This window comes from Lathamus discolor, chromosome 4, assembly GCF_037157495.1.
Source record: "Lathamus discolor isolate bLatDis1 chromosome 4, bLatDis1.hap1, whole genome shotgun sequence".
In the NCBI taxonomy this organism is placed as follows: domain Eukaryota; kingdom Metazoa; phylum Chordata; class Aves; order Psittaciformes; family Psittacidae; genus Lathamus; species Lathamus discolor.
Genome location: NC_088887.1, coordinates 127,756,076 through 128,027,611, shown reverse-complemented (window position 1 = coordinate 128,027,611; position 271,536 = coordinate 127,756,076). Strand labels below are relative to the sequence as shown.

At 56.8% G+C, this 271,536-nt stretch overlaps 17 protein-coding genes, 5 long non-coding RNA genes and 2 other non-coding genes across 42 annotated transcripts; 12 read left to right on the top strand and 12 right to left on the bottom strand.

Moving 5' to 3' along the window:
- The first annotated feature begins 45,191 nt into the window (after positions 1-45,191).
- LOC136014181 (uncharacterized) lies at positions 45,192-60,052 on the top strand. Of its 9 annotated transcripts, XR_010612528.1 has the most exons (11): positions 45,192-45,339; positions 45,439-45,608; positions 45,694-45,747; positions 45,859-45,982; positions 46,701-46,800; positions 54,408-54,508; positions 54,617-54,748; positions 55,518-55,827; positions 56,500-56,560; positions 58,706-58,831; positions 59,853-60,052. It is a non-coding gene; the product is annotated as an uncharacterized LOC136014181 (long non-coding RNA). The 9 variants fall into 9 exon arrangements; XR_010612526.1 differs by having other exon boundaries at positions 45,439-45,747; XR_010612525.1 differs by lacking the exons at positions 45,192-45,339; positions 45,439-45,608; positions 45,694-45,747; positions 45,859-45,982; positions 46,701-46,800 and adding an exon at positions 48,318-48,545.
- Positions 60,053-66,304: 6,252 nt separating this feature from the next.
- Positions 66,305-68,927, top strand: LOC136012872 (uncharacterized). The gene is made up of 2 exons (XR_010611997.1): positions 66,305-66,662; positions 66,746-68,927. It is a non-coding gene; the product is annotated as an uncharacterized LOC136012872 (long non-coding RNA).
- Positions 68,928-69,870: 943 nt separating this feature from the next.
- On the top strand, positions 69,871-79,882 carry LOC136014179 (uncharacterized). 3 transcript variants are annotated; one of them, XR_010612522.1, is made up of 3 exons: positions 69,871-70,005; positions 74,460-75,588; positions 75,974-79,882. It is a non-coding gene; the product is annotated as an uncharacterized LOC136014179 (long non-coding RNA). The 3 variants fall into 3 exon arrangements; XR_010612520.1 differs by having other exon boundaries at positions 74,460-74,561; positions 76,116-77,149; XR_010612521.1 differs by having other exon boundaries at positions 74,460-74,561; positions 75,974-77,149.
- On the bottom strand, positions 73,373-103,829 carry LCMT2 (leucine carboxyl methyltransferase 2). Of its 3 annotated transcripts, none has more exons than XM_065679035.1 (14): positions 103,772-103,829; positions 103,376-103,503; positions 102,332-102,413; positions 101,834-102,014; positions 98,593-98,749; positions 95,607-95,796; positions 95,087-95,194; positions 94,883-94,973; positions 93,039-93,287; positions 91,882-92,112; positions 84,412-84,509; positions 78,715-78,902; positions 78,500-78,635; positions 73,373-75,124 (listed from the first exon to the last, which is right to left on the bottom strand). In XM_065679035.1, exons 1-14 carry the CDS (start codon positions 103,808-103,810, stop codon positions 74,915-74,917), a joined length of 2,088 nt encoding a protein of 695 aa, XP_065535107.1. In that variant the 5' UTR covers positions 103,811-103,829; the 3' UTR covers positions 73,373-74,914. The 3 variants fall into 3 exon arrangements, with proteins under 3 accessions (XP_065535107.1, XP_065535109.1, XP_065535108.1); XM_065679036.1 differs by lacking the exon at positions 73,373-75,124 and adding an exon at positions 75,153-75,521; XM_065679037.1 differs by lacking the exon at positions 78,715-78,902 and having other exon boundaries at positions 91,955-92,112.
- A 157-nt stretch (positions 103,830-103,986) lies between these two features.
- Positions 103,987-125,717, top strand: LOC136012871 (uncharacterized). Its single transcript, XR_010611996.1, has 4 exons — positions 103,987-104,209; positions 116,791-116,843; positions 124,174-124,242; positions 124,837-125,717. It is a non-coding gene; the product is annotated as an uncharacterized LOC136012871 (long non-coding RNA).
- A 6,079-nt stretch (positions 125,718-131,796) lies between these two features.
- On the top strand, positions 131,797-183,410 carry DCHS1 (dachsous cadherin-related 1). The gene is made up of 21 exons (XM_065679034.1): positions 131,797-132,051; positions 136,407-138,203; positions 155,640-155,828; positions 155,942-156,173; positions 157,210-157,446; positions 157,892-158,911; positions 159,118-159,305; positions 163,383-163,479; positions 163,662-163,819; positions 167,113-167,947; positions 169,234-169,473; positions 169,940-170,065; positions 170,331-170,540; positions 171,185-172,048; positions 172,519-172,632; positions 173,413-173,624; positions 173,798-173,952; positions 175,213-175,343; positions 176,004-176,290; positions 177,417-177,555; positions 177,783-183,410. Exons 2-21 carry the CDS (start codon positions 136,452-136,454, stop codon positions 180,392-180,394), a joined length of 9,798 nt encoding a protein of 3,265 aa, XP_065535106.1. The 5' UTR covers positions 131,797-132,051; positions 136,407-136,451; the 3' UTR covers positions 180,395-183,410.
- On the bottom strand, positions 140,549-143,676 carry LOC136014180 (uncharacterized). Its single transcript, XR_010612523.1, has 2 exons — positions 142,824-143,676; positions 140,549-141,117 (listed from the first exon to the last, which is right to left on the bottom strand). It is a non-coding gene; the product is annotated as an uncharacterized LOC136014180 (long non-coding RNA).
- Positions 183,411-187,568: 4,158 nt separating the features above from the next.
- On the top strand, positions 187,569-193,985 carry TPP1 (tripeptidyl peptidase 1). Of its 2 annotated transcripts, XM_065679031.1 has the most exons (13): positions 187,569-187,664; positions 187,889-187,978; positions 188,046-188,185; positions 188,268-188,418; positions 189,219-189,340; positions 189,741-189,934; positions 190,170-190,368; positions 192,049-192,237; positions 192,395-192,467; positions 192,716-192,836; positions 192,932-193,090; positions 193,181-193,318; positions 193,809-193,985. In XM_065679031.1, the coding sequence occupies exons 1-13, from the start codon at positions 187,654-187,656 to the stop codon at positions 193,968-193,970; spliced, it is 1,749 nt and encodes a 582-aa protein (XP_065535103.1). In that variant the 5' UTR covers positions 187,569-187,653; the 3' UTR covers positions 193,971-193,985. The 2 variants fall into 2 exon arrangements, with proteins under 2 accessions (XP_065535103.1, XP_065535102.1); XM_065679030.1 differs by lacking the exon at positions 187,569-187,664 and having other exon boundaries at positions 187,736-187,978.
- A 123-nt stretch (positions 193,986-194,108) lies between these two features.
- Positions 194,109-195,975, top strand: TAF10 (TATA-box binding protein associated factor 10). Its single transcript, XM_065679033.1, has 5 exons — positions 194,109-194,248; positions 194,421-194,578; positions 194,646-194,710; positions 194,806-194,920; positions 195,775-195,975. The coding sequence occupies exons 1-5, from the start codon at positions 194,131-194,133 to the stop codon at positions 195,862-195,864; spliced, it is 546 nt and encodes a 181-aa protein (XP_065535105.1). The 5' UTR covers positions 194,109-194,130; the 3' UTR covers positions 195,865-195,975.
- Positions 195,976-196,381: 406 nt separating this feature from the next.
- On the bottom strand, positions 196,382-203,006 carry ILK (integrin linked kinase). Its single transcript, XM_065679032.1, has 13 exons — positions 202,899-203,006; positions 201,650-201,749; positions 200,544-200,709; positions 199,501-199,596; positions 199,310-199,406; positions 199,150-199,233; positions 198,963-199,048; positions 198,583-198,692; positions 198,128-198,255; positions 197,849-197,970; positions 197,672-197,771; positions 197,069-197,199; positions 196,382-196,931 (listed from the first exon to the last, which is right to left on the bottom strand). The coding sequence occupies exons 2-13, from the start codon at positions 201,736-201,738 to the stop codon at positions 196,782-196,784; spliced, it is 1,359 nt and encodes a 452-aa protein (XP_065535104.1). The 5' UTR covers positions 201,739-201,749; positions 202,899-203,006; the 3' UTR covers positions 196,382-196,781.
- Positions 203,007-203,249: 243 nt separating this feature from the next.
- On the top strand, positions 203,250-205,215 carry RRP8 (ribosomal RNA processing 8). Its single transcript, XM_065677179.1, has 6 exons — positions 203,250-203,265; positions 203,348-203,930; positions 204,003-204,132; positions 204,346-204,452; positions 204,536-204,632; positions 205,061-205,215. Exons 1-6 carry the CDS (start codon positions 203,250-203,252, stop codon positions 205,169-205,171), a joined length of 1,044 nt encoding a protein of 347 aa, XP_065533251.1. The 3' UTR covers positions 205,172-205,215.
- A 91-nt stretch (positions 205,216-205,306) lies between these two features.
- Positions 205,307-215,130, top strand: LOC136014172 (F-box/WD repeat-containing protein 7-like). Its single transcript, XM_065679029.1, has 13 exons — positions 205,307-205,528; positions 207,091-207,261; positions 207,997-208,296; positions 208,497-208,579; positions 208,770-208,908; positions 209,348-209,482; positions 209,580-209,703; positions 209,834-209,970; positions 210,522-210,635; positions 211,612-211,793; positions 212,049-212,274; positions 213,231-213,441; positions 214,684-215,130. Exons 1-13 carry the CDS (start codon positions 205,406-205,408, stop codon positions 214,950-214,952), a joined length of 2,214 nt encoding a protein of 737 aa, XP_065535101.1. The 5' UTR covers positions 205,307-205,405; the 3' UTR covers positions 214,953-215,130.
- Positions 215,131-215,811: 681 nt separating this feature from the next.
- Positions 215,812-219,626, bottom strand: LOC136013417 (FH2 domain-containing protein 1-like). The gene is made up of 9 exons (XM_065677178.1): positions 218,571-219,626; positions 218,441-218,502; positions 218,264-218,366; positions 218,099-218,184; positions 217,650-217,750; positions 217,499-217,569; positions 217,324-217,431; positions 216,500-216,570; positions 215,812-216,397 (listed from the first exon to the last, which is right to left on the bottom strand). The coding sequence occupies exons 1-9, from the start codon at positions 219,144-219,146 to the stop codon at positions 215,812-215,814; spliced, it is 1,764 nt and encodes a 587-aa protein (XP_065533250.1). The 5' UTR covers positions 219,147-219,626.
- Positions 219,627-221,656: 2,030 nt separating this feature from the next.
- On the bottom strand, positions 221,657-228,073 carry ARFIP2 (ADP ribosylation factor interacting protein 2). 2 transcript variants are annotated; one of them, XM_065679023.1, is made up of 9 exons: positions 227,980-228,073; positions 226,732-226,839; positions 226,534-226,642; positions 225,297-225,392; positions 224,809-224,924; positions 223,702-223,923; positions 223,036-223,193; positions 222,781-222,955; positions 221,657-222,265 (listed from the first exon to the last, which is right to left on the bottom strand). In XM_065679023.1, exons 2-9 carry the CDS (start codon positions 226,828-226,830, stop codon positions 222,110-222,112), a joined length of 1,131 nt encoding a protein of 376 aa, XP_065535095.1. In that variant the 5' UTR covers positions 226,831-226,839; positions 227,980-228,073; the 3' UTR covers positions 221,657-222,109. The 2 variants fall into 2 exon arrangements, with proteins under 2 accessions (XP_065535095.1, XP_065535096.1); XM_065679024.1 differs by lacking the exon at positions 225,297-225,392.
- Positions 228,040-229,213, top strand: TIMM10B (translocase of inner mitochondrial membrane 10B). Of its 3 annotated transcripts, none has more exons than XM_065679025.1 (4): positions 228,040-228,146; positions 228,269-228,509; positions 228,655-228,837; positions 228,991-229,213. In XM_065679025.1, the coding sequence occupies exons 1-4, from the start codon at positions 228,105-228,107 to the stop codon at positions 229,191-229,193; spliced, it is 669 nt and encodes a 222-aa protein (XP_065535097.1). In that variant the 5' UTR covers positions 228,040-228,104; the 3' UTR covers positions 229,194-229,213. The 3 variants fall into 3 exon arrangements, with proteins under 3 accessions (XP_065535097.1, XP_065535100.1, XP_065535099.1); XM_065679028.1 differs by having other exon boundaries at positions 228,041-228,146; positions 228,269-228,364; positions 228,991-229,078; XM_065679027.1 differs by having other exon boundaries at positions 228,041-228,146; positions 228,269-228,364; positions 228,655-229,081.
- A 3,035-nt stretch (positions 229,214-232,248) lies between these two features.
- Positions 232,249-242,867, top strand: TRIM3 (tripartite motif containing 3). Of its 3 annotated transcripts, none has more exons than XM_065679020.1 (12): positions 232,249-232,331; positions 233,095-233,265; positions 236,092-236,329; positions 236,717-236,868; positions 237,255-237,435; positions 237,963-238,689; positions 239,659-239,762; positions 239,838-240,005; positions 240,086-240,254; positions 240,948-241,018; positions 241,346-241,486; positions 242,228-242,867. In XM_065679020.1, exons 2-12 carry the CDS (start codon positions 233,135-233,137, stop codon positions 242,378-242,380), a joined length of 2,235 nt encoding a protein of 744 aa, XP_065535092.1. In that variant the 5' UTR covers positions 232,249-232,331; positions 233,095-233,134; the 3' UTR covers positions 242,381-242,867. The 3 variants fall into 3 exon arrangements, with proteins under 3 accessions (XP_065535092.1, XP_065535093.1, XP_065535094.1); XM_065679021.1 differs by lacking the exon at positions 232,249-232,331 and adding an exon at positions 232,455-232,527; XM_065679022.1 differs by lacking the exon at positions 232,249-232,331 and adding an exon at positions 232,478-232,511.
- Positions 242,868-245,222: 2,355 nt separating this feature from the next.
- On the bottom strand, positions 245,223-250,038 carry SMPD1 (sphingomyelin phosphodiesterase 1). The gene is made up of 7 exons (XM_065677177.1): positions 250,009-250,038; positions 249,461-249,706; positions 247,215-247,978; positions 246,585-246,756; positions 246,427-246,503; positions 246,186-246,331; positions 245,223-245,876 (listed from the first exon to the last, which is right to left on the bottom strand). The coding sequence occupies exons 1-7, from the start codon at positions 250,036-250,038 to the stop codon at positions 245,467-245,469; spliced, it is 1,845 nt and encodes a 614-aa protein (XP_065533249.1). The 3' UTR covers positions 245,223-245,466.
- A 233-nt stretch (positions 250,039-250,271) lies between these two features.
- CCKBR (cholecystokinin B receptor) lies at positions 250,272-254,383 on the bottom strand. The gene is made up of 5 exons (XM_065679018.1): positions 254,154-254,383; positions 252,642-252,893; positions 251,401-251,662; positions 251,009-251,136; positions 250,272-250,932 (listed from the first exon to the last, which is right to left on the bottom strand). Exons 1-5 carry the CDS (start codon positions 254,293-254,295, stop codon positions 250,418-250,420), a joined length of 1,299 nt encoding a protein of 432 aa, XP_065535090.1. The 5' UTR covers positions 254,296-254,383; the 3' UTR covers positions 250,272-250,417.
- Positions 254,384-255,254: 871 nt separating this feature from the next.
- Positions 255,255-259,292, bottom strand: CNGA4 (cyclic nucleotide gated channel subunit alpha 4). Its single transcript, XM_065677175.1, has 5 exons — positions 258,715-259,292; positions 258,510-258,623; positions 258,333-258,439; positions 257,185-258,117; positions 255,255-255,838 (listed from the first exon to the last, which is right to left on the bottom strand). The coding sequence occupies exons 1-5, from the start codon at positions 259,290-259,292 to the stop codon at positions 255,255-255,257; spliced, it is 2,316 nt and encodes a 771-aa protein (XP_065533247.1).
- Positions 259,293-259,515: 223 nt separating this feature from the next.
- Positions 259,516-266,473, top strand: FHIP1B (FHF complex subunit HOOK interacting protein 1B). The gene is made up of 13 exons (XM_065679016.1): positions 259,516-259,616; positions 259,869-259,911; positions 260,770-260,987; positions 261,610-262,215; positions 262,597-262,755; positions 262,864-262,950; positions 263,082-263,249; positions 263,456-263,535; positions 263,651-263,820; positions 264,083-265,003; positions 265,251-265,429; positions 265,513-265,669; positions 266,105-266,473. Exons 3-13 carry the CDS (start codon positions 260,850-260,852, stop codon positions 266,383-266,385), a joined length of 2,946 nt encoding a protein of 981 aa, XP_065535088.1. The 5' UTR covers positions 259,516-259,616; positions 259,869-259,911; positions 260,770-260,849; the 3' UTR covers positions 266,386-266,473.
- LOC136013414 (skin secretory protein xP2-like) lies at positions 259,522-260,466 on the bottom strand. The gene has a single exon (XM_065677174.1). The coding sequence runs from the start codon at positions 260,464-260,466 to the stop codon at positions 259,522-259,524; it is 945 nt and encodes a 314-aa protein (XP_065533246.1).
- Positions 266,474-267,500: 1,027 nt separating the features above from the next.
- Positions 267,501-270,599, bottom strand: RPS11 (ribosomal protein S11). The gene is made up of 5 exons (XM_065679019.1): positions 270,426-270,599; positions 270,092-270,223; positions 269,721-269,796; positions 268,697-268,826; positions 267,501-267,660 (listed from the first exon to the last, which is right to left on the bottom strand). The coding sequence occupies exons 1-5, from the start codon at positions 270,438-270,440 to the stop codon at positions 267,537-267,539; spliced, it is 477 nt and encodes a 158-aa protein (XP_065535091.1). The 5' UTR covers positions 270,441-270,599; the 3' UTR covers positions 267,501-267,536.
- On the bottom strand, positions 268,450-268,537 carry LOC136014196 (small nucleolar RNA SNORD35). The gene has a single exon (XR_010612541.1). It is a non-coding gene; the product is annotated as a small nucleolar RNA SNORD35 (small nucleolar RNA).
- Positions 269,541-269,633, bottom strand: LOC136014197 (small nucleolar RNA SNORD35). Its single transcript, XR_010612542.1, has one exon. It is a non-coding gene; the product is annotated as a small nucleolar RNA SNORD35 (small nucleolar RNA).
- Positions 270,600-271,536: the final 937 nt, after the last annotated feature.

The window sequence follows — 271,536 nt, the reverse complement described above, 5'->3', positions numbered from 1 at the left end:
ATGATCAGCCACTTCAAGCCACTTTACCTCAGTTCAGCCCAGTTCAGCCCAGCCCAGCAAAATTTACTCCAATTCGGCCCAGTCCAGTCACTTTCAGACAAGCTCAGATCTGTCTAACCCAGTGAAGCCCCCTTCAGCTCACTTCAGCCACTCCAGCACCGTTCAGCCCAGTTTGGCCCACTTCAGGAGAGTTTAGACCACTTTGGCCCACCTCAGACCAGTCCAGCCCAGTTTAGCCCACGTCAGCACGGTTTAGCCTTGTCCAGCCCAGCAGAGCCCAGCCCACCCTCGCTTGCTACAGGCAAAACGGCTCGTTTGCTACACAGCATGGCTTGGCACTACTTTGGCCCAATTCAGACCAGTCCAGCCCACTTTAGCTCAGTCCGGTGCAATTAAGCCCACCCAAGAACAGTTTAGCCCAGTCCAGCACATTTTGGCCCACTTCAGACCTCTCCAGACCACTTTAGCCCAGCACAGCCCAGTTTAGCCCAGTGCACACCAGTCCAGCCCAGCTTATCTCACTTCAGACACTTTACCCCACTTCAGTCCAGGCTCCATTAGCCCCGTCCAGCCCATTCCAGCTCACCCCAGCCCCTTCAGCCCACTTCAGCCCAGCGCAGCCAGCTTTAGCAAGGTCCGTTCCACTTTAGCCCAGCCCAGCCCACTTTAGCCCACTTCAGACCAGTTTTGCCCTGGCCAGACCAACTTAGCTCAGCCCAGCCCAGTTCAGACCTGTCCCAACCAATTTAGCACAGTTCTGCAGCGTTTAGCCCAATTCAGACCATCCAGCACACCATAGCCCTTTTGAGCACACTTCAGCCCACTTCAGACCAGCCCAGCACACTTTAGACCACTTCAGCCTAGTTTATCCCAATTCACATCTATCCAGAACACTCTGTCACAGTTAAGCCCAATTCAGACCAGTCCAGCCCACTTTAGCCCAACACAGCCCAGCCCACTACAGTTTAGCCCACTTTAGCCCTTCCCAGACCAACGTAGCGTACTTTAGGCCAGCTCAGTCCAGCCCAGTTTAGCCCAGTCCATCTTATCCCTGCCCAATTTAACCCAGTTCAGCCCACTTTACAGCCCAGCCCACTGCAGCTCAGCGCAGACAAGCTGAGCCCAATTAGGCCCACTTTAGCACAGTTCAGCCTGGTTTAGCACAGCCCAGCCAAGACATGATCAGCCACTTCAAGCCACTTTACCTCAGTTCAGCCCAGTTCAGCCCAGCCCAGCAAAATTTACTCTAATTCGGCCCAGTCCAGTCACTTTCAGACAAGCTCAGATCTGTCTAACCCAGTGAAGCCCCCTTTAGCCACTCCAGCACCGTTAAGCCCAGTTTGGCCCACTTCAGGAGAGTTTAGACCACTTTGGCCCACTTCAGACCAGTCCACCCCACTTTAGCCCACTTCAGCACAGTTTAGCCTTGTCCAGCCCAGCAGAGCTCAGCCCACCCTCGCTTGCTACAGGCAAAACGGCTCGTTTGCTACACAGCATGGCTTGGCACTACTTTGGCCCAATTCAGACCAGTCCAGCCCACTTTAGCTCAGTCCAGTGCAATTAAGCCCACCCAAGAACAGTTTAGCCCAGTCCAGCACATTTTGGCCCACTTCAGACCTCTCCAGACCACTTTAGCCCAGCACAGCCCAGTTTAGCCCAGTGCACACCAGTCCAGCCCAGCTTATCTCACTTCAGACACTTTACCCCACTTCAGTCCAGGCTCCATTAGCCCCGTCCAGCCCATTCCAGCTCACCCCAGCCCCTTCAGCCCACTTCAGCCCAGCGCAGCCAGCTTTAGCAAGGTCCGTTCCACTTTAGCCCAGCCCAGCCCACTTTAGCCCACTTCAGACCAGTTTTGCCCTGGCCAGACCAACTTAGCTCAGCCCAGCCCAGTTCAGACCTGTCCCAACCAATTTAGCACAGTTCTGCAGCGTTTAGCCCAATTCAGACCATCCAGCACACCATAGCCCTTTTGAGCACACTTCAGCCCACTTCAGACCAGCCCAGCACACTTTAGACCACTTCAGCCTAGTTTATCCCAATTCACATCTATCCAGAACACTCTGTCACAGTTAAGCCCAATTCAGACCAGTCCAGCCCACTTTAGCCCAACACAGCCCAGCCCACTACAGTTTAGCCCACTTTAGCCCTTCCCAGACCAACGTAGCGTACTTTAGGCCAGCTCAGTCCAGCCCAGTTTAGCCCAGTCCATCTTATCCCTGCCCAATTTAACCCAGTTCAGCCCACTTTACAGCCCAGCCCACTGCAGCTCAGCGCAGACAAGCTGAGCCCAATTAGGCCCACTTTAGCACAGTTCAGCCTGGTTTAGCACAGCCCAGCCCAGCCAAGACATGATCAGCCACTTCAAGCCACTTTACCTCAGTTCAGCCCAGCCCAGCAAAATTTACTCCAATTCGGCCCAGTCCAGTCACTTTCAGACAAGCTCAGATCTGTCTAACCCAGTGAAGCCCCCTTCAGCCCACTTCAGCCACTCCAGCACCGTTCAGCCCAGTTTGGCCCACTTCAGGAGAGTTTAGACCACTTTGGCCCACCTCAGACCAGTCCAGCCCAATTTAGCCCACTTAAACACAGTTTAGCCTTGTCCAGCCCAGCAGAGCCCAGCCCACCCTCGCTTGCTACAGGCAAAACGGCTCGTTTGCTACACAGCATGGCTTGGCACTACTTTGACCCAATTCAGACCAGTCCAGCCCACTTTAGCTCAGTCCGGTGCAATTAAGCCCACCCAAGAACAGTTTAGCCCAGTCCAGCACATTTTGGCCCACTTCAGACCTCTCCAGACCACTTTAGCCCAGCACAGCCCAGTTTAGCCCAGTGCACACCAGTCCAGCCCAGCTTATCTCACTTCAGACACTTTACCCCACTTCAGTCCAGGCCCCATTAGCCCTGTCCAGCCCATTCCAGCTCACCCCAGCCCCTTAGGCCCACTTCAGCCCAGCGCAGCCAGCTTTAGCAAGGTCCGTTCCACTTTAGCCCAGCCCAGCCCACTTTAGCCCACTTCAGACCAGTTTTGCCCTGGCCAGACCAACTTAGCTCAGCCCAGCCCAGTTCAGACCTGTCCCAACCAATTTAGCACAGTTCTGCAGCGTTTAGCCCAATTCAGACCATCCAGCACACCATAGCCCTTTTGAGCACACTTCAGCCCACTTCAGACCAGCCCAGCACACTTTAGACCACTTCAGCCTAGTTTATCCCAATTCGCATCTATCCAGAACACTCTGTCACAGTTAAGCCCAATTCAGACCAGTCCAGCCCACTTTAGCCCAACACAGCCCAGCCCACTACAGTTTAGCCCACTTTAGCCCTTCCCAGACCAATGTAGCGTACTTTAGGCCAGCTCAGTCCAGCCCAGTTTAGCCCAGTCCATCTTATCCCTGCCCAATTTAACCCAGTTCAGCCCACTTTACAGCCCAGCCCACTGCAGCTCAGCGCAGACAAGCTGAGCCCAATTAGGCCCACTTTAGCACAGTTCAGCCTGGTTTAGCACAGCCCAGCCCAGCCAAGACATGATCAGCCACTTCAAGCCACTTTACCTCAGTTCAGCCCAGCCCAGCAAAATTTACTCCAATTCGGCCCAGTCCAGTCACTTTCAGACAAGCTCAGATCTGTCTAACCCAGTGAAGCCCCCTTCAGCCCACTTCAGCCACTCCAGCACCGTTCAGCCCAGTTTGGCCCACTTCAGGAGAGTTTAGACCACTTTGGCCCACCTCAGACCAGTCCAGCCCAATTTAGCCCACTTAAACACAGTTTAGCCTTGTCCAGCCCAGCAGAGCCCAGCCCACCCTCGCTTGCTACAGGCAAAACGGCTCGTTTGCTACACAGCATGGCTTGGCACTACTTTGGCCCAATTCAGACCAGTCCAGCCCACTTTAGCTCAGTCCGGTGCAATTAAGCCCACCCAAGAACAGTTTAGCCCAGTCCAGCACATTTTGGCCCACTTCAGACCTCTCCAGACCACTTTAGCCCAGCACAGCCCAGTTTAGCCCAGTGCACACCAGTCCAGCCCAGCTTATCTCACTTCAGACACTTTACCCCACTTCAGTCCAGGCCCCATTAGACCTGTCCAGCCCATTCCAGCTCACCCCAGCCCCTTAGGCCCACTTCAGCCCAGCGCAGCCAGCTTTAGCAAGGTCCGTTCCACTTTAGCCCAGCCCAGCCCACTTTAGCCCACTTCAGACCAGTTTTGCCCTGGCCAGACCAACTTAGCTCAGCCCAGCCCAGTTCAGACCTGTCCCAACCAATTTAGCACAGTTCTGCAGTGTTTAGCCCAATTCAGACCATCCAGCACACCATAGCCCTTTTGAGCACACTTCAGCCCACTTCAGACCAGCCCAGCACACTTTAGACCACTTCAGCCTAGTTTATCCCAATTCACATCTATCCAGAACACTTTGTCACAGTTAAGCCCAATTCAGACCAGTCCAGCCCACTTTAGCCCAACGCAGCCCAGCCCACTACAGTTTAGCCCACTTTAGCCCTTCCCAGACCAACGTAGCGTACTTTAGGCCAGCTCAGTCCAGCCCAGTTTAGCCCAATCCATCTTATCCCTGCCCAAGTTAACCCAGTTCAGCCCACTTTACAGCCCAGCCCACTGCAGCTCAGCGCAGACAAGCTGAGCCCAATTAGGCCCACTTTAGCACAGTTCAGCCTGGTTTAGCACAGCCCAGCCAAGACATGATCAGCCACTTCAAGCCACTTTACCTCAGTTCAGCCCAGTTCAGCCCAGCCCAGCAAAATTTACTCCAATTCGGCCCAGTCCAGTCACTTTCAGACAAGCTCAGATCTGTCTAACCCAGTGAAGCCCCCTTCAGCCCACTTCAGCCACTCCTCAGCACCGTTCAGCCCAGTTTGGCCCACTTCAGGAGAGTTTAGACCACTTTGGCCCACCTCAGACCAGTCCAGCCCAGTTTAGCCCACGTCAGCACGGTTTAGCCTTGTCCAGCCCAGCAGAGCCCAGCCCACCCTCGCTTGCTACAGGCAAAACGGCTCGTTTGCTACACAGCATGGCTTGGCACTACTTTGGCCCAATTCAGACCAGTCCAGCCCACTTTAGCTCAGTCCGGTGCAATTAAGCCCACCCAAGAACAGTTTAGCCCAGTCCAGCACATTTTGGCCCACTTCAGACCTCTCCAGACCACTTTAGCCCAGCACAGCCCAGTTTAGCCCAGTGCACACCAGTCCAGCCAGCTTATCTCACTTCAGACACTTTACCCCACTTCAGTCCAGGCCACATTAGCCCCGTCCAGCCCATTCCAGCTCACCCCAGCCCCTTCAGCCCACTTCAGCCCAGCGCAGCCAGCTTTAGCAAGGTCCGTTCCACTTTAGCCCAGCCCAGCCCACTTTAGCCCACTTCAGACCAGTTTTGCCCTGGCCAGACCAACTTAGCTCAGCCCAGCCCAGTTCAGACCTGTCCCAACCAATTTAGCACAGTTCTGCAGCGTTTAGCCAATTCAGACCATCCAGCACACCATAGCCCTTTTGAGCACACTTCAGCCCACTTCAGACCAGCCCAGCACACTTTAGACCACTTCAGCCTAGTTTATCCCAATTCACATCTATCCAGAACACTTTGTCACAGTTAAGCCCAATTCAGACCAGTCCAGCCCACTTTAGCCCAACGCAGCCCAGCCCACTACAGTTTAGCCCACTTTAGCCCTTCCCAGACCAACGTTGCGTACTTTAGGCCAGCTCAGTCCAGCCCAGTTTAGCCCAATCCATCTTATCCCTGCCCAATTTAACCCAGTTCAGCCCACTTTACAGCCCAGCCCACTGCAGCTCAGCGCAGACAAGCTGAGCCCAATTAGGCCCACTTTAGCACAGTTCAGCCTGGTTTAGCACAGCCCAGCCAAGACATGATCAGCCACTTCAAGCCACTTTACCTCAGTTCAGCCCAGTTCAGCCCAGCCCAGCAAAATTTACTCCAATTCGGCCCAGTCCAGTCACTTTCAGACAAGCTCAGATCTGTCTAACCCAGTGAAGCCCCCTTCAGCCCACTTCAGCCACTCCAGCACCGTTCAGCCCAGTTTGGCCCACTTCAGGAGAGTTTAGACCACTTTGGCCCACTTCAGACCAGTCCAGCCCAGTTTAGCCCACTTCAGCACAGTTTAGCCTTGTCCAGCCCAGCAGAGCTCAGCCTACCCTCGCTTGCTACAGGCAAAACGGCTCGTTTGCTGCACAGCATGGCTTGGCACTACTTTGACCCAATTCAGACCAGTCCAGCCCACTTTAGCTCAGTCCGGTGCAATTAAGCCCACCCAAGAACAGTTTAGCCCAGTCCAGCACATTTTGGCCCACTTCAGACCTCTCCAGACCACTTTAGCCCAGCACAGCCCAGTTTAGCCCAGTGCACACCAGTCCAGCCCAGCTTATCTCACTTCAGACACTTTACCCCACTTCAGTCCAGGCCCCATTAGCCCTGTCCAGCCCATTCCAGCTCACCCCAGCCCCTTCAGCCCACTTCAGCCCAGCGCAGCCAGCTTTAGCAAGGTCCGTTCCACTTTAGCCCAGCCCAGCCCACTTTAGCCCACTTCAGACCAGTTTTGCCCTGGCCAGACCAACTTAGCTCAGCCCAGCCCAGTTCAGACCTGTCCCAACCAATTTAGCACAGTTCTGCAGCGTTTAGCCCAATTCAGACCATCCAGCACACCATAGCCCTTTTGAGCACACTTCAGCCCACTTCAGACCAGCCCAGCACACTTTAGACCACTTCAGCCTAGTTTATCCCAATTCACATCTATCCAGAACACTTTGTCACAGTTAAGCCCAATTCAGACCAGTCCAGCCCACTTTAGCCCAACGCAGCCCAGCCCACTACAGTTTAGCCCACTTTAGCCCTTCCCAGACCAACGTTGCGTACTTTAGGCCAGCTCAGTCCAGCCCAGTTTAGCCCAATCCATCTTATCCCTGCCCAATTTAACCCAGTTCAGCCCACTTTACAGCCCAGCCCACTGCAGCTCAGCGCAGACAAGCTGAGCCCAATTAGGCCCACTTTAGCACAGTTCAGCCTGGTTTAGCACAGCCCAGCCAAGACATGATCAGCCACTTCAAGCCACTTTACCTCAGTTCAGCCCAGTTCAGCCCAGCCCAGCAAAATTTACTCCAATTCGGCCCAGTCCAGTCACTTTCAGACAAGCTCAGATCTGTCTAACCCAGTGAAGCCCCCTTCAGCCCACTTCAGCCACTCCAGCACCGTTCAGCCCAGTTTGGCCCACTTCAGGAGAGTTTAGACCACTTTGGCCCACCTCAGACCAGTCCAGCCCAGTTTAGCCCACTTAAACACAGTTTAGCCTTGTCCAGCCCAGCAGAGCCCAGCCCACCCTCGCTTCCTACAGGCAAAACGGCTCGTTTGCTACACAGCATGGCTTGGCACTACTTTGGCCCAATTCAGACCAGTCCAGCCCACTTTAGCTCAGTCCGGTGCAATTAAGCCCACCCAAGAACAGTTTAGCCCAGTCCAGCACATTTTGGCCCACTTCAGACCTCTCCAGACCACTTTAGCCCAGCACAGCCCAGTTTAGCCAGTGCACACCAGTCCAGCCCAGCTTATCTCACTTCAGACACTTTACCCCACTTCAGTCCAGGCCACATTAGCCCTGTCCAGCCCATTCCAGCTCACCCCAGCCCCTTCAGCCCACTTCAGCCCAGCGCAGCCAGCTTTAGCAAGGTCCGTTCCACTTTAGCCCAGCCCAGCCCACTTTAGCCCACTTCAGACCAGTTTTGCCCTGGCCAGACCAACTTAGCTCAGCCCAGCCCAGTTCAGACCTGTCCCAACCAATTTAGCACAGTTCTGCAGCATTTAGCCCAATTCAGACCATCCAGCACACCATAGCCCTTTTGAGCACACTTCAGCCCACTTCAGACCAGCCCAGCACACTTTAGACCACTTCAGCCTAGTTTATCCCAATTCACATCTATCCAGAACACTTTGTCACAGTTAAGCCCAATTCAGACCAGTCCAGCCCACTTTAGCCCAACGCAGCCCAGCCCACTACAGTTTAGCCCACTTTAGCCCTTCCCAGACCAACGTAGCGTACTTTAGGCCAGCTCAGTCCAGCCCAGTTTAGCCCAATCCATCTTATCCCTGCCCAAGTTAACCCAGTTCAGCCCACTTTACAGCCCAGCCCACTGCAGCTCAGCGCAGACAAGCTGAGCCCAATTAGGCCCACTTTAGCACAGTTCAGCCTGGTTTAGCACAGCCCAGCCAAGACATGATCAGCCACTTCAAGCCACTTTACCTCAGTTCAGCCCAGTTCAGCCCAGCCCAGCAAAATTTACTCCAATTCGGCCCAGTCCAGTCACTTTCAGACAAGCTCAGATCTGTCTAACCCAGTGAAGCCCCCTTCAGCCCACTTCAGCCACTCCAGCACCGTTCAGCCCAGTTTGGCCCACTTCAGGAGAGTTTAGACCACTTTGGCCCACCTCAGACCAGTCCAGCCCAGTTTAGCCCACGTCAGCACGGTTCAGCCTTGTCCAGCCCAGCAGAGCCCAGCCCACCCTCGCTTGCTACAGGCAAAACGGCTCGTTTGCTACACAGCATGGCTTGGCACTACTTTGGCCCAATTCAGACCAGTCCAGCCCACTTTAGCTCAGTCCGGTGCAATTAAGCCCACCCAAGAACAGTTTAGCCCAGTCCAGCACATTTTGGCCCACTTCAGACCTCTCCAGACCACTTTAGCCCAGCACAGCCCAGTTTAGCCCAGTGCACACCAGTCCAGCCCAGCTTATCTCACTTCAGACACTTTACCCCACTTCAGTCCAGGCCACATTAGCCCCGTCCAGCCCATTCCAGCTCACCCCAGCCCCTTCAGCCCACTTCAGCCCAGCGCAGCCAGCTTTAGCAAGGTCCGTTCCACTTTAGCCCAGCCCAGCCCACTTTAGCCCACTTCAGACCAGTTTTGCCCTGGCCAGACCAACTTAGCTCAGCCCAGCCCAGTTCAGACCTGTCCCAACCAATTTAGCACAGTTCTGCAGCGTTTAGCCCAATTCAGACCATCCAGCACACCATAGCCCTTTTGAGCACACTTCAGCCCACTTCAGACCAGCCCAGCACACTTTAGACCAGTTCAGCCTAGTTTATCCCAATTCACATCTATCCAGAACACTTTGTCACAGTTAAGCCCAATTCAGACCAGTCCAGCCCCACTTTAGCCCAACGCAGCCCAGCCCACTACAGTTTAGCCCACTTTAGCCCTTCCCAGACCAACGTTGCGTACTTTAGGCCAGCTCAGTCCAGCCCAGTTTAGCCCAATCCATCTTATCCCTGCCCAATTTAACCCAGTTCAGCCCACTTTACAGCCCAGCCCACTGCAGCTCAGCGCAGACAAGCTGAGCCCAATTAGGCCCACTTTAGCACAGTTCAGCCTGGTTTAGCACAGCCCAGCCAAGACATGATCAGCCACTTCAAGCCACTTTACCTCAGTTCAGCCCAGCCCAGCAAAATTTACTCCAATTCGGCCCAGTCCAGTCACTTTCAGACAAGCTCAGATCTGTCTAACCCAGTGAAGCCCCCTTCAGCCCACTTCAGCCACTCCAGCACCGTTCAGCCCAGTTTGGCCCACTTCAGGAGAGTTTAGACCACTTTGGCCCACTTCAGACCAGTCCAGCCCAGTTTAGCCCACTTCAGCACAGTTTAGCCTTGTCCAGCCCAGCAGAGCTCAGCCTACCCTCGCTTGCTACAGGCAAAACGGCTCGTTTGCTGCACAGCATGGCTTGGCACTACTTTGGCCCAATTCAGACCAGTCCAGCCCACTTTAGCTCAGTCCGGTGCAATTAAGCCCACCCAAGAACAGTTTAGCCCAGTCCAGCACATTTTGGCCCACTTCAGACCTCTCCAGACCACTTTAGCCCAGCACAGCCCAGTTTAGCCCAGTGCACACCAGTCCAGCCCAGCTTATCTCACTTCAGACACTTTACCCCACTTCAGTCCAGGCCCCATTAGCCCTGTCCAGCCCATTCCAGCTCACCCCAGCCCCTTCAGCCCACTTCAGCCCAGCGCAGCCAGCTTTAGCAAGGTCCGTTCCACTTTAGCCCAGCCCAGCCCACTTTAGCCCACTTCAGACCAGTTTTGCCCTGGCCAGACCAACTTAGCTCAGCCCAGCCCAGTTCAGACCTGTCCCCAACCAATTAGCACAGTTCTGCAGCGTTTAGCCCAATTCAGACCATCCAGCACACCATAGCCCTTTTGAGCACACTTCAGCCCACTTCAGACCAGCCCAGCACACTTTAGACCACTTCAGCCTAGTTTATCCCAATTCACATCTATCCAGAACACTTTGTCACAGTTAAGCCCAATTCAGACCAGTCCAGCCCACTTTAGCCCAACGCAGCCCAGCCCACTACAGTTTAGCCCACTTTAGCCCTTCCCAGACCAACGTTGCGTACTTTAGGCCAGCTCAGTCCAGCCCAGTTTAGCCCAATCCATCTTATCCCTGCCCAATTTAACCCAGTTCAGCCCACTTTACAGCCCAGCCCACTGCAGCTCAGCGCAGACAAGCTGAGCCCAATTAGGCCCACTTTAGCACAGTTCAGCCTGGTTTAGCACAGCCCAGCCAAGACATGATCAGCCACTTCAAGCCACTTTACCTCAGTTCAGCCCAGTTCAGCCCAGCCCAGCAAAATTTACTCCAATTCGGCCCAGTCCAGTCACTTTCAGACAAGCTCAGATCTGTCTAACCCAGTGAAGCCCCCTTCAGCCCACTTCAGCCACTCCAGCACCGTTCAGCCCAGTTTGGCCCACTTCAGGAGAGTTTAGACCACTTTGGCCCACCTCAGACCAGTCCAGCCCAGTTTAGCCCACTTAAACACAGTTTAGCCTTGTCCAGCCCAGCAGAGCCCAGCCCACCCTCGCTTGCTACAGGCAAAACGGCTCGTTTGCTACACAGCATGGCTTGGCACTACTTTGACCCAATTCAGACCAGTCCAGCCCACTTTAGCTCAGTCCGGTGCAATTAAGCCCACCCAAGAACAGTTTAGCCCAGTCCAGCACATTTTGGCCCACTTCAGACCTCTCCAGACCACTTTAGCCCAGCACAGCCCAGTTTAGCCCAGTGCACACCAGTCCAGCCCAGCTTATCTCACTTCAGACACTTTACCCCACTTCAGTCCAGGCCACATTAGCCCCGTCCAGCCCATTCCAGCTCACCCCAGCCCCTTCAGCCCACTTCAGCCCAGCGCAGCCAGCTTTAGCAAGGTCCGTTCCACTTTAGCCCAGCCCAGCCCACTTTAGCCCACTTCAGACCAGTTTTGCCCTGGCCAGACCAACTTAGCTCAGCCCAGCCCAGTTCAGACCTGTCCCAACCAATTTAGCACAGTTCTGCAGCGTTTAGCCCAATTCAGACCATCCAGCACACCATAGCCCTTTTGAGCACACTTCAGCCCACTTCAGACCAGCCCAGCACACTTTAGACCACTTCAGCCTAGTTTATCCCAATTCACATCTATCCAGAACACTTTGTCACAGTTAAGCCCAATTCAGACCAGCCCAGCCCACTTTAGCCCAACGCAGCCCAGCCCACTACAGTTTAGCCCACTTTAGCCCTTCCCAGACCAACGTTGCGTACTTTAGGCCAGCTCAGTCCAGCCCAGTTTAGCCCAATCCATCTTATCCCTGCCCAATTTAACCCAGTTCAGCCCACTTTACAGCCCAGCCCACTGCAGCTCAGCGCAGACAAGCTGAGCCCAATTAGGCCCACTTTAGCACAGTTCAGCCTGGTTTAGCACAGCCCAGCCAAGACATGATCAGCCACTTCAAGCCACTTTACCTCAGTTCAGCCCAGTTCAGCCCAGCCCAGCAAAATTTACTCCAATTCGGCCCAGTCCAGTCACTTTCAGACAAGCTCAGATCTGTCTAACCCAGTGAAGCCCCCTTCAGCCCACTTCAGCCACTCCAGCACCGTTCAGCCCAGTTTGGCCCACTTCAGGAGAGTTTAGACCACTTTGGCCCACCTCAGACCAGTCCAGCCCAGTTTAGCCCACTTAAACACAGTTTAGCCTTGTCCAGCCCAGCAGAGCCCAGCCCACCCTCGCTTCCTACAGGCAAAACGGCTCGTTTGCTACACAGCATGGCTTGGCACTACTTTGGCCCAATTCAGACCAGTCCAGCCCACTTTAGCTCAGTCCGGTGCAATTAAGCCCACCCAAGAACAGTTTAGCCCAGTCCAGCACATTTTGGCCCACTTCAGACCTCTCCAGACCACTTTAGCCCAGCACAGCCCAGTTTAGCCCAGTGCACACCAGTCCAGCCCAGCTTATCTCACTTCAGACACTTTACCCCACTTCAGTCCAGGCCACATTAGCCCTGTCCAGCCCATTCCAGCTCACCCCAGCCCCTTCAGCCCACTTCAGCCCAGCGCAGCCAGCTTTAGCAAGGTCCGTTCCACTTTAGCCCAGCCCAGCCCACTTTAGCCCACTTCAGACCAGTTTTGCCTTGGTAGACCAACTTAGCTCAGCCCAGCCCAGTTCAGACCTGTCCCAACCAATTTAGCACAGTTCTGCAGCATTTAGCCCAATTCAGACCATCCAGCACACCATAGCCCTTTTGAGCACACTTCAGCCCACTTCAGACCAGCCCAGCACACTTTAGACCACTTCAGCCTAGTTTATCCCAATTCACATCTATCCAGAACACTTTGTCACAGTTAAGCCCAATTCAGGACCAGTCCAGCCCACTTTAGCCCAACGCAGCCCAGCCCACTACAGTTAGCCCCACTTTAGCCCTTCCCAGACCAACGTAGCGTACTTTAGGCCAGCTCAGTCCAGCCCAGTTTAGCCCAATCCATCTTATCCCTGCCCAAGTTAACCCAGTTCAGCCCACTTTACAGCCCAGCCCACTGCAGCTCAGCGCAGACAAGCTGAGCCCAATTAGGCCCACTTTAGCACAGTTCAGCCTGGTTTAGCACAGCCCAGCCAAGACATGATCAGCCACTTCAAGCCACTTTACCTCAGTTCAGCCCAGTTCAGCCCAGCCCAGCAAAATTTACTCCAATTCGGCCCAGTCCAGTCACTTTCAGACAAGCTCAGATCTGTCTAACCCAGTGAAGCCCCCTTCAGCCCACTTCAGCCACTCCAGCACCGTTCAGCCCAGTTTGGCCCACTTCAGGAGAGTTTAGACCACTTTGGCCCACCTCAGACCAGTCCAGCCCAGTTTAGCCCACGTCAGCACAGTTTAGCCTTGTCCAGCCAGCAGAGCCCAGCCCACCCTCGCTTGCTACAGGCAAAACGGCTCGTTTGCTACACAGCATGGCTTGGCACTACTTTGGCCCAATTCAGACCAGTCCAGCCCACTTTAGCTCAGTCCGGTGCAATTAAGCCCACCCAAGAACAGTTTAGCCCAGTCCAGCACATTTTGGCCCACTTCAGACCTCTCCAGACCACTTTAGCCCAGCACAGCCCAGTTTAGCCCAGTGCACACCAGTCCAGCCCAGCTTATCTCACTTCAGACACTTTACCCCACTTCAGTCCAGGCCACATTAGCCCCGTCCAGCCCATTCCAGCTCACCCCAGCCCCTTCAGCCCACTTCAGCCCAGCGCAGCCAGCTTTAGCAAGGTCCGTTCCACTTTAGCCCAGCCCAGCCCACTTTAGCCCACTTCAGACCAGTTTTGCCCTGGCCAGACCAACTTAGCTCAGCCCAGCCCAGTTCAGACCTGTCCCAACCAATTTAGCACAGTTCTGCAGCGTTTAGCCCAATTCAGACCATCCAGCACACCATAGCCCTTTTGAGCACACTTCAGCCCACTTCAGACCAGCCCAGCACACTTTAGACCAGTTCAGCCTAGTTTATCCCAATTCACATCTATCCAGAACACTTTGTCACAGTTAAGCCCAATTCAGACCAGTCCAGCCCACTTTAGCCCAACGCAGCCCAGCCCACTACAGTTTAGCCCACTTTAGCCCTTCCCAGACCAACGTTGCGTACTTTAGGCCAGCTCAGTCCAGCCCAGTTTAGCCCAATCCATCTTATCCCTGCCCAATTTAACCCAGTTCAGCCCACTTTACAGCCCAGCCCACTGCAGCTCAGCGCAGACAAGCTGAGCCCAATTAGGCCCACTTTAGCACAGTTCAGCCTGGTTTAGCACAGCCCAGCCAAGACATGATCAGCCACTTCAAGCCACTTTACCTCAGTTCAGCCCAGTTCAGCCCAGCCCAGCAAAATTTACTCCTATTCGGCCCAGTCCAGTCACTTTCAGACAAGCTCAGATCTGTCTAACCCAGTGAAGCCCCCTTCAGCCCACTTCAGCCACTCCAGCACCGTTCAGCCCAGTTTGGCCCACTTCAGGAGAGTTTAGACCACTTTGGCCCACCTCAGACCAGTCCAGCCCAGTTTAGCCCACTTAAACACAGTTTAGCCTTGTCCAGCCCAGCAGAGCCCAGCCCACCCTCGCTTCCTACAGGCAAAACGGCTCGTTTGCTACACAGCATGGCTTGGCACTACTTTGGCCCAATTCAGACCAGTCCAGCCCACTTTAGCTCAGTCCGGTGCAATTAAGCCCACCCAAGAACAGTTTAGCCCAGTCCAGCACATTTTGGCCCACTTCAGACCTCTCCAGACCACTTTAGCCCAGCACAGCCCAGTTTAGCCCAGTGCACACCAGTCCAGCCCAGCTTATCTCACTTCAGACACTTTACCCCACTTCAGTCCAGGCCACATTAGCCCTGTCCAGCCCATTCCAGCTCACCCCAGCCCCTTCAGCCCACTTCAGCCCAGCGCAGCCAGCTTTAGCAAGGTCCGTTCCACTTTAGCCCAGCCCACTTTAGCCCACTTCAGACCAGTTTTGCCCTGGCCAGACCAACTTAGCTCAGCCCAGCCCAGTTCAGACCTGTCCCAACCAATTTAGCACAGTTCTGCAGCATTTAGCCCAATTCAGACCATCCAGCACACCATAGCCCTTTTGAGCACACTTCAGCCCACTTCAGACCAGCCCAGCACACTTTAGACCACTTCAGCCTAGTTTATCCCAATTCACATCTATCCAGAACACTTTGTCACAGTTAAGCCCAATTCAGACCAGTCCAGCCCACTTTAGCCCAACGCAGCCCAGCCCACTACAGTTTAGCCCACTTTAGCCCTTCCCAGACCAACGTAGCGTACTTTAGGCCAGCTCAGTCCAGCCCAGTTTAGCCCAATCCATCTTATCCCTGCCCAAGTTAACCCAGTTCAGCCCACTTTACAGCCCAGCCCACTGCAGCTCAGCGCAGACAAGCTGAGCCCAATTAGGCCCACTTTAGCACAGTTCAGCCTGGTTTAGCACAGCCCAGCCAAGACATGATCAGCCACTTCAAGCCACTTTACCTCAGTTCAGCCCAGTTCAGCCCAGCCCAGCAAAATTTACTCCTATTCGGCCCAGTCCAGTCACTTTCAGACAAGCTCAGATCTGTCTAACCCAGTGAAGCCCCCTTCAGCCCACTTCAGCCACTCCAGCACCGTTCAGCCCAGTTTGGCCCACTTCAGGAGAGTTTAGACCACTTTGGCCCACCTCAGACCAGTCCAGCCCAGTTTAGCCCACTTAAACACAGTTTAGCCTTGTCCAGCCCAGCAGAGCCCAGCCCACCCTCGCTTCCTACAGGCAAAACGGCTCGTTTGCTACACAGCATGGCTTGGCACTACTTTGGCCCAATTCAGACCAGTCCAGCCCACTTTAGCTCAGTCCGGTGCAATTAAGCCCACCCAAGAACAGTTTAGCCCAGTCCAGCACATTTTGGCCCACTTCAGACCTCTCCAGACCACTTTAGCCCAGCACAGCCCAGTTTAGCCCAGTGCACACCAGTCCAGCCCAGCTTATCTCACTTCAGACACTTTACCCCACTTCAGTCCAGGCCACATTAGCCCTGTCCAGCCCATTCCAGCTCACCCCAGCCCCTTCAGCCCACTTCAGCCCAGCGCAGCCAGCTTTAGCAAGGTCCGTTCCACTTTAGCCCAGCCCAGCCCACTTTAGCCCACTTCAGACCAGTTTTGCCCTGGCCAGACCAACTTAGCTCAGCCCAGCCCAGTTCAGACCTGTCCCAACCAATTTAGCACAGTTCTGCAGCATTTAGCCCAATTCAGACCATCCAGCACACCATAGCCCTTTTGAGCACACTTCAGCCCACTTCAGACCAGCCCAGCACACTTTAGACCACTTCAGCCTAGTTTATCCCAATTCACATCTATCCAGAACACTTTGTCACAGTTAAGCCCAATTCAGACCAGTCCAGCCCACTTTAGCCCAACGCAGCCCAGCCCACTACAGTTTAGCCCACTTTAGCCCTTCCCAGACCAACGTAGCGTACTTTAGGCCAGCTCAGTCCAGCCCAGTTTAGCCCAATCCATCTTATCCCTGCCCAAGTTAACCCAGTTCAGCCCACTTTACAGCCCAGCCCACTGCAGCTCAGCGCAGACAAGCTGAGCCCAATTAGGCCCACTTTAGCACAGTTCAGCCTGGTTTAGCACAGCCCAGCCAAGACATGATCAGCCACTTCAAGCCACTTCACCTCAGTTCAGCCCAGTTCAGCCCAGCCCAGCAAAATTTACTCCTATTCGGCCCAGTCCAGTCACTTTCAGACAAGCTCAGATCTGTCTAACCCAGTGAAGCCCCCTTCAGCCCACTTCAGCCACTCCAGCACCGTTCAGCCCAGTTTGGCCCACTTCAGGAGAGTTTAGACCACTTTGGCCCACCTCAGACCAGTCCAGCCCAGTTTAGCCCACGTCAGCACGGTTTAGCCTTGTCCAGCCCAGCAGAGCCCAGCCCACCCTCGCTTGCTACAGGCAAAACGGCTCGTTTGCTACACAGCATGGCTTGGCACTACTTTGGCCCAATTCAGACCAGTCCAGCCCACTTTAGCTCAGTCCGGTGCAATTAAGCCCACCCAAGAACAGTTTAGCCCAGTCCAGCACATTTTGGCCCACTTCAGACCTCTCCAGACCACTTTAGCCCAGCACAGCCCAGTTTAGCCCAGTGCACACCAGTCCAGCCCAGCTTATCTCACTTCAGACACTTTACCCCACTTCAGTCCAGGCTCCATTAGCCCCGTCCAGCCCATTCCAGCTCACCCCAGCCCCTTCAGCCCACTTCAGCCCAGCGCAGCCAGCTTTAGCAAGGTCCGTTCCACTTTAGCCCAGCCCAGCCCACTTTAGCCCACTTCAGACCAGTTTTGCCCTGGCCAGACCAACTTAGCTCAGCCCAGCCCAGTTCAGACCTGTCCCAACCAATTTAGCACAGTTCTGCAGCGTTTAGCCCAATTCAGACCATCCAGCACACCATAGCCCTTTTGAGCACACTTCAGCCCACTTCAGACCAGCCCAGCACACTTTAGACCACTTCAGCCTAGTTTATCCCAATTCACATCTATCCAGAACACTTTATCACAGTTAAGCCCAATTCAGACCAGTCCAGCCCACTTTAGCCCAACGCAGCCCAGCCCACTACAGTTTAGCCCACTTTAGCCCTTCCCAGACCAACGTTGCGTACTTTAGGCCAGCTCAGTCCAGCCCAGTTTAGCCCAATCCATCTTATCCCTGCCCAATTTAACCCAGTTCAGCCCACTTTACAGCCCAGCCCACTGCAGCTCAGCGCAGACAAGCTGAGCCCAATTAGGCCCACTTTAGCACAGTTCAGCCTGGTTTAGCACAGCCCAGCCAAGACATGATCAGCCACTTCAAGCCACTTTACCTCAGTTCAGCCCAGTTCAGCCCAGCCCAGCAAAATTTACTCCAATTCGGCCCAGTCCAGTCACTTTCAGACAAGCTCAGATCTGTCTAACCCAGTGAAGCCCCCTTCAGCCCACTTCAGCCACTCCAGCACCGTTCAGCCCAGTTTGGCCCACTTCAGGAGAGTTTAGACCACTTTGGCCCACCTCAGACCAGTCCAGCCCAGTTTAGCCCACTTAAACACAGTTTAGCCTTGTCCAGCCCAGCAGAGCCCAGCCCACCCTCGCTTGCTACAGGCAAAACGGCTCGTTTGCTACACAGCATGGCTTGGCACTACTTTGGCCCAATTCAGACCAGTCCAGCCCACTTTAGCTCAGTCCGGTGCAATTAAGCCCACCCAAGAACAGTTTAGCCCAGTCCATCACATTTTGGCCCACTTCAGACCTCTCCAGACCACTTTAGCCCAGCACAGCCCAGTTTAGCCCAGTGCACACCAGTCCAGCCCAGCTTATCTCACTTCAGACACTTTACCCCACTTCAGTCCAGGCCACATTAGCCCTGTCCAGCCCATTCCAGCTCACCCCAGCCCCTTCAGCCCACTTCAGCCCAGCGCAGCCAGCTTTAGCAAGGTCCGTTCCACTTTAGCCCAGCCCAGCCCACTTTAGCCCACTTCAGACCAGTTTTGCCCTGGCCAGACCAACTTAGCTCAGCCCAGCCCAGTTCAGACCTGTCCCAACCAATTTAGCACAGTTCTGCAGCATTTAGCCCAATTCAGACCATCCAGCACACCATAGCCCTTTTGAGCACACTTCAGCCCACTTCAGACCAGCCCAGCACACTTTAGACCACTTCAGCCTAGTTTATCCCAATTCACATCTATCCAGAACACTTTGTCACAGTTAAGCCCAATTCAGACCAGTCCAGCCCACTTTAGCCCAACGCAGCCCAGCCCACTACAGTTTAGCCCACTTTAGCCCTTCCCAGACCAACGTAGCGTACTTTAGGCCAGCTCAGTCCAGCCCAGTTTAGCCCAATCCATCTTATCCCTGCCCAAGTTAACCCAGTTCAGCCCACTTTACAGCCCAGCCCACTGCAGCTCAGCGCAGACAAGCTGAGCCCAATTAGGCCCACTTTAGCACAGTTCAGCCTGGTTTAGCACAGCCCAGCCAAGACATGATCAGCCACTTCAAGCCACTTCACCTCAGTTCAGCCCAGTTCAGCCCAGCCCAGCAAAATTTACTCCTATTCGGCCCAGTCCAGTCACTTTCAGACAAGCTCAGATCTGTCTAACCCAGTGAAGCCCCCTTCAGCCCACTTCAGCCACTCCAGCACCGTTCAGCCCAGTTTGGCCCACTTCAGGAGAGTTTAGACCACTTTGGCCCACCTCAGACCAGTCCAGCCCAGTTTAGCCCACTTAAACACAGTTTAGCCTTGTCCAGCCCAGCAGAGCCCAGCCCACCCTCGCTTGCTACAGGCAAAACGGCTCGTTTGCTACACAGCATGGCTTGGCACTACTTTGGCCCAATTCAGACCAGTCCAGCCCACTTTAGCTCAGTCCGGTGCAATTAAGCCCACCCAAGAACAGTTTAGCCCAGTCCATCACATTTTGGCCCACTTCAGACCTCTCCAGACCACTTTAGCCCAGCACAGCCCAGTTTAGCCCAGTGCACACCAGTCCAGCCCAGCTTATCTCACTTCAGACACTTTACCCCACTTCAGTCCAGGCCACATTAGCCCTGTCCAGCCCATTCCAGCTCACCCCAGCCCCTTCAGCCCACTTCAGCCCAGCGCAGCCAGCTTTAGCAAGGTCCGTTCCACTTTAGCCCAGCCCAGCCCACTTTAGCCCACTTCAGACCAGTTTTGCCCTGGCCAGACCAACTTAGCTCAGCCCAGCCCAGTTCAGACCTGTCCCAACCAATTTAGCACAGTTCTGCAGCATTTAGCCCAATTCAGACCATCCAGCACACCATAGCCCTTTTGAGCACACTTCAGCCCACTTCAGACCAGCCCAGCACACTTTAGACCACTTCAGCCTAGTTTATCCCAATTCACATCTATCCAGAACACTTTGTCACAGTTAAGCCCAATTCAGACCAGTCCAGCCCACTTTAGCCCAACGCAGCCCAGCCCACTACAGTTTAGCCCACTTTAGCCCTTCCCAGACCAACGTAGCGTACTTTAGGCCAGCTCAGTCCAGCCCAGTTTAGCCCAATCCATCTTATCCCTGCCCAAGTTAACCCAGTTCAGCCCACTTTACAGCCCAGCCCACTGCAGCTCAGCGCAGACAAGCTGAGCCCAATTAGGCCCACTTTAGCACAGTTCAGCCTGGTTTAGCACAGCCCAGCCAAGACATGATCAGCCACTTCAAGCCACTTCACCTCAGTTCAGCCCAGTTCAGCCCAGCCCAGCAAAATTTACTCCTATTCGGCCCAGTCCAGTCACTTTCAGACAAGCTCAGATCTGTCTAACCCAGTGAAGCCCCCTTCAGCCCACTTCAGCCACTCCAGCACCGTTCAGCCCAGTTTGGCCCACTTCAGGAGAGTTTAGACCACTTTGGCCCACCTCAGACCAGTCCAGCCCAGTTTAGCCCACGTCAGCACGGTTTAGCCTTGTCCAGCCCAGCAGAGCCCAGCCCACCCTCGCTTGCTACAGGCAAAACGGCTCGTTTGCTACACAGCATGGCTTGGCACTACTTTGGCCCAATTCAGACCAGTCCAGCCCACTTTAGCTCAGTCCGGTGCAATTAAGCCCACCCAAGAACAGTTTAGCCCAGTCCAGCACATTTTGGCCCACTTCAGACCTCTCCAGACCACTTTAGCCCAGCACAGCCCAGTTTAGCCCAGTGCACACCAGTCCAGCCCAGCTTATCTCACTTCAGACACTTTACCCCACTTCAGTCCAGGCCCCATTAGCCCCGTCCAGCCCATTCCAGCTCACCCCAGCCCCTTCAGCCCACTTCAGCCCAGCGCAGCCAGCTTTAGCAAGGTCCGTTCCACTTTAGCCCAGCCCAGCCCACTTTAGCCCACTTCAGACCAGTTTTGCCCTGGCCAGACCAACTTAGCTCAGCCCAGCCCAGTTCAGACCTGTCCCAACCAATTTAGCACAGTTCTGCAGCGTTTAGCCCAATTCAGACCATCCAGCACACCATAGCCCTTTTGAGCACACTTCAGCCCACTTCAGACCAGCCCAGCACACTTTAGACCACTTCAGCCTAGTTTATCCCAATTCACATCTATCCAGAACACTTTATCACAGTTAAGCCCAATTCAGACCAGTCCAGCCCACTTTAGCCCAACGCAGCCCAGCCCACTACAGTTTAGCCCACTTTAGCCCTTCCCAGACCAACGTTGCGTACTTTAGGCCAGCTCAGTCCAGCCCAGTTTAGCCCAATCCATCTTATCCCTGCCCAATTTAACCCAGTTCAGCCCACTTTACAGCCCAGCCCACTGCAGCTCAGCGCAGACAAGCTGAGCCCAATTAGGCCCACTTTAGCACAGTTCAGCCTGGTTTAGCACAGCCCAGCCAAGACATGATCAGCCACTTCAAGCCACTTTACCTCAGTTCAGCCCAGTTCAGCCCAGCCCAGCAAAATTTACTCCAATTCGGCCCAGTCCAGTCACTTTCAGACAAGCTCAGATCTGTCTAACCCAGTGAAGCCCCCTTCAGCCCACTTCAGCCACTCCAGCACCGTTCAGCCCAGTTTGGCCCACTTCAGGAGAGTTTAGACCACTTTGGCCCACCTCAGACCAGTCCAGCCCAGTTTAGCCCACTTAAACACAGTTTAGCCTTGTCCAGCCCAGCAGAGCCCAGCCCACCCTCGCTTGCTACAGGCAAAACGGCTCGTTTGCTACACAGCATGGCTTGGCACTACTTTGGCCCAATTCAGACCAGTCCAGCCCACTTTAGCTCAGTCCGGTGCAATTAAGCCCACCCAAGAACAGTTTAGCCCAGTCCAGCACATTTTGGCCCACTTCAGACCTCTCCAGACCACTTTAGCCCAGCACAGCCCAGTTTAGCCCAGTGCACACCAGTCCAGCCCAGCTTATCTCACTTCAGACACTTTACCCCACTTCAGTCCAGGCCCCATTAGCCCTGTCCAGCCCATTCCAGCTCACCCCAGCCCCTTAGGCCCACTTCAGCCCAGCGCAGCCAGCTTTAGCAAGGTCCGTTCCACTTTAGCCCAGCCCAGCCCACTTTAGCCCACTTCAGACCAGTTTTGCCCTGGCCAGACCAACTTAGCTCAGCCCAGCCCAGTTCAGACCTGTCCCAACCAATTTAGCACAGTTCTGCAGTGTTTAGCCCAATTCAGACCATCCAGCACACCATAGCCCTTTTGAGCACACTTCAGCCCACTTCAGACCAGCCCAGCACACTTTAGACCAGTTCAGCCTAGTTTATCCCAATTCACATCTATCCAGAACACTTTGTCACAGTTAAGCCCAATTCAGACCAGTCCAGCCCACTTTAGCCCAACGCAGCCCAGCCCACTACAGTTTAGCCCACTTTAGCCCTTCCCAGACCAACGTTGCGTACTTTAGGCCAGCTCAGTCCAGCCCAGTTTAGCCCAATCCATCTTATCCCTGCCCAATTTAACCCAGTTCAGCCCACTTTACAGCCCAGCCCACTGCAGCTCAGCGCAGACAAGCTGAGCCCAATTAGGCCCACTTTAGCACAGTTCAGCCTGGTTTAGCACAGCCCAGCCAAGACATGATCAGCCACTTCAAGCCACTTTACCTCAGTTCAGCCCAGTTCAGCCCAGCCCAGCAAAATTTACTCCAATTCGGCCCAGTCCAGTCACTTTCAGACAAGCTCAGATCTGTCTAACCCAGTGAAGCCCCCTTCAGCCCACTTCAGCCACTCCAGCACCGTTCAGCCCAGTTTGGCCCACTTCAGGAGAGTTTAGACCACTTTGGCCCACTTCAGACCAGTCCAGCCCAGTTTAGCCCACTTCAGCACAGTTTAGCCTTGTCCAGCCCAGCAGAGCTCAGCCTACCCTCGCTTGCTACAGGCAAAACGGCTCGTTTGCTGCACAGCATGGCTTGGCACTACTTTGACCCAATTCAGACCAGTCCAGCCCACTTTAGCTCAGTCCGGTGCAATTAAGCCCACCCAAGAACAGTTTAGCCCAGTCCAGCACATTTTGGCCCACTTCAGACCTCTCCAGACCACTTTAGCCCAGCACAGCCCAGTTTAGCCCAGTGCACACCAGTCCAGCCCAGCTTATCTCACTTCAGACACTTTACCCCACTTCAGTCCAGGCCCCATTAGCCCTGTCCAGCCCATTCCAGCTCACCCCAGCCCCTTCAGCCCACTTCAGCCCAGCGCAGCCAGCTTTAGCAAGGTCCGTTCCACTTTAGCCCAGCCCAGCCCACTTTAGCCCACTTCAGACCAGTTTTGCCCTGGCCAGACCAACTTAGCTCAGCCCAGCCCAGTTCAGACCTGTCCCAACCAATTTAGCACAGTTCTGCAGCGTTTAGCCCAATTCAGACCATCCAGCACACCATAGCCCTTTTGAGCACACTTCAGCCCACTTCAGACCAGCCCAGCACACTTTAGACCACTTCAGCCTAGTTTATCCCAATTCACATCTATCCAGAACACTTTGTCACAGTTAAGCCCAATTCAGACCAGTCCAGCCCACTTTAGCCCAACGCAGCCCAGCCCACTACAGTTTAGCCCACTTTAGCCCTTCCCAGACCAACGTTGCGTACTTTAGGCCAGCTCAGTCCAGCCCAGTTTAGCCCAATCCATCTTATCCCTGCCCAATTTAACCCAGTTCAGCCCACTTTACAGCCCAGCCCACTGCAGCTCAGCGCAGACAAGCTGAGCCCAATTAGGCCCACTTTAGCACAGTTCAGCCTGGTTTAGCACAGCCCAGCCAAGACATGATCAGCCACTTCAAGCCACTTTACCTCAGTTCAGCCCAGTTCAGCCCAGCCCAGCAAAATTTACTCCAATTCGGCCCAGTCCAGTCACTTTCAGACAAGCTCAGATCTGTCTAACCCAGTGAAGCCCCCTTCAGCCCACTTCAGCCACTCCAGCACCGTTCAGCCCAGTTTGGCCCACTTCAGGAGAGTTTAGACCACTTTGGCCCACCTCAGACCAGTCCAGCCCAGTTTAGCCCACTTAAACACAGTTTAGCCTTGTCCAGCCCAGCAGAGCCCAGCCCACCCTCGCTTCCTACAGGCAAAACGGCTCGTTTGCTACACAGCATGGCTTGGCACTACTTTGGCCCAATTCAGACCAGTCCAGCCCACTTTAGCTCAGTCCGGTGCAATTAAGCCCACCCAAGAACAGTTTAGCCCAGTCCAGCACATTTTGGCCCACTTCAGACCTCTCCAGACCACTTTAGCCCAGCACAGCCCAGTTTAGCCCAGTGCACACCAGTCCAGCCCAGCTTATCTCACTTCAGACACTTTACCCCACTTCAGTCCAGGCCACATTAGCCCTGTCCAGCCCATTCCAGCTCACCCCAGCCCCTTCAGCCCACTTCAGCCCAGCGCAGCCAGCTTTAGCAAGGTCCGTTCCACTTTAGCCCAGCCCAGCCCACTTTAGCCCACTTCAGACCAGTTTTGCCCTGGCCAGACCAACTTAGCTCAGCCCAGCCCAGTTCAGACCTGTCCCAACCAATTTAGCACAGTTCTGCAGCATTTAGCCCAATTCAGACCATCCAGCACACCATAGCCCTTTTGAGCACACTTCAGCCCACTTCAGACCAGCCCAGCACACTTTAGACCACTTCAGCCTAGTTTATCCCAATTCACATCTATCCAGAACACTTTGTCACAGTTAAGCCCAATTCAGACCAGTCCAGCCCACTTTAGCCCAACGCAGCCCAGCCCACTACAGTTTAGCCCACTTTAGCCCTTCCCAGACCAACGTAGCGTACTTTAGGCCAGCTCAGTCCAGCCCAGTTTAGCCCAATCCATCTTATCCCTGCCCAAGTTAACCCAGTTCAGCCCACTTTACAGCCCAGCCCACTGCAGCTCAGCGCAGACAAGCTGAGCCCAATTAGGCCCACTTTAGCACAGTTCAGCCTGGTTTAGCACAGCCCAGCCAAGACATGATCAGCCACTTCAAGCCACTTTACCTCAGTTCAGCCCAGTTCAGCCCAGCCCAGCAAAATTTACTCCAATTCGGCCCAGTCCAGTCACTTTCAGACAAGCTCAGATCTGTCTAACCCAGTGAAGCCCCCTTCAGCCCACTTCAGCCACTCCAGCACCGTTCAGCCCAGTTTGGCCCACTTCAGGAGAGTTTAGACCACTTTGGCCCACCTCAGACCAGTCCAGCCCAGTTTAGCCCACGTCAGCACGGTTTAGCCTTGTCCAGCCCAGCAGAGCCCAGCCCACCCTCGCTTGCTACAGGCAAAACGGCTCGTTTGCTACACAGCATGGCTTGGCACTACTTTGGCCCAATTCAGACCAGTCCAGCCCACTTTAGCTCAGTCCGGTGCAATTAAGCCCACCCAAGAACAGTTTAGCCCAGTCCAGCACATTTTGGCCCACTTCAGACCTCTCCAGACCACTTTAGCCCAGCACAGCCCAGTTTAGCCCAGTGCACACCAGTCCAGCCCAGCTTATCTCACTTCAGACACTTTACCCCACTTCAGTCCAGGCCACATTAGCCCCGTCCAGCCCATTCCAGCTCACCCCAGCCCCTTCAGCCCACTTCAGCCCAGCGCAGCCAGCTTTAGCTAGGTCCGTTCCACTTTAGCCCAGCCCAGCCCACTTTAGCCCACTTCAGACCAGTTTTGCCCTGGCCAGACCAACTTAGCTCAGCCCAGCCCAGTTCAGACCTGTCCCAACCAATTTAGCACAGTTCTGCAGCGTTTAGCCCAATTCAGACCATCCAGCACACCATAGCCCTTTTGAGCACACTTCAGCCCACTTCAGACCAGCCCAGCACACTTTAGACCACTTCAGCCTAGTTTATCCCAATTCACATCTATCCAGAACACTTTGTCACAGTTAAGCCCAATTCAGACCAGTCCAGCCCACTTTAGCCCAACGCAGCCCAGCCCACTACAGTTTAGCCCACTTTAGCCCTTCCCAGACCAACGTTGCGTACTTTAGGCCAGCTCAGTCCAGCCCAGTTTAGCCCAATCCATCTTATCCCTGCCCAATTTAACCCAGTTCAGCCCACTTTACAGCCCAGCCCACTGCAGCTCAGCGCAGACAAGCTGAGCCCAATTAGGCCCACTTTAGCACAGTTCAGCCTGGTTTAGCACAGCCCAGCCAAGACATGATCAGCCACTTCAAGCCACTTTACCTCAGTTCAGCCCAGTTCAGGCCAGCCCAGCAAAATTTACTCCAATTCGGCCCAGTCCAGTCACTTTCAGACAAGCTCAGATCTGTCTAACCCAGTGAAGCCCCCTTCAGCCCACTTCAGCCACTCCAGCACCGTTCAGCCCAGTTTGGCCCACTTCAGGAGAGTTTAGACCACTTTGGCCCACTTCAGACCAGTCCAGCCCAGTTTAGCCCACTTCAGCACAGTTTAGCCTTGTCCAGCCCAGCAGAGCTCAGCCCACCCTCGCTTGCTACAGGCAAAACGGCTCGTTTGCTGCACAGCATGGCTTGGCACTACTTTGACCCAATTCAGACCAGTCCAGCCCACTTTAGCTCAGTCCGGTGCAATTAAGCCCACCCAAGAACAGTTTAGCCCAGTCCAGCACATTTTGGCCCACTTCAGACCTCTCCAGACCACTTTAGCCCAGCACAGCCCAGTTTAGCCCAGTGCACACCAGTCCAGCCCAGCTTATCTCACTTCAGACACTTTACCCCACTTCAGTCCAGGCCCCATTAGCCCTGTCCAGCCCATTCCAGCTCACCCCAGCCCCTTCAGCCCACTTCAGCCCAGCGCAGCCAGCTTTAGCAAGGTCCGTTCCACTTTAGCCCAGCCCAGCCCACTTTAGCCCACTTCAGACCAGTTTTGCCCTGGCCAGACCAACTTAGCTCAGCCCAGCCCAGTTCAGACCTGTCCCAACCAATTTAGCACAGTTCTGCAGCGTTTAGCCCAATTCAGACCATCCAGCACACCATAGCCCTTTTGAGCACACTTCAGCCCACTTCAGACCAGCCCAGCACACTTTAGACCACTTCAGCCTAGTTTATCCCAATTCACATCTATCCAGAACACTTTGTCACAGTTAAGCCCAATTCAGACCAGTCCAGCCCACTTTAGCCCAACGCAGCCCAGCCCACTACAGTTTAGCCCACTTTAGCCCTTCCCAGACCAACGTTGCGTACTTTAGGCCAGCTCAGTCCAGCCCAGTTTAGCCCAATCCATCTTATCCCTGCCCAATTTAACCCAGTTCAGCCCACTTTACAGCCCAGCCCACTGCAGCTCAGCGCAGACAAGCTGAGCCCAATTAGGCCCACTTTAGCACAGTTCAGCCTGGTTTAGCACAGCCCAGCCAAGACATGATCAGCCACTTCAAGCCACTTTACCTCAGTTCAGCCCAGTTCAGCCCAGCCCAGCAAAATTTACTCCAATTCGGCCCAGTCCAGTCACTTTCAGACAAGCTCAGATCTGTCTAACCCAGTGAAGCCCCCTTCAGCCCACTTCAGCCACTCCAGCACCGTTCAGCCCAGTTTGGCCCACTTCAGGAGAGTTTAGACCACTTTGGCCCACCTCAGACCAGTCCAGCCCAGTTTAGCCCACTTAAACACAGTTTAGCCTTGTCCAGCCCAGCAGAGCCCAGCCCACCCTCGCTTCCTACAGGCAAAACGGCTCGTTTGCTACACAGCATGGCTTGGCACTACTTTGGCCCAATTCAGACCAGTCCAGCCCACTTTAGCTCAGTCCGGTGCAATTAAGCCCACCCAAGAACAGTTTAGCCCAGTCCAGCACATTTTGGCCCACTTCAGACCTCTCCAGACCACTTTAGCCCAGCACAGCCCAGTTTAGCCCAGTGCACACCAGTCCAGCCCAGCTTATCTCACTTCAGACACTTTACCCCACTTCAGTCCAGGCCACATTAGCCCTGTCCAGCCCATTCCAGCTCACCCCAGCCCCTTCAGCCCACTTCAGCCCAGCGCAGCCAGCTTTAGCAAGGTCCGTTCCACTTTAGCCCAGCCCAGCCCACTTTAGCCCACTTCAGACCAGTTTTGCCCTGGCCAGACCAACTTAGCTCAGCCCAGCCCAGTTCAGACCTGTCCCAACCAATTTAGCACAGTTCTGCAGCATTTAGCCCAATTCAGACCATCCAGCACACCATAGCCCTTTTGAGCACACTTCAGCCCACTTCAGACCAGCCCAGCACACTTTAGACCACTTCAGCCTAGTTTATCCCAATTCACATCTATCCAGAACACTTTGTCACAGTTAAGCCCAATTCAGACCAGTCCAGCCCACTTTAGCCCAACGCAGCCCAGCCCACTACAGTTTAGCCCACTTTAGCCCTTCCCAGACCAACGTAGCGTACTTTAGGCCAGCTCAGTCCAGCCCAGTTTAGCCCAATCCATCTTATCCCTGCCCAAGTTAACCCAGTTCAGCCCACTTTACAGCCCAGCCCACTGCAGCTCAGCGCAGACAAGCTGAGCCCAATTAGGCCCACTTTAGCACAGTTCAGCCTGGTTTAGCACAGCCCAGCCAAGACATGATCAGCCACTTCAAGCCACTTTACCTCAGTTCAGCCCAGTTCAGCCCAGCCCAGCAAAATTTACTCCAATTCGGCCCAGTCCAGTCACTTTCAGACAAGCTCAGATCTGTCTAACCCAGTGAAGCCCCCTTCAGCCCACTTCAGCCACTCCAGCACCGTTCAGCCCAGTTTGGCCCACTTCAGGAGAGTTTAGACCACTTTGGCCCACCTCAGACCAGTCCAGCCCAGTTTAGCCCACGTCAGCACGGTTTAGCCTTGTCCAGCCCAGCAGAGCCCAGCCCACCCTCGCTTGCTACAGGCAAAACGGCTCGTTTGCTACACAGCATGGCTTGGCACTACTTTGGCCCAATTCAGACCAGTCCAGCCCACTTTAGCTCAGTCCGGTGCAATTAAGCCCACCCAAGAACAGTTTAGCCCAGTCCAGCACATTTTGGCCCACTTCAGACCTCTCCAGACCACTTTAGCCCAGCACAGCCCAGTTTAGCCCAGTGCACACCAGTCCAGCCCAGCTTATCTCACTTCAGACACTTTACCCCACTTCAGTCCAGGCCACATTAGCCCCGTCCAGCCCATTCCAGCTCACCCCAGCCCCTTCAGCCCACTTCAGCCCAGCGCAGCCAGCTTTAGCTAGGTCCGTTCCACTTTAGCCCAGCCCAGCCCACTTTAGCCCACTTCAGACCAGTTTTGCCCTGGCCAGACCAACTTAGCTCAGCCCAGCCCAGTTCAGACCTGTCCCAACCAATTTAGCACAGTTCTGCAGCGTTTAGCCCAATTCAGACCATCCAGCACACCATAGCCCTTTTGAGCACACTTCAGCCCACTTCAGACCAGCCCAGCACACTTTAGACCACTTCAGCCTAGTTTATCCCAATTCACATCTATCCAGAACACTTTGTCACAGTTAAGCCCAATTCAGACCAGTCCAGCCCACTTTAGCCCAACGCAGCCCAGCCCACTACAGTTTAGCCCACTTTAGCCCTTCCCAGACCAACGTTGCGTACTTTAGGCCAGCTCAGTCCAGCCCAGTTTAGCCCAATCCATCTTATCCCTGCCCAATTTAACCCAGTTCAGCCCACTTTACAGCCCAGCCCACTGCAGCTCAGCGCAGACAAGCTGAGCCCAATTAGGCCCACTTTAGCACAGTTCAGCCTGGTTTAGCACAGCCCAGCCAAGACATGATCAGCCACTTCAAGCCACTTTACCTCAGTTCAGCCCAGTTCAGGCCAGCCCAGCAAAATTTACTCCAATTCGGCCCAGTCCAGTCACTTTCAGACAAGCTCAGATCTGTCTAACCCAGTGAAGCCCCCTTCAGCCCACTTCAGCCACTCCAGCACCGTTCAGCCCAGTTTGGCCCACTTCAGGAGAGTTTAGACCACTTTGGCCCACTTCAGACCAGTCCAGCCCAGTTTAGCCCACTTCAGCACAGTTTAGCCTTGTCCAGCCCAGCAGAGCTCAGCCTACCCTCGCTTGCTACAGGCAAAACGGCTCGTTTGCTGCACAGCATGGCTTGGCACTACTTTGACCCAATTCAGACCAGTCCAGCCCACTTTAGCTCAGTCCGGTGCAATTAAGCCCACCCAAGAACAGTTTAGCCCAGTCCAGCACATTTTGGCCCACTTCAGACCTCTCCAGACCACTTTAGCCCAGCACAGCCCAGTTTAGCCCAGTGCACACCAGTCCAGCCCAGCTTATCTCACTTCAGACACTTTACCCCACTTCAGTCCAGGCCCCATTAGCCCTGTCCAGCCCATTCCATCTCACCCCAGCCCCTTCAGCCCACTTCAGCCCAGCGCAGCCAGCTTTAGCAAGGTCCGTTCCACTTTAGCCCAGCCCAGCCCACTTTAGCCCACTTCAGACCAGTTTTGCCCTGGCCAGACCAACTTAGCTCAGCCCAGCCCAGTTCAGACCTGTCCCAACCAATTTAGCACAGTTCTGCAGCGTTTAGCCCAATTCAGACCATCCAGCACACCATAGCCCTTTTGAGCACACTTCAGCCCACTTCAGACCAGCCCAGCACACTTTAGACCACTTCAGCCTAGTTTATCCCAATTCACATCTATCCAGAACACTTTGTCACAGTTAAGCCCAATTCAGACCAGTCCAGCCCACTTTAGCCCAACGCAGCCCAGCCCACTACAGTTTAGCCCACTTTAGCCCTTCCCAGACCAACGTAGCGTACTTTAGGCCAGCTCAGTCCAGCCCAGTTTAGCCCAATCCATCTTATCCCTGCCCAATTTAACCCAGTTCAGCCCACTTTACAGCCCAGCCCACTGCAGCTCAGCGCAGACAAGCTGAGCCCAATTAGGCCCACTTTAGCACAGTTCAGCCTGGTTTAGCACAGCCCAGCCAAGACATGATCAGCCACTTCAAGCCACTTTACCTCAGTTCAGCCCAGTTCAGCCCAGCCCAGCAAAATTTACTCCAATTCGGCCCAGTCCAGTCACTTTCAGACAAGCTCAGATCTGTCTAACCCAGTGAAGCCCCCTTCAGCCCACTTCAGCCACTCCAGCACCGTTCAGCCCAGTTTGGCCCACTTCAGGAGAGTTTAGACCACTTTGGCCCACCTCAGACCAGTCCAGCCCAGTTTAGCCCACGTCAGCACGGTTTAGCCTTGTCCAGCCCAGCAGAGCCCAGCCCACCCTCGCTTGCTACAGGCAAAACGGCTCGTTTGCTACACAGCATGGCTTGGCACTACTTTGACCCAATTCAGACCAGTCCAGCCCACTTTAGCTCAGTCCAGTGCAATTAAGCCCACCCAAGAACAGTTTAGCCCAGTCCAGCACATTTTGGCCCACTTCAGACCTCTCCAGACCACTTTAGCCCAGCACAGCCCAGTTTAGCCCAGTGCACACCAGTCCAGCCCAGCTTATCTCACTTCAGACACTTTACCCCACTTCAGTCCAGGCCCCATTAGCCCCGTCCAGCCCATTCCAGCTCACCCCAGCCCCTTCAGCCCACTTCAGCCCAGCGCAGCCAGCTTTAGCAAGGTCCGTTCCACTTTAGCCCAGCCCAGCCCACTTTAGCCCACTTCAGACCAGTTTTGCCCTGGCCAGACCAACTTAGCTCAGCCCAGCCCAGTTCAGACCTGTCCCAACCAATTTAGCACAGTTCTGCAGCGTTTAGCCCAATTCAGACCATCCAGCACACCATAGCCCTTTTGAGCACACTTCAGCCCACTTCAGACCAGCCCAGCACACTTTAGACCACTTCAGCCTAGTTTATCCCAATTCACATCTATCCAGAACACTTTATCACAGTTAAGCCCAATTCAGACCAGTCCAGCCCACTTTAGCCCAACGCAGCCCAGCCCACTACAGTTTAGCCCACTTTAGCCCTACCCAGACCAACGTAGCGTACTTTAGGCCAGCTCAGTCCAGCCCAGTTTAGCCCAATCCATCTTATCCCTGCCCAATTTAACCCAGTTCAGCCCACTTTACAGCCCAGCCCACTGCAGCTCAGCGCAGACAAGCTGAGCCCAATTAGGCCCACTTTAGCACAGTTCAGCCTGGTTTAGCACAGCCCAGCCAAGACATGATCAGCCACTTCAAGCCACTTTACCTCAGTTCAGCCCAGTTCAGCCCAGCCCAGCAAAATTTACTCCAATTCGGCCCAGTCCAGTCACTTTCAGACAAGCTCAGATCTGTCTAACCCAGTGAAGCCCCCTTCAGCCCACTTCAGCCACTCCAGCACCGTTCAGCCCAGTTTGGCCCACTTCAGGAGAGTTTAGACCACTTTGGCCCACCTCAGACCAGTCCAGCCCAGTTTAGCCCACTTAAACACAGTTTAGCCTTGTCCAGCCCAGCAGAGCCCAGCCCACCCTCGCTTGCTACAGGCAAAACGGCTCGTTTGCTACACAGCATGGCTTGGCACTACTTTGGCCCAATTCAGACCAGTCCAGCCCCACTTTAGCTCAGTCCGGTGCAATTAAGCCCACCCAAGAACAGTTTAGCCCAGTCCAGCACATTTTGGCCCACTTCAGACCTCTCCAGACCACTTTAGCCCAGCACAGCCCAGTTTAGCCCTAGTGCACACCAGTCCAGCCAGCTTATCTCACTTCAGACACTTTACCCCACTTCAGTCCAGGCCCCATTAGCCCTGTCCCAGCCCATTCCAGCTCACCCCAGCCCCTTCAGCCCACTTCAGCCCAGCGCAGCCAGCTTTAGCAAGGTCCGTTCCACTTTAGCCCAGCCCAGCCCACTTTAGCCCACTTCAGACCAGTTTTGCCCTGGCCAGACCAACTTAGCTCAGCCCAGCCCAGTTCAGACCTGTCCAACCAATTTAGCACAGTTCTGCAGCGTTTAGCCCAATTCAGACCATCCAGCACACCATAGCCCTTTTGAGCACACTTCAGCCACTTCAGACCAGCCCAGCACACTTTAGACCACTTCAGCCTAGTTTATCCCAATTCACATCTATCCAGAACACTTTGTCACAGTTAAGCCAATTCAGACCAGTCCAGCCACTTTAGCCCAACGCAGCCCAGCCCACTACAGTTTAGCCCACTTTAGCCCTTCCCAGACCAACGTAGCGTACTTTAGGCCAGCTCAGTCAGGCCCACTTTAGCCCATCCATCTTATCCCTGCCCAATTTAACCCAGTTCAGCCCACTTTACAGCCCAGCCCACTGCAGCTCAGCGCAGACAAGCTGAGCCCAATTAGGCCCACTTTAGCACAGTTCAGCCTGGTTTAGCACAGCCCAGCCCAGCCAAGACATGATCAGCCACTTCAAGCCAGTTTACCTCAGTTCAGCCCAGTTCAGCCCAGCCCAGCAAAATTTACTCCAATTCGGCCCAGTCCAGTCACTTTCAGACAAGCTCAGATCTGTCTAACCCAGTGAAGCCCCCTTCAGCCCACTTCAGCCACTCCAGCACCGTTCAGCCCAGTTTGGCCCACTTCAGGAGAGTTTAGACCACTTTGGCCCACTTCAGACCAGTCCAGCCCAGTTTAGCCCACTTCAGTACAGTTTAGCCTTGTCCAGCCCAGCAGAGCTCAGCCTACCCTCGCTTGCTACAGGCAAAACGGCTCGTTTGCTGCACAGCATGGCTTGGCACTACTTTGACCCAATTCAGACCAGTCCAGCACACTTTAGCTCAGTCCGGTGCAATTAAGCCCACCCAAGAACAGTTTAGCCCAGTCCAGCACATTTGGCCCACTTCAGACCTCTCCAGACCACTTTAGCCCAGCACAGCCCAGTTTAGCCCAGTGCACACCTGTCCAGCCCAGCTTATCTCACTTCAGACACTTTACCCCACTTCAGTCCAGGCCCCATTAGCCCTGTCCAGCCCATTCCAGCTCACCCCAGCCCCTTCAGCCCACTTCAGCCCAGCGCAGCCAGCTTTAGCAAGGTCCGTTCCACTTTAGCCCAGCCCAGCCCACTTTAGCCCACTTCAGACCAGTTTTGCCCTGGCCAGACCAACTTAGCTCAGCCCAGCCCAGTTCAGACCTGTCCCAACCAATTTAGCACAGTTCTGCAGCATTTAGCCCAATTCAGACCATCCAGCACACCATAGCCCTTTGAGCACACTTCAGCCCACTTCAGACCAGCCCAGCACACTTTAGACCACTTCAGCCTAGTTTATCCCAATTCACATCTATCCAGAACACTTTGTCACAGTTAAGCCCAATTCAGACCAGTCCAGCCCACTTTAGCCCAACGCAGCCCAGCCCACTACAGTTTAGCCCACTTTAGCCCTTCCCAGACCAACGTAGCGTACTTTAGGCCAGCTCAGTCCAGCCCAGTTTAGCCCAATCCATCTTATCCCTGCCCAAGTTAACCCAGTTCAGCCCACTTTACAGCCCAGCCCACTGCAGCTCAGCGCAGACAAGCTGAGCCCAATTAGGCCCACTTTAGCACAGTTCAGCCTGGTTTAGCACAGCCCAGCCAAGACATGATCAGCCACTTCAAGCCACTTTACCTCAGTTCAGCCCAGTTCAGCCCAGCCCAGCAAAATTTACTCCAATTCGGCCCAGTCCAGTCACTTTCAGACAAGCTCAGATCTGTCTAACCCAGTGAAGCCCCCTTCAGCCCACTTCAGCCACTCCAGCACCGTTCAGCCCAGTTTGGCCCACTTCAGGAGAGTTTAGACCACTTTGGCCCACCTCAGACCAGTCCAGCCCAGTTTAGCCCACGTCAGCACGGTTTAGCCTTGTCCAGCCCAGCAGAGCCCAGCCCACCCTCGCTTGCTACAGGCAAAACGGCTCGTTTGCTACACAGCATGGCTTGGCACTACTTTGGCCCAATTCAGACCAGTCCAGCCCACTTTAGCTCAGTCCGGTGCAATTAAGCCCACCCAAGAACAGTTTAGCCCAGTCCAGCACATTTTGGCCCACTTCAGACCTCTCCAGACCACTTTAGCCCAGCACAGCCCAGTTTAGCCCAGTGCACACCAGTCCAGCCCAGCTTATCTCACTTCAGACACTTTACCCCACTTCAGTCCAGGCCACATTAGCCCCGTCCAGCCCATTCCAGCTCACCCCAGCCCCTTCAGCCCACTTCAGCCCAGCGCAGCCAGCTTTAGCAAGGTCCGTTCCACTTTAGCCCAGCCCACCCCACTTTAGCCCACTTCAGACCAGTTTTGCCCTGGCCAGACCAACTTAGCTCAGCCCAGCCCAGTTCAGACCTGTCCCAACCAATTTAGCACAGTTCTGCAGCGTTTAGCCCAATTCAGACCATCCAGCACACCATAGCCCTTTTGAGCACACTTCAGCCCACTTCAGACCAGCCCAGCACACTTTAGACCACTTCAGCCTAGTTTATCCCAATTCACATCTATCCAGAACACTTTGTCACAGTTAAGCCCAATTCAGACCAGTCCAGCCCACTTTAGCCCAACGCAGCCCAGCCCACTACAGTTTAGCCCACTTTAGCCCTTCCCAGACCAACGTTGCGTACTTTAGGCCAGCTCAGTCCAGCCCAGTTTAGCCCAATCCATCTTATCCCTGCCCAATTTAACCCAGTTCAGCCCACTTTACAGCCCAGCCCACTGCAGCTCAGCGCAGACAAGCTGAGCCCAATTAGGCCCACTTTAGCACAGTTCAGCCTGGTTTAGCACAGCCCAGCCAAGACATGATCAGCCACTTCAAGCCACTTTACCTCAGTTCAGCCCAGTTCAGCCCAGCCCAGCAAAATTTACTCCAATTCGGCCCAGTCCAGTCACTTTCAGACAAGCTCAGATCTGTCTAACCCAGTGAAGCCCCCTTCAGCCCACTTCAGCCACTCCAGCACCGTTCAGCCCAGTTTGGCCCACTTCAGGAGAGTTTAGACCACTTTGGCCCACTTCAGACCAGTCCAGCCCAGTTTAGCCCACTTCAGCACAGTTTAGCCTTGTCCAGCCCAGCAGAGCTCAGCCTACCCTCGCTTGCTACAGGCAAAACGGCTCGTTTGCTGCACAGCATGGCTTGGCACTACTTTGACCCAATTCAGACCAGTCCAGCCCACTTTAGCTCAGTCCGGTGCAATTAAGCCCACCCAAGAACAGTTTAGCCCAGTCCAGCACATTTTGGCCCACTTCAGACCTCTCCAGACCACTTTAGCCCAGCACAGCCCAGTTTAGCCCAGTGCACACCAGTCCAGCCCAGCTTATCTCACTTCAGACACTTTACCCCACTTCAGTCCAGGCCCCATTAGCCCTGTCCAGCCCATTCCAGCTCACCCCAGCCCCTTCAGCCCACTTCAGCCCAGCGCAGCCAGCTTTAGCAAGGTCCGTTCCACTTTAGCCCAGCCCAGCCCACTTTAGCCCACTTCAGACCAGTTTTGCCCTGGCCAGACCAACTTAGCTCAGCCCAGCCCAGTTCAGACCTGTCCCAACCAATTTAGCACAGTTCTGCAGCATTTAGCCCAATTCAGACCATCCAGCACACCATAGCCCTTTTGAGCACACTTCAGCCCACTTCAGACCAGCCCAGCACACTTTAGACCACTTCAGCCTAGTTTATCCCAATTCACATCTATCCAGAACACTTTGTCACAGTTAAGCCCAATTCAGACCAGTCCAGCCCACTTTAGCCCAACGCAGCCCAGCCCACTACAGTTTAGCCCACTTTAGCCCTTCCCAGACCAACGTTGCGTACTTTAGGCCAGCTCAGTCCAGCCCAGTTTAGCCCAATCCATCTTATCCCTGCCCAAGTTAACCCAGTTCAGCCCACTTTACAGCCCAGCCCACTGCAGCTCAGCGCAGACAAGCTGAGCCCAATTAGGCCCACTTTAGCACAGTTCAGCCTGGTTTAGCACAGCCCAGCCAAGACATGATCAGCCACTTCAAGCCACTTTACCTCAGTTCAGCCCAGTTCAGCCCAGCCCAGCAAAATTTACTCCAATTCGGCCCAGTCCAGTCACTTTCAGACAAGCTCAGATCTGTCTAACCCAGTGAAGCCCCCTTCAGCCCACTTCAGCCACTCCAGCACCGTTCAGCCCAGTTTGGCCCACTTCAGGAGAGTTTAGACCACTTTGGCCCACCTCAGACCAGTCCAGCCCAGTTTAGCCCACGTCAGCACGGTTTAGCCTTGTCCAGCCCAGCAGAGCCCAGCCCACCCTCGCTTGCTACAGGCAAAACGGCTCGTTTGCTGCACAGCATGGCTTGGCACTACTTTGACCCAATTCAGACCAGTCCAGCCCACTTTAGCTCAGTCCGGTGCAATTAAGCCCACCCAAGAACAGTTTAGCCCAGTCCAGCACATTTTGGCCCACTTCAGACCTCTCCAGACCACTTTAGCCCAGCACAGCCCAGTTTAGCCCAGTGCACACCAGTCCAGCCCAGCTTATCTCACTTCAGACACTTTACCCCACTTCAGTCCAGGCCACATTAGCCCTGTCCAGCCCATTCCAGCTCACCCCAGCCCCTTCAGCCCACTTCAGCCCAGCGCAGCCAGCTTTAGCAAGGTCCGTTCCACTTTAGCCCAGCCCAGCCCACTTTAGCCCACTTCAGACCAGTTTTGCCCTGGCCAGACCAACTTAGCTCAGCCCAGCCCAGTTCAGACCTGTCCCAACCAATTTAGCACAGTTCTGCAGCATTTAGCCCAATTCAGACCATCCAGCACACCATAGCCCTTTTGAGCACACTTCAGCCCACTTCAGACCAGCCCAGCACACTTTAGACCACTTCAGCCTAGTTTATCCCAATTCACATCTATCCAGAACACTTTGTCACAGTTAAGCCCAATTCAGACCAGTCCAGCCCACTTTAGCCCAACGCAGCCCAGCCCACTACAGTTTAGCCCACTTTAGCCCTTCCCAGACCAACGTAGCGTACTTTAGGCCAGCTCAGTCCAGCCCAGTTTAGCCCAATCCATCTTATCCCTGCCCAAGTTAACCCAGTTCAGCCCACTTTACAGCCCAGCCCACTGCAGCTCAGCGCAGACAAGCTGAGCCCAATTAGGCCCACTTTAGCACAGTTCAGCCTGGTTTAGCACAGCCCAGCCAAGACATGATCAGCCACTTCAAGCCACTTCACCTCAGTTCAGCCCAGTTCAGCCCAGCCCAGCAAAATTTACTCCTATTCGGCCCAGTCCAGTCACTTTCAGACAAGCTCAGATCTGTCTAACCCAGTGAAGCCCCCTTCAGCCCACTTCAGCCACTCCAGCACCGTTCAGCCCAGTTTGGCCCACTTCAGGAGAGTTTAGACCACTTTGGCCCACCTCAGACCAGTCCAGCCCAGTTTAGCCCACGTCAGCACGGTTTAGCCTTGTCCAGCCCAGCAGAGCCCAGCCCACCCTCGCTTGCTACAGGCAAAACGGCTCGTTTGCTACACAGCATGGCTTGGCACTACTTTGACCCAATTCAGACCAGTCCAGCCCACTTTAGCTCAGTCCGGTGCAATTAAGCCCACCCAAGAACAGTTTAGCCCAGTCCAGCACATTTTGGCCCACTTCAGACCTCTCCAGACCACTTTAGCCCAGCACAGCCCAGTTTAGCCCAGTGCACACCAGTCCAGCCCAGCTTATCTCACTTCAGACACTTTACCCCACTTCAGTCCAGGCCCCATTAGCCCTGTCCAGCCCATTCCAGCTCACCCCAGCCCCTTCAGCCCACTTCAGCCCAGCGCAGCCAGCTTTAGCAAGGTCCGTTCCACTTTAGCCCAGCCCAGCCCACTTTAGCCCACTTCAGACCAGTTTTGCCCTGGCCAGACCAACTTAGCTCAGCCCAGCCCAGTTCAGACCTGTCCCAACCAATTTAGCACAGTTCTGCAGCATTTAGCCCAATTCAGACCATCCAGCACACCATAGCCCTTTTGAGCACACTTCAGCCCACTTCAGACCAGCCCAGCACACTTTAGACCACTTCAGCCTAGTTTATCCCAATTCACATCTATCCAGAACACTTTGTCACAGTTAAGCCCAATTCAGACCAGTCCAGCCCACTTTAGCCCAACGCAGCCCAGCCCACTACAGTTTAGCCCACTTTAGCCCTTCCCAGACCAACGTAGCGTACTTTAGGCCAGCTCAGTCCAGCCCAGTTTAGCCCAATCCATCTTATCCCTGCCCAAGTTAACCCAGTTCAGCCCACTTTACAGCCCAGCCCACTGCAGCTCAGCGCAGACAAGCTGAGCCCAATTAGGCCCACTTTAGCACAGTTCAGCCTGGTTTAGCACAGCCCAGCCAAGACATGATCAGCCACTTCAAGCCACTTTACCTCAGTTCAGCCCAGTTCAGCCCAGCCCAGCAAAATTTACTCCAATTCGGCCCAGTCCAGTCACTTTCAGACAAGCTCAGATCTGTCTAACCCAGTGAAGCCCCCTTCAGCCCACTTCAGCCACTCCAGCACCGTTCAGCCCAGTTTGGCCCACTTCAGGAGAGTTTAGACCACTTTGGCCCACCTCAGACCAGTCCAGCCCAGTTTAGCCCACGTCAGCACGGTTTAGCCTTGTCCAGCCCAGCAGAGCCCAGCCCACCCTCGCTTGCTACAGGCAAAACGGCTCGTTTGCTGCACAGCATGGCTTGGCACTACTTTGACCCAATTCAGACCAGTCCAGCCCACTTTAGCTCAGTCCGGTGCAATTAAGCCCACCCAAGAACAGTTTAGCCCAGTCCAGCACATTTTGGCCCACTTCAGACCTCTCCAGACCACTTTAGCCCAGCACAGCCCAGTTTAGCCCAGTGCACACCAGTCCAGCCCAGCTTATCTCACTTCAGACACTTTACCCCACTTCAGTCCAGGCCACATTAGCCCTGTCCAGCCCATTCCAGCTCACCCCAGCCCCTTCAGCCCACTTCAGCCCAGCGCAGCCAGCTTTAGCAAGGTCCGTTCCACTTTAGCCCAGCCCAGCCCACTTTAGCCCACTTCAGACCAGTTTTGCCCTGGCCAGACCAACTTAGCTCAGCCCAGCCCAGTTCAGACCTGTCCCAACCAATTTAGCACAGTTCTGCAGCATTTAGCCCAATTCAGACCATCCAGCACACCATAGCCCTTTTGAGCACACTTCAGCCCACTTCAGACCAGCCCAGCACACTTTAGACCACTTCAGCCTAGTTTATCCCAATTCACATCTATCCAGAACACTTTGTCACAGTTAAGCCCAATTCAGACCAGTCCAGCCCACTTTAGCCCAACGCAGCCCAGCCCACTACAGTTTAGCCCACTTTAGCCCTTCCCAGACCAACGTAGCGTACTTTAGGCCAGCTCAGTCCAGCCCAGTTTAGCCCAATCCATCTTATCCCTGCCCAAGTTAACCCAGTTCAGCCCACTTTACAGCCCAGCCCACTGCAGCTCAGCGCAGACAAGCTGAGCCCAATTAGGCCCACTTTAGCACAGTTCAGCCTGGTTTAGCACAGCCCAGCCAAGACATGATCAGCCACTTCAAGCCACTTCACCTCAGTTCAGCCCAGTTCAGCCCAGCCCAGCAAAATTTACTCCTATTCGGCCCAGTCCAGTCACTTTCAGACAAGCTCAGATCTGTCTAACCCAGTGAAGCCCCCTTCAGCCCACTTCAGCCACTCCAGCACCGTTCAGCCCAGTTTGGCCCACTTCAGGAGAGTTTAGACCACTTTGGCCCACCTCAGACCAGTCCAGCCCAGTTTAGCCCACGTCAGCACGGTTTAGCCTTGTCCAGCCCAGCAGAGCCCAGCCCACCCTCGCTTGCTACAGGCAAAACGGCTCGTTTGCTACACAGCATGGCTTGGCACTACTTTGGCCCAATTCAGACCAGTCCAGCCCACTTTAGCTCAGTCCGGTGCAATTAAGCCCACCCAAGAACAGTTTAGCCCAGTCCAGCACATTTTGGCCCACTTCAGACCTCTCCAGACCACTTTAGCCCAGCACAGCCCAGTTTAGCCCAGTGCACACCAGTCCAGCCCAGCTTATCTCACTTCAGACACTTTACCCCACTTCAGTCCAGGCCACATTAGCCCCGTCCAGCCCATTCCAGCTCACCCCAGCCCCTTCAGCCCACTTCAGCCCAGCGCAGCCAGCTTTAGCAAGGTCCGTTCCACTTTAGCCCAGCCCAGCCCACTTTAGCCCACTTCAGACCAGTTTTGCCCTGGCCAGACCAACTTAGCTCAGCCCAGCCCAGTTCAGACCTGTCCCAACCAATTTAGCACAGTTCTGCAGCGTTTAGCCCAATTCAGACCATCCAGCACACCATAGCCCTTTTGAGCACACTTCAGCCCACTTCAGACCAGCCCAGCACACTTTAGACCACTTCAGCCTAGTTTATCCCAATTCACATCTATCCAGAACACTTTGTCACAGTTAAGCCCAATTCAGACCAGTCCAGCCCACTTTAGCCCAACGCAGCCCAGCCCACTACAGTTTAGCCCACTTTAGCCCTTCCCAGACCAACGTTGCGTACTTTAGGCCAGCTCAGTCCAGCCCAGTTTAGCCCAATCCATCTTATCCCTGCCCAAGTTAACCCAGTTCAGCCCACTTTACAGCCCAGCCCACTGCAGCTCAGCGCAGACAAGCTGAGCCCAATTAGGACCACTTTAGCACAGTTCAGCCTGGTTTAGCACAGCCCAGCCAAGACATGATCAGCCACTTCAAGCCACTTTACCTCAGTTCAGCCCAGTTCAGCCCAGCCCAGCAAAATTTACTCCAATTCGGCCCAGTCCAGTCACTTTCAGACAAGCTCAGATCTGTCTAACCCAGTGAAGCCCCCTTCAGCCCACTTCAGCCACTCCAGCACCGTTCAGCCCAGTTTGGCCCACTTCAGGAGAGTTTAGACCACTTTGGCCCACTTCAGACCAGTCCAGCCCAGTTTAGCCCACTTCAGCACAGTTTAGCCTTGTCCAGCCCAGCAGAGCTCAGCCCACCCTCGTTTGCTACAGGCAAAACGGCTCGTTTGCTACACAGCATGGCTTGGCACTACTTTGACCCAATTCAGACCAGTCCAGCCCACCTTAGCTCAGTCCAGTGCAATTAAGCCCACCCAAGAACAGTTTAGCCCACTCCAGCACATTTTGGCTTTTTCTAGAGCTAACCATTTGCCTCCAGGTACCCTCTACTGTGTCCTCAGACATTCTGGCTCAAATACTACATTGGAATGCTACATCTCAAACCCCTTCCTGCCATTCTGACATTGTCCCCCACGCCCTCGCCTCCTACAGGAGGCCCTCTACTTACCTTGCGTAGTGCCATTCTTGTCGAGGCCGCCTCTCTGCTCAGAACTCCCACAGCAGACGCCTGTCATGTTGCTGCCCTTGCCAAGTTGCTCTTCATTATCTGACAGAAGCAAAAAAAGGGCAACACGTTGTGCTGGCCATCATCTCCAGCACCCCAGGCATCCAGCCCAGCCTTTTCCTTACTTTCCTTCTGCCTCCTCCCAAGCTCCTCACACCATGCTTGCTTGTCTCAAAGCAACTCCAGAGTCTGATGCAGGGCCTCTTCTCCCCTGCGTGCCCTAGGAGTTCAACAGAAGCCAATTGCCATGGTTCTTGCGTAAGTGATCAACTCCACAATCCTTCTGCTTATCCCTCTGACTCACTTCAAGCACTCATCCGACTCCCAACATAAAAGACAAGACCTGCAATACCAAACACAAATACTGAATCTTTTTGCCATGTTCTTCTAAACATGAGGGCATCACACAAAATGAAACCCTTTACCTTTTCATAGCTGGAACTGGAAGCTGGATGAAACCCTTAGAAGGCTCCTGCTGATGTGACTGAAAAAAAAGCTGTCCTCTGCTTTATGTTTGTAAGTAAGGAACACGAATGCCTGACCAGCTTTTAACCAGCCAACACAAGCACTCAGTATATAAAGGACTAAGTTCCAAGAACAAGCTTAACACTTTCAGTTCTAGCAGTGAGTTGGAAGCACCAAAACAGCTCACAAGCTAATGCACTCATTAAAACAGTCAAGCTGTACTACCCTGCCCACTATAAGATGGTGCTAAAAAAAGTCCCACTTATTTTTTCTCATCCCCATGGTGTATTTCAAATCTCTTTCTGCTATCCTGATGCTGTTTCCCCCGTCTGTTCTGTGGAAAACTTTTCTTTCTGCTTAGTTTTTATAGTGTCATAAGTCTCAAACTAAAGTTGTTGCTCAGATCTCCCACACTAGACACATGGGTGTTTACTGCACCCACCCAATTTATTTTTATCATTTGCAGTAACAGGAGTAAAAGGAAAAAATAAAAGAACTGCCACACAACATTCTGTAGACTAAGACAAGGAAATTCCCTGAAATATTTATTATATGCAGACTGTAATGAACAAGCACTCTGTAATTTAGAGTTTTAAAATGAGAAATATACAAGCTGAAAAGCATTCTTTTATCTTTCCCTGCCAAAAGTCATCAGTTATTTAACAGTCACTACATCCTAAAAGAACATTAATATTATGTTTGGTATTCTTTAGACCCAAGTGTCCAACTTAGTTTTTGAAAGAGCACAAACCCAAAGGCACTCTTGAAGTAACTCTTAAACATATAAATGGAATGTTTGTTTAGTAACCACTGTTATAACTATTTTATGAGAAATAAAAGACAAGTAATAAGAACATAAACTGTAAACAAATTTTTCTTTAAGTTCTGTGGCTAAGAGCAATAAAAACACTTACCTGAACACCACCACTAACAACAGCATCTTAAGTAAAACCACAGCACAAAAAAATTCATTAATACAAGAAGATGCAAAACCAAAGATAGCTTAAAAAATTTAGCTCAGAAAAAATCATTTCAAAGAACTCAAAAAACAAAAGCAATACACACATCATTAAAACCACAAAACACCCCAAAGACCTTACCTTGAAAAGCAACAAATCCTAAAGAAGACCCTTACTCCGAAGCTGTGCCTTATATACCCCAGGCCCTACCCACAACCCCCCCCAGTGCCCTGGCTCAGGTGTGGGGCAAACCAGCTGCTGGGATAAAAACAGCCTGACAAGGTGCACCTGGTTTTTGTTGTTTTGGGTTTGGTTTCTTGGTTGCTCTCTGATTTTAACTTCTTGGGTTTCTTTTTGGGGCTTAGATTTACATTCAAAATTCTCAGATTCCATAGCTTCACTTTTATGAAGCTGGGCTCAAAACTATACTTGGTTTCAGACTGGGTGGGGGTTTTCTGTCTCACATTCTAGGGCTTAGTCTCAAAGAGGTTTTCTTCCACACAGACTGGCTCAGGCTCATATACTTAAACAGCACAGACACTCTAGTTCAGATTTAGGCTCAATTTGGCATTGACTGGCTCACCCAACCACACGAGTCTCACATCGAGACTAACACAGGCTTCCTGGTTCAGACTCGCTCTCACATTCTAACTAAAGACATTCAGGTGATTTAGCCAAGGTGAGCAAAGCTTAGACCACCCAAGCAGCAATTTATTTTAGGGTCTTGTCATTTTCATAAAGCTGCAATTACTTTTTGTTGGTGGTGTATTCCAGGGGGTGTACACGTTAGAATAAAGGGATGGAAAAGCTCTGAGGGCTAGTGGATGAGTAGTAAAGTGACAGGAGAGAGAGATGGGACTTCCTGAGGGAAGGGTGCAGCTTCTGTATCTCTGTCAGTGTGTGCATGTTCCCTTTACTTTTCTAGGTGCTGCAGATAACTCGAGGGAGGTGAAGCTGCAAACTCAGGAGGGCTGTGAGAAGATCGGGGGTTGTGTGTGTTGGGTGTGCTTAATTGTTGAGAAGAGCATGGCAAAGGGGTTCAGTATTTGTGCTCGGTGTTGCAGGGCTGCCCTCTACCTTTGGAGTTGGATGAGTGCTTGAAGTGAGTCAGGTAAGGAGGATAGTGGGGTCGGTCCCTTTTTGCAAGCAGGGTGATCATTTGTCTCTATTGTACTCCTAGGACCTGGAGGTGAGGAGAGGCTCAGTGTCGGACTCCACTGTGGGTTTGGAACAGGCAAGCACAATGTTGATGAGCTTTGAAGGAGGAAGAGGGCTGTTACAGAGCAGGCCAGCACTGGTGGGTGGGGTGGTGGTGATGATGGTGGCCAGCACAGTGTGTTCCTGTTTGCTCGTTTGTTTGCTGCAGGTGATAAAGAGAAACTTGGCAGCTGTGGCAAGATCACAGGACTCTGATGTGGGTGTTCTGAGCATCAAGGCCAGCTTGAAACCCATGGCACTATGGAAGCTAAGTAGAGGGACTGCTGCTTGGGGCTGGAGGGTGAGGGACAAGGTGCGGATGGCAGGAAGGGGTTTGAAATGTAGCATGGGGCTGAGGGAAAGGCAGGGGGTTACTCTGTAGCATGAGCTTACATGGGTAGGGCAGCTACAGCTTGACTGTGTTAGGGAGGGAGGGTGTCACCCACAGCCCTTCCCTCAGTGACCTGGGTCAGGGGTGGGGCAAACCCCCAGCTGGGATAAGAGCACCCTGACGATCCACAGCTGGGTCTTGTTTCATCTGGTTCTGGTTCATTGCCTGCTCCCCGGCTTTAATTTTCTGGCTTTCATTGGCTTAGACTCATATTCAAGACTGGCAGACAGTGCAGGCTCCTTCTCACACAGACTGGCTCAGACTCATACTCACGTTTAAGCTCCACAGACATTCTCTGGCGCTGATTTCTCCTCACACTCACTTAGGCTCAGTCCGACACTGACTGGCTCATGCATCCACACAAATCTCACGTTGATTCTAACACAGAATTCCTGGTTCTGACTACCTGGCTAAGACTCCCTGGCTCAAACTCATCCTCACACTCGAGCTGAAAAATAACATTCAGATGACTCAGTCAAGGTGAGCCATGCTTGGAACACCCCAGTAGCAACTTATTTCAGGGTCGGCCAAAGCTTCTGTTTTTCTCTCCATGAGTGCCTGTTTCCATTTCCTTTTTAGGTGCCACACTTAAGTCAAGAGAGGTGAAGCTGCCAGCTGAGGAGGGCTGTCAGAAGGTTGTCTGCGTGAGTGGTGAGTAAGAGCTGAGAATAACATGGCAAAGGGTTCAGTAGTAGTGTTGGTTATTGCAGGTCTTGCGTTCTACTTCTGGAGTCAGATGAGTATTTGAGGTGAGTCGGAGAGGTAACAATAATGGTTGTGGGGTTGGTCATTTTCTACAAGCACCATGGTCATTTCTTTCTATTGTGCTCCTAGGTCCTAGAGTGCAGGAGAAGCCCAGCATTGTATTCTGCAATAGATTGGGAGTAGGTGAGCATAATGTAAAGGCGAAGTAGAGTTACAGGAAAGGCTGGCATAGATGGCTGGGATGCTGGAGATGACGGCCAGCACAACGTGTTGCCCTTTTTTTGTTTCTGTCAGATGATGAAGAGGAACTTGGCAAGGGCAGCAACATGGCTGTCATCTGCTGTGGGAGTTCCGAGCAGTGAGGCCGCCTCGAGACGCATGGCACTACGCACGCTAAGTAGAGGGCCTCCTGTAGGAGGTGAGGGCGTGGGGGACAATGTCAGAGTGGCAGGAAGGGGTTTGAGATGTAGCATTCCAATGTAGTATTTGAGCCAGAATGTCTGAGGACACAGTAGAGGGTGCCTGGAGGTAAATGGTCAGAGTCTGGGGTGTTGTGTCGGGGACAATAGGAAATAATGGTCCGTGGTGAAACACACCAAGATGGGCAAGTACTGTTAGTTCTCTTTGGCTCCCTCTTGTGGTGTACTGCTTGGGCTTTTCCCGAAAAGTCCGGCTTTGGTGCCTACCCGGGAAGTTGTGCTTTAGAACTGCCTGGAAAAGTCGTGACCCTTGCAGACCTTCCTAGACATTGTCGGCCACTTCTTGCGACGTGGGCTGGCCCCCTGCGTGGCAAAGAGCGTGCCTGCTTGCGAGTATGGAAGCCCGAGCCTCATGCCGTGTGAGGGAGGCAGAAGCTCATCCCACCCAGGCGACCGTTGCCTGCGCGGGGACGCCCGCTAAGGTTGAGCCTGCCACCTCACACGGCCATGATGATTCTCGGAGCTGGTTTGTGTATGGTCCTCACAGGGTCCTTGGGGTTCGTAAGTGTGTTCTCATGGGTTCAGCAGTAGCAGTCTTTTTTTCTCTTTCTTAGTAGCTGGTGCAGCACTGTGTTTTGACTTCCAGCCTGGGAACAGAGCTGATAACACAAATGTTTTAGTCTGACCAAGGACTTTCTGATCCTCATGCTCTGCCAGGGAGGAGGGAAAGCCGGGAGGAAGCAGAGAACAGGACACCTGACCCAAGCTAGCCAAAGAGGTATTCCGTACCACAGCACATCATGCCCAGGATCTAACTGTGAGTTACCTGGAAGGGCTAGAGACTGCAGGGTTGGATGAGGTATGGGTTGGTGCTGAGTTTGGCTGGGGGGCAGGCGAGTTATCAGTCGACTGGTGGTGAGGTGTTGTATTCTCTTCCCTTGTTATTTCCCTTATTATTATCATTATTGGTGGTAGCAGTAGTGACTTGTGTTCTACCTTAATTAATAACTCTTCTTAACTCAACTTGTGGGATTTGCATTCTTTTCGATTCTCCTCTCTGTCCCCCCAGGAGTAGGGGGAGGGCAAGAAGGGGGGGAGTGAGAGAGCAATTGCGTGACTTATGGCTGACCTTGTATAAACCACCACGGTTGTTTTACTATTAATCTTGTCAGATCTGTTGTTATCTCAACCCTTCGAGCTCCACATTGGGTGCCAAAAAGAACCCATGACAGTAAGATAAGCAACCATGAGAAGTATCCTTCACTATCTCTATAGTATCCCATGTTAATAAACTAGTTGAGAGTTCTCTGTTTGTCTCTGGTTTTCTTTTAGCTGGAGCTCTTGCGCTCTGGAACGTAGGTGGTGGGTTTCTATAATCAGTGTAGCTGTCTACTCCTCGTGATCTGTGTGAATGGACAGAAGAGCTCTGGGAATAAGCTTGTAATTAATGAGTCAGGGCCAGAGAGTCTGCTTGTGAGTGGGTGTGATAGTATATCAAGAGTCAGTGTCTGAGCCAGAGTGTCTGAGTGTCTCCAGGCTGCTTTCGTATCTCTGTTATCTTGACATCCTGTTTCATTGGTTAGGACATAGTCTGTGCATTTTCATGCTCTTGGGTCTTGAATTTTGGGTCGTGCTCATGGGTCTTCATGCTTTTTGCATGTCCATCATGTCAGGTTTTGTGGTTGTTTTTGGAAACACATGGTCATGTTGAACTTTGTTCTCAGGCTCCTGAGGAGACCTGTTGTGTTGCTCTTGCGGCTGTGCAGGTGATCTGGGTGGATGTAGTGTTCCATCTGGGAGGTAGTCTACCTCTTCAGATTTTTCTCTCTTATTTTGGTTTCTCAGAGTCTGTAGTGTTCTTTGTGTGTGTGTGTGATTGCCTTGAGTTGCTCTGCTCATGGTCAGTAGTTGGGCCAGGTGGAGCATCTGTAGTGCAAGTCTATGTGTACTATGATTAGAGGCAAATCTTGTGCGTTTTCTTGGGATGGAGGTTACAGGTTCTGGGCTTATCAATAGTCTTTGGCGATAAAAGGTTGTGTGGGTATTAACTGAGTTGCTTTTTAGCAACTCGGTGGTAATTTTGCAGTTGTTTTTTCAGATATCTGTTATGAATCAGTTGTCAACGTGATGAAAGTAGTCTTGCATCAAGGAGCTGTGGCAGAGATGCACAGCAATCGGTAGAGACTCGTACAGACCCCATAGCGATCACATAACGACCACACTATGATGGGCTGGGGGGGGCGGTGTGGCGCCCGGGTGTCTCGCTGCTGCCATCTTGTGTCCAGAGTTCGGTACTGCAGCCCGGGCTCCGCGCATGAGCCGTGGTGCTCCCTTTGTCCCCGCTGCTGTCCCCGGAAGTGGCCCGTGTCACGTGGTGGCCGCCGCGGTTGCGGGTTGATGTGCGGGCATGCCCGCGGGGTGCTCGTGGCCGCAGCCCGGTGTTGGCGCGCCGGCTCCGGTCCCTCCGCGCGCCGTTTCGGTGCCGCATGCGCAGCGCCCGGGAGCAGCATGGCGGCGGGCAGGGTCCGGGTCCGGGTCCCGGCAGCGGCGGCAGCAGCTGAGGTCCGAGGGCGCCGGGGTTATCGAGGAGGCGAGCGGGCCCGGCGGCCCGCCCGTCCGTCCGTGCCTTGGGCGGGCGCAGAGGGGCGGCTCCTGCCCGCTGGCTGCCCGCGCGGGAAGCCTCACAGCGCCAGGGGCTCGGTACTGGGGGGAGTAAAGACCCGGGGCGGGGGTTACCCGGAGGTCCTTAATTCACACTGTGCCTTCACTGGCAGGGGAAGGGGCGAAGGTGGAAATACCCGATTAGGAAGCAGCCAAGGAATTCCCTGTTTCTTTCCTCTGATCTAAACGTGCGGGTGGTTTGGAAATGAGACTGTTCACTGGAGCTTGAAGGTGCTGAGAGATCTGGAGCCTGAAATTCTCCCTCCATGAAATGAGTCAGGTCTGCGGCAGCAGGGGCAGGGCTCATTGCCCTCCTTTTGTTCTGCAAATAGACCTTGCCGCGTTGTGCCCTAGGGGACCCCAGCCAGCTCATCGCAGCCTTTCCCTTGAGACTGTCAGTGAGGACTTCAGTTGCTGCTGCTGCTCCCCTGGTTTCCCCCACTTTGGACACCGGCCTTGCTGCAGTAGCCATCAGGTTTCTTCATAAATGCTTGGTATTCTGGATGCAGAGACAGCGTTGTGAGGGAGCTGATCCAGATCTCAATCTGTCTTGGGGGAGGTGCTTGTAGCAGGAGACGCATCGAGCTACCAGACTGGGTGGCTTTAGGGCTGCTCTGTTTATGCTGAATGATTTAAAGTCTCAACCTGTTGAGAACAGACAAAATCTTTATCTGCTCTGGTGCTGATTTGCCCTGGCCGTCGAGCTGAAGGCTTTAGTTGTGGCAGCAGTTGGTCTAAGGGTTGCTCATGGAATTTTCTTCCGTCTAAAAATTATGCCGTCTGAAGATGAAACGGAGTTTGTCTCGTTAAAGCTTTACAAACGCCCTTTGAATCCTAGTGCTTTTAATGTGTGAGACAGCTGTGGATGGCCCAGTACGCAGCCTGTGTCCATCACCCTACAGGACAGAATATGTCTGACCTGGCTGGTCTCTGCGTGCGGCTGAAAATGAGCGTAGTGTCACAGGAGGTTACTTGAGGATGAATTGAAAATGTTCCAGGACTTGTTTCTGGGGAAGTCTCCTGTTAATAGACTGTCCTGGTGCTGTGTGGACAGGCTTCTGGCAGTGTGTTGTCTGTGCAGGTGTCCAGCAGGCCCCTTCCTCTTCTTTCTTATGTCCTTTTAGGTTTCGATTTCAGAACTCTATGGCAGGCACGTGGTACCCCAACTTATTGTTTAATTGCAGCAGCAGTTTGCAGCGGCTTAGTTTCATGGGTTGTACGAAGATAGTCAAGTGGTTCTGCAAGCCAGGTGTTATCAGTCCTCGCAAGGTCTGTATGTATCAGGAGGTGATGGAATACTTCCATGTGGTTGTGGTATTGTGGCAAGTATCCTTTAGGACTTAAGTACTCCACAGCAGTAGAGGAGAGTGTCTCAAACCAGTTCTTAAGGCTCTTGAGTTATGTGCTGTATTATGTATTGCTTAATTTTGGGCACAGAAAGTAAGTGATTACATCAATTAGATGCTGTAGTTGGGAGAACTAGTGCCTAGGTTTAAACAGTTAAGTGAGAAGGGCTTAAATGGCAGTCAAATTTAGTAAGAATCCATCTGTGCTGGTACTTGGCACCAGATGTAGCAACCTGAACTATCTAATCACGGTGTGCTTAGTCTGCATTCACTTGCACTGATCTTGCTTTTTTATAGGTGCGGTGCTATATCTGAACAGTCTCGCAGTAACGCATGTTTGGGTTTCGTTTACCTGATGTGCTGATGGTCTCTGTGGGTCCCTATGGGGCTCTATGGGCCCCTTAAGCTCTGTCCCACATCTATGCCCCATAGAACTGCGCCACAGCCTTGTGTCAGGAGCTCCGGTGCCAAATGGGCCCCATGGAGCCCCCCTGAAGTGCTGCGCTTTGGGGTCGGGGAGGACTTCACTATGGGGTGGATGAAGGAGGTTGGAAATGGGGGTCAAGGGGGCTTAAGAGTGTTTATGGCGCGCTATGGGGTGTCTGTGGAGCGCTATGGGGCGTCTATGGAGCGCTGTGGGGCTCTATTGGGTGTCGATGGGGGGTGCAGGCAGGGATTTGCAGTGTGGCCTGCAGGGGGCGGTAAAGGGCCGCGGGGGGGCGGTCAGCCAAGGACACACCACCCCCCCTCCCGGGCTAATGGGGTCCAGTGGGGATATGGGTGTCTGTGCGGGGCTATGGAGGGTTTATGGGGTGTCTATGGGGTCTCTGTGGTTCCCTATGGGGTCTCTGGTTCCCTATGGGATCTCTGTGGTTCCCTATGTAGTCTCTGTGGGGCTCTATGTGTCTCTGTGGGGCTCTATGGGTCCCTCTGGGGTCTCTATGGGGCAGCCCCCCATCCCCCTCTTTCTGCCCCACAGCTCCAGACCCAGCTGGAGCACTCGGAGCCCCCCAGCCTCCTGCCCCACATGCTAGGGGGGTTGTTGGGGGGCTCCTGCTCCTGGCGCTGCTCTCTGTGGGGCTCTACAAGGTGCGCTATGGGGCGGGCTTAGGGTGCAAGACCTATCTATGGGGTTCTGTGGGATCTCTATAGTCTCTCCGGGGCCTCTATGGGGCTCTCTGGGGCTCTCTCGGGCCCTATGGGGCTCTATGCAATGCCCATTCTCCCCACCAGGCGTCACCCTCACGGCCGTCTCCTAGCAACACCCAATCCCCTCTCTCCTCCCTTCTCTCACGTCGCGTCTTTGCGTCACTTCTGAATCACGGTAATTCTCTCGTGCCATATTTCTGTTCCACCAGCAATGCCGAGAACACGTGACACTGTGCCCCTGTACCTGCTGACGTTGTGACTGCTCTGGGGTTGCAGTACCCTGAACTGCTGTCTTGGGCAAGCGCATTTCCCCTTCCCACTTCCCAGGTTGTCTTAAAGCAGCTTCAGAAGTGTTTGTGCATTGTCTGTCTGTGCATTACAAACCAGCCTTTGAGATTAATTCCTTGTCATTAGAGTATGCTCGGCATAGAGCTTGGTTTAAATGCTTCTCTTGCGTTTCCAGGGACGGATTTTGCCTTTCTTAGGCTGCTTGTTGGTGGAAGCTTATAAATTAGTTACTGACTTAGTACGCCCAGCTCATTGATCCCCAACCACTGTCATTTTCATGTCATGGTCTTTGTTAGTACTTCAGTTTTCCGAGTCCCCCAGCTCCTGGGTTGTGAAAGTTTCACCACTGTACAGAAAGCGCTTTGCATCATCCTCAGATGTTGTCCACACATTCCTGGTGTCTGTATCGAGGCAATCACTAGCAGTATTGACCATGAGCAGGCAAAATGAAGCCCGAAGGGAGCTGAGCTCATAACATCTCTTTGGTGCGATGCTTCCCATCTGCAGCTTGGCGCTGTGGTCGCCAGACAAGGGCAGCTGTGTCTCCCGTGGGCCTGGTGAGGCTTCAAGGGAGGGACATACCATGTTACCGGGCGCAAAACAGCTGGTTGTGATGGTCACATTCACCAGGATATGTCAGAGCAACTCGGCACCAGCTACCAGGAGGCAAAGCTGTGAAGAAGTGTTACCTGCAGAGACCTTGTGCAGCTCCTGGTGCGGCTCCTGGGTCTCTGTGTGACTCCTGGACAGCACTGGGTCAGGTTCCTCGTGCTTTTCTTTTCTCCACCTCAGCTCCATACCAGCTACCCTCTAGGCTCTTGCAGCTCCTTATGGCTCCTTTCTTCCATCCAGTTGCAGGTTTTATCCCCTCTGTGTCGGGCCAGTGATGCTCACTTGGTGGTGTCCCCTGCCCCAGCAGTTCTCGGCCTGTCTCAGCCCTGTGAGCGCTGTCGCCGTGTGGCACAGTGCAGGTGACGTGGGCTGTTTCCTCCCTTCCTTGCTGGCAGCTCTCCGTCGGGGTAGTCTGGGGACACTGCTGGGAACCGGCGCCTGTACGAAGAGCAGGGGCTCTGTTTGGTGGTCTTTGCCCCCGACCCTGTTTGGTCTGACTTATTAAAAGCCTCGTTGCTGGTGTGAGTTTTCATGTGCCAGTTCCTTTAAAATTCTGGACTTTCTGGGTTCTTCATTCTTAGTGAAAGCTGTGATAAAGCAATAGGGTGGTTTTCAGGCCTTACCTGGACAAGTTTGCTGTTTTTAGCAGCAGCAGCAGCAGTACTAGGTGATCTCACTTCTTTGCTTGTAATTTGTAGGTAACTTTTCATGTCTAAGGGAGGAATTTGCTGAGACCTGTTTGATCTTTGTACTTCTTAATTTCTGAGATTTAACTGTGTTTTGTACAGTTGTTTTTCCTTCCTTTGTAAGCTCTGCCTGGTGTCCTGCTTGAGGTTGTTTCTCTGTCAAAGAAAGCCCTTCTCGTGAGGTTTTCCTGTGCTCCTGGTACAGTTAGCTAATAGACAGGTTTGATGGGCTTCCTGCCTCCTTTTTCTGTCGGGCAATATTTCTGCCTTGTCTGCCTTGCAGGTCTGTCTGTACTAGAGCCATCTTCCTACTCCCACAGTATCAACACAGTGAAATAATGCCTCATGCCAGCCCCTGCCTTTTCTGCTTAGAAGGGCCCAAACTGCTGCATTTGATGGCTGCTCACACAGAAGCAAGAATCCGGATTGCTTTCCTTGCGTGTTCTTTTGCATCTTATTTGCGTCCCCCCTGCTCCCCACAGCCTGAGTTTTTACTGCAGCATCAATTTCCTCATTTAAAGTTTAAGCCATTGCCAGCATCTTTTCCTTTCAAGGGACAGAGGGGTTCTGTCTTGCTGAAGCATTAGCAGAATGCAGTGGTCCAGCCCTGCTTGTTGGAGCTCTGCTGGACTGTGGCTGCCGCTCCCTCCTATTGCGAGCGAGGCTCCTGTGCAAGGAAATCGGAAAGATGCATGGATCGCAGTGTCGCTGTCCTCCCGGTTTGCTATTGCAGTGCTGTGTGATGGCTGCTAGTTTGTCGTGGGCCAGGTTGCATGGTTTCTTGTGGCAAAGGCGCTGTTCCATTTACTGGGAGCGCTCACGGAGCTGAAGTTTTGTTCTGACTGAAGACGGGTGTTGGAAACCCACCGTTAACAAACATTATAGCTAGGCATGTAAAGCAGATAATCACGTTTGTCCCAGGTAGCGTCTGCATCTTCAGGTAATCGGGAAGTTGCTTGCTCGTTTTTGGGTTACAGTGTTAAGTAGCCTGTTGTAAGGCAGCTTTTATATCGTGCTAGCTGAGTCTCTCTGCGCAATCTCTGGTATAAGTTTAGCATTAGTCATAGAGGTCTCTGTATAATGGCGATGAATGAATGTTTATTTCTAGGTATAATACCATGACATAGCTTTATTATCACTTGCTAAAAATGCTTCCTTTTTTGTCTTCCTAGCAGTCAGCGCAAACAACAAAAACCATGACTTCACGATGACTGGGATTGCGACGTCAACAGATTTCTAGTTGACAATGAGAAAAAGAAACACTTAATTTTTTTATGTAGAACACGAACAGTGGGAGGCCTCAGTTTGCGTCCTACAAGAGAAAAACACTCACTCCACACAGCTCTAAATGCAGCAAGCTTGGCTCTGTGTAGGAATGCCAACTATAAATGGTTGAGCACTTTTACACTGGTTTTGGCATCGACAGGGAGTAAAGGGTTGTCTGTGTGGTGCTTAGCTGCTGGCTGGGCTGAAACCATGGAAGCTGTTTAGTTTATTTAGTAGAGCGCCTCGCCTGTGGTCCTTCCTGGAGTAGAACACTCTGCGCTTGGGGAAGGAGAAATTGCTCTGAAATTCTTAGGTTACGAAACAGTAGCAAATGGTATCTCAACAGCAGGTTTTATTTGCCATCCTAGAGGGCCTATCCAGGAGGCCACAGGCACGAACGCATTACTGTTTTTCAGTATTTCAGAGTAGACAACTTCAGTGGAGCTCACTGGAAATCGGGCAGGGTGCCCCATGTCAACAGGCAGAAACCAGGAGCGTGACAGGGGTTGCAGAACAAGTAAGTTGTTTGCTTTCTGGGTTAACGGTAGGAGAACGGGTTGATACGGCTCAACCTTCATCTCTCTTCAAAGTAGGGAACATTTTCATGGTAATCTGTTTGGAACAGGCATTCATTATAACCAGTGAAATGCAGAAGCCCAGAAGGGGATCCTACAGGAGAGAGCGTTTTTGAAGGCCCTCTGTGCTGTTTCTGAAAGCAGAAGGTGTCTTCCTTGCTGAACACCTCTCGCCTGGACACGTAAGTGATGCCCGTTGTGAGCGTTGACAGCACACCATAAAGGCGAACGGGCTAACGGGGACCCTAAGCCTTTTGCTTTCCAAGGGTAGTTAATAGCAGTGTACTTGCTGACAGCTGCAAGGGCGACAAGGCTCACGCAGCCGCCTTAAGCAGCGGATTATTTTTCAGTTCAGGCACAGTTTGTGTCTGGTTTCTTTCGCTCTCTTTGAAAACGTACTTTAAAAGGCAGAATGAGGACCTTCATTCAGTGTGAGGGAAGGGACCTGGACTGAGCAGAGGGAGGAGAAGAAGAAGAAAACAGGGCGGGAAGCATGGTGTACAGCGTGGCATTTTCTGCATCAGCTGCCCTCAAACCTGCCACATGTGTGGCAACAGCCGTGGTTTTCCCTCTCAAAGGGACGGGTAGCTGTCAGCAAAGATGTAGTATGTATGCTGCACAGGTAGGAGACTAGACTTGGGCAGGGCAGTACTTCCCGGGGGTGTTAATGCAACCGTGGGCACTGCTGGCCAGGCCCTGGGCAGCGAGCTGACCTGGCAGGGAAGCACAGCCAGAAAGAGTGAGTGGACACACTGGCTCTGGGGTCGAAGAGCTCTGGGTGAGGGCCACAGCGCTTAGGTGAGGGGCTTTTCCTCGCTGTTTCCAAACAGCATAAAGAAATCTGGAAACTGCCTGCTCTGCCCTTGCTGCTGTTGTTCACAGCTCTCAAATACAGTGACCTAAGGCACAGCACTTTCTTCTTTTCTTATCTTGAAACCTGTGTTCTTTCAGGCTCATCTGTCACCGCATCCCCTGAAAGCGGTAATGTCACCACCCTAACCACGGAACTGCTTCAGGAGACCCTGGGAGTGGATGCAAGGGCTCATTTGGTCATAAAAGGGGTGTTTTTTGAATCACTTGTTTCCCGTGTTAGAATGGGTTTAGCTTCCGATTCCCAGCTACTGTTAGGAAATGATGCGCTGTGATCTTCCAGGTAAAGTGCCCAGAGAATACGCTGGAGTAAGCACAGAAACTGCAAGAGATGACGACCTCCTGCATGGATATCTGCATCGCAGGGGCTGCGCTGCCACACAGAAACCAGGTACCTGATGCCTCCCTCCCGCCCCAGCAGGACCCTGAGCAGCAGTTCACAGAGAGCAAGAGAGAATGAACCCCAAGTGGTATTACCTGTAGGTTTAGGGCCACAGAGTCGGCAGCAGGTGTCAGCAGAGGCAGGACGTGTGGGGGCCATGCAGCCCAGCATCCCGGCCGGGAGGAGCAGGGCCAGCCTGTGGGGCTGCAGGATGGGCACAGGCTACGTGTACAGGGCTGGTGCCCAGCGCCACCAGCTCACTGGTACTTAAGGGTTTCTCTGGCACCTCCTCCTCCTGTGTAGGAGATTTTATCCCCATTTGGTCTTCAGTGTCGATCTGCTGGCTAAATAAATGGTGGCAGAACTTTCCACTCGGCACTTCCCAAACCGGTGTTTGGTGGCGAGCAGTGGTGCTCAGCAGCTGTGCTGAAACCTAAGCTAAGCGAGGTGGAAGATGTGATAGCTGGTATTAGATGCACCAGCCTGTCAGCCTCGTCAGTGTTGATGCTGTGGTGGACTCATGTCAGCAGTTTCTTGAGCTGAAGAAAAACACGGTTCTTGTTGTTCGGTAAATAAAAGAACCCTTCTGTTTCAGAGCAGCATGCTCTCGCGTGGACACTGTATGTGCCGGAACAGACCCTTTCAGGAGCTCCAGAAGATTTTTTAACCTCTTTCTTTCAGCTTCAAGACCAAAAAGAAAAGAGAAGTTTCTGCTAATGGGAAGCAACAGAGGAGAGCGGAGGTATGTCTAGTAATTGTAGCAGATGCTCCTCAGATGTTGCTAAGAGAGGAAATCCATTTACCCTCTGCTTTCACCAATTGGTCTGTAGTTTGCCTGTAGTTATCCTCCCCGCTTCTGCATTTTACAGAATCCTGGAATGGTTCATGTTGGAAGGGACCTTAAAGCTCATCCAGTTTCAACCCCTGCCCACGGGCGGGCAGGGACACCTCACACTAGAGCAGCTTGCTCCAAGCCCCTGTGTCCTACCTGGCCTAGAACACTGCCGGGGACGGGGCAGCCTCAGCTTCTCTGGGCACCCCATGCCAGCGCCTCAGCACCCTCACAGGGAAGAACTTCTGCCTGAGAGCCCGTCTCAGTCTCCCCTCTGGCAGGTTCAAGCCATTCCCCTTGGTCTGTCCCTACACGCCCTTGTCCAAAGCCCCTCTCCAGGTTTCTTGTGGCCCCTGTAGGCACTGGAGCTGCTCTAAGGTTTCCCCCCCTTAAGGAACGTTTTATTCTCCAGGCCGAACAAGCCCATCTCTCTCAGCCTGGCTGCGGAGCAGAGGTGCTCCAGCCCTCTCAGCATCTCCATGGTTTCCTCTGGCTCACTTGCGTGGCTCCACGTCCCTCTGGAGTTGGGGCCCAAGATCTGGATGCAGGACTTTGTTTCCTCTTACATTGGCATAAATGCAGAGTGTCCCTTCAACAGCTGGACAGATCTAGATCCTCCTATAGAAACACCTGGGGCCGGTAAATCGGAGCAAAACCACGTCCTCTGCTTGAACAAGGAGGGAATTATTTTGTTCAACTTGCTTGCGTGCTTAATTCAAGAAGTTTTTTTCCCTTCCAGTCAAGTACATTCATGTAATTGAAAGCATTGTCACAGGAAATCTCAGCTTGATTTGCTTTCCTGATTTGAGACCATTGCATTGCTTTTTGCCTAAGCAGCAATCGGTTTGCTTGCAGGCTGTTTTGCAGCAGCTCTGCGGGGAATTACCACTATTTTTCTCATCATCCTGTTGGATGTTGTAACAGTGCAGCTCCCCAGTTTCCTCTTGACGTTCGGGTACTGCCAGCAGAGTTTACAGCTCTTGGTATTGTCTTTGTTGAATTAGTACCCATGCAGTCTTTCCAACCCGATGGGAGTCCACCAGAGTACTCCCAGTGTGTTGTCCTTGTTTACGATGTCTTCCGTCTAGGTGATGTGCGCGACAACGTGACAAAGCGTTGCTATCCTGACCCGCTTGTGTGAGCGGAGACTCGTGGGGCAGTTTCAGGGCTCAGAGTTGATTTTCCTGAGGGGGATCCCAGCTCTGCAGCAGAGGAGCTGCACTGCTGAGGAGAAGGCAAGGGCCGGAGGGAGGGAGAGCCGGGCACTGCAGGTCAGTCCCATTATTTTTCTGTAATGAGGGTGGTAAAGCACCGGCACAGGTTGCCCGGAGAGGTGGTGGATGCACCGTCCCTGGAGACATCCGAGGCCAGGCTGGATGTGGTTCTGAGCCCCCCGATGTAGTTGGAGATGTCCCTGCTCGTTGCAGGGGAGGGGTTGGACGAGGTGACCTTTAAAGGTTCCTTCCAGCCAAAACCGTTCTGTGATCCTATGGTTAGAACCCCAGGGAATGCAGGTGTTTCCCTGCAGCTGCTGAGGGTCTCTTTAAAACCCCAAAGCCACAGCTACCCTTCTTTCTTACGGAAGGGCTTCTCCTCCTCACGCTCTTTGGTGTGTCTGGTGCGATTGTGCCCTTGCTGAAGCTCATCTTTGGTACCTTGAGCTAAAGTGCTTTGCTGACATGAGGTTCAGTTCATCTGGAGGAACATAGTGTAATGCAGCCAGGGAGGGGAAGCTGGCTTGTTTGAAATACTGAGGTCTGCTCAGCGTGTGGTTCTCATTAAATGTTTGCTACCACAAGTACCGGTACCAGTGGGAGTAACACCCAGCTCTGGGCAAATTCGCTTGCATTTCAGCCTATTTGAACTGGTCACTTACCAGCATAGCGAGTGTCACGTCCTGAAAGCAAGGCTCCTCCGGTGCAGCTGATGGACCCCTGAGCCCAGCAGGAGGCCTGAGGCTGCTTTGCCATCTGCCTATAAGAACAATGGCACTTGAACCGCAGCAGGGTGTAGAGCTTTCGTGTGCGTAACCCCAAATGTATCTACCTTTCCTAGCCTGCCAGGCATGCAGATCACAGAGTCCCGCAGGTGATGTGGGCTGCCCGGCGCGCAGTGTGCTCACGAACCCAGCCATATAGGGACAAGGTCCTCGGGTGCCGCAGTGAAGCACGGGAGGAAGAGGTAAGGCCACTGGGGATGTGAATGGAAAACTCTTGTTATTGCTACTCAGTGCACACACAGCAAGCGCTCTGCCTCTGCGATCCGTGCACGCAGCAGCGTCCCCTCCTGTTCGGGGGCTGGTGCCAGAGCTTATCTCACAGAATCCCACAGAATCCCAAGGGTTGGAAGGGACCTAAAAAGATCATCTAGTCCAACCCCCCTGCAAGAGCAGGGTAACCTACAGTACATCACACAGGAACTTGTCCAGGCGGGCCTTGAATATCTCCAGTGTAGGAGACTCCACAACCCCCCTGGGCAACCTGTTCCAGTGCTCTGTCACTCTTACAGTAAAGAAGTTCTTCCTGATGTTAACGTGGAACTTCCTATGCTCCAGTTTACACCCATTGCCCCTTGTCCTATCACTGGATATCACTGAAAAAAGCCTAGCTCCATCATCCCGACACCTACCCTTTACATATTTGTAAACATTGATGAGGTCACCCCTCAGTCTCCTCTTCTCCAAGCTAAAGAGACCCAGCTCCCTCAGCCTCTCCTCATAAGGGAGATGTTCCACTCCCTTAATCATCTTTGTGGCTCTGCGCTGGACTCCTTCAAGCAATTCCCTGTCCTTCTTGAACAGAGGGGCCCAGAACTGGACGCAATATTCCAGATGCGGCCTCACCAAGGCTGAGTAGAGGGGGAGGAGAACCTCTCTTGACCTACTAACCACTCCCTTTCTAATGCACCCTAAGATGCCATTTGCCTTCTTGGCCACAAGAGCACATTGCTGGCTCATGGTCATCCTCCTATCCACCAGGACCCCCAGGTCCCTTTCTCGTTCACTACTTTCCAGCAGGTCAACCCCCAACCTGTACTGGTACATGGGGTTGTTCTTCCCCAGATGCAAGACTCTACACTTGCCCTTGTTAAATTTCATCAAGTTTCTCCCCGCCCAACTCTCCAGCCTGTCCAGGTCTCGCTGAATGGCAGCACAGTCCTCTGGTGTGTCAGCTCCGTTGGTGGCATTCGTGTCGCCACGCAGCTAGACATTGATGGGTGGCTGGAACAGGTCGCTGCTCAGCTGCTCGCCTTAGAGAAAGGATTCCCTTTGTGCAGCTGCCTCTCACAGCTGGATGACTGCTGCAAAGGTTTGGAGCTCCACGACAGACAAGGCTATTTATATTTAAAGATTCCTGCTTTTAATGAAGTCAGATAGTTGTCCTGAAAAAATAAAGACCTTATCAAGCCAGGAGCACATTGCTTTTGTCTTCTCTAATACTCTTACAGTCTCTTCCCTTCCCTTCCCTTCCCGTCTCTTGTACTCTTTTCTCTCCTGTTCCCCTCTATTCTCTTAGTCTCTTCCATTTTCTTATAGTCTCTTCCCTTCCCTTCTGGTTCTGTTTTCTCAGATTCTTTTATATTCTCTTTCCATCTATTCTCCTAGTCTTTTCTAATCTCTATTCTCTTCTCCTCCCTTCTCTTGTATCCTTTCACATTTTCTTCTATTCCCTTCTCTTTACTCTCTTCTCTTGTCCTGTATCCTCTTAGTCTCTTCCTCTCCCTTATATTCTCTTCTCTTTCATTCCCTTCCTTTTTCTTTTAAATTCTCTCCTCTTACGTTCTCTTCCCTTATCTTAGATTCTCTTATAGTCCCTTCTCATGTATTCCTTTCTCTTCTATTCCCTTCTCTTTTACTCTCTTAAGAGTCTCTTCCCTCTTTTATATTCTCTTCCCTTTTTTTGTAGTCCTACGTTTTCTTATTTTCTCCTATATTGTCTTACAGTGTGTAGTGTTTTCACTTATTCCTGTCTCTCTTCTGTATTTGCTTACATATTGTTCTCTTAGATTCCCTTCTGTTTTATTTGCTGGTATACTCTTACAGTCTCTTCAATTCCTTTTCTTAGCTTCTCTAAATTTCTCTTCCTTTTTCCTGTGTGCTCTTCAATTTTTCTCTCTTGGCTTCTCTTAGATTCTCTTCTCTACTCTTCTAATCTTAGATTCTCTTCTCTTCAATGATACTCTCTCCCCCTATATTCTCTTCTGAGATGCTCTTCAGCTCTCTAATCTTAGATTCTGTTAGATCTCTTACGTTCCCTGGTATTCTTTTCCCCTGGATGCTCTTCTCTAGTAATCTCTTAGGTCCTCTTCCCTTCTATTCTCTTCCCCGTATTCAACTGTGTTCTTACCTTCTCTTCCATTAGATTGTCTCAGAACCTCTGCTCTTGTATTCACTCTCATTCCGAAGGAAGGAGGGAGGGAGGGAGGGAAGGAAGGAAAAAAGGAAGGAGGGAAGCAAGGAGAGAGGGAAGGAGGGAGAGGAAAGAAGGAGGGAGGGAAAGAAGGAGCCATTTACGGCCATTTCTATCCCATTTTTGCCCTGTTCTCACCAGTTTAAGCCATTTTTTGGCTATTTCTCACCCATCTTAAACTTTTTTTTCCCATTTCTAAACCATTTTTGGCCATCTCTAACCCAAATTTGGCCACTTCTAACACATTTTATGCCATTTTTTGCCACTTCTAACCGATTTCTGACCATTTCTAACCCGTTTTGAGCCATTTTTTGTAATTTCTAACCCATTTTAAGACATTTTGGCTTTTTTTTTAAACACATTTTTCCCATTTCTAGCCCATTTTAATGTTGGTTTGGGGGGGGGTGTTTGTATTTCTGAAGTGGTTTTGGCCATTTCCAACCCATTTTTGCCAAATTCTGACCCATTTTAACGCTTTTATGCCCACTTCTAAGCCGTTTTGAGCTTTTATTTGCAATTTCTAAACTGTTTTCACCGTTTCTAACCCAGTTTTGGCCACTTCTAACCTGTTTAATGCCATTTTTTTCAATTTCTGCTTCTTTTTGGCCCATTTCTGACTCTGTTTAAACCACTTTTTTCTTTTTCTAACGCATTTTTGCCCATTTGTCACCAGTTTTAAGCCAGTTTTGACCATTTCTTACCCATTTTTTGCCACTTCTATAATTTATGCCATTTTTAGCCCTTTGTAACCCTTTTGTGTCCGATTCTATCCTCTTTTAAGCCATTTGGCCCTTTCTAAACCATTTTTCTTCATTTCTAACCAATTTTTTGCCACTTCAAACACATTATTTCCCATTTCTTACCCATTTTAAGCCGGTTTTTTTCTGTTTCTAACCCGCTTTCCCCCATTTCTAACCTGTTTTAAGCCATTTATGTCTATTTCTAAACTGGCCACGGGTCGCTGCTGCCATCCTGTGGCCAAAACGCGGTACTGCAGGTGTTGGAGATGGGGGGGCAAGTGAGTGGCTCAGTGCAGCGCTAGCTGCTGCCATCATGTGGCCAAAACGCGGTACTGCAGGTGTTGGAGACGGGGGGGGGGTGGCGGTGAGTGGCCCCGTTAAGCATTGCCACCACCAGGCTCCCATTGGCTGAGGCTCCTGTCAGTCACTCTCAGTCCCGCCCCGTTTCCGCTCTGCCCCCCCACGGGTCCCATTGGCTGAATTGCCTGTCAGTCACTCTAAGACCCGCCCCATTTCCGCCACACCCCCCCGGCGGCTCCCATTGGCTGAGGCGCCTGTCAGTCACTCTCAGTCCCGCCCTGTTTTCGCTCTGCCCCCCCCACGGGTCCCATTGGCTGAGAGGCCTGTCAGTCACTCTCAGTCCCGCCCCGTTTCCGCTCCGCCCCCTTGGCTTCCATTGGCTGTGTCTCCTGTCAGTCACTTTCAGTCCCGCCCCGTTTCCGCTCTGCCCCCCCGCGGCTCCCATTGGCTGAGGCGCATGTCAGTCACTCTCACTCCCGCCCCGTTTCCGCTCTGCCCCCCCACGGCTCCCATTAGCTGCGGCGCCTGTCAGTCACTCAGGAAAGCTTCGGCTCCGCTCGGGTCCCTGCGCGAGGCCCCGCCCCCCGCGGGCGGCCGCTACCGCCCTCGGCTGTTTTCGGAAAGCTTCGGCTCCGTTCGGGTGCCTCCGCGAGTTCCCCCCCCCACGGGCGACCGCTGCCGCCCTCGGCTCCCTTCGGAAAGCTTCGGCTCCGCTCGGGTCCCTGCGGGAGGCCCCGCTCCCTTCTGGAAAGTTTCGGCTCCGCTGGTGTCCGAGTGGCTCCGAGGTTGTCCCAGAGGAGCCGACACCTAACAGTGCCCGCTTGTCACCCTCCATTTCCTCCCATTACCCTCCATAACTGGGAACGGCTCGGCACGGCACGGCTCGGCTCGGCACGGCACGGCACGGCTCTGCACGGCACGGCTCGGCACGGCACGGCTCGGCACGGCTCGGCTCGGCACGGCACGGCTCGGCACGGCTCGGTTCGGTTCGGCTCGGCTCGGCACGGCACGGCTCAGCTCGGCACGGCACGGCACGGCACGGCTCGGCTCGGCACGGCACGGCTCGGTTCGGTTCGGCTCGGCTCGGCTCGGCACAGCTCGGCTTGGCTCGGCACGGCTCGGCTTGGCTCGGCTCGGCACGGCTCCACCCTTGCCCTCTATTAACTCCCTATTACCTCCCCATTGCCTCCCCTTACCTCCCGCTCTCCCCTAAGGCCCCCCCCCTTTGCCCTACATGGCATTCTGTGGGGGGATTTGAGGGTCTGGAGTCCCACTATGGGGATCTATGGGGGGATTTGGGGGTCTGGAGACCCTACATGGGGTTCTGGGGGGTGATTAGGGAGAATATGGGGTTCTGGAGTCCCTACATGGGGGTCTATATGGGGCTTTGGGCGTCTGGAGTACAATTATGGGGATCTATGGGGGGATTTGGGAGTCTGGAGACCCTACAGGGGGGTATATAGTGTGATGGAGATCCTTCATGGGGTTCCATGGGGGAATATGGGAGGATACGGGGGTCTGGAGTCACATTATGGGTGTCGATGGGGGGGATTTGGGGGTCTGGAGTCCCTGCATGGGGGTCTGAGGGGGGATTAGGGGGCATATGGCAGTCTGGAGTCACTACATGGGGTTCTGTGCTGGTTTGGAGACCCTTTCTGGGGGTCTGTTGGGTGATTAAGGGGGACATGGGCGTCTGGAGTCCCTAGATGGGGGCCTATAGTGCTCTAGAGACCCTTCATGGAGTTCTGTGGGGGAATATGGGAGGATATGGGGGGATTTGGAGTCCCTACATGGAGGTCTATGGGGGAATATGAGGGGAATTTTAGGGTCTCGAGTCCTATTATGGAGGTCTATGGGGGACTATGGGAGTCTGGAGTGCCAACATGGCATTCTGTGGGGGGATACGGGGGGAGACAGGGTGTCTGTGGGGCGATATGGATGGCTGGACTCCGTAAATGGGATTCTATGAGGTCTATGGGGGGGATATGAGGTGTTTAGAGGGGGATATGGGGGGAGTTGAGGGTCTGGAGACCCATAATGGGGTCTGTCGGCATCTATGGGGGGATTAGGGAGATACGGGGGTCGATGGTGGGTCAGAGAAAACTCCAGGGGCAAACTCGCCAACAAAGGGTTCAAGGTTCAAGCAGGTATTCTTTATTGCGGCGCCGGCAGACATGGGGGACAGCTCCTCCGAACCTGTGTCTCCGAACTGCTAAACAAGCCGTCCTTCTGTAGTCACTGAGCATACATATTCATTACGGACAGACATGCATATTATAGAATCATACAATAGTTACGGTTGGATGGAACCTTCAGATCATCCGGGTCCAAACCCCTGCCGTGGGCAGGGACACCTCACACTAAACCATCCCACCCAAGGCTTCATCCAACCTGGCCTTGAACACTGCCAGGGATGGAGCACTCACAACCTCCCTGGGCAACCCATTCCAGTGCCTCAGCACCCTCACAGGAAAGAATTTCCTCCTTAGATCCAATCTAAACTTCCCCTGTTTCAGTTTGAACCCGTTACCCCTTGTCCTGTCAAGGGACAAGAGGGGGGTCTATGGGGGTCTATAGGGGTCTGTGGGGGGTCTGTAGTGGGTTTATGAGGGTCTATTGGCGGTCTATGGGGCACCTGTGGGGGTCTATGGGGGGTTTATGGGGGTCTGGGGGGGTCTATAGGGGGTTTATGGGGGTCTGGGGGGATCTTTAGGGATCTATGTGGGCCTGTGGAGGGTCTATAGTGGGTTTATGGGGGTCTGTTGGGGGTCTATGGGGCATCTGTTGGGGGTCTATAGGGGGTTTATGGGGGTCTATAGGGGGTTTATGGGGGTCTGGGGGGGTCTATGGGGCTCTGGGGGGGTCTATAGGGGATTTATGGGGGTCTGGGGGGGTCTATGGGGGTCTATAGGCTGTCTATGGGGGTCTATAGGCTATGGGGGTCTGGGGGGGGTCTATAGTGGGTTTGTGGGGGTCTATTGTGGGTCTATGGGGCACATGTTGGGGGTCTATAGGGTGTTTATGGGGGTCTGGGGGGTCTATAGGGGTTTATGGGGGTCTATAGGAGTCTGGGGGGGTCTATAGTGGGTTTATGGGGTTCTATTGGGGGTCTATGGGGCATCTGTTGGGGTCTATTGTGGGTTTATGGTGGTCTGGGGGGTCTATTGGGGTTTATGGGCGTCTATGGGGGGTCTATAGGGGATTTATGGGGGTCTGGGGGGTCTATAGGGGATTTATGGGCGTCTATGGGGGGCCTATAGGGGGTTTATGGGGGTCTGGGGGGTCTATAGGGTGTCTATGGGGGTTTATGGGCGTCTGGGGGGGTCCTATAGTGGGTTTGTGGGGGTCTATTGTGGGTCTATGGGGCATCTGTTGGGGTTTATGGGGGTCTGGGGGGGTCTATGGGGGTCTATAGGCTGTCTATGGCACTTTATGGGGGGCTATGGGGGTCTGGGGGGGGGTCTATAGTGGGTTTATGGGGGTCTATTGGGGGTCTATGGGGCATCTGTTTGGGTCTATGGGGTGTTTATGGGGGTCTGTGGGGGGGTCTATAGGGGGTTTATGGGGGTCTGGGGGGGTCTATGGGGCATCTATGGGGGTCTGTAGGGGTCTATGGGGGTCTGTGGGGGGTCTATAGGGGATTTATGGGTGGCCATGGGGGTCTATAGGGGGTTTATGAGGGTCTGGGGGGGTATGTGGGGGTCTGTATGGGTTTATGGGGGTCTGTAGGAGTCTATGGGGGTCTGGGGGTGGTCTATAGTGGGTTTATGGGGGTCTATTGGGGGTCTATGGGGCATCTGTTGGGGTTTATGGGGGTCTGGGGGGGTCTATGGGGGTCTATAGGCTGTCTATGGCACTTTATGGGGGGCTATGGGGGTCTGGGGGGGGGGTCTATAGTGGGTTTATGGGGGTCTATTGGGGGTCTATGGGGCATCTGTTGGGGTCGATGGGGGGTTTATGGGGGTCTGGGGGGGGTCTATAGGGGGTTTATGGGGGTCTGGGGGGGTCTATGGGGCATCTATTGAGGGTCTATAGGGGTCTATGGGGGTCTATAGGGGGTTTATGGGGGCCTATGGGGCATCTATTTGGGGACTATGGGGGGTTTATGGGGGTCTGGGTGGGTCTATGGGGGTCTATAGGGGGTTTATGGGGCCTATGGGGCATCTATTTGGGGTTTATGGGGGTCTGGGTGGGTCTATGGGCGTCTGGGGGGTTTCTATAGGAGTCTATGGGGCTCTATGGAGCTCTATGGAATGTATAGGGGTTTATATGGCTCTATGGAGTGTCTATAGGGGTTTATGCAGTGCCTATACGGATCTATGGGGTGTCTATAGGGGTCTGTGGGGCTCTATGTGGTGTCTATAAGGGCCTATAGGAGTGTCTATAGGGGGTCTAATGGGGTCTATGGTGCTCTATGGAGTGTATAGGAGTTTATATGGCTCTATGGAGTGCCTATAGGGGTCTATGCACTGCCTATACAGATCTATGGGGTGTCTATAGGTGTGTTTATAGGGGTCTATATGGCTCTATGGAGTGTTTATGGGGTCTGTGGGGCTCTATGAGGTATCTATAGGGGTGTCTATAGGGGTCTGTATGGCTCTCGCGTACATATAGGGGTCTATGGGGTGTCTATAGCCTATCTATAGGTGTCTATAGGGGTCTATGGGGTGTCTATAGCCTGTTTATAGGTGTCTATAGGCTGTCTATAGGGGTCTATGTGTGTCTATAGCCTGTCTATAGGTGTCTACAGGTATCTATAGGGGTCTATGGGGTGTCTATAGCCTGTCTATAGGTGTCTACAGGCTGTCTATAGGGGTCTATGGGGTGTCTATAGCCTGTCCATAGGTGTCTATAGCCTGTTTATAGGGGTCTATGGGGGTCTATAGGAGCCAATGGGGTTCTACCTCAACCACGCAGGGGGCGGGCCAACAGCCCCATTCTCGCCTCCCATTTGTCTCCGCCCACCGCGGGTGGCCGCTGGCGCCCTCGGCTCCCTTCGGAAAGCTTCGGCTCCGCTCGGATCCCTGCGGAGGGGACTTTCCGAAAAGACATTTTGGCTTTTTTTTTTTTTAACAGTTTTTTTCCCGTTTCTAGCCCATTTTAATGTTGGTTTTTTGTTTTTTTTATTTCTAAAGTGGTTTTGGCCATTTCCAACCCATTTTTGCCAAATTCTGACCCATTTTAACGCTTTTAACGCTTTTATGCCCACTTCTAAACCGTTTTAAGCTTTTATTTGCAATTTCTAAACTGTTTTCGCCGTTTTTAACCCAGTTTTGGCCACTTCTAACCTGTTTAATGCCATTTTTTTCAATTTCTGCCTCTTTTTGGCCCATTTCTGAGTCCGTTTAAACAACTTTTTTCTTTTTCTAACGCATTTTTGCCCATTTGTCACCAGTTTTAAGCCGGTTTTGACCATTTCTAACCCATTTTTTGCCACTTCTAACATGATTTATGCCATTTTTAGCCATTTGTAACCTTTTTATGTCAGATTCTATCCTCTTTTAAGCCATTTGGCCCTTTCTAAACCATTTTTCTTCATTTCTAACCAATTTTTTGCCACTTCAAACACATTATTTCCCATTTCTTACCCATTTTAAGCCATTTTTTTTTCTGTTTCTAACCCGCCTTCCCCCATTTCTAACCTATTTTAAGCCATTTTTGTCTATTTCTAAACTGGGCTGCGGGCGGAAAAGTGAGCGTGTGCTGCCACCAGGTGTCCAGACTTCGGTACTGCAGCTGGTGGGAGGGGTGGGGCATGGCGTGGCGCGGGGCACGGGTCGCTGCTGCCCTCCTGTGGCCAAACCTCGGTACTGCAGGTGTTGGAGATGGGGGGGGCAGGTGAGTGGCTCAGTGCAGCGCTAGCTGCTGCCATCATGTGGCCAAAGCGCGGTACTGCAGGTGTTGGAGACGGGGGGGGGTGGCGGTGAGTGGCCCCGTTTAGCATCGCCACCACCACGCTCCCATTGGCTGAGGCTCCTGTCAGTCACTCTGCGTCACTCCCCGTTTCCGCTCTGCCCCCCCACGGCGCCCATTGGCTGAGGCGCCTGTCAGTCACTCTCAGTCCCGCCCCGTTTCCGCTCTGCCCCCCCCACGGCTCAAATTGGCTGAGGATCCTGTCAGTCACTCTCCATCCCGCCCAATTTCCGCTCTGCCCCCCCACGGCGCCCATTGGCTGTGTCTCCTGTCAGTCACTCTCAGTCCCGCCTAGTTTCTGCTCTGCCCCCCCACGGCTCCCATTCGCTGAGGCGCCTGTCAGTCACTCTCAGTCCCGCTCTGCCCCTCCACGGCGCCCATTGGCTGAGGCGCCTGTCAGTCCGGCTCAGTCCCGCCGAGTTTCCGCTCTGCCCCCCCACGGTTTCCATTGGCTGAGGCGCCTGTCAGTCACTCTCCGTCTCGCCCCGTTTCCGCTATGTCCCCCCTCGGCTCCCATTGGCTGAGGCGCCTGTCAGTCAGTCTCCATCCCGCCCAGTTCCCGCTCTGCCCCCCCACGACGCCCATTGGCTGAGGCGCCTGTCAGTCACTCTCAGACCCGCCCCATTTCCGCTCCGTTTCCTCTCTGCCCCCCCCACGGCTCCCATTGGCTAAGGCGCCTGTCAGTCACTTTCAGACCCGCCCCATTTCCGCCCCGTTTCCACTCCGCCACCCCACGGCTCCCATTGGCTGAAGCGCCTGTCAGTCACTCTCCGTCCCGCCCCGTTTCTGCTCTGCCCCCCTACATCTCCCATTGGCTGAGGCGCCTGTCAGTCACTCTCAGTCCCGCCCCGTTTCCGCTCCGCCCCCCCACGGTACATTTAACCCCCCCGAATGGAATAAACCCCCATCACTGCAGCCGCCTCCTGGTGTTATTTGGGATGGAGGGACCCCAAACATTTGTGGGGGGGCTTTGGGGGTTCCCAAACGCTTGGGACCTGTTTGGGGGGGGGGGGGCGAGGGTTGCTGGGTTCGGGGTTGGGTTCCAGAATTCGTCCCACTCTGGACCCGAACCCGCGTATTAGCGGTTGTCACGTGATTAGAGACGAGCTAAAGGGGGGTATATCCCATAATCCTCCTCACTAAAGGAGGGATACATCCCATGAGCCTTTGCGACGGGGGAGTATATCCCATAATCCTCTGCGGTAAGCAGGACATATAGTCCCTTTACCGCAGAGGATCATGGGATATACCCCCTAGTGCGGAGGTTCATGGGATATATTCCCCTAGCAGAGAGGATTATGGGATCTATTCCCACTTTTAGCGCGGAGCATTATGGGATTTATCCCCCTTCAGCGGGGAATAAAAACGGGAGTGTGGGGGGTGGGTGGTGTTGTTTGGGGTGCGGTGGTTCGAGAGAGGAGCAGGTGAGTAGAGGATCGGGGGGCAATCCTCTGAAGAAAGGGGGTAACAGCTGATTTGGGGCTGATTCCCCCACAAAGACCTTCCCATGAAGGGCTGTGCTTGCGGAGCCGGAGCCGCTGTGGTGGCCCCAAAGTACTCCAACCCCCTTCGTTCTGGGTCTGCAAGGGTTGGGGCGGGGGGGGATGCCGGGAGGGGAAATCCCCGCAAAAATCGGTCCAGCGGGGGTATGGGGGAGGCGCCGTGTGGCGCCCGGCGCTCTCGCTGCTGCCACCCTGTGCCCAGAGTTCGGTACTGCAGCCCCGCCTCCGCGAATGAGCCGCCGCGGTCGTCCCCTCTGCTGCCCCCGGAAGTGGCCGGGGTCACGTGGTGGCTGATGGCTTCCGGTGAACAATGGCTGCGGGGGACCCGCGTTGGGTGCGGGTGGCCTCGAGGGTGCTCGTGGCCGCAGCCCGGCGTTCGCGCGCCGGCCCCGGTCCCTCCGCGCGCCGTTTCGGTGCCGCATGCGCAGCTGCCGGGAGCAGCATGGCGGCGGGCAGGGCCCGGGTCCGGGTCCCGGCAGCGGCGGCAGCAGGTGAGATCCGAGCCCACTGGGAGGCCGGGGTTATCGGGGAGGCGGGCCCGCTCGGGCGGGCGCAGAGGGGCGTCTCCTGCCCTCTGGCCGCCCGGCGCGGAAAGCTTCACAGCGCCCAGTGCGGCAGGGTTGCGGCTGCTGGGGATGAGCCGGGTGAGGAGCCCCCGGCGCGCTTGATTCTGCCTTCGTCTCCGTTGATGAATCTCAGGCGCCTCGGAGGCTCCTGACCGGCATCCTGCGCCCTGCCACTGTGCTTGTCTCTCCCCTTTTGCCCTGGTTTCAGCTGCAGCAGAGTTAATTCTCTTCCTAGGATCTGGTGCAGGGCTGAGTTTTGCCTTTCCTCTGAGAATAACGCTGGTAACGCACTGACGTTTCAGTGGTTGCTCGGTTCCTCGTGCTCTGCCAGTGAGGAGGGGCACAAGAAGCCGGGAGGGAGCAGAGGCAGGACGCCGGACCTGGGCTAGCCAAAGGCGTATTCCATACGTACCGCAGCACGTCGTGCTCGGTACTGGGGGGAAGTAAATAAACGGGGGGGGAGGGGGGCGGGTTACCCGGAGGGCCCTTAATTCACACTGTACCTTCATTGGTAGGGAAAGGGGGGAAGATGGAAATAGCCATTTAGAAAGTAGCCAAGGAATCCCCTGTTTATTTCCTCGGATCTAAGCTTGCAGTTAGTTTGGAAATGAGGCTGTTCACTGTAGCATTAAGATGCTGAAAGATCTGGAGACTGAAATTCTCTCTCCATGAAATGAGTGAGGTCTGCAGCAGCAGCAGGGGCAGGGCTCATTGTGCTCCTTTTGTTCTACAAATAGACTGTGTTGTGCCCTGGGGGACCCCAGCCAGCTCATCACAGCCTTTCTGTTGACTTCAGTTGCTGCTGCTGCTCTTCTGGTTTCCCCCACTTTGGACACCAGCCTTGCTGCAGTAAAGTCATCAGGTTTCTTCATAAATGCTTAGTATTCCAGATGCAGAGACAGCGTTGTGAGGGAGCCGATCCAGATCTCAGTCTGTGTTGCAGGGTGCTTGTAGCAGGAGACGCATCGAGCTAGCAGACTGGGTGGCTTTAGGGCTTCTCTGTTTATGCTGAATGATTTAAAGTCTCAACCTGTTGAGAACAGGCAGAATCTTTATGTGCTCTGCTGCTGATTTGCCCTGGCCGTCGAGCTGAAGGCCTTAGATGTGGCAGCAGTTGGTCTAAGGGTTGCTCACGGAATTTTCTTCCATCTAAAAATTATGCCGTCTGAAGATGAAACGGAGTTTGTCTCGTTAAAGCTTTACAAACGCCCTTTGAATCCTAGTGCTTTTAATGTATGAGACAGCTGTGGATGGCCCAGTGCGCAGCCTGTGCATCCAGCACCCTACAGGACAGAGTATGTCTGACCTGGCTGGTCACTGCGTGCGGCTGAAAATGAGCGTAGTGTCACAGGAGGTTACTTGAGGATGAATTGAAAATGTTCCAGGACTTGTTTCTGGGAAAGTCTCTTGTTTCTAGACTGTCCTGGTGCTCTGTGGACAGGCTTCTGGCCATGCGTTGCCTGTGCAGGTGTCCAGCAGGCCCCTTCCTTTTCTTTCTTTACTTATGTCCTTTTAGGTTTCGATTTCAGAACTCTCTGGCGGACATTTGGTACCCCAGCTTACTGTTTAACTGCAACAGCAGTTTGCAGTGGCTTAATTTCATAGGTTGTATAAAGATAGCATTATTTCAGTGGAGCTGAAGGCATTTCAAAAGTACCGGAACTGACACCCATGGTTAGTTTGCCTCGCTTGTGTTTCTTTCCTCCTTCCCTTTCATTCAACCCTAGTTTGTGTTTCCTTCCTTCTCCATCCCCCTTGTGTGGCTTTGAGTTGAGCTGAGGTCTGGTTTCACTCTAGTGGTTGGGCACTTTCTGTGCAGCCCTGAAGTCGAGCAGAGCTGGGGCCTTTTGAGGTTCCAGAGCAATCTCAGCAACAGGGGAAAATGCTTGTGCCTCTGTTTTGGGCCAGACTCGGATCCTGCAGTTAGGAGTTATGTGAGCTGTTACAACCAGGTGATAATGGCAAAGGGATGCCTAAACCCAGCTCTTATCCCTTCCCCTTATAGTGGTGCTCAGGAGAAGGCAGCCAGCATCCTTGCTGCTCAGAATGCTTTTGGAGATGTGCCTCAAAAGGACAGCTGTCCTCTTCTTCGTTCCTGAGCTGTCTCTGCCTCATTTCTCATTAGCGATCAGAGCAATCTTTTAGCTGCTACTGAATGATGTCCTTGGTGGTAGCATTTAGTGGTCTGCAGCAAGAACCAGAGTCAGGGGTCTGCACGCTGCCTTTCAAGGGTTGTGAAAGCTGGTTTGCGTCTCAGAAGCGTTACAGCTTCTGCCACAGTTCCAGGCTCACCAATGCCGTGGCAGGAAATGTGATCAGCAGCCATGTGAAATAAAGAGGTGAGGTGTGGCCGGTTCTAGTGAGTGATTTGATTACCCTGGCTCTAAGGTCAGTATTGCTGTTTGCCCTCCTGTTTTGGAGGAGTTAATGCAGGAGTATATTCCAGGTGCAGTCGTTCATGGACAGAAAAGACCTGGGAGGTCTGAGATGTCTTAGGTTTTTCCCTGCAAGGGAAACATGGCTCCATGGGTGCAGGTTCTTGGGGCTCGAAAGCATCCTGAGCAAGCAAACCATAGGACAGTGCTGCAGCATCTATGTGCATCTGCAGCTCTTGGCTAGCTTTGAAAACAATGCTGCTGCAGGAATCACGCCAGGAGACCTCTTCGGAGGTGAGGGAATGTGCTACAGCCAATACCTGCAGCAGCTCTGTGATTTGGACACAAGGAGGAAGTTAAGAGCCCAGAAGATACAAGAATCGACCACAACAGGCAACAGGGAGAACTAGCAAAGGCTGGAACAAGCCTTAAGTGTACAAAACATGTCTAATGGGGCCAGTATGAAAATGAGCCTTTGAAAGTACACCAGCTCCAGCCCTCTCTGTTTCTCCCCCACAGCTGGGGAGAGGCAGTGCCTTGCAGAGCTCAAATAACCAGGTCAGCAAATAGCCAGGAGAAATTATGTGCTCGCTTGCTGCCCTTGGAAAGAGTAAATGTTCCTGCTCACCAGCTGTGGTGTGTTGTGCAGGCACCATGAGCCCTTCTAAGTGGTGGGAGGGGTGGGGCATGGCATGATCTTGAGGTCCTTTCCAACCCTGACTATTCGATGATTCTGTGACTCAGCAGAGTGGCTTAAATGGGGCTGGGAGAGGTGAGTGGGGGCACAGCTTGTGAAGGGGCATGGTCTCAGCTGCTGGCAGGTCAGAAGCAGAGCTGAGGGGGGAGACCAGTCTGGGATGTGTGGCCAGGGCTGGGGCCAGAGCTGGGGTTAATGAAGGACTATAGTGACCCAAACAGACCTTCTGCTCTTAGCTTTAATAAATGGCATCTTGGAATATGCAAGGTGTAGATTAAGTCTTTTTTACAATGAGATCACAAAGAAAACTGGCTGCAGTGCACTACTGCTGTGAACCCTGTTACCGCTGGATTCTGTCCTGACACAAAGCAGCAGGACCTCTACGTTAGAAGAGGGCAGCAAGGAATACAGGTGATCCACTTTATAACCTGAGTTAATTCCATCACCTGCTGCACCGGGAAGTTCTCCATGGATTCATAATGCAGTTCCTAGTATCACCTGATTCCTGTGCCTTCTGCAGCTGGAAGACCATACTGAAGTTCATCAAGCTGCAGTTTCCCTTCTGGCTCCTGCCTTGGTGAATTGCACTTATTTGTTTCCTTTAAACACTCCCCACCTGAGGCCCATCCAACTCCCAGGATCTCCCCGATCTCCATATCCTGGACATTGGCCATTCACAACTGCAGGAGGAGGGAGCTTGATAGGAAACAGAACTGAGTGACTGCAAGGCCTACTCCTGTTCCAGTATCTGCCAGCTCCTTGGAAACACTCCAGTCCCAGAAGGTGCTCTCAAAGGCACTTTGCTTTGTACCCCTTTCCTTATCACAGCCAGTAGAAGCCATGAAGAGCCACTGAGGTTATTCCACCTTCTTAATTTCACAGGTTTATCGACACCTCATTGAAGAATTCAGAAGGCAGTATGATTTCTGGGTCCCCACAGATGTGACCCCAATCAGCAGTCTCAACTGAGTTTGGTACTGCAATAACTTTAGAGATCTCCCTTTCTCATTTTCTAGTTCATGCTCCAAGGAGTCTCTCTCTAGTCATCTTTCACAGGGCTTTTCCCAACACAGAAACCTCCCTGAGCTAATCTGGTCATCCTGCATAAAACACAGGCAAAAGTGTATGTGCCTTCTCAAGATCATCCTAGTTTTAACACTGTGCTCAAATTGTGTTCCATGCACAGTGTCCTCACCATGGCAGCTTTCCAGACGTAGGAAAGTTCAAATGTTAGCAATGAGACCAAGTAATGATTTTATGCAGCATCCCCCTGCCCCTCTTTCACTGATATGTTGTGACCCTTCCAGGAAACAAGCAAGGGCTGCAGCTAAGCAGAGTCCTGGCAACAAGAATAAGAGGAGCAGAAGTTTGTCATATCTAGACTGGACATGAGTTTTTGAAACTTTCAGGTATGACACATGCTACACTTCCTTTCACTTATTTGGTTATGACTGACTGAACATTTCCAAGGGCTTTGTGACTCAAGTGACTTCACTGTACCTCCCAAGTCAGCACTGTGCAGTCGTCGCTTTTGAACACAGCACTGCTCCCCACTTCACCTTTACTGCTATCACCACAGAGCTACCTTTGAGATACTTTATTTACAGGAACACAAAGAATAGTACAAAACCAAGACAGACGAGGTATGAAACCCCTTGTCATAACTGTCCCTCCTAAGCCCACACTTTTACAAATGCATTCTGGATACAAAACCCTTGTGGAAATATTTTGCTGCTCTTGGACCTACAAGTGAATAGATGTCTCACCACAGTGCAGCAGCATGGTTCAGTCCTGTCTGGTCCCCGTCAGTGGTTGTCAGGATGTTGCTGAGGCTCAGTGAGACAGGCTCTGGGTTCAGGTGTGTCCCAAAGGAGAAGCAGTTCCCCCCACCACCAATAATCAACAACTCCTCCTCATTTGGCAGAAAGACACTACTATGATTATGTAGCATTAATGGCCATTCCAGATGCTCCTAAAAAAAGGTTTTGAACACACAAGACTTCAACATGTGTACTTCATACAATGCTGTAGAGGTTATTTCATATCATACCTTCATTAGGAAGTTAAGAACAATCAAACTGGGTCCCATTTAGTCCACTATATCACCCACAAATGTGGACAAAAATAAATAGCTAGAGAACACATGACCAAGGAAACCACAATACATTCCTCTAGTATAGTCCACTCAACAACTTGCAGTGCAGCGGTTGTGTCCTGGATTCAGCAGTAGCAGTCATTTTTCTCTTTCTTAGTAGCTGGTGCAGTGCTGTTTTTGACTTTCAGCCTGGGAACAGCGCTGATAACACCGATGGTTTTAGTTGTTGCTCAGTAATGTTTACTCTGACCAAGGACTTTATGGATCTCATGCTCTGCCAGGGAGGAGGGGAAGCCATGAGGAAGCAGAGACAGGACACCTGACCCAAACTAGCCAAAGAGGTATTCCATACCACAGCACGTCATGCCCAGTACAGAAACTGGGGGCAGTTATCCAGAAGGGCTAGATCACTGCTCGGGTCGGGCTGGGTATTGGTCAGCGGGTGGTGAGCGGTTGTATTTTCTTGTTATTTCCCTTATCATTATTATTATTGGTGGTAGCAGTAGTGGTTCTGTGTTATACCTCAGATACTGAACTGTTCTTATCTCAACCCATGGGAGTTACACTCTTTCGATTCTCCTCCCCATCCCTCCAGGAGCTGGGGGAGGAAGGGGGAGACTGAGCGAGCGGCTGCGTGGTTCTGGGTTGCAGGCTGGGCTTAAAGCATGACAGATTGTTAATGACAATGTCTTTGTAACCCTGAACCCTTAATGGTTTTCCTTCCAGGAACATAGCCCATCACTTTCTGAATCCATGTAAACCTTTGGCATTCATATCCTGGGGCAAGGAGCTCCAGAGCTTACCTGTATGTCATACAAAGCACTCTTTTGAAGTGTATTGCCAACCAGCTTCTTTTGATGTCTCCTAGTTCTTACATCAGAAGAAGCAATGAACAATCATGCCCTCTTCACCACAAAGGAGACAGCCTAAAGCACATACTGATACATCCGCAGTGCAAGAAACATCTGAACCTGTTTATTTGATAATCTGAAGAGATGCTCTTTCATGATGACCTCCAATATTTGAAAGCTCAGGAAAGTGAACCTTGGAAAGACACTTGGTGCAGATAACAGACTGCAGCAGTAACAAAACTCCTGTGTTGACAATTCAACTATTGTTGGGGCCACTGGAGTCTGAAGAGGACATGTTATAGAGGCTTCCCTCGTAGTAGAATGCTCAAGACAGAATGCAAATTTTATGAGGGAATCCTCATCTAGATTCTTGGAGAAAGGTTAAGGCAGACATATCTGTTCACAGTAACTGTTCCATGGCTTTTTCAAGCACAGAGAAAGCTGTGAGCCAATGGGTTTGGTGCTGTCACTTTCTAGTGCATGTATCAAACACTAATACTAATAATATGCAGTGCTGCACAGAAAATCACTGACAATTCCAGTCTTTCAAAACTTAGGACCAATCCACATACACTGTACAGTACTATCAATATTTTAGCTCAGTACTGGGAGGTTCAAAAGCCTATACAGTTTCACCCAAGTCAAAACAAACAACTCATAAGCAAAGGTAGCTCCCAATCCATCCATCTGCATCCAGTTATGCCATGTAAATGGTTCTGTTCTTTTAGATACAACTTTATTAACTACTTTAACCATCCTCACTGCTATCCAGCAACAGAAGCCTATTTTGCCAAAGGATCCTGGGCCACTTCTAACTGCTGCTACAGACAGTAAAAAAAAAACCCAAAAAAACTACATTTAAGCATACTTCATGCTTTATGCCCTCAGGAAAATGCTGCAAGGTCAGTCAGATGCACACATACTGCCTATGATACAAACCAGACCAGTCACAAATCCCAGTTTCACCAAGGACAGGATCCATATGTACAAGTATCTAAAGAAGTTTGTTTCTTTACGTAAAAGATAAATAAAAACATGTCAAGCAACTGAAGCTTTCTCACAGAATAATGAGTTTGTGGTTGGGTTGAAAGGGACCTTTAAAGGTCATCTAGTCCAACCCCCCCTGCAATAAGCAGGGATATCTTCAACCAGATCAGGTTGCTCAGAGCCCTGTCCAACCCTGAATGTGTCCAGGGATGAGGCATCTACAACCTCACTGGGAAACCTGTTTCAGTGTTTCATCACCCTCACTGTAAAATGTTTCTTCCTTGTATCTAGTCTGAATCTACCCTATTTTAGTTTAAAACCATTGCCCCTTGTCTTATTGATACAGGCCCTACGAAGAAGTCTGTCCCCATCTTTCTTATAAGCCACCTTTAAGTATTGAAGGCTGCAAAAAGGTCTTGCCGGAGCCTTTTCTTCAGGCTGAACAACGCCAACTCTCTCTCAGCCTGTCCTCACAGGAGGTGTTCCAAGCCTCTGATCATGTCTGTGGCTTCCTCTGGAACTGCCCCAGGTCCATGTATTTCTTGTACTCCAGGCAGTATTACCACAGATGAGGACTACTCATGGATTTAGGCTAAGTTTTGCCCAGAGTATGCCAAAATCACCTTATGATTGTTCTTCACTGAATCATAGAATCATAGAATAGTTAGGCTTGGAAAAGATCTCAAGATCATCCAGCTCCAACCCCCCTGCCATGGGCAGGGACACCTCGCACTAAACCATGTCACCCAAGGCTCAATCACAGAAGAGAATCACAGAGCAGTTGAAGCTGGAAGAGATCTCGAGTATCATCTAGTCCAACTACACCTGTTCAAAGCAGGCTCAACTACAGTAGGTTGCTCTGTACGTCACCCAGTCAGGTTTTGAGTATCTCCAATGACGGAGACACCACAGCCTCTCTCAGCAACCTGTTCAGTGTTCAATCACCCTTACACTAAAGTTTTCTTATGTTTAATAAGTGGTTTCCAGTACTTCCACATTGTCTTCTTGTATTTCTGGCAGCAGCTACAGCACACAGCAATTTCCACCATAAAGGCTAACTCAGGCTCTGGTCTGATATGTTCTCTTCTTCCACAGACATCTTGAAATTACTGTGCTTCTGCCCATCTCAGCTCTGCTCCCCTTGCCTGGAATAGAGCAGGTCCATGCCCTTGTCTGGAACAGAGCTGCCCCATGCCCTCCAGTCTTCTACACACTCAGACTCTCTTAACGTTATTATGCTCCCTGAGCAGGTAAAAGCACTTCAAATCAGATTCTGTGCCAAACAGGGAATGTTTATTCCACTCATGAATCTGCCTACTTTGCATTTCTGACTCCATTTCAGGGAATAGGCTTGAAGTTACCACATTCCTTCTCCTGACACTGTTTACCCTAAAAGAAAAATTGCAGTACTTACCACATTAATCATATAGTCCAAGCAGAGACCACTCATTAAGTCAATGACAGTGATGCCTGGCACAGAGGATGAGTGAAACCACACTCCACCAACAAGGAGAAGTTTTCCGTCATGCACATGTGCAGTATGTGAATACCTGCAAGTTCAAAATGAGATTGAGCTCCATTAGTAACAGAGACAGACCAAAGATCCACAACTGAAAGCCTTCTACTTACCTTGGTATGAGAGGGGGGTGTGCCTCTACTGTCTGCCATTGAAAGCCATGTTCAAGCTCCCTCAGAAAGAAAACTGAACCTAATGGCTGCTCAGCTGCTCCCAGACCTCCTGCAATTACCACTCCTCCTTTCCAGCTACAGGCAGAGTGAGAGTGACGACTTTCTGGTATTGGACCCTCCACAGGAATCTAGGAAAACAAGTCCAAGGCTGAAGTTTGCCAGCCGAAGTGCCTTCTTCATGTCTAGGCTCTTAAACGGTCTCTTTCGTTTGCATGTCCTATGGGATGTAACATTCTTTCCTGCCACAGGATAGAACAGTTGCTTGGAGGAGAACAAAGTGTGATAGGGAACAACCAGAAAAACACCAGCCTACACATCTTTCTCTGAGGACTGCTAAGCAGAAGTGTTTCCATTTTCACTATCTCCAGTTTTCTCTGGCCCACAGTTTATTTAATATTATTCATATTTAATATCAGACCCTTTAGAAGGCTGTCCTGGTTTAGCACTAGCAGTTATTTTTCTCCTTCTTAGTAGGTGGTGCAGTGCTGTGTTTTCAACTTTAGCATGAGAACAATGCTGATAACACACTGATGTTTTTAGTTGCTGCTGAGTAATGTTTACTCTGATCAAGGACTTTTCAATCTCATGCTCTGCCAGTGAGGACAGGCACAGGAAGCCAGGAGGAAGCAGAGACAGGACACCTGACCCAAACTAGCCAAAGGGGTATTCCATACCACAGCACATCATGCCCAGTGTAGAAACTGGGGGGAGTCACCTGGGAGGCCCAGATCACTGCTCGGGTCAGGCTGGGTATCAGTTGGTGAGTGCTGAGCAATTGTATTTGGCATCACTTGCGTTTGTTGTTTTCTTTTCCTTTTCTCCCTTTTAGTTTTATATTCTCTCCCCTTATTATTTCCCTATCATTATTACTGGTGGTAGCAGTAGTGGTTTATATTATACCTTAGTGGGTATAACCTGTGGGAGTTACATTCTTTCTATTCTCCACCCCATCCCTCTGGGAGCTGGGGGATGGGGGGTGGTGGGGTGTGGCAGGAAGGAAGAAGGGGAGGAGTGAGCAAGCAGGTGTGTGGCTCTGAATTACGGGCTGTGCTTAAACCACAACAAGGGCTTTATTTCTGCACATATATTAAAGTCATCTTTCTCTGCATTCTTGTATGCTGCTTTCTGTTCAAGATACACACCTGAGAACCACAAGTTTCCCAACACATGGACTAATGCAGTGACCAGCAAAGCAGGTGACCAGTGGCTCAAACCAGAGCAAGATAAAATGCTGAACTGCAGCACTAATACGCAGAAAGAAAACCTTTAGTGCAAGCACTGAAGGAAACTGTGTAAGATGAAGGATGTAAAGGAATTTCATAGCAAACAAGCTGTTGAGAAAATTTCAGAGGGCATCTGGTCCATCCCTTTCTCCTAAGGCAAATACAACTCTATTGATTATCCTCTGAACACACAGTTATTTAATAGCTTACGTAAGTCTGCCATGACAAGAATTTCTCTCGTCTTTAGGCAGTCTGTTGCAGCACTTCACAATAGCTTTTCTTAGTGTCCAGTTGCCCTCTCTATAGATTCCCTGTACTACTCAAAGTAAAAATTCCGAACAACTTGTTTGTCCTCTCTGCAGCTATATTTTACATAGCTGAAGATTTATTTGTATCCTGACTCTTCTCCAGACTCAAGAGTTGCAAGTCCCTCATAATCTTCCCCTACAAGGTATGCAGTCTGGTCATTCTCACTGCATAACTTTATAGAGGTGTATTTGCATCCCAGACACCTCTTTGTCTCAGGAACCTGCTTTGAGTATTTTACAAGGGTCCCGCTGAGAATAAGCACATTGAAAAGAACAGAAAGGACTAACTCATGTCTTACAGATAACATTCTTGGTTACACACCTGAACACACAGTTTAGGCATTCCACAACAGCATGATTATTGCTTATTCATGTTTAGCTTGTGGTCCAGTACCTAAAGGAAAGCTATAAGAAAGCTGGAGAGGACTTTTTGTAGAGCAACTAGTGGTGGGACAAAGGGGAATGGCTTTAAAACTGCCAGAGGGGAGACTGAGATGAGCGTTTAGGCACAAGTTCTTCCCTGTGAGGGTGCTGAGGTGCTGGCACAGGGTGCCCAGAGAAGCTGTGGCTGCCCCATCCCTGGCAGTGTTCAAGGCCAGGTTGGACACAGGCTTGGAGCAAGCTGCTCTAGTGAAAGATATCCCTGCCCATGGCACGGGGTTGGAACTGGAGGAGCAATAAGGTCCCTTCAACCCAAACCCTTCCACAATTCTATGATCTCCTGTAATTATGCATCTCTCACCATATATGACTGTGCTATGCACTATTTTTAAAATTCAGTCTATCTTTAATAAACTGCAGTTTGTTTTTTCCACAAGTATTTCTTCCATGTCAAAGTAATTCTGAATTTTCATCTTGTACACTAATGTACTATTGAGCTACTCTGCCTATATAATATAGTCAGTTGGCATCATCATTCTTGTCATTAATAACTGGACCCCAGGACTGATCCTGTGGGACACCACCATTTCCATAGAGTGAATTCTAAATATTCTCAAAGTCTGATTTCCAAATAATTTTGCACTACCCTGCAAGGGATCGAGTCTAACTCCATGCTCCTTGCAGGACTACCTAAAACTGAACCACATAACTAAAAGCATTGTCCAGATGCTTCTTGAACTCTGACAGGCTTAGTACCATGACCATTCCCTTGGGAAACTGTTCCAGTGACCACCCACCCTCTCAGTGAAAAGCCTTTTCCTGATGTCCAATCTGAACCTCCCCTGACACAGCTTCATTCCATCATGCACTGTTGCTGGTCACCAGAGAAAGGAGAAGAGCAGCTCCCCCTCTACTGCTCCCTGCAAACAAGTTGTAGACTGTGATGAGGGCACCCTTCAGCCTTCTGTTCTTCAGACTGAACAAATCAAGTCACCTCAGCCACCCCTCATAAATCTTGCCCCTGAGACTCTTTACCATCTTGACTGCCTTCATGTGGACACACTCTAATGCCCTTTTTACACTGAGGCACCCAAAACTGCCCACAGCACCCAAGATGGGGCCATACCGTGGGGACCACAGTGCAGTACAGTGTCACAATCGCCTCCCTCGATCAGTCAGTGATGCTGTGCACAATGCACCCCAGGACATGGTCAGCCCTTTTGGCTACCAGAGCACTGTTGACACATGTTCAACTTGCCATCAACTCAGATCCCCACATCTCTTTCTGCAGGGCTGCTCTCCAGCCTCCTGTCCCCCAGTTTGTATGTACAACCAGGATTATTCCATCCTAGGAAAAGAATCCAGCACTTGCTCTTGTTAAACTTCATATGGTTGGTGACTACCCAGCTCTCTGGTCTACCCAGATCCCCCTGTAAGGCCTCTCTACTCTCAAGGGAATCCACAGCGCCTCCTAATTTAGTATCACCAGCAAATATACTTAATGTACATTCAATTCCTGCATCCACATCATTTATAGAGACATTAAAGAGCCCCGGCCCTATAATTGAGCCCCATGAACACCACAGATGAGCAGCCTGATGTAACCCCATTTACTGTAACTCTTTGAGCCTGACGCATTAGCCAATTATTCACTCATCATAGAATCATAGAATAGTTAGGGTTGGAAAGGAACCCAAGATCACCTAGTTCCAACCCCCCTGCCATGGACAGGGACACCTCACACTAAACCATCCCACACAAGGCTTCATCCAACCTGGCCTTGAACACCGCCAGGGATGGAGCACTCACAACGTCCCTGGGCAACCCATTCCAGTGTCTCACCACCCTAACAGGAAAGAATTTCCTCCTTATATCCAATCTAAACTTCCCCTGTTTAAGTTTTAACCCGTTCCCCCTCGTCCTGTCACTACAGTCCATGACGAAGAGTCCCTTCCCAGCATCCCTATAGGCCCCCTTCAGACACTGGAAGCTGCTCTGAGGTCCCTACACAGCCTTCTCTTCTCCAGGATGAACAGCCCCATTTCCTCAGCCTATCTTCATATGGGAGGTGCTCCAGTCCCCTGATCATCCTCGTGGCCTCCTCTGCACTTGTTCCAACAGTTCCATGGCCTTTTTATGTTGAGGACACCAGAACTGCACACAATGCTCCAGGTGAGGTCTCACAAGAGCAGAGCAGAGGGGCAGGATCACCTCCTTCGACCTGCTGGTCACGCTCCTTTTGATGCAGCCCAGGATACGGATGGTTTCTGGGCTGCGAGTGCACACTGAAGCCGGCTCATATTCATTTTCTCATCGACCAGCACCCCCAAGTCCTTCTCTGCAGGGCTGCTCTGAATCTGTTCTCTGCCCAATCTGTAGCTGTACCTGAGATTGCTCTGACCCAGGTGTAGGACCTTGCACTTGTCATGGTTGAACTTCATAAGGTTGGCATCAGCCCACCATACAAGCGTGTCAAGGTCCCTCTGGATGGCATCCCTTCCCTCCAGTGTATCAACCGGACCACACAGCTTGGTGTCATCGGCAAACTTGCTGAGGGCGCACTCAATCCCACTGTCCATGTCAGCGACGAAGATGTTAAACAAGACCGGTCCCAACACCGATCCCTGAGGGACACCACTCGTTACCAGTCTCCAGCCGGACATCGAGCCATTGACCACAACTCTTTGTGTGCAGCCTACATGAAAAAGCAATAATGGATAATAATCCAAGGGCCACACCAGGGTAGGAGGTTTTCTTGTACCATCTTCAACAAACGCCCCATGGAGGCAGCAGATTTCCCTAAGGAAGTGGGTCTGGTCAGAATATTGGGCCTCCTGTTACACTCAGAAGAGACTCTCCTATGAAAATAATACCTTTTTTTCTTAATGGAAGTGGTTTGATGCAGGGCACAGGCCAACTTAACCTTGGCAACACCTCCAAGCTAGATGGACCATCACCCTCATCATTGTTTGATTCCACTTCCAGAACCTCATACCTGTTGTACAAGGGCACCTGGGAAGGTGAGGCACTCATGGAGGAGATGCACCTGCTGCAGGAACTTGTCACAACTTTCCTCTATGCCTTAAATAACCAGGTTCTGCCCAGTAGAGCTGCGCTGTGCCCTGTATGCTGGAGTATCCACTGCAGATAGTGCAGCACCTGAGTGAGCTGCCTGCCTCAGTGACCGAGGAGGCTCACAGGGAAATCTTATCAACATGTGTAAATGCCAACTGGGAGAGATAAAAGAAGACAGAGACAGAAATGTGCTCAGTAGCGTCCAGAGTCAGGGCAAGAGGCAATGGGCACAAACTGAAAAACCAAAAAAAGCCCCACTTAAGCATAAAAAACCCTCACATTTTCCTATTAGGCACTGATAGGTTGTCCAAGAGGTTGTGAAGCCTCCATCTTTGGAGATAATCAAAACCCAACTGGACAATATCATGAGCAACCTGTTCTAGTTAGAACTGCTCTAAGTAAGGGTGCTGTACTAGATGATCTCCAAATGTCCTTTCCAACCTCAAGTATTCTGTGAAGACTATTCCAATAAATGGCAAGGTGTTCAGAAGTTAGCTCTGATTCTAACCACAATGGAGTGTGTCAGTACTGCCAATGTCATCCTCTTCAATATGGCAATACCTCTGTAATTTAGTTGGGCTTGCAACACAGCAGCACACACCTACAAAGTGAAGGCTATTTCTACTTCTCAGGCCTCCCTAAGTTCTTACCCCAGTGCAGAAAAACTCTTGAGCATGCAAGAAATACCAGTCCCCCAGCACAGGCTCCAGAGCAGAGCGGCCACCATACACAAAGAGGTACTTCTTGCCTACAGAAAAAAACAACCAGGTGAAAAGAGAAGTTAGAATCTGGCATGTCACAAAAGAAGGCTTCTGTTTGCATAGACGGGAAGCTGACCAAAGCCAGAAATTAATGCTGGCAGGCGGAAGTTTAAGACACTATTTATATTGAGACATCCTGCAACCTGATGAACATTTCCAGATTTTAGCAGTAAATGCAAGACATCAATTCATGAATACAGGAATTACTCTTCCATCTACATCTTTTATAAGACATCGAGGCTAAATACTTTTACTAAGAACCTGTATTCTTCATGTCTGTGGTCATTCAAAAGACCCCCATCATCCACTTATATTACGCAGTTTCTGAATGTTTAAAGTCTGAATGGGAATTACACACTGTAGTCTCAAAACCAGGAGAAACCATATTTTTTAATACACTGAAAGGATTTAAGGAAGAAAAATTAAGCAGTAGAAAGATTACACCTGTAGAACTAATGAAACTAGAAAATCGTAAGTACAGAAACCATAGCAACACAATGAAATATATTTATCCCAGGAAAAACAGATAAAACCTCCTCAGACAACAAGAGTTGTTCATACAAAAAGATGATGATAATTTAAATGTGTAGGAGTTAATCTGGAGAAGCCTCAAAAAGGAGGTACAAAAGGTGCACAAGTACTTTGGGTAGATGTCAAGGATGTGTGTTTACTGCACTATGCCCTGTCAGCTCACTTCCTTGTAATAGGCTGTGCAAATAACACAAGTGTGGTCACTTACTTCAACTACAAAGCAAAATCAAGGCAAAAATAAGACACTATACAAGAAAAAACCCAATTAATTATTTATAAAATTTTATTTGCCCATTTAGAATTCGTTTCTTTGATATAAAATGTTAACTGGAAGGCTGAACCCTCAACTCCACTATGGTGCTAATTAAACTCCACTCCACAAATTCAAAGCATGCTCCAGACTAGATGAACAACTACTTAACAATTCCCTTGGTGTTTCCTTCAGTAGCTTCCTGCCTCTCAATAGTGGAGAAGGAAGCAGCTTAAGAAAGGTCAGCTTTCACCTCTTGAATTCCACTAAGTCCCAGCACTGACCTGCTAACAACTGCCGAAGGTTTTGCCCCTTACAGTCAGCATCTCTTACTAAACAAACCTTCAGCAGGCCACTGCAGGGCTTGATTCTAGACCTATTCAGCACTACTGAGTAGGTGTCAGTTGCTACCAGAAGAGTGCCTCTTCTGAGGCACTTCTCCTGGGTAAAGAGCTAAGGATCCTGCTCCAAAATTAAAATATCCTTCAGACAAGATCTGAAACTTCTTTCTGGTGTGATGAAGCATAAATAACTTTAGCCATAAGTTATTTCAAAGACATTTCTGTGTCTTTCAGAACAGACTACGTCCCTTTCTGTGTCTTCCAGAACAGACCATGACCTTAGGCTTCAATTCTACTTACCACTGGGGATTATGTAGTATACAAAATACGCATCATGCAACAAATGCTACATGGAGTAAGTGGGCTGCACTAATTACACCACAAGCTAGAACAGGAAATCCCAGTTGTCCAGGCATTCTAGAAGTCATCATGGACTGGCCAGAGGGCAAAGAGTTTGGAATGTCACCAGAGGAGGAGGTGATGTGTGCTGAAGAGGCCCCACCACATAAGGAACTGTCAGAAAGTGAAAAGCAGTATGCCTTGTTTACTGATGGGTCCTGCCATGGTGTGGGAAAGCATTGGAGATGGAAGGCAACTGTACGGAGGCCCCAACAATAAGTTACAGAAACTGCTTAAGGAGCGGGTGAATCGATTCAGTTTGCCGAGGTGAAAGCCATCCAGCTGGCCTTGGACATTGCTGAACAAGAAAAGTGGCCAGTACTTTATGTCTACACTGACTCACGGATGGTGGCAAGTGCCCTGTGGGGGTGTTACCACACAACCCAGAGGTAAACCCATCTGGGCTGCTGCACTGTGGCAAGATGTCACTGCCCGGGTGCAAAACCTGGTGATGAAGGTACGCCATGTAGACGCTCATGTACCCAAGAGTCGGGCCACTGAGGAACACCAGAACAACCGACAAGTGGATAAAGCTGCTAAGATTGAAGTGGCTCAGATGGACTTAGATTGGCAACATAAGGGTGGATTGTTCTTAGCCCCATAGCCCCATGACATCTCAGGCGATCAAGGCAGAGATGCAACACACAGATGGGCTCGTGATCAAGGGGTGGGCTTAACAATGAACACTATCACCCAGGTTATTCATGAATGTGAAATGTGCTGCAATTAAGCAAGCCGAGCGGTTAAAACCTCTCCAGTATGAAGGACAATGGCTGAAGTACAAACATGGGGAGTCATGGCAGATTGATTATATCACACTCCCATCAACCCACCAAGGCAAGCGCCATGTGCTTACCATGGGGGAAGCAACCACCGGATGGCTGGAAACATACGCTGTGCCCCACGCCACTGCCCAGAACACTATCCTGGGCCTTGAGAAACAAATTTTGTGGCAACACAGCTCCCCAGAGAGAACTGAATCAGACAATGAGACTCATTTCTGGAATAGCCTTATGGACATGTGGGCCAAAGAGCATGGCATTGAGTGGGTGTATCACATCCCCTACCATGCACCCGCCTCTGGGAAAATGGAAAGGTACAGTGGGCGGTTAAAAACTACACTTAGAGCAATGGGTGGTGGGACTTTCAAACATTGGAATACACGTTTATCAAAACCCACCTGGCTGGTAAACATGAGGGGATCTGACAACAGGGCTGGTCCAGTCCAGTCAGAACTTTTACATAAAGTATATATATAGAGAGAGGGGGATAAAGCTCCTGTGGTGCACATAAAGAATTTGCTAGGGAAGACAGTTTTGGATTATTCCTGCTTCAGGCAAAGGCAAACCCATTTGTGGGATTGCTTTTGCTCAGGGACCCAGATATACTTGGTCGGTAATGAAGAAAGATGGGGAAGTCCAGTGTGTACCTCAAGGGGATTTAATTTTTTGGGAAAACAGACAGAGATCTCAACTATATGCTGTTGCTTGCTACGTAACACTTTTATAGCCCATCAGCTACATGCCCATCCCCACCACTCTGGGCTTTGAAGAGAAGATATGTGCTGTCATGATCACCAGCAGAGAATAAAGTAATGGGAAAAGCCAGCAGCAGAATTGTCCTCAGGTCACCATTGACTGACCATGACGTCCCTCTGATCATCACCTCAACAAAAAATGAACTTTGATGAAACCAGACAAGCTCAGCAGTGACCAGACGAGTCTGCAGTGTCATCAGCAGGCAACAATGCAACACTACACACCGTCCCTCCTATCCCGAGAGGCTGTTACAAGACACGTAGCCTGGTATCATGGACTGGATGAATTTCATAGAATCATAGAATCATAGAATAGTTAGGGCTGGAAAGGACCTCAAGATCATCTAGTTCCAACCCCCCCTGCCATAGGCAGGGACACCTCACACTAAACCATCCCACACAAGGCTTCATCCAACCTGGCCTTGAACACTGCCAGGGATGGAGCACTCACAACCTCCCTGGGCAACCAATTCCAGTGTCTCACCACCCTAACAGGAAAGAACTTCTTCCTTATATCCAATCTAAACTTCCCCTGTTTAAGTTTTAACCTGTTACCCCTTGTCCTGTCACTACAGTCCCTGACGAAGAGTCCCTCCCCAGCATCCCTGGGGGATGATCTGAATAAATGTCATTATCACATGATAAAAGTCGTGTAGGTTATGTAACGAATCTTTGTATTAATCCATGTATTAATAGCACCGATAACTGAAATCCTGTTCAACTGTTGGATAAATTCACATGCTCAGTTCAGGAAAGAGCTGAGACTGCTCAGCCTTTCCTTTTTGACAGGTTTAGTAAAACCTCTCACAAATACTTTCCACCTCGACAAACAGGAAAAGGCACAACAAGACCTGGGTATATACAATAAGAAAAATATAATCAAGAAGTGGGTACTCTGGAGACAGAGGATATAAAGAAGGCAGAGGTGCTGAATGCCTTCTTTGCCTCTGTCTTTACTCCTGCAGACTCTCCCGGAGGGCCCCGGATTTCTATAGCCCCAGAAGGAGTCAGGACAAAGGAGGAGTTTGCTTTGGTAGATGAGGATTGGGTTAGGGATCAGCTATGCAAACTGGACATCTGTAAATAGATGGGTCTGGATGGAATGCACCCACGGGTGCTGAGGGAGCTGGCGGAGGTCATTGCTAGGCCACTTTCCATCATCTTTGGTAAGTCGTGGGAGACGGGCGAGGTGCCTGAGGATTGGCGGATGGCAAAGGTCACACCAATCTATAAGAAGGGCAAGAAGGAGGACCCGGGTAATTATAGACCGGTCAGCCTTACCTCCATCCCTGGAAAGATGATGGAACAACTTATTCTTGACTCCATCACTAGGCATATCAAGGATGAGGGGGTCATTAAGAACAGCCAACATGGTTTGATGAGGGGGAAGTCATGTATGACCAACCTTATAGCCTTCTATGAGGAAGTGACTAGGTGGAGGGATGATGGTAGAGCGGTAGATGTAGTTTTTCTTGATTTCAGTAAGGCATTTGATACTGTCTCCCACAGCATCCTCATAGATAAGCTAAAGAAGTGTGGGCTTGACGATCAAGTAGTGAGGTGGATCGAGAACTGGTTGAAAGGAAGAAGGCAGAGAGTTGTGGTCAATGGCGCAGAATCTAGCTGGAGGTCTGTGACTAGTGGAGTTCCTCAGGGGTCGGTGCTGGGACCGGTGCTGTTTAATATTTTCATCAATGACCTGGATGAGGGAACTGAGTGCACCCTCAGCAAGTTTGCTGATGACACAAAACTGGGAGGAGTGGCTGACACACCAGAGGACTGTGCTGCCATTCAGCGAGACCTGGACAGGCTGGAGAGTTGGGCGGGGAGAAACTTGATGAAATTTAACAAGGGCAAGTGTAGAGTCTTGCATCTGGGGAAGAACAACCCCATGTACCAGTACAGGTTGGGGGTTGACCTGCTGGAAAGTAGCGAAGGGGAAAGGGACCTGGGGGTCCTGGTGGATAGGAGGATGACCATGAGCCAGCAATGTGCTCTTGTGGCCAAGAAGGCAAATGGGTGCATTAGAAAGGGAGTGATTAGTAGGTCAAGAGAGGTTCTCCTCCCCCTCTACTCAGCCTTGGTGAGGCCGCATCTGGAATATTGCGTCCAGTTCTGGGCCCCTCTGTTCAAGAAGGACAGGGAATTGCTTGAAGGAGTCCAGCGCAGAGCCACAAAGATGATTAAGGGAGTGGAACATCTCCCTTATGAGGAGAGGCTGAGGGAGCTGGGTCTCTTTAGCTTGGAGAAGAGGAGACTGAGGGGTGACCTCATCAATGTTTACAAATATGTAAAGGGTAGGTGTCAGGATGATGGAGCTAGGCTTTTTTCAGTGATATCCAGTGATAGGACAAGGGGCAATGGGTGTAAACTGGAGCATAGGAAGTTCCACGTTAACATCAGGAAGAACTTCTTTACTGTAAGAGTGACAGAGCACTGGAACAGGTTGCCCAGGGGGGTTGTGGAGTCTCCTACACTGGAGATATTCAAGGCCCGCCTGGACAAGTTCCTGTGTGATGTACTGCAGGTTACCCTGCTCTTGCAGGGGGGTTGGACTGGATGATCTTTTGAGGTCCCTTCCAACCCTTGGGATTCTGTGATTCTGTAATTACTGACCAGTCAGTCTCACCTCTGTGCCTGGAAAAATCTTGGAGCACATTCTCCTGGAAGGCATGCTAAGGCACATGAAAAACAACAAGGTGCTCGGTGACAGCCAGCATCGCTTCACTAAGGGGAAATCCTGCCTGACCAATTTGGTGGCCTTCTATGATGGGGCTACAGAACTGACGAACAGCGGTAGAGCAGCTGACATCATCTACCTGGACTTGTGCAAAGCGTTCGACACTGTCCCACACAACATCCTTGTCTCTAAGTTGGAGAGACATCAATCTGATGGATAGACCACTCGGTGGATAAAGAACAGGCTGGATGGCTGCACACAAAGAGTTGTGATCAATGGCTCAATGTCCGGCTGGAGACCGGTAACGAGTGGTGTCCCTCAGGGATTGGTGTTGAGACCGGTCTTGTTTAACATCTTCATCGCTGACATGGACAGTGGGATTGAGTGTGCCCTCAGCAAGTTTGCCGATGACACCAAGCTGTGTGGTTCGGTTGATACACTGGAGGGAAGGGATGCGACCCAGAAGGACTTCAACACGCTTGTGAGGTGGGCAGATGCCAACCTTGTGAAGTTTAACCATGACAAGTGCAAGGTCCTACACCTGGGTCAGAGCAATCTCAGGTACAGCTACAGATTGGGCAAAGAAGAGATTCAGAGAGGCCCTGCAGAGAAGGACTTGGGGGTGCTGGTCGATGAGAAAATGAGTATGAGCCGGCTGCAGTGTGTGCTCACAGCCCAGAAAGCCAACCGTATCCTGGGCTGCATCAAAAGGAGCGTGACCAGCAGGTTGAAGGAGGTGATCCTGCCCCTCTGCTCTTGTGAGACCTCACCTGGAGCATTGTGTGCAGTTCTGGTGTCCTCAACATAAAAAGGACATGGAACTGTTGGAACAAGTCCAGAGAAGGGCCACGAGGATGATCAGGGGACTGGAGCACCTCCCGTATGAAGACAAGCTGAGAAAGTTGGGGCTGTTCAGCCTGGAGAAGAGAAGGCAGCGTGGAGACGTCATAGCAGCCTTCCAATATCTGAAGGGGGCCTATAGGGATGCTGGGGAGGGACTCTTCGTCAGGGACTGTAGTGACAGGACAAGGGGTAATGGGTTAAAACTTAAAACAGAGGAAATTTAGATTGGATATAAGGAGGAAATTCTTTCCTGTTAGGGTGGTGAGGCACTGGAATGGGTTGCCCAGGGAGGTTGTGAATGCTTCATCCCTGGCAGTGTTCAAGGCCAGGTTGGACGAAGCCTTGGGTGAGATGGTTTAGTGTGAGGTGTCCCTGACCATGGCAGGGGGGTTGGAACTCGATTATCTTGAGGTCCTTTCCAACCCTAACTATTCTATAATTCTATGATTCTAAATGAAGCCAAAGTTCTTTAAGCCTGGGGGAAAGGAAAAAAAAACAAAACCACCACCTGAACAAATCTTTACATAATTGGATTCTCTAAAGGGGTGATGAATTAAAAATATCACATTCTTTCCAAAATGTTCAGAAAAAAGATAATGTTTCGGACAAAGGAATACAATGCACGAACATTAACATCATAGCCTGTACTACATGACTAAAAAGTAAGGCTGTATCCTGACAACTGGCCTTTTAGAACTCACAGTCTAGACAGGACTGTCCCATTTATTCTGGAATTTATATACTTCTGCATGCCTACAGCCATTTCTAGGTTTTTTACCTTTAAACATCACTTCAGTTGTGCTGTGCCTCCAACGCAAAGCAGCTGGCTCAGCATTAGGCTGCAGACTTACAAGTTTCACTGTAATGTCACCCGGGTCCAAGGCATTATAGGTTTCATGGAACTTCAGCCACAACATTCCCAAGCCTGCACTCGATGGCGATGTTCGTCCTCCTACCACCAGGGCCAGACTGTTGGACACACATGACACAGTATGGAACAGCCTCTCATCTGCAGAAATACAAAACATTACAGTTCACACACATTTTTCTCCCATTAAATTTATAGAATTTTAGAGTCACTTAAGTTGGAAAACACCTTAAGATCATCAAATCCAACCATAAACACAACACTGCCAAGTCTACCACTACACCATGTCCATAAACATGTCTGCACATCTTTTAAATACCTCCAGGGATGGTGACTCCACCACTGCCTTGGGCAGCCTGTTCCAATGCTCAATAACCCTTCCAAGGAAGAAATTATTCCTAATCTCATCTAAACCACCCCTGGGGCAGCTTGAGGATGTTTCCCCTCTCCCTTGCTCCCCAGGAGCAGAGCCCAGCCCCCTCCTGGCTCCATCCTCCTGTCAGGCAGTTGTAGGGAGCGATAAGGTCTCCCCGACCCTTCTCTTCTCCAGACTGAACCCCCGAGGTCCCTCAGCCGTTCCCCATCACACTTGTGCTCCAGGCCCTGCACCAGCTCCAGTGCCCTTCTCTGGCCCCACTCCAGCACCCCAAGGTCTCTCTTGCAGTGAGGGGCCCAGAGCTGAGCACAGGATCCGAGGTGCGGCCTCACCAGTGCCCAGTGCAGGGGCACAGCCACTGCCCTGGCCCTGCTGCCGCACTGGTGCTAATACCGGCTAGGATGCTGGGGGATTCCTGCCTGCCTGGGCACAAGCTGCTCATGTTCAGCTCCATCAACCAGCACCCCCAGGTCCTTTTGCATGAAGAACTTTATAGCCACTCTTCCCCAAGCCTGGAGGGTTTCATGAGGTTGTTGTGGCCCAAGCGCAGGACCTGACGCTTAGCATTCAGAACCTTCAGATCTCTTTGTCTGCCAGCATAATTGTATCACGACATTAGGTTTCCACTAGACATGATTCATTGTCACACAAAAACATCTTCCTTACACTTGACACCAGCATGAGAACTCACCCCATCTTTTATCAGTATTTTCCTTCTTCACACAGCCAGCTTTCCAGCAGCCTGCATGTTTTATTAGCACATGAAAATTCCTCATCCTGCAGTGCTGTCCATCCTCCTCCCCAAAGCCTCCAGTGGTGAGGATCACATCGCGTTTTAGAAGAACAGAGTGGTGACCATAACGTCTCAGCCCGGAAGTGTCAGAGCGCATCGCACGCACTGCAGGGACACTCCCAGCCATTCCAACAGCACCATGGGGAACTGTAAGCCAGAGAGAACCAAAGAACTCAGCATAAACAAGAACCAAGGACTACATTTTAAATGAGAGATTAAGCAAATCTTCAGCTTTTCAAGAAGAAAACATTGTGAAGCAACTTGACAGAGCACAGAGAATCTGACCTGCACTAGAAATCAAGCTGTAATGGTTTAAACGGCTAGAGACTGGTAACGAGTGGTGTCCCTCAGGGATCAGTGTTGGGACCGGTCTTGTTTAACATCTTTGTCAGTGGCATGGACAGTAGGATTGAGTGCGCCCTCAGCAAGTTTGCCGATGACACCAAGCTGTGTGGTCCAGTTGATACACTGGAGGGAAGGGATGCCATCCAGAGGGACCTCGACACGTCTGTGAGGTGGGCAGATGCCAACCTTATGAAGTTTAACCATGAAAAGTGCAAGGTCCTACACCTGGGTCAGAGCAGTCCCAGGCACAGCTACAGACTGGGCAGAGAAGAGATTCAGAGCAGCCCTGCGGAGAAGGACTTGGGCGTGCTGGTTGATGAGAAAATGAACATGAGCCGGCTTCAGTGTAGGCTCGCAGCCCAGAAAGCCAACCGTATCCTGGGCTGCATCAAAAGGAGCATGACCAGCAGGTTGAAGGAGGTGATCCTGCCCCTCCACTCCGCTCTTGTGAGACCTCACCTGGAGCATTGTGTGCAGTTCTGGTGTCCTCAACATAAAAAGGACATGGAACTGTTGGAACAAGTGCAGAGGAGGCCACGAGGATGATCAGGGGCTGGAGCACCTCCCGTATGAAGACAGGCTGAGAAAGTTGGGGCTGTTCAGCCTGGAGAAGAGAAGCTGCATGGAGACCTCAGAGCAGCCTTTCAGTATCTGAAGAGGGGTTATAGGGATGCTGGGGAGGGACTATTCATTAGAGACTGCAGTGACAGGACAAGGGGTAACGGGTTCAAACTTCAACAGGGGAAGTTTAGACTGCATATAGGGAAGAAGTTCTTTACCGTAAGGGTGCTGAGGCACTGGAATGGGTTGCCCAGGGAGGTTGTGAATGCTCCATCCCTGGCAGTGTTCAAGGCCAGGTTGGACAGAGCCTTGGGTAGCATGGTTTAGTGTGAGGTGTCCCTGCTCACGGCAGGGGGGTTGGAACTAGATGATCTTAAGGTCCTTTCCAACCCTAACTATTCTATGATTCTATGATTTTAAGTAAAACATAACAACCTTTTGGGAGCTGAAAGGATAGAATGGCTCAAAGAGCCATGTATGGAGGCAAGTGGGAATACATTGAAAACAGAGAGTCTGTGGGATCCCCAAAATAGGAGGAGGAGCATGGTAGACTGGCATTTCAATCACGCACTGGAAGGACCCATGTATAAACAGAAGGAAGAGCTGTTCAGACTGGAAGGTTCAATAGTCTGGAAGAATGAAACTGGTCAGAAGCACCAGCATCAGGACATTGCCTTGGCCTCACTATGGGCAGCAGAATCACTGTTAGAGAGATGAAGAAAGCTACTCAGATGATGCATCTGATCAGTTCCTTCCAGGGTTTAACTGTCTCCTAAAACCCCTCAAGGAAGTCTGCAGGAGATGAAAGAATACTACAAAAACTAGTGGGTATGTACCTGTCATACTGGGTAACAGCGGAGTCCACGAAGGTTCCATCCCCTTTGATGCAGCCAGGACAAAGTAATGAGAACATTTCAGATGCCATTCCTGTAGCAGGCCGAAAGAAAAAACAAAACCAATCTCCCTCAAAAATCTGAAGAACAAGCAGTAGGAAGGAGCTGCTAGCCAGGTCACTGGTGTTCAGAATAAAGGAGGGTTACCTCATATTCATCAAAAGGCTCCAGAGTCTGCACTCGTTGCTGCTCGTCTTCTGGAGTACAACAGGTGAAAAACTCATTCATATCCATGACACTGCACTCAGTCCAGCCCTGAAACAGAAATCCCTCAAAATGATTACCTCAGAAGGATAGACTCACATCCCACAAGAAAATTAAGACCCTAAATTAAACACCGGCATAAACCATAAGCTGTCTAGCTGGAACAACAGCAGCCCAGAATCTGGTGAGGATAGGTCTCTTACCCGTAAAGCTTAGAAACTTAATTTGTTGTATCAGAAGTCTTAGAGGAACCCATCCTGCCTTAATACCATACAGAAAGGAGGCTGCAAGTTGGTTGGAAGGACCTTCAAATGACTAGTCATGCTAATAGAAAAAGGCAGTGTCCCAGCCCTGGCCCTGTTGGTTTCGACCCATAACTGACACAGCTGATGACTTCCCAAATTATTTCATGTGACAGTCTTTCCCAGGTGCTTCACGTGTGCCCAGAGCTGTAGGTACTTACCTTTGCCAAGAAGCGCTTCTGCTGTGCCTCACAATCAGGGTACTGTGCCACAGAATGAAGCGTAGAGTTCAGCTGGTTAAAATGCTGCTGCATGACACGTCCAAAGGGGTCTTCTGGGTGCATCTGCTCATATAGCAGAAAGCACGCCCTAGAGAAATGCTCTGCTGCCCACTGAATCAGGGCATCAGACCTGTCAGGCAGATAGTACATCAGAAATCAAAATTGAGGGCCCACAGAATCACAGAATCCCAAGGGTTGGAAGGGACCTCAAAAGATCATCTAGTCCAACCCCCCTGCAAGAGCAGGGTAACCTGCAGTACATCACACAGGAACTTGTCCAGGCGGGCCTTGAATATCTCCAGTGTAGGAGACTCCACAACCCCCCTGGGCAACCTGTTCCAGTGCTCTGTCACTCTTACAGTAAAGAAGTTCTTCCTGATGTTAACGTGGAACTTCCTATGCTCCAGTTTACACCCATTGCCCCTTGTCCTATCACTGGATATCACTGAAAAAAGCCTAGCTCCATCATCCTGACACCTACCCTTTACATATTTGTAAACATTGATGAGGTCACCCCTCAGTCTCCTCTTCTCCAAGCTAAAGAGACCCAGCTCCCTCAGCCTCTCCTCATAAGGGAGATGTTCCACTCCCTTCATCATCTTTGTGGCTCTGCGCTGGACTCCTTCAAGCAATTCCCTGTCCTTCTTGAACAGAGGGGCCCAGAACTGGACGCAATATTCCAGATGCGGCCTCACCAAGGCTGAGTAGAGGGGGAGGAGAACCTCTCTTGACCTACTAACCACTCCCTTTCTAATGCACCCTAAGATGCCATTTGCCTTCTTGGCCGCAAGAGCACATTGCTGGCTCATGGTCATCCTCCTATCCACCAGGACCCCCAGGTCCCTTTCCCCTTCGCTACTTTCCAGCAGGTCAACCCCCAACCTGTACTGGTACATGGGGTTGTTCTTCCCCAGATGCAAGACTCTACACTTGCCCTTGTTAAATTTCATCAAGTTTCTCCCCGCCCAACTCTCCAGCCTGTCCAGGTCTCGCTGAATGGCAGCACAGTCCTCTGGTGTGTCAGCCACTCCTCCCAGTTTTGTGTCATCAGCAAACTTGCTGAGGGTGCACTCAGTTCCCTCATCCAGGTCATTGATGAAAATATTAAACAGCACCGGTCCCAGCACCGACCCCTGAGGGACTCCACTAGTCACAGACCTCCAGCTAGATTCTGCGCCATTGACCACAACTCTCTGCCTTCTTCCTTTCAACCAGGTCTCGATCAACCTCACTACTTGATCGTCAAGCCCACACTTCTTTAGCTTATCTATGAGGATGCTGTGGGAGACAGTATCAAATGCCTTACTGAAATCAAGAAAAACTACATCTACCGCTCTACCATCATCCCTCCACCTAGTCACTTCCTCATAGAAGGCTATAAGGTTGGTCATACATGACTTCCCCCTCATCAAACCATGTTGGCTGTTCTTAATGACCCCCTCATCCTTGATATGCCTAGTGATGGAGTCAAGAATAAGTTGTTCCATCATCTTTCCAGGGATGGAGGTAAGGCTGACCGGTCTATAATTACCCGGGTCCTCCTTCTTGCCCTTCTTATAGATTGGTGTGACCTTTGCCATCCGCCAATCCTCAGGCACCTCACCCGTCTCCCACAACTTACCAAAGATGATGGAAAGTGGCCTAGCAATGACCTCCGCCAGCTCCCTCAGCACCCGTGGGTGCATTCCATCCGGACCCATCGATTTACAGATGTCCAGTTTGCATAGCTTATCCCTAACCCAATCCTCATCTACCAAAGCAAACTCCTCCTTTGTCCTGACTCCTTCTGGGGCTATAGAAATCCGGGGCCCTCCGGGAGAGTCTGCAGGAGTAAAGACAGAGGCAAAGAAGGCATTCAGCACCTCTGCCTTCTTTATATCCTCTGTCTCCAGGGCACCCACTTCATTCAGCAGTGGGCCTATATTGCCTCTTGTGTTAGTTTTAGTTGCTATGTATTTGAAGAAGCCCTTTCTATTGTCTTTAACCCGACTAGCAAGATTGAGTTCCAAGGAGGCCTTAGCTGTCCTAATTGCCTCCCTACATCCTCTAACAACTGTCCTATATTCCTCCCAAGCGGCCAGTCCCTCCTTACATAATCCATAGATTCTCCTTTTCCACTTGAGTTTGCCCAGCAGCTCCTTGTTTAACCACGCCGGTCTCCTAGATCCCTTACTTGATTTCCTACTCATTGGGACGCTCCGATCCTGAGCTTGGAAGAAGCGGTCCTTGAATGCTAACCAACTATCTTGAGCCCCTTTACCGCCTAGTACACTTTCCCATGAGACTTCCCTTAGCAGTTGACTGAAGAGGCCAAAGTTGGCCCTTCGGAAATCCAGAACTGTGGCTTTGCTAGGTATTCTATTCCTCCCACACAGGATCCTAAACTCCACCATCTCATGGTCACTGCAGCCAAGGCTGCCATTGACCGTCACCACTTCGACCAAACCCTCCTTGTTGGTGAGTACTAAATCTAGAAGCGCTGCTCTCCTAGTTGGTACGTCCACCATTTGCATTAAGAAATTACCAATGGCAGATGCAGTTTATCTTCCTGCAACACCATAAAGCATGCTATTAAGGCATCCTAACAGAGGCAATACACTATACAGAATCCTGTGCTGGGGACTTATGAACATCTCCCTCATCTGTGCAGAGAATTCAGGGGATGAGAAAACGAAAAAACTCAATATCACTCATTCAAGGTTTCTCTCCATTTTTTTTTTCACCTCCATTTTAGTATGCCATGTGGACACTGATTACCCCATCACAATCATGATATAAAGAGCTGCTCAACACTGCCACAGAATTCCTGAGGCTAGTTACAAGACAGAAGCTCTTATAACAGGACAGCAGCCCCAGGTGACATACATACAAAGAAGCTTACTCTTTTCATTCCACCACCTAGCTAACAGGGGAAAACTCAACTGACCTGCTGTTTTCCATGTAGGTGAGCACCACCTCTGCTATGAAGAGGGTGGTGATTTCAGTGTCCAATCCTGCTTCCTCCAGGGCTCTCTCCAGCTGAGACAGCTCTGATAAATCCACTCCCAGTAATTTATAATCCTTTCCAGAAAAGGTAACGACACCTTGGAGATAAAAATGGTACAATCTCACTGCAGTGCGGATGGCATACTGAGACCAAAAGGGGCACACAGGAAAAGCAACCCCACAGGCAATCACTCACAGGGCTGTGCCCATAAACTCAATTTCTTTGGGACATGTACAAGAAAATCCCCGTCACTAAATGAACCATAATGAGATAGTGCCAAGAAGTGATCCATTAAATGCAGATCAAAAAATCCATTATTCCTAATGCAAATTTCACCTGCAGATTTCGCACAGAATTATCATACTTACTATAATAGAACTTTATCGTATTTACTTTAACAACATTTTTATAGAACCACTATCAAATCTGAAGGACTCTTATTTACAGACTTTTCAGTTTAGGCAAACGAAGTACCATTGCTTTGATAGGGTTCAAATGGTTTGCCTCACAACCATAAAACCATCCTCAAGCTTTTGGAGGTTGGTTGGTTTGCTTGTTTTTTAAATAGATTTTGTGTCTGTAAAAGGCACTGAATCCTGACACAGAACATGCCGGTGCTCTGCAAACACTGGGGGGAGTCTCACACACCTCCATTCTTAGAAATTAGTCCAAATATGTACTGTGCAAGCATCATCCTGGTGTATCTCTGTACTCCATGAGAATATCATAAGCTATAGCTTATACCTGGAGTACTGTGTGCAGTTCTGGTGTCCTCAACATAAAAAGGACATGGAACTGTTGGAACAAGTCCAGAGGAGGCCACGAGGATGATCAGGGGACTGGAGCACCTCCCATATGAAGACAGGCTGAGAAAGTTGGGGCTGTTCAGCCTGGAGAAGAGAAGGCTGCGTGGAGACCTCAGAGCAGCTTCTAGTGTCTGAAGGGGGCCTATAGGGATGCTGGGGAGGGACTCTTCGTCAGGGACTGTAGTGACAGGACAAGGGGTAACAGGTTAAAACTTAAACAGGGGAAGTTTAGGTTGGATATAAGGAGGAAATTCTTTCCTGTGAGGGTGGTGAGGCACTGGAATAGATTGCCCAGGGAGGTTGTGAGTGCTCCATCCCTGGCGGTGTTCAAGGCCAGGCTGGATGAAGCCTTGGGTGGGATGATTTAGTGTGAGGTGTCCCTGCCCATGGCAAGGGGATTGGAACTGGATGATCTTGAGGTCCTTTCCAACCCTAACTATTCTATGATTCTATAGCTGCTGACCTGTTTCAACCAAATCATAAACAAAGCAAACTGTAAAGTACCTTTAGAAATCACCTACTCTTGTCCCAGTGCAATCCAACAAGGCTGCCAATATTAAACATGTGAATGGATTCAAGAGGAAACTGAACAATCTCATGGAAGAGCTCACCAGGACGTGTCCAACTGCTCATGGGAGGCAGAGATTTGTGCTCCGCACCCATCTCTGTACCTGTCTTCACTGGGCATTTCAATTGATTATTACAGTCACATAGCAGCTTACATTTGTTCTTACTGAATTTCATTCCGCATTTGAGAGACCATTTGTCCTGGGTACAGGACACCATTCACGTACTTTATCAAAATCCTACTCTCATCTCCCAATTTCCTGCTGGTTTATTGCATTTTCATCTTCTATAGCATATTATCTAGAACACAAATGGAAACCTTGAAGGAAATCAGATGCAGGAGAAACCTCCTGTGAACCCCACACTTTACATTCCTTCACGTTGCCACTGAACTGCCCCATAGTACTTAACCAGCATAATAATCCTTTCAGTTCTGCTTATATTCTACAGTAGTTTCATAAGGCTCATTTTTTTATCTCCATTGGAAAGAGAAAAAAAAAAAAGTCAGGTAACACAACAACTCATGTTATATTACAGTCAAGACACCCAAGAGTCTTCTCTTCTCTCCTACCCATAAAGTCCATAAATCACTGCTTAATTTAGTTATATTACAGTCAAGACACCCAAGAGTCCTCTCTTCTCTCCTACCCATAAAGTCCATAAATCACTGCTTAATTTAGGACAAAATGGGCCTTTGAAGATCATCCACTCCAACTCCTTGCTCACAGCAGAGTTACCTGTAGCAGGTTGCTCAAGGCTTTCTCCAGTCAACTATCTATCTCCAAGGCTGGAGATTTCACCACCTTTATAGGCAATCTATCCCTGCTTTTAACTACTCACATGGCAGCAGGAGAGGGGAGGAAACAACGAAAACCATGCAACACTTTCATTATATGTAACTGGATCTTGCTTTGTTACAACTTGCAACCACTGCCCACTGATTGTTTGCTTCCTGCCTTCAGGAAAATCTGGCTCCATCTTAGAATCATAGAACCATAGAATAGTTAGGGTTGGAAAGGACCTCAAGATCATCCAGTTCCAACCCCCCTGCCATGGGCAGGGACACCTCACACTAAACCATCCCACCCGAGGCTTCATCCAGCCTGGCCTTGAACACCGACAGGGATGGAGCACTCACAACCTCCCTGGGCAACCCATTCCAGTGCCTCACCACCCTCACAGGAAAGAATTTCCTCCTTATATCCAACCTAAACTTCCCCTGTTTAAGTTTTAACCTGTTACCCCTTGTCCTGTCACTACAGTTCCTGATGAAGAGTCCCTCCCCAGCATCCCTATAGGCCCCCTTCAGGTACTGGAAGGCTGCTATGAGGTCTTGTCTACACTTTCCTGTTAGGTAGCTGAAGACTGCAGCAAGACTCACCTCCCTCTCAACCTCCTCTTCCTAAGGCTGAACAAACCCAGTTCTCTCAGCCTCCCCTCCTGCGACATGTGTTCCACCACTTAATCATTCTCATGACCTCTCACTGGACATGCTGCAGTTTTCCACCGTCTTTGTACCAAAGAGCCCAAAGCTGGACACAGTACTTCAGAAATTGTATCAGAAAGAAACTGAACTCAGTTTGATATAATCTGCTCCTGGCAAATCCCTCTGGCAGCTGCACATCTTCTTGCTGCCTCCCAGCGCTACAAACAATTCATTAGGTACAAAGCTTTTCAGAAAATGAACATCTTTTCACCTACAACTCTGTAGTTCCTCTATCATCCTATCTCGCTTTTTAAAGGCTGAAGCTGTTTGCTGCTTCTAAACATTTAGTACCTACAAAACCTTCCTTCTATAAATATCATACCTAATCCTTCCCATTCACTGCTTCCCACCAATGCCGACAACTCTTCTGTTCTTTTGATCAGAGCAGCTTTTTGGAGTGCCACACTTGGGAAATCCACTTCATATACCATAGTGTGATGCAGAAGACCCCTGTCCTTCAAACGGAAGTATAACGAGTCAAAGCCAGCACCTAAAGACAAGATCTGCAGAGAAGGCATCATAAAAAGTTATATCCTGACCATCCAGGTTTGAAAAGCATTCAATAACATCACTTGCACAGTGACAAAATCAGGCAAGCTCCTGCAAGAAGCAGAAGAAATTTTTGTAGGTATTGCCCCCTCCCAGATAGGTCTGCAAAGCAACAAAGGCCAGGCACAGTAGTGCCAGGCAGATTGTCTGTGCACTTGTGGGAAAGGGTCACAACAGATGCACTAAGAAGCTACTTCAGTGGCAAGATGCCAGAAAGACTTGTCAAGCACACAGTGGAACCTGCCAGTACACCCAGACAAGGGAAATGCACCTGTGTCCTAGGGTGGCTTTGGGTCTTCAGCAGGAAGTCTTGAACACAGTGATCTACAGCACGGGCACGGATGTAATAACCCCTGTGGAATGAAATTCAGTTGTAATCAGGAATGCTGCTTCTCCAGCACTGGCACCCCCCACTTCACAAAACTCTTTCTTCCCCCTCCCTTGGTTTCTATGCACTGAGTTTACATTTATAGCCATGCACTGGGAGACGTCTGATGAGTTTGTCCCTCTAGAACTTGTTAATAAATACAGATTTCCTGCACTCACTAAGTGCTTTACGCAACAAGACTATGGATAACCCTTACATGGGTGGCCAATAACCGCGTTCCTGCCCCAAATCAGATGCCATAACAATATGAAATTAACTCCTGATCTGATGACCACACTCATCTTCACAGGCCTGCAAGGTCTGCTTCAACATATCCCAGATGAAACCCCTTTGGTAATTCACAATCATTCTGACTGCATTAAGCTATTAGCCTCCTATTATGTAAACTCCACCTCCATATCAGCACAGAACCCTTTAACCACATTAAAATATTCATGATTGTGTCATGCAAAGCTCCAGAGAAGAACTACTGGTCAGACACCACCGATTCAAAAGATAATGCTGCTGTCCTGAGCCACCAAACATCTTAGTGAAGTTGTAACATTCTTGAGCAAACCACTGACAGGCTAACGTTTGTGGTACATTCATTTTCAAATCATGTCTACAGCACTTTCCAGCAGCAGTGAAGACTGGAGCTAGGAACCAGCATGGCAACATGTTTTCCTCCAGACAAAGCTTCCAGTTTTCACTTCTAAACCGTGTAAAATACTACCAACAGTCTGCTGAGATTACACCAAGAGATGTGCTCCACACGCTGCCGCTCACTATGCTCGTGTCCCCAGACACACTTTAAAAAGATGTGCCTTGACCAGAAGTGATGCCTGAGGGCCTGGGGGACCAGCGGACCCCTTCTGCCGCCTGCGAGCCCCACGTGTGCCGGCCATGAGGCACTGGGGCCCGGCCGCCAGAGAAGCCCCCGCTGCTCACCGGTGGACAAGCGGGGCTCGCCGCCGCCGCCGCCGCCCCACCAGGAGCCGCAGGAACCGATCCTGGATATAGCCCCGCGCCGCCGCTGAGCATTTGCTGACGGCGCTGCTGCCGCCGGTGCCCTGGACCTGCCGGGACAAGGACACGGCGCTCGCGTAAGGTCCCGGCACTTTCGACCGACGCCGCAGGCCCAGAAGCGCCCGGGCCTGGCGGGGCCAGGCAGCACCGAGGGGACTCCGAGAGCAGGGTGAGCAGAAGGAAGGGCCGTTCCCGCCGGCGCCGCCGAACGCTGCTCACGTCCCAGCTTCCCCCCGACCCCCAAACCGAACCCAGGCCCCGCCTCCGGGCCGGGGCCCCGCAGAGACACCCGGCGGGTCCTGCCCGCCGACCACTCACGGCGGCGGCACGCGGAGCTCCGGGACGCCCCCGGCCCATCCTCCTCCCGCTGCGACGCTGCGACGCTGCGACGCCGCGACCGGAAGGCGCACGCAGGAAGTGACGCACCATCTCGCACAAACAGTCACAGGCGCGTTAGCGGTGAGGAGCTGCCGGCGGAGCGCGCCCCCTGCCGGGCCCGCCCCCCCTTCGCCCCGCCCCCTTCGCCCCGCCCCGCCCCGCCCCCTGCTACTGTGCCGGTCCCGCTCCCGGGGCGACCCCCTGGGGCCCCAGCCCGGCCGCCCTGGGGTCCTGGTGGCCGGGGTCCGGGTCTGGCCGCCCCGCGGTCAGCGCTGCCGCCACGGCATCCGACGCGCCCGTGAGCGCAAACCCGATCCTAACCCGGCAGCGAGGGAAGGCCGAAAGCACGTCGCCATGGCAACGGGCAGCCGTCGCGCGGTGAGCGGCGGGGTCGCGATTGAAGCGCGGAGCAGGGACTGAGGAGCGGCCGGCCCGGAGGGGGCAGGTATCCGGGGCAGGGTGCCCGTGTCCCTGGCGAGGTGCCCGGTGAGGCGGAATGCCGAGTTCCTCGGCGGGCGCAGGGCTGAGTGCAGTGGAACCCCCGGCAGTTGTGCCGGTGCCCCGTTCCCTGTACTGCGGCTCAGGGCGGCGCTGGTGACCGTGCGTTTGGGACCTGGCGGTGCTGGGGGCAGGCAGGGACCCGGGTCCCTGTGGTAAGGAGGGGAACATTTCAAGTTGTTTTGTCTTCAGGATTTGTACGTGGAGTTGCAGAGTAGCCGGAGCTGTGTCAGGTGTCACGAGTACTGTGATCACTGTCCTATTCCATGTCCACTCCACAAATCAGTTTTCTGTGCATTAAATAAGTTACAGTCTCAAAATGTCACTTTTATAGGGAAGGGTCAGTGCGGTTATTTCTAACTGGGACACAGTTAGAAAGCTCAATCCTCAGCCCAGTGGTAGCATTTTATCAACACCCACGTAGAGATTTTCCCCTGAGGCATGTTGTGTTAGTGTTGCCTTTTAGGTGACTCCTGGTGTAGCTGAAGCAGCTGGTCCTTGCTGCTGCAGTCGCAGGGCAGGACACACACAGGTAGCTCCTGTACTTCTATTTGTATTCCAGATGTGTGCGCAGTTCTGCAGAGATCAGTCAGGGCTGCCTGCTCCTCCAGGTTCCCTTTTGCTAGCTGCTCATCACTTTGTCAATCTTGTCACATCTCTGGGATCTGGAAATGATGTTTTGAGTTAGTTACAAGTTAAGACTTGCAGGGAATGCTAGCCCATCCTGCTGGCACTTCAGATGCTGCAGGATTTCCAATTGTACTAGTGTGCTGAGAATTATGATGGAATTAAGCACATGGCAGCAAGCTGAGGAGTGGCTTCTGAACTCATCCTCCCATCCCAGAAAGTCTTTCCCAGTCCTGCATTTCTATATCAGTAACAATCCATAAGCTGACATTGAAACATTTACTGGGCATCTTGGGTTTAGCACACGAACACAGACCCAAACAGGAGGGTGCTGCTTATATCCAACCTAAACTTCCCTTGTTTAAAGTTTTAACCCATTACCCCTTGTCCTGTCACTACAGTCCCTGATGAAGAGTCCCTCCCCAGCATCCCTATAGGCCCCCTTCAGATACTGGAAGGCTGCTCTGAGGTCCCCACGCAGCCTTCTCTTCTCCAGGCTGAACAGCCCCAACTTCTTCAGCCTATCTTCATACGGGAGGTGCTGGAATTGGCGAGAAGAAACAATCCTGTGTCCTGTCACAGAAGTTAGAAAGTGCAGGAAACAGTTGTGAGGACTTTCAAAAGATAAAAGTGGTTTGTTTTATTTCCTTGTAGAGACTGTAGAGTGGAGAAGGGGGAGCTGAGGTTAGGATATGGCTAAAATCCTGGCTTGGAGGGAGGGATAACATTTGTACTGGCATTATAATCACAGAATCACAGAATCCCAAGGGTTGGAAGGGACCTAAAAAGATCATCTAGTCCAACCCCCCTGCAAGAGCAGGGTAACCTACAGTATATCACACAGGAACTTGTCCAGGCGGGCCTTGAATATCTCCAGTGTAGGAGACTCCACAACCCCCCTGGGCAACCTGTTCCAGTGCTCTGTCACTCTTACAGTAAAGAAGTTCTTCCTGATGTTAACGTGGAACTTCCTATGCTCCAGTTTACACCCATTGCCCCTTGTCCTATCACTGGATATCACTGAAAAAAGCCTAGCTCCATCATCCTGACACCTACCCTTTACATATTTGTAAACATTGATGAGGTCACCCCTCAGTCTCCTCTTCTCCAAGCTAAAGAGACCCAGCTCCCTCAGCCTCTCCTCATAAGGGAGATGTTCCACTCCCTTCATCATCTTTGTGGCTCTGCGCTGGACTCCTTCAAGCAATTCCCTGTCCTTCTTGAACAGAGGGGCCCAGAACTGGACGCAATATTCCAGATGCGGCCTCACCAAGGCTGAGTAGAGGGGGAGGAGAACCTCTCTTGACCTACTAACCACTCCCTTTCTAATGCACCCTAAGATGCCATTTGCCTTCTTGGCCGCAAGAGCACATTGCTGGCTCATGGTCATCCTCCTATCCACCAGGACCCCCAGGTCCCTTTCCCCTTCACTACTTTCCAGCAGGTCAACCCCCAACCTGTACTGGTACATGGGGTTGTTCTTCCCCAGATGCAAGACTCTACACTTGCCCTTGTTAAATTTCATCAAGTTTCTCCCCGCCCAACTCTCCAGCCTGTCCAGGTCTCACTGAATGGCAGCACAGTCCTCTGGTGTGTCAGCCACTCCTCCCAGTTTTGTGTCATCAGCAAACTTGCTGAGGGTGCACTCAGTTCCCTCATCCAGGTCATTGATGAAAATATTAAACAGCACTGGTCCCAGCACCGACCCCTGAGGAACTCCACTAGTCACAGACCTCCAGCTAGATTCTGCGCCATTGACCACAACTCTCTGCCTTCTTCCTTTCAACCAGTTCTCGATCCACCTCACTACTTGATCGTCAAGCCCACACTTCCTTAGCTTATCTATGAGGATGCTGTGGGAGACAGTATCAAATGCCTTACTGAAATCAAGAAAAACTACATCTACCGCTCTACCATCATCCCTCCACCTAGTCACTTCCTCATAGAAGGCTATAAGGTTGGTCATACATGACTTCCCCCTCATAAAACCATGTTGGCTGTTCTTAATGACCCCCTCATCCTTGATATGCCTAGTGATGGAGTCAAGAATAAGTTGTTCCATCACCTTTCCAGGGATGGAGGTAAGGCTGACCGGTCTATAATTACCCGGGTCCTCCTTCTTGCCCTTCTTATAGATTGGTGTGACCTTTGCCATCCGCCAATCCTCAGGCACCTCGCCCGTTTCCCACGACTTACCAAAGATGATGGAAAGTGGCCTAGCAATGACCTCCGCCAGCTCCCTCAGCACCCGTGGGTGCATTCCATCCGGACCCATCGATTTACAGATGTCCAGTAATGGACTTAGATTTGTCCAGATGGACTAGCAGTCCAGATGGACTTAGATTTGTGAATCAACAAGGAAAGTGAAAAGAACCAGCTGAGGAGATGTGAGAACACAAAATGTTGAGGTGGGGTTTTGTTCTTCTGGTTTAGTTTTGCAGAGATCTTGGACTGAAGGATCTTGGGGAATGACCAGTGCACTGATATTTATAGGATGAGAATGGCATGGCTTGTGAAATTGTTGAACACTTAAGACAGTGTTAGTCCTGGGCAAATCAGTGGAAGGGTTGAGCTCACAGCATAAGAGGGAGTGAGGATTGCCATTAACTATACATCCAAGATACATTTTTAAGCAAGATAATGATGTCTGGAATACCACCAACAACTAGATATGTTGATATCCTAGGAGGTCTGCTTCCCTGCTTTATTCCCAAGTAATATTGTGGTATTTTAAAATCTCCTCATTAATAATTCAGAACTTCATTAAATTATGTTATCCATTCCATGTCGAAGGGCAAGAGCCTTACCTCAGGCACTACTATGATCAGCTCTCCCTGAAAAACTGCCAGCTTTCTGAAAAATGTCTTGAAGTCTCCTCCTTGCAGGAGGGATGCTCCTACACTTTCCAAGTGATACTGACCTCTCGGCTTCTGTCTGCATGGTGGGAGGCTCTCTTCATCTCCTTACCCACCACAGAGTTCCTCCACTGCCTGCTGCTTTCTCCGTTCTCAGTAGCACATTCCCAGATGTGGTGGTGTGTTTACATTCAGTGATCCTCTACATCTTGTGAATGAACATGACTGGGGTAAAGCACCCATGATGCTTCTGAGAGACTGATATGGCACCTTAGGCTGTAGTACACGTGTTCATGCTATTCAAAGACCTTATCACACCATCTCAATTTGCTTTTTCTCTCTGAACAGGTCAAACTCCAATCTGAATTACTGTCCAGTGTGGATTTTTTTCAAAGAGGTATGAGCAAGGTAGCAGCCTTTAAATTCCATTGAAGAACATCTCTGCCTGTGTTTAAAAGCCTGATATATGGTAGTGCTGCTTGAATCAGCAGGCTGAAGCATAGAGTATACCATAGAATAGAGTATACCATAGAATAGTTAGGGTTGGAAGGGACCTGGAGATCATCTAGTTCCAACCCCCCTGCCATGGACAGGGACACCTCACACTAAACCATCTCACCCAAGGCTTTATCCAACCTGGCCTTGAACACTGCCAGGGATGGAGCATTCACAACCTCCCTGGGCAACCCATTCCAGTGCCTCAGCACCCTCACAGGAAAGAATTTCCTCCTTATATCCAATCTAAACTTCCCCTGTTTAAGTTTTAACCCATTACCCCTTGTCCTGTCACTACAGTCCCTGACGAAGAGTCCCTCCCCAGCATCCCTATAGGCCCCCTTCAGGTACTGGAAGGCTGCTCTGAGGTCACAGAATCACAGAATCACAGAATCACAGAATCCCAAGGGTTGGAAGGGACCTAAAAAGATCATCTAGTCCAACCCCCCCACAAGAGCAGGGTAACCTACAGTACATCACACAGGAACTTGTCCAGGCGGGCCTTGAATATCTCCAGTGTAGGAGACTCCACAACCCCCCTGGGCAACCTGTTCCAGTGCTCTGTCACTCTTACAGTAAAGAAGTTCTTCCTGATGTTAACGTGGAACTTCCTATGCTCCAGTTTACATCCATTGCCCCTTGTCCTATCACTGGATATCACTGAAAAAAGCCTAGCTCCGTCTCCACGCAGCCTTCTCTTCTCCAGGCTGAACAGCCCCAACTTTCTCAGCCTATCTTCATACAGGAGGTGCTCCAGTTCCCTGAAGCATCTCAAAGCTCCTTTTGTATTTTAGAAAAAAGAGCCTGCCTTGTTTTTCTCCCCACATGCAAACATTATACACTGTCTGTTTCAGAGTTTCCTTGGTGACTTAAAAGCCTTAAAAAATTCGTCTCCCATGTTGTTTCCTCCTCAAATCTCTGTCTCAATTCCCTATCTGTAAAATGAATAGAAGACAAAATTTCATACCTCCAAGGCGGGGGGGAAGGGGGAAGGCAGGTGGAAGGGGAAGCATGAGGGGAAAAAAAAGGAATTTTGGCTCATCAGAGATAGATAAGGGACTTCTGTAAGGCATTTGTCCATAGTACATGAAGAGCTGATTAAACACTGAGCAGTGATTCTGATGAAGCTTTTGGTTTAAACTCCATGGCTGTATTTCACAATGGGTCACTGCCAGCCAGCAGTGTTGTTTCTAGGAGAGACCCACAGAGCAGTTCATGGTTACAAATTGGTGACTGGGTCCTGTAAAGTAGGAAAGATTTATCAATTGCATTAGATGACCAACAGAGTATGAGCTCTCAGTTGGATGAAATAGAATCATAGAATAGTTAGGGTTGGAAAGGACCTTAAGATCACCTAGTTCCAACCCCCCTGCCATGAGCAGGGACACCTCACACTAAACCATGTCACCTCTGTCCAACCTGGCCTTGAACACTGCCAGGGATAGAGCATTCATAGCTTCCCTGAGCAACCCATTCCAGTGCCTCACCACCCTAACAGGAAAGAACTTCTTCCTTATATCCAATCTAAACTTCCCATGTTCAAGCCTTAACCCGTTACCCCTTGTCCTGTCACTGCAGTCTCTAATGAAGAGTCCCTCCCCAGCATCTCTATAGGCCCCCTTCAGGTACTGGAAGGCTGCTATGAGGTCTCCACACAGCCTTCTCTTCTCCAGGCTGAACAGCCCCAACTTTCTCAGCCTGTCTTCATACGGGAGGTGCTCCAGTCCCTGATCATCCTCGTGGCCCTCCTCTGGACTTGTTCCAACAGTTCCATGGACACCAGAACTGCACACAATGCTCCAGGTGAGCTCTCACGAGAGCAGAGTGGAGGGGCAGGATCACCTCCTTTGACCTGCTGGTCACACTTCTTTTGATGCAGCCCAGGATACGGTTGGCTTTCTGGGCTGCAGGCACACACTGCCAGCTCATGTTCATTTTGTCATCGACCAGCACCCCCAAGTCCTTCTCCGCAGGGCTGCTCTGAATCTCTTCTCTGCCCAACCTGTAGCTGTGGCTGGGATTGCTCCAACCCAGGTGTAGGACCTTGCACTTTTCATGGTTAAACTTCACAAGGTTGGCACCTGCCCACCTCACAAGCATGTCAAGGTCAATCTGGATGACGTTCCTTCCCTCCAGCATATCAACTGAACCACACAGCTTGGCGTCTTTGGCAAACTTGCTGTGGGTGCACTCAATCCCACTGTCCATGTCACCGACAAAGATGTTGAACAAGACTGGTCCCAACACCAATCCTAGACCAAATAGCTAGACCAAAAGGTATTTTGAAGACTATATAAAAAGGACAGCATCATAGAATAGAATGGAATAGAATGAAATGGAATGGAACGGAATGGAATGGAATAGCATGAATAGTTCAGTTGGAAAGTACCTACAACAATCATCTAATTCAACTGCAAAGGATTTGCAATACATTTATATTTCATTAGTATAATAATTATTGGCATAATGTTAGTGTTCTGGGATGAGCTTTTCAAACCCATTTAGTTTACAAGTCAACAGGATTTCTGGTTTGAATCTCTTTAGTTAAAAAATGGTTGTAAAATTAACCAGGATGGAACTACAAAAGGACTTCTAGAAAATGAAGTCAAATCTGTATTTGGACTGTGAGTACATTTTGTCAGGTTCCAAGGTATGTGATATCTTCTGTGTTCCTCTGGCAGGTGACATTATTTCTTACCAATTTGCTGATCTTTCAAGGATCACCAGTATTATATTGCCATGTTTGCCAGCAGAGTGCTGCTTTCCGCAGATTAAAATTTCTCATCCATCTATTAAAACCAGAATCACGTTCACCATTTTCATCCTAGTAGGCTCAGATGGACAGGACTAGCAAAGGGAAAGTCTCTCTCTGGTGTCCCTACCCCCAGTTTTGCAACTTCCCATTCTCTCAGCTTTATCCTGCTATTATCTCTGCTCCCTGGAACACATAACCTAACACAGACATTTAGCTAGGCTCCAGGGAGTCTCTGGTCCATGAATTTGACATCTGAGCCACAATGTCATCACTTTTGGGCCTCACACATAGATGGCAAGCAAGGAAACAATATAAATTATGCTGGCCCCTGCTTTTTTGTGGTGTGATCTGTACTTACCAGAAACTTTGTTCTGGGATGGGAATGGAGAGGGAGGCACTTTCTATTCTGAGTGGAGAAAGCAGTACCAAGGAAGGTTTTGATTATCTCCCATCAGTGCAGAGCAGCCAGGCTGCCTGTAGTTGCAGGATCTAATGAACAGTGCAGTCCCAGCCCAGCCTATTCCAGTGAGAAATGCTGCAGGAATGGAGCATGTTCTCACCCCATGTGAAAAGGGTCCTTGGAGGATGAGGCCAGATCATAGTAAGATCCATAATGGACCTCTTCCCACAAGGACTGGACTCCCTCTGCCAGACTTGGAGCAATAGAGTAAAGCAAGCACTGCTGAGAAACGGGAGCGCAACAGGCTTTTCTTACTTTTGTCCCATCTCTCAGCTCTGCTTGAGGTGACATTGTGCTGTGGAGAATGGCACTCTGGGCTTGTCCTTCTTACCTGTCCAGAGGACTAAGGTAGAGGTTGGGCCACTGCTGTTGATACCCTAGCAGGGAATGTTGCAAAGGTGGAAGATGTTCTTATTGTGGTTTTTATGTCTTGCCTTGCTCTTTTCTACAGGGCAGCATGTTACTGTCCAGCAGTTTGGGGTCCTGCTATGAAAACTATCTGCTCAGCTTCCCTCAGCCTCCTATCTGCTCTTCATCCCTCAAATGCTTTGAGGGATGTTTTTTTATGTGCCATTACCATATTTTTTATTCCTCCTGTCTTGCTGATGCTAGTTCTCCCCTTAACTGTTAGTAGTTCACATTAACTTTGCTAGATCCTTTTTCTGCTTGTTTTTGCTTTACCATGCTAAATATGAATCTAAATCCTGCATCCCTATTGCAAAAGCTGATACTTCTTTCCCTCCCCCTTAGTTTGTTTAATATTTCTTTCCATCTTTTCCTGTTTGCTCAGCAGGTCATGTTGCTGATTCTAACATCACCTTGCTTTCTGCTGTTTCTGAAATAACCTCTATAAAAAATGCATTTATCCCTGGCATCCTTGTTGCCTCCCTGTCTGTGTCCTGAGTCCTTCAGAGACTTTGATGCCTTTATTTCACATTTCTCAAGGTCTAAACTCCTGATGGATCATGTTGCTTGAATTGGGTCAGACTGTGGGAAATGCTGCACTGCTGTTTTTCCATTGCTGCCTCTCCCTCTACCGTGCCTCCTTCCCTCTTTTCCTCTGCAGAGCAGTGCTGTGTTCAGCTTTTCAGTGTTGCAGTCACCAGTCTCCACCAGCTAATTCTCTTCATGCTCTGTTGTCCTCTACCCCTAATTCGTTTTACCCTTCTCTTCCATTACAAGCTCAACCCTGAAAGTCCTCAGCCCTTACATACTCCTGGGGTCTCTTTCACCTCATGCACTGGTATTAACAAACTCCCATAAAGTCTGAATCCTGCCACTTCACTGCCTTTCCTCCCACTCCCATTTTGCCATCTTCCTAGTTTAAAATGGGAGGGTTAAAAGTTTTGTTTACTCCCTTGTCCTCAATTTCAGGTTTCTTTAGCCTGGTTTAGCTCATTCCTCAAACTCTTCCCTTCTGCTTTCAGCTCTTTCTTTGTAAGAGCTCTCTGCTTCCTCCCACAGGAGAGGAACAAGAAATAATCTCTTCTTTCTCTGCCTTGCTTTCATTCTTCTCCTCCTTCTTCTCCTCATCACAAATGCAGCAATTTCTTACCTACTTTATTCTGTTATTGTAATCTCAGGTAACATGTTCTGAGAATTTCAAGTGAAACATTTCAAAGAATTTATGTGACTCATCATTTGCTTTAGAAAGGAACATGGTATTTTTACAACAAATAGTAAGTCTGTACCACATTGGATTCTGGACTTCAGCCTCCAAGGCTACAGGATACAATATGAATCATAAAACCTGTGATGCACAAAGGCACTCAGGCACAGAGCAAGTGCTGCAAGATGTGCTAATTTTCTGTAAATGACACTTAAACCTTATATTTTAATGGTTTGAGTTGGAAAGGACCTTAAGATCATCCAGTTCCAACCCCCTGCCACAGGCAGGGACACCCCACATTAGACCATGTCACCCAAGGCTCTGTCCAGCCTGGGCTTGAACACTGCCAGGGATGGGGCAGCCACAGTTTCTCTGGGCACCCTGTGCCAGTGCCTCAGCACCCTCACAGGGAAGAATTTCTTCCTTATATCTAACCTGAACTTCCCCTGTTTCAGTTTCAGCCTGTCACTCATTGTCCTATCACTACAGTCCCTGATGAACAGACCCTCTCCAGCATCCTTGTAGGCCCCTTTCAGACACTGGAAGCTGCTCTGAGGTCTCCACGCAGCTTCTCTTCTCCAGGTTGAACAGCCCCAATGTTCTCAGCCTGGCTCCATATGGGAGGTGCTCCAGGCCCTGATCATCCTCATGGCCTCCTCTGGACTTACTCCCACAGCTCCATGTACTTCTTATGTCCTTTTTTATTGAAGAAGTAATGAATCAATAGTAACCACAAAGCAGAAGACCTGTAGTTGTGGGTAAAGTAGGTAAGGGATAAAGTTTCTCAGAATTCTAAAACCTGCATGTTGTTCATTCTGTCATGTGGCTGTGTCAGAGGATGCTAATGCCACTTACCATGTCTTAGGTGAGTGATGTTGGATATGTTGCCTCTCTAAGCACAGATCTGAACACCAGACTGGATAGAACTGGGAAAGTGCTGAGAAGAGTCATCTTTGCCAGTAGTGAAACCAGAAATTCTATTTTATAGTAAATAGTTCCACTTGGAAGGGACCTTTCACTCTAGTCCAATTGCCTGACTACTTCAGGGCTGACCAAAAGTTAAGCCTTTAAGGGCATTGTCCTTAATGAAGAGGTACTGAAGATGCCTCTTCAACACTGACTGGCATCAACCACCTCTAGGAAGCCTGTGCCGGTGTCTGACAACCCTTTCTGTAAAGAAGTGCTTCCTAATGTCTAGTCTAAACCTCCACCTGAAGCAGTTTTGAACCATTACCACACATTTTGTCCCTGGATATCAGGGAGATCAGCACCTCCCCCTCCACATCCCCTCCTCAGGAAGCTGTAGAGAGCAAGGAATTTACCCCTCAGCCTCCTTTTCTCCAAGCTATACAAACCCAGGGTCCTCAGCCACTCCTCACAGGACATGCCTTCCAGCCCCTTCATCAGCTTTGCTGCCCTCCAGAATTGCCCCTTGAGCTCCCCCAAGCCCAAGCAGGGCATGGAGCCGGTACCCCATTCTCCAGCACATACATGTTGATGAGGGCCAGCATGGACACGTTCAAGTATCATCACGTATCATCATGCACCTTCACACCCTTCTTAAATTGTGGTGCCCCAGGACTGCTTGCAGTACCAAAAGTGAGGCTGTACCATCACAAGATACAGCAGGACAATCTCCTCTTCTTGACTGGCTGGTTACACTATGTCTGGTGCACCCCAGGGTGCAGTTTGCCCTCTCAGGTGCTGGCTCTGTTGACCCTGCTGACAACCAACATCCCCAGGTCCCTTTTTGCAGGGCTGCTGTCCTACCACTCCTCTCCTGATTTATACTTGTGTCTGGTATTACTGCATCCCAGGGGCAGAATATGGGGTTTGGTTTTGTTAAACTTCATACCATGGGTGATTACACAGGCCTCCAGTCTAGACACCTCTGCAAGGCCTCATGTTCCTCAAGAGTCAACAGCACCTCCCAGTTTAGTATCATCAGCAGACTTACCAATGGTGCATTCAACTCCTGCATCCAGATCATTGATAAAATATTGAACAGAGCTGGCCCTCAGATTGAGCCCTGAGGAACACCACTGGTGACCAGTCATCAGCCAGATGTGACCCCATTCACTATATCCCTTTGATCCCTGCCAGTTCTTCACCCAGCACACTGTGTACTTGCTCATCTTGCAGTTGGGCAACTTGACCAGAATACTGTGAAAGACAATATCAAAACCCTTAAAATCTAGAAAAGCGACATCCACCACCTTCGGGTGATTTTCTCATAGAAGGATATCAAATTAATCAGACAGGACTTTCACCTCGTGAACCCATTTTGACTGTGCCTGATAACTGCATTGCCCTTTAAATGCCTCTCAGTAGCAATTTCAGTGTCCACAAAAGGGAGGTCACTGTTCCCACAGTCGTGGTCCTCCAGCTCAGAGGACCGAGCAGCCCAAGGTCTATTGTTAGCATTAAAGACTGAGGCAAAAAAAAAGCATTGAAAATTCTGCGAGTTCTCTTTCATTGTTAGAGGTAACTGGTGAAGCACATCCACATATCTAGACTAGGAAAAGTGAGCATTGAAGACTTTAGTCTAGCCTCAGACATCTTTCAGTGTGCACGGAAGAAAGAGAATGCCAGGAGCAGATGATATCAAAAAGCATCTAGCTTAACACAGCATACTTTAGGAAGCAGAAGCATAAGCAAACTGTCTCTCTGAGTGTCAGCCTGGAGAGATGCTTCACACAGAAACCTATCCCAAATGAACAGTGACAGCTATCCACTGTTCTGCCTTCTTACTCACACCCATTTTCTTAGCCACACTCACATTAGATCAAGAGTCTCACAGCTGTAACAGTGGCACACAATATTCAAGTGCCTTAACAAAAGACCGTTCTGAAATGCTCTGCCTCCCGACAGGTCAGTACCTGAGTGTGACAAATTAATCTTGCTCTGCAGCATCTAATGGGCAACTTTTGAAGAGTCGCTGTTCTAAGAAAAAGACTCACACAGTGACAAGTCACAAAGGAATTGTAACAGGAGGAATTATGTCACAATAGTGAAGACAGAAACAAGCAGTGTTATGAAAGAGTCTCTTGCAAAGGGGGGGACTCTGTAGAAGCAGAAGGTGACTTGCTACAGAATTCTATGGTGTAGCTCAAAAGCATTTGAACTGGAAACAGCATAGCCCTGCATTACCAGTGGGCATCATTCACTGGCCAGGGAGCATTTTTCTGTCTCTAGCAAATGGTTCTGTGAACTGCTGCAAAGAAACTACTACAATCCCTGCAGCAGCACCAGAGTGTAGCTGAGCATCCCTCAGTGATGATCAGGATATACCCACAGAATTAAAGCTTGCCCTCCTTCTGCGCAGGACAAGCTCAAAGTCTCCAAATCAAGAAGAGATCCAGTGGATGTTTTACCTTTTTGACTGATGTCCACATTTATGCGGAATGCATTTCACATCCTCTGTATACATGTAGTGGGCATTTCTTAAACTTATGACAAAAATGAAAGAACACTTTTTAATGTGAGAAAATTTATGCCCAGGTCCTCAGTAATTTGCCTGTTTCAAAAATTAAGCTAGCATGAAACTGTATTTCACATTCTCATAAAGGCAAACAGCACGTCCTGGTCTGTGTGCAAAGCTGCTAGTGGTGGTCTGTGGAAGTGTCATGGTATGCTTCTTCTATTTTCATGTTTTTCTAGGTCTGTGCTGTCGAAGAGAGAACACTGGGCTAGATGGATCTTTGGTCTAACACGTGAGTTTAACATCTTTGTCAGTGACATGGCCAGTAGGACTGAGCACCCTGAGCAAGTTTGCTGACAACCCCGAGCTGTGTGGTGCAGTTGACACACTGGAGGGAAAGGATGGAATCCAGAGGCAGCTGGACAGGCTGGAGAGGCAGGACCATGTGAACCTCAAGGAGTTCAACAAGGCCAATTGCAAGGTCCTGCCTCTGGGTCGGTGCAATCCCAAGCACCAACACAGGCTGTGGGAGAGGAGCTGGAGCAGCCCTGGGGAGAAGAACTTGGGGTGCTGGGTGAGGAGAAGCTCCCCATGACCCAGCTTCAGGGTGCATTTGAGCCCAGAACCCCCCTTGTGCTGGGCTGCACCCCCAGAGCGTGAGCAGCAGCTCAGGGAGGGGATCCTGCCCCTCTGCTGCGCTCTGGGGAGACCCCTCCTGCAGTCCTGATCCAGCTCTGGGGCAGCAGCACAAGAGGGACCTGGAGCTGTTGGAGCAAGGCCAGGGAGGGCCAGAGTCTGCAAAATTTTTCAGTTACTAGGCAGAAGCTCTTCCCTGTGAGGGTGCTGAGGCGCTGGCACAGGGTGCCCAGAGAAGCTGTGGCTGCCCCATCAGTGACAGTGTTTAAGATCAGGTTGGATGGAGCTTGGAGCAAGCTGCTCTACTGGAAGGTGTCCCTGCCTGTGGCAGAGGGTTGGAACTAAATAAGCTGCAAGGTCCCTCCCAGCCCAAACCATTCTATGATAGCCATAGAACTACAGAATCACAGCAAGGTTGAGGTTGGAAGGGACCTTTGGAAATCATCTGTTTCAAGCCCCGTACTCATGCAGTATCAAGGAGCTATAGATCTCCTCAGTGAGCTTCTTTATACTCATAGGTGCAAATCAGTTTAGCCCATTGATTTTATAAACCATTTATTATTGCTAGACTGTTTACTATCTTCTAATGTTTTCATCTTGTATCTCACACATATAAAAAATAATTTTGACCAACTATTCCTTCTTGGCATCACTAAAAGTTTTACTATCTTCATATAACATAAATTCACACAACTGCTCTATGCTGGATTTCTTTTGTTCTTAATTTACTTCAAAGCCAAAAGCACGCCATTTTTATGCTTTTGTGCTGTCAGAGGTTTATTCTTTCTTTTTCCTTGGCTTCACTTTTACATAACTTAGTAATTATGTCACTTTTAAATTCTCTATTTCCCCTTCCCAGCTCCCTCCTTTTCTATTTGCAGAATGCAGATTTGACTTATGTTGAAAGCAGACACATTCCCATAATTAAAGCTTTGGGGCATTTTTTAATTTTTTTTTTTTGCAAGCCATGTTACTGTAACATTAAATATTCTTATCCTTGAAAGCCTCCAATCCTTGAATTTTGTTAAATTCTGTCTTGCAATTCTAATATCTGCAGTTTAATTTCATGTGTAACTGTGTTTTATCTTCAAATTAATCTAGGATACACTTACTAGCATTATAAATCATAGAATCATAGAATAGTTTGGGTTGGAAAGGACCTTAAGATCATCTAGTTCCAGCCCTGCCATTGGCAGGGACACCTCACACTAAACCATGGCACCCAAGGCTTCGTCCAACCTGGCCTTGAACACTGCCAGGGATGGAGCATTCACAACCTCCCTGGGCAACCCATTCCAGTGCCTCACCACCCTAACAGGAAAGAATTTCCTCCTTAGATCCAATCTAAACTTCCCCTGTTTCAGTTTGAACCCGTTACCCCTTGTCCTGTCACTACAGTCCCTGATGAAGAGTCCCTCCCCAGCATCCCTATAGGCCCCCTTCAGACACTGGAAGCTGCTCTGAGGTCCCCACGCAGCTTCTCTTCTCCAGGCTGAACAGCCCCAACTTCCTCAGCCTGTCTTCATACGGGAGGTGCTCCAGTCCCCTGATCATCCTCGTGGCCCTCCTCTGGACTTGTTCCAGCCGTTCCGTGTCCTTTTTATGTTGAGGACACCAGAACTGCACACAATGCTCCAGGTGAGGTCTCACAAGAGCAGAGCAGAGGGGCAGGATCACCTCCTTTGACCTGCTGGTCACGCTCCTTTTGATGCAGCCCAGGATACGGTTGGCTTTATGGCCTGCGAGCGCACACTGCCAGCCCATGTTCATTTTCTCATCGACCAATGCCCCCAAGTCCTTCTCCACAGGCCTGCTCTGAATCCCTTCTTTGCCCAACCTGTAGCTAATCATAAAGCTACAAAAAACCCCTGTGTGTCGTCTTGTAAAACATATGCCACAGAACTTCCCTGAATTATCTTTGCCTTGACTTACTAACCTAGATGTGGGGAAAAAAAACCAAACCAACCCAACAAAGAAAGAAACCGACCAACTAAAAACCCCCCCACAAACACATTTTGATTGGGGAATTTCCACTGACCAGAAATGCACCTCATAGTTAAGTTGTTCATGTTGTTGATTTCTTGGGATGCTAAAAGTTTGTATCCTGCTTCATCTGAACTGCTCTGTTTTACAAGATCCCACCCAGGACACTTGGGCATTGTTACAATCCAGCCAATAGGCCAGTAAGTGATCCAAATGCTTTTTAAGAAATGTCTTCCCAAATGTAGGCACTGGATTAGGTATTTACTAAATGTTTCACCTCTAATGAGGTAGAAATGGTTACACATTGCTGCCATTATCAATTGCTGCAGTTATGTGTGCCCATTCTTTCTATTCTGGGATGCAGAAGCAATGTAAGAACCAAATTAAAATTAAATTCCAGTAGATTGCATCTGAGAAATGAGCATTTCCATATTCTTATTGCTGCTGTCACTGTCCTCTTGAAAATCAGCCTCTTCTCTGGTCCTAGAGATTCTAAGTTTGTACCTATTATCTTTTTCAAGTAGTTATTTATACAAGGAAATCTGGTGCTGTGGCCAGTCAAAGCAAGATACTGGACCTCAGCTCAACAATAACAGCAGAACAGAATGGTTGACATTTTAGACTGTTGAAGCATGGGATGGGGTTCAGAGAGCTGAAGCACTGCATTAGAGAGTGCTGTAGCCTCTAAGGGAATACCAAGAGACACCATAGCCAACATGCTAGAATCCACCAACAGTGTGAAAACTTGCAGTTTTGGAGAAGGCAGTATTGGTTGTGAGGTGGCAGTTGGTATGTGCTGTGCTGACATTTCAGTGATTCAGTATGAGAGGGTGGGAAGTTGGAAATTGAGAACACATCATGGAGATATTTGGGATAATGGGATCTCTGTGGGATGATCTATTATGAATCCCAAGTAGCAACAATATTATGAGTCTATTATGAGTCCCAAGTAGCAACAGACAGATTGTCTGTGATTTCTGAGAGCTCTTCATGCACAAGTAGCAGTGCAACGCAGCACTGCCAGTTGACATTGCTGCAGGGTGAAAATTCAAATGCTGCTTATCTTTGGGGGTTTAGATCAGTCCAGATTGTCTGTATCCCCTACTTCATACTGGGGCCATCAGTCTGGGAAAACCATGTCTGTTTTGCTTGGTCAGTTGTCAGGGTCCAATACTCTCTGACCAAGTTCTTTTAGATATGCCACACTATTAAAGGAGGGTTTAAATGTGTTTGCCAACAGATTTACTTACTTGAAGGTATCTGACCTTACACTGGGATTTGTTTAGCAGAGTGATACAGCATATACTGAAATCACAACATAAGCATAATACAGCAATTGCAACATACAGTTGAATCTTAGTACGAACGTGATTCCCATTACCAGTCTCTGTATGCTCACTATCACGATGATGGGCAGCCACAGTTCAGTACTTCTTCACATTCCCATTAAAACATGATGCATCTATCTAAACTTATGTTAAATATATTAAGATGTCTTAGCAGGAAAATTTGTCAGAAGGAATATTTGAGGGTCAGTGTTGCTTCAGTGGTTTTGGTGATTTAAAAGTAAGTAAGTCATTGCTGATAAAGTCGTAGATGATACACTGAAAAAGTAAGAAACAATGAACTAGTAAACTGGATCCTCTCAAACAAGTTTGCTCTTAACAGAATTAAATGCAAAGATTTCCATGATTATGGGACTGCTCAGACAAAAAAAGAGTAGTGAACTTCACTTTACACTTCAGTGTAAACTGAAGCTCAAGCTAGCTTTGAATGCATGGAGAGGGAAGAAATGACTGAATCCGACCTGAATGAATGCACCCATGAGTGACGAAGGAGTTGGATGTCAGCCCTATGAGGCCACTCTCTGTTATCTTTGACAAGTCTTGGTGACTGGGGTGTTCCTGAGGACTGGAAGAAAGCAATTACCACTCCTGTCTTCAGGAAAGGCAAAGAAGATCCAGGGGGTTACAGGCTGATCAGCCTCACCTCAGTCTCTGGGAAGCTGATGGAGCAAATCTCCCAGTAAACTATTTCCAAGGAAGCAAGGTGAGCAGGAGCAGCCAGCAAAGATTGCTGAAGATAAAATCATGCTTAACTAACCTGATTGTCCTTCTACCATGAGATGACTGGATGTACAAGGGGAGAACAGTGGTTGTTGTTTGCTTGAACTTTAGGAAGGGTCTAGTTGTCCCTGCTTTGAGCAGGGGAGGTGGATTAGATCTCTAAGTGTCCCTTACAACTTCAATTACTCTGTGATTCCGTCCTTCTTATGACCATAGATATTCTGGTTTGGAGGTACCCAGTCCCTGATTGTGAAATAAATGTGAGCAAAACCGAGGACTGTAATGAACTTCCTCAGTTTTCAGCATTATTGCCTTCACTTTTCTCTGTCCTGTTTTTCCTTCATTTATTACGGAGAACAGTTATATGGACATAAACCACTTTTCCCACTGCTCCTTGATGTATCCCACCTCACTGACACTGTCAAATTGAAACACAAGATTCCATTTAAACATACAAAAAGATTTTCTCCTATGGGGGAGGTAAAACACTGGATCAGGTTGTGTAGGGATGTTGTGTAGTCTCCTGCCTTGGAGATATTCAGAATGAAAATGGACACAGTCCTGAGCAACCTTCTGTAGTTGACAGTGCCTTGAGCGGAGGAACTGGACTAGAAGTCCTTCAGGTATTCTTTTCATCTTCACCTATTCTAGGATTCTATGATTCTACTGTCTTTCCAACAGCACAAAACACTGTCTTTCCCACCCAACAGTAAGGGGACAGTCATCTAGTACACTGACATCAGGAAGAATAATCACAGTCATAAAATCATAGAATCATAGAATGGTTTGGCTTAGAAAGGAGCTCTAAAAATCATCTAGTCCAACCTTCCTTGCCATGGGCAGGGACATCTTTCACTACTAGATCAGGTTGCTCAAATCCCCATCCAACCTGACCCTGAACACCTCCAGTAACCAGCTGGGTTAAGCACTTCTTAGGCCACCCTTAGTAGCACCTGCATGGTAAGTTTTTTTCTCCTTCCATTTAAATTGCATGATACTTTCTGTAACTGCAAACTGTACAAGTCACAGCTGTTGCATGGAGGCACAGATATTAAATGCAGAGTATCAACTTCTTTTTTATTTTTTCCACAAGCCCTAGTGTGATTTTAAATTTAAATTTTCAGAGTTTATGATCCTCTTCTCCTCTAAGATATTCTTGTGATGAACACGAACAGGGAAGGATCCTATCTATGACTGACAATGAAAGTCTTTGGTAGCCACTAAATTGCTTTTGGGTCACAAAGCAGACAAGGTGCAATTTCCAGTTTACAAAACTGGAAATTAACAGTTATATATGTGTATATATATACGTATACAATTATATATATATATATACATAACTGCCTTCCTTACAAATCTAAACACCTTTCAGAAATTCATTAGGCAGCATTGTAAAACCTCTCTGATGTGCCTTAGGTGAGGAATGCAGTAAAGAAACATGGAAAAAAGAGGCATGTCTATTATGACAGATAATATATAATAGCAGAAAGTAAAGGCAGGGACTGGGAGAATGAATAACTGCCCCTTTAGGATAAAATCAGCTTCTACGTCATCTAAGGAACTTGAAAGTGCACGAGTCTATGGGACCTGGTGAGATACATCCGTGGGTCCTGCGGGAACTGGTGGGTGAAGTTCCTAAGCCACTGTCTGTCATATTTGAGAAGTTCCCACTGACTGGAAAAGAGGAAACATAACCCCCATTTTTAAAAAGGGAAAAAGGAAGATCTGGGTAACTGCAGGCTGGTCAGACCCACCTCAGCGTCCAGCAAGGTCATGGAGCAGGTCCTCCTGGAGACTATGCTAAGGCACATGGACAATAAGGAGGTGATGGGTGACAGCCAACACAGTGTCACTAAGTGCAAACTGTGCAAACTGTGGCAAATGCGGTGACCTTACACAACAGGGATTCCTGAAGGCTGCTTCTCTGTGTTCTTTGTCACCGGGGTGCTAATAGCAGTGGACCCAAGTTTTCCTTAGTCTTCCTGTTGCTGCTGATATACCTGCAGAAGCCTCTCTTGTTGCACTTCACAATTCTTGCCAGATCTGACTCCAGGTGGGCATTGGTTCTCCTGACCCCCTATCTTCTTGCTTGTATAAGATTGTGATATTTCTCCTGGCTTACCTCTCCCTTCTTCCTTCTCCCAGAGCCTCCCAGTGGCCTGGCTTATTTTTAGATATTTAAGAATCATTAAATTGACTCATAAACCAGACTCATTTTCTTCATTCTGCAAGGTCAGTTATGTCCCTCAAGGGTTATGTAAAGCAGAATCAACTTGATGGTTAGTTCCAGCCTGACTCTTCTGTGGAGGAGCTGCATGGCTGGGGTTTAACCTGGAGATCTCTGTAACTTTTTGAAGTGTGTGGTATTCTTAACCTATGGATTGTGAATTGGATTAGAGCAGTTGATGTTACCTAATGGTAACGTCTGTGTTAAATTACGTACATTATAGCAGCTTAAACTGAAAGGTAATGGTTGGGGGGGGGAGGTTAATAGTTTATACACTGTAAATTTAGCATACAAACTGGTCTGTGTCTGGGCTCACAAGCAATGCAGCTACTATGCATGGGTTAAGATTGTGTAACCCATATGTCCACTAGATGGAGATGTATCACACCAGTTCCTCCTCCCTCCTGTCGATGGGGTAGCAGTGTGCGTTGGTGTGTCACCCTTTCTACTTTAAGAACCGCAGCTTCCCGTGCCTATTTGTGGCAGGTATATTTAGTGCAGTTCAGACCCTATATATGTCTGCAGCATATATAGAACGGGCTGTGTGGTCAGTGTGCGCTGTTGCCAGTTTGCTTGCTGGCATGTGCAGGAGTAGAGTGTATTGGTAGGATATCTTGTTGCCTCCCAGTGTGCATCGGCTATGGATGATAAACTTCATTTGTCTAAGGCAAAAAGAAGGTAGACCTTCTGCATTTGTGTTTTTCCTGTAGGAATCATCAGATGCTACTCTGCATCCTGCCCCTCTGTGACAGCCCAGAGCCTGACCCCATGCTCCAGAGGTAAGCACTCAGGTATAGGTGGGGGATTGCTGGACAGTCCCATTCCCCTGCAGACTCCTCCCAGCTCCCTGCTGCTGGGCAGAAGAGTCCAGTGGAGTCGACAGCTTGTGGGTGAGACTCGACTCTGCTGATCTCAGAGCCTTTCCTTCCTGAACAAACATTTTCCATTCTGAAATAATCACCTCACTATATATAGAAAGCTCCTCCAGAGCAAAACCCATGTTCTTTGGGAAGGGATATTCCTCAAATTGTTTTCTTCCTTTTAAAAGCTCCAACAGGCCCTTTGCCATCAGGCTTGTATATGTTTGTGAATTCTGCTGATCAAAAGCATGTGTTCACCTCACATGAAAATAATCTGGATTCCCGATGCAGCTTCTGTGCTCCCCACCCCCACTCCATGGGTCCTGAGACTGTCTGTAATCACAATCCACAGGATTTCGGAAACCACCTCCCCATCTCACTTCCTCCCAGCTGATTTTCAGGGGAATAGAAGGAGACTTGTTTGCTAGCAGGGGGGAAGTCCAGGCCTTGGTGAGCAGCTTTCTAAGAGGCACCTATGAGAATGGTGCACTTCAGTCAGCATTATGTTTGCAGAGGCTGCTGCCAAATGAGGTCACCCTGGTGCAGAAACGTGGACGAAGAGCTTCCAGAAGAGGAGGATGGAAGAAGCCAGGACAGGAAGTAGAGCCGTCAGTAGCACAGGGCTCAGCTCAGTCAACTCCCTGCTCTGGGAATGATGATTTCAGTTTTGTCTTGGCTCACAGACTAAAATGTATTAGATGGTTTCATTGTCATCTTCCGATTTCTCATCATAAAAGTCATTCTTTGGTTTGATACAGTTTAGTTGTCCCTCTGGAAGACGTCTGCTGGGGCAGGCAGCATACACAGGGCAGTTCAGCCACTAGGTCAGGGTGCCTTTTGGGAATCACAAAGCTTAGAGAACCTCAAGGAGAGACTCCTTTTCAAACCCTGTAACATCTGCTGAGGTAGCACATCTGTTGAGAAAGACCATGAACACCAGAATACCAGCTTGGAGTGGGTCTTGACAGGGACATCAAGGATCATCTGGTCCAGCCTCTCTTGGGAAAGAGACAAGATGGCCCAGCACCCTCCCTGTTCAGCCAAAGATGGACAACATGGACTGCTAGGGACCTCTTATGCCTTTTTCTTAGTTATTCTAGTGATTAATTCCTCCTTCAGTTGAACAGTTGCTCTTTACTTTTAGTTTGTATAATGGCCATTCCACCCCAATGCTCCTGTTTGTTGCTAGATTGAAGCATTACACACAGTGAAAACAAAATTCTTTTTTACAGACACTTAGAAATCACATGTATTTTTAATTTTTCTGAAGCTCTGCATGTGGAAACTTGTTCTACTGATGTTGACTTCTTCTTATGACTCTGCTTTGAGTTTTCTACAGTCTTTATAAATATTGAACATTAAATAAGCATCACTAAAGCTGCAGTAATATAATATCCCTATTGTTCTGTGTGTTTCTCTTTGGCCAGTCCATACTTCCTTACAGATTATTAGTTAAGATACTGAACAAACATGGATGATAGAAATATTAAAATTATTATTATTCCTTATAGGAAGATTATCCACTTGGTAGGAATAATAAGATGTACAGATAGAGACTGAGAAACAAATGTCTATGCAGTAGTTCTCAGTCTTTAGTTTATAGTGACCCACAGGTTGAATATGAATCAGCTATGGGTATGCTGTTACAAAATCAATGTAACATCATATGAGATGGTATAAACAGGAATATGACTGGCAGGATGCATGAAGTAACATTTCTGGCTCTGCTTTGCTGTGATAAGGCCCTTAGCCACAGTACTGTGACCACTCTTAGGGCTCTTCAGAGAATGTAGACAAACCTGAGAAAGTCCAGAGGAGATGGCTGGAGGTTGAGAAAATATGGGATGAGAAGATTAAATTATCTGGGGCAGTTTAACTTGAAGTGAGAAGATATGAAAACCACCTTGATTTGTAAAAGACAGTTGCAAAGAGAACAATCTATTTCCAGTTCTCATGACACCGCATAGTACAAGATAGAATGTACAAGATAGATAGTACAAGGAAGAATTGGTTTAAATAATAGCAAAGAAAAATCAGCACTGAATCGATGGACTGGCAGGTTTATGAAGTCTTCACTACAGGAGGACCTGAAGAATTAGTTAGGTGCACATCTGCTGAGCATGACAGGGGCTCCTGTGTTCAGTGGAACCCTCTGTGAGGGATGGGAATAAAGCAGCTGACAGCCCTGGGTTTCTTTTTCCTACTGTTTAAAATCTGCCTCTGCTCTGCTGTTTAGGAAGTACCTGCAAGGAATATAGCTATCTCACTTGTAGCCTTACCCTTCCATGTTCCTTCTTGTATCTACCTACTTGTCTTCACTTTTGATTGTTTTCCCTTGCTGCACTTGAAGTCTTAACCTTTAGATGCTGCTATAACTTACAGTAATACCAAATGAGCTTTTTGAGAAGTCCTGTGCTGAGCTACCAAGAGAGCAACTGGTTGGGAATGCAAGGAACTGGCAAAATTAAGAACAAGTCCAGGCCTGGGACAGGTGAAATGATGAGCAGTGGAACTCCCAGCCTGCAAGATGGATGGTGTAATGTAAGTAATGTAATGTAAGTTCAAGATGAGGCAGCAAGGAGCAACATTTTAAGCCCAACTGTTTCACAGGTTTTGCTGTGCTAGAGAATTCCTCTAAAAAAGGAGGCAAGGTGGCTAATTGAGTGTTCAGGGCATTTAGGACTGTACAAAAAAGAGCCGTGGAAAATAGGCTGTGGGGAGTCCTCACCAGGCTACCATGGGAAAGATGGGTAGCAAGGGGAGGTGATGGCTCAGCATCCTTCCTTCAGGCATAATGTAGTGTGATGTTAAGACCATCCAGCTGCTTCCAACACTCCTGAGCTTCAGCACATTTCCAAGGTAAAGAGAAGGCAAAAACACAACCTGCTGTACCCTAACTGCCCACCACATATAGCGCAGGGAGAGGACCTGGCATTCAGGGCTCCAGGCTGCTCATGAACAAACCCTGTAACACAGAAACGTGCCTGTTGCAGGACCTTATGTGACAGGAGCTTTGTGTCCATCCTGACAAACGGGAGTTGCAGAGCTCTTCCACTGTAAGGTTCAAATCTAAGTCAGGTTGCCTTCAGCAGCATTTCCTTTGACCAGGCTTTGAGTACAGAGCTGCAAAGCTGAGGGACCAGCCCCATTTCCCAGGTGAAATGTTTTTGCAACTCCTTTATATTTCATGGTTTTCAAGGGCATTCCAAATGGCAGAGGCAAACTTGAGATCTCACCCAAAAGCCCTTACTCCTGTCTCAGGGAGTGCTGTGCTTCCTTCTCCCGCTCCCAGCCATGGATTTTCCTAGCAGGTGCCTGCCTTCCTTTATTTTTAACCTCCATTCTGAATGCAGGAAGCCTTTGCTTGCTGTGAACGTCCGGGAATCAGAGCCTAAGCACATCCCAGGAGGATTTCCTGTTTGGGACTTTTGAGCTAGGCTTCAGCCTGCAAGCATGGAAGCGTCCCGAGCAACTTAGTGCTGCCGGGCTCCGTGCTAGTTGCTCCTGTCCGGTTCAGGAGCAGCCTGCCGTCTATCAGGAAGGTGCTAAACTGACAGACCACTTCCCACCTGCTATGGATGAAGGTGAGAACATGGAGAGTTCAGTCAGGGTGGGGATGTGCTTGACTCCAAGATCAGGGTCATTGTGGCAGAAGAACAACATGAGAGAGCACAACATCCCATTACAGTGCAGCTTTTGCCTGTAGCTCTAGGACAACACCAAGTACTCAGAGAGTGTGTTTTCTGTGCTGCCTTCCAGCCATGCTCCGGTCACTACTGACTCCGTTTGCTCCATTTCACTGGCTCCTACATTATTGCAGTTTCTTGAAGTCACCATAGCACTGATGAATCCAGACTCACCTTCACAATGTGCCCCTTTCTCCATACTCTGCTCTCCATGTTATTAATTTCTATCGGAAGGCATGATACAGCAGTCCTGTTCCAACCTTTACTACTACCAGTAACCTTCTGCCCTGAATAGTTGAATAGCAGATTTCTGCTCTTGTTTCTGTGTCTTAGTTGCTCTTACAAGGTATAGGTTAACTTACATTTTTCTATCAGCCCACATACAGCTTCAAAGGTATTTGCATGTCAGAAAGACTTTTGAAGATCTCTCTGAAGGCCAAGCACATGATATGGATCTATTCACCCCTTTTTTGCCAAGGGGGATCAAGAATATATAGTAAATTAGAATTTACTGGGAAAAGGAATGCACTGATTTCCATCCCTAAGTAGAAACAACACTTGTGTGCAAATTGCAAGTCTGAGAGGAGGGCTGTTTAATGATGTGGGGCAGTGCTTGGGGCTGAAGAATGAGAAACATCACAGATTACTGAAGAAAGAAGGAGTGAAGTGAATGTCCATGGAAAATGCAGATTGCTTGCAGTAGTGTGAAGGATTCAAGGCAGATTTTAAAGGGAAATGATAATTTGAAAACTTGATAATAACTGGCAAATGTGATCAAATGCAGCAGGTTTGCTACAGTGCACATCAGACCGCTTTCTTTAGAAGTCATTTTTGAGGGGCCAGGCAAAAAGCTTGGTCAGTGTCTGAACTGCAGTGCTACAGTGACACATGAAAAATCATTTATTCAAATGAGAAGAGATAAATTAATATGAAACCTGTAAGATGTAGAAGACTGGGGAAAAAATTTAGCAGAAACCCGAAAAGTCTGTGCTCAAACAGATCCGTGGTGTGGTCAGGGTCAGGTTTGGAGCTCACCTGTTGAACTTCTTCCAGTGAAGATCTCAAAGGGAAAAACAAAATACACTGAAAGTGCTGCTCAGTGACACAAAGTAAAGAGACATCATGAGCATAGAGCGTGCCCAGAACATCATAAAAGCAAAAAGCTATTATTAAGGAGTGGCATAACAGAAACGGAATGAAATTCACAGATTCACTGTAGACAGCCCTTCCCGTTAAAAGGGGTGTCTGGAACGCATAGTCCAACTTTTCATTTGAAGACTGGCAATAACACTAGGTCAGTAGTAGCTTTTTCCAGGGCTGCACAATTCTGGTGAAACACACTTCCCCAGATGTTCACTCTGAATCTCCCAGGCTGTAATTGTACCCATTGTTACTGTTCTATTGGTGCCATCATCTTTTTAACATGTCCTAAAGTAGCAGTAAGATGCCATTAAGAAGCCCCTTAAGCCACTCATCACCAGCCTGAGCAAGCCCAGCTTCTTCAGTGCCTCTATAACTCTGTCATGGGTGTCTGGCCCTTACCTATCTGCTACAGTTTTTCCATATTCCTCATGAACAGGGGGGCCAGGAATGTACCTGGGATTTCAGGGTGGCTTCACCACGTCCCAGCTTGAGGGGATAATTATTTCCCTTGATTTGCCACTCACCCTTCTCCTGTGTAGTGCAGGAAGCTGTTTGCCTCCATTTGCAACGAGAGCAAACTATGATTCTTGATTCCACCCCTACCTCCAGGTTCCTTTCAGCAGGAGTGCAATTTGGTTGGTTCCCACCCTGTACCAGTTACAGGTTATTCTGCCTCAGGAACAGAACTTTGTACTTCTTCTCATTGAACTTCATGAGGTTTCTGCTAATCCAATTCTTTGAGTTTCTAGACATCTCTCTTGACCAAAGTTCTGCCATGCAACGTATCAGCCACACCTCCAAGTGTCATCTGCAAACTTGCACTCTGTGTCACCATACTGCACAGCACTGGCTCACAGCTCAATGCTTGCTGTACTTTCCTGGCTTACATGCACTAACTCCATGTTGAGTCACTGATCACTACCCTTTGAGCCCAGAGGTGCAGCCAATTTTCACCTACTGCTCTGTTCCTTCAGCCCATACATCCTCAGGTTATAAATTGGAAGGTTGAAGGGACCTTTAAAGGTCATCTAGTTCAAGCACCCACAACAAGCAGGGACATCTTGAACCAGATCAAATTGCTCCAAGCCACATCCAGCCTGGCCTTAAACACTGCCAGGGATGGGGCAGCCACAGCTTCTCTGGGCACCCTGTAACCCACCCTCACTGTAAAAAAATTCTTCCTTATGTCTAGTCTGAATCTATTCTCCTTTAGTTTAAAACCACTACCCCTTATCCTATCGCTACAGGCCCTATTAAGAAGTCCTGCTCATCTTTCTTATAAGCCACCTTTAAGTATTGAAAAGCTGCAGTACATCTCCCCTGAGCCTCCTTATCTCCAGGCCAAACCCCCTGCCTTGTTCCTCAGCCATTCCTCACCACACTTGTGCTCCAGGCCCTGCACCAGCTCCATTGCCCTTCTCTGGTCCCGCTCCAGCCCCTCAATGTCTCTCTTGCAGTGAGGGGCCCAGAGCTGAGCACAGGATCCGAGGTGCGGCCTCACCAGTGCCCAGTGCAGGGGCACAATCCCTGCCCTGGCCCTGCTGCTGCACTGGCGCTGACCCAGGCCAGGATACTGGGGGCTTCCTGGCTGCCCGGGCACAAGCTGCTCATGCTCAGCTCTGTCAGTCAGCACCCCAGCATAGGTCCTTTTCAATGAGCAGTTTTCCAGCCACTCTTCCCCACTCCTGGAGCATTTCATGGGGTTGTTCAGGACCCAGCACTTTGCCTTATTGAATTTCATACAACTTGCCTTGGCACATTGATCCAGCCTGTCCATATTCTCTGTTTGAATTGGTTGTCACTGTTGGAAGAACCTAGACATTTTCCTGAGGAAGCAGATTGACCTGTGGTTTTTATAGCACAAGATCTTAGCAATGGACTGTCATAGCCAGTAGTCAATGGCAGCTTCTCTACTAAGAAGGTAGAATAAAAGAAGGTCCAGCAGCGATTATTGGCCTGGAGGCAGAGTGGCCCCCAACCCGCACACCAGTACTTCTGGGACCTGGCCTGGCTGGAGCAGGGAAAAGATGTTCAAGCGGCCAGGCTGCGCCAAGCAGGAGCCACTGGTGGAGAAGCCTCGACAATCACTCACCAGTCTTGGTTTGACTCATCATAGACTGGTGAGACCCAGCCACTTGCAGTGCAGGCACTACAGATGAGATAGTACCTTCCACATGGACATTAGATGCCCTGATGTGAGCCAAGGTGCCAGCCTGTTACAGGTCACAGATACTTGGACTCTGGGCTCTCTGCCCAGGAAGGAACAGAGAGCAGAGAATGGGTTGTGCCCCTGCGATCGTGGCCCCAGTGTCCCCAGTGTCACGCACAGCCTCCCTTCATCTGCCCAGCCCTCTCCTTGCCCTGTCCCATCCCAGCACTGCCCTGCCTCGCTCCTGCCTGTCTCTTCCCATTTCCCCGGGTTCCCGGCGCCCGTTGCTCCCTCTTTACCCCGGCTCCAGCCATTCTCCCCGACGCCGCTCCCCGGACCCTTCGTGTCCCGCCACGGGGTCCCACCGCCCCGGAGCCCAGCCCGGGGCCGCTCGGAGGCCGCGCTCCGCCGGCGCGCTCCGGTGGCGGGGCGGGGATGGGGGGAGCGGGGGGAGCGGGGGGCTGAGGGCGGCGCTGGGTCGGGTTTCAGCAGGAGCCTCCGCGCCGAGCCAGCGCCGACCCGCCGCCGAGCGCTCCGCGGGGCGACCGGGGCGGCTGCGGCACCGGGCAGCACCGACACACCGGGGTGGCCGCGGCGCAGGAGCGCTCCACAGCGCTGGGGATACCGGAGCGGCCAGCGGTATCGAAGCGACCGCGGCACCAGAGCACCGGGGTACCGGAGCGGCTGCGGGACGTCTTGGCGGAGCCGGAGTCTGCGGGATGTGAGCGCAGCCAGCGCGGGACGCGCGGTGTAAGTGCCAGCGCCGGGCACCGATCCCCTCCGTCTGCCCCGCGCCCTCGACCGGTGTCCCGCACAGCGGCACCGCCGCAAGGCGAGCCGGACCGCACAGGGCGGGACCGGGACCGAGACGGGGCCGAGGCCCGGGACTGGGACCGGGAGCGGGACCGGCACCAGGACCGAACCCCGGCCAGGACCGGGACCGGGCGCTTTGTTCTGCCTCCGCAGCGCAGACAATGGAGCGGGGGGGCGGGGGGGGGGCGCGCCCGCGGCGGCGCAGCACCAGGGATCCGCGGCCGGACCGGCCTCGCCCGCGGCGCGACGGCAGCGGGGCCGGCGCTGGCGGCGGAGGAGCGGGACGGGGAGGGTGCGGGAGCGGTGCTGCCGCGGCGGCGGCCGCAGGGGAAGCCCTGTGGCGGGGCGGGAGCTCGCAGGAGCCGCGGAGGCGCCAGGCGGGGGCTGTGCACCCGAGCCGAGGGGACCGGCGCTGGCAGAGCTGCGGCACCGAGGGTTCACTGGGCGCCACGTCGGGGGTGGGGGTGCCCGGGACAGGGCTGCGCCTGGGGCGGCTGGGAAGCCCCCGGCGGTGCGGGGAGCCCCAGGCGCCGGGGGGCCGTGTGCGAGAGAGAGGTCCGGGAGCTCTGAGGGAGGGAGACCCTTGACAGCCTGGGGCACCCGTGGAGACGACGCAGACACGGCCCTGCGGCACCTCTGCGATGGGCACATGGTGTGGTAGGGGCCAGGTCAGATGCGTGTAGGCCGGAATGTGGGAACTGGCTAATGCGTGAGGAGATTTTATTAGTGTCCTTTGAGGGGGGAGTGTTTCCAGAGGTAGGACAGCAGGCAGGAAGCTCTGGTGTGGCACAGAAATGGGATGCACAGGTATGCAGTGGAGCTTAACCGAGAGCATGGTCACCTCATGGAAGGCTGGTCACTGTTCAGAGCTGGTATCAGAGGGAAATGAGGCCATGTGGCTGGGCTGGAAGTGAACAATAGGGTGCTGGTCCTGAAGGCCCAGGTGGGTGGTGGTGGAAGTGCCAGGAGGCATGGAAATGGTATCTGTAGGTAGTGGCAGACAGTAAAGGCTGAAGAAGAGTTGTTAGCCTAAGGCTGCACTGCAGGCAAGCCTGGGCTGTGGCTGGCTCTGAGAGCGATAATGAGAAACTCTTGAGAGAGATATCTCTGTGTATGTAGAAGAGAAAAGCATGTTCCAGGTCAGTAACTGGTGCTCAGCAAAGATTAAATGGGCTTCTGCATCCTTCCTCAACTGGACTGGAGCCTCAAAAAAACATCATTACATGACTCATGGCCTCTCATGTGAGACTTTGGATATGGCATCAGCAGCATCTGCAGCTTTGATGGAGCTTTTGCACAGCAAGCACTCTGACATCTGTTTGTGGCATGCACAGTGGGTGCCGTCTTTCCAGCTTCTCTTTCTGGGGCCACTGTGGGCCTGCTAGGGCTGCCATGAGATGAGAGGTGCCACTGGCAGGCAGGGATGCACGCTGGTCCCTCTGTGGTTCCAGATCCCTTTTTTGTTTTGTTTTCCCATATGTGGTTTGTGTGCTAAGTGTAGGCTGGGCTCTCCTGGTGCCCCCAACCATCAGCTCTAGGCTGGGAGATGCTGATGGTGCAACTCATGCCGTTTCAGCTGCCATTCTTGTCAATTTCCTTACCATGGCTGTGGACCCCAGGCACCTCTCTGGACAGGTTCTCGCACCAGCGGTTTTCTTCAGAGGATTCTGCTGCCTTTTCTGACGCAGAGGCTCGGTGCCGGTGGTGGGAGGGACAGCAAGGACGGGGCCGCCCGCTCACATTACACAGCCTGGGCCTGGACCACTTCAGCCAGTGCTGAGCTCTCTGCTAATTGGAAGCAGCTGTTGGGATGTGGTGACTCTGCATTCACTGAGGTCACTGCTGCCTTCCTCTGTGACCCCAGCCTGCAGCATTCACAGGAGCAGGGGGCTGCCACCAGTGGCTGCAACCCTGGCAGTTGCATCTCTCAGCAGAGAGGTAACTAGGCTCTGAAACAACCTACTTGTGTCTGGAGAGGATGGAAATGAAGAAGTTTACATAGACTTTTATCACAGATTCACAGACTGGTTTGGGTTGGAAGGGACCTCAAAGCTGCTCCAGTTCCAACCACCTGCCACGGGCAGGGACACCTTCCACTAGAGAAGGTTGCTCCAAGCCCCTTCCAACCTGGCCTTGAACAGGTATCACTGGTTCCCTCCCCCAAGGACCCTAATTTCAAATCCCTGTTGCCACAGCGCTCTCAGCTGCTTCTCACACTCCCCAGATTAAACTTTTCAGGTTTCTCCCCTCCCCGGCAGCAGCTCTGTGGAAAGCCCTCCTTGCTGCACTCCCTCCTGCTTCTCAAGAGCCACATCACTAATCAAACCATGTGGGGGTTTCCCCGTACCTTGCCCTGATTCGTTCCAGGCACTACCCGAAACCTTTCAATTTCATCCTGTTCTCAGCAACTGAGATTGCCACAGGGAGCCTTGCCTCTCTAGCTGCTATTCTACTCTCCTTTGAATTTAGTTTTTGTCTGACCTTCTGTCAAGGTTTTAAACCCTCTGTCCTGCACCTTCCTATGACCTGAGCAGCTAGGGCACAGTTAGGGTGGTGCAATCTCATCACAGAAGCAAACTTGGACCTCATTCCCCAGCACTACATGTTCTGGATGTGTGCTGTTACCCCTCCAGCTGGGGACATTTAACTGTCTCCAACAGAGACACAGACCTGGCTGGGGCCACTGAGCTAGCGCAGACCCCACTCACAGCCCACGGTGATGGAAGTATCTTCTTTTGACTTCTGCTCCTGAGAGATACGGAGTATTCATACATGCCAGGTACAAGAAGAGTGTGTGCTCTCACTTGCCAAAGACCTCAGACACTGGATGCCCACTGAAGCAAACACTTCTGTAATGTAGAAAACACTTTGTAATACTTTATCTTTCTGTCACTAACCCAGGATTTCCACAGGGAAAACTGATCCAAGCAGCTGACCTGGGGTAGGAAAGAGAGCCCAGGAATAATCATCCTGCGTCCCCTGGAAAGGGTTAACAGTGCTGTAGGGTTCTTTTGATCAAGGGCTGGCAGTCTCAGTCCCCAAAATAGGCAATGTCAGCCACCTCCATCCTCCAAGACAGGGAGGTTCCTGCTGTCCTGCCTCTGCCATGAGCGGCTCCTGAGTGTGGTTATGGGACCAGCAGCAAACACTTTCAAGAGAGTCCAAGTGTGAGCTCATGCTGCCGCCATCCCCGCAGACCACTGAACCTCGCTTACCGGGGGCTGGAAGCAGCGCTGGTGCTGGTGTTCCTCAGCGGATCCCTGGTGCTGCTCTTGGGGAGGGTGGGCAGAGCCCCGGGGGCTGACAGCCTGTGAGCATTAGGAGTGTACCCAGCGTGTCCGGCATGTCCAGCAGTGGGGTGGCTGCAGGGAGCTGCTTCTCTCTGCTCGTCCCTCCCCCACTGCTGCAGTGAAATGAAGCTACGGCAGGGGGAAATGAAGTGAAGGAGCCAGAACGAGCCAGGAGCAGTGAGAAGGAGACAAAGGAGGAGAGTGAGCAGTGGAGGGTGTGGGACCGGGAGGGATCCAGAGCAGCTGCTGCGTTCCTGCTGCAGTGCCACCACCCTCCATGGTACCCACTCAGGGCATCCACAGATCTCCGTGCCAGGCCAAACAATGGGCCCTGTCTGATTTTGTCCTGGGCATTCTCAGCTGTGGGTACATCCACTGCAATACAGCCACTCTGATTTATTGTTCACTGGAAGTAAGCCCACTCCAGTTTAGCTGCTGCCTCCCAGGGACACCAGATTTGCCCTTCATGGTTTTTTGGCATGTGGATCTGCGGTCCTGAAAGGCATGTTACTGGTGGTGGTTGGGGGGGTGTCTCAACATGGTTGCTTGTTGAGCTTTCTGCCAGCTTGAGACCAGCTTTTTTGGGGGTGGAGAGGTGCTGGGGCTCCTGTTTGTCCCCAGATCTCTGTCCCCTTGCAGGCAGCTTCAGCCGCACGGGGAGCATTCAGCTGTTAAAGGCACAGGAACACCCTGCCCCGGTGTTGCCAGAGGGCAGGTGTCTGGGAAGAGCAGCCTATGTGCTGGGGCTCCAGCTGTTAACCTCAGCAGCCTTCAGGTGTGACCTGCTTGGCTGACCAGGTCTGACCTGGTGTTGTCCCAGGCTGTCGCTCTGGGCACCCTCTGCTCTGACACATTTTCACATTCAGTCCTTGCAATGGGTAGGTGATACAGAGCAATGGGGTGGCATGTACGTGACAGGCCTTCCCTCCCCACTGTTTTTATCCCTGTCCTTCCTTTGCTGCTCCTTCTTAACCAGCATCCTCTGGTCTGCATTCCATGCAGGATTAAAGGAGATCAAGCCACCCTCTGCTCTGCAAGTCACTAGCAATGGAACAGATGAAGGGGTCAGCCGTAATTCTGCTGGAGCTGCTAATTCTTGGAGGCCTGAGAGCAGGGAAGGGCTCTGCTGTCCTGGGCACCTTGGATCTACAAATAGATGAGGAGCAGCCAGCTGGCACCATCATTGGGGACATCAGTGCTGGTCTGCCTCCAGGAACCAGTGCCTACATGTATTTCATCTCTGCGCAGGAGGGCAGCGGTGTCACCACTGATTTGGGGATAGATGAGAACACCGGTATCATCAAAACAGCTCGTGTCTTAGACCGAGAGACTCGAGACCACTACAGCTTCATTGCTGTAACCCCAGAGGGCACCACAGTAGAAGTGAACATCCAAGTGAACGACATCAATGACCATGCTCCAGCCTTTCCCAGACAACACAGCACCTTCCAGATCCCAGAGCACACACCCATTGGCAGCAGATTTTCCTTGGACCCAGCCTTTGATGCTGACAGCGGTCTACTCAATACACAGGGCTATGTGATTAAGGGAGACAATGTGGGGCAGGCCTTCCGCTTGGAGACACGTCGAGGACCCAATGGTGTCCTTTATTTGGACCTCGTAGTCAGCAACGTCTTGGATCGGGAGAACCGTTCATCATATTCGCTGCTGTTGGAAGCCTACGATGGTGGCTCTCCTCCCCGGAGCACCCAGATGACACTGGATGTGTCCATCCAGGACATCAATGACAATGCTCCTAGCTTTAACCAGAGCCGCTATCACACTCTCATCTCAGAGAATCTCAAACCTGGCAGCAGCATCCTGCAGGTCTTTGCCTCTGATGCAGATGAAGGTGACAACGGGGATGTGATTTATGAGATCAACCGTCGGCAGAGCGATCCTGACCAGTACTTCACCATTGACTCCCGGACTGGAGTCATCAAGCTCAACAAGGGTCTGGACTATGAAGTAAGGAAGGTGCACGAGCTGGTGGTACAGGCAAGGGACAAGGCTGTTCATCCTGAGGTCACTACAGCCTTTGTCACTATTCATGTGCGTGACTACAATGACAACCAGCCCACCATGACTATCATCTTCCTGAGTGAGGATGGCTCCCCACAGATCTCCGAGGGAGCCCAGCCCGGCCAGTATGTGGCACGCATCTCTGTTTCTGACCCAGACTATGGCGAGTACTCCAATGTCAATGTCACGCTGGAGGGAGGGGATGGCAAGTTTGCTCTCACTACCAAGGACAACATCATCTACCTGATCTGTGTGGACCAGCTTCTGGATCGGGAAGAAAGAGACTCCTATGATTTGCGAGTGACAGCTACTGACTCAGGAACTCCTCCTCTCCGGGCAGAATCAGCCTTTGTACTGCAAGTGATGGATATCAACGACAACCCTCCACTCTTTGACCAGCAGGAGTACAAACAGAGCATCCCTGAGGTTGTGTACCCGGGTAGTTTTGTGCTGCAGGTGACAGCTCGTGACAAGGACCAGGGTCCCAATGGGGAGGTGCGGTACAGTATTGTGCATGGCCAGGATGTCCACTCCAGCTGGTTTGCCATTGACCCTGCCACAGGCATCATCACCACTGCTGCCCCACTGGATTATGAGAAGGATCCTCAGCCTCAGCTGACAGTGCTGGCCACAGACAGGGGAACCCCTCCCCTCTCCTCCTCGGCTGTGGTGCGTGTGGCCCTCCAGGATGTCAATGACAATGAGCCAGTGTTCAGGAGTAACTTCTACAACATGTCCCTGAAGGAGAACACCCCTGTTGGGACCTGCTTCTTACAGGTAGGTGCAACTGCCAGGAGCTAAGCTTGAGGAGAGCACTGCCAGGGCTGCGACAGGCTTGGGATGGGGGACCTGCCACTGAAGGCTCTTCGGTGCAGTTGTTATGGCTTAGATGGTCAACGGTTGCATGAGGAATGCTGGAACAGAGATCCGTGTGCTCAGGAATGGAGCAGAGCACTGTTACACCCCTTCTGCATACGAGTACTGAGCAGCATCACTGATGCTCTGGGCACACCTCAAGGGTGTCCTTTGTGCAAAACACGGGGGTGACCTCAGCTAAGGCTGGGGCTCACTGTGCCAGGCCTGGCTTGCACAAGTAAGGAGTTGGCTTGCAAGCCAGGCCACTCAAAATGGTGCTCAGGAATATGGGTGAGACCTCTGGGAAGCTGCTGTGTTCTCTCTCCACCCTGTGAGATCGCAGCCCAGGTTCATCAGTGTTCGTAAGGCTGGTTGTGAGCACTGGCATTGTTTCTGCACAGCTGGTACTGTTACATTACATTGGAAACAGGACCTGAGGGATAGAATTAGGAAAGGACCTTAAAGCTCCTCCAGCTCCAGCCCCTGCCCCAGGCAGGGACCCCTTCCACTGGAGCAGCTTGCTCCAAGCCCCTGTGTCCAACCTGGCCTTGAGCACTGCCAGGGATGGGGCAGCCACAGCTTCTCTGGGCACCCTGTGCCAGCGCCTCAGCACCCTCCCAGGGAAGAGCTTCTGCCTAAGATCTAGCCTGAACTTCCCCTGTTTAAGGATCTGAGGTGAGGCACTTGCTTGCATCAGCTTTGTGGCCTGAGGCAAGGCCTGGAGAGGTCCTGCCCCTCCGCAGGATCTGTGGCCCCGAGCTGTGCCAGTGATGACATTTGTAGTTGTCTCTCTCTGTTCCCTGCATTCTCCATTTCAATGGCAGCTCGGGCCCGGCGTGGGGGCTGCTGGAGGCAGGGATGCAGCCAGGCTGGGCACGGGGCTTGGGGCTGGCCTGGGGAGCCACTGCAGTGGTGCAGGCCAGGCACCCCCAGGCTGCCCGGTGGGCCAGGCATCGGTGAGGTTTGGGCACTTCTGCGCGGGGCTGGTGGGGTGCTGGGTGTGTGGCTGGGGCTACGAGGAGCTCTGGGGCCCAGTGGTGAGCAGTGCCTATGGGGCCGGGAGGAGGGTGTGTGGGGGAGCAGGAACCCGTGAGACCAGGCAAGAGGAGGTCCTGCAGCCTGTTCAGGGAGATGGGCCTGGAGGAGGAAGGGGAGCTGGTGAGACAAACCAGCCTGTGGGTGTGCTGGGGGTGCACTGCTGGGGCATGGTGGGCTGGTGAGTGTGGGGCATGTAGGGTGTGTCAATGGAGGGCACTGCTGGGGTGGGACGGGAGTGCTGGAGAGGGGCTTGTGGGATGGGTGAGTGCAGGGCATGGGATAGGAGTGTGAGGGAAGAAGGAACTGGGTGGGAGCAAAGGCCAGGATAGAGAGGGAACATGGGGCAGGGGCGAGTGCAGGATGGGGCAGATCTGCGGGGTAGAGGATGGGTCAGAGTGGGACTGGGGGGAAGCCTGGGCACAAGCAGTGGGTGAGAGATGAGGAGGCAGATTTGGGTGGGGGACGACACGGGTTTGGTGTGGGGAGGGCACCAGTGCACGTGTCTGAGGTGGGGGGTGGAGACAGGGACAGGGCTAGGAGCAGAGATGGGGAAGGGGTGAGGGGTGGGTTCAGTGGAGAAGTACAGGGGCCCCAGGCGTGTGCAGGGATGTCTTGGCTGCGGCAGCCCCCGAAGGGAGGCCCCCCTCTCTCTCCTTCTCCGTGCCTTCCTGCTCAGTGCCGCTTGCCGGGTGGGAAGCCGTTCTGGAAATGCAATCGGAGATGGCGGCTGGGCTCCTGCCTGCGAGCGAGCACGGGGAGGCAGAGCCGGGCGGGCGGAGGAGCCGGCATGGTGCGGGGCCACGAGGATGGCACTGGAAGCAGCCTGGCCACGGTGAGGCCGGAGCCGTGCAGGGGCCAGGCCGGCCCTGCGCCGGGCAGGGGAAGGTGCTGGCCCGGCGGTGACTGAGGCTTTGGCCGGATTTCGATGGTCTTGGCTCAGCCCCTGTGTTTCGTTTGGAAGCGGCGCATCTGGGCTGAGCGCAGGTAACTCCCGCGTGGCCTCGGCACAAAGCAAACAGCTCACACATCTGCTGCTGCTTCCTCTGAGCCGGGAAACGTGAGAGGATGGGAAAGGAGGCTGGGAGGCTGCCGGCTCGGCACCGGGCCGCAGCAGGAGCGAGCCAGCCCGGGGAGCTGGGCAGAGCCGGGGCAGGGAGCCCGCGTCCCGCAGCACGTGTGCCCAGTGTGGCCGCCCCTCAGCCGCAGTCACAGAAGCACCGACTCAACCAGACTGTGAAGGACCTTTAAGATCATCAAATCCAACCTTTAAAGTCCACCTCTGTTGCCCTGAACAGGAGGGCTTAGAGGTGCTGTCAGGGTCCACAGGGCCAGCAGCCAGCGCCGCCTCCCACGGGGTCACCCGTCTCAGCTGTGTCAGCCACCCCAGAGCTTGTGTGCAATGTGCCCACTTGACTCCATCTGTCCATGGCTTGTAGGCATCAAGGCTCATTCTGCCCTGGGGGGTTAAAGACCCACATGATGGTCATGAGAGCTTAGGTCATGGGCAGGTCCTGACAGTGTGATGTGCAGGACACAGGACAGCCTCCAAGATCAGCACAGAACCAAATGGTTCAATTCTCCATCTCCCATGTTTTTGAGCAAAAAACCCTGGGAGGACCAGGTCTGTATTCAGATGGTGATGTCTGCTCTCCGTGGGCAGGACAGAACGATGGGAGAACGGGGAGTCCATGTGGATGACCAGAGAGACTTGAAGAACATTGCCAGTCTCCCCCTCCTCTCTGCAGGTCACTCTTTGTGTTTGGTGTGTGAACAGAGATGAGCAGAGCATGCTGCTGGCCTGAGAACGAAAAAGAATCTCACAGAATCACAGAATCCCAAGGGTTGGAAGGGACCTAAAAAGATCATCTAGTCCAACCCCCCTGCAAGAGCAGGGTAACCTACAGTACATCACACAGGAACTTGTCCAGGTGGGCCTTGAATATCTCCAGTGTAAGAGACTCCACAACCCCCCTGGGCAACCTGTTCCAGTGCTCTGTCACTCTTACAGTAAAGAAGTTCTTCCTGAACTTCTCATAACATCTTTATATATTACTCGTGTTTATCACGGGCCAGGTCCCACAGTAGCAGACTCTGGATGAGCACTAAGCAAAGGAAATAGCAAACGCACAGTCTGAGTCTGAGATGAGAAAGAAAAACCAGTGGAGAAGATGCCCAGGGAGCTGGTGAACATCACATCAGCAGAAAATGAGAGCAAGGGATAGCCACTGGCTGGTTTTCTCAGAGTCACTGACTCTTTTCTCTGTGGTCATGAGCTAATAATGGAGAAGCTTTAGGGCTCATCAGACCACATTCTAACACTATGGTTACATGATGTGGAGCAGTGTTCTGATGTAGATTCAGGTGCTGCCTAAGTTTTAAACTTGGAGACTTTGTACCATTAAGCTGCTTGCATGGTCAGATACTGCCTTTCTGGGCCTTTCTAACCTTTCATGCTAAATCAAGTATTCTCTGTCCTCTGGCAGGCAGCATAAAGCACAAAGAGCTGTGTAAACCCATGTTGTACGCACAGGCCGATTTGACAGAAATGTGAACGAGAGGTGGATTATTGATTCTTGCACAGATCCAGTATTAATGATTTTGGAACCAGGGTTTACGTATTTCTTCTGCATCCAGACACACAGTTGTCAGGGAACAAGCAACACCTACCATAGACTCCTTGCGTTTTTAGGGTGTGCCTGACGAGTTTCGAAGCCTGAGTACCCAAGCAGTGGTTCTGTGGGACTGGCTGTGCCACATGCACAGCACTGAGAGCCTCTCGGGCTGTGCCCCAGATAGGAAGACCTGCATGAAGTGCTGTAGGCTACACTAGGCCACATCCACTGTATTAGTGAGTCTTGGCAGGTAATCCTGATGCACTGGGGTTTGCTGCTGGAGGGGGCAGATGTGAGAGGACACAGGAATAGCCACACATGGGGACTGGGACAGCAAGAGGACTAACACTGACCGACTGTTGTCCAAGAGCGTGGCAGGAGGTGGGGAGGACGTTACTACGTACATTCGTTTCCTTGGGATGAGGGATTCAGCACTAACCTATTTTCAGGCCTTCGCACGACATCCCTCAGGCCTCCTCCTCCTCAGAAACAAGCAGGGAGCCAGGGGTGAGCCTGCTGGGGAGCAGGAGGGGAGGGAGCGCCGTGCTCCGGGGAGCAGGGACAGGGGGGAGCCGCTGGGCCGTGGGGAGGCTGTGGGGGAGGTGATGCTGCTGTTACCGCCAGAAGAGCTGCATTTGTTCCAAATTCCTGTGAAAGTTATTTCCTCGCGCTGCCAGCAGCCTCCTCCTGGGCTTGGCACAGCAGCCAGCGCCATGATTAATTCAAGTAGCATTTCCCCTGGAGCTGCAGCAGCTTTTCCACTGCAGCCGAGAGGCCCCAGCCCCTCGCGCTCCGCTCCCCCTATGCTCCGCTCCTCCCCTCAGCCCCTCCATGGCTCCCTCCTTCCTCTGCGCCAGCCCCGGCCCCCTCACAGCTGCCCCTTCTCCCTCACCTCTGCTCCAGCGCCAGGCCTTGGAGCTCCTCTTCCTCCCACAGTCCTTGCTCACCTACGCCGACACTCCGGCCTCCTCCTGGACACCCTCCCCGGCACGCGCCACCTCCTCGAGCCCCGCTCTCATCGCTGTGTCTTGCTCAGCGTGTCCATCTCATGGTGTAGATCTGCTCCATGAGCTCTGCGCAGCCGAACCCCGGTTTGGAGTCTTCGGCATCAGTGCCCCCAGGATACCATGGCCAGACCCTGTCACTTCCCACCCTGCTCTACCGCTGCCCTGCTCGAGCCCCCACCTTGAGTAGTCTTCATGGAGGCCCAGGTTCCTGCCCTGCTCAGCTCCCGAAGTCCAGCACGCTCTGCTGCGTGTCCTAGTGCCCTGTAGCTCCCATTCCGCTGCCCCACAGTGCCCGTGTCTGAGCCCTGCTCCCTGTCCTGTGCCTCCCTGCTCCTCGGCTCAGTGGCTCCAGGCCTCCCAGGAGCAGCGTTCACTCCCAGGCTCCTGCAGCCCCTTTCCCAGCCTCACCCTCCCCAGCCCTGCCTCCCTGCCAACGGCTGTGTTTAAACTGCTGCCCCTCCTCTGGAAAACTGCGGGCTTCTCCCCATGCCCAAGCGGCGCTGGAGGCCGGGGGCTGCCCCGCTCTCCGTCCCTTGCTGCGTGTGGCTGCGGCAGCCCTGCCCCTGCCCGCTCGCGGCTGTGGGGCTGCCCCTACCCCGCCCCGCGGACGCGGAGGGTCCGACCCTCGCCTGGGCCGCGCGTGCCCTGAGCCCGCCCGCTCCCCCGAGGCCAGGCCGTGCTGGCGGCCGGGGCAGCCCGGGCCGGCTCCCGGAATCGCCGCGGCCGCAGGCCCGGGCGGGCAGGAGCCTGGCACGCGCGCCGCGGAGGGAGCCGTGCGTGGCAGCGCGGCCCGCGCTGGCGCCAGCCCCCCCCAGCGCCGTCACTCGGCGGGGCGGGGGCGCGCGGGCAGATGCTCGCCAAAGCCGCAGCCTCACATGTGCGCAGCAGAGGCCGGCCGGGGCAGGGCTCCAGATGCGCGCCCCGCTGCTGACTGCGCGCGCGGGAGGTGGGGAGGGCAGCCCTCCATCCCTGCCCGCGCCATGGGCCGGGGGGGCACGTGGGTCAGCAGTGAGGCTGCGGCTGCGGGGCTCTGGCACTGTTCTCCAGATGGCTCTGGGGGAATAGGAAGCCTTGACTTCTGCGGCTGAGGACCCCGTAGTGGGGCTGGGCTTCTCCATCCATCCCCATGCCCGGGGAAGGACAGAGCTCTGCGGTGCCTTGTCTCCACTTGTTCCTCCTGTCTTGCTGGGGGACTTGGAGAAGGGTGTGAAATAACAAGGCCTCAGTGCCCACCTCTGCCCTCCCAGTTCTCCGTGCAGTGGGAAGAGGCACACTTGGCTCCTTCCCTCACAGCAGCCGTAGCTCCCCAAGACTGGTGCTCTGGTTTCTTTCTGCCTAACCCTGAGCCATCTGTGCTGCTCTTTGTCATGCACTTCTACTCTGCTTTGGCGACAGCGCTCCCATGAGGTGCTCTTCTGCCCAGATGCTACTAGTAGGTACAGGGTACGCAAGTGAAGTCTTCTCACCAAACCTGCAGGGAAGAAGGGGCAGGCAGATGCTGCTGCACTTTGCTGTCTGGGCTGTAGTGCAGATCAGCTCTCTCAGAAGGACTGTAGCTAAATGGGGAACTGGGAGGTTCAGGAGGGCCTTTGGCTGGAGATCACAGAATGGTTGAGTTTGGAAGGGACCTTTTGAGGTAATCTAGTACAACCCCTCCTGCTCAAGCGGGGCCATCCAGAGATGGTTGCCCAGAACCACGTCCAGACAGCTTTTCAGTACCTCCGAGGATGGAGATTCCACCACCTCTCTGGGCAACCTGTGCCAGAGCTTGGTCACCTTCACAGTGAAAAAGGGCTTTGTGATGTTCAGAGGGAAAGTCCTGGGTTCCAGTTTGCGCCTGTTGCACTGGGAATAGCCTGGCTCTGTCCTCTTGCTGTCTTTCATGTATGGATGATATCTCTCCCCTAGCCTTCTCGTCAGTCTGAACAGTCCCAGATCTCTCAGCCTCTCCTCACAGCAGAAATGCCCCAGTCCCTTCATCACCTTGGGGACCTTTCACAGGACTCTCTTCAGAATGTCCATCTCTCTCCTCTACTGGGGAGCCCAACACTGGACCCAGCACTCAGTCTGTGGCCTCCCCAGTGCTGAGCAGAAGGAAGGTTCACCTCCTTCAGCCTCCTGGCAGCAGTCCTCCAGGATTCCATTCACCTTCTTTGTAGCAAGGTCACACTCCTGGCTCATCTTTGACTTGGTGTCCACCAGGACGCCCAGGCCCTTTCTTGCCAAGTGGCTTTCTCACTTGGTGGACCCCAGCATGGACTTTTGCATGGGTTTTTAACTCCCCAGGTGCAGGACTTTGCAGTTCCCCTTGTTGAACTTCTCAAAGTTTCCTGTTAGCCCAATTCACTGTTGCTCAGGATGGCAGCACAACCCTGCAGCCTATCAGTCACTCCTTGCAGTTTGGTGTCATCAGCAAATGTGCTGAGGGGGCACTCTGGCCCATCATGCAGATCACTGATGGGATGTTAAACAGGACTGGATGCAGTGTTGAGCTACACCTCTAGCTGCTGGCCTCCAAGCAGATACTGTGCTGCTTATCACCATTCTCTGGGCCAGGCCAGCCAGCCAGTTTTCAATCCACCCCATTATCTGCTCATCCAGCTCCTTCATTATCTGTGAGTAGGTGATGGGAGTCAGTGTCAACCGCCTTACTGCAGTCCAGGTAGACAATAGCCACTGCTTTTCCTTCATCTTCCAGGCCAGCCATTTATCAAGTTCACCCTTGGGTGAAGCCATGTAGTCTACTGATGATTTTCTTGTCCTTCATGTGCATGGAAAAGGTTTCCAGGGTTAGCTTTTCCCTCATGTTCCCTGACCAAGGTGAGGCTGACTGGTGTCTCATTACCTGGGTCCTCCTGCTTACCCTTCTTGAAGACAGGAGTGACATTTACTTTCCTGCAGTCTTCAGGCATGTCTCCCAAGCATTATGTTTGAGTAAAGATTCTTGTGAGTGGCCTTGCAATGACATCTGCCAGCTCCCTTTGCACTCGTGGGTGTATCTCATCAGGGTCCGTGGACTTATGTATGTCCAGTTTGCCTGAGAATTCACTGACCTGATCCTCTTCAATCAGGGAAGCATCCTTCTTGCCTCACCTCTGGGACTCCTGGAGCCCAGACTTACTAGTAAAGTCTGGGTGAAGGAAGGTATTAAGTACCCCAATCTTTTACATGTCCTGTGTCCCCCATCTCTTTTGGCTGTGGGCCTACAACTTCCCTAGCCTTCCTTTTGTTACCTAGGATGTAGAGAAGCCCTTCTTCTTGACTTTGACATCCCCTGCTAGATCCAAACCCAGCTGGGAACTGAATGCAGACAGACGTGTTTTCATGTCATTTCAGTGCTCAGTTAGTGATTTCAGCAGAAAATGTCCCAGGTGTATTCCCTGAGCTCTCCCCCCAACCCATGGTAGCAGCCTCTTCTATACCTATCAAAGACAAATCTTCAAAACACGGCATCAAGTTCATCCCTTGGATTCCTTGACACGGTCTTGGCTCCCAAGGGGCACATGCCATTTCATTTGCACCCAGTGTACGGTGCAAATGTCCTTCCCAGTGTAGGAAGGAATAATAGATTTTCTCTTACTTTAACCCAGTTTCTTTTCCTGACTTGACATCAGCCACCTGATCTGGTTGAAGATGTCCCCATTCATTGCAGAGGCGATAGACTAGATGAGCTCTAAAGGTCCAACCCAAATTGTTTTATGATTCTATGATTTTTAATGCAAAACTAACTATAGTGTTTCCCAGCTTTATGCTACCTCTACACTGTGCAGTTCCTTTTGCATTTACTGTCCTGTCCCTTTTCCCTCTGCCTCTCATCCTTAGGCCTTTCCCAACCCTCCTCCCTGGAGCATAGATGGTGATTGTGCCAAACTGTAGCTATTTGAATTTAACATTTTGCACTTTGGTGTGTTTTTCAGTTAGCGTGCTCCTGCCTTGTACATACAAGCATTCACATGACTGTCTTGATACTCCTAAGTTTACAGTATCTGGCTAATCCTCTCTCTCAATATTCACTGTTTGTCATGGATACAGACTTGAGAACATCCTCAGCCTTTTTCTAGTGGTTGCAGACAACTTCTGTAGCTGTAGCGAGGCTCCCAACGTGCAAAACATCCCTCTGGGATTGTCTGTAAGGGCTCACTGCCCACCCAGCAGCGGCCAGCATTTGAGTGCCTTTGTCCCCTGTCCCTGTCCTGCTCTGGGGCCTGCTGCAGCGCTGGTGAACAACTGCCTGCACTAAACATTGTTGGCAATGTCTCAGTGAAATACAGCTTTTCCCCCAAGGATGCTGCTGGTTTCTGACCTTGGAATCAGACTCCAACCCCTGCCCTCCAACTGGATCTTCAGGTTGTCTGCTTCCCTCAGCAGCACCAGGATCTGAACCACTTCTGGTTCAGGCTATCCCTCACACTGAAGTTGCATATCCTCCCTGGCTTCCCCCTGCCTCTGCCTGCTCTTGCTTCACTTACTTAGTAAGCAAAATCTTAATTTCCTTCCATCAGGATTTCCCTTGCAGCCAAGCTCTTGGTTTGTGCTGCTGCACAGTGTGTCACTTGCTCTTTCTTGTATTCTCTTATTTTCCGTGTCTGACTTAAGGAGGAAACAACAAGAATCAAACATACAACCTATTTCCCAGTAACCTTCAAATTGCTGACCTATCTGTTTAGGACTCAAGTATGAACTAGTCCTGAAACATTAACATGAAGGGCACAGGATCCTACTGGCCACTGCTGTCTTTTGCCTTAACATAAACTTGTTCCAGATACAGTGGATCCAAATACAGTGGATGTCTCCTGGCCCTTGGGAAAGGGATTGGCTCATGCTTCTTTCTCCCTTCCTGAATGAGTGTTTTCTCCCTTTGGCTATGTATCACCTGGAAACTCAGCCTGTGCCAGCACAAGCATGCTTGCTAGGATCCAGGAGTGCAAAGAGTTGTATGAAAGAGGGACCCTGCACATGCTGGGACTCTGAAAACACCCCAGGCAGAAGTTCAGGAAGCGCTAGGGATCAGTCTGGGCTTAGTGCAGGGGAGCAGTGAAGCCAAGGCAGTGTTGCAGGAGAGTGTAAGGGAACAGGATGAGCACATCCTGTCCTGGTGCAGGGGTGTTCTGCTTCCCAGAGCAGAGCCCAGCATTGTCCTCACTGAGTTCTCTGCAGGTCCTGTCAGGCTGCTCCTCCTGCCTGCCCGACCCTGGCTTTGTAGTCCTGCCCCTGAGCGGGTCAGCCACTTCCCCTCCAGGCTGGCTCCATCTCTACCCTCCACGAGTGGGCACTCTGTTCCTGCACTGGGTTATTGCTGAAGGTGTGAAGCAGGAGAGTCCCTGGGCTTGTCCCTGTGCTGTTGCACTTGTCACCCACTGCCAGGCAGAGCACAGCTCATGAACCCCCACTTTGTAAGCCCAATCCTGCAACCTGGGCTTTACCCACCCTTGGATAGGAGGACTGTGGGAGAAGGTGTTGAAACCCTTCTGAATGTCAAGGCAGTTGTCATTCCCAGCCATCATCCCTTCAGCCACAGACCCCATCACTGCATCACAGATGGCAAGAAGGATGGTCAATATGTGCTGGCTGTTCCCCTCCCAGGCTCCTCCATGTGGCCAAAAACGTGCTCCAAGAAGACTACTGCTATGATTCTCACAGGGACTGATGTGTGGCTGATGTGTAAATCATCCTGCTGGCCTTTTCTGAAGGTGGGGTGCAGTATTTGCTTTCTTCCAGTTGTCAGGGATCTCCCGTGATCTCCACCACATTCAAAAGAGCAGCCCTTTGAGTCCATTTCTGTCAGCACCAGTTGATGCACCCTCTTGGGTCCCATGGATTCATAGGGATGAAGTTTAGTCCAGAAGTCCTGACTCAATCTTCATCCCTGTCTGGCAGTTCTCTGAACCCTTTCAAAAAGCAGGGAGGCCTGGCAGACCTTCTTGGTGAAGACTGAGGTAGAGGAGGCATCAAGTGTCTCAGTCTTATCTGTGTCTGTTGTCACTAAATCACCCGCTGCATTCCGAAATGGGCACTTCAGCCTTTTACCAACAATGTAGTGAGAGGCTCTTCTTAGCACCCTCAATTTTCCTTGCAAGTCTCAACCCCACTTGAATTTTGACGTTCCCGATAGCATCCCTGCATGCCTGGGCAATGTTTATAAACTCCTGCTTTGCGATGTGCCTCTGTGCCCACCTCCCATATGCTGCCTTTTTGCATTACAGCTCAGCCCTAAGATCCCTGCTTAGACAAGGCCATCTGCTGATATGTCTCTTTTCTTCCTGAGTACTGGGATAAACTGCTCCTCTGCTGGAGTGTGCTGTCCTGAAGCCTTGTTTCCTGAGCTCCCTTGGCCTTCAGAGCTGCCTCCCATGGGATCCCTCCCACCTACCTGTTCCCTGTAGAAGCTGAAGTCTTGCTTGAGGTCCAGGATCCTGAACACTACTACTGCATGGTCACGACAGCCAAGTGATTACTGCATCCCCAGCCTTGCTCGTGAGCAGCAGATACAGCTGTGTGTCACCCTGCCTGGCCTGGGAAGTTGAAATTGTTTGTAAGACCCAGGAACTATGATCCAGAGGCTTCCCTCAGGTTCTGCTGCCTCCTTGGCAGCTTGAACTCAGGGATTTCCTGGCCCAGCATTGCTGCTGTTCAGTTTAAAGCCTTCAGCAATTTTTCTCTGTGAACACAGGTGGTTGCTTTCTGAGTCTGTACAATTCACTATCACTGTGCCCTGAAGCCAGGAATTCCACATTTTAGTTGACCCTGCACTGTTGGAGAATCCCCATCTCCAGCTGGCCCCAGCCCAGGGCACTGCTTGCAGGCTGAGGCCACGCTGCACTGTCTCACTCACTGCCCTGCAGGTGTGAGGAGTGCCCGAGTGCCTCAAGCCCAGGCCATGCCCTCCAGCCCATGGTCAGGACCTGGCTCTGCACAGGCACAGCAGAACTGTGGGGCACCACTCTATGGCCAGGGGTATCCTGTACAGGAAGTGATGGAGGAGCCTGGCAATGCAGGGGGGGGCGGACCTTTCACTAGGGTTGATAAGAGAAAGGCACCAGTCCTAGTGCTCATGGGGAAATCTGTATGAGGAGTCGTAGGGCATGAGGAAGCTGTGTAGGACACAAAAAGCGGGTAGGGATGAGGTGTGCCATGGTACATGGCAGAGGTGCAGCAGCCTGTTGCAGGCCAGACCTGGTCATGGCTTGCATAGTGTGCAGTGATAGAGGACACTAGTGGTGCCCTGGGCTGGGTGGGCTCTGTGTGAGGCTCTGTGAAGGCCAGACTATGCCAGGAGCATGCAGGAGGCAGAATGAGAGGAAAAGGCATGGAGGGAGAGTAATGCTCCATGTGCTGTGCACAGCTGCAGCAGGTTCCAGAGAAATACCATGCTTGCAGCCAAGCACATCTTAACAGGGCCAAAAGGCAGGCAGGAGTACTGGCCCTACACTGCCCTGTGCCTCCTCATCCTGCACGTGAGCAGGATGGTCTGCAGGATCCAGAGGCTCACTCTCTTCTCCAAGACCAAGGAGTTGATTGCTGTCCCATATGCAATAGCAGGATGCATTCATGCAGCCTTTATCCCCTCATGGCAAAGGATTTCCCGTTGGGGAATGGGGTCTTAGAGAATAGAACAGGAAAGTACAGGCCAGAAAACACTGACAATGCAGCTGCTTTATCCAGGAAGCGGATGGGTTGCCTGGTCCACCCACCAGTATCAGTACAGAAGGTCTATGAGAACAACCACAGTTTCGTCTTACAAGGACACAATCAGACTCAGGGGTAGCAGCAGTGATTAGAAGTAGGTATTCAACAGAGGATGCAATCATAGAATCGTAGAATGGTTTGTGTTGGAAGGAACCTTAAAGCTCCTCCAGCTGCAATCCCCTGCCACGGGCAGGGACCCCTTCCACTGGAGCAGCTTGCTCCAAGCCCCTGTGTCCAACCTGGCCTTGAGCACTGCCAGGGATGAGAAAGCCACAGCTTCTCTGGGCACCCTGTGCCAGCGCCTCAGCACCCTCACAGGGAAGAGCTTCTGCCTAAGAGCTCAGCTCAGTCTCCCCTCGGGCAGGTTCAAGCCATTCCCCTTGGCCTGGCCCTACAGGCCCTTGTCCCAAGCCCCTCTCCAGGTTCCCTGCAGCCCCTTTAGGCACTGGAGCTGCTCTCAGGTCTCCCCTTCAGGAGCCTTCTCTTCTCCAGGCTGCCCCAGCCCAGCTCTCTCAGCCTGGCTCCAGAGCAGAGCTGCTCCAGCCCTCGCAGCAGCTCCGTGGCCTCCTCTGGACTTGCTCTATGAACCATAGAAACAATTCACCATGGCTTCCTTCTTACTCCGCATCTGGCTGGGTCTATGAATAGGAACATCTGGACTCTAGATAGTGGGGTCACCAGGGTCACCATGCTCCCTGCCTCATGGAGCACCCTCTGGAGTCCCATCATTGGGAGAGAGTGGCGGGCTCAGGCATCAGCACCGTCCAATAACATGGCATAAGACATTTTCATCCAGTGCAGGGAGTCTCCCTGCACTTGTGCTTTGTGAACACTCCTGTCCAGACACGTGGGCCTGCAGTTGCACATCCTGTAGTCTTGGGCAGAAACGCAACATGCACATTGTGCCTGGTGCAAACGTGGTGGTGCTGTGAGCTTTGAGGTGTGCTGTGTAGATGAGGTGACCCCACAGCTCTGCCTGCATCTTGTATCTGCATGCTGACCCTGCAAATTCATGCAGGTGCCAAGTTCCCAGTTGCAGCCTGCTCCTTCTCTCCTTTCTTCTCTCACATCTCGTCCTGACAACAGCCAATCTTAGCCTGCAGGATGCTCAGAGGAGTCAGTGGTGGGGATGCTCTAAGGGCTCCATTCAGGCTCAGACTGACTCCTACTTTCACATACTGAAGAAGCAGGCCTTGCACAATTCTGAATGGAGGTTTTCCTGGGCTCTGCCATGGACAGCTTGGCATTTAGACATCTCCCTCTTATTTCTCAGCAAACTGTCAGGATCCTCCTAAGTAAGCTACAGTAAAACCAGCTGTGGATCCATGATTTAGGATGGGTGCTAAATACAGAGCCTGGGGCTGCCCTGCACTGGCTTCCAGCAAAGTTCCTAGAAAAATATCCAGACTTGGTTTAAACATTTCCAAGAGTGGAAAATTCAGTGCAGGCCTCCATGAGCTCTTTTGAGGTTCATTTTCCTCACAGCTTAAGGTGTGCCTCATGTCCCAGACTGCACATGCTCTGCAGGCTGCACCAGAGGGCTCAGCAACACAGCCAGCGAGGCTGGGGTGTCTGCCACAGCATCCCAGAATCTCAGAATCCACTAGGTTGGGAAAGACCTTTAAGCTCATCCAGTCCAAGCATTCCCAGCACTGCCAAGGCCACCACTGCCCCATGGCACTCCACGGGGTGTGAACCCTTGCAGGGCCGGTGCCTGCAGCCCTGCCCTGGGCAGCCTGTTCCAATGCCTGAGCACCCTCTGGGGCAGGAATTGTTCCTCAGCTCCATCTAAACCTGCCCTGGGGCAGCTTGAGGCAGCTTTCTTTTGTCCCATCCCTTGTTCCTTGGGAGCAGAGCCCAGCCCCTCCTGGCTCCATCCTCCTGTCAGGCACTTGTAGGGAGCCATCAGGTCCCCCCTGAGCCTTCTCTTCTCCATCTGAACCCCCCAGGTCCCTCAGCCGTTCCCCATCACACTTGGGCTCCAGGCCCTGCACCAGCTCCATTCCCTTCTCTGGCCCCGCTCCAGCCCCTCAATGTCTCTCTTGCAGTGAGGGGCCCGGAGCTGAGCACAGGATCCGAGGTGCAGCCTCACCAGTGCCCAGTGCAGGGGCAGAGAAGTCCTCAGGAGGCATCACCCCGACTTCAGTGGAGTCTTCGCTGCCTTTGGGGCTGACATCAGGCTCTGCTGTGTTCCACTTCCACTCCACGCAGCAGCAGGGCCCCAAGCATGCTGCCCCACACCGCGTTGCTCCTTCTCATATTTGCTGTTCCTGGTGTTTTTCTGATTTAGCACCACTCCTCCAAGTTAGACCAAGACCAGGCACAAGCCTAGAGTGCTGGTTGCACCAGTGCTGGGTAGCAATGACATGGCCTCTCTTTGGACCCTGCATGGGCTTGTACAGGCAGGATTGTATTGGACTGTTGGTCCACACAGTCCCACAGCAGGATGGAGTATGGGAGACATGTGAACAGAGAACTTCTCTGAGGATGCCTTGCCCTGGCTCTACAGCAGGTTTGGCTCAGATGCCAGACTGCTGGCTCCATGAGGCAGTCCTCAGGGACATGGCTCTGGGTACCAGGCGCAGCCAGGCAGATGGTGCTGCATTGCACGATAGTGAGAGCTCGGCTCTGCCATTCCCCACATCTCACCCAGCTCCTGTGGCAGAAAGCTGGATGCTCAGATAGCTTCCCCTGTGGGTGTCTTTCTTAGGACAGCAACAGTCAGAGGGTGGTTAAGGTGCGAAAGTGTGGCTCTTCTGGAAGCACCAGAGCCCTTGGTCCAAGGAGGCTGAGGAAACCACCTTATTCTGCTCTGGAGCTTGTTGCTGTCCCGCGTGTTAAAGCAACTACCATGCATTTTAGAGCACTTTCAGTGTGGTAAGCACAGGGAGGTTGCTCAATAACCATATAGTGCCTACTCCGATCGCTGTAGCAGCTGACAGTTTCAGGTGATTTCAACTTGCAGTGGCAGAGAACATTACCAGGTAAACACCAAGCATGGCATCCCACTCAGAGCTGTTACCCCAGGAATAACGCCCACCATGGAGCCAGAACACAGGTAACCTGAGTACAGGCCTCAGCAACACCCGTGAGGTCACATTTCTGCTCCCACAGCAAAGGGGCTGGAGGAGGGGAACTCCGGGGGCTCCACTTTCCCAAATTGACAGCAGCCTGCCCGGGCACCTGCGGCTCCCAGTGCTCCGCAGTGGAGCAGGGAGGGGGGAGCCTGTTTCGTGGTGCTTCCTCTGGCAGCGCTGCAGGGCTGGGGGGCAACCCCCGGTACGGGGAGTGTGGTGCTTGTTGCCCGTGTGCTTTCAGCTTCCCCTCAGGTGTTCCCTTGGACTGCAGGGCAGGAGGGCTGCGGAGGGTATGTTGGAGGTGCTGCCTCTGCCCCACGGAGGGTGTGGGTCACTGGGCAGGAGAACTGGCGAGGGGCAGCTGGCCAGGGGCTGTTGCAGGTCCTGCCTGTCCTCCCTGCGGTGCAGAGCGGAGGGGCTGGGGGAAGGTCCCACCTCTGCCGGGCTTTTTTCCTTCCCTGGGCCTGCCCTGCTCTGTGCTGCCCCGCAGTGCCCGGTGCCGGGGTGGTTCGGGCGCTGCCCCGCAGTGCCCGGTGCCGGGGTGGTTCGGGTGCTGCCCCGCAGTGCCCGGTGCCGGGGTGGGTCGGGCGCTGCCCCACGCTCGGTGCTGCCCCTCAGTGCCTGGTGCCGGCGTGGTTCGGGTGCAGCCCTGCCCCGGCACCGCTGCTGCAGCCCCCGGCCGGGCCCTCTCCTTGGCGCGGGTGCCGCGTTCCTGCGCGCTCGCTCACGGGAGCCGAGGCCCCCGCGCTGCTGTGGGCGGAGCTGTGGCTGCGGCCTGAACTCCGCTTCACCCGCGCCGGGCCCGGCCGCCTCCCTCCTGGCTCCGGCCCCCAGCTTTGTTCTCGGGCAGGGAGCTCCAGCCCCTGGGCGAGCCGCGGGCAGCGGGGCCGCGGTCAGGAGCTGCGCCGGGCGCTGCCAGGGGCCCGCGGGGGAGGTTTGAATCCTCCGTTGCTCTGGGGGCCGTGGGTTTCGCAGGGCAATGCCGTCCTTGGTCACCGTCCCGAGAGCCCAGGGCTGCTGGGCACAGATCTCTGGGGGCAAGGCAGGGCCACGGTGAAAGGGGGGCGGTTTTCTTCCTGGTTTTGTCTTCAGCATCTTATTGCTCTCTACAGCCACCTGAAAGAAGGTTGTGGTGGGGTGGGCATCGGTCTCTGCTCCCAAGGAACAAGGGATGCTACGAGAGGAAACAGCCTCAAGCTGCACCATGGGAGGTTTAGACATGGGTTAGTGGCGGTGTTGGCAGGGCTGGGCAACAGCTGGACTTGATGATCTGAAAGCTCTTTTCCAGCCCAGTTGATTCTGTAATTCTATGATTTTATTCTGTGATTTGCAGAAAAGATGGAGCAGAGAGCCAGGGCTGTCCCTGCCTGGCTGATCAAGCTGGGTGCAGTGGGATGCTTGGCTGCTCGATCCTTGGCATCTGTGTGAGACTTGGCCTTTCTGCACCCCCTCCAAATGGCCTTTTCCTTTGCTAAGGCAAGTCTGTTCACCTGGGTCATGGATGTGTCCCCAGGGGTGCAAGAAGGAAGGTATCACCTGAGACAAGGCACTCTGATAGTGCAGTGACCCAGGGCAGCACTGTGGACAGAAGCATGATGCAGCTTCCCTACCTCTGTGTCCCCTTAGGGGAGCAGGACAGCACAGGCTGCTCCTTGGTACCCCATGGCTGCCTGGAGCACTGCCTGCAGCCAGTGAGCCCTGGGGGGACCTGTCCTCTTCCAGGAGGGCTGCAGAGGATGTGTGGCTTGTGTGGGAGAAGTGTCACAGGGCTGAGGAGGCAACTGTCAGTCTGCTTTACTATGGCCAGCTTTGGGGCTGTGCACTGGTTGCGGACCATGGAGCAGAGGGCAGCACTGGTTGTGGAGTGGCGATGGGCTGGGTCTGGCTGGTGGTCTCAGTGGTGCCAGCTCTGCTCATGCAGTGCCTTTCCCCCTCCAGGTGACAGCCACAGATGCAGACAGTGGCACATTTGGCTCTCTGTCCTACTCCATTGGTTCTGGCATCGGCAGCATTGTCCCCACGCAGTTCAGCATTGACAAGCACACGGGGCAGCTGTGCACTGTGCAGCCACTGGATCGTGATGAGGGCACGTCTGCCTACGACTTCACCATCACTGCAGTTGATGGGGTGAGTGCTGGAGAGGCCACGGGGATGCAATGCTGCTAACTCAGCACTGTGCAGGGGATGCTGTAGTCCTTGCCTCTGCTCTTTGCACCAGCTCTGATCTGTTCCTTCCACAGGGTGGCCTGAACTCCATGGTGTATGTGAAGGTTTTCCTGGAGGACATAAATGACAACCGGCCGGTGTTTTACCCGCTGGAGTATGCTGCGAGCATCAGCACACAGAGCATGCCAGGCACAGCAGTGCTGCGTGTTACTGCCCACGACAAGGATGAGGGGCTGAACGGAAGAGTGACCTACCGCATTGTCCTGGGAAACTCACCCCCTCTCTTCTCCCTCAACAAGGACACGGGTGAGGGCAAGCTCTGGGGCAGGCAGAGCAGGCAGCAATGGGAGCAGGGGTGAAAGCCAGCCCCAGGGTCACTGCTTGCCCATCTCGGCAGTGCAGGCTGCCACCAGGGTGTGTCTGTTCCTTTCCCTGCCAACAGTGGCTGCCTCTGCTTCTTGGGCCTCTGGCAGCCCCTTCCCAGGCTCAGTCTCTGACCTCTTGTTTCTGCTTCATTCCTCATTTGTCACATCTTCCTTCTTCTACATCATTTCCGGTCCCTGACTCACTGCACCTTTCCTCCTGCATGCTGCTTGCTTTGCCCCATCAGGCTGCATCCTGCTTATTTTCTTCTCCCTGCTCAGTTCCCCCCTGTCCTCTGCTCCATTTACTCTTCTTTCCTATAGTTCTATCCCGTTCAGTCCCACCTTCTGGCTGCATCTGCTCTGCCTTACTTTGGTCATCAAAGCCAGAGCAATTTCTGCTGGAGAGGTGAGTGCATGGGCATGTGGTGCGAGGGGCTATCAGCAGGATGGGAAGGTGTCCTGTGCTCAGCACAGGCATCGGGGTCTCTTCACACTGTCCCCAAGTTCCCAGAATGTGACTGAGATGAGACTGATCTAACAGCCATCCTAATGCAGGGCCACGTCTTTTGTAGGGCCTGTTGAGGATGTTTCTCCAGTTCTATGTCTCCTCAAAGACCTCCCCACAGCCCAGATCCCACCTGCTATGTCATAACCCTCACCTTGTGCCCCACACTGGAAGCCCTATTCCTTCCTTTCCCTCTCCCAGGACCTGCCCTCTGGCTCAATTCCGCCAGCCCTCATCACTGCTTAGCTCAGGGCTAGGCTTCAGAATGAGAAATGAGGATTTGGGGAGGTTTTCCCAGGAGAGTTCCTCTTCTTTACTCCAGTTCTTCTGCGTTGAGCTCCGCACTGTGATGCACATTGTTTGCAGCCCCTTAGGTCTTTCTTTTCAAGCTCATGGTTTGGCCTGTTCCCTTGGTGCCAGGCAACAGGCAGGGGTGCAGGCACAGTGTCCTCTGAACTGCTTTCTTCCCTAGGTGTCATCTCCCTCTCATGGTCCCTGAGTGGTAAAGCCAACACCCTGGTGCAGCTGGTGATCTCTGCACAAGATGGTGGGGGCCTGCAGGCACAGCCGAATGCCCGGGTGAACATCAGCATCGTGGAGGGGACGGTCTCACCCCCTGTCTTTGAGCAAGCTCAGTACTTCTTCACGGTGCCCGAGGACATGCTGCAGGGTGCCAGTGTGGGGGCTGTCCGGGCCCAGAACCCTCCAGGTATGGGCTTGTCCCTCTCGTGCAGTCACGTTCCCTGTCCCTGCATCATCTTGCAGGTCCAGCACCGTACTTCCTCACAGAGTAACCCTGTTGTAGGAGTTCCATGCACACACAGAGGCATGTACACCCCTGTGTGCACCCAGGCGATTGTCACTCAGCTCAGTGCATACTCTCCCACCTGTGCTTACACACACATGCACATGTATCTGTCCATACATGCACATGGTGTTACTGTGCACCTCCCGACCAGAGTCTGCTGCAGACAGCACTGCCCAACCCTGCTGCTGTTTGTAGGGAGTGAGGAGGCAAGATGGGTACTCAAATCACTATTGCTGATTGGTAGGGTCACCCAGTTCCAACCCCCTGCCACGGGCTGGGACACCTTCCACTAGACCAGGTTGCTCCAAGCCCTATCCAACCTGGCCTTGGTCATGCTTGTCCACAGGCCATGTTGATGACATCTTTTATTCCATCTCCTCGGGGGATCCTCATGGCTACTTTTCCATCGACTCTGCCTCCGGGCAGCTCTGCACCAGCCTGCCTCTTGACCATGAGTCCCAGGCAGTCCTCATTCTGGATGTCCAGGCCCGGAGTGGTTCGCCTCCTGCCTATAGCAACACTCGCGTCAAAATCTCTGTGTCAGATGTGAATGACAACGCACCAGTGTTCCCAGCTCCGTCCGACTCCATTCTGCTGCCAGAGGCCACGGAACCTGGGACTACAGTGTATACTCTGCAGGCTGAGGACCGTGACAGTGGTGCCAATGGTCAGGTGAATTTTGAGCTGGTGTCAGGAGGTGATGGCACCTTCAGCGTGGAGCGCTTGTCGGGAGCAGTGCGACTCATGGGGGCCCTGCAGTACGAAGCCAGTGCAACATACAGGCTGGCCATTGTGGCCCGGGACAGTGGCGTGCCCCAGCTCAGCTCCACGTTCACGCTGCTGGTGCATGTGCAAGCTGAGCACGATAATGGGCCCATCTTTGACACACTCACCTACCGCGTGGAGGTGCAGGAAGGTGTCCCTGTGTCCACACGGTTCCTGCAGGTCCGGGCCCTGGCACGTGATGCAGAATCCATGACTCTCACCTACCACCTGCGTGCAGATGGGGATGCTGCCAGCTTTGGCATCATGCCTGAGAGCGGCTGGCTTTATGTCAAAAGTGCTCTGGACCGGGAGACACGGGACCTGTACGTGCTCACAGTGCTGGCCTCGGCAGGAGGCAGCGGTGCTGGGGGGGAAGCCCGAAAAACAGGGACCAGCACTGTACGGATCAGCATCACTGATGAGAATGACAACAGCCCCCGGCTGAGTGAGGAGCGTTACTTCTTCACCATTCCTGAGAACCAGGCTCCTGGCAGCAGTGTGGGAAGGGTGATGGCGAGTGACCGGGATGCTGGGCAGAACAGCCGGCTCACCTACCGCCTGCTCCAGCACGATCCCAACTTCCTGATACACACACAGACAGGTGAGGAAATTCCTGGCTTCCTAGGCTGGGGTGGTGGGGAAGGAGGCCCAGGGCAGGTTCAAAGTGATATAGACCAGGCCAGTGGCCCAACAGAATATTCATCTTCCTACCCCTGTGGTGCTGGGCACCCCAGCAACGTTCCTGAGCACAGGCTTTTCCCTAAAGCAGTTTTGGGGCTGAGCTGTGTCCCTCCTTCTCCCTCACAGGGGAGCTCAGCACCAAGCATAGCCTGGACCGGGAGCAGCAGTCCAGCTACCAGCTCCTGGTGATCGTGCAGGATGGGGGAGCACCACCCCGCAGTGCCACAGGGACTATCTATGTCACTGTGCTGGATGAGAATGACAACGCTCCTGCTTTCCTTCATGTGGCCAGTGGTCAGGAGCTGCCGGTGCAGGTAAGGGCAGCAGGGTGACAGCCTCTGGGTTTGGGGAAGGCAGCTCTGTGGAAGGGAAGGAGGAGAGAAGGGACACCCAGGAGAGTTTCAGAGTGGGAGATAAAGCAGGCACGGGTTGCATACATGCAGCGGGCAGGACACTCTAGTGAGTCTGGTTGAGATGTGGTAAGATGTGCTTGGAAAATAGAGACATCCTTGTGCGCAGAGCAGAAGACTGCAGAGGGCTCTGAAACCAACAGGGCTGACCAGAGGGCAGAAGCTCACAGGGTTTTTCTGAGACGCTGCTGTGGGTCCCAGCTCTGCTTTCCCTCCCGGTACTGTGTGGTGGCAGTGGTCCCCTGTGCATGCTGCAGACCCGTTCTGACCATGCTGCTCAGCAGCAGCGGGTGAGAACTGGCTGCATCTGCTGTGCTGTGGCCCCTGTGCAGTGGCTCATGTGGCAAGGGCTCCGTAGGATGTTGTGACCATGGTGTGGGTGACAGAGGTGGGAGCAGCTCCAGAGCCACATGGTGTATATGGAGGGATGCATGGGTGCTGTGTCTACTGGCTGCTGCCCTTTTGTAGGGACACAGGCATCTGAGGAAAACCCACCAAGTCTTGCAGCTCTCAGCCTGTAAGATTAACAGGGATTTGAGGACTCTGCTGCTGAAGCCCTCCCAAATATCTTGCATTTGCTCAGCCCCGTGGGCACAGGAAAGGAGTGCAGGGGCTAAAAGAAAGATTGCGAACAAGTCCTTGTGTGACCGGGAACAGAGCTGAGGGAGCAGCTGCTGCTGGATTTGCTGCAGCAGATGTGCGGCTGCTGCTAAGTGCGCAACACTTGTGAGTTGCAGGATGGGCAGTAGAGGCCCTGTGCGCATCTCCGCTGCACAGAGCAGGCACGGCCTGCAGCTGGAAGGATGCTCTGCACGTTGCTGCACTCGAGGCAGCGTGCACAAGGCCACTTGCGCTGTGCTGTGCTTAAAACCTCATGGTGACAGCAGCTTCCTCTGTCACCAGTCCTTCCTGAACCTTGTGCCAAAGGCAGGGCAGAGCAGGCAGGACTGTGGTGGCAGATCGCTGGTGGCCATCGGCACAGGACCCTGGGGACACTGCAACTCATCTGGCCTTTCCTGGTCATTCCTTTTCCCTTCCTGTCCTGAATGATTCTTGCAGACGTGCTCAGTGATGTGTTCATACATTCATATCACTGTTCATAGGCAGAGCAGAGGTAGGGTTCTGTGTCAGCACCTCGCTTCAGGCGTTAGCTCTAGGGGTGTCTCCCACTGCAGGATGAGTACGTTGGTAACCCCTAGCAGGACCAGTTGGGTTCACACAGGAACTGCAATAGTAACGGATCCTGCCAGGAAATGATTACAAGGAAAGAGAATGCAGAAGTGCTCTGTTTTCCCAGTGGGGGTGTGTTGCTGGTGGGTGCCTGGTACTGGTGCTGGTGTCCTTGCTGTGCAGCATTGCCATGCATCCTTCAGAAGAGGTGGTCGCTTGCTGATGTTCATGGCCATAAAGGTGAGGGCTCCCTGTGGAGAACTGTAGAGGGATCTCGGTTTACTGTTCAGTTAGGAAAGAAGATGAAATATTAAGTTCACAGTCACTAACTGGAAAGTGATAGACATGGCAAAAAGCAATACGAATGTCACTTACACAGTGGTAGGCTCTGAATTGGCTGCTTAAGTTTAGGGAGAAGACTGGAGCATTGCTGTGAATGCTTTGTGAAAATATCAGCTCTGGCCTCATCTGCAGTCAGAGGCAAATCAGATGCTGAGTTTTATTAGAGAAGGAACAGAGAATGAAAGAAAACATCACTACCCTACATCTCAAAGCCTGCACGTGCTCTCTGCCCAGCTTCCATTCCACTCAATAAGCAGTGCTAGAAAAGGTTCAGAAAAGGATGTTAATGTCATCACCAGTAGATAATAGTTTCCATACAGAAAGAAAAGACTTGAACATTCTTTGGCATGGAAGAACTGCAGGAGTATAAGAGAGGTGAACAGTGAATGGCACAGAGGAAATACTGGGGAAATTACAAGTTGCTTTTTTCACAGGACCTGGGCAGCTTCCTCGAGATTACTAGGCAGCAGGTTTAAACTAAACAAAGGCAGTACTTTTCATGCAGAACATCATTAGATTGTGAAATCATTGCCAAAAGTTGCATGGGTTCAAAACTAGATGAATTCATGGAAAGAAACAAATCCATCAAAGACTGTTGAACAAAAATATGATCTGTGGCTCAGGAAGTGACTTAGCCACAGGCTGCTGGAAGCTGGGAAGGTTTCACAGGAGGATTGTTCCATACATACCCTATTTCTTGCATCTTCTCCATTTACCCACTGCCAGACACAGTCAGAGATACACCAGTGGTTGAGATGGCTTTGTGATCTCTGGATCAGTCTGGTATTTGCAACAGCCTCTTGGCGGGTGGGCATTGACCTGGACAAGCCTGCCTGGTCACGATTTCATTAAGGCTGAGGTTCTTGCAGAGGCATGACCACTCCTATTGCTGTTTATTCCTCTGTTTGTGCATCTGAAATTGCTTTTGTGTGTGGAGCCTGCGTGGATACTGCTCATTGAGCTCCTCTGCTGAGTCACTGCTTTCCTCGGATGGAGTTGGATTCCTCATGGAAGAGGAGTGTGACCACACACACGAAGCAAGAGCCCCTTGTTTCCTGGTTGAGGCTATTAGGAACAGCACTGGGGGGGAGACCCTGCCCCAGCCTGATACAGAGGAGAGCGGGAAGGGACCTCTTAAGCATGGTTCCACTTAGAGGTGTCCACACAGACACTCCTTTTCATAGCCAGTCCAGCTATATTTAGAAGATCTTCTACCTCCACCACTGCTGTGAAATGCTGTTCCAGATTCCTTGATCTGGTAGTCAGAAACCAGCTCCTAATTTCTAGCCTAAACTAATTTCTGACCATTTTGTTCTCATTTGTTCTTGTGCCAATATTGTGTTTTTGCTTTAATAGCTCTTCTCCATCCTTGGAATTTCCCTCCCCTCTCCCCAGTGTTTCCAGAGTGCAGTCACATCACTGCTTGGCCTGGCTAAACAAGTCCAGCTCCTCTGGCCTCCCTGTGCACAACTTGTGCAATAGCATTAACACTTGCTCCTCTCATGAGCTTGCAGCCTCTTTCCTGGGATTCTGCTTGGGTTTCACTTATCTCTTTCACCAGTGTGCCAAGGTGGGAGCACATGGGCATCACCGAGCACAGCTGGGTCTGCAAGGATGATCTGTCCTGTGGGATGTGCTCAGAGGATGGGAATTTCATGTCTTCTGGTGTGGAAGGGACTGCAGGGTCTGTGCCAGGCAGGGAGCCTGCTCTGCCAGTGAGGTGTGGGTAGCTGCTAGGAGTCTGCAGGTCTGCCAGCAGGCATGGGGTGTGCACTGACAGGTGGGGAGGGGCAGTGATGGGAATGTGTCCATTTCCATGGCTATCCAGGAAGGGTGTTTGCATGTAGTGCTGTCACGTATGGTGTCTGTCAGGAAGCTTGGTATCTCACCTCAGAACGTGAGCTTAGCTGAGCGCATGTGTAATTGATGTCTTTGTGGTATCGTGGTGCTCTGGCATAAGGTGGTGGTCTTGAGTGCCACAGCCAGCAGCCAGGAGCACTAACTAGAACCAGGGAGAAGAAGAGAATCACCAGGAGTGCAGGTGTCCCTGCTCAGGAAGAGCTGCACTTCCAGAGATCACAAACCTCCCTGGGCTGGCTGGTAGGAGCTGAGGAAATCAAGACTGTCATGGAGCCCTGGATTTACATAGCTGTAAAGACTTTGGATTTAACGTGGGTGAAAGTGTCCTCCTTCACCCTGCAGCTCACTGCTGCAGCATGCGCCAACACAGCTAAGCTGGTTTTTAAACAGGGCAGAGTGGGAGGAGGGATGGCAAGACAGAAACTCCCTTTGCCAGCTTTGATGCGGACTTCTCTGTGTTGTCCAGCCTCAGGTACAGCCAGGGGGATCTGTGCCATGGATGAGGTGCAGGTCTGGTGTAGGAAAGTGCAGGCCTGTGCCGTGCTCAGGGTTTGGGGAGTATTGTGAATGGTTCCCTGTGCCACTGCTGATCCCTGCGCTGTGCTGCAGGTGCTGGAAGAAAAGCCGTCAGGACTTCTAGTCGCCTCCCTGCAGGCCAAGGATCCCGACGAGGGCGAGAATGGGACCGTCATCTACTCACTGATAGGTATGAGCTGCAGAACTGACGGATGCTGCTCTCTGCCTTGCAGCCATCAGCCCTATGGGCAATGGGTGGGCACACCCCTGTAGGTAATGGGTGAGCACACCACGCTCCCTCCTCCAGCCCAGCCTCTCCCTGCCCTCCTTCCTCTGTGCCTCTCCCCACAGCATTTCACCTTCTTTCTGCAGGAGCCTGGGCAGAGCGTTTCACCCTGCATGTGGCTACCGGGGAGCTGCGCACTGCCACCGTCCTGCGCCGCTCGGACCGGGCTGAGTACCTCTTCACTGTGACAGCCAGCGACCGCGGCGCGGTGCCCCGCAGCACGTCAGCCAGCATTCGCGTTCAGGTAGCCAGCACACAGCTCCTCCTGTCCCTGCACCACCTACCCCTTGCTCGCCCGTTGGAGGACACCATCCAGCAATCCACAGCCTTCTTCCCCACAACTTTCATTCCAGGGCACCCTCTGCCCTTGCTCATCTGTTGATCCAGCCCTAAAATTGTGGAGAACCTGGGATGGGAAGGGATGGGTCTGGCTACCAGTGTGCGTGATGTCATTTGCAAAGCAGTCAGCAGCATTGATAGCAGAATCATGGAATCTAGAATGGTTTGGGTTGGAAAGGACCTTAAGGTCATCTAGTTCCAACCTCCCTACCATGGGCAGGGACACCTCACGCTAAACCGTGTCACCCAAGACTCCATCCAACCTGGCCTTGAACACTGCCAGGGATGGAGCATTCACAGCTTCCTTGGGCAACCCATTCCAGTGCCTCACCACCCTCACAGTAAAGAACTTCTTCCTCATATATAACCTAAACTTCCCCTGTTTGAGTTTGAGCCCATTACACCTTGTCCTGGTAAGCATGTATGTCTTATCCAGACTTGGACAGTTTACGCTATCCTAGATACGTTGTGACAGAGAAGTCCTTAGAGATCCCTGCATAAAGACATTATAATTCTTCCAAGCATCTACTGAAAACAGTGTTCCTGACATGCAAGGTGTTCTTCACATCATTATCACTTTGGCACTCACTGTCATTGGCCCAGAAAGCCAAGTCCTTTGCCTGTTGTTAGTAATGAGCTCCCTTTTGCAGCGGACTCTGGTTTCCCCCCAGTCAAAGCACAGTACACCATTTCACATCTCCAGTCTCTGTTCTTGCAGTTCCCAAGGCTGTTTTGATCAACTTGTCTGACAGAAGTGCCCTCTAACATCGTCAACAAGCTCGTAACATTCTCAGCTTTCTTTTGCCCTTGTACCTATCTGCAGGAAGTGTCAGCCCCAAGAGCCATCTCTGCAAAGGTCTGCTAATCACACTCCTTGAGCCAGACAGTCTTCTATTCTGTTACACAGCCACATTGATCCTTTGCTTCTTTTCAATTTAATGAGGTGTCTCCCATGTGCTACTGCATCAGAGCCCAGCTAACACCCAGGCCAGTTCGACACACTGCATCTTCTTTGCTTCAGGGGGGGAAGCATGGTGTTAGCCTGGCACATCTGCCCTCAGCCGTTCCACATACGTTTTATACCATTTCCTCTTTATGCCATGTCTGCAACTGTTCTTGTCATTGAAGTTGTTCTACAGTGTCCTGGGTTCAGCAGTAGCAGTCATTTTTCTCTTTCTTAGTAGCTGGTGCAGTGCTGTGCTTTTGACTTTCAGCCTGGGAACAGCGCTGATAACACCGATGGTTTTAGTTGTTGCTCAGTAATGTTTACTCTGACCAAGGACTTTATGGGTCTCATGCTCTGCCAGGGAGGAGGGGAAGCCATGAGGAAGCAGAGACAGGACACCTGACCCAAACTAGCCAAAGAGGTATTCCATACCACAGCACGTCATGCCCAGTATAGAAACTGGGGGCAGTTACCCGGAAGGGCCAGATCACTGCTCGGGTCAGGCTGGGTATTGGGTCAGCGGGTGGTGAGTGGTTGTATTTTCTTCCCTTGTTATTTCCCTTATCATTATTATTATTGGTGGTAGCAGCAGTGGTTTGTGTTATACCTTAGTTACTGGGCTGTCCTTATCTCAACCCGTGGGAGTTACATTCTTTCGATTCTCCTCCCCATCGCTCTGGGAGCGGGGTGGGGAGGAGGCGGTGGGGGAGTGAGCAAGCGGCTGAGTGGCTGAGTTGCCAATTGGGCTTAAACCACGAAATACAGCCTTCAAAGTGCTGATGTCAGTCTGCCAGGCTAGTGTCCCTGCAGTGCTGGCTTCCATCACTGCCATGTAGCAATTCACTTGGCAGTGGCTAGTTTTGATACCACCCTGGCTGATGGTATTGCTGTGTTCTCTTTTTCTCCAACTCCTTGACAAAGAATCATATAATCCCAGACTGGTTTGTGTTGAAGGGACCCTAAAGCTCATCCAGTCCTAACCCCTGCCACAGGCAGGGACCCCTTCCACTGGAGCAGCTTGCTCCAAGCCCCTGTGTCCAGCCTGGCCTTGAGCACTGCCAGGGATGAGAAAGCCACAGCTTCTCTGAGCACCCTGTGCCAGCGCCTCAGCACCCTCACAGAGAAGAGCTTCTGCCTAAGAGCTCAGCTCAGTCTCCCCTCGGGCAGGTTCAAGCCATTCCCCCTGGCCTGTCCCTACAGGCCCTTGTCCCAAGCCCCTCTCCAGCTTTCCTGCAGCCCCTTTAGGCACTGGAGCTGCTCTCAGGTCTCCCATTCAGGAGCCTTCTCTTCTCCAGTCTGACCCAGCCCAGCTCTCTCAGCCTGGCTCCAGAGGAGAGCTGCTTCAGCCCTCACAGCAGCTCTGTGGGCTCCTCTGGACTCGCTCAAGCAGGCCCACATGAGTGCACTTCGATACATTTTCTCTTCAGATAAAACTATGGCTTTTCATGTCTCTCCCATCCACAAGTGCACCTCATCCCCAGATTAACTTAAGTATCTTTAATAAAAGTAGTTTTAGTATTTATATATCTTCAGGTCATGCTGTGTCATGTTTCTTCTCTTTACCTCTCCAGTGGATGAGTGTTACCTCTCTTCTTGCCCACTCTTGCTTATCTTTTGCAGAATTGTTTCTGCTGTTGTCTGTTGCCTTTGCAGTATCTAACACAAACACAGACTCACAGTATAGGTGAGGTGGGAAGGCTCCTCTGGAGAACATCTTATCCACACCCCTGCTGAAGCAGGGCTACCCAGAGTCAGTTGCTCAGGCCCATGTCCAGGCAGCTTTTGAGTGTCTCCAGGGATGGAGGGTCCACCACCTCCCTGGGCAACCTGTGCCAGAGCTCTGTCACCTGCACAGAGAAACATTTCTTTATATTCAGAGGGAACCTCCTGTGCTTAAGCTTGTGCCTGTTGCCTCTGATCCTGGCACTGGGCACCACTGGGAAGAATCTGGCTCCATCCTCTTTGCACTTTCCTTTCAGGTATTGATACACTTTGATGGGATCCCCCTGAGGCTCCTCTGCCTGGTCAGCAGTTCTGTCTGCACCCACCCGAGCTCCCAAGGCGATGCTCGGCTTCCACCCTGTCAAACCCATGCTTATACTCAGTATGTTTTTCAGGCTGTTGTTCATCTGTTAGGCCACAGGACCCTGCCCCCTGATTCCTGCTCTGTGCAGGCCCCTCCTCCCCCTCTCCACTGCCTCCCTGATAGGAACCCCAGCACACAGCACCCTCACTGCTGCCTCTTCTCACAGGTACTGCCGTCCTCCCGGGTGCTGCCGCGGCCTGATACCACTGTGCTGACCCTGCATCCTCTTGAGGGGGTCAAGCCGGGCTCTGTGATCGGCTCAGTGGCACCCCCAGATGCCCCTGCGCGAGGACAGCTGACCTACACGCTGGTAGGAGGTGGTGGGGATGGCACCTTTGTGGTTGACAGTGTGACAGGGGAGATTTACGCTGCCCGGGAGCTGGACTACGAAGCTGGGGCACGGCACATGCTTCAGGTGAGCGCCGAGGACACTCAGCATGGATACCCCTCCAGCCGGCTGGTGCTGGTCCAGATCCACGTGCAGGACTGCAATGACCAGGCACCCACCTTCCCTGAAGACCCCATCACCATTGTGGTGCCTGAAAACACCCAGGCTGGCTCGTCCATCTTCACCTTCCAGGCACTGGATAGAGACGGGGTGGGTCCCAACAGTCAAGTGAGGTATGCGTTGCTACACCAGGAGCCACCTGGGGCTCCCTTTCAGCTCGACAGCCGCTCGGGGCTGCTCACCCTCAGCCAGAGCCTTGACCGGGAGGCTGCTGCCTCCTTCCTTTTGGTGGTGGAGGCCACGGACCAGGCTCGCAACATCAGCCAGCGCCGCTCGGCAGCTGTCACTGCCCGCGTGTTTGTGACCGATGAGAATGACAACGCACCCGTGTTCCTCTCGCCTGCTGCTGTCAGCATCATGGAGGACCAGCCCACGGGGTTTGTGGCACTGCATGTGGTGGCCCAGGACAAGGATCTGGGGGAGAACGGGCGTGTGAGCTACTCACTGAGAGCAGGCAACAGTGATGGGCGCTTCCACCTGAACCCCAGCACAGGTGAGGGCCCAGGAGGATGCAGCATGGGCAGCAGGGACGCTGGGAACACAGGATGAGGAACATGCAGGGATACACGCATCTTGGGGATGAGCATGGTGCACAGGACGAGGGCGAGGGCTGGGGAACCTGGAGGGGGGAGACTGGTGGGGTGTGGAGGGCCCTAAGCATTGCATCTGGTTGGCATGATACTGCTGTCCCTCTTAAATTGTAGATTCATAGAATAGTTTGGGTTGGAATGGATGTTAAGACCATCTAGTTCCAACTCCCCTGCCACAGGCAGGGACGCCTTATAGAATCATAGAATCATAGAATAGTTAGGGTTGGAAAGGACCTTAAGATCATCAAGTTCCAACCCCCCTGCCATGGGCAGGGACACCTCACACTAAACCGTGTCACCCAAGGCTCTGGACAACCTGGCCTTGAACACTGCCAGGGATAGAGCATCCATAGCTTCCCTGGGCAACCCATTCCAGTGCCTCAGCACCCTTATAGTAAAGAACTTCCTCCTTATAGCCAATCTAAAATTCTCCTGTTTAAGTTTTAATCCGTTACCCCTTGTCCTATCACTACAGTCGCTAATGAAGGGCCTTCCATTAGACCAGGTTGCTCGAAGCCCCGTTCAACCTGACCTTGAACACTGCCAGGGGTGGAGCATTCACAATCCCCTTGGGCAACCTGTGCCAGTGTCTCCCCACCCTCACAGGGAAGAACTTCTTCCTTATATCCAGCCTATATCTTCCCTTTTTCAGTTTAAACCCATTATCCCTTGTCCGATCACTACAGTCCTTGATGAAGAGTACCTCTCCAGCATCCTTGTAGGCCCCCTTCAGATAATGGAAACTGCTCTGAGGTCTCCACGCAGCTTCTCTTCTCCAGGCTCAACAGCCCCAGTGTTCTCAGCCTGTCTTCATATGGGAGGTGCTCAAGCCCCTGATCATCCTCATGGCCTCCTACTGACTTGCTCCAACTTATGTCTTTCTTATGCTAGGGACACCAGAACTGTATGCAGTACTCCAAGTAGGGTCTCCCCAGAGCACAGTAGAAGGGGAGAATCCCATCCCATGAGTTGGTGCTCATGCTCTGGGGGTGCAGCCCAGCACACTGCGGGGTTATGGACTCACTCACACACTGAAGCCAGGTCATGGGGAGCTTCTCACTCAACACCCCCAGGTCCTCGAGACCTGACTGTCCCTGGCTCGCCCCAGTGCCAGCAGTCCTGCGGTAGCACTGCCCTGGGAGCTGTGGTGCTGCGTGGTCCCAGCTCACCCCTCTCCCTGTGTCTGCAGGTGCGCTCTCCATCGTGCGGGCTCTGAACCGGGAGGAGGTGGTGCAGCACAACCTGACTGTGGTGGCCATGGACCACGGCTTCCCACGCCGCTCCGCCACACAGCTGCTGGCCGTGCTGGTGCTGGATGTCAACGACGAGGCTCCCACTTTTGAGAAACCCGAATATGAAGCTCACATCATGGAGAACTTGCCGGCTGGCAGCCCCGTACTGCAGGTGCTGGCCACGGACCGGGACCTGGGTGAGGATCCAGGGCAAGGATGGGCTGCCCAGTTCTGTCAGGGGCCCTTGTGGAGATGCAGCACCTAGGACCGGGTGCACTCTGCTCTCTCACACCTGGTTTGGAGAGCCTCGCTGACCACGGCAGGGATGGATCATCTCCTGGCCTGCAGATGAGTAATGGGCTGGATCCTGAGAGAAGCTGAAAATGAGAATAGGGACTGTGATTCCCTCTGCTCCCCAGAACAGTGGCCTTTGTTCCTTGGGGGTTTCTTGGCCTATTGTCCCTTCCACAAGCTGGACTGGGCTGAGACTTCCCACCACCACACTTCTCTGTTCCAGCTTTACCTGCCAGGGGTGAGGTCATTTCCCTTAGCCTATGTGATGCCTGGGTGGGAAGCATGGGAGGAGGCAGGTTCAGAGCTGCAGCCAAATGAGGGGCTTCTGGGGTTGCTGCTGGGCTGCTGAAACCATGTTTTTCCATGCAGGTGCCAACGGGCAGGTGTCCTATGGGGGTCTCTCTGGGGGCCCCTTCTCCATCAACCCACAGACAGGGCTCATCACCACCACACACACCCTGGACCGCGAGGAGCAGGAGCAACATGTGCTGATGGGTAGGGCTGTGCTGGGGCACAAGGAGTGCACCAGACATAGGGTAGGGAGCACAGGGGTTTACATGGGTGCTCCCCCCTGCTGGGGGAGGGCAGAACATGAGCATGATGGGGGTTTTTGGGGCACACAGGGTGGTTTGAACATGCAGGAATGCTCATGATCCTGTGCCTGGCTGCCCCTGGGGTTGTGTGGACATGCACATGAAAGCCTTGATAGCAGCTGCTCATCAGCAGCGCAGCCTGCAGTGCTCTTGCTATGTTCCTGCAGTCTATGCTCGGGATGGTGGCCTGCCCCCCAACCTCTCCAAGGCAACTGTGCGGATAACAGTAGGGGACGAGAATGACCACGCACCACACCTTGAAAGTAAGTCCTGCTCCGTGGAGGTCCCAGAGAACCAGAGCCGTGTGGCGCTCTACACCCTGCGGGCCACCGACCCCGATGGAGGCGAGAACGGGCGCCTGGAGTACCGCCTGGCAGGTGAGGCCACCAGAGCAATGCGGCTCCTCTTGGCAGCTGCCCCAGCTTGCCTGCGTCACCCATGGCGCTTCCTGTTCCACTTCAGTTCTCTCCTACTCCAGACCACATGTAGCTGCTGCCACTTCTCAACCCTCCAGTTTCTCTGCCCTGAGTAAAAAGCCCCCCAGGATCTGGACAGGCTGCACTTCCTTATTACCCAGGCTCTTTTCTGGTTCCCCAAGCTTGGACTAGTTCCGTACCTCCCTTGGCTGCTCTGACCTGTTGAATTTAGAGGTTGCTGAGTGCTGAGTAGAGATCATTCTCTGTGTTATCTGGGGCTCCCTGTTGGCAGAAGCTCTGGCCTGTAAGCTGCTGGAGCCAGTTCTTAAAGTGACACAGAGCTGGACCAAGGATGTTCAATCCCACTGGGGCCGTACAGAGAAGAATTCACTGTACCTTCCCTGCCAGGCCACACTGGGATGTACTTTTTGCTGTCCTCTCTGGGCAGCACAGGGCAGGTGCTTCCTTGTACTAGTTATCATAGAATAACTATGGTTTGTGTTGAAAGGGACCTTAAAGCTCATCCGGTTCCAATCCCCTGTCACAGGCAAGGGGTACCTTCCACTAGACCAGGTTATAGTATTGTTATTCCCTCTCTTTTTCAGGTGGAGACCCTGAGCAGGATTTCAGCCTAGACCCAGTCTCTGGTGTCCTCTCCACTGCACATGCTCTTGACCGGGAGCAAGTTGCTTCCTACAGACTCACAGTGGTGGTGCAAGACCACGGCACCCCCCCACGCAGTGCCACCATGTCTGTGCACGTGAAGGTGCTGGACCTCAATGACAACACTCCTGGCTTCACTCAAGCTGCCTACATGGTGGAGGTGCCAGAGGACCTGCCTGTCGGTGCGCTGGTGCTGCAGCTGGTGGCTCATGACCCAGATGAGGGCACAAATGGGCAGGTCTCCTACTACCTGGGCAACGAATCTCTTGGCATGTTCCAGGTTGAGCCGCAGAGTGGGCGCATCAGCAGCACCCAGGCACTGGACCGGGAGCACCAGCCCAGCTACAGCTTCCTGGCCAAGGCTGTGGACTCAGCACCATGGGAGCCAAAGAGCACAGCCGTGCGTGTCACCATCACTGTGCAAGATGTCAATGACCATGCCCCTGCCTTCCTGCACAGCCCACTCACTGTCAACTTGTCCCGCCACACACCACTCAAGCAGGTCGTGGCCACCATGAGGGCAGAGGACAGGGATGCGGGTGCTAATGCCTCCATCCTGTACCGGCTTGCCACCCCCAACTCTGCCTTCGCCATCAACTCCTACACTGGGGATATCCAACTGCTGCAGCCCCTGGGCTCGCTCAGCCAGCGCCAGCGGACGCTTTTCATCCTGGCCACAGACCTGGGGCAGCCGGCACTCTCCTCAACTGGGGTGGTGGTGATCCATGTGCAGGAAGAGCCCTTCCGCGGGCTGCGCTTTCCCCGGAGCACCAGTGACGTGGCTCTGCCGGAAAATGCTGCCCCAGGTATCACCTGGGCAGTGTCCAGCAAGTGCTGGGGTGAAATAGGGCAGGACAGGAGGGGAGGTGGGTGCTGGGCTGCAGTGCTGTGGGAAGCTCAAAACAGGGAGCACTGCCTGGTCTTGGGGAGCCCCATTATGCTTTGGGTAGACCCAAGGAATGTGGGGTCTGACCGGTGCCCAGGCTGTTCAGGGTGGTAGTTCCTGTGGGATTGCTTGGGAGGGTCAGAGCACTGCTGGCAGTCACACATGTTCTGTTACTTCTGGAAGGGCCCCAGGGGTCACAGTGGGACCATGGAGGTGACCATGGGCAGGCCCACGAGTTTTGGCTCCCAGCCCAAAGTTGCATCCTCAGTGTCCTCAGGCAGAGCTCTGTTCCTGTGGGACAGCACGTGCTGGCCTCACCCCTCCCTGACCCGCTGTCCACTGAGGCCCTGAGGCTCTGCTGCCCCTTCTCACAGTGTCACTCTTCCACAGGCACTGCTGTGGCGAGCATCCAGGCCGTGCACATGGGGGGCTCATCCGGACACATCACCTACAGTATTGTCAGCGGCAATGAGAAGAAGGCTTTCCTCATCCAGCCCAGCTCAGGTATGGCAACAAGACTACCAGGGCAAGTGGCAAGTGGACAAGTGGGAGGCAACCTGTGCCCAGAGTCCCCATAAAGGGCACAGGAACACAGGCCATGGCTCTGTACCAGTAAATAGTGTTTGTTAGTGTTTGGACATGTGCTAAACACTGTTAACCTGTCATTGTCCAGAGACTGTTAGCACAGGCTGTTAGTAGCTGGAGAACATACATAAGTGCCTGCTGTGGACAAGAGCAGGGAATGTCACAGGAACATCCTCAACCCCATACTGTGGCATCTCAGGTTTTGCTGCTTCTGTCCCAGGCAGGAACAGCCCTTCGGAAGGCAGAAGGCTGCTGACTGTTTTCTTTGTATTTTCTGGCATCTCGTGCAGTTTGTCTGTAAGGATTTGGCCTAGACCAATAGCTGCAGTAAGACAACTTTAGCTTGGAGCTTGTGCAGCAGCATGGGGCTTGACATGGAGCAGCTCTTTTTGAAACAGGCCATACCTCAGATGGTGTCTCCATAGTGAGAGGGCTGTTGCATGCTGCAATGTAAGCACAAGCTGCCTGTGCAGGGTCTATCACCCAGGGCAGATCACTGTGGCTAGCAAGAAGGCTGTTGGTTTGGAGAGGGCTCAGAAGAGCTCAGTGTGCTGCTTCTGTCTGAGAATAGCTGGGTGAGGAGAGGGATAGACTGGGTGCAAGGGAATGAAAGAATGAAAGAGAAGAAGGGGGGTGAATATGCTGATGCATCTCTCACCCCCTCTTCACCTGCCCCATTCTGCTGTCTCCTGCTCCCAGGTGCCATCTCAGTCCAGGACTCCAGCAGCCTGGATTTTGAGGCCAGCCCCCGGCTGCGCCTGGTGGTCCAGGCAGAGACAGCAGCTTCCTTCGGCTTCATGGCCATAAACCTGAACCTGCAAGATGTGAATGACAACTTGCCACGCTTCCAGCTGCAGAACTATGTGGCATTCATCTGGGAGTCACAGAGCTATGACTTGCCCGTCATCCAGGTATCCCTGGGGACACACACACATGGACATCGGCCCCTGGCCTGCCTCTGTGCTGTGTGAGGGGGTGCGCCATGGGCCTGGGGCTGGTGCCTATGGAGAGGTCCAGCCTTTGGAGGGCTGTGGCTTGCAGGGCTCCACAACCATGCTGCCGAACCTCTCCTGTGGCTTTGCAGGTCCTGGCAGATGATTTGGATCAGGGAGCAAATGGGCAGGTGACTTATGCCATCAACCAGTCCCTGCCAATGACAGGCTTGTATCACATCGACCCTCAGACTGGCACCATCACTACTGCTGCCATCCTGGACAGGGAGATCTGGTCTCAGACCCGGTGAGTGGAGCCAGACTAACTTGTGCCAGAAGTGTGAGGGGCATTGCTGTGGAGCAGCATCCTCAGAGATGCTGGCACCAAGCAGCGATTGATGCTCTGCTCAGTCCTGTCTGTTCAATAGTTTAGCCCAACAGCAGGAATTTAGGCTTAGTGTTAACATGGGGAGCACATGGTATTGAAGGCATGACAGATGGCCATCAGATGATCCAGAGCTCTGTTCAGCTTGGCTCTGCAAAGCTGAGAAGATTGTGAAGGGGGGGTAGTGGTCTCTTCAGTGGCTGCATCCATCCCCTTTCCTGCCTGCTTAATCCAGGCCTCATATGCTCAGTTCCCTTCCCACTCCCCTACATTGCACCCTTCTGCCCTGCCACCGTGCTCCAGGGGCTCTGCATTGCCCTGACCCCTCTTGCAAGTCCTGCAGTCAATGCAGGTCCTTTGGGCCCCTCACCATGTGCACACACTCCAGACATCAGCCAGTCTAGCCATGCGTATGTAAGGTAATGGCAAGCACACACACGATGAATTTAATTCTTCCCCTACTCTGTAGACATTCATGGTTCAGATGCAAGGAACAGCTTCTGCCACTCCCCAAGGCTATGTTCTCCCCCCCAGTATGCATGCTCCAGTGGCTGCATGTCTCTCTGCCCAGGCATGGGGAGACCTAGGGCATTCGTTCCATTCCCATACCCATCACCATTCCACAGAGAGGCTCCATGCATTCCCCAACACCCGGGAATGCTCCAGATGCCTCCCTGCCTGTACCCCACAGCATGGTCTGCCTGCATCCTCTCTCACAAAGGTCTCTGACTCCTGCTGGGGGTGCATCCCCTCCCTCCCCTTGCCAAAGCCTCCAGCCATGCATCTTCTGTCCCTTGTGCCTGGGCCAGGGCTGGGCGTGAATCCACTGCCCACCACATGCTCTGAAGGCTTGTGCCCACATTCAGAGGTTGTTTGTGTGTTCACAAACCCACTGCCCTCCAAACACACACCTCAAACGTGTTTCCATCCACTGCCCTGCCCTCTACTCATGCACACATCCAGTGCCCCGCACATGCTTTCCAGATGCTCTGCACTTATTTGTTGCCCCAGACACTCCAAATGCTGTGCACAGTTCCCCTGCCACATACACACCCTTCAGCCTGTGCTTACATGAAGGAATCCCCCCAACATGTTCCAGATGCAGTGCATAAATGCATTGCCCCCTCACACACATGCCACATGCCTGTGAACCGTGTGCTGTGCCTTTGTGCTTACCCACAGTTTGGTGGTAACAGCCATGGACAGAGGGACCCCGCCGCTGGTGGGCTCAGCCACGCTGACTGTGGTGGTGATGGACGTCAATGACAACAGCCCCACCATCCCATTTCCCTGGGAGGTGCGGGTCCCAGAGAGTAAGTGCAGCTCAGCCCCATGAGGTAACGTGGCACTTATGGCACAGGGTGAGGTATGATGCACACCGGAGGGTCGGGAAGAAGCCCCCAGGGTAACCTGTCCCTGCTCTTGCCAGGGCTGGCTCACGCTGCCCCACAGGCAGAGCTCCCCCAAAGTCCCTTGGCACTGCCCCGTATACCTGGGAGCAGTACTGCCCTGATGCTGCAGATGTGTCCCAAGGGAACCAGTCGAATTCCCAGCTCATCCCTGGCCTTGGCCAGCACTGCAGGAGCTGTGGCTGCACACACCTCCCCTGCCTGCTCACTGTGTGCCCTGTGCCAACCTCAGCCTGCCCAGCCCAGCTCCAGAGACCTTCCCTGTCACCCCCAGTATCTCTCTTTGTCATAGTATCATAGAATGGTTTGGGTTGAAGGGACCTTAAAGCCGATCCAGCTCCACCCCCTGCCACGGGCAGGGACCCCTTCCACTGGAGCAGCTTGCTCCAAGCCCCGTGTCCAACCTGGCCTTGAGCACTGCCAGGGATGGAGCAGCCACAGCTTCTCTGGGCAAAACTTCTCTTGTCCCCAGTGGTCAGGCTCTGCACTGAGCTGGTTTCCCAGTGAGAGTCAGTTGCGCTCTGAGGAGGAGGCTCTGCTTGCTCATGCCTGGCCTCTCCACAGACACTCTGCTGGGCACCCAGATAGCCCAACTGACCGGGAATGATGTGGACTCGGGCCCTGCGCTCTCCTACACACTCTTGCTGGATGGGGATGCTGTGGGCATGTTCAGTGTGCTGCGCTATGGCGGACGTATTGCGCTCACAGCGCCACTGGACTATGAACAGCGCAGCCTCTACACTCTCACCCTGCGAGCCTCCGACACCCGCCATGAGACCGAGGCCAACCTCACTGTCATTGTGGAGGATGTGAACGACAACGCTCCGACCTTCAGCCAGGGCTTCTATCAGGTACCACACACAGAGGTGTGCCAGCAGCAGGGTCTGTCCCACACAAACCCCTCTGCGGCTCCTACCTGGCCTTGCAAGGCACAGAGACTGCTTGGGGTCTGAGCCTGTTCTGGCCCCTCTCTTTCTGGGCTCCCATTCATACCCTGACACTCCTCATGCTCTCTCTGTGGCGTAGCTAGGAGGCTGACACCAGACATGTGGCACTGGGATCAGCCACTGCACAGCCGCTTGCAGACAGATCATAGATTCATAGACTCACAGACTGGCTTGTGTTGACAGGGACCTTGAATGTCATGAAGTCCCAACCCCCTGCCTTGGCAGGGACCCCTTCCACTGGAGCAGCTTGCTCCAAGCCCCTGTGTCCAACCTGGCCTTGAGCACTGCCAGGGATGGGGCAGCCACAGCTTCTCTGGGCACCCTGTGCCAGCGCCTCAGCACCCTCACAGGGAAGAGCTTCTGCCTAAGAGCTCAGCTCAGCCTCCCCTCGGGCAGGTTCAAGCCATTCCCCTTGGCCTGTCCCTACAGGCCCTTGTCCAAAGCCCCTCTCTATCTTTCTTCATGGAAAGAGTGGGAAGAACAGAAGTGGTGGGAGATGGGTCACAACCTGGACAAGTGTTTCTGGCAAGCCCTGGCCTGAGGCCCCCCAAGCAGATTACTGAATGAGGCTGACTGATGCAGTGTGCTCCATCTCTGGAGCAGAGGTGCAAGGAGCTGAGAAGCCACAGAAATGCTTGGAGGCTGTGAGAGCACAGGCCAGTGGGACTGTCTGTTGGTATGTGTGTGGCACACCAGAAAGGCAAGAGCTGTTTTGATTTGTGTGAAATACCTTCTGTGGAGAAAATATTAACTGTTAAAGAGTTCTTCAGAGTAGCAATGTAGAGAAAAGGATCAGGAACTGGCTGCTGAAGCTGACTGGGAGTCACAGTAACAAGGCGAGGTGCTGTGCATGTGGGCCGAGTCCCCTCTGTGTGCCAGCTCTGGTGCAGAAGTGAGGAAGGCTCTGGCCAGCGCGGAGCTGGGCCACCTTGGCTGTCGTTGGTCTGGCCAGCCCTGACCCCTCCCAGCCCCAGTGGCTGGCTCCCAGCATGGGGCAGCAGGCACTGACCGGGGCTTCCTCCTCTTACAGGTGCTGCTGCCAGAGCACACGCCCGCAGGCAGCATCATTCTCACCATGAGCGCAACTGACCCGGATGCGGGGACCAATGGGGATGTCACCTTCCGCCTGGCCGTGCCCAGCCCCGATGTCGCCATCGACCCCAGCAATGGTGCGTGGTGCTGGAACCCATCCCGTGGGGTGCTCTGGCTGTGCCTCATGCTGGCCTGGGCACAGCCCTTCCCTAGGTCACTGTCTGGAGTGGCCAGTGAGGCAGATGTGGTGCTGTGGACCCTGAACACTCCCACTAGAGCATCCCAGACACTTGTGCCTCCAGCCAACAACCCCAGTGCCCTTTCCCTAGTGTCTCCCCCATGCTGACTCTTTGTGCCCTCACAGGGACCATCTTCACCCTCCGGCAGCTGGAGTTTGATGCCAGTCAGCCTACCCTGGACCTGGTGGTGGAAGCCCATGACCATGGCTCGCCCAGCCTCTCCTCCTGGGCCACAGTGCAGCTCCAGGTGTTGGATGTGAATGACCACAGCCCCAGCTTCCAGAAGCCACGCTACAATGCCAGCGTCCCTGAGGACCTGCGCCCAGGAACCACAGTGCTGACCCTGGAAGCGGGTGACGCGGATGTCTCCCGGGAGAATGCTGGCTTTGACTACACCATCGTCAGTGGCAACGGCGGCAATGCCTTCCGCGTGGAGAGCCGGGTAGCATGGGCTGGGGGGCACCTCCGCACGCAGGGAGCCTTGGTGCTAGTGGAACCCCTGGACTTTGAGGCCATCCCGGTCTACAACCTCACTGTGGCAGCCTCAGACCGGGGCCTGCCGCAGCGCAGCACCACCGTGCCTGTGCTCATCACTGTGCAGGATGTGAACGACAACCCGCCCGTGTTCACGCGGGCTGAGTACCGCACAGCCGTGAGCGAGAGTGCACCAGCTGGCACCGAGCTGCTGCGCCTGGTGGCCCACGACGCTGACTCAGGGCCCCGTGGTCACGTTCACTACACCATCAGCTCAGGGGACCAGCATGGGCTCTTCCAGCTGCACGAGAGCACGGGGGCCCTGTGCCTGGCACAGCCGCTGGACCGGGAGGCACAGGCTGTGCACACGCTCGTGGTGCAGGCCACAGATGTGCCAGGTGGGCACTTTGCACTGGTACCGGTGGCCATCGAGGTGAAGGATGTCAACGACAACAAGCCCTACTTCCCGGTGGAGGTGCTGAGTGCCAGCATGCGGGAGAACCTGCCTCCTGGCACACTGGTCACCACGCTGCGTGCTGTCGACGCAGACACTGGTGTCTTCGGGGAGCTGCGGTACACGGTGCTGGAACAGGCAGTGGGGGAGCCCAGTGTGGCTGAGGGCCGCGATGCTTTTGCCATCAACAGCAGCTCTGGGGAGCTGCGCTCCTGCCTTACCTTTGACTATGAACGAGCCAAAGCCTTCCAGTTTCTTGTCAGGGCCACGGATGCCGGCAATGCCTCTGCCACAGTGACCGTGCGGGTCCTGGTGACGGGAGAGGACGAGTATGACCCCATCTTCCTGAGCCCCTCCTTCAACTTTGAGGTCCCAGAGGGAGCCCGCAAAGGACAGAGCATTGGGCGGGTGCTGGCAACAGATGAGGACGAGGGAGCTGACGGCGTCGTACTGTACTCCCTGGCAAAGCCCTCTCCATACTTTGCCATCAACCAAACCACAGGCACCATTTACCTACGTGTGGACAGCCAGCCACAGGCCGGGGCCGGGCGCGCCAAGAGGGAGCCACGTGAGATGAGCCTGGAGGTGCAGGCGCGCAGCCCCCTGCCCACCTCGCGCTCAGCCTCAGCACAGGTCACCATCGATGTCACACACACCTCCTTTGGCCTGGCTCCCGACCTCAACCTGCTGCTGGTGGCCGTGGCTGCCTCGCTGGGGGTCGTGGTGGTGCTGGCTGCCGTGGCCATTGTGTTGGCACTGGTCCGCTCCCGGCACCGCCGGGGACGCGAGAAGCCAGAGGGGGACGGGCCGCTGGGTCGCGTGCCAAGCGGATCCCTGCAGAAGCTTGGCCGCGAGGAGCCGGCGCTTCCCGGGAGCGAGCACATTTACCACCAGGCCCTGCCGGGGTACGGCGGCGAGCCGGCAGGGCCCTACACGCGGGGCGGCTCGCTGGACCCCTCGCACTCCAGCGGCCGAGGCTCTGCCGAAGCCGCTGAGGATGACGAGATCCGGATGATCAACGAGTACCCGCGTGTGGCCAGCATCACCGCCTCCATGCAGGAGCACATCTCTGCCCGCGGCCCCGACTCCGGCATCCAGCAAGATGCCGACCAGCTCTCCGATATCTCCTGCGAGCCGGCCGCCCTGGAGAGCACCCAGTGGTTCAAGAGCAAGAAGGGCTCTGGGCTGCTGCTGCCGGGGCCACCGCCGCTGTACCGCGAGGATGGAGGTGGCAGCGCCTTCCTCGGTGTGCGCTGCGGCCTTAGCGTCTCTTCCCAGCCTCAGGACTACACCTTCCCAGAGGATGGCAAGCCCTCTGTGGAGGGCTCGCTCACTGCCATCGTGGCCAGCGATGAGGAGCTCCGCGGCAGCTACAACTGGGATTACCTGCTGAACTGGTGTCCCCAGTTCCAGCCGCTGGCCAGCGTCTTCACAGAGATCGCCCGCCTCAAGGATGAGAGCTCTTTGCGCAAGCCCTTCCCGACCAAGCCCAAGGCAGAGCCCAAGCCCCGCATCGACCCACCACCCCTCATCACCTCGGTGGCCCACCCAGGTGCCAAGTCTGTGCCCCCCAAGCCACCACCGGGCAGGACCTTCCCGCACCCATCTTCCCTGCGCCGCTCGCCCATCAGCCACGAGGGCTCCATCTCCTCCTCTGCCATGTCACCCAGCTTCTCCCCCTCGCTGTCCCCGCTGGCCGCCCGCTCCCCTGTGGTCTCGCCCTTTGGCATCTCCCAGGGTCCTTCTGCCTCTGCCATCAGCGCCGAGCACTCGCTGGAGCCCCCCGAGGAGGCCGAGCTCAGGATTTAGACCTGGGCCCACGGACTCCTCCCCCACAGCAGCCATGTTGGGTCAGGAGCGAGGCCAAGCCCCAGGCTGCATTTTGTGGGTGCTAATCCTGCTCTCCCAGCACCTTGCCTGGCCCAGGGCTCCCGTGGGCTGTGGGTTCCTGTGTGCTTTGGGGCTGTTGGCTCCTGTCTCTGCAGTCTGGCAGATTCGGTGCTGGTTTTGATGCCCTATGGACTGCTGGTGCCAGCACCCAAGGGTGATGGTTCCTCCTGCTGCTTGTGGTCTCAGATCAGCGTCTGGCAGGATGGTGCTCCACGGTACTGTGTGCTCTGAGAGGCTGGGAGCAGACGGGTGCTCTCAAGAGACTGCAGACCTGGCTCCAGCTGCACAGCAGCCTGGGTGCAGCAGGACACTGCGCCAGCCCTGCTGGCCCCTTGCCTGCAGGGGCTCCAGGGCTGGGGAGTGATGCTCCCAGGGCAGGTACAGCCACAGCCACCTGACAGTCTGCCCATGCTGTCTGTGGGAAGGGGGATGGCCGAACCTGCTTCCCCATAGCGAGGGGAGACCCATCCCTTGCCAAGCTGGGGTGCGAGGAGAAGGCAGTGCCCCCTTTGTACTTGCTGATCCATGGCTGCTGTGGGGAAAGGGCATTCTTTGGGGTCTCTCAAGCCCTTCCATCTCCTACCACTACAGGTGACCCTTTTAGGGGATCTCCCTCCCAGGGCTGCTGGAGAGCCCTGCTCCTCAGGGCCTGGGCTGGGAGGCGCGTGCCCTGCTCACCACGGGAGCCCCATTCCGGGGTAGCTGCTCCTAGGCCAGGTGCCTCTGGGCTGCAGCTCCCTTCGGCATGGGCATTGCTCTTGCACCAGGCATATGGTGCTGTGGGGCTGGCAGGAGCAGTGAGAGCTGCAGCAGAACTGACCCCAAGAAAGGCAGCGATGTGACCATGCAGTGACACCAGGCAGGGTCTTCCTCCTGCCCCAGCCGCCCCAGGCCTTCAGCGGCAGGGTGGAGGGTGGGGAGGGGCACCCCAAAAAGCCACGTGGCCTGAAGCAGGCACAATGGCAGCCAGCGTGTTACCAGGCAGCCGCAGTGTGGGACACCATGCAGCCAGGCTGCCTGGGGCCCTGCAGTGTGACTGATGTGGCCACCAGGACAGGCTGTCACCAGGGACACCTCCAAAAAGTGGGTAGGACAGAAGCCAGGCCCTGGGGCTGCTCAGCACACCATGAGCATGGGATAGAGCCACGCTTCAATGGGGCTGGTCCCCATCCTCACCACGGCACCACTCGCACAAGCAGCCTTGCAGCCGCTGTCACGTCACCCATGGGGCAGCCCCCAGCCAGCACTCCCCACAGCCCATGGTAGGTCGTGGTGGGTGGCCCTGTGCCCTGGGGTGCAGCCCTGGTGCCCTGGATGCTCACAGTCACTGTGACCCACACACGGACATGGGTGCAGAGCGAGGGCGAGGACCGAGGCATGTGGGACACACCGGCTGCCCCAGATACAAGGTTAGCCTGGGTGTGAGCATGGCTGTGGTGTCAGAGAGGACAGCCAGCCACCTAAGTAGAGGGGCTGGGGGAATTTCCTTCCTGTCACACTTTTCCTAGACCCACTTCATAGCCTCAGCCCAAAGCATGTCAGCACCATGGCTGCAGCCCCAGCTCCAGAAGATTTACCATAGCAGCCAGAACCCATAACTTTTGCCCACTCCCTCCCCATTTCCCACCAAGAGCCATCAGCGGCTGCGCCTCCATCACTGTCTCAGCCCTCCACCTCCCACTCTGTGATGCAGGTCCCAGCCCAGCCTGCACCGCAGGAGACAGGGGTCTGCGGCAGCACTGGTGGCCCTGGGGGTGCTGCTGGGCCATGCCTGCACTGCCTGGAACTCACAGAGCACCCCGGTGACTCTGGGAGGGGAGGATGGTTCTGCCTCCCTCAGCACAGCGGCAGCCCATGGAGGCTCTGGGGCAGGCACCCCTCATTCCTGCTCGCTGTGGGAAGCACTGAGGGTGCCAAGCACTCCCCAGCCCCATGCGGGCCTGGGTGACTGAGCAGCATGTCCAGGACACTGGAGCGGGGATGGGTCAGCCTGGAGTGCCACAGTCACACACCATGGGCTGGGGAGCACAGCCATGGGCACAGCCGCGGTGTCACACACCATGGGCACAGCGGCAGTGTCACACACCATGGGCTGGGGAGCACGGCCATGGGCACAGCCGTGGTGTCACACACCATGGGCACAGCCGCGGTGTCACACACCATGGGCACAGCCGCGGTGTCACACACCATGGGCACGGCTGCAGTGTCACACACCATGGTCACAGCCACGGTGTCACACGCCATGGGCACAGCCGCGGTGTCACACACCATGGGCACAGCCACGGTGTCACACGCCATGGGCACAGCCGCGGTGTCACACACCATGGGCACAGCCGCAGTGTCACATACCATGGGCACAGCCGCGGTGTCACACACCATGGGCACAGCGGCAGTGTCACACACCATGGGCACAGCCGCAGTGTCACACACCATGGGCACAGCCGCGGTGTCACACACCATGGGCACAGCCACGGTGTCACACGCCATGGGCACAGCCGCGGTGTCACACACCATGGGCACAGCCGCAGTGTCACATACCATGGGCACAGCCGCGGTGTCACACACCATGGGCACAGCTGCAGTGTCACACACCATGGGCACAGCTGCAGTGTCACACACCATGGGCACAGCCGCGGTGTCACACACCATGGGCACAGCCGCAGTGTCACACACCATGGGCACAGCCGCGGTGTCACACACCGTGGGCTGGGGAGCACGGCCATGGGCCCCGGCAGGAGCCCTGCCGCCAGTTATTTATTTTTACACATTGTAATATGACTCCTGTTTTCTACTTCGTTTGTACCTTTTGTATCGTGTCGCGCTGAGCTGCATGTATCGGGTGCTGCGCTTCGGCCACACATGGCCACTCCAGCACAGCCTGGACCCAAGTGCCAACTCCTCAAAGAAATGCCTTAATAAACCACACTTGTTTGTACAGAGATGGACATCGTTGCTGCTGCTCCGGCTTGCCGTGTGCGGCCAGCGGGCAGGAGAAAGGCCAGAAGTTGCTGGCACACAGGTAGGAGCAGTGCCCTGCACTTGGCTCCACACAGCAACTAGGGTGGCAGTGCTGGGGTGCGTCGGTATGCACTGGGGCACATGGGCTGCGCTGTGGCAGCTTCTGGTCCCTGGGGCAGGTGCTGCCCAGCCACCAGTGCCAGTGTCCTCCACTCAGGTCAGGCCAGCACATGAAGTGCACTGATGCTGCGAGGGCTGGAGCAGCTCTGCTCTGGAGCCAGGCTGAGAGAGCTGGGCTGGGGCAGCCTGGAGAAGAGAAGGCTCCTGAAGGGGAGACCTGAGAGCAGCTCCAGTGCCTAAAGGGGCTGCAGGGAACCTGGAGAGGGGCTTGGGACAAGGGCCTGCAGGGCCAGGCCAAGGGGAATGGCTTGAACCTGCCCGAGGGGAGACTGAGCTGAGCTCTTAGGCAGAAGCTCTTCCCTGTGAGGGTGCTGAGGCGCTGGCACAGGGTGCCCAGAGAAGCTGTGGCTGCCCCATCCCTGGCAGTGCTCAAGGCCAGGTTGGACACAGGGGCTTGGAGCAAGCTGCTCCAGGGGAAGGGGTCCCTGCCCGTGCAGGGGTTGGGGCTGGATGATCACTAAGGTCCCTCCCAACCCAGACTGTTCCATGGTTCCGTGATTCACTGGGTACTGAGGCCCCTTTATCCCCTACCCGCGGCAGGCCAGAGCCTCAGCCCAGCAGCAGCTGCTCCTTCGAGCAGTTGGCTCTCTCGGGCCAATGTGGTGGCTTTGGCCAGGCAGACCCATGAGTAACCTTCCGCAAACCGCGCCGCTCTTAACGCGCTGCCCGCAGCTGTGAGCAGCTGGAGCCGGCGGCCGCAGCGCCCCCGGCCGACGGGCGCCAAGGCCGAGCGCGGAGTCCCCGCGGGCTGAGCCGGAGCCATCAGGAGCCGGGCATGGGGCGGGGAGCGCCCGGGTGAGCCGGGCCAGGGCGGCTGCGGGACGCGGGAGGGCTGCGCGGTGCGCGGCCAGACGCGGCCCTGCCCTGCAGCCAGGCCCTGGTGCCGTCCTCATGCACGTCCCTGCACGCCCCGAGTCGTGTCCTCGCAGGGCGCAGGGACGGGGCAGCGGGGAAAGCTCTTCCCATCCGCAAGGCTGGGCACGGGGCTCTGTTCCCTGAACCTCCTGCGCTGCACCGTGTCCTGGGCCCCGCACGCACCGTGCCCAGACCCTGCCCTGCTGTGGCCTGGCCACAGTCTCGCCACACAGAGCTCCCGGCTCACCCCCAGCTCCAGCTGCCGCAAACCACAGGGCGCTGAATCCACGGGAACTGCGCGTGCTTCCAGCCACGGAGACCAGAGAGCCAGAAGGCTGCACACAGCTCGTGCGATGGGCAGCACCTTCAGAGGAGTGCTGGCATCTGCCAGGAATGGGGATAGAGCAGAGCGGTCCTAGAACCATAGGCTCATAGAACGGCTGGAGCTGGAAGGGACTCTAAAGCTCCTCCAGTTCCAACCCCTGGACGGGCAGGGACACCTTCCACTGGAGCAGCTTGCTCCAAGCCCCTGTGTCCAACCTGGCCTTGAGCACTGCCAGGGATGGGGCAGCCACAGCTTCTCTGGGCACCCTGTGCCAGCGCCTCAGCACCCTCCCAGGGAAGAGCTTCTGCCTAAGAGCTCAGCTCAGGCTCCCCTCGGGCAGGTTCAAGCCATTCCCCTTGGCCTGGCCCTACAGGCCCTTGTCCCGAGCCCCTCTCCAGGTTCCCTGCAGCCCCTTCAAGCACTGGAGCTGCTCTCAGGTCTCCCCTTCCCGCAGCAGAGGGGCAGGATCCCCTCCCTGAGCTGCTGCTCACGCTCTGGGGGTGCAGCCCAGTACACGGGGGGGTTCTGGGCTCAAGCGCACACTGAAGCAGGGTCATGGGGAGCTGCTCCTCACCCAGCACCCCAGGTCCTTCTCAGCAGGCTGCTCCATCCAGTCTCCCACAGCCTGGGTCTGTGCTCGGATTGCCCCAACCCAGGCCTTGGCCTGATTGAACTCCATGAGGTTCCCACCTCTCCAGGCTGTCCAGGTTGTGTGGACACAAGGACAAGCCTCAAGTGGCAGGGGAAGCACTTCTGGAGGTCAGGCAAGGGCTGGGTGAGCCTGAGGAACACAGGGTGAGGTCACAGCATCCGTGAGACACCGAGGGATGTTCTGTGAAGAGGAAAGATGCTGGTTTAGCCCCAGTGTGCTTGCTTTCACCCAAAGGGAGCAGAGCCAAAGGTCTGCAGCAGGTGCTGCCCACCCAGGCATGAGGCATCTCCACCTTTGAGCTGCACATGGGGAGCAGCTGAAGAGCAGCACAGGGCTGAAAGCAGGGAGAACAGTGGGGCCGCTTCAGCCCCAGGCAAGGACCTCAGCTGCCCAGCTGTGATCCCAGTCCCGGCCCAATCCCTCCTTAGCGCTGCCTCGTGCTGCTGCAAGGCAAGAGCCTCACTGGGGCTCCTGCCCGGCAGCGGCTGCTCTGGATGCGCAGCCCGGGCCTGGCAGGTGGTTTTCCCATTGTCCGTCTCTTCCTGGCTTGGACTCTGCTCTGCAGAAGCAGGAAAGCCGGTGGGAGCTGTGGGAGGCGCGGCACGCAGCTGAGCCAAACTGTCTGGGGCAGCCGGGGTCACAGCTCCCTCTGCCACACCACTGCCCCGAGCCCTCAGCGCTGCTCATGGGCACCGGGATCTGCTCTGTGGTGCAAGAGCCACAAACTCCAGAGCTCCGCTGCAGGAAAGGCTCAAACCTTCCCCAAGCCCGAGGTCTGCAAGTACCATAACACCACTGTTGTGATTGCAATTAGGAGAGCTCCTGGTGTGGGAACAGGCCGAGAAGACAAGCACAGGAAGACAGGAGAGGGAGCCAAGTGCCGGCTGCTGTGGTGCCAGCTGGACAGAGGCTGCTGCAGGCGCTCAGTACGGTGCAGACACGGCTCCTGCTGCACAGGACACCGGCACCTCACACCGAGCCCGGGACTGAGCAATGGGCTCCAAGTCTTGAGCCTTCTGCTGTCCTGTGGCCCCCGATGCTCCTGACCAAGGCCCATGGCTTGGGCCCGCAGCTTCCTCCTGTGGCTGTGGTGTGAGCACCAGCAGGGCCAGGACATGGGGCCCTGACAAGGAGATGTCAGACACGCTCTGCCACCGACCCCATGCTTCAGGCTCCTCTGGATGCATTGGTGATGCACAGTCCCTGTGCAGCGGGGACAGCCCAGGCACTGCCATACAGCTCTGCTGCCCCACGGCCTGGGGGGGACACAGGAGCAGGCTCAGAGGGGAGCTCAGGCATTCCCATCCTTCCCTGCTGCCCCTCCTCAGATCAAGCTTCAAGGCTCATGGAATAGGGGAGACTTGCAGCCTTCTCTCTGCCAGCCCTGCTGCTCTGGTGCATTCCTCTCTGCCAGGGGCTGCTTCCTCCAACAAACATCCGTGCCTGGGGTGCTGCTGGACTGGCCCCAGCCTGAGCTCCTCTAACAAGACCTGGATATCTGAACTGGATGCTGAAGAGAGACTCTTCATCAAGGACTGTAGCGATGGGTCAAGGGGTGACGGGTTCAAACTGAAAAGGGAAATTCAGGTTAGATCTAAGGCAGAAGCTCTTCCCTGTGAGGGTGCTGAGGCGCTGGCACAGGGTGCCCAGAGAAGCTGTGGCTGCCCCATCCCTGGCAGTGCTCAAGGCCAGGTTGGACACAGGGGCTTGGAGCAAGCTGCTCCAGTGGAAGGGGTCCCTGCCCGGGGCAGGGGTTGGAGCTGGAGGAGCTTTAAGGTCCCTTCAGCCCAAACCAGGCTGGGGTTCTATAAACGGGTCCAGCCTGGAGCCACCAGCCCCGCATGGCCCCTGCCCCGCCCCGGCCGGGACCCCGTCACGGACCCGTGGCAGCCCGCGGCTCCACCGCCTGCCCGAGAGAGAGCGGGGAAGATCGGCGGGGGGGAAGCAGCTCGGACCGGATCGCTCCGGGGGGCGGCCCGTGCCGTGCGCGAGCAGCCCTCCGGGCCCCGCAAGCGACCGCCACGGCGGGGCCGTGACCCCAGCCCGCCCCGGGGCCGAGCGGCCGAGCCCCGAGCACCGCCGAGCCCGGAGCTCCGCCTGCCGGGTCCCAGTCCCCGCCCATCACGTGACAGCGGTTTGAGCCTCCTCATGTGACTGGAATCATGCGCTCGCACACGTGATCGGGTCGCTGCAGCGGGAGGCGGCAGGATGTCACCGCGGTACCGGGGCCGGGGGGGCCGGACCGGAGTGACGGGGGGCGGGAGGGGGGCGGCGGGGTCCCCGGTGCGGAGGTGATGAGGGCCAGGAGGGGCTCCCCAGCCCGGGGGCGGGAGGACGGACGGGCACCCGGCAGTGCCCGAATGTGCCGTGGTCCCGAGGCCGCGCCGGTGCCCGTGGTGCCGGGGCCTCGCCGGTGCCGCTGCCCCCTGACCGCCTGTTGCAGGTACCGGGGTCTCCCCGCCGCGCTGGTGCTGTGCGCGGCCGCCTGGAGCTGCGCCGCGGGGCCGGTGCTGGAGCGGGACCAGCCGTTCCGGTAGGTGCCGGGCTGGGGGCGGGGCCGGGGCGCGGGAGCCCGGCTGCCGCTCACAGCCCGCCCGCAGCGTCCCCTCGGGCTGGGCGCACACCGGCCGCGTGGAGCCTGGGCACGACGTGCAGCTGACGTTCGCGCTGCGGCAGCGCGGCCTGCGGCGCCTGGCCCGGGTCGTCGAGGCCGTGTCGGACCCGCGCTCGTCACGATACGGTAACGGCTGTCACCTGTCACCACGACACCGTAGTGACCGTGCCCTGCACGGGGGTGCTCTGACCCCAGCTGTGCCTCGCAGGGCAGTACCTGTCCCTGGAGCGTGTGCGAGACCTCGTCCAGCCATCCACAGCCACGCTCATGGTGGTGCTGAAGTGGCTGCAGGGACACGGCGTTGAGACCTGCAGGAGTGTCGCCACCCTGGATTTCCTGGAGTGTCGCATGCCAGCAAGGTGAGACCTTCCCGTGCCCAGTGGGGCTGCAGGAAACCTGGAGAGGGGCTTGGGACAAGGGGGCCAGGCCAAGGGGAATGGCTTGAACCTGCCCGAGGGGAGACTGAGCTGAGCTCTTAGGCAGAAGCTCTTCCCTGGGAGGGTGCTGAGGCGCTGGCACAGGGTGCCCAGAGAAGCTGTGGCTGCCCCATCCCTGGCAGTGCTCAAGGCCAGGTTGGACACAGGGGCTTGGAGCAAGCTGCTCCAGTGGAAGGGGTTCTTGCCCATGGAAGGGGTCCTTGCCCGTGGCAGGGGCTGGAACTGGATGAGCTTTAATGTCCCTTCTAGCACAAACCATTCTGTGATTCCATGGCTGCCCTTCCCACCAAGACAGAAGCAGACAGACCTTCCCCTTCCTGCTGCAGCTCCCTCTCTCCCTGGGCTCTTCAGTGGAGGGCTGAGCCGCTTTTCTTCCTGGGCCTGAGGGCTCCATGGCCATAACGTGGCTGCCTGGATACCCAGCCCCAGTGCTGGGAGAGTCAGCCAGTGACACAGAGTGCTGGGAACAAGGCGTGCGGGTCTGTTAGGGACTTGGGCCAGCCCCACACGTGCTCTTGCCTTCTGTGGGGCCGCAGAGTCCCCTGTGCAGGGCATGGAATAGAGCTGCAGGAGGCAGAGCTCTGGCTGGGTTTGGTGAGGGCTGTTGGTCAGGTATGGACGGAGCTCTTTGCTTTGCCTGTGCTGTGAGTCCCAGCAGCGGGAGGGTGGGACAGGGCCGGGGGCAGGCACTGACCCTGTGTGTGGCTGTCCCTGTGCTGCAGCACGGCCGAGCGCGTCCTGCCAGGGGCCGAGTTCCACCAGTACGTGAAGGGGCAGCGCAGCGTCGTGCGCTCCCCGCGCCCCTACACAGTCCCCACGGAGCTGGCGGAGCACCTTGACTTTGGTACGTCCTGCACCAGGGGGCCCTGAGCTCTCACTGCCTGGGTGCGGGGAGGGAGGCTCCAGCACTGAGCAGCCAGGACTGACCACCTCAGTGTTCCGGAGGACAGGAGCAGGGCCTCCAGGCTGCCCCTGCGCCGCCCTGAGGGGCTTTGGGCATGCCCCATCCCTGGCAGTGTTCAAAGCCAGGTTGGATGGGGATTGAATCCACAGCTTCTCTGGAAAAACAGCCTGTGCCGGGGTCCAACTTCCCCCTCCCGTCAGGTCCTGCAGGGGATGGCAAACCCTATGGGACATGAAGCCTGAGCGAAGATGGTGAAGGGCGAGCCAAGGGACCATGATACTATCCTGCTGCAGCTCTGGGCTCTAACAGCCACTTCTGTTCCTGCTTGTCTGTGCATCAGTGGGTGGCCTGCACCGGTTCCCTGCAGAGAGAAAGATGGTCAGCAGAGCCTGGATCAAGAAGGAGCTGGAGCAGCACCGTGGAGGGAGAGCAGCTTTCCACCTGGGAGTGACACCTTCCATTCTTCGTCAGAGGTACAACATGACGAAGGGAGACATCGGGCTTCTGCCGAACAACAGCCAGGCCTGTGCCCAGGTAACTGCTGGAGCTGGTAGGGAATTCCATAGGGAATTGCACCCATTAGTGCTTCTCCAGCACTTCCTTGCTGTGTTGGTCCCAGGGCAGTGGGGGGGCTTCCTCAGGGCCTGGTGGGAGCCCTTGGTGGGCTCGAGCTTTGTGGACCATCTGGGACAACTTCTAAGTGGGGAGAAAAACAACTCGATTTCTCAAGAGGGAATGAGAGGCCGCTTGTCCTGCCCTTGTCCCGCAGTTCCTGGAGCAGTACTTCCACCAGGCTGACGTGGCTGAGTTCATGAAGCTCTTTGGCAGCAGCTTTAGCCACCGCACTCAGGTTGACCGAGTCGTTGGGCACCAGGGCATGGGCAAGGCTGGGCTGGAGGCCAGCCTGGATGTGGAATACATCATGAGCACGGGTGCCAACATCTCCACATGGGTCTTCAGCAATGCAGGTACTGATCCCCTGCCAGGGATGTCCTGTGACTGCTTCCATGCATCCCACTGCTATGGCACCAGCACAAGTGCCCTTGCTGAGGGTGCATCACTCTGCTGGTGTCTGTCCAAACACACACGAGCCGCTGTGGTGCACCATGGAATCGTCATCCCAGACTGGGTTGGGTGGAAGAGACCTTAAAGCCCATCCAGTCCCAACCCCCTGCCATGGGCAAGGACCCCTTCCACTAGAGCAGGTTGCTCCAAGCCCCTGTGTCCAACCTGGGCTTGAGCACTGCCAGGGATGGGGCAGCCACAGCTCATGCTGCTGAGATGAACCTAGCAAAATGCTTTCCCACATATAATAGGGAGGGACCTTGTGTGCTTCCAAAGCCGGGGCCTATGCTGGCATCTGATTGCTCACAGGGAAATCACTGTGCTGGTTTGTGTAGCTGCTTTTGAGATGGTGTGAACTCTGAGTATCCTGTAACAGGCACTTCCACACCTCAAGTACACAGTGTAAAGCATTACCCTGCTCTGCTCCTTTTCCATGGGGCAAGAGCACAGCAACCCTGTCCTACTGTTTCTTTTCTGCTTCTTTGGGGCTGAAAGTTGAATCTGCCACTGTGGAGGATGGAGGAGGGAAAGGAATCTGTAAAAACAGGCTTGCAAAACAGCCTGCACAAGCAGGGCCTGTGGTGTCATCTGTTCCAGATCAGAAACTGGCTGAACAGGAGCAGGGGTGCCCTGAGGTTCAGCAGCTCTGCCCTCCCAGCAGAATGTGAGCAGCTGAGAGGGGAGGGCTCTGCTCCCGCCTCATGAAGAGGGATGAGGGCCCTTAGGCAGGTGGAGGTGGAATCAGCCTTCCAGGAGCAGAGACTGGATGGAGCAGCCCGAGGAGAAGGACTTGGGGTGTTGGATGAGGAGCAGCTCCCCATGACCCGGCTTCAGTGTGCGCTTGAGCCCAGAACCCCCCCGTGTGCTGGGCTGCCCCCCCAGAGCGGGAGCAGCAGCTCAGGGAGGGGATCCTGCCCCTCTGCTGCAGGAAGGGGAGACCCCTCCTGCAGTCCTGGTCCAGCTCTGGGGCAGCAGCACAAGAGGGACCTGGAGCTGTTGGAGCAAGTCCAGAGGAGGCCACGGAGCTGCTGCGAGGGCTGGAGCAGCTCTGCTCTGGAGCCGGGCTGAGAGAGCTGGGCTGGGGCAGCCTGGACAAGAGAAGGCTCCTGAAGGGGAGACCTGAGAGCAGCTCCAGTGCCTGAAGGGGCTGCAGGAAAGCTGGAGAGGGGCTTGGGACAAGGGCCTGTAGGGCCAGGCCAAGGGGAATGGCTTGAACCTGCCCGAGGGGAGACTGAGCTGAGCTCTTAGGCAGAAGCTGTTCCCTGTGAGGGTGCTGAGGCGCTGGCACAGGGTGCCCAGAGAAGCTGTGGCTGCCCCATCCCTGGCAGTGCTCAAGGCCAGGTTGGGCACAGGGGCTTGGAGCAAGCTGCTCCAGTGGAAGGGGTCCCTGCCTGTGGCAGGGGTTGGAGCTGGATGAGCTTTAAGGTCCCTTCCAGCACAAACCATTCTGTGATTCCATGATTGTAAGATTCAGCTCCTGGTGCTGGTGGTGCTGCTGAGGCATGCTCACCCCCTTCTATCCCGCATGTCTCCTCGAGTCTTGTGGTCCTAGGAGCTGAACTTTCCTCCCCGTGTGTCTGCAGGGAGACACGAGAGCCAGGAGCCCTTCCTGGCCTGGCTGCTGTTGCTCAGCAACATGTCCTCGCTGCCTTGGGTGCACTCTGTCAGCTACGGGGACGATGAGGATAGCCTCTCGGTGGCTTACATGGAGCGCATCAACGTGGAGTTCATGAAGGCGGCTGCTCGTGGCTTGACCATCCTCTTTGCCTCTGGTGCGTGCTGGTACTGGTACTGGTGCCGGTGCTGGTGTGAATTTTTCCGAGCATCCCAGTGTGCTGGGGAGTTCCATGGTTGGGATGTTCTGCCCCGTGCCAGCCGGGATCCCCCGGGAATGCCGCCTGGGATAACCCCCTCCATCTGTGCCAGCAGGTGATGATGGTGCAGGGTGCAGGAGGGTGCGCAGTGGGAACCACACGTTCCGGCCCAGCTTTCCAGCCTCCAGGTAGGTGTGGGGAGAAGAACATGGGTCCTGTGGTGGCCTGGGTCTGCACACAGAGCCTCTGCTGCTGCTGCTGGTGCTTGGAACCCCAGCCCAGGCCAGTGCCTGCGTGGGGCTGGTTTTGAGGTGCTGTGGGGAATCCTGGGGGTCACCCCAGTGACCTGCCTGGGGACACTCAGAGACTGGAGCTGGGAGTGCTGGGAGTAGCTGGTGTGTGGGGTAACCCTGCAGTGCCCCCCATGTTCCCACAGCCCCTATGTCACCACTGTGGGTGGAACAACCTTCAAGAACCCCTTTCTGGTGACAGCCGAGGTGACCGACTACATCAGCGGTGGTGGCTTCAGCAACGTCTTCCCCATGCCTCAGTACCAGGTGAGGCAGCGCTGGGGCTGCAGCCGGGGCTTGGGGTGCTCAGTGAGGTGATGGGGGCCGCAGGGGCTGGAGCTGAGCCCTTGTCCTCTCCTCAGGCCGCTGCCGTGAGGCAGTTCCTGCACTCGACTCCGAAGCTGCCACCCAGCTCCTACTATAACAGCAGTGGCCGAGCCTACCCTGACCTGGCTGCGCTCTCGGACAACTACTGGGTGGTGACGAACCGCATTCCGCTGCCCTGGGTGTCAGGGACCTCGGTGAGGATGTGGACCTGCGGCCAAGCTGCTGGGACCTGAGGTGCTTTGGTGCTCACGTCCATCTGCTCCATCTCCGCGCTTGTGCCGCAGGCATCCACGCCGGTGGTGGGGGGCATGGTGGCTCTGGTCAACGACCGGCGGCTGCAGCAGGGGCTTGCGCCCCTCGGCTTCCTCAACCCCGCGTTGTACCAGCTGCGGGAGCAGGGCCACGAAGACGCGCTCTACGACGTGAGCTGGGCAGGGGGGCGGATGTTGGGTGCTGGGGCAGTGGGGCGGATGTTGGGTGCTGGGGCAGTGGGGCAGATGTTGGGTGCTGGGGCAGTGGGGCAGATGTTGGGTGCTGGGGCAGTGGGGCGGATGTTGGGTGCTGGGGCAGTGGGGCGGATGTTGGGTGCTGGGGCAGTGGGGCGGATGTTGGGTGCTGGGGCAGTGGGGCAGCTGTGGGGCCAGGGGGGCACTGGGGCTGCAGGGGGGCCGTGGGGCCGGGGCAGTTGCTGGCTGGGGGACATGGGGGGCAGTGGGCATTGGCTGGGGCTGCCGGGGGCGCTCCTGGCGTGGGTGCTGGGCGCAGCCCGGGCCGCCGCCGCCCCGGTCGGGGATGACGCTGCCTTCCCCCGGGCTGGGTCCGGGGCCGCGCCCCGCGGGGTCCCCGTGGGGGGGGGGGGGGGGGGCTCGGGCGGGGCCGCGGGGCCCGGTCCGCTGAGCGCTGTCCCCGCAGGTGACGCAGGGCTGTCACGTGTCGTGCCTGGACGGCGCGGTGCGGGGCCAGGGCTTCTGCGCCGGCGCGGGCTGGGACCCGGTCACGGGCTGCGGCTCCCCGAACTTCCCGCGCCTGCTGCGCGCGCTGCTCAGCGGCGCCGCCAGGGGGCGCCAACAATAAACGCACCGCCCCGCGCGCGCGCGCGCGTCTGAGTTTGTGCCCGGGGCCGGGGCGAGCGGGTGGGGCCGGCGGCGCGAGGGGGCGGGGCCAAGGGGGCGGCGGGCCGTGCGCAGGCGCGGCGGCGGCGGTGGGCGGCGCCGGTGCTGCGCGGCGGCGGGCGATGAGCGGCAGCGCCGAGGCCGACCCCTCGGCTCCGGCCGCCCCTGCGCCGCCGCCTCCCGCCGACAGCAAAGCGAGCCCCGGCGGCGGCCCCGGGGCGGCCCCGGGCGCGGTGGGCGGTGCGGCGCGGGGCGGGGCGGGGCGCGGCGGGCGGGGGGGGGCCCGGGAGCGCGGCGGGGCCGGGAGCGGGGCAGCGGAGGGCAGCGGCCGGGCGGCGGGGGAGCGCGGGCCGGGGGTGCGGGGCAGGCCCGGGGGGCCCGGCCGCCCGCCCGCTGAGCGCTGTGCCCGCAGGCCCCGTGTCGGCGGCGGTGGCCGCGGCCCCGCCCGAGGGGACCATGTCCAACGGGGTTTACGTGCCGCCCGGCGTGGCCAACGGGGACGTGAAGCCGGTGGTGTCCACCACGCCGCTGGTGGACTTCCTCATGCAGCTGGAGGACTACACACCGACGGTACGGGAGCGCCGGGGGGGGCGGGCGCCGGGGGCGGCCCTGTTCCTCCCGCCTCTCTCCTCTGCAGATCCCAGACGCCGTCACCGGGTATTACCTCAACCGGGCGGGATTCGAGGCCTCGGACCCGCGCATGTGAGTGGCCGCGGGGAGGGGGCAGCCGCCAAGCCCCGGCGGGACTCCAGTCCCCGGGGCTCCCTCGGCAGCGCTGCTCGCGTCTCGCCCCGCAGCATCCGCCTCATCTCTCTGGCTGCACAGAAGTTCATCTCGGACATCGCCAACGACGCTCTGCAGCACTGCAAGATGAAGGGCACGGCCTCGGGCAGCTCCCGCAGCAAGAGCAAGGTGGGAGCAGCCGCTTGGACGGGGGAAGCATCCCCTGGGGCTGGAAGTGCCAAAGAGCCCCAGTGAGCACTGGGATGTGCACAACATCCTCAGCCTGCTGTGCCTTTGAAGGAACAGCACATGAATAGCCCCAGACTGTGCTGCTGGCAAAGTGGTGGTGTGAGAGAATGAGACGGGCAGGATTTATGGACTAGGCTTTGGGGGCTTCATGGAATGTGTGAACAACCGCACCTTATGCCGTGTCCTGCCTCTGACAGCAACCAGGACTCTGGGGACTGTAGCGAATAGGACTAGGGGTGATGGATTTAAACTGAAACAGGGGAAGTTGAGGTTGGAGATAAGGCAGAAGCTCTTCCTTGTGAGGGTGCTGAGGCCCTAGCACCGGGTGCCCAGAGAAGCTGTGGCTGCCCCATCCCTGGCAGTGCTCAAGGCCAGGTTGGACACAGGGGCTTGGAGCAAGCTGCTCCAGTGGAAGGGGTCCCTGCCCAGGGCAGGGGTTGGAGCTGGAGGAGTTTTAAGGTCCCTTCAACACAAACCATTCCAAGGTCTTCTTGGGAAAGAACATGAACGGGGCACAAGGCTGGTTCTGGGGATTCTCCCAGTCATCACCTGTCGTGGGTCAGGACTTCAGGAGGGTCCCGATGGGATTTCTCTTTATAACATGGAGCAGCATTCAGCCTCTCTCTGCTTACTGAGGGCTCAGAACAAACCAAACGTAGGAGCTTATGAATGCCCAAAGCCGGGTGCGTGGCTGCTCATGGCACTGGGGCCTGTGCAGGTCACACCAAAACCCTCCTGGGTGTAAGGAGCATGGGTTGCCCTGGCTGGACTGACAGGGCTCCTTGTTCTTGCAGGACAAGAAGTACACACTGACCATGGAAGACCTGACACCAGCGCTTGCGGAGTACGGCATCAACGTGAAAAAGCCCCATTATTTCACATGAGGACTGAGGGGTTGTCACTGGAACTTCAGGTCACTTCTCTGCCATTAAACACAGCGGGGTTTAGTGGGGCAGCGCCTTGTCTCCTGCCCTGCCTGCAGTGGAACAGCACAAGCTGCTGGCCAGTGCCTCTGTTCTCATCACATCACCACAGGTTGCTGCTGTGCCTTCGGAAGGTGAGGAGAGGGGTTGGCAACTGGTTCCAGTTGCATCCTCTGCCCTTCCCAGGAGGCTTATCCTTGCCCCAGGGGCCTGCAGGGAAGGTGTGGTGCGACTAGGGCTGCCCACGTTTCTCTCACCCAAGCATCCCTTGACTCTCCAGAGGATGCTTGGGTCCTGCACAGCCCTGCAGCCAGAGCCTGGGCCTGTCCCCCATGGGAGGAGGGTGCTGATGGCCCCGCTGCCTCCCTCCCGCACTGGGGGAGGTTTGGATCAGCTGCAGAGCCCAGACCCTGAGGACTGTTGGCAGCCCCTGTCCATCTCCCACCCTCCCCACCCCCCCAGCGCCCTTCACAGCAGCTTCATAACAAACGTTTATTTGGGATGCTGGCGGCTTTTCCACGTGCCCTGGATGGAAAACCAGGGAGTGAAGCGCAAAGCCGGGGTGTGCAGCAGGCAGAGCCCCCTGGCTGCTTGGGGAGGAGAGCTCCAATGCCTTGCCCAGTCCCAGGGCAGCAGAGCCCATGGCCAGGCCTCCTGACCCAGCTGCCCACAGCCCTGGGGAGGGCGGAGGTGCTGCCCTGAGCTTGGTGCTGCAAGTGCCTGGAACTGGCGGTGTGGCCCCGGCAAGGGCAGTGGTGTCTGTACCGTGTCCGTGGCTGGTGCGGGAGGGGGATGGCCCCTGCTCCCCCCGGCACTGGGTTAGAGAAGGCACTTGGGGGTGGTAGGGGAAGCGTGGCAGCGCAGGGGGGCATCGCCCTCTACTTCTCCTGCATCTTCTCCAGGATGGGCACGATCATGTCGAACTTGGGGCGCTTGGCTGGGTCCTCATTCATGCAGATCTTCATCAGCTTGCAGATGTGTGGGGAGATGCCGGGAGGGATGGTGGGACGCAGCCCCTCCAGGGCCACCTTGAACAGGGGGAGAGAGGGGCAGAATCCCAAATCCAGCCCTGCTTGGGGTGGGCAGAGCCCACACCTCTTACCACCCTCCCCAGGGGCTGCCTGTTGCTGGCTTATCCCTGACCGTTGCTGAACCCTCTCCTCACCTTCATGCCTATCTCCATGTTGGACAAGTCTGCAAAGGGCACCTCTCGTGTCACCAGCTCCCACAGCAGCACGGCGAAGCTCCACATGTCAGCCGAGCGCCTGTTGATCTCTTCTGGCTTTTTCTGCAGGGCTGCAGGGAACCCAGTGCAGGGTGGATGGGTCCTGCACTTGGGCCACAACCACCCCATGCACCGCTCCAGGCCTGGGGAATTGTGGCTGGAAACTGCTCATGGGGAAGGACCGGGGGATACTGATTGACAGAGCTGAACATGAGCAGCAACTGCCTGGCAGGAGGATGGAGCCAGGAGGGGCTGGGACAAGAGGAACCGGCCTCAAGCTGCCCCAGGGCAGGTTTAGATGGAGCTGAGGAACAATTCCTGCCCCAGAGGGTGCTCAGGCATCGGAACAGGCTGCCCAGGGCAGGGCTGCAGGCACCGGCCCTGCAAGGGTTCACACCCCGTGGAGACGAGGCCTCAGTGCCATGGGGCAGGGGTGGCCCTGGCAGTGCTGGGAGCGGTTGCACTGGATGACTTTCCCAGTCTGGTTCTGTGGCTCTGTGAGGAGAGTGAGGAAGGGCCGGGGGGCTGATGCCAGGCACTCACCTTCAGGTGCCACCCAGGCGGGAGCGTACATCCTGCCCGGGCACTGGAAGGAGAACTTGACGTCGGCCATGCTGATCCGCGCCGTCATGTCCTCATCGATCTGGGGGGACACTGGTGAGAGGGGGCCCTGCCCGTGCCTGAGGGGATCGGGCTGCCCTGCGTGACCCCGGCACTCACCATGATGCTGCGGCTGTTGAGGTGGTGGCGCGGGATGAGCGGCTCCAGCGTGTGCAGGAAGGCCATGCCCCGTGCAATGTCAAAGGCAAATTTCACCGCCTGCATCTGGTCCACTACAAAGTCTGCAGGGAGAGGATGTGAGACATCATGGGAAGAGTCCCTGGGACATGGACCCAGCTCACCCTGCACTGGGGTTGGAGCTGGAGAGACCCTAAACACACCAGAGAGATGGGGAGACCAGCTGTAGCTGCCAGCGCTGTCACCCCTGTGGGCACTCACTTGTCCCCTCATGCAACACGTTGTAGAGGGACCCAAAGGGCATCCAGTGGCTGATGATGATGGGGTGTGGTGCTGGGGGGGCCTGGCAAGCGCCCAGTACCGGTAACACATTGGGGTGAGAGAAGATCCTGCAAGAGAATCATAGAATCAACCAGGTTGTGAGAGATTCAGACTCACCCAGTGCAACCATTCCCCAGCGCTGCCAAGGCCACCCCTGCCCCACGGCACCGAGGCCTCATCTCCACGGGGTGTGAGCCCTTGCAGGGCCGGTGCCTGCAGCCCTGCCCTGGGCAGCCTGTTCCAATGCCTGAGCACCCTCTGGGGGGGCAAGCACCAGCCCTGAGGGTGGCAGGTGCTCCCCACAGCCCCCCGAATGGCTCCTGTGCTATGTCCTGCCCATGTCAGAGCCCTGCCTCAAGTGCTGCTGCCGTGGGGCAGGCATGGTTGGTGCTCACCGCAGCTTTGGGTATTCCTCGTTGAAATCTCGGCTCTTCCGAGTTGTCCAGTCCCGAATTTTGAGCATTTTGATGATGATGTCGTTGCCCTGCCAGCGCCCCTTCCACAGCTGCAGGGACCAGAGGAGACAGTGGAGACACCGCAGTGAGAGCGACCCGCGGCCCCCGAGCACCTCCCACCCCTTCATGGAGCTATGGGGTCCTCAGCATGGGCCCACAGTGACATGAGGTGACAGTGACACAGCAGAGCAGTGCCTGGCCAGCCCTGTGCCTGGCTCTGGGACCCCCTGAGGCACCCCTGCCCACCCCTGCGCCCAGCGGGGAGGGAGCAGCAGCAGGAGCAGGGCTCTGCTGGAGGCGGTGCTCCCCCAGCCACGCACCTCCCCTGACTGGTTCTCGTTGAGTTTCTGGCTCAGGATGAGCTGCTTGAAGTCGATTCCAGCGAGTTTGTTGAGAGTCCCGTTCCCTGCAGGAGAAGGAGGGGATGGAGCCTGGGGGTGTGGGACCTTCCCCCCCGGCGCTGCCCCGGGAGCGCAGCCCTGCCCAGCAGGAGGGCCCTGGCCTTACTGGGGCGTGTGCGTGTGGTGCCCTTCCAAAAGGTGTCCTTGTAGGGGATCTTGGTGAGGCTCTGCCCCAGCTTCTCAGCGCGCTCTGCAGGGGACAAGGGGTTGGCAGCGCTGCCGGCGCAGGGCACGGAGGCTGCCGCGCTGTGCTGGGAACCTCCTACCTCTCAAGACCTCCCGCAGCGGTGGCTTGGCTTTGTCCATGGGTGTCTCACCGTACTTGTTGGCAATGCTGACCAAAGCCCCGTTGCCCACCAGGTCCTGAGGGAGCAAGAAGCGAGCATCAGCATTTGCCACGCTGAGCCTCCTGCCTCGTTCCCTCCCCCCCCACCCGTGTCCAAGCGCTCCCACTCACCTCTGCCACCGGATCATGGCCCCAGAAGCAGGCGTAGTGCAGCGGCGTGTTCCCGTGTTCGTTCACGGCATTGATGTCTGCTTTGAACTGGATCAGCTGCGGCAGGACAATTCCTGTCAATCAAGAGCAGGTCCCCCCCCAGCACCAGGCCCTGCAGCAGCACCAGCACATCACCTGCTCTGGCACTGGCCAGGTCTGGGGCTGGGAGCAAGTTGAGGGTGAGGAGGGGCTTCTGTGGAGAGGATGAAGGAGCTCAGATGTGGGGATACAGCAACTTCATGGCAAGGAACCCAGGAGGTGACAAGGGGGAAGAGAGCCCTGTGCAGACCTGGAGGAAAAGGACCCGGGGATACTGATTGATGGAGCTGAACATGAGCAGCTTGTGCCCGGGCAGCCAGGAAGCCCCCAGCATCCTGGCCTGGATCAGCACCAGTGCGGCAGCAGGGCCAGGGCAGGGATTGTGCCCCTGCACTGGACACTGGTGAGGCCACCCCTCGGATCCTGTGCTCAGCTCTGGCCCCTCACTGCAAGAGAGACCTTGAGGGGCTGGAGTGGGGCCAGAGAAGGGAATGGAGCTGGTGCAGGGCCTGGAGCCCAAGTGTGATGGGGAACGGCTGAGGGACCTGGGGGGTTCAGATGGAGAAGAGAAGGCTCAGGGGGGCCCTGATGGCTCCCTACAAGTGCCTGCCAGGAGGATGGAGCCAGGAGGGGCTGGGCTCTGCTCCCAGGGAACAAGGGATGGGATAAGAGGAACCGGCCTCAAGCTGCCCCAGGGCAGGTTTAGATGGAGCTGAGGAACAATTCCTGCCCCAGAGGGTGCTCAGGCATTGGAACAGGCTGCCCAGGGCAGGGCTGCAGGCACCGGCCCTGCAAGGGTTCACAGCCCGTGGAGACGAGGCCTCAGTGCCATGGGGCAGGGGTGGCCTTGGCAGCGCTGGGAGCGGTTGCACTGGATGCTCCTGCTCTCAACCAGCCAGCTTGGTTCTGTGGTTCCCTGACCCAGAGCCCAGCCCGGTTCCTGGTGCTGGAGGTGCTGCTGGTACCTTCTGCACGATGTCGCGGTGGCCGTGGCTCGCAGCCAGGTGCAGGGGGGTGTCGTCGCCGCGGTTCATGACGTTGATGCGCGCCCCGCGCATGATGAGCATGTCCACCACGTTGGCACGGCCCTCGCGGCAGGCCCAGTGCAGCGGGCTGAAGCCGTGGTCATCCCTGCGGGGGCAGCAGGCACATGGCTCCTCTCGCGCTCTCCCATCCCCACTGGGGCCCCGGAGCCCGAGGCCAAATCCCATCTTCCCATGAATCACAGACTCTGGCAGGAGCCAGAGCCTGGATCCCGCCCCCCCCGGCCCCTCGCTCCATCCTGGCCAAGTAAGGGAGGAGGAAACTGGCCGGGCCTTAAAAGGAGACCGGGGCCCATGGTGGGGCTGCAGCACCCCCAGCTCCATCCGCCCTGCACCCGACACCCCAGCCCCAGCAGGGCCCTGGCACACGTTGTACAGGGCTTGGAGCAAGCTGCTCCAGGGGAAGGTGTTCCTGCCCGCGGCAGTGGCTGGAACTGGAGGAGCTTTAAGGTCCCTTCCAACCCAAACCAGGCTGGGGCTCTGTGACACGATCAAACACCCCAGAAGTGCCGGGCATGACCCGAGGGACTGGGACCCCCAGGAGGGACACAAAAATGTGGCCACGGGGAGGTCCTTTGTCCAGGAAGATGCTGCCACAGATGCAGGAAGCTGCCTGCCCGCAGCAATGGAGGCGTCAGCTCCAAACACGGGAGGTCCTGCGGGAGCGCCAGGAGCAGGGCAGAGCCGGGGCAGGACACAGGAGCACGGAACGGGTGGGATGGGCGGGAGCGCCCCTCACTGCTGCAGCCCTGCTGGCAACCCGGGGCCGTGCTCCCATGGGAAGTGCTCGCCCGGCCCCGTTCCCCACCCCAGGGACAGGGGGATCCCCCGAGCGCCCCCAGCCCAGCCCAGGCCCCAAATGGCCGGAGAACAAGCGGCCTCGGCCGTGCCTCAGCGATGCCGTAACTTCCTCCCGGCGGGGAGGAGCTGGATCCCACCCGCTCCCGGGACTCGGAGTGGGGCGGAAGCGAGCCCAAGTCCAGCCCCTGCCCCAGCCCCAGCCCCAGCCCCGGCCCCGCTCCGCTCACCCCTGGTTGAGGTCATTCTCGGTGTTGTCCAGCCACAGGCGCACGGCCACCGCGTTGCCCTCCCGGCACTGCGTGAAGATGTCGTCCATTGCGGCTCTCGCTGTGGGGACACGGGGATGTGGGCACACACGGCGCTCGCTGCCCCCTTTCCCGCACACAGCCCCAGGACCCGGACACGGACCCCGCCTCGGCTGCGGCGTCCCCCGGGACTGGAGCCTCCTGCTCCCTCCTCAGCTGCCCTACGGAACACCGGGGGAGCGCAGGAGGCCGGGACGGAGCCACCGCCGCAGGGGAAGCGCTGCGGTGTCACCAGGAAGCACATTTGGCACTGGGGGCTTATCGCTGGGCACAGCCCCAGCCGGCGGCCGCAGTGCCCGGGCTCGTGCAGCACCACCCCTATGGCATCCCACAGCTCAAGGACCATCCCGAGCCCTGTCTCTGCCCAGCCTCGGCTGGATGCGGCGCAGCGTCAGGCTCCTCTGGGACCACAAAGGGCCAGGAGCTCCCCTCGAACCACCGGAGGCCGGCAAAGAGAACACCGGGCTGCAGATTTAACCCCTGGGGAGAGCAGCCCATGACAGCAGCCCGCCGGCATCACCCCGAGCTCCGGCCGTGCCTCCGTTTCCCTGGGGGTCTGCAGCATCGAGCAGGGACGCGGGGCTGCCCTCAGCGAGTCCCACAGCGAGGGTGCAGGCACGGACCGAGCACCACGTCCCCAGCAGCCACCCGTGAGGGGTTAAACACGGGCAGGACGGACCCGGCTGACCCCGGGGAGAGCCCCGCGCGGCTGGGCGAGGGATGCAGGAGACACCGGCGCTGCGAGGCTCCGGCACCGCCAGGGCAGCGGCGGAGTCAGCCCGGCTCAGGGGCTGCGAGGCCAGGGAAGCTCTGCCCACGTCCCAGCCCCACGTCCTGCGCGGCCGGACAGCCCCAGGGCCGCGGGCTCCGTCCCTCCTCAGCGCTCCCTGCCCGTCCTCCGCGGGTCCCGGCCGCCCTCCACGGGTTCAACAGCCTCTGCCCCCTCCACCCCCAACGGCTCCGGGCCCCAACTCCGACGCAGCACCGCCGCACCGGGGCCCGGCCCAGTCTCATTCCTGAGCCTTCCAACCGCGGCCGCCGCCCGCCCGGCCCTGTCGGCGCCAGCGGCGGCCCCGGCCCAGCTCCCGGCCCAGCGCCCCGCCCCGCCCCGCCCCGCCCCGCCCCGCACCGGAGCCTCCCCCCCCGCCGCGCTCCGGTCCCGGCCGCTCACCGGCTCCGCTCGCCGAAGGGCGCTGGCTCGCGGGCGCGGGACCGCGCGTGAGCCCCGCCCATGGACGGCCGCGGCAGCGCCCCCTGCCGGACGGACGCCGCACAGGCTCCGGGCTCCGCGCTACGGCAAAGGGGCGTGGCGGGAACCGGGGGCGGGAACGGAGCGGCGCCGCCGAGCACCGGCAGCTGCGGGCGGGGCGTGGCGCTCGGGGGGCGGGGCGTGGGGCTCAGGGGGCGGGGCGAGCGGGGCTCAGGGGCGTGGCTGCTCTGCCTCCCGGCCGCGTGTGGGCGCTGTTTCCGCTGCTGCTGCGGGGCCGCTCTGGCCCCGCCGGGCGGATACACGTGGTGGCCCATGTTCGCGGAGCAAGGCTGGAGCGATGGCTGCGAGGGCCGCGCCCGGGCTCTGCTGGGGCCCCGCGGCGCCCCCGGGGGCCCGGGCCGGCCGGTAAGGGCAGCGCGCTCTGGGCCGTGCGGGGCCGGTCCCTGGGCGGGGAGACGTGACTGGAGCCCGCCCTCCGCAGGGCCCCGCGGCGGGGAGGCGGAAGCGGCGGCGGCCGGGGGCTGACGGCGAGACCCCGCGGAGGCGGCCCGGGGCCGGGGAGCAGCGTCCGGACACAGGTACCACCGCCCGCGGGGCAGCTCCTGCAGCGGGGCCGGCACCCGCAGACAGGGCCGAGGAGCGGCCGAGCGCGGAGCCCGCGGAACCGGCGCGGAGGCTGGGCCGGCGGCAGCGGCTGAAGCGGCGCCGGCAGGAGCAGGAGGAGCAGCAGCAGCTCGGTGCGGGCCCGGCGGCACCGGCAGCGGCGCCGCTGGGGCGGGCGGCGGCTCTGCGCGCCCGGATGGAGGAGCGGCTGCTGGCCGCCCGGTTCCGGTACATCAACCAGCAGCTCTACACGTCCAGCAGCCGGGAAGCGGCGCAGCTCTTCCGGGACGACCCCGAAGCCTTCCGGATCTACCACCGCGGCTTCACGCAGCAAGTGGGCCGCTGGCCCGAGAACCCGGTGCAGCGCATCGTGCGCGCCCTGCGGCGGCGGTGAGCCAGGGCCGGCGGGCAGCGCCGGGGCCGCGGCGCGGGCAGCGCCCTGACCCCGGCCCCATCCCCCAGGCCGTCCTCGCTCGTGGTAGCGGATTTCGGGTGCGGGGACTGCAAACTCGCCAAAAGCATCAAGAACAAAGTTCACTGCTTTGACCTGGTGCCGCTCAGCCCAGAGGTCACCGTCTGCGACATGGCCAAGGTGCCTGGGCAGGGATGTTGTGGGGCAGGAGAGAGGGGAGTCAGGGGTCCCTCTCCGGGAGCACGTTGTCTGTCTGGGGCACTGTGAAACCTGCTCTCGAGAAGCAATGCTGGGGTGAATCCAGGAGCCTGGGGTTAGCAGCCTGTGGAAGGGCTGCTCCAGCCCTGTTGCCATCCTCATCTTCCTGGGACGTGTCCCGGGAATGTCCGACAGGTGCCTTTGGCAGATGAGTCAGTGGATGTTGCAGTGTTCTGCCTGGCGCTGATGGGCACCAACCTGCAGGAGATCCTGGAGGAGGCCAACCGGGTGCTGAAGCAGGGGTAAGCAGAGCCAGATGCACTGTGAGGTGTTAGCGGAGCCGAGAGGTGCCGGTGCTGCCCCTGAGGGCTGGGGTGTCCCACAGGGGTACCCTGATGGTGGCTGAGGTGGCCAGCCGCTTCGAGGACATGCGAGCCTTCATGAGCGCCATGGCTCAGCTGGGCTTCAAAAGCGTCTCCAAGGTGAGTCCTCAGGGGAGCTGGTTTGGGGGTGCTGAGGACTCCGAGCATGCAGGGACTGAGGGCTGGGAGCGTGTCTGGGGGACTTGGGACCCACTGTGGTGTTGGGAGTCAGGGCGAGCTGGGCACACTGGGGGTCATGGTCTGGGCCGGGAGCACTTGGGGCACATGGGGGATGTGGTGCCAAGGGCTGGAAGGAGGTTTGGGGCACCCGGGGTCTGAGAGGGAGGGGAGTCTGGGCTGGGGGTGTGACGCTCGGAGTGCCCTGGGCTGCGGTTGGGGCATGCTGGGCACAGCGGGATGGGCTCTGGGCTGGGGTTGGGGCGCTGGGTTCGGGGGGCACCTGGAGGCTTGGGGCGCAGCAGGTGTGGGGTGCTGGGGTGCGCTGGGGCTGCGGGGCGCTGCGGTTCCAGCCGGTGCCGCCGCCCCAGGACCTCTCCAGCGCCTTCTTCCACCTGCTCGAGTTCTCCAAGGCCGGGTCCCCCCGCGGCCGCCCCGTGCGGGGGCTGCGCCTGCGGCCCTGCCTCTACAAGCGCCGGTAGCCCCGCCCCGCCCCGCGGCCACCAATAAACAGCCTTTTTCCGCATGGCGTCGGCCTCCCTTGGGCGGGGCAAGGGGCTCGGCCACCAATGAGCGTGCTGTTTCCGCGCGGCTCCTCGGCGCGGTGGGCGCGGTCACCAATAAACGCGCTGTTTCCACGTGGCGTCACAGCGCGGTAGGCGGGGTGAAGCGGCGCCTGCGCGGAGCGGCCGGGCCTGCGAGGCAGCGGGGCCGGGATGTCGGGGCCGGGCCCCGGTGCGGGGCCGCTGGACATCAACCGCGCGGGCGCCGCGGAGCTGCAGGGCGCGCTGCAGGGCATCGGCCGCCGCCGCGCCCGCGGCATCGTGCGCAAGAGAGAGGTGCGGGCGGCCCCGGCCGCGGTGGCTTCTCCCGGGGCCCCGAGTGAGCTGGCTCCGGGTGCGGGGCTGCGGCGGAAAGGGCCGCGGCCCGGGTGGGGTGGGCCCGGGCCTGTCGCTCCCCAGTGCCCGGGCGGGTCTGTCACGGGCGGTGACCTGGGCTGGGGGAACCGGGACGCCTGCAAACCTGGGGGGCCGGGGCCCGGGGCCGGTGATGGGCAGCGAGGGGAGGACAGGGAGAGGCCGGAGCGAGGAGCGGCTGGAGCTGGGCTGGGTTCGGCTGGGCAGGAGGCGGCGGAGCGGGCTCGGGCAAGGGGCTGGGGCAGCGGCGGGAGTGGTGGAACGGGCTCGGGGCAGGGGCTGTTCCCGGAGCCGCGCCTCGGGGTTACACTGAGGGAGCAGCTGCAGGAGAGGCTCGGAGTGATGTGTGGTGGATGCTGGATGGAGCAGCCCTCAGGGGAAGGACGTGGGGTGCTGGCTGAGGAGCTGCTCCCCATGGCCCGGCTTCAGTGAGCGCTTGAGCCCAGAACCCCCCCTGTGCTGGGGGCACCCCCAGAGCGGGAGCAGCAGCTCAGGGAGGGGATCCTGCCCCTCTGCTGCGGGAAGGGGAGACCCCTCCTGCAGCCCTGCTCCAGCTCTGGGGCAGCAGCACAAGAGGGACCTGGAGCTGTTGGAGCAAGGCCAGAGGAGGCCATGGAGCTGCTGCGAGAGCTGGAGCAGCTCTGCCTGGAGCCAGGCTGAGAGAGCTGGGCTGGGGCAGCCTGGACAAGAGAAGGCTCCTGAAGGGGAGACCTGAGAGCAGCTCCAGTGCCTGAAGGGGCTGCAGGGAACCTGGAGAGGGGCTTGGGACAAGGGCCTGTAGGGCCAGGCCAAGGGGAATGGCTTGAACCTGCCCAAGGGGAGACTGAGCTGAGCTCTTAGGCAGAAGCTCTTCCCTGTGAGGGTGCTGAGGCGCTGGCACAGGGTGCCCAGAGAAGCTGTGGCTGCCCCATCCCTGGCAGTGCTCAAGGCCAGGTTGGACACAGGGGCTTGGAGCAAGCTGCTCCAGTGGAAGGGGTCCCTGCCCGTGGCAGGGGCTGGAGCTGGAGGAGCTTTAAGCTCCCTTCATCCCAAACCAGGTTGTGGTTCCACGATTTGAAATGGTCAGACCCTTGCTCTCTGTGTGTCGTCATGGTGGATGTTCTCTATGCTGGGGCCCTCACCAGCAGTCCCCATCCCTGCTCGGTTGGTGCTGTGCTCCTGGTCTGATGCTCCCCTGCTCAGTGGCAGCTCTGGTGCTGTGGCTTGATCAGGGCAGGGAGCTGGGAGGGATTACATGGGAAGGGTTGGTTTGGGAGAAGGCATCCCTCCCCTTGGATGGGAGCAGCAGTGAGGACAGGCAGTACAAAGGTATCTCCTGTACGTGGCGTCTCAAACCTCCTTCCCCTGAAGGCTCAGAGGGAACTGGTGGTCACAAGAGGCACAGGCTGGGAGCTCTGATCCAGCAGGAAGACCAGGGTGTGAGCGAGCAGGCCCTGCTGCTCCCCAGGTTTCTCAGTTTTGCCTTGACTCTTTACTTCTCACAGGAACTGAAAGGCTTCAGCTCGCTGGATGATCTTCTCCTTGTCAAGGGCATCACCACCCGCATTTTGGAGCTCAACAGCCAGCGGATGACTTGCAGGAGGAGACCAAGCAGTGAAGAAGAAACGAGAGTGAGCCCTGGTCTGCAGGGGGACAATAAAGCTCCTGTGCCTCAGGTAGGACAAGAAAGTTTGGAGTAATGGAAACAGAGTGAGCTGGATTGGGAAAGACCTGTAAGATCATCCAGTACAGCTGCCCCAGCACTGCCAAGGCCACCCCTGCCCCATGGCACTGAGGCCTCGTCTCCACGGGCTGTGAACCCTTGCAGGGCCGGTGCCTGCAGCCCTGCCCTGGGCAGCCTGTTCCAATGCCTGAGCACCCTCTGGGGCAGGAATTGTTCCTCAGCTCCATCTAAACCTGCCCTGGGGCAGCTTGAGGCCGGTTCCTCTTGTCCCATCCCTTGTTCCTTGGGAGCAGAGCCCAGCCCCTCCTGGCTCCATCCTCCTGTCAGGCACTTGTAGGGAGCCATCAGGTCCCCCCTGAGCCTTCTCTTCTCCACCTGAACCCCCCAGGTCCCTCAGCCGTTCCCCATCACACTTGGGCTCCAGGCCCTGCACCAGCTCCATTCCCTTCTCTGGCCCCGCTCCAGCCCCTCAATGTCTCTTGCAGTGAGGGGCCCAGAACTGAGCACAGGATGGGGGGGGAGTTCAGTCTCACTGCAGCTGTGGAGCTGGGCTGTGGCCTGTCCCTAGAGTGTGCCCATGACCCCTGGGAATGCCTCAGCTCCACAGTCTGTTCCCTGCTCCCCACCTCAGGCTCTGCCCTGCAGAGGGCAGCTCCTTCACCCCTTGGCCCCGGTGCACCCCTGGAGCAGCACAGCCAGACCTGACTCTGCCCTCCCTCTGCTGCAGGTGGGGGCTGAGGAGGAGGCAGCAGCTGCGGGCGCCTGGGAGCCGGAGCGCGCCGGGAGCGCAGGGCCTGGGCAGGAGGCTGATGGCTCCGGCGGGCACCGGGCACAGGAGCCGCTCAGCTCCACGGCCTGCGGGGAGCAGGAGGAGGACGAGGAGGAAGAGGAGGAGGAGGGGAGCTGCTACAGCGAGGAAGGGGAGGATGGTGGCAACGTCTACTTCTACTACACCATTGGCGAGCGCTGGATTGACTACCTGCAGCGGACGGAGGATGGTGGCCTCCTCCGGCATGTGCGACCGAAGGTAACAGCCCCAGGCTGCAGCTTCACCCCGAAGGCTGGCACTGATGGCTGGAGCTGGCACTGGCACGTGGCCTGTGGGGCTGTTCTGGGGGTTGGTGACCTCAGCACCTCTGGACATGCTGCCGTGGTGGTGCCAGTGTGGGCCTCCTTTGGGCAGGAACGTGTGACCCCAGAGGGGTTTGACATGTCTTCTCCTTGCAGATGAAGAGAAAGTCAGAGAACGGCCTCGATGGGAGAGCCCTGTCCCCGGGCAAGAAGCTGCGCAAGGGCTCTGAGTACAGCAGGTGAGATGGACAGGAAGGTCACCTGGGGAAGGGAGACCTGGTCTACCAGAGCAACCTTCAGCCATCTGGGTGTCCTACCAGTGGCAGGAGGCTGTGCAGACTCCTGGCTGGTGGGGCTGGGTTGCTCTGTTCTGGGACCACTTGGCACGGTGTGGCTGCGCTGACGTGGTGTCTCCCTGCTGCGGTGCAGGACACTGGGTCCCTGCACCCCCAGTCCCACCACCACCTTTGGGGACCTGCGCAACGCCAAGGCAGGCCCAGCCCGGCGTCGCCACATCCCTTCGGTGGCCCCCCCGCCTGAGCTGCAGGACTGGCTCCGCACCTTCCAGGTAGGCTGGTGCCAAAGGGCTCTCACGGGGACACCGGGAGCTTGGGGTTTGGTGGATGTGCAGGAGGAGAACCAGGCCCTGGGGAGTCCATCAGCATGGAGCCCTCCTCACACAGGGGTTTTGGGTGGATGTTTGGTGACGTTTTGCCTTAGGTGAGGGAGCACAGGGTGGTGTTGGCCTGCCTCCTGCTCTCCTTCAACCTGGGGGTTGCTTTGTCCACCATCAAACAACATCCGTGTTCTCTTACATGACTCCTGGAGCATCCAGCCCCATCTCTGGCTCTGCTCTATCTTGAGGTCCAGTTAGCAGAGCCCTGTCCTGCTCCAGTGTCCCACTAGCCCCTTGTGCCCATGCTGGTTGGTGTCTGTGGGGTTGGTGTCTGTGGGGTTGGTGAGGGCTGCCCCGGGTGCAGGCAGCGTGACCCATGTCCTCTCTTCAGCGGTGGAGCGGCCCAGAGAAGCTGCTTGCTCTGGATGAGCTCATCGACCGCTGTGAGCCCTCCCAGATCAAGTACATGATGCAGGTCATTGAGCCCCAGTTCCAGAGAGACTTCATTTCCCTGCTGCCCAAGGAGGTGAGTTGAGCCAAGGGATGCGCTGGGCACCCATCACCAGCCATAGGAGCCCCCCTGGAGTTCTCGGTGCCCTCTTGACTCGGTGTCCTCTCTGCAGCTGGCACTTTACGTCCTGTCCTTCCTGGAGCCTCGGGACCTGCTCCGTGCTGCCCAGACCTGCCGCTATTGGAGGGTCTTGGCTGAAGACAACCTGCTCTGGAGGGAGAAGTGCCGTGAGGAAGGTAAAGCCCTTTATCCGTGCAGCACCGGGGAGCCCACAGCACCCAGCGTGTGCTCGCCTGAGCTCCCACAGCGTGTGGGAATGCCCCCGCCACGTCCTGTGTCACATCCCGCTGCGGTTCCCTCCCGCAGGCATCGAGGAGCCCCTGAACCTGCGGAAGCGGCGCCTGCTCAGCCCTGGCTTCATGTACAGCCCCTGGAAATTTGCCTTCATGCGGCAGCACAAGATCGACATGAACTGGCGCAGCGGGGAGCTCCGAGCCCCCAAGGTGGGTGCTTCGGGGTGTCCTGGTGAGAACCAGGCTCCAGAGCTTTCCCATGTGGGAAGTTGGAGCACGAAGGAAGTAGCAGAGGAACATCCGTGACAACTGGATGAGAACAACCCTAGGAATTGTCAGAGTGCCTCAGGGAGAGGCGGACAGGTCTGACCTGTCCTGAGGAGGCACCAGCCACAGGCATCCACTTGGAAATATGTGTGGGAAGCTTTGCAGAGGGATCTAGACAGGCTGGATTGATGGGCCAAGGGGATGAGGTTCAAAGAGACAAAGGGCTGGATCCTGACAGGTCACAACCCCATGGAATGCTTCAGGCTTAGAGCAGGAAAAGGGTCCGGGGGTGCTTTGAGGTCCCTTCCAACCCAGACTGTTCTGTGAGTCTGATTTTTTAGATGATCTGGGACAAAATGGTGGCTCTGAGCTCCAGGTGGCCTTCAGAGCCACAAGGGTCCGGCCAGGTTTTGAAGTCCCGGGGTAGCCCCCAGCAGTAGCCCCCAGATGCCCACACTGGGCTCTGAGCCTCACTCCTGGTGTTCTCCACGCAGGTGCTGAAGGGACACGATGACCACGTCATCACCTGCCTGCAGTTCTGTGGCAACCGCATCGTCAGCGGCTCCGACGACAACACCCTCAAAGTGTGGTCGGCTGTGACAGGGGAGGTGAGACCTGGTCCTGCGCAAGTGGGGGCCTGGGAGAGGCCTTGTAGTGGGTTTTGTCTGATACAGGTCCTGTACCAGCACCACAGTGGCAGCAGGGCCAGGGCAGCGATTGTCCCCTTGTGCTGGGCACTGGTGAGGCCACACCTGGAATCCTGTGTTCAGTTCTGGGCCCTCACTCCAAGAGAGACATTGAGGGGCTGGAGCGGGGCCAGAGCTGGTGCAGGACCTGGAGCCCAAGTGTGATGGGGAACGGCTGAGGGACCTGGGGGTTCAGATGGAGAAGAGAAGGCTCAGGGGGGACCTGATTGCTCCCTGCAACTGCCTGAGAGGAGGATGGGGCCAGGAGGGGCTGGGCTCTGCTCCCAAGGAACAAGGGATGGGACAAGAGGAACCAGCCTCAAGCTGCCCCAGGGCAGGTTTAGATGGAGCTGAGGAACAATTCCTGCCCCAGAGGGTGCTCAGGCATTGGAACAGGCTGCCCAGGGCAGGGCTGCAGGCACCGGCCCTGCAAGGGTTCACACCCCGTGGAGACGAGGCCTCAGTGCCATGGGGCAGGGGTGGCCTTGGCAGCGCTGGGGAGTGGTTGCACTGGATGATGTTGAAGCCCTTTCCCAGCCTGGTTGGTTCCATGATTTCTCCTGTCTCTGAGATCTGACAGAGCCTCTGGCTGCAGGAGCTGTCTTAAGCCACCAGTTTGATGGTGCAGTGCCAAATGAGCAAGAGTTGGCTACGTTTGTGCTTTCAGTTCAAGTCAGCAAGTGTGGAGCATCTTCCTGGAGATGCAGGAAGGGCAGGAAACTCAGCTGGGTTCAGAGGACCATGTCATGGAGAGGGCTCTGATGGGGTCTGGTGCAGGGAGTGGATCACTGAGGGATGAACCTCGCGGATGCTGTGCCGGGGGTGTCCTGTGCTCTGCTGCTCCTTTGCCACATTGTGGAGCCTTTCCCAACGCAGTGTTCCCATCCCGCCCTCGCAGTGTGTGCAGACCCTGGTGGGTCACACCGGTGGTGTGTGGTCATCGCAGATGAGGGACAGCATCGTCATCAGCGGCTCCACAGACCGCACCCTCAAAGTGTGGAACGCGGACACGGGCGAGTGCGTGCACACGCTCTACGGGCACACGTCTACCGTGCGCTGCATGCACCTGCACGGCAACAGGTACGGGCAGGAGGCCTTCAGCTGCCCACTCTGCTGGGAGGGTTTGGAACTGAGTGAGCTTTAAGGTACCTCCAACCCAAACAAGTCCATAGGTCTATGATGTGGGGCTTGGGCTGGGCTGGACTGTGGTGTGGGCACAGAGGTGGATCTGTGGCTGTGTGGGAAGAGGTTTCCCTTGGGAGGAGCAGCTGCTTCTCAGGGTTGTCTCCATCGCCCCAGGTCAGATGTGGTTGTGCTCCATGTCCATGCCCACAGGGTGGTGAGCGGCTCTCGGGACGCGACGCTGCGCCTGTGGGACATCGAGACGGGGCAGTGCCTGCACGTGCTCATGGGGCACGTGGCTGCCGTGCGCTGTGTGCAGTACGATGGGCACAAGGTGGTGAGCGGCGCTTACGACTACACAGTGAAGGTGTGGGACCCTGAGAGCGAGAGCTGCACCCACACACTGCAGGGACACACGAACCGCGTCTACTCCCTGCAGGTAACACCCTGGAGCCCCTGTCCTTCCCACTTATGGCTCAGGGACACATGGGCTATGTCTGATCCCTGCAGGGGAGGCCCTCTGCCCTGCTCCTTGACACCATACGTGCACAGCAGGGGCACACACCCTGAGGACTTGGGGAGTTGGGTGAGGAGAAGCTCCCCATGACCCGGCTTCAGTGAGCGCTTGAGCCCGGAATCCCCCCACCCCGTGTGCTGGGCTGCACCCCCAGAGCAGGAGCAGCAGCTCAGGGAGGGGATCCTGCCCCTCTGCTGCGGGAAGGGGAGACCCCTCCTGCAGTCCTGGTCCAGCTCTGGGGCAACAGCACGAGAGGGACCTGGAGCTGTTGGAGCGAGTCCAGAGGAGGCCATGGAGATGCTGCAAGAGCTGGAGCAGCTCTGCTCTGGAGCCAGGCTGAGAGAGCTGGGCTGGGGCAGCCTGGACAAGAGAAGGCTCCTGAAGGGGAGACCTGAGAGCAGCTCCAGTGCCTAAAGGGGCTGCAGGGAACCTGGAGAGGGGCTTGGGACAAGGGCCTGTAGGGCCAGGCCAAGGGGAATGGCTTGAACCTGCCCGAGGGGAGCCTGAGCTGAGCTCTTAGGCAGAAGCTCTTCCCTGTGAGGGTGCTCAGGCGCTGGCACAGGGTGCCCTGAGAAGCTGTGGCTGCCCCCATCCCTGGCAGTGCCCAAGGCCAGGTTGGACACAGGGGCTTGGAGCAAGCTGCTCCAGGTGGAAGGGGTCCCTGCCCATGGCAGGGGTTGGAACTGGGTGAGCTTTAAGCTCTCTCCAACCCAACCCAGGCTTGGGTTCTTTGAATACGCTGCCAGTCACACACGCACCCAGATTAGCTGCAGGGGACACGAGGATTTCACTCAAGCAGCCGTGCCCTGTCCCTGACCACAGGCTGGTATTGCCCCTTCCCCTGGCTCAGGCTATGCTGACTGTGTCTCTCTGGGCAGTTCGATGGGACGCACATTGTGAGCGGCTCCCTGGACACGTCCATCCGCGTATGGGACGTGGAGAGCGGGAACTGCCTGCACACCCTCATGGGGCACCAGTCGCTCACCAGCGGCATGGAGCTGCGGGACAACATCCTCGTGTCCGGCAACGCCGACTCCACGGTCAAGATCTGGGACATCAAGACAGGCCAGTGCCTGCAGACGCTGCAGGGTGAGTGCTGGAACGGGGCAGCTCCTCCTGCTGCGTGCTGGGGGCACGTGTGGCTGCCAGGTGGGGCAGGGCAGATGTTGTCAAGGGGCTCGCCAAAGGGGTTGTGGTGGGAGTGTGGAACTGAGGGATCCTAAAGTCCTAGCACAGGCTGGGGCTGACCGCTAGAGAGCAGCTCAGCAGAGAGGCCTGGGAGAGCAGATGGCTGAGAAGCTGACCATGAGGCAGCAGCGTGACCTTGAGCCAGGAGGGACAGGAATATCCAGGGGTGCATCAGGAGGAGTGTGGCAGCAGGTCGAGGGAGATGATCCTCCCCTTCTCCTTGATGCTGATAAGGCCACATCTGGAGTCCTGTGTCCAGTGGTGGGCTCCTCAGGACAAGAAAGACAAGGAACTACTGGAAGGCGTCCAGTGGAGTCTACAAGGATGGTCGGGGGTCTGCAGCATGTCTGATGAGGAGACGTCTCAGAACTGAATGACTAGATTATCTTCTAGTGGAAGTTGTCCCTGCCCATGGGATAGGGTTGGAACTGGATGAAGTTTAAGGTCCCTTCAACCCAAACCGCTCTGGGATTCTGTTCTGTGAGAAACTGCCAGAACTGGGCCTGCTGAGGCTGGAGAAGAGCAAGCCTGAGAGGGGATCTCATCAATGCAGATCAATATCTCAAAGTTGGGTGTCAAGAAGGTGGTGCCAGACTCAGTGGTGCCCAGTGCCAGGATGAAGAGCATGGGCTATAAACTAAAACGCAAGTTTCATAGGAATCATAGAATGAATCCTGGAATCCCAGACTGGTTTGTGTTGGAAGGAACCTTAAAAGCTCCTCCAGCTCCAACCCCTGCCACGGGCAGGGACCCTTCCACTGGAGCAGCTTGCTCCAAGCCCCTGTGTCCAGCCTGGCCTTGAGCACTGCCAGGGATGGGGCAGCCACAGCTTCTCTGGGCACCCTGTGCCAGCGCCTCAGCACCCTCACAGTGAGGAGCTTCCTTACGTCTGACCTGAATCTCCCCTAAACACGAGGAAGAACAACGTGAGGGAGAGCTTCCTTCCACTGCGGGTGACAGAGCCCTGGCACAGGCTGCACAGGGCTTTGTGGAGTCCTCCATCTCCAGCCATCCCAAGCCCACCATGGACACGTTCCTGTGCCCTGCTCCGGGCGGCCCTGCCCTGGGGCTGGGTTGAACCCGATGATCTCCAGCGGTCCCTGCCACCCCCAGCGGTCCTGATTGTGGTCGCTCTGCTCCTAGGGCCCAGCAAGCACCAGAGCGCCGTGACCTGCCTGCAGTTCAGCTCCAAGTTTGTGGTGACCAGCTCTGACGACGGCACCGTCAAGCTCTGGGACCTGAAGACGGGCGAGTTCGTGCGCAACCTGGTGGCGCTGGAGAGCGGCGGCAGCGGCGGCGTCGTGTGGCGCATCCGAGCCTCCAACACGAAGCTGGTTTGTGCCGTGGGCAGCCGCAACGGCACCGAGGAGACCAAGCTGTTGGTGCTGGACTTCGATGTGGACCTCAAGTGAGCCCGGGCAGGCCAGGCCGGTGCCGGGGCCCGCGGGCTGGGCCGGGGCCGGTGCCGGTGGGGCGGGCCCCGCACAGGCATCTCCCGCCTGAGCCCCCGGGGTGTTATTTATATGTGTGGAGGCCGCGGGGGACAGCAGCATGTTTTGTACACACTAATATATCGATTTATTTCTGTAACCGGGGCCTCCTCCTCCCGCCCCCCCATCGAGCTCTGCTCCTTTGGGATGGCGCCAGCATTCCTGGGCGGCACTGGCCTCAGCAAGCAGCCCCTGCCCTGGTGGCATCTGCCTGGAGAGCCACAGCCTGGGCTCCAGCCTCTGTTTTCTGGGCCCAGTAATAGGCTGGGAGTGGAATTGGGATCTCATGGAATGGTTTGGGTTCAAAGAGACTTTAAAGCCCTCAGTGTAAGAGGGGTGTGGAGCTGTTGGAAGGTGTTCCTGCCTATGGGGCAAGTCTGTTCCAACACAAACCATCCCGATTCAGTTCAGAAGAACCACGCTGGCCGTGCTGAAGCAGGTTCCCTGGAGCTGTTCACCATCCTCCATCCCCAGGGGTGTTGAGCATGGTACCAATGAGGCAGGGCCCAGCCTGGGCTGCCCCCTCTGGGGGGGCCACAGACGGCCCCCAGCGGCACCGAACTCCTCCATGAGCAGCCCCGCACCACCCTGCAGCACCCACCCGTGCAACCACCAGCACCACAGCAGTGACCAAGGGCGCAGGGCCGTGGCCACGGCTCAGCACTGGGGGCCCTGATGGAAGGGGCGAGGTGTGAGACGTGGCTGTGCGGGGGCCGGGGGGGGTACGTGGGGGCCGTGTGCGGGGGCGCCGGCCATGCGGGGCCCGGGGTGCTCTCATCCTTTATTGGCAAATCGCTGGGGGGGGTGGGGACGCGGGACGGGGAAGCAGCGCGGGCTCAGCTGGGGGCGCCCCGCGGGCCGGCCCCGCCGCCAGGCGCCGCAGGAGGTGCAGCAGGGCCCAGCCCCGGCGGGGGGCGGCCGCGGCCGGGGGCGGCGCAGCGGGGCCCGGGGCGGGCTCGGAGCCGCGGCGCGGGGGCTGCGGCGTGAGCGGGGCGCGGCGCTGGGCGGCGGGGCCGGCGGGCGGCGCGGAGCAGGAGGCGATGGAGCGGCGCTTGCCGCGCTCCAGCTGCAGCCGCCGGCGCTGCGCCTGCTCCCGGCGGCCGTTGTCGCCGGCGGCCGCGCGCAGCGCGAGCGCGAAGCGGTGCAGGACGGAGCAGAGCGCCGGGAGCGCGCCCGCCGCCGCCTCCTCGCAGAAGAAGTCGAGCGTGGCGGCGGCCGCGCGCTGCTGCTGCTCCAGCGCGCGCCAGGCCGCGCGCAGCTCCTCCTCGGCCGCGCGCAGGAACGGCGCCGCCGCGCTCAGCCCGCGCGCCCCCGCGAGCCGCGCCGCGAGCCGCCGCAGCTCCGCCTCCACCTCGGCCGCGTCGATGCTGCGGGAGGGGGGGGGGGGGGGGGGGGGGGGGGGCTGAGCTCACGCCCGGCGCCGCAGCCCCGCGGGGCCGCGCACCGGGACCACCCCCACCCCCCCTCACCGCGCGGCCAGGCCCACGTGCCGCAGCTTGTCCGGGAACTCCAGCAGGGTCCGGTCCATCCGGGCCGCTTCCTGCGGGGAGGCCACAGCGTCAGCGGGGCCACAGCCCGGGGACGTGGTGCGGGCGGCGCCCCGAGCCCGCGCCCCTGCCGGAGCGAGCTGAGCCAAGGCACCAGGAGGGACAGGAACAGGCGTGAGGGGCATCGATGGCTCCCAGGGGACCTCAGAGCAGCTCCAAGGCCTGAAGGGGCTGCAGGGAACCTGGAGAGGGGCTCGGGACAAGGGCCTGTAGGGCCAGGCCAAGGGGAATGGCTTGAACCTGCCCGAGGGGAGACTGAGCTGAGCTCTTAGGCAGAAGCTCTTCCCTGGGAGGGTGCTGAGGCGCTGGCACAGGGTGCCCAGAGAAGCTGTGGCTGCCCCATCCCTGGCAGTGCTCAAGGCCAGGTTGGACACAGGGGCTTGGAGCAAGCTGCTCCAGTGGAAGGGGTCCCTGCCCGTGGCAGGGGTTGGGGCTGGAGGAGCTTTAAGGTCCCTTCAGCCCAAACCAGGCTGGGATGCCATGAGAAGGGGGCACAAGGGGCTGGGGTGATGGTGGCAGTGGTGACAGGCAAGGACACCCCAGCACCGTTGCGGAAGGCTCAGCACTATCTCCCCATGGGCACAGCATGCGAAGAACTGCGCTGGACCTCAGCGGCTGGAAGAACAACATCTCCCCCGCAGCGGGCAGCGCATCCCGCGGGAGCGACCTTGAGCAGGACACGGCCAAGAGACTCCGGGATCCCACCGGGGCCCCATGGGGTCCCTCGGCGGCCGCCGCGTGCTCACCATGGCCACGAAGTGCAGCAGGTCCATGCCGGGCTCGTTGCCCTTGGTGTCGGGCAGCTTGAGCAGCGAGGCGAGGCGGAAGCCGGCGGCGCTGCCGGCGTAGCCGCCCTGGGGGCAGACGGGTGAGCGCAGCCCCGCACGGCAGCACCGGGGCAGCGCCCGCACCCGTGCTCACCGCGTTCAGGTGGTTGCCGGCGCTCAGGATGAGGTGCAGGATGCGGTGCAGCTCCTCACACTCCATCAGCTCTATGGGGCAGCAGCCGGGGAAGTGAGCAGCGGAGGGGGGGGGTGCAGCCCGTGCCCCCCAACCCCACGGGGCCGCTCACCTGCACCGGCGGCCGCCAGGGTCTGGATGGAGCCGCGCAGGGCGCGGAGCCGGGGCGAGAACTCCTCCTGCAGCACCAGCAGCTCCAGGCGCTGGGCGTAGCTGGCGGGGATGGGGGAATGGACACCCAGAGCGTGGGCCCCCCCCAGCTCATAGGAACCGCTAATGTGTGCCCCCCCCCCCCCCCAATCCATTGGGAATCACCCCCAATACATGGGAGCCCCCCCAGCGTGTGGGACTCCCCTGATGAATGGGACCCCCCACCCTCAGTGTGTCCTCCCCAAAGTGTGACACCCCACATCCCTCATCCCCCCAGTGTATGGCAACCCCCCGGTGCGTAGGACCCTCTCCCCAGTGTGTGACCCCACTCCAACGTGTGGCACCACCCCCCGTCCTAAAGCAGTGCCCCCCCCCGTGTGTGGGACCCCCCCGTCCATGCGTCCCCCCGACCTGGGCACCCGGGTCAGCAGCACCATGAAGCGCTCGGGCTCGGGGAGCTGCCGGGGGCTGCCGGGGTGCGCTCCCAGCCGGGCGACCTGCAGGCGGGGAAGAGGCTCGGGGGGAGCGCACCGGCCCCCTCCCGCCCCGCGCACCCCCGCGTACCCCGGCTCCCACCTCGGCGGCGCTGGGCAGCAGCCGGGACAGCTCCAGAAGCTTCTCTGCCCCATAGGGAGCCCCGACGCCCTCCTCGATGTCCCGCACTATCTGCTCGACGGGGCTGGGGGGACGTTGGGCACCGGTGAGCCCCGGACCGGACCCGAGGGCGCGGGGGGGTCCCGGGTCTCCTCTCACCGCTTGAGCTGCTTGAGGAAGACGCCGAGGGCGAGGCTCCGCTTGTGTTCCAGCAGCGCGGCCTGGGGGTGCGGGGGGGGGGTCAGGGGGTGCGGGAGGGGTCCCGCCGGGTGCAGGGTTTGGGTCTCACCGCGGGGGCCGGGCGCTGCCCCGGGGCGGCCCCGCGGGGCTCCCGGAACAACGCCCGGAGCCGGGGCAGGTCCAGCGGCGGCAGCGGAGCGGGCGGCGGAGCCCAGACCGAGCGGCGGCCCCGCACCCGCCAGGCGGGGACCGGCTCCCAGTGCAGCGCCCGCAGCCGCGCTCCCGGCGACAGCGCCGGGGGGAGCGGCGGCGGCGGCGGCGGCACCGGCGGCGGCGGCACCGGAGAGCCCATGGCCGGGACGGGACAGCGGCACCTGTGGCTGCGGAGCTCCGCCCCCGGCCCCGCCCGCGGGTAACGGCGGAGGGGCTGGGCCCCTCCCGTTGTTCCGCTCGGGGTCGGTCCCGGCCCCGCTGCGGGTTCTGCCCCCACAGAGGACACCCCGAGCCCCGGTGCCCCCGCTCGCTCCCGGCGGCGCTGCGGGAGCAGGTACTGAGCCAGGGCAGCGGCTGCGCCCCGGGATGGGTTTAACCCTGACACCCACCCGGCGCCCAGCGCGGCCCCGGGGCCCGACGGGTGCGGGAGCGGAACCAAGGGGTCAGCTGCGCTGGGGAAGAGCTTCAACATCGTCCAGTGCCAGCGCCGCCCAGCGCTGAGCCGTGGCACCGCGGGCCTCGGCCGCTCTGACCCTGCGAGGAGCGGGGGCGAGCCCAGAGATCTCGCTCCGGGAACAGCAGCGGGTGAGGAGTTTGAGGGGGGCGGCGCAGCTGCCAAAGGGGTCCAAAGGCGAGCTCGGGAGGGACGGAGACCAACCACGGAGCGGAAGGGCAAAACCTCGCCTGGTGCTGATTTTCAGTGCGAGCACAGTGAAAGCGCGGCCTCGCGATCCTGCTGCCTTCTTGGGTCTGGAGCGGGAGGTGTCGGAAAAGTTACCCCAGGGATAACGGGCTTGTGGCGGCCACACGTTCATGGCGACGTCGCTTTTTGATCCTTCGGCGTCGGCTCTTCCTGTCATTGTGAAGCAGAACCCCCCAAGCGCTGGATTGTTCACCCACTAACAGGAACGTGAGCTGGGTTTAGACCGTCGTGAGACACGCTCGCTTTACCCTGCCGATGGTGTGCTGCCGCGGCAGCGATCCTGCTCAGGGCGAGAGGAACCGCAGGTTCAGGGCCCCGGTGCGTGCGCCGGGCTGAGGAGCCGCGGGCCCGAGGCTGGCACTGCGGCCTGAGCGCCCCAGGCGGAGCCCGGCCCGCACGCAGCGGTGCCGCCGCCGCGCTGGGCTCACCGGAGCGGAGCTCGGGACCGGAGGGGCGGGCGGGCGGACGCGCCCCGCCTCGGGTCCGGGTTTCGCACGGAGCGGAGCAGCCCCGTTAAGAGCCAGCCCCGGGCGCAAGCTGCTGAAGTTTTGTGCTGGGACGGAACCGGATGACCTCAAGATCCCTCCCAAACCATTCCATGACCATCCACGGGCTGTGAACCCTGGCAGGGCCGGTGCCTGCAGCCCTGCCCTGGGCAGCCTGTTCCAATGCCTGAGCACCCTCTGGGGCAGGAATTGTTCCTCAGCTCCATCTAAACCTGCCCTGGGGCAGCTTGAGGCCGGTTCCTCTTGTCCCATCCCTTGTTCCTTGGGAGCAGAGCCCAGCCCCTCCTGGCTCCATCCTCCTGGCAGGCACTTGTAGGGAGCCATCAGGTCCCCCCTGAGCCTTCTCTTCTCCATCTGAACCCCCCAGGTCCCTCAGCCGTTCCCCATCACACTCGGGCTCCAGGCCCTGCTCCAGCCCCATTCCCTTCTCTGGCCCCGCTCCAGCCCCTCAATGTCTCTCTTGCAGTGAGGGGCCCAGAGCTGAGCACAGGATCCGAGGGGCGGCCTCACCAGTGCCCAGTGCAGGGGCACAATCCCTGCCCTGGCCCTGCTGCCGCACTGGTGCTGATCCAGGCCAGGATGCTGGGGGCTTCCCGGCTGCCTGGGCACGAGCTGCTCACGCTCAGCTCCATCAATCAGTATCCCCAGGCCCTTTCCCATGAGCAGTTTCCAGCTGCTCTTCCCCAGGCCTGGAGCATCCCGTGGGGTTGTTGTGGCCCAGGTGCAGGACCAGGCACTTTGCCTGTTGAACCTCATCCTATTGCTCTCATCCCATTGATCCAGACCCCTCTGTGGAGCCTCCTCCCCTCCAGCAGCTCAGTGCTCCCACCCAGCTCGTGTCACCTGCAGGGACGGTGCCAAATGCTCCACAGAGCTTCACTGTCCAGGGCCGGCCATGGCCAGGTCAGGACGGAGCAGCCCTGGTCACAGGCTCCCCGGAGCCAGAACCAGCAGCGGGCCCTTGTGCCGGCGCCGCAGCCCCTGCGGTCGGGCAGGGCAGCGCAGAACCCCCGCCCCTGGGAGCCCGAGTCCCTGGAACCCCATCACTGGAGCCCCCCCGCCCCACTCGCTGCTCGGTACCGTTTATTCTGGATGTCACAGGCTGGGCCCGGGGCGGAGCGGATCAGCGGGAATCCCGAGCGGGGCCCACGGGAGAAAGTGCCCAAGTGCAGCCGGAGAGCCCGGCCCAAAGTGCCTGGCCTGGCGTCGGCGCTGCGGCCCCGGGACACCAGCACCGGGCCAAGGGGACACGAGTCACCTCTGTCCTGCGGGGAGGGGACACGTGTGTGACGTGTGTGTGCGTGTGCATCCTGCGGAGGGGACACGTATGTCATGTGTGTGTGTGTGTGTCTGTGTCCTGCGGTGGGTACACGCGTTTCATGTGTGTATGCGTGTGCATCCTGCGCAGGGGACACATGTGTCGTGTGTGTGTGTGTGTGTGTGTGTGTGTGTCCTGCGGTGGGCACACGCATTTCATGTGTGTGTGCGTGTGCATCCTGCGGAGGGGACACATGTGTCATGTGTGTGCTTGTCCTGCAGAGGGGACACATGTCGTGTGTGTGTGTGTCCTGCGGGGGGGACACGTGTGCTGTGTGTGTGTGTGTGTCCTGCAGGAGGGGACATACGTGTTTTGTGTGTCCTGTGGTGAGAGGGGATGCGTCTGTGCGTCCTGCAGAGGGGACATGCTTGTTTCTATGTGTCCCGCCGAAGGGACACGTGTTCCTGTATGTCCTGTGGGAAGGGGGACACGCATGTGTCAGTGTCCTGCAGAAGGGACATGCGTGTGTGTGTGTGTTCTGCGGGGAGGGGACATACGTGTTTCTGCATGTCCTGTGGGAGGGGACATGCGTGTCAGTGTGTTCTGCTGAGGGGACGTGTGCGTGTGTCCTGTGACAAGGGGACACGCATGTTTCTGTGGGTCCTTCAGATCCCGGGTGCCCCCAGAGCAGCCACCAGTGCCCAGGGGGAGATCAGGGGCACCCCATAGGCCGGGGGGGGATGCAGGGGCCTGGCCTGGGGCTCCACAGGGCTCATCCAGGGGAACATGGGGTGATCACGGAGCCCCCCAGCACCACCACTCCCTGGACCCTGACAGCCTGCGCTGGGCAGGGGGGACCGGGGGGGTTTGGGGTGTCCCGGCCGCGGCGGGGGGGTCCCTGGGCCGGGGGGGTCCCTGAGCCGGGGGCATGGCGGCTCCTGGGGCCCCGTCCCGATCTGTGTCCATGCTCACTGCTCCTCCAGCCACGACGGCTTCTCGGCGCCCGGTGGCTTGAGCTTGATGTTGAACTGCCTGAGCGTCTGCTCCAGCTGCTGCTGGTTGCCCGCGAAGTAGGCGGAGATGGCGTTGTGGAAGAGCAGGAGCTGCTTGTGCATCACCTTCACCTGCGGCACCGCCGGGGGGGACCGCGGTCACTGCTGGCACCCACCGGTGGCACCCGAGGCCGCAGCTCCCAGAGGGTGCCCCCCCCAAAGCAGCCCCCCAAAAAGAGGAAGCTTCAAAAGGGTGGAACCCCAATGGCTGCACCGAAACAGGAGCGCCCCAAAAAGGCCCCCAAATGGCAACTCCAGAAGGAGCACCAAAAAGCTGAACCTAAAAGGAGCCCCCGAATGCCAGCTCCAAAGCACAGAACGCAGAAGACCCCCAAAATTGTCCACAAAAGGCAGCTACCAAAAGGAGGCCCTCAAAAAGCCATCCCCCAGCAGGCAGCCCCCCAAGAGCCATCCCCCAAAAGGCAGCAGCAAATGGTAGCCAAACAAAAGACCCCTTAAAAGGCAGCCCCAAAAGGTGACTCCCAAATGCAGCCCCAAAATGCAGCCTCCAAAAGAAATGCCACCAAAAGGGGCCGAGAAAAAGCAGACCCCCAAAGGCCCCCCCAAAGGCGTGGTGAGGCCCCCACCTTGTTCTCCTCCAGGAACTTGAGCTTGATGGCCACATCTGCCCGCAGCTTCTCGTACTTGTCCTTGTGGCTCTGGAAGTGGCTCTGGGCTGCGTCCAGGCGGCTCAAGGTGCCAGCATCCCGCGGGCCCATGCTCAGCTCCTCCAGGTCCGTGCGGTACGCGTCGTACTCCAGCCTGCACGGAGGGAGGCTCAGAGCCATGCTGTGACCCTCAGCTGCCCCACGGCACCTCGCAGCACTGTGGCTACATCCTACCTGGCTGTCTCATACTGCTTGACCGTCATCAGCGTGTCCTCCATGGTCTTGTTGACCAGTGTGTTGATGCTGGAGACGAAGAAGTTGACGGCACCCAGCAGCGTCTCCCCGTTCTTGCAGAGCAGCTTCTGCGTCTCCGCGTTATACCCAAACTCCTCCTGCAGGACAGGATACATGGGGCTGTGATGGCAAGAACCAGGATCCGAGAGCCCAGAATCAGCTCATGGGTAACTCAGCACAGCTCATGGATAACACCACTGTCCTCCTTGTCCTCATGCACCCAGGGTGCTGAACGGGACCCGCAGCTCATGGGGACCCATAGCTCATGGGGACTCGCAGCTCATGGGGACCCACAGCTCATGGGGACCCGCAGCTCATGGGGACCCACAGCTCATGGGGACCCACAGCTCACGGGACCCGCAGCTCACGGGACCCGCAGCTCACGGGGACCCGCAGCTCATGGGGACCCACAGTTCATGGGGACCTGCAGCGCAGTGGACAGCACAGGAGATGTGGTGCAGGGGGATGCGGCTCGGGGGATGCAGCACAGGGGACTCAGCACAGGGGGATGGTGGCGGCACAGGGGATGCAGCACAGGGGATGCAGCGCAGGGGATGCAGCGCAGGGGATGCAGCGCAGTGAACGTGGCTCAGCTCTGTCAGGTACCTGGAGCTCTGGTGACTTCTGGCTGAGGTCAGCAAAGGCGTCCCCCAGCGCGTGCTGCGTCTGCACCAGGCTGTAGAAGTGTGAGGTGAGGGCCCGCGCCAGCTGCAGGACACTCTCGTACTTGCGCTTGGTCTCCCGCAGCAGCTCGATCTGCGTCTCCAGCTCCAGGTCCACTGTGCGGGAGCCGCGGCCAAACCGCTCCGAGATGAGCTGCTTCGTGCACTGCGGGAGGAGTAAGGTTGGACGGGGGGAAGCGGTGCGGGGCAGGCCCAATGCACCCCCCTGCACCCAGAGAGGCACAGAACCAACCAGGCTGGGAAAGGGCTTCAACATCATCCAGTGCAACCGCTCCCAGCACTGCCCAGGCCACCCCTGCCCCATGGCACTGAGGCCTCATCTCCACAGGGTGTGAACCCTTGCAGGGCCGGTGCCTGCAGCCCTGCCCTGGGCAGCCTGTTCCAATGCCTGAGCACCCTCTGGGGCAGGAATTGTTCCTCAGCTCCATCTAAACCTGCCCTGGGGCAGCTTGAGGCCGGTTCCTCTTGTCCCATCCCTTGTTCCTTGGGAGCAGAGCCCAGCCCCTCCTGGCTCCATCCTCCTGTCAGGCACTTGTAGGGAGCCATCAGGTCCCCCCTGAGCCTTCTCTTCTCCATCTGAACCCCCCAGGTCCCTCAGCCGTTCCCCATCACACTTGGGCTCCAGGCCCTGCTCCAGCTCCATTCCCTTCTCTGGCCCCACTCCAGCCCCTCAAGGTCTCTCTTGCAGTGAGGGGCCCAGAGCTGAGCACAGGATCCGAGGTGCAGCCTCACCAGTGCCCAGTGCAGGGGCACAATCCCTGCCCTGGCCCTGCTGCCGCACTGGTGCTGATCGAGGCCAGGATGCTGGGGGCTTCCCGGCTGCCCGGGCACAAGCTGCTCATGTTCATCTCTGTCACTCAGCACCCCTAGGTCCTTTCCCATGAGCAGTTTCCAGCCACTCTTTCCCACTCCTGGAGCATTGCATGGGGTGGCTGTGGTCCAAAGTGCAGGACCAGCCCTTTGCCTGTTGAGCCTCATCCCCTTGGCTACATCCCAGCCTACCCTGGCCATGTCTTTCCGGAGCCCTCACCTTGTACGTGTTGATCCCCCACTTCTTGACAATGTCAAACTTCTCCACAGCGATGCCGCGCACGATCTCCTCCCCTCCACCCGCGGGGCTGGGATGCGCCTGGTGCAGCCCTGAGCCTGTGACAGAGACAGCTCCGCATGCACTGGGTCTCCAGAACCACAGAGCCCTCATGGGGCAACAGCAACCCCCTGCCCGCTCCAGCCCTGCTCCCAGAGCGACCGAGCACAGGACCTGCTCCTTTGAGCCCTGTCACAAGGTTTCACGCAAGGCACAGCCTCTGCTCCAGCCCCCCGGGTCCCGGTCCTGCCCCAAGCATGATCCTGCCCATCCTCATCCTCCCTGGGGCAGCACAGGGAGGCCACATATGGGCTCCTCCCTGCCCAGGTCCCACCTCGGCCCCACAGCAGCAGCCTCAGCCCCGGCACCAGGACCCAGAGCCACAGCAGCACCATCACCCAGGACTGCCCGGCAGGGCCCGGCCATGGTACCTGCAGCCCGGTCGGGGTCGGCCATCCTGCGGGCAGCGGCCGCGCTGGGGCACACGCTGGATGCTCCTCGGGCTGCGTGAGGCTGGACAAGACAGCCTGGAACGGAGTGGCCAGCAGGCGGGAGCACAGCACGGTGTAGGTACGGGATGGGCAGGGAGGGGGACAGGGCAGGGATGGGCACAGAGCAGGGACAGGGACAGGGGGTGGTCAGGGATGGGGACAGGGTGGCAGCAGGGAGAGCAACAGCAGCAATGAGTGTGACGTGAACTCGGACATGGCTGCAGGCTGCACAGTGCCGGGCAGTGTCACTGCACCCTGAGAGCCGAGCACCGGCTGGGCCGGGAGTGATGGAGACACAGGGACAGTGACCAGGACACATGGTGACACGGGGACAGTGACCATGGGGATGGTGACCAGGCACACAGGGACCATGGCACAGCCTGGCAGCACCACAGACTCACTGAGCCACAGCAGCACCTGGCACTGCACCTAGGGTGTAGGGTGCACAGAGCATCACGGCTGTGGCACATCTGCCTGCACATCTCATCACATCCCAGCCTGGTTTGGGTTGGAAGAGACCATAAAGCTCCTCCAGCTCCAACCCCTGCCACAGGCAGGGACCCCTTCCACTGGAGCAGCTTGCTCCAAGCCCCTGTGTCCAACCTGGCCTTGAGCACTGCCAGGGATGGGGCAGCCACAGCTCCTCTGGGCACCCTGTGCCAGCGCCTCAGCACCCTCACAGGGAAGAGCTTCTGCCTTACATTTAACCTGAACTTCCTGCCTCTGCGTCCTGCAGTCAGGACACCCACAACCTGGCTGCAGAGCACCCACAACCCATCCTGAGCAAAGAGAAGAGGGAACAAGTGGAGAGTGGAGAGCACCAGGCTCAGAGCCATGGAGAAAGCAGTCACGGTTCTCTGGTACCACCACAGGCACCAGTGCAGCTCCAGATCTCCTCATCCACCCAGGGATGGAGAGGATACACCCAAGCCTTCCACAGCACTGAAGGAAGGAGCTGAGGACCCAGCTACAGCACCACCAGCTGCAGCACCAGGGTGCTCCTGGCTGGCAGCAGAACAAAGACCCGGCAGGGAGGAAGGAGCAGGAGCCACCATCCTGGGATGGAGAGGTTGTACGGAGGCAGAACCACGTGGTGGAACACGCTGCTGAGCCCATCTTCCTGTGATGGGACCTCTCCTTCCCACCCTCCCTGGCAGCAGCCCCAGCCCCCCGGTACCTTTCATGGTGCTGGTAGGGATGATGCCCTCAGCTGTGCCCCCGTAGCCACCCGACACGATGCTGGTCTCGTTGAGGTTGGGCCCTGACACCATCACCTGCTGCAGGTCCTGGAGCAAAGGCAGGAGGTGAGGGAGAGCACGGAACACACCAGGGATCCAGCAATCCCAGCACGCCCCAGCACATCCCAGCCCTGAACCTGCTCCAGGCCGTCGTCCTCAGGCAGGCTGCCCGTGTCCCCGTTGCTGCTGATGGGGATCTCCATGGTGGCCGCTTTGCTCATGATCCCGTCTGACATCCTCAGGGCCTGTAGGGACATGGGGATGGAGAGTGGGAGCAGGTCCAGATGGAAACAACCTCCCCATGGTGCCCACCAGGGCAGCTCCTGGTGCACCAAGGAGTCCCCACAGGGGCTTCCGCAGCCACTGCCCAGCACTGCAGTCCCTTGGGATAGAGCCACAGCCTGGTTTGAGTTGAAGGGACCTTAAAGCTCCTCCAGCTCCAACCCCCTGCCCCGGGCAGGGACCCCTTCCACTGGAGCAGCTTGCTCCAAGCCCCTGTGTCCAACCTGGCCTTGAGCACTGCCAGGGATGGGGCAGCCACAGCTTCTCTGGGCACCCTGTGCCAGCGCCTCAGCACCCTCCCAGGGAAGAGCTTCTGCCTAAGAGCTCAGCTCAGTCTCCCCTCGGGCAGGTTCAAGCCATTCCCCTTGGCCTGGCCCTACAGGCCCTTGTCCCAAGCCCCTCTCCAGGTTCCCTGCAGCCCCTTCAGGCACTGGAGCTGCTCTCAGGTCTCCCCTTCAGGAGCCTTCTCTTGTCCAGGCTGCCCCAGCCCAGCTCTCTCAGCCTGGCTCCAGAGCAGAGCCGCTCCAGCCCTCGCAGCAGCTCCGTGGCCCCCTCTGGCCTCGCTCCAGCACCTCCAGGACTCGGGGTCCCGGCTGCAGCCTCCGGAGCCGCCCCTCCCGCAGCGCTCCCAGTCCGGGCTCCCCCCGCCCTGCGCTGCCGCCGGCGATGGAGCTGTCCCGGGTCAGGGCTGGCGCCGGGCCCGGCGGATCTAAGCCCAGAGCCACGTCCGCAGCCGGGCCCCGTGGGGGCAGCGGGGCCGCGCAGTGCCCGGACCGGTCCGGCCGCATTCCAGAGCTCCCGCAGGGCCGCCCCGCCCGCTCCGGTACCCGCTGGGCCGGGGGCACGGCCCAGGGACCCCGCGGGGCGGCCCCGTCGCTCCGAGGCGGCCGCCGGTGCCCCCCGCTCCCGGCCCCATCGCTCTGCGCTGCAGGCGCGCCCCGCTCCCGGCCCCGCCGCACCGCCCTGCTCAGGCCGCATCCCCACCGGCCCGTTCCTGCCCCGGATGGAAGCGGGGCCCGGCCACCCCCCGCGCAGGCACCGCTGCTGCCCCGGGCTGCGGGTGCCGGAGCCCCCTCGTGCGCCCGTTCCCGGCTCCCCCGCACCTCCTCGGCCGCGGCCGCCGCCGCTCCGCTCGCCGGGACACGCCGGACGTTGCGTCACGGGCGGCGGAGGCCGCCGGGAGCCGGGCCGGAGGTGACGCCGGGCGGAAGCGGGGCTCGGAGGGGCCATGGAAGCGGTGGCGGAGGAGCAGCGGCAGCAGCTGCGCAGCGTGAGGGGGGCGCGGGGCCGCGCTGGGCTGGGGGTGATGCGGGGCCGCGGCCGCAGCGGGGATGTCCCGGTGCCGGTGGCGCGGGGCCGCGGGGGTGATGTGCCGGGGCCGGTGTGTTGCAGCTGCGGGACTTCCTGCTCGTGTACAACCGCATGACCGAGCTCTGCTTCCGGCACTGTGTCTGTAACCTCAACTACCGGCTGCTCACCGGGCGCGAGGTGCGGCCCGGACCCGGCTCCCGGTCCTTCGTCCCGGATCCCCTCATTCCCCATGCCCTGATTCCTTTCCCCGGTCCTCGAGCCCCTGGTCCTGCTCCGTGTTCCCCTGCTCCGTCATTCCCTCCGTGTTCATCCTCTGGTCCAGGTCCCTGACCCCCTGGTCCTTCATCCCCTGATCCTCATTCCCATGGTCCCCTGGGCCTGGTCCCTTGGTCCTTGATTCCTGGATCCCCTGGTTCTTGTTCCCCTCTTGTTCCTCAACCTGCTGATCCCGGGTCGCCATCCTGCAGGAATCCTGCCTCGACAGCTGTGCCTCCAAGCTGGTGCACTCCAACCACCGCCTCATGCGCTCCTACGTGGCGCTGATGCCGGGCATCCTGCAGCGCCGCGCGGCCGATGCAGCATCCCAAGACCCGGCACTTCCTGCAGCCCCCCCCGACCCCCCAGCGGCTCCCAGAACGGGCACGTAGCAGGTGGGTGGCCCCAGGATGGATCCGGCACCGGGATGGATCCGGGCCTGGCACTGGGCTGAGCCTGCCCGCACGGAGCAGGAGCTCATGGTGCTCCGGACCTGGCCATGCGGAGCCGCAGCCTCCGTCAGGATCGGGAACCTCCGTCATTATCAGGAGCCTCCATCGGGATCAGGAATCTCTCAGCAGCTGCCAGGCCTGTCCGGCGGCAGCGGCAAGGGGACGGCAGCGCCGGTGCCTCCAGTGGGGGATTCCCACCCAGACTTGGTGCCGGTGGCTCCACGCTGGGCTCTGTCTCCAGCCCCGGGCCTTGGATTCTCAGGAGAATTCCTCGTGCTAATAAACTGTCTCACCCCTAATGTCCTGCTGTCAATGTGCCGACAGGGCCCTGCTGTTGCTTCCCAGCCCCACTGCTGTTTCCTGCCCCACTTCCTGGCACTACTTCCCAGCCCCACTGCTGCTTCCTGGCCCTGCTTCCCAGCCCTGCTCCAGCCCCAGCACAGGAAGAGCCCGTGGGGAGCCGGGGGCAGGGGACGGTCTCTGGGTGCAGCCCCCCCAGCGTCATGGGCGCTGCAGCTGCTGACCAGCCTGGCCTGGCCTGGCCCGGGCGCTGCCCGGCTCTGTCCCAGTGCAGCCCCGAGGGGGCTCTGCTGGGGGTGCTGCAGGAGCAGTCCCTGTACTGCGGGTCCTGGAGCCAGCGCTGCCTCGGGGTACAGCCACCAGTGCTGGGGTGGAGGGGCTGCAGGAGCCCCGCGTGCACCGGGAGGGGAGGGGAAGGGAAGCGGTGTCCCTCAGGGATCCGTGTTGGACCTGAACTCATTGAATATCTTTGCCGATGACACCAAGCTGAGTGATGCGGTTGATACATTGGAGGGAAGGGAAGGGATCCAGAGGGACCTCGACACGCTTGTGAGCTGGGCAGATGCCAGCCTTGTGAAGTTCAACCATGCCAAGTGCAGGGTCCTACACCTGGGTCGGAGCAATCCCAGGCACAGCTACAGGTTGGGCAGAGAAGAGATTCAGAGCGGCCCTGCAGAGAAGGACTTGGGGGTGCTGGTCGATGAGAAAATGAACATGAGCCGGCTGCAGTGTGCGCTCGCAGCCCAGAAACCAACCGTATCCTGGGCTGCATCAAAAGGAGCGTGACCAGCAGGGCGAAGGAGGTGATCCTGCCCCTCTGCTCTGCTCTGGTGAGACCTCACCTGGAGCATTGTGTGCAGTTCTGGTGTCCTCAACATAAAAAGGACATGGAACTGCTGGAACAAGTCCTGAGGAGGCCACGAGGATGAGCAGGGGCTGGAGCAGCTCCCGTATGAAGACAGGCTGAGGAAGTTGGGGCTGTTCAGCCTGGAGAAGAGAAGCTGCGTGGAGACCTCAGAGCAGCCTTCCAGTACCTGAAGGGGGCCTATAGGGATGCTGGGGAGGGACTCTTCGTCAGGGACTGTAGTGACAGGACAAGGGGTGATGGGTTCAAACTGGAACAGGGGCAGTTCAGGTTGGAGATAAGGCAGAAGCTCTTCCCTGGGAGGGTGCTGAGGCGCTGGCACAGGGTGCCCAGAGAAGCTGTGGCTGCCCCATCCCTGGCAGTGCTCAAGGCCAGGTTGGACACAGGGGCTTGGAGCAAGCTGCTCCAGTGGAAGGGGTCCCTGGCAGGGGGTTGGAGCTGGAGGAGCTTTAAGCTGCTTTCCAACCCAGACCATTCCCTGATCTATGATTTGAAGAGAAGCTGCTGGTGCTACTGATGTCCCTGCTGCTCCTGGTGCTACTGGTGCTAGTGGGCAGTTTTCCATCAGGTGCTGGTTCATGGACCATTGGTGTGTGTAGGAGCCATCATTCCTCTCGGGGCACTGGGAGGTTCCCCACTAATTCCATGTGGAGCCATAGAACCAGCAGGTGGGAAAGAGCTTCAGGACCATCCGGTCCAACCATTCCCCAGCGCTGCCAAGGCCACCCCTGCCCCATGGCACTGAGGCCTCGTCTCCACGGGCTGTGAACCCTTGCAGGGCCGGTGCCCGCAGCCCTGCCCTGGGCAGCCTGTTCCAATGCCTGAGCACCCTCTGGGGCAGGAATTGTTCCTCAGCTCCATCTAAACCTGCCCTGGGGCAGCTTGAGGCCGGTTCCTCTTGTCCCATCCCTTGTTCCTTGGGAGCAGAGCCCAGCCCCTCCTGGCTCCATCCTCCTGGCAGGCACTTGTAGGGAGCCATCAGGTCCCCCCTGAGCCTTCTCTTCTCCATCTGAACCCCCCAGGTCCCTCAGCCGTTCCCCATCACACTTGGGCTCCAGGCCCTGCACCAGCTCCATTGCCCTGCTCTGGCCCTGCTCCGGCCCTGCTCCATGAGCATCATCTGGATGCTGGGATCAAGCACGTGACATTCGAAGGAGAGAATGAAACTGAAGGAGTCTGGGGGTGGCAACAACCTGAGGGGCTGCACTCGGAAAGGGGAGAGGGGTGACCTGGTAGAGCAGGAAAATGGGATCTGATGGATCCGATGGGGACAAGGGGAAGGTCTCGCACCCAGGAATGCCCGGATGACCCCAGGATGGCAGCGTGTGAGGAAGGGCCGGGAGGGCCGGAGCTGTCAGCACGGAGAGGGGGAGGCTCAGGGGGACCTGGTCCCGGGTGCCTGCGGTTGAAGGTGGCTGCAGGAAAGGTGGAGACTCCCTCTACAAGGAGTCCCCGGAGGTGATGGCAGAGGTGACTCGGGGGGGATTGCGGTCGGACGCAGTGAGAGCGAGCCCCCATTGGAACGATGTCCCCAGGGCAGGGGTGACTCCACAGCGTTGGGTACTATGGATGGGCTGGATGGGGCTGGGATGTGCTGGCCTGGAAAGGCTGGAGCAGATGGGCCCTGAGGCCCCTCGCACCCGGATTCAGGATTCCAGGAGTCCTGCGCCCCACATCTGCTGCTCATGGCTGGATGTGTGGGATCACACACTGGGGGGGTCACACAATGTGGGGGTCACACGTTGGGACTGCAGTGGCTCCACCATGTCCTCCTATGGCTACTATGTCCCCCCCTTGCAGCCATGACCCTATGTTCCACCACACTTCCCCTTCTCCTCCTGCGTTCACCCCCCACCATCCCTTCCCCTCCCCATCGCTCCCATCCCGTCTCCATCCCTCTTCCCGCATCCCATCTTTTGGGGGATGCTGTTGCCGTGGCGACGGGCGGGTACCGCGGGATGCGGTGGGGCTGCGGAGGCACTGGGCGCGACCATTTGCGTGCAAAGGGGGGGGGTGCGCTTCTCGCTCCACACTTTCCAAGGGATCTCCCCCCTCCGGTGACCCACAACTTGGGGGAGAGACGCGTCGCTTGCGACGCGTCTCTCCCCCAAGTTGTGGGTCACCGGAGGGGGGAGATCCCGTGTAGTAAGTGAGGGGGGAAAGCGAGTGTTCCCCCTCCAGCTCCTCCATGGTACGTCCCGGCCTCCCCTGCCCATCCCTGCCGCGCTCGGGATGCGCCGGGGGCCGCAGCGCGCTGGGGGCTGCGTGTGGGGTGAGTGTCCGCTGTGGGGCCGGCTATGGGCACGGGCTGTGGGTCGCTATGGGGAGATGTGGGGCGCTGTGTGTGTGTCTGTGTGTGTCCCCCCCCCAGCACCTCAGAGCCGGTCCCATAATGGCGGCCGGGGCGGGGCTGGGTCCGGGCCTGAATCGCGGAGCGGCCGCAGTGGGGCTGGTGTGGGGCTGAGTGTGTGCGTGTAGGGGTGGGGGGTGTGGGTCTGGCAGGGGAGGGGTAGGGTGCTATAGGGTAGGATGTGTGCCATGGGGCAGGCAGTGGGGCTGTACGGTAAAGGGGTGGGTGCTGTGGGGCAGGCAGGGGATGCTGTGGGGCAGGCAGCGGGTGCTGTAGGAGAAGGGGGCGGGTGCCATGGGGCAGGGGGGTGTACGCCGTGGGGCAGACAGGGGATGCCGTATGGTAGGCAAGGGGGTGGGTGCTGTAGGACAAGGGAGTGGGTGCCATGGGTGAGGTAGTGGGTCCATGGGGCTGCGGGGTGGGTGCTGTGGGGCCTGTAGCAGGTGCCATGGGGCAGGCAGGGATAAGGGTGCTGCTCACCCCAATGCATTGTGCAGGGCAGAGCTAGGGGTCATGGGGACATGTGGGGCTGTCCTAGGCTGGTGTGGGGCTGGCTCTGGGGCTGTGGGCATGGTGGGGCTAAGGGGGAGCCCCCCCAGAGCATGTGGGCCAGGGGGTGAGTGGGCACCAACGTGGGGCTGGGGGCTGTGGGGTGTTGTGGGGTGCCCACTGCCCGTCCCTGCAGGCTGACGCCGTGGGGCCGCCGTGGGGCCGCCGCCGCCGCCATGGCCACACGCGAGGCCGGCGCCAGCCCCGTGGTGCGGCAAATCGACCAACAGTTCCTGGTGTGCAGCATCTGCCTGGACCGGTACCGCAACCCCAAGGTGCTGCCCTGCCTGCACACCTTCTGTGAGAGGTGAGCCCCCCCGCGCCCCACTGTGCCCCACGGCAACCCCCCTACAGCCCCACTGCACCCCACTGTGACCCTCTGCTCCCCCCTGCTTCCCCTGGGCTGCGCTGCACCTGCTGCATCCCCCCGCCCATGCTTTCTGCTGCTCCTGGCCCTGCTGTGCCCCCCCCAGCTCCTGCAGGGGGGAGCTGGGCTCCTGCAGCCCCCGGGCCCCACATTGCACCTGCACTGCACCTGCACTGCACCCCTCTGTCACCCACTGCACCCCCACTGAATACCACTGCACCTGCACTGCAACCCTGCTGTGACCCACTGCACCTCGCTGCATCCACACGGCACTGCATCGCATCCCCGCAGTGTTCTCTGCCTGTCCCTCCTGCAGGAAATGAGCTGGGGCTGCTGTGCCACACTGCACTGCACCCCCTGCACCCCACTTCACTGTACCCACTGCACTGTACCCACTGCACCCACTGTGCCCCACTGCACTGCATGGAATCCCAGAATCCCAGCCTGGTTTGTGTTGGAAGGGTCCTTAAAGCCCCTCCATTCCCAACCCCTGCCCCGGGCAGGGACCCCTTCCACTGGAGCAGCTTGCTCCAAGCCCCTGTGTCCAACCTGGCCTTGAGCACTGCCAGGGATGGGGCAGCCACAGCTTCTCTGGGCACCCTGTGCCAGCGCCTCAGCACCCTCACAGGGAAGAGCTTCTGCCTAAGAGCTCAGCTCAGTCTCCCCTCGGGCAGGTTCAAGCCATTCCCCTTGGCCTGGCCCTGCAGGCCCTTGTCCCAAGCCCCTCTCCAGGTTTCTTGCAGCCCCTCCAGGCACTGGACCCTCACTGCACACACTGCACTGCACCCCCAGACCCCCCGCAGTGAGAGGCAGGTCTGAGCCCCCCTGTGCCTCACTAATGTGGGGCCTCGCTCACATGGGGCCTGCCCCAGAACCCCCTGAGCCCTGCGACAGCCCCCCAGTGCTGGGGGCATTGGGGGTCCTGTCCCTCTTGCAGGCTCAGTGCAATGACCCAGAGACACTCAGACACCCCAAAACCCCCAAGCCCAGCCCGGCCCCCTTAGCCCTCCCCTCCTGTCCCCCTGCCCCTGCCCCCTGTCCCACTGTCTATCTGCACCCCAGTGTGCCACAGCATCGCCCCGGGGCCCACTGCCCCCACAGCCCTGACCCCCATCTGTCCATCCATCTCTCTATGCCTGCCCAGCTGCCTGCAGAGCTGCATCCCCCCTGTACCACTGTCCACCCCTCTGCTCCTGCCCTGGCCATCCCTCCATCATCCATTATCCTTCCCTTATCCATGTATTATCCATCCATTATCCATCCCTTCCTCCCTCCATCCCTTCCTCCCTCCATCTCTCCCTCCATCCCTCCATCCATCCAATCCATCCATCCATCCATCCCTCCATCTCTCCATCCATTCATCTCTCCCTCCCTCCATCCATCCCTCCCTCCATCCATCCCTCCCTCCATCCATCCATCCCTCCATCCATCCATCCATCCCTCCCTCCCTCCATCCATCCATCCCTCCATCCATCCAATCCATCTATCCATCCCTCCCTCCCTCCATCCATCCCTCCCTCCATCCATCCATCCCTCCATCCCTCCATCCATCCATCCCTCCATCCATCCAATCCATCTATCCATTCCTCCCTCCATTCATTCCTCCCTCCATTCATCCCTCTCTCCCTCCCTCCATCCTCCATCCATCCATCCATCCATCCACCCATCTATCCCTCCCTCCCTTCCTCCATCCTCCCTCCCTCTCTCCCTCCCTCCTTCTCTCCCTCCCTCCCTCTGTCCATCCCTCCATCCATCCAACCATCCATCCTTCCTTCCCTCCCTCCCTCCATTCATCCCTCCATCCGTCCATCCATCCATCCATCCATCCGTCTATCAATCCCTCCATCATCCATCCATCCATCCATCCATCCATCCATCCCTCCGTCCGTCCATCCATCCATCCATCCATCCGTCTATCAATCCCTCCATCATCCATCCATCCATCCATCCATCCATCCATCCATCCATCCATCCATCCATCCATCCCCCCATTCCCCTGTTGCTGTTCCGCACACCCTTATCCCTGCTGTCCGTCCGTCTGTCCCTCGCAGGTGCCTGCAGAGCTGCATCCCTCCTGTCTGTCCGTCCTTCCGTCTGTACCTCTGGCTCCATCCCTCTGCTCCTGCTCCACACGCAATGGGATCCCTCCTGTCCATCTGTCCATCCCGCTGCCAGCCCATCCCCTGCTGCTGCCTCGAGCACCCCATCCCTTCTGTCTGTCTGTCCCTGTGTGCCCTGACCCCTGCCCATCCATCCATCTCTGTGGATCCTGACCCCCATCTGTCTGTCCATCCCCATCGCAGAGCTGCATCCTCCTGTCCATCTGTCCATCCTGATGTTCACCTGTCCCTTCAGCCCCATCCCTCTGCTCCTGCCACATGGCCCTGATCCCGTCTGTCTGTCTGCCTGCAGAACTACATCCCTGTGTGTCTGTCTGTCCATGCAGGTGCCTGCAGAACTACATCCCTGTGTGTCTGTCTGTCTGTCCATGCAGGTGCCTGCAGAACTGCATCCCTTTGTGTCTGTCTGTCTGTCCATGCAGGTGCTTACAGAACTACATCCCTGTGTGTCTGTCTGTCTGTCCATGCAGGTGCCTGCAGAACTACATCCCTGTGTGTCTGTCTGTCTGTCCATGCAGGTGCTTACAGAACTACATCCCTGTGTGTCTGTCTGTCCATGCAGGTGCCTGCAGAACTGCATCCCTGTGTGTCTGTCTGTCTGTCCATGCAGGTGCTTACAGAACTACATCCCTGTCTGTCCATGCAGGTGCCTGCAGAACTACATCCCTGCTCAGAGCCTGTCCCTCTCGTGCCCCGTGTGCCGCCAGACCTCGATCCTGCCGGAGCGAGGGGTGCCCGCGCTGCAGAACAACTTCTTCATCACCAACCTGATGGAGGTGCTGCAGCGGGACCCCGACAGCGCCGCGCCGGGCCCTGCCCCCGGCTCCGGGCCCCTGGGCACTGGCCCCGCGCCGCCGCTCTGCTGCCCCAACCACCACGGAGAGGTCGCACCGGGGGGCACTGGGAGGGCACTGTGGGACGGGGGAGGCTTCAAGGATTTGGGGGGTCCAGGGGCAACTGGAGGAGTCTGGGGGCCTGTAGGTGCTCAAGGGGTGGCTTTGGGGGTCCAGGAGGGGAGAAGGGGCCTTAGAGGCTGGGGGGGCTGCAGGGACTGGGGGGGGTGGATGAGGGGTTATGGGGGTGCTGGAGGGTTTTGGGGGGCTCATGGGGGCTGTAGGGGATCAGTGGGGGGTGTCTGCGGGGGCTGTGGGTGCTGAAGGGGTCCAGGGGCTGCTGTAGGGGTCTGGGGCCTGCAGGGATCCGAGCGGGCTCAGGGGGGCTGTGGGGATGGGGGGGGTTCATGGGGTCAGCGCCCGTTCCCCCTCCCGCAGGTGATGGAGTTCTATTGCGAGCCCTGCGAGACCGCGGTGTGCCGCGAGTGCACCGAGGGCGAGCACCGGGAGCACGGCACCGCGCCCCTGCGCGACGCCGTGGAGCACCACAAGGCGGCGCTGCAGAGACAGCTCGATGCCGTCCGCAGCAGGCACGGCCGGGGCCGGGGGGGGCCGGGGACACCTCGGGCCGTGGGGTACGGGGGATCTTGGGGTGCCGGTGGGTTCGGGGGTCAGGAGGTCCGGAGGCTTAGGGGTGCCGGTGGGTGCTGGTGTGCTTGGGGTCCCGGTGGGTTTAGGGGTCCGGGGGTTGTGAGTGCCGGTGGGTTTGGGGTCCTGGCGGGTTTGAGGGGTCCGGGATCCGGTGGGTTTGTGGGGTCCGGGAGATCCGGTTCGGTTCCTTGGGGAGCCTGGAGGTGCTGGTGGGTTTGGAGGTTTGGGGCGCCTGGGGGGGTCTTGGGGTCCCGCTGGGGTTGGGGTCCCGCTGGGGTTGGGGTCCCGCTGGGTTTGTCCCCCCCGGCTCACGCCGTCCCCGCAGGCTCCCGCAGCTGGCGGCGGCCGCGGCGCTGGTGTCGGACATCAGCCAACAGCTGCTGCAGCGCCGGGACGAGGCCGCGGCCGAGATCGGCGGCACCTTCGAGGAGCTGGAGGCGGCGCTGCGGCAGCGGCGGGGGCTGCTCCTGCGCGACCTGGAGGCGGCGTGCGGCGCCAAGCACCGGGTGCGGGGGGCACGGAGGAGCTGCATGGGGGGAGCCGCATTGGGGTGCTGCCTGTGGCCGTGCCGCGGCGCCCCCACACCGCCAAGCCTGCGTGGTGCCAAGCCCGCATGGTGCCAAGCCCACGTGGTGCCAAGCCCGCGTGGTGCCAAGCCCGTGTGGTGCCAAGCCCGTGTGGTGCCAAGCCCCTGTGCCCCTGCGCCCCGGCACTGCCGTGCTGTCGTGCTGCGTGTTCCCATGCCACCAAGCCCCTGTGCCACGTGCCCGCGCGTTGCTGTGCTGCCACACCATGTCTCTGCATGACTGTCCCCCTGTGCTGCATGGCCCTGTGCTGCCAAGCCCCCATGTTACCATACCCCTGCACTGCTGTGGCCCCATGTCCCCATGCCCCATGCCTCCATATCCCCAAGCCCCCACGTCCCTTATCCCCATGTCCCCATATCCCCATAACCCCATGCTTCACGCCCACGTGCACCCATATCCCCGTGTCCCCACGCCCCTGCCCCACAGTGACATGCTGGTGCCCACAGGTGCTGCAGGCGCAGCTGGAGGCGCTGCGCCGGGGCCAGGAGAGCATCCTGAGCAGCTGCGCGTTCACGGAGCAGGCGCTGCGCCACGGCACGGCCCCCGAGGTGCTGCTGGTGCAGAAGCAGATGAGCGAGCGGCTGCGGGACCTGGCGGCGCGCGACTTCCCCGAGCACCCGCAGCAGAACGCGCAGCTCGACTACCTGGTGGAGACGGACGGGCTGCGCAAGTCCATCCTCAACCTGGGCGCGCTGGTCACCACCAGCGCCACCGCGCACCACACGGTGGCCACGGGCGAGGGGCTGCGGCACGCCGTGGTGGGGCAGCCCGCCTCACTCAGCGTCACCACCAAGGACAAGGATGGCGAGCTGGTGCGCAGCGGCAGCGCCCGGCTCCGCTTCCAGGTGACCGCACCAGACGGGGCCGCGGCCGAGGCCGAGGTGCAGGACAACAAGAACGGCACCTACGAGCTGCTGTACACGCCGCGCGCCGAGGGCGACTTCCTGCTCTCCATCCTGCTCTATGGGCAGCCCATCCGCGGCAGCCCCTTCCGCGCCCGCGCTGTCAAAGCCTCCGACGTGCCGCCCTCGCCCGACGATGTCAAGCGCCGTGTGAAGTCTCCCAGCAGCGGGGGGCACATCCGGCAGAAGGCTGTGCGCAGGCCCTCCAGCATGTACAGCACCGGCAAGAAGAAGGAGAACCCCATCGAGGACGAGCTCATCTTCCGTGTGGGTGAGCGCCAGCGGGGCCCCATGACCGACATTGGCCAACAGTGACTGACATTGGCCAACAGTGACTGACATTGGCCAACAGTGACTGACATTGGCCAACAGTGACTGACATTGACCAACAGTGACTGACACTGGCCAACAGTGACTGACATTGACCAACAGTGACTGACACTGGCCAACAGTGACTGACACTGGCCAACAGTGACTGACATTGGCCAACAGTGACTGACATTGGCCAACAGTGACTGACATTGACCAACAGTGACTGACATTGGCCAACAGTGACTGACATTGGCCAACAGTGACTGACATTGGCACCCGCTGAACAGCATGGACTGACATTGACCTCCACTGACTGCCTTTGACCTCCCCTGGACACCTATTGACCCCCATTGACCTCCTGTTGACCCCATTGACAACTATTGACAGCTATTAATAGCCATTGACCCCCACTGACACCCACTGATGCCCGTTGGCCCCTATTGATGCCTGTTGACCTCTCTTGATCTCTGTTGACCCCCACTGACCCTCCTTGACCTCCCTTGACCCCCACTGACCCTCCTTGACCTCCCTTGACCCCCCATTGACCCTCCTTGACCTCTATTGACTTCCATTGATGCTCACTGACACCCACTGACCTCTCTTGATCTCTGTTGGCCCCCATTGATGCCCCGTTGACCCCTTCTGACCACCCTTGACCTCCCATAGACCTCCCATTAAGCCCCATGACCCCATTGACTCCCATTAACCTTCCTTGACCTCCCTTTACCTCAGTTGATGCCCATTGAACCCTATTGATCCCATTGACCTCTCCTGATCTCTATTGACTCCTCTTGACCCTTCTTGATACCTATTGATGCCCACTGCCCCCCATTGATCCCCCTCAACCCCCTTGACTCCCCTTGACCTTCCTTGAACCCCTATGCGCCTACTGATGCCCATTGACCCCCATGGCTCCCCCCGCCTGCAGGAAGCCGAGGCCGGGAGAAGGGCGAGTTCACCAACCTCCAGGGCATCTCCACTTCCTCCAGTGGCCGCATCGTGGTGGCTGACAGCAATAACCAGTGTGTGCAGGTAAGACCCGCTACGGCCCCGGCCCCACCATGTGTCTCTGACCCACTTAACCCTCCCCCTGGGGACCCCCAAAAGGTGTTTTCCAACGAGGGTCAGTTCCGGCTGCGCTTCGGGGTGCGGGGCCGCTCCCCCGGTCAGCTCCAGCGCCCCACCGGTGTCACTGTCGACATGAACGGGGACATCATCATCGCCGACTACGACAACCGCTGGGTCAGCATCTTCTCCCCCGAGGGCAAGTTCAAGGTGAGGTGAGGGGGGGACGCAGCAGCAGTGGGGACACGGCTCCGCACCGACCCTGACTCCTGGCCCTGTTCCCATCCCAGACCAAGCTGGGTGCCGGGCGGCTGATGGGCCCCAAGGGCGTTGCAGTGGATCGCAACGGGCACATCATCGTGGTGGACAACAAGGCCTGCTGTGTCTTCATCTTCCAGTCCAATGGCAAACTGGTCACCAAGTTTGGCAGCCGCGGCACAGCCGAACGGCAGTTCGCAGGTGCGAGCCACAGCCATGCTGTGCTTCTCACTGCATGCTCCTCAATGCATGTCCATCACCACGCTTCCATCACCACGCGTCCATCACCACGCGTCCATCACCACGCGTCCATCACCACGTGTCCATCACCACGTGTCCATCACCACGTGTCCATCACCACGCTTCCATCACCACGCGTCCATCACCACGTGTCCATCACCACGTGTCCATCACCACGTGTCCATCACCATGTGTCCCTCACCACGCTTCCATCACCACGCGTCCGTCACCATGCATCCATCACCACGTGTCCATCACCATGTGTCCATCACCGTGTGTTCATCACCATGTGCCCCTCACTGTGTGCCCCTCATCATGCGCTCCTCAGTGTGTGCTCTGGGCAGCCCCAGGGCACAGGGCAGGGGCTGTGGCTGGGCTCAGGGTCCAAGCTCGAGTTCTGCTCTGGATTCAGTTTCTGGGCTCAGGCTCTTGGTGGTTCTGGGCTGGGTTCCAGTTGTGGTTCAGGTCTCAGGGCAGAGTCAGATACTGGGCTGTGATTTGGGATTTGGGTTCATGGTTTAGGTTCTCTTTGTGGTTCTGAGTTTGCTCTGTTTTGGGTTCCAGGCTCAGGTTTGGGCTGTCTTGGGTCTCTGGGTCTTGCTACGTCCCCCCCGGCTGCCCACGGTGCTCACTCACTGTCCCTGTCCCCGCTAGGGCCCCACTTCGTGGCCGTCAACAACAAGAATGAGATCGTGGTGACTGATTTCCACAACCACTCCGTGAAGGTGAGTAGTGGCGTCCGGTATGCCATGTGCCATATCCTGTGTGCCATGTCCTGTGTGCCATGTGCCATGTCCTGTGTCCTATGTCCCACATCTTGCATGCCGTGTGCCACATGCCATGTTCTGCATCCCGTGTCCTGTGTGCCACATCACGTGTGATGTGTTCTCTGCACTGTGTGCCATGTCCCGTGTCCCGTGTGCTGTGTCCTGTGTCCCGTATCCTGTGTCGCACATCCTGCATCCCATGTCCCATGTGCTGGTGCCAGTGCCGCATCCCATGTCCTGTGTCCCATGTGCGGTGCCGGTGCCGGGCAGTGACCCCCCCCCCAGGTTTACAGTGCAGATGGTGAGTTCCTGTTCAAGTTCGGCTCTCACGGGGAGGGCAATGGCCAGTTCAACGCCCCCACTGGGGTGGCTGTGGATGCCAACGGCAACATCATCGTGGCTGACTGGGGCAACAGCCGCATCCAGGTACTGATCCCGTGGCCCTGTACTCACCTGCATCCCTGTGCTCATCCATCACCTCCATCCCAGCCTCATCCCTGTCATCATCCCATCACCCCCATCCCAGCCTCATCCCATCACCCCCATCCCAACCTCATCCCTGTGCTTATCACCCCCATACCAACTTCATCTCTTGTCCCCATCCTGTCACTCCCATCCCAGCCTCATCCCTGTCCTCATCTCATCAGCCCCATCTCAGCCTCATCCCCATCCTCATCCCATCACCCCCATCCCAGCCTCATCCCTGTCCTCATCCCATCAGCCCCATCCCAGCCTCATCCCTGTGCTTATCACCCCCATCCCAGCCTCATCCCTTGTTCTCATCCCATCACTCCCATCCCAGCCTCATCCCTGTCCTCATCCCATCAGCCCCATCCCAGCCTCATCCCCATCCTCATCCCATCACCCCCATCCCAGCCTCATCCCTGTCCTCATCCCATCAGCCCCATCCCAGCCTCATCCCCATCCTCATCCCATCACCCCCATCCCAGCCTCATCCCTGTCCTCATCCCATCACCCCCATCCCAGCCTCATCCCTGTCCTCATCCCATCCTTCAGCCCATCCAGGGATGGGGTTTGTGGCCCCAGAGTGGGCTCATTGCAGCAGGGACACGGTCCAGGGCCCCATGGCAGGGGTGCCCATGGAGATAGGGTTTGCCTGGGCCGTGGGGACACTGGAGGCACTGGGGCCTGTCCCTGTCCCTGCAGGTGTTTGACTCCTCGGGCTCCTTCCTGTCCTACATCAACACAGCAGCGGATCCTCTGTATGGGCCGCAGGGCCTGGCCCTCACCTCCGATGGCCACGTCGTGGTGGCTGACTCGGGCAACCATTGCTTCAAGGCCTATCGCTACCTGCAGTAGCACCGCGGCACAGGCTGGGGCCACCCCACGGCACGGGCTGGGGCCACCCCATGGCACGGACTGGGGCTGCCCCACAGATGCTGCCCAGGCCTTCACGTGCACTTTATCTGGGGTCCATGGTCGTGCCCTCCTCCTGCCCCAAGGCAGGGCCACAGCCCCACGGCTGGGGAACCTGGGGGGGCTGAGGGGTGGCTATGGGTTGCCCCATGGGAGCTGCCCCCTGTGGCTTGAGCCCCAGATGTGGGGCGACCGCACGTGCCTGCTGCCCCATGGTGGGGTTCTGTGGGTCCTGGTGGGGCTTGGTGAAGCCCTATGGGGCCGAGTGGGGCCTGGTGGGTCCATGTGGGGCTCTATGGGGTCGGTGTGGCTCTATGGGGCTTGGTGGGGCTCGGTGGGGCTCTATGGGGCTCTGTGGGTCTCTATGGGTCTCTGTGGGGCGGCCGCACGCTGACAAACTCTATGTACAAAATAAAGTATTCTGGAAGTACCCCCAGCAGTGCCAGCCCCATGGCGGGAGGGATGTGGGGCTTGGGTTGTCTGTGTGGGGCAGTGCAGGGGGGTCTTCGCCTTCACTGGGCATCACTGGGGTGAAGCCGGGGGTGGGGGCCCTGTACTGGGGTGACCACATCAGGACCCCCAGGCTGCACTGGGCTGCAATGGACTGTACTGGGCTGCACAGGGCTGCACTGGGCTGCAAAGGGTTGTACTGGGCTGCACAGGGCTGCACTGGGATGCACAGGGCTGCACTGGGATGCACAGGGCTGCACTGGGCTGCAAAGGGTTGTACTGGGATGCACAGGGCTGCACTGGGCTGCAAAGGGTTGTACTGGGGTGCACAGGGCTGCACTGGGCTGCACAGGGCTGCTGCACTGGGCTGGTCTGTGCTGTGCGTCCCCACACGTGTGGACTAAGACAAGCGGTTCAGTGGATGGAGCAGTGGATGAAGATGATGGCGATGATGAAGATGCTGAAGATGGTGGTGATGATGAGGATGATGGAGATGATGGAGGTCATAACGTGACACCAGTGATGTGGGTATGGGACCAGCGCATGGAGAACCTGAAGCTCCGGGGGATGGACCCACTCCCGCTGCAGTGCCCACACCCCTGAGCGGCCCTGGCCCAGCCCGGCCCCTCCGGTGAGCCCTGGTTCTGTCCCAGTGACGGGCTGAGGTGCAGAGCGGCCTTTGGCTGGTTGGGTCTGGTCCCTGTCCTTGTCCGGGCCCCTGTCCCTTTCTCCATACCCGTCCCTATCCCTCTCCCTTTCCCGTTCCCTGTCCCTGTCCCAGTCCCAGCTGCTCTGGCTCCTGGTGCCGCTCTCGCTGCAGAGCGCGAGGCACCGCGCAAGCCCCGGCAAGGTGAGCGCTGAGGGCTGTACCGGGCTGTACCGGGCTGCGCAGGGCTGCGCCGGGCTCTGCGGGGCTGTACCGGGCTGTACCGGGCTGTGCGGGGCTGTGCGGGGCTGTGCGGGGCTGTACCGGGCTGTGCCGGGCTGTACCGGGCTGTGCGGGGCTGTGCGGGGCTGTACCGGGCTGTGCCGGGCTGTACCGGGCTGCACCGGGCTGTACCGGGCTGCGCCGGGCTGTACCGGGCTGTGCGGGGCTGTGCGGGGCTGTGCGGGGCTGTGCGGGGCTGTACCGGGCTGTGCCGGGCTGTACCGGGCTGTGCGGGGCTGTGCGGGGCTGTACCGGGCTGTGCCGGGCTGTACCGGGCTGCACCGGGCTGTACCGGGCTGCGCCGGGCTGTACCGGGCTGTACCGGGCTGTGCGGGGCTGTGCGGGGCTGTGCGGGGCTGTGCCGGGCTGTACCGGGCTGTGCCGGGCTGCATCGGGCTGTACCGGGCTGCGCCGGGCTGTACCGGGCTGCGCCGGGCTGTGCGGGGCTGCGCCGGGCTGTGCCGGGCTGCGCCGGGCTGTGTCGGGCTGTGCGGGGCTGTACCGGGCTGTGCCGGGCTGTGCCGGGCTGTGCGGAGCTGTACCGGGCTGTGCCGGGCTGTGCGGAGCTGTGCCGGGCTGTACCGGGCTGTGCGGGGCTGTGCCGGGCTGTGCGGGGCTGTGCGGGGCTGTGCGGGTGTGCACCGGGCTGTGCGGGGCTGTACCGGGCTGTGCTGGGCTGTGCCGGGCTGTGCCGGGCTGTGCCGGGCTGTGCGGGGCTGTGCCGGGCTGTGCCACGCGCACCACCACCGATGTCAGAGCGTGATTTACCGTGCATGACTGTGACGTGCCGTGTGATTGTCCCAGCACAGAGCGTGTCCTGCTCAGTGTGTCCTGCCCTGTACTGCTGCTACATGCGCTGTGCCGTGCCCTGGTGCTGTGCTGTGCCATCTGTGCCCTGCCGCAATGCCCCATGCTGCTCTGCCGCATCTATGCCACACCAGACCTGTCAGTGCCATGTGGGGCTGTGCAGTACTGCAGTGCTCCACTGCACACCCTGCTGCCCTGAGCCACATACACCACATCATGCTGTACTATGCTGTGCCATTCTGTGCCAGTCTGTCCCACGCCAATGGTGTGCTGCTGCACCACACACCCTCTGTGCTGCCCTGTGCCACACCACGCTGTGCTGTGCTGCTGCACTATGGTCTGCGCTGTCCCATCCTGCTCCATCCCGTACTGTGCCAGGTGGAACAATCCTTCCCTGCACCTGTACTGGTGTCACTTCTGTACTGTACTGGTACTGGTGTCACTGGGAGGGGGATGGGAGGTCCTGTGGCCACGTGGGGATGAGGACAATGAGGATGAACTTGAGGATGGATGTAGGATGCAGAGGAGAAGGATGAGGTGGATGATGATGACAAGGAGAAGGATGAAGATGTGGATGAGGTGGATGCTGATGAGGAGGTGTTGAGTCTGTCACACCTTTATTGATGGCACATGGCAATGGGGTGTCCCATGTCGCATGCCCAGTCCCAGCACTCAGCAGAGCCCCATGTCCTGTGTCTTGCGTCCCACACCCTGCATCCCATGTCTGGATGCTGATGCTCAGCAGAGCCCCATGTCCTGTGTCCTGCATCCCATGGCCTGTACCCCACACCCCATGTCCCAGCACTCAGCAGAGCCCCATGTCCTGTGTCCCACATCCCACCGCTCAGCAGAGCCGCCGCTGCCGCCAGAGCTGCTGGATGCGTGCGAAGGGCAGCGTGGGGCGCAGGGGCCGGCACAGGCCGGGATCGTCAGAGCGGCCGGAGCGCAGGGCGCAGAGCAGCGCGGCCTTGCAGCCGGCCCCACACGGCGCCCGCGGGGGGTGGCCCTTGTGCAGCAGGAACCAGAAGCGCTGGAAGAGCCGCTCGTCATCCTGGAAGCGCCGGAGCAGCCTGTCCCAGTCGGCCGGGAAGGCACTGGGCAGCCCGTAGGTCTCGCGCGCGCGGTACAGGCGCTGCCAGCGTGGCACGGCGCCCGGCGTATTGGCCTCTGTCAGGTTCAGGATGAAGGTCTCATGGTCCAGTACCGCGTGGGAGCTGCCGGGGTAGGAGCCATCCACCACGTACACGCGGTAGCCTGTGGGCATAGATATGGGCATTGGCATGGTCAGGGTCAAATGTAGTGGGGCCAGTCAAGGTAATGATCATGCTCAAGGTCATGGCCAATGGGCATGATGGTCAAGGTAATGGACATTGTCAAGGTAATGGTCATAGCAAAGGTAATGGCAATGGTTATGGCCAATGGTGGTGACCAAGGTCACGGCTATAATCAAGGTAATCATGATAGCAAACGGCCATCAGAACAGTCAGGGTCATGGTGAATGTCAAGGCACTTCCATGATCACACGGTGGCACCATGGGGGTGTGTTGAGGGTTCGGCACCCACCGGGGTTGAGGTTGATGTAGGTGGTGACACTCGGGGCTATGAAGGCGATGGACACGGGCCGGGTCAGCGTCTCCTCGTCGTAGAACATCTCGAACTCATCCACGTGTGTGTGGCCGAAGAACTGCCCTGCGATGGTGCCCTCAAACCTGCACCGAGACGTGTGTGACACGCAGGGACCCCACAGCAGTGCCTGGCCTCCCGGCACAGCCCCCCTGCCTCCTGGCAGGGCCCCCGTGCCTACCTGCTGACGATGCGGTAGTAGTTCCAGCTCCAGCTCCGAAGGCAATGGCCCGGGGGGATGTGCCCGATGATGTGCACCTACAGCAAGGAGAGGGGAGAAGGGGGGTGCCGGGATCCACTGGGCACAGGGACCCCCGCAGTGCCCATCCCCATCCCCACCTTGTCCCCTGCACGCTCAGCGGCTGCCAGGACCCCCACGAGCCACTGGAGCTGCCCCGCGGGGTCGGTGGCGTTGATGAGAAGCCAGAAGTTGGCCTGGGAGCAGAAGTTCATGTTGAGGGACACCAGGCGCAGCCCCGGCCAGACCTGGGCCGTGTAGAACCCCCCGGCCCTGGGGGGACAGCGGGGCATGAGCGGGGACCACCCTGCTGCACAGTGACCCCCATGATCCACAGAGACACCCCTGATTCACAGAGATTCCCCTGCCCCACAGAGACCCTCCTGCCCTACAGTGAGCCCCCTGATCCACAGAGACCCCCCTGCCCCACAGAGACCCCTCTGTGCCCAGTCTGAGCCCCCCAAAACCCTGTCAGCCTGGGAGCCCCTTTGCCCCCCTCAGCATGGAAGCTACTCTGCGCCCTCCCACCCCAGAGCCTCCCCACTGAACTCCACAATCTCCCCCAGCCCAGGACCCACCCCTGCACGCCCAGCCTGAACTGCCCCAGCCCCATGACCCCCAATCCCTCCTCGCCTGGAATCCCCCAGCCCAGGTCCCCTGCTGTGCCCCCATCTCCCCCCCCCCATCCCCATCCCCACCCCATCCCCACCCCATCCCATCCCGTGTCCCACCGCAGGGTTCGGAGCGCGTCAGGGCTCAGCCACTGCTGCCATTCCCGGGCCATGGCATCGTAGAGCCACGCTGCCGACTGGTTGCCCCGGACGTACGGGGGGGGGAAGGCGTTCACCGGCGTCGCCTCGTGGTTGCCCACGGCCGGGAACACGGGCACGGAGCCGAGGCGCCGCCGCAGCGCCGCGGTGACGGTGCTGAGTGCGCGCAGCTGGTCCCGCCGGCTCTGCTGCCACACGTCGTGCGCCGGGATGTCCCCGGTCCAGTACACGGCGGCCAGCGGCGCGGCGGCGGGGAGCTGCTCCAGCAGCAGCTCGATGGTGCGCAGCGGAAGGTCGCACTTCCCGTACTCCCCCCAGAAGCCGGCGCCGGGGGCCCCGGGACGCGCGGCCCCGCGGCAGCAGAGCGGGTCGGGGCAGGCGGCGGCGCTGCCGGGCGCGTAGAGCCGGTCCCAGTGCAGGTCCGTGAGGAACAGGATGCGAGCGCTGGGAGCGCCCGGCGCCGGCGGCTCCGGCGGCCGCACCGGCGGCTTCGGGGTGTCCGGCAGGGACACGTTCCAGTCGCCCAGGATGTCCCAGTGGCCGCAGCGGGGCCCCAGCAGCAGCCCGCAGGCCTCGGCCGGCCGCAGCACCGAGCGCGCCCAGGCAGACACCACGTCCCGCTGGAAGAGCTGCACGGCCTCGCGGCAAACCTCGGCGCGCGCCAGGCGCAGGTCCTGGCACAGCCGCGACGCCAAGCGCCCCACGCGCGACACCGTGGGCTCCAGCTGCGGGGACACGGGACCTGCCACCAGACTGCCCTCACCCAGGGGATGTCACCACCCAGGGAATACCATCACCCAATGGATGCCATCACCCAAGGGATGCCATCATTCAATGGATGCCATCACCCAAGGGATGTCATCACCCAATGGATGTAACCACCCAATGGATGCCATCACCCAATGGATGTAACCACCCAATGGAATTAACCACCCAATGGATGCCATCACCCAATGCGTGTCATCACCCAATGGATGTCATCATCACCCAATGGATGTCATCATCCAAGGGATGTCATCATTCAATGGATGCCATCACCCAATGGATGTCATCACCCAATGGATGCCATCACCCAATGCGTGTCATCACCCAATGGATGTCATCATCACCCAATGGATGTCATCATCCAAGGGATGTCACCACCCAATGGATGTCACCACCCAATGGATGCCATCACCCAACGCAGCAGTGGCCACCATGAGCCCCTTGTTTTGGAATCCCAGTGCTGGGGGACCCCAATCCCTCTGTCCCCAGTTCCTGTTCTGGGGACGGGGCCTGTGCCTGACCTGGCACTGTCTCTCTGTGTGGAGCCGTCCCTGTCCCTGTCCTCATCCCCATCCCATTCCCATGCCCGTCCCGGTCCTGTGCCTGTCACAATCCATGATGTGCTCCAGCCCTGTCCTGACTCCTGATCCAGCCCTTCCCCATCCTGTCTGTCCCTGTCCCGATCCCAGTACCCCTGTCCCTGTCCCGGTCCTGGTGTCCCTGCTCCGTCCCCGTCTCTGTCCCTACACCAGTGTCCCCACTGTCGGCGCTCCCTCCCTGCCCCTGTCCGCATCCCCTCTGTCCCTGTCCCGTGCCTGTCACAAGTCAGCGTCCCGGCCCCGTCACGAGGTCCCGGCTCCGCTCCAGCCCCGCCCCGTCTGTCCCCGCCCTTGCCCGCGTCCCCACCCCCTGCCGCCCCGGACCCCGCTCTGTCCCTGTCCTGTTCCCATCCTCGTCCCCCGCCCTCGTCCCCGTCTCGGCCCCGCTACCCCCGCCCTGGTGCCCCCGCCCCGGCCCTGTCCCCATTTCTGTCCCGTCCCGCCCCTGTCCCCGCCCCTCTCCCCGTCCCGCTTCCGGTGCTCCCGTCCCAGTCCCTGCCGCTGACCCCAGACCCGGCGCCCCCGTCCCCAGCTTGTGCCCCCGTCCCTGTCCCCATTCCGGTGTCCCCGGTCCCAGTGTCCCCCTCCCAGTGTCCCCGGTCCCAGTGTCCCCGGTCCCAGTGTCCCCGGTCCCAGTGTCCCCCTCCCAGTGCCGCCCCTGTTGGCCCCGTCTCGGCCCCGGTGGCCCCACAACTGTCCCCTTGTCCCGGTGCCGGTGCCCTTGACCCGGTGTCCCGGTTCCAGTCCTCCTGTCCCGTTCCCGTTCCCGTCCCGGTTCCCGTTTCTGTTCTCGGCCCCGTTCTCGGCCCGTCCCGTCCCGTCCCCATCCCCGTTCCTCCCCACCTGCAGCGCCACGTCCAGCGCCCCGAACAGCGCCCGGCAGACGGGGCACGAGACGTTCCGCCAGCCCCAGCGCGGCGCCACCGCCAGCAGCGGGTCCTGAGGCCCCGCCGACACTGGCGACAGCCACGACAGCGCCAGCGCCAGCGCCGCGACCAGCGGCCAGCACCGCGGCCGGGGCCGCCATGGCCCAGGGACGACGCCGCCGGTGCGCGGGGAGGGCCTCCGGTGATAGGGGCGGGGCTTCCGCTGACAGGGGGCGGAGACTCTGCGCGGGGGGGAGCTGCTGGTCCCCGGGGCATTGTGGGAAGTCTAGTCCAGCAGCTGCTGCGTGGGATGGTACCCCCTGGCGGGCGGGCGGTGTTACTGCTCCCTGTACGTGTACATGTATGTGGGCGTGTGAAACATGTATGACACGTGTATGTCACATGTGTGTGCGAGAGGTGTCCGTCCAGTCCCGCTCCCTCTGGACACGGTGCGGCAGGAGCCACCGGGAGGAGAGGGAGTTCTGGTAGGACACATTGCTGGAAACACGCGGTGCACCCCGGTACCGGTGCAGTGTCTGTCCCACACGGAGTCATCCCCCACGCTGGGCACGGACCCACCACCCCTCCTGCGGGCTCCCCATTCCACGCCACCCCCAGGTCCCTGGTACTGGCTGTGCTGAGTGCAGTGGGAAGCATCGGCACAGGGTGAGTTTATTCCAGCCAGAGCCAGGATCAGTGTGGGGGGACCTGGAGCTGGGCTGGGGGCTCTGGAACCCCCAAACCCTGAACCACCAACCTGGGGCAGGGATGGAATGGGATGGGAATGGGGATGAGACAGGATGAGGATAGGGATAGGTATGGGGTGAGATGGAATGAGAGGCGATGGGGATGAGAATGAGGACAAGGATGGGGATAGAGATGGGGATGGGGCTGTGGATAGGGATGCTGCCGGTGCTGCTGGTGTTGCCAGGGCTCACGGGGGGCCGATGCTGCTGACCGTGGTGTAGCTGAACTTGGAGAGTGAGGCGCTGGCGGTGGCAGCGGCCGCCTCATCGTGGCGTGCACGGCGCGGGCAGGCGCGGTGCCGGCAGCAGCATGTGGCCAGGAACGCGGCGCGGAACCGCCGGTTCATAAAGCAGTAGATGAGGGGGTTGGCGCAGGCCGAGGTGTAGGACAGGAGGTGGATGAAGGCGATGGGCGTCCCCGAGAGCGCCCGCTGAGCTGCGCGCGGGCTGAACGCGCGCCACGTGTTGGCCGAGAAGATGGGCAGCCAGCACAGGAAGAACATGGCCACAATCACCACCAGCATGCGGATCACGCGCCGCTTGGCCACCAGCTTGGCCTCTGAGCTGTTGACACGGGCACGGTCCTGCTGCACGCCCAGCGCCCTCAGCTCCAGTGCAGCGCCCGGCCGGGACAGCTGCAGGTAGCACCCGTCACCCTCGTCACAGGCTGGGGATGCCTCGTCCCCGCCGCTGCCATGGTGAGCTGTGGGGCAGGAGGGACACGGTCGTGGCCACGGCACCGTGGGGACCCACTGGGATCTGTGTGAGCTGCCCCTCACCTGCGGCGTCCCCCTTGATGTCCAGCTCGAAACGGATGCCCCGGTAGAGCTCACGGGAAATGAGCCCGTAGGCCACCATCATCACCACACCCGGGATGAAGAACAGGATGAGGAGCAGCAGGATGTACCTGGGAGTGCAGCACCATTCGTGCCTCATCCTATCCCCATGCTCATCCCCACCTCATCTCATTCCATCCCGTGTCATTCTGTCCCTATCTGATCGCATCTCGTCCACAACTCATCCTAACTCACCCCCATCCCATCCTGTCCCCACCACATCTCATCCCACCCCATTCCCAAATTACCCCACCTCATCCCCATCCCATTCCCACCTCATCCCGCTCCCGTCGCCACCCCTGCTCCACGCGCCCATCCCTGCGCCCGGCTCTCACCAGCCCTGGCGCACGTGCTCGCTGGGCCAGCGGTGGGTGCACTGGGTGGTGAGCGGCCGCACGCCGCGCGCTGCGGGGCGCGTGGTGCTGTACACGGCGTAGGGCACCATGAGCAGCGCCGCCGCCAGCCACGTGCCCGCGATGACGCGACACGCGTGCGACCGCGTCTGCCAGGCCCGCGACTGCAGCGGCTTGCAGATGGCGCTGTAGCGCTCCAGCGCGATGGCCACCAGGCTGAACGTGGACACCGACACCGACACCCCTGCGGCACCGCACGGGCAGCGCGTCAGCGGCCCGGGGAGCGGCTGCGGCGTCACCCGCTCCAACCAGCGCCACCCAACCGTGTCCCCGTGGCCTCGTCTGGCCCTGGGCACGAGGGGGGTCACTCGTTGGCTGCTGACCAACACTCCCAGGTCCTTTTTGTGCCTCCCACCTAGAGCATCCCGTGGGGCTGTTGTGGCCCAGGTGCAGGACCAGGCACTTTGCCTGTTGAACCTCATCCCATTGGCCTCATCCCACGGATACAGACCCCTCTGTGGAGCCTCCTCCCCTCCAGCAGCTCAAAGCTCCCACCCAACTTGGTGTCAACTTCACATTGACCAAGGGTGCCCTCAATCCCCTCATCTCCACCATCGGTAAAAATGTCAAACAAGCAGGATGCAGTATCCCACCCCATCCTATCCCTTTACATCTTGTCCCATCCCACCCCATCCCACCCCTCTCATCCCATCACTTCCCATCCCTCTTATCCCACCACTTCCCATCCCATCCCATTCCATCCCATCCCATCCTCTGCCATGCTATCCCATCCCATCACTTCCCATCCCATCCCTCTCATTCCATCACTTCCCATTGCATCCCATCACTTCCCATTACATCCCTTCACATCCCATCTCATCCCACCACTTCCCATCCCATCCCACCACTTCCCATCCCATCACTTCCCATCCCATCCCCTCCCATCCCATCCCTCTCATTCCATCCCATCCCCATACCATCCCGTCCCATCGCATGCTATCCCATCCCATCACTTCCCATCCCATCCCTCCCATCCCTCTCATCCCATCCCATCCCCATCCCATCCCGTCCCATCCCATCCCATCCCATCCCATCCCATCCCATCCCTCTCATCCCATCACTTCCTGTCCCACCCCTTCCCATCTCATCTCATCCCACTTGATCCCCACCCCATCTCATCGCACCCCATCCCACCCCATCCCACTCTCCCGGCGCTGCTGTACCCATGAGGTAAGCCATGAGCTTGCAGACGGCCTCCCCGAAGACGAAGGAGCCCATGATGGCGGGCAGGAGGCTGAAGGGCATGCAGCACAGCGCCAGGAGCAGGTCGCTCAGCGCCAGTGACAGCAGGAAGCAGTTGGTGACGGTGCGCAGGCGCCGGTTGGCCACCAGCACGGCCACCACCAGTGCGTTCCCCCCGACGCTCAGTGCGAAGATCAGCCCATAGAGCAGCACCCGCAGTGCCACGTCCAGCTCTGGTGGTGCCACCACAGCCAGGGCACCGGGACAACCGGGACAACCAGGACACAGCATCAGCCACAGTAACCAGACACGGTGTCAGCCGAGGCACCGCATCAACCAGCCAGGGCACCGGGACAACCGGGACACAGCATAACCACAGTAACCAGACACGGTGTCAGCCAGGGCACTGCATCAACCGGCCGGGGTCACCGGGACAACCGGGACACAGCGTCAGCCAGGGCACGGCGTAGGCACCCAGCGCCGTCCGTGGGGCTGACAGGAGGCACCGGGAGTGCATTGGGGCATACTGGGGTGCACGGGAAATGCACCAGGGGGCACTGGGAGAACACTGAGGTGCACCAGGGGGCACCAGAAGGCACGGGGAATGTACCGGGGTGCACCGGTAGGCACAGCAGTATGCACCAGGAAGCACTGGGAAAGACCAGGAGGCATCAGCAAGCACTGGAAAGCACCGCGGGGGACGGGGAAGCAATGGAGGGTGCATTGGAGTGCACCAATAGGCACGGCAGCATGCATTAGGATGCACCAGGAGGCACCAGGAGACACAGGGAGCACACTGGGGTGCAGCAGGAGGCACGGGAACATGCACTGGGAAGCACCGGGAAACACAGGGAGTGCACCGGGGTGCATGGGACTGGGGACAGGGGCCGGGGTGATGCAGCGGAGCTGGGGCTGCACCGGGGTGAGCAGCGGGGGGAACCGCGGGCACAGAGCAGGCGGATGGGAGGCACCGGGGGGGACAGGGAGTACACCGGGGGTGCCGGCAGGCACAGCTGCATGCACCGGGAGGCACCAGCGTGCACCGGGAGACACCGCAGGTGCAGGGGAGTATAGCGGGGAGGCACAGCAGGATGCATTGGGATACACCGGGGGGAAGCACTGGAGTGCACTGGGAGGTACGGTGGGATGCACCGGGAAGCCCCGGCAGGCACTGCAAGGCGAATCGGGAAACACCGGGAGGCAAGGCAGGATGCATTGGGATGCATCAGGAGGCACGGCAGGACGCACTGGGAAGTACCGGCGGCATAGCGGGGTGTATTGGGATGCACCGGGAAGCCCCGAGAGGAGCGGCGGGATGCACCGGGAAGTACCGGAGGCACAGCGGAATGCATTGGGATGCATTGGGACGCATTGGGACGCACAGGGAAACACCGGGGCCCCCCGGGGCAGGCGAGGGGGCTTCCCAGCGCTTACGGCGGCATCGCGGGGTCCCCCCGTCCCCTCCCGCCCGTTCTCGTCCCGCCCGGTCTCACCTCGGGGCGCCGGCTGCCCGCGGAGGCCCCTGCGGAGCAGGTCGCAGGCGGAGCCGTTGCCGGTGCCGGAGCCGTTGCTGGGGCCGGGGCCGGGGCGGCAGAGCAGCTCCTGCAGAGACTCGTTGAGACGCGGGGGGTCCATGGCAGCGGCGGGGCCCCGTCAGAGCCGCCCCGCGCCCATCACCGCGGCCCCGGGCGGCAGCTCCGCTCGGCTCCGGGCGACCGGGAGAGTGACCGGGAACGGCGGCGGGGGCGGGGCAGGCGGGGGCGGGGCCAGGGCGGTGGCAGCCGTCACCGTGGTGTCTGACACCGTGTGTCCATCCCTTGCGTCCATCCCTCGTGTCCATCCCTTGCGTCCATCCCTTGTGTCCATCCCTTGTGTTCATCCCTTGCGTCCATCCCTTGCGTCCATCCCTTGTGTCCATCCCTGTGGTGTCTGACACCGTGTGCCCGTCCCATGCGTCCATCCCTGTGTGTCCATCACTGTGGAGTCCACCGCTGGTGGCTCCCATGGTGTCTCCTGTGGGTTAGCCTGAGGGTCCCATCCCTGGCCCTATCCTGTTTTTATCCCCGTCACTATCTTTATCCCTGTCCTTGCCCCTGTCCCTGTTCCCATCCCTCCCTATTGCTATCCGTACCCTCATCCCTACCTTCATCACTATCCCCATCCCTGTCTTTCCCTGTCCTTATCCCTACTGCCATCCCTATCCCAGTCCCCATCCAGTATTCCTATCCCCATCGCACCATCCCTGTCCCAAACCCATGTCATCATCCTACACCCCTGTCCCCATCCCTGTCCTTATCCCTGTTTCCTTCCTGATCCTCCTCCTGTCCTCATCCCAATCCTGATCTTGATCCTGTCCCATCCTGCTGCTTTCCTGCCATTACCAGGCTCCAGCTCTTGGGTCCCCCCAGGCTCCTGTCACACCCACAGGACCCCAGAGCTGGAGGGGCAAAGGTGGGACCTGGGGGAACCCTGCACCTTGGGGGGATGCTGCGACATGGGGGATGACACGGTCTGGGGGGACCCTGTGCTTTGGAGGGATGCTATGACCTGGGGGGACCCTGCACCCCACTGGGACCCTGGACCCCGGGGGGACCCTATGACTTGCGGGGACCTTGCGCCCTGTCTGCCCCACTGGGACCTTGCACCTTGGGCTGCCCCCGTGTGCCCGGCTGACCCTGAGCGCCAGCAGTACCCTGTGCCCCGGGGGGACGCTGTGACTTGGAGGGACCTCGTACCCTGCGGTGACCCTGACCCTGTGCCCTGGGCGCTGCACCAGGACCCTGCCCCTTGGCCTGTCCCCACTGTCCCCCGCTGGCCGCTGCGTCCCGGGGCTGCCGCAGCCGCTGCACGAGGCGCTGCTCGAGGCGCTGCACCCGCAGCCTCAGGTGGCCCTCGGTGGCCTCCAGCTGCGCCACCAGCGCTGCCCCTCGCACCCGCAGCTGCGCCAGGGCCTCCTCCAGCCCCTGCGCTCGCAGCGCGGCCGCGGCCGCCGCGGCCTCAGCCCCGGCGTCCAAGCGCCCCGTGAGCTGCAGCAGCCGCCGGCCCTCAGCCTCCAGCGCCGCACGCGCGCCCGGGAACTCGGCCAGGACCTGGAGCAAGTCCTGCTTGGAGAGCAGGAACAGCTCCGAGTGCCCCACGCTCACGATGTCCGCCGTGCGCCGCGTCCCGCAGCGGTTCCCTGCGGAGCGGGAGCGGCGCTGAGCTGCTGCTGGCCTATGCCGAAACACTGCCCCACACTGCCCCACACTGCCCACACAGTGACCCACACTGCCCCACACTGCCCCACACTGCCCACACAGTGACCCACACTGCCCCACACTGCCCCACACTGCCCACACAGTGACCCACACTGCCCCACACTGCCCCACACTGCCCACACTGCCCCACACTGCCCCACACTGCCCCACACTGCCCACACAGTGACCCGCACTGCCCCACACTGCCCCACACTGCCCCACACTGCCCCACACTGACCCACACTGCCCCACACTGACCCACACTGCCCACACAGTGACCCACACTGCCCCACACTGCCCCACACTGCCCACACAGTGACCCACACTGTCCCACACTGCCCACACAGTGACCCACACTGCCCCACACTGCCCACACTGCCCCACACTGCCCCACACTGCCCACACAGCGACCCACACTGCCCCACACTGCCCCACACTGCCCCACACTGCCCACACAGCGACCCACACTGCCCCACACTGCCCCACACTGCCCACACAGTGACCCACACTGCCCCACACTGCCCACACAGTGACCCACACTGCCCCACACTGCCCCACACTGCCCACACAGTGACCCAAACTGCCCCACACTGCCCACACAGTGACCCACACTGCCCCACACAGTGCCCTACACTGCCCCACACTGCCCCACACTGCCCACACAGTGACCCACACTGCCCCACACTGCCCACACAGTGACCCACACTGCCCCACACAGTGCCCTACACTGCCCCACACTGCCCCACACTGCCCACACAGTGACCTACACTGCCCCACACTGCCCCACTGCTGCCCCACACTGCCCCACTGCTGACCCACACTGACACACGTCGACCCACTGCTGACCCACGCTGACACACGTTGACGCACACCGCCCCACAGTGACCAAGTGACCTACATGACACACAGTGACCCACAGCTGCCCCATACATTGACCCACAGCAGTCCCACAGTGACACACACCTGACACACAGTGACTCACAGCTGCCCCACAGTGACCCACTGCTGCCCCACAGCTGCCCCACAGTGACCCACTGCTGCCCCGCACTGCCCCACAGTGACCCACTGCTGCCCCACACTGCCCCACAGCGACCCAGTGCTGCCCCATAGCTGCCCCACAGTGACCCACTGCTGCCCCATAGCTGCCCCACAGTGACCCACTGCTGACCCTCACTGCCCCACAGTGACCCACTGCTGCCCCACACTGCCCCACAGTGACCCACTGCTGCCCCACAGTGACCCACTGCTGACCCTCACTGCCCCACAGGGCCGCCCCCGCGGCGCTCACCGGGGATGTGGATGAGGCTGAGCTCCCCGAAGTACCTGCCCTGGCCCAGCACAGCCACGGGGGTGGCGCCGTCGTCGCCCAGCACGGCCACGAGCCCGCTGCGGATGAAGAACATGTGCCGGCCCACGTGGCCGCGGCGGCACACGGGCTCCCCGGGGCCGTAGCCCTGAGCCCGCAGGCGCAGCACCAGGCGCCGCAGGACGCCGCGCTCGCAGCCGCGGAACACGCCGACGCGGCTCAGAGCCCGCAGGTGCGCGGCGGCCACCAGCTCTTCATGCAGCGCCCGCGGCAGTGCCCGCAGCGTGTTCTGCTCCAGCGCCAGCGCCGGCTCTGGCCTCCACCGCTGCAGGCGCCGCCGCAGCTCCCCAGGCCCCAGCAGCCGCCTCATGGCCGCGGCGTCGCGGGGCCAGGCTCCGCGTGCGGCGCCCACCACGGCGCCGATGCTGCCGGTGATGGTGGCGAAGGCCAGGACACCCATGAGGAAGCTGAAGGTGGCGAAGAGCAGCTCGGGCACGCGGCGTGGCGCCGGCGTGTCCCCCACGGTGGCGAGCAGCAGCGTGGCCGTGTAGAAGCTGTGCAGGTACCGGCGCCAGACGCCGGCGCTGCTGGGGCAGACCCAGGCGTCGGAGCCGAGCCCGAGGCGCACCGAGAGCGCGAAATAGGCGCAGGCGAGGCCGTGGAGCGCGGCCACGGTGCCCAGCAGCAGCGCGGCCACGCGCAGGGCGCCCGGGCGCGCCGCCCGGGTCTCGCGGCGCTGCCAGGCCTCGCACAGGCGCCGCGCCCGCAGGCACCGCGTGGCACGAGCCGCCGGGCGCCGCCACAGCAGCTCCAGGGGCGCCGCCGACGCCGCGTCCCACCAGAACGAGCGGGACCAAAGGTACCTGCGGCGGATGCGGGCCCGGTCCCGCACCAGGAGCCCGTCCTCGGGGAAGGCTGCGGGGGGAGAGCAGCGGTGGGGGGGAGGCAGTGCGGGGGTGTGGGGCTTTGGGGTATGGTGGCGGCGTGGGGCTGGCGTGGGGCGGTGCAGGGTGGTGTGAAGGGCAGGTGTGGGGTGGGGGTATGTGGGTGCTGTGGGGCAGATGTGGGGCACTATGGGTCACTGCGCGGGTTGCAGCGGGGCAGAGGGGGGGTCCCTGTGGGTCACGCACCCGTGTGCAGCCTCACGCCGATGTCCCCCAGGTACAACACGTCACTGAGGGTGTCCAGGCCCAGCCATAGCCCTGGCAGCTGGTCTTGCACCTCCGGGAAGCACAACCTGCAACCAGCACCGTCAGCACCGCCACCAGCACCAGGACCCCCATCACCCCCCGTGTCCCCCCCATCACCTGCAAACAGGGACAATGCAGTTGTAGAGGATGGGCAGCACCATGACCGTGATCCACCAGTAATACCAGTCACCGGAGGGGTCCAGCGTCCAGTTGTGGTGGGGCTCGGGGGTGCTGGGGTGATCAGAGGGACATCAGGGGCCACCCTATGGTGGTCACTGACCTCACCAGCCCCATCGTCAGCACCCGCTCGGCTCCTGCTCACCCCCAGACGGTGCCGGCGCTGGTGTCCCTGTGCGGTTGCCGCCGGAGCCACTGCAGGGGCAGCCGGTGGCCGGTGCTGCTCATTTCTTGTCGTGGGTCCCGGTGCCTGCTCTCGGTACCAGTGCTGCAGCCCAGCAGTGACGCCGAGCTTGTCCCCAGGCACCATGATGCAGCCGCCAGCGCCCTGGCAACGCCGGTCCCTGCGGTGACACCGGCGGAGCCTGGGGACAGGCCCGGTGCCGCGGTGGCAGCTCCTGGTACCTGGCTCAGGCTGATGGAGCAGAGCCCAGCGTGCCCCTTATGGGGGTGCCCGTTATGGCAGTGCCCAGTGCAGGGGTTCCTGTGGAGGGGGGTCCCGGTGCAGGGGTACCCGGTGTAGGGGGGTGCTTGTTTCGGGGGTGCCCTTGGAATGGGGCTCCCCTTGTCGCGGGGCGCTGTGTGCGGGAGGAACCTGGCGCAGGGGGTACCCAGTGCAGAGGGGCTCCCATTGCGGGCGGTTTCCGCGCAGGGGATGCCCTGTGCAGGCCGGCCCTGGGGCAGGGCTCTCGGTGCACGGCGGCTCCCGGCGCCCGTCCCCATCCCTGCTCCCAGCGCCCCTCGACCCACCCGACCCCAGGGCGCTCAGGCCCCGCCTCCCTTGGCTGGCCCCTCCCCGTGCTCAGAGCAGCCAATGAGCGCTCAGCAGCGCCCCGCCTGACCCTGCCCACGGCACGGACGGGGAGGGGCCTCAGCCTCGGGGGCGTGGCCAAAAGGCAATGGGCGGGACCTACCTGACAGTGGGCGTGGTCACTCTGACACGGGGCGTGGCCTATACCGGCGGTGGGCGTGTCCTGCGCGTCCGGCGCGCCGGGCGGCGGCGGGAAGATGGCGGCGATTGTGCGCGGCCCGCGGGGGGGGCGGCCGGTGAGCGGCGGGGCCGGGGGAGCGGGGCCAGGCCGGGGCCGGGGCCGGGGCCGGGGCCGGGGCCAGCGGGCGGGGACCGGGCGGGGACCCGGCTGGGAGCTGCCCCGCGGGGGGCCTGGGCCGGGGGTACCCGCGGTGGGGCCGGGCCTGGGCCGCGCCGCCCCGCGCCGCCGGAGTCGAACCGGGCCGCGGCCGGTGCCGGGGTTCGGGGCCTGGCGCAGCTTCCGCGCGACGCCTCCTCGATCCCCTCAGGGTCGGCGCTGACGGGACGGAGCTGCCGTGACCTTGACCCCAGGTAGGCGGCGGCGGGATTCGGTACCGGCCCCGTCTCGTGTCGGGGCGCCGGGTCGTGCCCTGCCCCGGGCCCGGGCACGCACGGGGACCGACACCGCCCGTCCCCGGCTGCCGGGACCCTGCTCCGGGCACGGGCTCCGGCTGTTCCCGGGGGCGCCGGCACCGGGATGTGCACGGAGCTGCCCGAATGGGGCTGGGATGGGGCCGGTAACTCCCGGCTGTGCCGGGGCTCGCGTCTGTGTGCCAGTGGGCACCGGGGATCACCGGCACCACAGAGGAGGCCGGAGCCATGTCCCGCAACAGGGACACGTGTTGGGATGGAGCTGATAGGGTAGAGCCAGGTGGGGTGGAGGTGATGGGATGGAGTAGGATGGAGCGGGGGTGGCTGTCCCCGTTGTCCCGTTATCCTGGTTGGGTGCCGGGAGCTTCCCCCATGCCGGGGCTGGGCCGCTCCCAGTCCAAAGTGCGGGGCTGGGAATGCCACTGGCACCTGCCCATCCCCTTCCTTGTGCTGCTCCCGGTGCTCTGGCACCGTGCGGTCACCTGGCTGCTCCATCCCGGTACCGCTGGGCCCAGCCTGGGCCCACCACGTGCCCCGTGGCACCGGCTGCCGGGTCCCAGTGCTCCCTGTGCTGCCGAGCGGTGCCTGGGGTCAGAGATGGAGGAATGGAGGTGGAGGGGATGGAGATGTTGGGATGGGGTTGGAGTGATAGAGATGGAGGGATGGAGGTGGAGGGGTGGGGGTGTTGTGGTGGGGGTGTTGGGATGGGGATATTGGGATGGGGATGGAGCAATGGAGCTGGAGGCCCTATGGGGTTGCCGTGTCCCTGTAGTCTCTGAGCCACCACTGTCCCTGCAGTGCAGCCCCGTGTGCCACCAGCATGGGGTGAGTGTCCCCGCGGTGGCAGCCCCGTCCTGGTGCTGGTGAGCGCGTTGGCCATGGAGCGGATGAGCTGGTTGTCCAAGCTGACCCCGCGGGCGGGCGGTCAGAGGCCCCCCCGCAGCACCGGTGCCACCAGCCCTGTCACTGCCGACCCCGAGACCTGCCTCATGGTCTTCAAGAACCACTGGTCCCAGGTGAGCCATGGGGACATGGGGGCATGGCGCAGGGACATGGGGACATGGCACAGGGACATGTGGACATGGCACTCAATGTGGCCACCAGGCATCTTGTCATGGCCCATCACATGCGGACATGGAGCCCGGCACCCAGTGTTGCCACTGCATGTCATGTCATGGCTCTCCACCACGACATGGGGACACAGACCATCACAGGAACATGGCATGGGGATGGGAACCCCAGCACCCAGCGCTGCCAGCATACATCATGTCCCAGCACCACATGGGGACATGGACCACCATGGTGACATGGCATGGGAATGGGGACCTCAGCACCCGATGCCACCACTATGTGTCATGTCGTGTCCCACCACCAACATACTGGGACATGGACCCTTGCACTCAGTGCTGCTGCCTTACATTGTGCCGTGTTGTAACCATGGGGACATGGCATGGGGATGGCGACCACCACATACTTAGTGCCACCACCACATGTCACGGCCTGTTCGCCGCCACAAGGAGACATGGACCACCATGGGGATGGGGACTCTGGCGTCCAACCCCGCTGCCATGTGTCACGTCGTGTCCCACCACCACACGGGGACATGGACCCCGGCACTCAACGCGCCCCGTCCCGCAGGTGCTGCGGGTGCTGGAGCGTGGCGGCTGTCCGCCGACACCGGATGACGTGGCAGCAGTGCGGAACCACTCGCTGCAGATGCTGCAGCTGCTGGCGGAGGAGCGGCCGCGTGCGGGCACGGCGCAGCCGGGACCCATCCTGGCGTTCGTGGCGCAGGAGCAGGTGCTGGCGCGGCTGCTCCGCTGGCACGCTCGCAGCGGCTTCCCCGAGGAGCAGCGCCTGGAGCAGCTGCGGCTCTACGAGGTGCTGCTGGCGCAGGCGCGGCAGGCGGTGCTGCGGCACGGCGCCGTGCGCGCCCCGCTCCTGCGCCTCCTGCGCCTGTGCGCGCAGCCCTCGTCCCCCGCGCTGCAGCACGGCCTCGTCCTCCTGCTCAACCAGCTCTGCGTCTGCGTGGCCAAGGAGCCCGCCATCCTGGAGCTGTTCTTCCACAGCCCCTCTGAGCAGGGCCCCGCCAACATCATCATCTTCTCGCTCCTCGTCCCCTTCATCCACCACGAGGGCGTCCTGGGGCAGCAGGCCAGGGATGCGCTGCTGCTCATCATGGCCATGTCGGCCAACAACCACGCCGTGGCCAAGTCCATCACCGACAACTCCTACTTCTGCCCGGTACGGATGGAGAACTGGGAGATGGAGGTGGAAGGATGGGGATGGAGGTGGAGGGGATAGGGATCGACAAGATGGAGGTGGAGGGATGGAGATGGACGGGATGGAGGCAGAGGCATGGAGAGTGGGGATGGAGAATGGAGATAGGCTAAGGGGGATGGAGGAGGTGGAGGGGATGGCGATGGAGGGGGTGGAAATGGAGAACTTGGAGATAGATGATTTGAGATGTCAGGATGTAGATGGAGGAAAGGAGATGGAGAGGATGGAGATGGAGAACTTGGAGGGGTGGAGATTGGATGAAGATGTTGGGTTGCGATGTCGGGGTGGGATGTTGGATGCAGGTGTTGGATGCAGGTCTCCATGCCCGTGCCCGTGTCCCCACAGGTGCTGGCCGCGGGGCTGAGCGCTCTGTACTCATCGCTGCCGCGGCGCCTGGAGGTACCGGGTGACGAATGGCACCGGCTGCGACGCCGTGACTGGCTGGGGGTGGCCCCGCTTGTGCTCTTCATCAACAGCCTCGAGTTCTGCAACGCCGTGCTCCAGGTACCCCAGGGGGGTCTGGGGAGGGCTGCAGGGCTGGAGACCACTGTGGGGCTCGCGGCTCTGCTGTGGGTATGGCCATGGCCATGCCCCTGGTTTCGTGCCCCACAGGTCGCCCATCCCCTGGTGCAGAAGCAGCTGGTGGAATACATCCATAACGGCTTCCTGGTGCCCGTCATGGGCCCGGCACTGCACAAGGTGAGTCCCGCCTGCCCCGCAGCCCCATGGACCCTGCCCCTTAGACCCTGCCTCACAGCTCCTGCCCCACACCTCCTGCCCCTGGGTGCTGGGCCGGGGCCAGCCCCGGCCCCATGGTGCCCTGTCCGCAGACATCAGTGGAGGAGGCGGTGGCCAGCACCGCGTACCTGGAGCTGTTCCTGCGCAGCGCCAGCGCCCCAGCGCTGCTCCGCACCTTCCTGCGCTTCCTCCTGCTGCACCGCCACGACGGCAGCACCATCCTGGACACGCTCATTGCCCGCATCAACAGCAACGCCCGGGTGAGTGCCGAGGCTGCCCCGGGGGCTGCCCCACAGACTGCCCCCGGAACCTCCCACAGCGCCCTGAGCTGCCGCCCCACTGCAGGGCTACCCCATGGACACCCCACTGGACTGTCCAGCCATGGCCCTGCCGCGCTGCGGGGCTGCCCCATGGCGCTGCCCCATGGGCTGCCCCACTGCGTCCCCTGATTTGGCGCTGTCCCCAGCTCTGCATGGTGTCCTTGAGCCTCTTCCGGACCCTGCTCAGCCTCAACTGTGAGGACGTGATGCTGCAGCTGGTGCTCAGGTACCCCCTGTCCTGCCACCACACGCGTCCCCCCCCAACACGCGTCCCCCTCCATGTGTCCTGCCCCATGCGTGTTCCCTCCACACGCGTGTCCCCTGACGTGTGTCCTCCCCAGGTACCTGCTGCCCTGCAGCCACCTCATGCTGAGCCAGAAGCGGGCAGTCAGAGACCTGGACATCTACGGCAGGACGGCCGCCAAGTTCCTGTCCCTCATCCCACAGTGCTGCCAGCCCCAGAGCCCACCCCTGCCCCACCGCGACCAGGAACCGGCTGCCTGGAGCAGGGGTACGGAGCCAATGTCCCTGTGCCCCCTGGTCACCCATATCCCATCCCTCTGTCCCCTGGACTGCCAGGTCACCCCATGTCCCAGCCCCGTGTCCCTCGGGCTGCCGGGTCAACCCCTGTCCCAGCCTTGAGCTGCCTCGGTGCTGTCCCCACGTCCTTTGGGCTGCCAGGTCAACCTTTATTCCCATGCTGAGCCCAGTGTTCCTTGGGTTGCCAGGTCACCCCCAATCCCAGCCCTCAGCCCCTTTTGCCCTCCCCACAGGTCCTGGCAGCCCCACCACGGACGCAGCACCGGCACCAGCACCAAAGCCGTCCACCCCGTCCCGTCTCTCCTTCTTCATGCGGCAGCACAACGCGGCGAGTGACGGCAATGGGGCGGCCCCGCGCTCCCCCGGAACCCCCTCGGGCAGCCCTGGGCACCGCGCTGGGAGGTGGGATGAGGTGTCGGAGCTGGATGGGAATTACCTGGAATACTTGCGGGACGCGCGGCACAGCATCGACCGCTGCGCGTGGGCCTGCCGCGTGTGGTCAGCGCCCTACGATGGCGAGGAGCCGCGGGGCGATGGGGACGGGCTCCCCGCAGACACCACGGCCCCACGGCCCCCATCTCCGCGGACAAAGAAACGGGGTTTGCCGGAGGGACCCCCCGGTGGTGGCGCCGGTGACACCGGCACGGCCGGGCCCAGCCCTGAGCGCCAGGAGTCAGGGCCGGTGCTGAATGGGACGCACGCGCCGGCGGCTCCGGGCCGGCCCGAGGGCGATGTGGTGGTGAAGAAAGTTCGGCGGCGGCAGCGGGAGGAGGAGGAGGAGGAGGAGGAGGAGGACGGGGGCAATGGGAGGCCCCGGCCGCGGGAGCCGCTGCCCGCTGTGGACTCGGTGCTGGACGAGCTCTTGGCCAACGCGCCCGCGGAGCCCAACGGTGGCACCATCGAGGCCTTCACGGAGGAGCTGCAGCGGCTCGAGGCCAGGATGAAGAATGGCAGCGATGGGGACGATGGGGATGAGGGGGACACCGAGCCCCGGGATCCCCCCAAAGTGCCGCATGAGGAGGAGGAGGATGAGGAGGAGGAGGAGACCTTCACCAGCTTCACCAGCCCCCCCCCGCGGCCACCGGACCCACTGGCACAAGCAGTGGCTTCCCCCCCGCGAGCTGTGGGGCCACCCCCGAACCAGCCCTTCACAGGTGAGGCCATGGAGCGGTGGGGCTGCCCCATGCCCAGCCCCTCACTGGGGGGACAGGGGGTATGAGGCTGCCCCAGATCAGCCCTTCGCAGCTGGGAGATGGGGTTGTACGGGGGGGTCAGGCTGGCCACAGGGCTGCCCCCAGCCAGCCCTTCACATGGGGGTGTCCCAGTGCCCATGAGGCCCCCCCCGCCTCGCGGTGGTGCCGGTGGCTCCGGGTGCCGGCTGAGCCGCCGCTGCCGGCGCAGGTCCCTTCGTGTCGGCGCTGCTGGCCAAGCTGGAGAACATGCCCCACAACTCGCTGTACGTGAACGTGCTGCTCACGGGGCTCGTGGCCCAGCTCGCCTGCTACCCCCAGCCCCTGCTCCGCTCCTTCCTGCTCAACACCAACATGGTTTTCCAGCCCAGCGTCAAGTCCCTGCTGCAGGTACCGGCGCGGGGTGCGCACGGGGCCCTGGGGGGGTCCCGGGGGTGTCCCAGCCCCTCCCGCGCCCTCTGCTCCCGCCGCAGGTCCTGGGCTCCGTGAAGAACAAGATCGAGGCGTTCGCGGCCACGCAGGAGGATTTCCCGGTGCTGCTCTTCAAGGCCAAGAAGTACCTGATCGGGCGGCTCGAGGGCACCGAGGGCTCGGGCACCGGGACTCCCCCGCGGCGCAGCGAGACCCCGGGTGAGGGCACGGGCTGGGGACATGGGAAAGGGATAGGGGTGGGGATACGGGCTGGGGGCACTGATGGGACGTGGGGTGGGAGACATGGCATAGGGGAATGTGGGAAGGGGGGGAATTGAGGTGGGGACATGGGAAAGGGATACGGGATGGGGACATGGGAAAGGGATGAGACATGGGATGGGAGATGTGGGGATGTGAGATGGGATAGGGATGTGAGACATGGGATGGGGGGTGTGGGGATATGGGATGGGGACGTGGGATAGGGATGAGACATGGGATGGGCGGATGTGGGGATATGGGATGGGGACACGGTGTTGTACAGGGGTTGGGCACCGCGTGGGTCCCCGCAGTGGGTCAGGGGTGTCAGGGGTGCTCGGGGCGCTGTCCTCCCGCGGTGCGGGGGTGCCCATGCCCCACGCTGACTGCCCGCCCCAGCCCGCAGCCGGCGGCCGTCGCTGGGGGAGCTGCTGCTGAGGCCCAGCTCCAGCCCCACGCGGCTGCGGCTGGGCCCGGGCCCGGGCCCACGGGCTGGGGGGGGCACGGGGGGCCCGTGGCCGTGGGGCGAGCGGCAGAGCCCGGCGCTGCGCGTGCGGAACGGGGTCTACAGCGCCGTCATCTTCAGCGAGTTCCTCAAGGAGCTGGCGGCCATCGCGCAGGCTCACGCCGTCACCTCGCCCTTCCTGTGCCAGCCCCCCGAGGGCGAGCCCCCCCTCTGACCTCTGCAGCCGGGGGGCAGCGGCAGGGCAGGACCCTGGCCCCCTCCATGGGTGGCTGCAGCCCCGGCGCCCACCAACTGCTCGTGGGGCGTGCTGAGGGGGTGTGGGGGCCCTGGGAGGGGGTGTGGGGCGGGTGCATGGGGGGGCTCTGGGGGTCAGGCCCAGCTGCAATAAAGGGGCTGGTTGGTTGTTGAGGCTGCGTCTGCTGCTGCCTGTGCCAGGGGGACCTGGCAATGCGGGTGTGGGGCTGCCCCCCAAGCAGCAAAAGGGGTGCAATGGGACACACACGCGGGTGCACGGGGGGGGCGTGCAGAGGGACACACGTGGGTGCAGAAACACCCTCGGAGGAAGAACAGGATGAGGATGATGATGCTTTCCCACCATGTTGTGCTGGGCTCCCCCCGCCAGGGACAGGGCTGGGAGCAGCGGCAGCGGTGAGGGACCGGGCAGGACCCTGGGGCTCGATCCCACCGGAGCCGGTTGGATGCTCCATGTGGCGCCACTTGAGGTGGAGCAAACAGGGTCGGGATGGCAGGAGCTGCCCGAGCGCATCCCGTGGGCAGGACGGTGACCGGGAGGCAGAGCACAAGGATCCCTTGTCCATGCAAATCCAAGCCTTGGTTCTCCACGGGGCTGGTTTCACACATGGACCCAGAAGCCTTTGTGGTGACACCTTGTGTCCCTCACACCCTTATGAGGGCCAGCAGAGCCTCCAAGAGGTCCTATGGCTTTTATGGCCACAGCACCTTTTCCCAACCTTCCCAGTGGGAACATCTCTGCTCCATTGGATCAAGCCCCAGTTCAGCCTCCCCAAGGACATGAGCCTCCTGGTGCCCCCAGGCTGGAAAACCAGGAGTGGGTTTGCTGGGATCCCATCTGGGTGATGGGAACATCAGGATCCAGCAGCTGCTGCCATGGAGCCTCTGAAGCCATCTGCAGCACTTGGAATCATGGAATGGTCTGGGTTGGAAAGGACCTTGAAGCTCCAACCACTGCCATGGGCAGGGACCCCTTCCACTAGAGCAGCTTGCTCCGAGTCCTGTCCAACCTCGAGCTCTTCTCCAGCCCCTCCCCATGGCTCTCTGACGGATCCCCCCGGCACCACCACACACAGGGACCTTTCCACCACGTTTATTTCTCCAGCTGCTGCCTCAGAACTTCTGGAACTGCTTCTTGGTGCCCGCAGCTTTGGTGACCTTGAGCACGTTGAAGCGCACGGTCTTGCTGAGGGGCCGGCACTCGCCCACTGTGACGATGTCCCCGATCTGCACGTCCCTGCACAGACATTGCCGGGATTGCAGCTGCTCCTGACTCCCCTCCCCGCAGCCTCTGGGCACCACTGCCCAGTGCTGCCCAGTGCCATGCATGAGAGGCCACCCCAGATGAAGATCTAAAGTGAGGTGGTCTGGTTTTGGAGCACCAAGAGGAGCTGTTCCCCCATGGAGCCCATCACTCCCCACTGAGCTGAGGCTCAAGAGGAGGCTGAGGGATGAGCATGGAGAGGAACCCTTCGGTGATGGGGAGATTCCCTCCTGGTCACACAGGGGTGCCTGGAGGATGCTCAAACCCCTTCTTTAGGTGGACACGGGGGGCTGTGACACCAGGTCAGGCTGTTCTGGAAGCCCAGCTCTGCACAGTGGGCTCAGGACTTGAGTCGTGGACAAAACGCACCAGCTCCAAGCCCATCCTCAGCCTTTAAGTGAGGAACACAGGATCATCATGGAATGGTTTGGGTTGAAGGGACCTTAAAGCTCCTCCAGCCCCAACCCCTGTCCCGGGCAGGGACCCCTTCCACTGGAGCAGCTTGCTCCAAGCCCCTGTGTCCAACCTGGCCTTGAGCACTGCCAGGGATGGGGCAGCCACAGCTTCTCTGGGCACCCTGTGCCAGCGCCTCAGCACCCTCCCAGGGAAGAGCTTCTGCCTAAGAGCTCAGTTCAGTCTCCCCTCGGGCAGGTTAAAGCCATTCCCCTTGGCCTGGCCCTACAGGAATTCCTGTCCCTACAGAACTTCCCCCTCCTTGGGCTGGGGAGCCCCCCCTTGTTATCTGTGACCTGATCAGAACCTGTTTCCGGTTCAGCAGTTGCCACTGGCATTGTCAGCAGGCCCTTGCTGGGGGCTCTGAAGACCATCGTGAGGTTGGACATCACCACCGGAGGCAGGTTCTGGGTCAGACGTGGCCATGAAGCCACATGGAGGTGGGCACTCACTGGGGGTCCACACCAGGGGTGGGCTCAGGGTTGGTGTCAGGCAGTGGTCAGCAGTGTAGGAACAGTCTGGTTACCCCCAACCCCACCGTGGGGCCAGCAGGTACCTGAAGCAGGGTGAGAGGTGCACGGACATGTTCTTGTGGCGCTTCTCGAAGCGGTTGTATTTGCGGATGTAGTGCAGGTAATCCCTGCGGATCACGATGGTGCGCTGCATCTTCATCTTGGTCACCACCCCTGGGACAACAGGGACACAGTGGTTACAGTCATGGAGTGGGATGGGTTGGACGGAGCTTAAAGCTCATCCAGTTCCAACCCCTGCCCTTGGCAGGGACCCCTTCCACTGGAGCAGCTTGCTCCAAGCCCCTGTGTCCAACCTGGCCTTGAGCACTGCCAGGGATGGGGCAGCCACAGCTTCTCTGGGCACCCTGTGCCAGCGCCTCAGCACCCTCCCAGGGAAGAGCTTCTGCCTAAGAGCTCAGCTCAGTCTCCCCTCGGGCAGGTTAAAGCCATTCCCTCTGGCCTGTCCCTACAGGCCCTTGTCCCAAGCCCCTCTCCAGGTTGCCTGCAGCCCCTTCAGGCACTGGAGCTGCTCTCAGGTCTCCCCTTCAGGAGCCTTCTCTTCTCCAGGCTGACCCAGCCCTCGCAGCAGCTCTATGGATCAGCAGGATGAGGACAACCCAAGGCTCTCAGCACCCACCAATTTCTCCTCCAGAACAAGCTCTGGCAGATCCCTTGGGGGGCTCTGAAGGTCTCTGCCACAATGGACGGGCTTCTCCTGCTCCTCACCCCCAGGCTGCAAAGTTCACATTTGATTCTAAACCACATCATTTCTCCCTAAGCCCCTCTAAGCAGACCCTGGCACGCTCCCTCACACCCGCACTGCCTGGCCCCAACATCTGCCCAGGGCAGCAGCACATCTGGCAGGACCCCACCACGGCCGGGTCCTCGGGCTGGGCATCAGCAAAGCCACATGGCGCTGTCAGCAAAGCCCCTTCACCGGGGGGCTTGGAAGACCATCGTGAGAGAAAGACATCATGTGCGGCCCGAGGACCTCACTGGGGCTGCCAGCAGCTCCAGCACAGAACACGAGCACCCATGGGTGCTGCGCCTTGAGGAACCACCACTCACCCGAGAGGATGCGGCCACGGATGGACACATTGCCCGTGAAGGGGCACTTCTTGTCAATGTAGGTGCCCTCAATGGCCTGCAGAGAGAGAAGAGTCAGGAGATGGATGAGAAAACCTCCACGACCACGCGTGGCCAGTGCCGGGGAGCGAGGGCACCCGTGGGCAACGCGACGGTGACACCGCGTTGGGTGGGAGCCCTGAGCTGCAGGAGGGGCTCCGCAGAGCGGTCTGAGTCCATGGGACGGGGCTGAGCCAGGCGCAGCGCTGCGGGCCCGGGCACAAGGACCCGGCCGTGCTGGTCACCGCCTGCAGGAGCCCGGGGCCGGAGGAGGCCCCTAGGGACACGGTGGGACCCGCCCTGCCCCGCGTCACCTCCTTGGGGGTCTTGAAGCCGAGGCCGATGTTCTTGTAGTACCGGGGCAGCTTCTCCTTGCCGCCCTCGCCCAGCAGCACCCGCTTCTTGTTCTGGAAGATGGTGGGCTGCTTCTGGTACGCGCGCTCCGTCTGCGGGGAACGGGGACGGTCACGGCAGGCACCGGGAACGGCACCGGGACCCCGACCCTGACCCCGACAACGGCACCGGGACCCCGACCCCGACGGACCCGGGGCCCCACCCCCGGCCCGGCCCCACAGGGCCCCACTCCCCGCCCCACCGCGGCGCTCGGGCCGGTGCGCCCCGGGCCGGGCCCTGCGGGAGGCTCCCCACCTGCGTGTCCGCCATCTTGGACCGCGCGGCGAAGAGGAGGCCGCGGCTCCCCCGCGGGCTCTTTTATCCCGTCAGGCGCCGGAAGTGGCCTCCCGGCGGGCGCGGGCGAGGGACGTCACTTCCTGCGCAGCGCTGAGGGGCGGTGGGCGCTGGGGCGGGGAAGGGCCCGGCCTGCTCCGGTCGCCGCGGGGCTGAGCCGGGGGATCCCGGAGCGGTTTGTGCCGGAGCGACCCTAAAGCCCCGCCCCCCGCCCCGGGGCCTGGCGCCGCCTCCGCAGCGCTCCCCGGTGTGGGCGTGGAGCTGCTGCCCCCGGGCAGCACCGGGCCCCTCCCGCGCCGGGCCCCCGGGGCGCGCGCTCTGCGCGGTGACCGGAGCCTTCGCCCGCAGCGGCGCTCCCGTCCCTGGGCACGGGCCCCTGCGGGTGCCGGGCACGGCCCGTCCGGCCCAGCTGCGCTTGGGCGGCAGCGGGGGGCGGTGGGGCCCGCCGGGGAGCCTGCGGCGTTGCTCCGAGCCGTCGCTCTGCCCCCCTCATCCCGGGGGGCCCCCTGAGCCCCCGCAGCGGCCGCCGGGGAGTGGCCGCGCTCGGGGGTGCTGCGAGCCGGGCTTGGGGGGGAAGGGGTTTCCGGCAGGCGGGGGGGCAGTCGGGATCCCCCCGTCCAGAGCCCCCGAGGCTGCCCCACTCCTGCAGGGTCGGGTCAGGTCAGTCCGTCCTCTCCAGGAGCTCCTCGCCTCTCTTCAACCGCTCTGATCCCAGCAACAGGTCCCGGTTCCCGGCCAGCAGCACCGGCCCGCTCCGGGGAAGCTCCTCCCTGGCCTGGACCCCGGTGAGATCCCAGCTCCGCCCCCAGCCTGGGTCTGTGCTGGGATTGCCCCGACCCGGGGGCAGGGCCGCGCCTTTGGCCTGAGGGCTGAGCTCCAGCAGGTTCCCCCCTCCAGCCTGTCCCAGTCCCTCTGCATCCCAGCCCGTCCCTCGCGGGTCAGCGCGGCTCCAGCTGCGCGTCACGGGGGCTGCGTTTGCATCATTTCGTTTGGTGCTAGGATGGAAAATAAAGCATTTATTCACGCTCCTGTGTATTCAGACTACTGCTGCTGCACTGATGGATGCTCCCCA

Excerpts from the sequence above, each read along its gene's own strand:
- LCMT2 (XM_065679035.1), bottom strand. The coding sequence starts at position 103,810 with ATGGGCCGGGGGCGTCCCGGAGCTCCGCGTGCCGCCGCC. Across the intron at positions 103,504-103,771 it reads GAGCTCCGCGTGCCGCCGCC|GTCCAGGGCACCGGCGGCAG; the intron begins GTGAGTGGTCGG and ends TTGTCCCGGCAG. Across the intron at positions 84,510-91,881 it reads AACTGAAGTGATGTTTAAAG|GCAAGAAGTACCTCTTTGTG; the intron begins GTAAAAAACCTA and ends TTTTTTCTGTAG.
- DCHS1 (XM_065679034.1), top strand. The coding sequence starts at position 136,452 with ATGGAACAGATGAAGGGGTCAGCCGTAATTCTGCTGGAGCTGCTAATT. Across the intron at positions 159,306-163,382 it reads GTCAGGAGCTGCCGGTGCAG|GTGCTGGAAGAAAAGCCGTC; the intron begins GTAAGGGCAGCA and ends GCTGTGCTGCAG. Across the intron at positions 170,066-170,330 it reads GGAGCAACATGTGCTGATGG|TCTATGCTCGGGATGGTGGC; the intron begins GTAGGGCTGTGC and ends ATGTTCCTGCAG.
- TPP1 (XM_065679030.1), top strand. The coding sequence starts at position 187,740 with ATGAGGGCCAGGAGGGGCTCCCCAGCCCGGGGGCGGGAGGACGGACGG. Across the intron at positions 188,419-189,218 it reads GAGTGTCGCATGCCAGCAAG|CACGGCCGAGCGCGTCCTGC; the intron begins GTGAGACCTTCC and ends CCTGTGCTGCAG. Across the intron at positions 192,837-192,931 it reads TCCCCATGCCTCAGTACCAG|GCCGCTGCCGTGAGGCAGTT; the intron begins GTGAGGCAGCGC and ends TCCTCTCCTCAG.
- TAF10 (XM_065679033.1), top strand. The coding sequence starts at position 194,131 with ATGAGCGGCAGCGCCGAGGCCGACCCCTCGGCTCCGGCCGCCCCTGCG. Across the intron at positions 194,249-194,420 it reads GGCCCCGGGCGCGGTGGGCG|GCCCCGTGTCGGCGGCGGTG; the intron begins GTGCGGCGCGGG and ends CTGTGCCCGCAG. Across the intron at positions 194,579-194,645 it reads TGGAGGACTACACACCGACG|ATCCCAGACGCCGTCACCGG; the intron begins GTACGGGAGCGC and ends TCTCCTCTGCAG.
- ILK (XM_065679032.1), bottom strand. The coding sequence starts at position 201,738 with ATGGACGACATCTTCACGCAGTGCCGGGAGGGCAACGCGGTGGCCGTG. Across the intron at positions 198,256-198,582 it reads GAGGAATACCCAAAGCTGCG|GATCTTCTCTCACCCCAATG; the intron begins GTGAGCACCAAC and ends ATTCTCTTGCAG. Across the intron at positions 197,200-197,671 it reads CGCCTGGGTGGCACCTGAAG|CCCTGCAGAAAAAGCCAGAA; the intron begins GTGAGTGCCTGG and ends GGTTCCCTGCAG.
- RRP8 (XM_065677179.1), top strand. Across the intron at positions 203,931-204,002 it reads GTGCGCGCCCTGCGGCGGCG|GCCGTCCTCGCTCGTGGTAG; the intron begins GTGAGCCAGGGC and ends CCCATCCCCCAG. Across the intron at positions 204,633-205,060 it reads GCTTCAAAAGCGTCTCCAAG|GACCTCTCCAGCGCCTTCTT; the intron begins GTGAGTCCTCAG and ends CCGCCGCCCCAG.
- LOC136014172 (XM_065679029.1), top strand. The coding sequence starts at position 205,406 with ATGTCGGGGCCGGGCCCCGGTGCGGGGCCGCTGGACATCAACCGCGCG. Across the intron at positions 205,529-207,090 it reads GCATCGTGCGCAAGAGAGAG|GAACTGAAAGGCTTCAGCTC; the intron begins GTGCGGGCGGCC and ends TACTTCTCACAG. Across the intron at positions 208,580-208,769 it reads AAGGGCTCTGAGTACAGCAG|GACACTGGGTCCCTGCACCC; the intron begins GTGAGATGGACA and ends GCTGCGGTGCAG.
- LOC136013417 (XM_065677178.1), bottom strand. The coding sequence starts at position 219,146 with ATGTTGAAGCTCTTCCCCAGCGCAGCTGACCCCTTGGTTCCGCTCCCG. Across the intron at positions 216,571-217,323 it reads TGCTGCACTTCGTGGCCATG|GAAGCGGCCCGGATGGACCG; the intron begins GTGAGCACGCGG and ends GCCTCCCCGCAG. Across the intron at positions 216,398-216,499 it reads CACGTGGGCCTGGCCGCGCG|CATCGACGCGGCCGAGGTGG; the intron begins GTGAGGGGGGGT and ends CCCCTCCCGCAG.
- ARFIP2 (XM_065679023.1), bottom strand. The coding sequence starts at position 226,830 with ATGTCAGACGGGATCATGAGCAAAGCGGCCACCATGGAGATCCCCATC. Across the intron at positions 223,924-224,808 it reads GGGGGATCAACACGTACAAG|TGCACGAAGCAGCTCATCTC; the intron begins GTGAGGGCTCCG and ends CTCCTCCCGCAG. Across the intron at positions 222,266-222,780 it reads AGTTCCTGGAGGAGAACAAG|GTGAAGGTGATGCACAAGCA; the intron begins GTGGGGGCCTCA and ends GCGGTGCCGCAG.
- TIMM10B (XM_065679025.1), top strand. The coding sequence starts at position 228,105 with ATGGAAGCGGTGGCGGAGGAGCAGCGGCAGCAGCTGCGCAGC. Across the intron at positions 228,147-228,268 it reads AGCGGCAGCAGCTGCGCAGC|CTGCGGGACTTCCTGCTCGT; the intron begins GTGAGGGGGGCG and ends GGTGTGTTGCAG. Across the intron at positions 228,838-228,990 it reads CCAGAACGGGCACGTAGCAG|GAGCCTCCATCGGGATCAGG; the intron begins GTGGGTGGCCCC and ends CGTCATTATCAG.
- TRIM3 (XM_065679020.1), top strand. The coding sequence starts at position 233,135 with ATGGCCACACGCGAGGCCGGCGCCAGCCCCGTGGTGCGGCAAATCGAC. Across the intron at positions 236,330-236,716 it reads GCCCCAACCACCACGGAGAG|GTGATGGAGTTCTATTGCGA; the intron begins GTCGCACCGGGG and ends CCCCTCCCGCAG. Across the intron at positions 236,869-237,254 it reads CTCGATGCCGTCCGCAGCAG|GCTCCCGCAGCTGGCGGCGG; the intron begins GCACGGCCGGGG and ends CCGTCCCCGCAG.
- SMPD1 (XM_065677177.1), bottom strand. The coding sequence starts at position 250,038 with ATGACTCCGTGTGGGACAGACACTGCACCG. Across the intron at positions 246,504-246,584 it reads CTGAGCGTGCAGGGGACAAG|GTGCACATCATCGGGCACAT; the intron begins GTGGGGATGGGG and ends TCCTTGCTGTAG. Across the intron at positions 246,332-246,426 it reads TACTACCGCATCGTCAGCAG|GTTTGAGGGCACCATCGCAG; the intron begins GTAGGCACGGGG and ends GTCTCGGTGCAG.
- CCKBR (XM_065679018.1), bottom strand. The coding sequence starts at position 254,295 with ATGGACCCCCCGCGTCTCAACGAGTCTCTGCAGGAGCTGCTCTGCCGC. Across the intron at positions 252,894-254,153 it reads CGGGCAGCCGGCGCCCCGAG|AGCTGGACGTGGCACTGCGG; the intron begins GTGAGACCGGGC and ends TGGCACCACCAG. Across the intron at positions 251,137-251,400 it reads GAGCACGTGCGCCAGGGCTG|GTACATCCTGCTGCTCCTCA; the intron begins GTGAGAGCCGGG and ends CTGCACTCCCAG.
- CNGA4 (XM_065677175.1), bottom strand. The coding sequence starts at position 259,292 with ATGGGGACGGGCGCCGGGAGCCGCCGTGCACCGAGAGCCCTGCCCCAG. Across the intron at positions 258,118-258,332 it reads CGGCGTGAGGCTGCACACGG|CCTTCCCCGAGGACGGGCTC; the intron begins GTGCGTGACCCA and ends CTCCCCCCGCAG. Across the intron at positions 255,839-257,184 it reads CAGCCTCATCCACATCCCCG|GGAACCGCTGCGGGACGCGG; the intron begins GTGAGCGCCGCG and ends CCCGCTCCGCAG.
- LOC136013414 (XM_065677174.1), bottom strand. The coding sequence starts at position 260,466 with ATGGAGCAGCCAGGTGACCGCACGGTGCCAGAGCACCGGGAGCAGCAC.
- FHIP1B (XM_065679016.1), top strand. The coding sequence starts at position 260,850 with ATGGAGCGGATGAGCTGGTTGTCCAAGCTGACCCCGCGGGCGGGCGGT. Across the intron at positions 263,536-263,650 it reads ATGCTGCAGCTGGTGCTCAG|GTACCTGCTGCCCTGCAGCC; the intron begins GTACCCCCTGTC and ends TGTCCTCCCCAG. Across the intron at positions 265,670-266,104 it reads GCGGCGCAGCGAGACCCCGG|CCCGCAGCCGGCGGCCGTCG; the intron begins GTGAGGGCACGG and ends TGCCCGCCCCAG.
- RPS11 (XM_065679019.1), bottom strand. Across the intron at positions 269,797-270,091 it reads GCTTCAAGACCCCCAAGGAG|GCCATTGAGGGCACCTACAT; the intron begins GTGACGCGGGGC and ends CTCTCTCTGCAG. Across the intron at positions 268,827-269,720 it reads CCGTGGCCGCATCCTCTCGG|GGGTGGTGACCAAGATGAAG; the intron begins GTGAGTGGTGGT and ends CTGTTGTCCCAG.